This window comes from Stegodyphus dumicola, chromosome X2, assembly GCF_044657685.1.
Source record: "Stegodyphus dumicola isolate Sdum_Otavi_A_Nest chromosome X2, ASM4465768v1".
NCBI lineage: Eukaryota > Metazoa > Arthropoda > Arachnida > Araneae > Eresidae > Stegodyphus > Stegodyphus dumicola.
In genome coordinates, this window is record NC_140781.1 from 84,662,420 (window position 1) to 84,906,212 (window position 243,793).

The window sequence follows — 243,793 nt, forward strand, 5'->3', positions numbered from 1 at the left end:
TTTTTAAACAGATCTCAGAATAGAAATTCGATTATTTATAGTTTTCATGAACAGGTTGAATGAACAGGGTTGTTTGCTTGATTGCTATTTGAATCTATTTGTGTTCAATAGAATGATTCATGTGCTTGGAAAAACAGAAGCAGATGTTCAAGTAATATGTTATTGGAATTGGCAAATGTGAAAAAGATTATGTTAAAATCTGAAACCTTTCAGATTTTTTTTTTTTCTGCGCATTGATTTCTTTTAATTGTAAATAATATGTAAAAATTTTTAAAAAATTAAATAAAAATATGTTAAAACTGTCATTTATTTTTTATCGATTAAAGGAAGGCCCTAAAGAATTATCATTTTGTAATAATCCTATATATATATTAAACGTTAAGGCTTACGCAGAGGAAATATTTCGAGTGTTATTTCGAATTTCATCTGCGACAACAAAGTTTAATCATTTTCAAAGCAACATTGTTTTTGTTTTTTCTTTATTTCACGTACACATAGGTTCAGTATTTACCATTTATTTTTTCAGTTACCTTCATATATATTATGTAGTAAAATTGTGTTTTTAATCTTACCCACGAAATACTCTGATAAAGTGATAGTAGTGGGAAAATTAAAAGACTTCTACTATCATTTATATTACATACATCTATCTTTATTTTAAATACTGAAGGACTGAGTATTAAGTATGGTTAAAATATGGCACTAGCGTCCGAAATTTTGAACACACATGACCTCTAACAACTAATTTGGCTTTGCTGATAAACAGATGTGCAAGAATACATCTCTTTAAAAGCCATCTTCTACAATAAATTAGAGGTATTTGAACTAATTTGTAAAGTTTATATGAAACATATTATTAGGATAGCAAAGCATTTGGCTTCCGATTTGTAGAGTTGTAACGAAAAACAGTAGTATCATACATTTCAAAGCCTTGTTTTTGAAACAAAATAGAAAGGTTCGTCGAATTAGGTCGTATAGCAGTTTATTTCAATGATTAAATATTACAGCTGAGCGTAGCGCAGGACTATAGAACACAGTATAATAACTGAACTAAATATTTCTTTTTTTCTTCGTTTACCAACATTATATTAGGTATGTAATTCACTTGTAGTGCATGCTATGCAATGGGGTTAAGAAGAATTTCAGGGCTCTGATTTTTTCATTTTCTTATTTTTATTGAAGAATTCGATGACGCGGATATTGTAATTTCCCACTGTTGTTCAACATGCTAAAAGGAGGGATTAACGATGACATCGTCTTGGTGGTGAATGGAGAAATTTCTATCCTTTTGATTTAATTAAATTAATTTGAAGGTGAGCATATTTTAGTATACTAATCGTATGGGAAAAACCTAACAATTTTTATACAAGAACCTGGGAAGCTGATTTAAACTATTTTTGGTAACTCATTTGCAACTTCTACGCACACTGCACTGTCCATCTCACCTTTGTTTATATTTTTTCCTGAAAAGTGCACAAAAGTAAAGAACGTCGATTCTACTTCTCTCATTTGTACATTTTTTACCTTCGAATTAAAAACTGTTACATTACAGACAATTATGTCTTTTTTAAAAGATCAGGTTACTCCTTTAAAATTCAAATCATTCATTCAACTCCAATAAACTCATTTTAAAGGTTACTCCTTTAAAATTCAACTCATTCATGCAACTCCAATAAGCAGAAAAAAACTGGAAATCGTAACAAAATGCCCCCCATTTGTTTCCAAAAAAGTGTTTTTAATATAGCAGAGACAAATCTAATAATTACATAGTGTAGAAAAATATTTACCTTAACACAGAAAAAATTCAAGGGTCATTTATTTGTACGTGAATATTTATGTTAAAATAACAACAATGATTTAAAACTATTAAATCCTTGTTAGTTCATTTGAAATATTTCTTATGTTCACAAGTCCTTTTACGTTTTCAGAAATGATATAAATTATGGACTGATCTAAAGACAGTTTAAAACGTCATACCCGATTTTATTCAAATGAACTTAATCACAACGAAGAATGCTACAAACGTTAATACGTAAATGTTTAAGAAACTATCGATGGATTTGTGAATATACGGCTTGTTTTTTAAAGAAAAAAAGAATTCGTTTCTAAAAAATACACTAGCACTGTGTATTGCTTGCTGCCTTGGATTCGTGATTAATTTGTTTTCAATTTTCGGTTTTATCTATATCGATAATTTAAAAATTGTTTCGCTTCCTTACTAATCAATAAATGTAATCTAATTATCTAAAATACTAATTTATTTTACTATGTTATATTTAACATACTGATTATGGATATTCACAAAATATATTTTGCAACATATAAGATTGTGTAAATACATGCTTAAAAATTTAGTATATATCTATGCTACTTTACACATAAAAACATGTCAAAGATTGAATCTAACTTGGTTAGCCCCTTCTTAAACAAAATCTGACACTTTGCTCTGAATTAATCAAAGGCTAATTAGAAAATATATGTCTTTTTTAATATACTTTTATGTCGATTGTTTTTTCTATTCCTTCTTGACTGAATAGTTGACTATATGGCTTCAGTATTTAAAAAAATAAAATCTAGAGCCCATATGAAAAGGTTATGATTATTTTCTCATAAGTAACCTAAGTAAGTTCTCTTTAGAACGCCCTCTTTGAAAGAAGTCCCTCTCATAATCTTAATGTGTTATTCCGTAATTTACGGATCTAATCCAACCCAACTGATTTGGGAACTTACCTCAAATTTTTACAGCATCCTTCATTAATTTATCCTTTTAGCTCACCTCGAGATTTGAGCAACTTTCTGCATCTAACATATATATAAGTAATGCTTCTAGCCCTAATTGCTATTTGTATGAGCCTCCTCTTCAGTTCAAGGTTTGTTACGATATCAAACTTGTTAATAAAGAATAACATTAAGGCTTTAAAAAAACTCAGCTTAATAATTTAGTTGCCTTTTTTCGTTGATTTAGAAATGTATTTTCAAGGAAATGCAAGCGAAGAATTAATACGCTAATATTTGTTATTTAACAAAACCTCAAAATCATAATTCAAAGAATGTTTACGAATGTGCAAAACAATTGTTACTTAGGCTGCTACCTTTCCTTTTAAGTTCCAACAAATGAAAAAAAAATTCTGAAGCATTTTAATAGCAGTCAAATATAGTAGTTCTGGCTTCTAATTAGTATAAAATTCCCTTCATGCAGATTTTTCGGATTACAATTCGTTAAATAAGTGTTAAATGTAAAAAATACCGCGAAATACTTAATGTAGCCATTCCGCTTTACCAGGAATAGAGTTCTGACACGATACAGTTATTATTTAAGTATTATATCTCTTTGAGTGTCTAAAAATATTAAGTATCATACATAGGCAGATTTTGCTTAATATAATGAAAAGTTTTCTTATGTTTCATTAGATTAGTATTTGCAATTGTAAATATGGTGAAATGACTTTTAATTAAAATGAAAATGCAAAGCATTTCTAAAATATAATGCAAAAATTAATTTAATATTTTTATAACGTAAATATCAAAGACAAAGAATGAAATATTTTTAATGATGACACTAAAAATAAATTTAAAATGAAGTAAAAAATTATATAGGGAACAAAAATACACTTCAGCAAAATCTAAGGCAAACTAAGTACATTCAATGAGTACAATGATATGAAATATATTGTGAATTAAAAATAAAATGGGAAAATAAATAGTTATTCTTTAACTAGCAAAAGCATAAGTTCTTACTGTTGTACGTAGCTTTGACTCATATTTCTTGAAAATTTAAAGCTTGACAATATTCTACAATAATCTTTAAATTTACGATATAATTAATACATACATTCAAAATTAAAATATTTTACACTCAGATTCACTTAATGTAGCCATTCCGCTTTACCAGGAATAGAGTTCTGACACGATACAGTTATTATTTAAGTATTATATCTCTTTGAGTGTCTAAAAATATTAAGTATCATACATAGGCAGATTTTGCTTAATATAATGAAAAGTTTTCTTATGTTTCATTAGATTAGTATTTGCAATTGTAAATATGGTGAAATGACTTTTAATTAAAATGAAAATGCAAAGCATTTCTAAAATATAATGCAAAAATTAATTTAATATTTTTATAACGTAAATATCAAAGACAAAGAATGAAATATTTTTAATGATGACACTAAACATAAATTTAAAATGAAGTAAAAAATTATACAGGGAACAAAAATACACTTCAGCAAAATCTAAGGCAAACTAAGTACATTCAATGAGTACAATGATATGAAATATATTGTGAATTAAAAATAAAATGGGAAAATAAATAGTTATTCTTTAACTAGCAAAAGCATAAGTTCTTACTGTTGTACGTAGCTTTGACTCATATTTCTTGAAAATTTAAAGCTTGACAATATTCTACAATAATCTTTAAATTTACGATATAATTAATACATACATTCAAAATTAAAATATTTTACACTCAGATTTGATACTTAATGACAGGGTTTCACCACTAATTAAAAGTTCTTTTCACTGAATTCGCATACATCTAACCAAAATTTTTTTAAAGATTTTCTAAAAAGACAAAGTTCTTTATCTAAATATCTGAGTTATGGTAATGAAAATGATAAGATGAATTTAAAATATAATAGCATTTTCACTTTAAAAGTAAAAGTAATGAAGAAACATACCATAATTTAGAAGTCCTGAACAGTGTGATATGTTTTAAAACATGGGTGAACACATAGTCCTACATTACATTCTTCGCACTAGTATCTGGTTTCGCGTCTAATTCTTTTTCCTTTATCATTTCTTTGTTTGGAAGCACTTCCGCAGAGAACCCGGTAAATGTAAACATGGCCAACTTTGGCGATAATAGTTCAAACCTGGTAACCTAGCTAATTCATCCTATTTGCTTATGCGAAGGTCGTCGTTGTTCGCATTTGGAGATTTATATTATTTTTCTCTTATTTATTATTATTTTTCTGAATTTTTTAACAACGAATAGATAGAAATATTTTCGCATAATTAAAGAAGTTTTCGTCGAAAGATGCCGGTTCTCGGGTCGTCAGTTCGGGATCAAAGGAAGAAATTATGGCGGGAGGGGTGAATGCTAATTTGTAACATGGCTGTTCACGTTATGTTCTTAATTATTAACAGCTGTAAGCACGTAGAACCATGAGGTTTCCAACCCCTATAATAATTTTAAAATGTATAAAGTTCTAGTTTTATTAAAAATGCTACTGAAGAAAATTTGATTACTGTTGAAGGTTATTTGTATTGTGAAATATATTATGAAAAAGGATAGGTATTTGTTTCAACGTAAAATGCTTTAAGCTGTATGCAAGTAACTTGAAAAAAAAAATACTTAAAACTATGTAAAATGGATATATTAAAGGTCATGCATTCATTAATTTATTACATGGGCATGGCTCTTACCGAAATTCATCAATCAACAGGCAAAGTACTTAATAGTGAAAAAAGACATTTGTAATAGAAATATTAGTATTTTATATGAATTAGAGAAAATACATATAAGTATATTGTAAACGTAAGTATAAGAATACTAATTGTTATTTTTTAAATGAATTTTTACATCCCGTTATGTTTAATACATTGTTTTCTGTGCTAACTTGAATTTAATAGAAATTTATTTTCGTATATCACGTTTAACCTGTTAGTTTTATATCTACATACTTATTATCTGTGAATTTTTACTACCATTGTCTGCTAACTTGAATTTACATCACTAAAAACCACGTTTACAAAATATCACGCTTACGGCTCGGCTCATCCTTGGCGAGTAAAACTGCAACGGCGCCAAAGGGTTCTTTCCCGAAGCGCCAACGGGTTCTCTGCGGATGAAAACCCCTTTGTTTATTGCACACAACACATCTACGCGAAGGATTGTTTCGAGTAGCACCAGTATGAGGAATAACAGAAGGAAAATGTCTTCCAGTTAAACGTACGATGCTACCATATTGTGATGCGTCATTTGGGTGCGATAACTGTGTTAAATGCTCTTCAATTAATCTCTCTATCAGTCTCAGTCTAAATTCAAGATGCCTGTTAAGGCCTCCACACTTCGTATAAATGACGAAAGCATTCCATACGGCTTGATCTAAGAGATGCTGAAAAATCTTTTTATAATACTTTCGTTGTTGGTTTCTTATGACTGGATAATACGCTAGACACTGGTCAGCTTTATCCACTCCTCCCATTTTTTTATTGTAGTCAATTATAGCAGTAGGTTTTCGTATGAGTTTATCATTTTTTGAAAGAGTTTCGAAATCTGTACCATGGTAGGTACTTAAAAATGAAATGGGTTTTTTTGTCTTTCCATTTCAGAACGTATATTTTGCCTTTCTGAAAAACCATAATTTCGCCCTTCTTCAATCTTTCTGATTTCAGTTCTTGAGGAAAACCTTTCCTATTTGCACGCAAAGTGCCACATATATCTGTTTTTCCCGCGATAAGTAATTCCGAAAGTTCAAGTGAAGTATAAAAGTTGTCTAGCGTTAAGCTATAGCCTTTGTTTAGTAAATCATGTATCAGCGTCATTGCGCTTTTCGTTGCAACTCCAAATTGTTCGTATCGCAAATCAACTTTAGTACCTTTACCGGTATAAAGTACGAAATTCCAAATATATCCACTTGACGATTCGCATAATTGGAATATTTTAATTCCGAATCTAGCTCTTTTAGTAGCTATATATTGTTTCCAACCTAGGCGGCCTTTATAACCCAGCAGAGATTCATCTATAGCTATATCCCTGTCAGGGATATATGCGTTTTTGAATTTTTGTCGCAGCCTTTCAGAAAAGGTATAAATTTTTTTCAGTTTAGGCTGAGGATGTACACTTTGGTCGAAAGTTTCGTTATTTTCAAAATGTAAGAACTTCATAAGGAGACTGTATCGCCTCTCTGTCATTATTTTGCCTATAGATGGAGTGCTTATTATTGGTCTTTGAGTCCAAAACCATTTCTCCACTGGCTTCTGCATAATTCCTTGCAATAACAGCAATGCAAAAAACACTTTTATTTCACTTGAATTTGTTTCCGTCCATGCGCGTGTTCTTGCTCGTGGACTTAATATAGTTGCGGCCAAATACTGGGAGGCATATCTATTCGTTTCTTCAACTACAATGTTTACAACTTCGTCATCGATAAAGAGAAGAAGGAATTGTAAAGGATCATTCGCATCCTTTATGGTCATTTTTAAACCTGGGCAAGCGCTGAATGGAAATTTAGGAGGAACAGGTTGAGTTTTAGAAGTGTCTATCTTGCACCAATCCCGCACTTTGCTTAATTGTTCTTCATCTGAATCACTTTCAGTTTCAGATGAAGATAAAAACTCGCTTTCTGAGCTAGATAATAAACTTTCTTCTTCAGATTCACTAGCCATGTATGCTTCTTTTCAAACAGCACGAAATAGCAGCAGCAGATAACACAACAGCAGAATAGATGAAGTGGCTGATGAATGAGATCAGGCAGTTCGGCTTTTATAGAGTAAAATCACTTTGGGAGTAGAAAACAAGTAAATAGCTTGGTCAAAGGAGCTTCTTGAGAAAATAAATGTATTTTCGAGTTACAATGCAATTTCCTTGTAATTAACTATATAAGAGTTACAATGCAAGTATTTATATATTAAGTGCATTATCGAGATGTTAATAGAAACCCCCCTCCCCAAAAAAAATTCTTTGTAGCAAAATTGTTAACGATATTATTTCTCCAAGACATTTAAGCAGGTGTGTATTCTTTTCATGAATGATGAAAAATAAGTTGACAGTTTTCCGAGCAGATGCTCCAAATTATACAGCTTTGAAGATTAAGTAATGAAAACATAAACTCTTATTTCTGGTTATGTGCTGAAAAAGATATTAGCCTTTTCAAAGAAAACACCTAATAGCGGAATCTCCAAGTTGACTGCAACGTAAATATACCTCCAGGGGGTACTGAACTAAAAGCTTACCACCTTTGTACATTTTCTACCTTGTATGGGAGACCATTACCTTTGTGCAAGGACAAAAGAGCATCCGCTATCTATAACTCTGATCTTTCTCAGTTTGTTCCTTTTGTTAGCTATGACGAGAAATGGAGCTACCGTAAATTCTAAATTTATTGCTTCTTCCAAAGACTCTGATTTCAAGTTGTGTATTTGCCGTCTGTTAGTAATTTAAGCTACCCTGGCTTTAAATTCAGAAACATCCTTTCATCAGTAATTACAATACATATAAACACAATATCATTACTTAAATTCAGACTTTAAAATCTTCATCTATGTTAAACTATAGAAAGCGCAAGCAGTTTATTTCGTGAAAATTTATCACATTTTTCGTAGGAATTATTAAAACGGTTTTGTATGTAAACTATATATATGTAAACACAGATACAAAACACTGTGTATACATATGGTGATGTATGTTTGTGAGTGCGCGTGTATGTTATATTTCCCTATTATATATCAGTATTTTATTGAAAGTAGTTGTAGATGACATTTAATAAAAAAAAAACTGAAAAGTATAGTAAATCTCAAAATGCCATTATGAAACTGAATATTACGTGAAATCGAAAATTTATGTGAAGCAACTATGGAATGAAAATAAATTCTAGTTAGGTTTCACAGCATACAAAATAACACTTTAATCTAACCACTTGAGTAAAACGAATGCCAAGAAAATATCCTGAAAATGTATATCGATCAAAAAAATCTCCGGAAAATGCCTCACGGAAAATATGCATCTGGTTAAAAATATCACTAGAATAATAAACAATGTAAATCTTTTTATCAGGTACATATACACATGCACCTTGAAAAATATTTGTAATTTTTATACTTTGTAGAGATATATGGAGGATTCTTTAATATTAAATATATCTTTCATTTATTTATTACAAAATATTCTTTCTTACTAAAAATATGCTTAATGATTACATCGTTTATATATCCTAATTAATTATGAATATTTTTTAGTTTCTTGTTATTTGTGTTTCGTTTCTGAGAATTGTTAAAATTCAGGCAATCTGAATTTTACACAAAAATAAATTATTTCCTTAGTAACAAGTATAACTTTTGCATTAGAAATTATTCACGATAAATGCAATCTTGCTTTTTCACCAACAGAATGTTTTGGCTTATTTGACTACATCAAAGCATACTAGAGCTGTCTGCCTAAGAGGGAGGGTCTCTTCGTGGAGAACCTTTTAAAGGTTAGGTTATTTAATTACGGCAAAGCCTCGAGGGCTATCTAAGGGGAGGGATGGCTTCGTGGAGGACTTTCTAAGGGAAACTGGCTCGTATATACGTTACACATGGTGAAAACCACGAAAACAGCCATGCAGCCAGCCCGTTCGCGGGATTCGAACCTCGGACCGAACTAACAGTGTTGTTCAGCGACTTTACTGCTCGGCCGCTGGTGGGCCCCAGGACTTTTTAAAAAAACTGCTCGTATATATGTTATATATGCGGAAAACTATGAAAACGCCCATGCAGCCAGCCCGTTCTCCTAGAATCGAACTTAAGTCAGAACTCGGTATTCTGCGACTATTCAGCGACTTTACCGCTCGGCTGACAGTGACAGAATGTCTGCTACCTATACATTAATCTACTACAGAGGTAGATTTGTTTCCGAGAAAGAGATACGAAACAGAAAAGAGATGCGAATGTGCCAATTGGTAGTGCTCTATTTAAATGGTCAACGTGTATGTTAAGTGGGTGGCCAAATCAAGTAAATGTTTTAATGATATGTCTAGCATCTAGATATGATTCGGAATTTTTTTGAATTGGAAAGGCAACGATCAGTTTACAAACAAACTTAAAAATAATTGAACATAATATTCATTTTCAAATACTATTCTATCTAATTTTCGAAGTTAAAATGCTCAACAATTCATATAATTAATGCTGTCGTGCTAGTACATTTATAAAGACTTACTGGTTTACCTTGCGTCCTGTGGTGGTGCAAGTAGTAGCAGATCCAGCTAGTAAAATTGGAAGATCTGTGGTTCGAATCCCGGTCCTTAAGGGAGGAGAATATAAGGAATGATCTTTTTTTGGGGGGGTGTGCTCTTGTAAGGTAAATTGACAGCACGTCTAGATGAATAAGTTTGAAGATTCATGATTCTGATCCAAGCCTCATCAGTGGTTAAGATACACCTCTGAATACTGGCAGTTCGACCTGTTTTGGGTTCGATCACAAGCGAACTGACCGGCTGCATGGTTGGTTCTTGTAGTTTTCCCCCTGTATAATATGTTAGTTTCTTTCAGAATATCCACCACGAAAGCATCCTTCCTCATAGGCAGGTAGTCCTCGCATCTTTGCGTTATTTAAATAACTGAATCGATCATGATTTTGATCCTTCCAAGGACGTTTTGAGTTTACCTGTTTCATGGCTTTACTATTATTAATGAATTCCTCTCAGGATGTTATACAAAAATATATTAACAACTCAGATTATTCGAGATTTTTTTTTTTCTATCCGAATACCCAGTAAAACACCTTTGTTATGCATGAACTATTATTCATCAGTTTCCACTGAGGGATGGTAATTGAAAGAAATATGATTATTTTCTAAAGCTTAAATGTGAGCTTTAGTATGGAAGAAGAAAGATACTAGGATGCTGAAACAATGACATTTTTATTAATTATATAAGAATAAACTGGCGGTTCTAGCTTCATTAATCGTTCACATTATGCTATTTGTAATTATTCAACTTAGAGTGGATCACTTAGTTTTAAAAAACAAGTGATTTATGCATTTACAATTACCAGACAAGGCATAAAGATAATTAAATGTATTTTAAAAATTAAGTTTGTAATCAAGCTTCGCTATCTAGGAATAAGATATAGCGCTGCAGTTAAGTTATATTCTTTCTTAAAAAAATATTTCTTTTGTTCACCTATTAAAAATAACAATCAGCAGCGTGTGTTTTTGAAAATATCCCTAAATGCAACATAAATGCAAGGCAGATTTCTTTAGGGAATCCTTTACGAAGACATTTTACCACTTAGGTGGAAAACGTTTTGCTAAATTAAACTAAATTTACAAAGGCGATTTTATGAGGAAACTGAAGGAGGACTCTACATTGGACTAATAATTAGCAAGTTGCTCATCAGTGAAAAATAATGGCAATCTTGGATAAAATGAAAATCAGAACGATATTATTACAAATTCTTCAATAAATCATCTAACATATTGCAAATTAAAAATTTTAAATTTGTGAGTTTATTTGTGAAACTATGTGAGAAATAACCTCATTTTATCTTGTAATATTGGAAAATGTTTCCAGCTGTCATTATCTATCACAAATTAAATACTTTGAAATTGGATTCATTTTAAGCTGTTTAAAATATTATTTGTGTTCGTGCTTAGGTGAAGAAATGTTTGTGTGCTGTGTTCATTCATAAGTATATGTATTTCGCCAGGATTTTGATTTTGCACTTCCCAGTTTTTATCAAATAACATAAAATTAGCATTTAATGGGGGGGGAAACAACATCTTTTGTTTATCTTTAATTTAAACAGCAAAGGGATTAGAATTTTTGTTACTTTGCAAAAAGTACTTAGTAAAAAGATGGATTTCGAATTTGAAATGTTTTTGCTATTTGGTTAGTAAATTAATTAATATAATGTAGTATACTACTTAGTTAACTATGTTCTTATTGGAAACCATTTAAGGACATATTATAACGATGGAAATTACTTTTGTTCTTTTTGAAGTTCCTCTATACATTATAAAATTAACCAATTGATCAAAATTTGCATTATACAATAAAATAAGTACTGTAACACAACAACAACGCTAAATAGCCTTCTTATATAACAGCCCCAATTAAAATTGCTAACTAACTAAAAACAACGAACGCGGAGACATTTCTATTATGTAGTAAAGTAAGCTTTAAAATATTTTGGAAGAACTGGTCATAAATTATGTGAAAGAAAGTGAATCCAATTTTCATTTAAAAAAATTTTTCTTATAATGTGTCAGCTTATTTTAGCCATTTTATCTAGTAATAACAACATGATATTGTTTCAGATTAAAAATAATGAATGCAATATCATCCATATTTCGAAATGGGCTTATTTAGTTATGCTGTTATAACTACTTATAACTGTTGATGAAACATTTCCACAGCAACATAATTTTGATCTGCTATGCAAGTTTATTTATGTGTTTATTTTTTAATAAATATTGAATCGCCGAATGTAAAAGAAAGCATTAATAAAATCTTTAAATGCCTGTCTTTGAGTCTGAGTTCGAACACAGCATATTTAAAACGAGAGACTATTACAAGACTTTGCTAGGATCCTGCTAGCCGCGCAAGACGCTTTGTTAGAAGGAAACAACTGATTGAAAGCATGTGTTCAAATATCACATCTGTCATTTATCTGTCGAAGAAAAGGTAGGACTTTTTTTTATATGAGTATGTTTCAAAGCTTGTTTTTCCGTTCCCTACGCCAATCCCCAGGGGTGTAATTAGTCTTTTACGACAAATCTGAACTACTACAGTTCTTCCGAAACGTGAAGAGAATATACTTAGGATGACATTACTGAATGATCTGAAAGCCATCTGCTATTCTGAACTATTTTGTACTTTCTTTAAAAATGCAGAAGGTTATAAGTACAGGTTTTTTGCGCATCTACAGTTATTGTTTTCAAATTACTGTCATGTAACATAAATGCAAAAGCATTTAATATTTATTTAGTCTTTCACATAATATGTCAAAACAAATTTCTCTTAAGTCATCTGTTTATGGCTGAAGTTGCTATGTGTATTTCTTTAATTTATGCTATGGAAGTTAAAAATACAGCGATCAATAAAAAATATAAAAATTCTGCACATGTGAAAATAAAATTATGGTAAAATGCTTGAACACCATCTCCAAAACAAGAGACTAAATTTAAAAAAATCATGTTTGTGCTAAAATATTAATGTCTTGCAAAATCTTTTCTAACATACGTGACAATTTTCTTATAGAGGGACAAGCTTTTTTTTACTGCTTAGACCTAGAGTACTATTTTTTTACTTCTTACTAAACAATCATAGATCCTTTCCCAGATTTTACTAATCAAGTCTTGCTGGCCTAAGATGTAATACTTTGATAAAGAAATTCTAAAAAGGTTAGCTTTTTTTATTTCAGTAATTCTAAATAATTTTAAAAATTCGGACTACTACAAATTTTATTAAAACTCATACTATGATTCAAAAAGGTGCTTCAGACCGAAGTTTTTTAAATTAAAAAGAAACTGTGTTTGATATGGTAATGAAGTTAAAATATCATTGCACCTGCTTAGACAATATTCAATCTAAGAATGCTACTATTTTAGAGAATTCTATGCATTTCAAATAAAAAATAGCACAAATAATTATTATATATTCAAATTATACACGACTACTGCGTCATTCGCCAACAACATATATTCAAAAAACAATAAAAATTAAAAAAAAAAAAAAGTCCAAAAGGACATTTCTTTAACGTTTTGTGTGCTACCTTTATTTATTAAATATCATGTTCTTTGCACTTACACCATAAAATTCAGTTCAATAGCAATGTCGATAATTAATTTTAAAATGAGCATATATTTAGAATTTCCGGTACACAATTCCGCGCGCTGGAGATAAAAAGGTTTCCACCCCCGTAGAGTGTTGCTATTGCTTGAGTTTGTTACTCAAAAATTCGTTAAAGTTTCACGAAATATGAAATATATAATAAAACAAATTCCAAATTTCAAATTTGGTCTTCCACATGCCCATATTCGTAGGAGGATTACGTCATTCAAACTTGGATGGCCTTTTTTCAAACCTTTTTTTTATCACAATGCGAGAAATATACATACATTTACGCAGATTTTCATTATTTAATTACTTCAAATGTAATGCAGGACTAATAACATTTGGTGGCAACAGTCTGAAAAGTGATTCGCCGTTTCTAGTGATTCAACGCAAAATCGCAAAAACGAAAACTGTATTTTTTAACGTTTTGTGTGTTATCTCCTTAAATATCATGTTCTACGTACTCAAACCATAAAGTTCAGTCCAACAGCAATATCTCAAAATTATTTTAAAATGACCGTATCTTAGAGTCTCTCGCGCTGGAGATAAAAATAGGATTTTTTTCGTACGGTGTTGACATTACTCGCTTTGAAATCGTATAGTTTTTTAATCAAAAACTCGTTGAAGTGTTATAAAATATGAAATCGATAATAAAACAAATTTCAAATTCAAATTAGGGCTTCCACATGCCCATACTGTATGGAAGATTACGTTATTTAAATTTTGATAGCTCTAGGTACCGTTGTTTTATCACAAAACGAGAAATATGCGTACATTCATGCAGATTCTTCAATATTTAATTTCTTTAAGTATAATACAGAGAGATAATATTTAGTGGCAACAATTTGAAAAGTGATTCGCCGTTTATAGTTTTCAATGAAAAATGCCAAAGCAAAATTAAAAGTCCTTCAGGGCAAATTGTCCCTTTAAACTAAAAATAAAGTAAGTAAATATAAAAAAATAAATTTTCGTGCTTCTTTTCTTAATAGTATTTCGTTTTATTTATTTACTGCGGTTTTTTTTAACTGAAATTTTTTACTTTTAGAAAAGTTGCGAGTTATATTTCGGACATTCAGTTGTTAGGCTGTAGGTTGGTTATTTTAATAATTTATATAGCAAAATACAGAAATTTTAACACACCTTTGCCTTTCTGCTTGTAGTTATTTCGCGTTGAACAATGTAATTACAATTATGTAAGAAAATCAAATTCATTGAATTTTTTTCTAAAAAAAATCGCATTGAAATCAATGTACATAAAAAGATTTGGAATATTTGAAATGAATTTGAACAGAACTTCATCAAACCAGTATAAGCCACGAATATTGTTCCAAAATGAATAAATAATTCGCCATTATTATTTTTACTATCAAATTATATTATGCTTCATAAACCCGTTCAAAATACGCTTATTATAAATTACTGTTGATGGCTAATTTTTATTTGAATTATTGCTTAATTATGTTATTCTTTACATGTAATTATATATAATTCATATTAAATGCAGTATTAAATTAAATGCAGTAATTAAATGCGCTATTCGTTTCGCTCGAATAATTAAAACTTATAACTTGTCGGTTTTAATTATGTATCTATATATCCATAAGTAAATTTGTTTAAATATTTCCTAATGCTATTTTTTAATTGAATTCTCGAGCATTTCGCATATTTCTGAACATTCAATTTAAAAACTAAAGGATATTTTATGAAAATGTTATCTGTTTAAAGAGAGTATTGAAAAAACATGCTTACATGCTACTTTATTATTTCGCGAAGAATGTCCACGTTTGTTTGTTGTTTATAAACCACTACATAGTCAAGCGTTTTCTTGGCGATTAAACATATCGGTCTAAAACGAAAAACAGCACTCCTCTTTGCCTCCTACTTAGAACTGTCATTTAGAGATCTCCAGGGTTCCAGAAATAAGGGGGGCAGGAGACATCTGCACGGCCGCTTTAATGCGGTCATAACGCTTTCGAGGTCTTCACCACTGACCGCCTAGAACCGTCAGTAACGCTTTCGAGGTAGGCCGTCTTGACCGCCTAAACCCGGTCATAACACTCAGAGGGTTAATATGTTGTTCCAACGTACTACTCGTTATAATTATATCATCTAGATAGATTAAAGTCGATTTTCCTAAGACAGGCTTTAGAACAATGTCCATAGCTCTCTGGAATGTTGACGGGGCCCCACACAACCCAAAGGGCATGCGTAAAAATGCATAAGTGCCCGATTTTGTTATAAACGCGGTTTTATGTATGTCTTCGGGTCTCATAGCTATTTGATAGTAGCCAGACGTTAAGTCCAACGTAGTCATGTATCTCGTAGATTTAATCTTTCTAATAATTTCCTCTATAACTCGCAAAGGGTAAGCTGGGAATTTAGTAACACTATTAAGTTTTCTGTAATCGATAGCAAACCTCCAAGCCCTTTTATCTGAATGAGGAAACTCTTTCTTTTTCCTACATAGTACGACTGGACTCGCGTACTCACTATTTATGGGCGTTATTATCTGGTTCTTTAACATTTCCTGAATGTGTTCTTCGATGATTTGTTCTTTCTGTTTATCATAGCGGTAAGGTTTAGTCCTACAGGGTTTGTCGGCAGTTAACTGTATATCATGCGTAACAATTTGACAACTACCAGGCCGTTCTGAAAACAAATTTGAAAAAGTACTCACCACTTGCTGGATGGCTTGGCTTTCATGGTCATTCAAATGGCTAAGGTCAACTTGCAGTTGTTCCACTGGTTCCACCACCCTCTGATCCATCTCCAGCACAATAGAACTTTCCTGAAAATTCAGTTTGGCCTTCACGGCTTTTAAAAACTGCATACCTAAAATAAGTGGACTTTGCAAGTTTTTTACTACAAAAATTAATACTTTAAGGCTCTCGTTTTGAACCTGTATTTTTAAAGATAATTTTCCAATACATTGACAAGTTTGTCCTTGCGCTGCTATGATTTATGTGTTTTTATTTTTAAATAATCGTAACCTATTAAAATTCTTCTTAAAAAAAGTATTACTCATAAAATTACCTTCTGCTCCTGTATCGATGAGGGCTTCTACTGGTACATCGCCAACCAGGACTTGTATAAGCGGCAATTGTGAGTTTTTTACGACGACCGTATTTAAGTATCTTCTTGAGGGTTTTTTCGAAACTTCCGGGGTCTGGACCCTCGCTTTTGCAGGCCCCTCTACTCGTTTACAGCTTTCCTTTCAACTTCTGCCTTCTGGGTACGCGGACGGTTGTTTTCAAATTTCCTTTTTGGGCCTTGACCTTCGAGCTTCGATCAGTTAGCTTGATAGCTCTTTCCCCCATAAGAGCGATTTGCGTTTCTGGTCTGCTCATTTGAAGATTGCCTTCGGATACTTTGAGAATACGATGCCCCTCTAGCTTTTTCCGCTATTCTGCGATTGTGGAACTTGACCGCCAATTCGAAGAGTTCCTGCAATGTGCTTGGGTTTCTAATTTCGAAGTAATCTTGAACAGCAGGTAGCAATCTTGGTAAGATTATTTCAATAACCTCCGCGTCGGGTTTCTTCCCATACAGCATATCCGTCAGCTTAATTTTTCGCAGAATAAAGTCCGTCAACTCTTCTATATTCCGTTGATAAAAACTATATAGTTCGGCTTCTAGCCTTGCTCTGTCTTTCACTATAGGGAAGGCCTTTATAACGATTTTTTGAAATTTTCAAATGTATATGTTTGGCCTCCGAATTCCCCTAATAAAAATTTGCCAATATTCTTCCACCATAGCGAGGCCTGTCCTCTTAGTGCAGATGTGGCAATGGCAACTTTTTGTCTTTCAAGCACAGGGTAGAGCTGGAAATGATTTTCGAGGCCTTCTAGAAATATCGCCACCGAATTTTTTCCGTCGAAATTGACGTTTGGCTTGATTGACGCTCTCATCGTCTGCACCAGGTATCCAAATCCTTCCAATTGGCTTGCCATTTCTTGTTGTTGTCCAGAAGCTTCCATCCAGTTTTTGGCCATTTCAGTTCGACAAGTGTTCGGGCGTCAATGTAATGTTGCGCGGCCCCAACCTGCACGCAACAATAGTGGTGACTGCTATGAACTGGAAAATACACAAAGTCTTGAGAAGGGTTTAAATCCCTTTTTATTCAACTTTAGAAATTACAGATGCGTGCTCTTGACGCTCACAAACTACGCCGACCCGGCGGTAAAATAAAAATAAGAAACTAAAAATGAATAATAACAAGTTACTACCTACGAGGCTCTCTAAACGTAACTAACCTAACCGCGTTCTAGGATATCGCTGATATTTCAGCAAACTTCTGAATATTAAGTTGAAAGATTCAACTATCTGCCGAGGCAAGTACACAGGTCGAAACGCGTGGTTCTTCAATTTCTACCTAGCCACCTCCACGCTCGTGAAGCAAGAAAACACCCTTTCGAACTCGTTTCCCTTCTATTTAACTCAAATTACTTCCGCTTGCAATTTTAATACTTTGCGCGTTCTACTAAAATTTACATACTCTGGCATTGGCAATTCCAGGGGAAAGTAAGGCTTGACAGGAAAGATAGTTTTAACTTAAAATAAATGTTAGTTAAAATAAATATAAACCCTACAGCCTTAACAAATAGTTTTTTTCATGTTCCGGTGGAGGAAAACTGCACTAAATATTTGGTATTTATTACTCATGCAAGCTTGTACGAATTTCTAAAAGCACCTTTTGGTTTCTGAACGTCCCCTAGTGTGTTCCAAACATTTATTTATAATGTGTTTAGAGACTTAATTCGGGATGACACTGTTGTTACTTACATGGACGATTTTATTATTCCAACACGAAGCGAGAAAGAAGGTTTAGAAAAGTTGAAACGCGTTTTAGAAGTAGCCAAAGAATACGGTTTGGAGATCAATTTTAAGAAATGCCAATTTTTGAAAAGAAAAATAGAATTTCTCGGGTATGTTATTGAGGATGGTACAATTCGCCCCTCTACTGAAAAAACCAGGGCTGTTCAAAATTTCCCGGAATCCAAAAACCTTAAGCAGATTCAAAGTTTCTTGGGTCTTACTGGGTATTTTAGGAAATTTATTGCCAACTATTCAAAAATAGCGAAACCACTAAGTGATCTTCGTAGCGGGGCAGAATTCAAATTTGGCCCTGAATAAAAAGGAAGCATTTAATAAATTGAAAGAACTTTTATCGAAAAGTCCGGTTCTTCATATTTTTAAACAAGGAGCACCATTAGAATTGCATACAGACGCAAGCAGTCATGGTTTCGGCGCTGTATTGCTACAAATGTCAGATGATGGACAGTTACACCCCATTTACTTAATGAGTAAAAAAACTAGTCTGCAACAAGAGAAGCTATCTAGTTATGAGCTTGAAGTTTTAGCTATAGTAGAAGCTCTAAAGAAATTCAGGAATTACATTTTAGGATCTAAGGTCAGAATAATTACGGATTGTGACGCTTTCCAGAAAACTACGTTCAAGAAGGATTTATTTCAATAAAGTGGCGAGATGGGAATTACTTTTATAAGAATTTGACTATGAAATTGTTCACAGATCTGAGCATCAAATGAAGCATGTGGATTCGTTAAGTAGAAACGCCATCATGATGGTTACTTGTTCTCATACAGAAGTTACAGCCAAAATTGCAGCTGCGCAAAGAAGTGATGAGCGTCTCCAGTTGCTAAATTCCTTAGTCGAACAAGGACTAAAGAAAGACTTCCTAGTGAAAAATGGAGTATTATACAAGTTCGACAGTGGTCGCGAGCTACTTGTGGTACCCGAAGCATTAGAGCTAGAAATCATACGTAGTGTTATGTTACGTAATGCGTTACGTTCGAACAATGGCTAGCTCAGAAGGGATTCATAAGTCATCTACCCGATGAAATAACAGCTATCTTATCATAGATGGAGCAGTTCAAATCATTTAAACTTAAGGAAAAAGGTTTATTTACACATAAGTACAAGTTAAATGAATAAGAAATATTTATTTAGCTACAATATCTAACTAGCTACATCATGCAAACATCGTCCTTAGCTATCTCAACCGCAACTGTTCGTTTTTTTCTGGCGTCCCATGACGTCAGTCTCTATCTGGCCTTTGATTCGCTGTTGTAGTGGTGCCATTCCCAACATCCTCCCCCCTTTGAGTTGCTGGATAGCTACTCAAAACATTCAAGTCTATCAAGCTCAATCTAAGTGGCATCTTAACAGTTCTACCAGATCTTGTCTTTGTTGTCTTAAAACTGTCACATACATCGGAAACATCAGTGGGGTCCGGAGATCGGGATGACCCAGAAATTTCTGAATGATGATAGATACACAAGTTGTCTCCACGATGAGAAACTGAAGACTTTACAGGAGATTGATATTTTTGAGGATCACTTGGATGACTTGAACCTGACAAATCATCATCTTGGATTTCTAGAGGAAACACTCGTTGTATCGGACGTACTTAAATTGTTAGTTTGCGTTCTTAATCTAATTGTTCTCACTTTACCGTCTTTTCCTGGAATCAGTTCCGTAACCCTGGCTAAAGGCCAATTCAATCTCTTCTTGATATCATCTCTTATCAACACAAAGTCATTCACTCGAATATTTGGAAATTGGGAATTTTGCTGTCGTTTCTGAATAAGTAGTCCTAAATATTCCTTTCGAAAACGTACTCGGAGATCTTCCATTAATTTTGCACGAAATCTGATTCTTTTCCTGAGATGACTGGTGTCTACTGTGTCTATATCAGTTACATCTAAATTGGATCTATCGGTCAAAAACATAGCAGGTGTAAGTGGAACTAAGTCTTCTGTATCTTCGGACAAATATGTCAGGGATCGCAAATTCACTACCCTTTCACATTCGCACATAACTGTTTCCAGTTCTTCATAGGTAAGAACAGCTCTGTCCAATGTTCTCCTAAGGAGTTCTTTGACTACTCGAACAAGTCTTTCCCACCATCCACCCCACCAAGGCAGCAGTGGGGGGATGAATTTACATTCGATCTTCTGTATTTCTGTTTGTCGAGTTACTTTACTCCAATCAATTTTTAACAAATTATTATATGCTCTCCTAAAGTTTGTACCGTTGTCTGTATAAACCACTCTAGGTCTTCCTCTTCTAGCAACAAAACATCTGAATGATAACAGAAAAGCATCAGTGGAAAGCGATGTTATTCACTCTAAATTAATTGCTCTATAAAGAGCACATGTGTAGAGAACCATCCATACTTTGTACCCACGTTTTACAAATAGGGGACCAGCCAAGTCAATACCAACTACTTCGAAAACTGCTGCATTTTCCACTCTATCAGCAGGTAAAGAAACTGGTTCAGTGATTAGAGATTTAGTTTTGTATCGTCGACATTTAATAAAGTCCTTCAGAACAGTACGTATCGCTCTTCTTCCTCTGGTAATCCAGTACTTTTCACGCAATATACTTAGTAATATCTGGGTTTCAGCATGACAGTTTTCTCGGTGAAAATATTCAATCAGTCTTTGAGTAAAGATACATTTATCAGGAAGCATAGGTGAAATGAAGAAAGGCTTATCTATGCGTTCAGTAAATCGAGTTTTAACTCTGATAATTCCGTTCACATCTTTGAAAACACACAAGTTCCGAATAGAGGTTTCACTAGGAAAAAAATGAGCTTGCACATTAGGAATAAGCAGAATTTCAGCATTTTAAATCTCCTGCATTAGAAGTCCCCCCTCCGGTCTAATACCATGACGCGATCTTACATTACTGAAAAATCTCAAGCAACCATTCTAACTATTGAATGGAAATTTGAGAACTTAATGGCATACACGGGACTTTCTCTTCCGACAAATTAATATTACATAACCTAACCTTTCTCCTTTCAAATGTGATTTCGGGTGTTTCTGTAGTCTATATCTCGGTATCAGGCCAGTTGTCTGTCGTTTGCAACAACCATGCCGGGCCTTTCCACCAGCAGGATTTTAACAATTTCTTAGGAGAACACCCTCGCGGGATCAGATCAGCAGGATTCATTTTCCCTGGCACATGTCGCCATTCATTATTAGGAAACAGATTATTTCTTTCTTTTACTCTGTTCGAGACAAAAACTGTCCAATCACCATGTTCTTTTAACCAGTATAAAGCTAACCTAGAGTCGGTCATTGTTTTAATCTCATGGGCGTTTAATGCCTGCTTCACTGAATATGCCAATCTGGCACCGATGCAACAAGCCATTAACTCTAACCTAAGGATCGTTACTTTCTTCAAAGGTACAACTCTGGTTTTTGCTCTAACAAAGTAAATTTTTACCCCTTGAGAGGTTCTTGTACTTAAAAAAAAAATACAGTTGGCATATGCCTCTTTGCACGCATCTACGAAAACATGCATCTCAGTGGAATAATTTTATTTCAGCATAACGTGAGATTTCGATATCTCTTAATGCGTCTATTTCTTTAAACCATCTTTTAAAAGACATTTGAATATTAGCTAGTAAGGGAGTATCCCACTTTACATTTAAATTCCACGTTTCCTGCAATAAAAGCTTAGGTGGTAAGATTGCAAGACTCAACAGACCTATTGGATCAAATATTTTCTGAACTATAGCTAAAATGATTCTCTTAGTAAAATTCTGATCTTCACTTACAAGATCAAAGTTTAAATTACACTTAACAGTGTCCTTATCAAGATCCCACAAAATTCCCAAATTTCGTGACACCTGTTGCTTAACAAGTAAATCATAGGTTCGAAAATCTGAGCCGACACATTTTTAAAAACACCAACATTTATTTTCACGACCTTTCTAATTCTACAAAATCTTAGGTGCAACTAACTATCAAACAGAAAAGCAGACGTAGACGTAATGATGCATCTGGGCACGTGATCCTCGTGACAGACGAATTCTTTAGGGTTGCTACAGAAAGGCAGTGTGTCGCCACAATTCTCCCACCTTTTGAGTGGATGGCTACACACTCAAAACATAAAACTTACATCAATATAAATGATGGTTATATAACAAAGAAAATTACTTAATACTTAAATGATATTACTTGAAAACAAAATTAATACTGAGGAATAATACAACAATAATAGCACAAATTAAATTATAATAACTCAAAGACATAAATTACATTATTCGTGATTTTACAATTCTACCACTACTGGTGGTGAAAGGAACTTGATCATTTTGAGTATTATCTATTATATTATCCAGTTCCAATCTAAACAATCTCTGTATTGGTCTCAAGAACTCTGAATTATTACTTTTCACAAGAGCAACTCTTATGTTGTCATCTCGATCAGGGATCACCCGAATAACGCGTGCTAAATTCCAATATGCACGGTTTTTATTTTGATCCTCCAGCAAGACAATTTCTCCTACAGAGAGAGGTTTATTTTTGTAATTTCTGGTAGATTGCTGTCTTAACTGCCCTAGATACTCAGAGCGAAATCTCACTCTTAACAATTCTCTCATTCTCTGGAGATACTTCGCTCTTCTACTCAATTTTTCTTTGTCCACATTGTCAATATCAGGAACACCCGACTGTGGAGTTTCATGCAGAAATTTTTCTGGAATTAAAGGCAAGGGATCTTCAATATCGTCAGACACGTACGTAAGTGGTCTTGAATTGACAATTCTTTCACAATCACACAAGACGGTGAGTAACTTTTCATAACCAAGAGAAGCACGACCTAAAAATTTTCTTACTATTTGTTTTACAATTTGTATTAAACGCTCCCACCATCCACCCCACCAAGCGGCGGAAGGAGGATTAAATTTCCACTGTATTCTCTTTTCAACAGCCTTGGAGCAGAGGCTGTCCCAGTCAATGGTTTGCAAAACTCTCTCTGCACCCACAAAATTTGTCCCATTATCGGAATATATGGTGGTAGGGCGTCCACGACGTGCGATAAAACGCCTTAAAACTTGAAAAAATGATTCAGTTGTTAATGAGGTAACCAGTTCCATATGGATGGCACGATAAACCGCACAGGTAAAGAGCACAATATACGATTTTCGTTCATCCTTTAAATGCAAGGGTCCGGCAAGATCACACCCGACGATTTCAAAAATGGCTGAATCACGAACCCTATCATTTGGTAAAACGCCTGGGACTGTCTCTACTCTTTTAGCCTTAAATCTCTGACATGTTACACATTTTCTTATACAGTTCCTTATAGTTTTACGTGATTTTAAGATCCAGTATCTTTCTCTTAAATGCGACATCAATAATGTAGTACCTGCATGCAACAAATCTTTGTGTACACTTAATATCAATAATTTGACTACTGGATGTTCAGAAGGTAATATGATGGGGAACTTAAAGCTGTTAGAGTCGTCACGATAAGCAACATTAGACTTAGCTCTTATTAGATCCTGACTATCGACAAATGGTCTGAGTCGTCTTAGCTTATCATCTGTTTCACCATTAAACGACTCTTTTTGTATAAATAGCATTAAAGCTATTTCTCCCCTTTCTATTTCAGATACAGTCAAATCCTTAGAATGGTTGTAATTATTATTCTTACGTACATTATTATAAAATCTGAATATCCATGATAACATTCTTACAATTTTCTTAAATGATGAGAAATACTTATAGTACCATCCAATACAATTATCACTCTTTGCCAACGTAACAATAACTGTCTTACGTATTTCTGAATTAACCAAATCCTCATCTGGTTCATCATTAGATTTAGGCCAATTTGCCTCATCTTCCCGTAACCAATCAGGTCCCTCCCACCATTTTCGTTCTATTAATTGATCTGCATAACAACCTCTAGAAAATAGGTCAGCAGGATTGAGACTACCAGGGACATGTCGCCATACAGTGGGGGAGGTCAACGATCTGATTTCCTGTACACGATTAAAAACGAATGCTCCCCAACGTTGATTTCGTCGTATCCAACTTAAAGCCGTCGAGGAGTCAGTCCAACAATGAATACGAACTTCATGTAGGCCAATATCATTAATAACTGAGGACAATAACCTAGAACCAATATTACAAGCAAGAAGTTCTAATCGAGGAATAGTAATAGGTTTTAAAGGAGCTACTCTCGATCTTGCGTGTATCAAACTAACCTTCACCTTTTTGCCACTCTGTACTCTTAAAAAGACGCATGCACCATACGCACTTTTACTACTGTCACAAAATAGATGTATACTCACAGCTTCATTAATAGATTTGAGACCTACCCATCTAGGTATTTGGATACTGGATAGCAAGTACAACTTTTTAAGCCAAAACCTAAACTTTTTGGTTAATTCATCGGGAAGAATATCGTCCCATTTAAGCCTTAAATTCCAAGTTTCCTGTAAAATTAGTTTTGGAATCAACATTACAGGAGCCGTATGCCCTATAACGTCAAACACCTGATGAGCTACTGCTAAAACTAGTCTTTTAGTAACTGGGTCATCCAATTTTATATCTTGACTTATTTTGCAGGATAAGGTATCTGTAACCGTATGCCATACAAGGCCCAAAACAGACACATCTCCTTCCGTGGAGGAATCTTCCTCTGGCACAAATCTTCTTATATTGGATTTCCAGAATCTTAAATTAAAATGACCCGAAGCCATAATTATTTGTGATTCATTTACAAACTTTCTCATTTCTATTTCTGAATTCATACTAGCCACACAGTTATCTACGTAAAAGGAGGTTTTCAAAATCTCCGCTGTATGACTTAAGCTTTCGGGAACTACACTCAAATGATACTGTATTATAGCGGCCAATAAATACGGACTATACGTAATACTAAAAACTACCCTTCTATGCCGATACAGTTCAACTTGTTCTTGATTATCCCTACTAAACCACATAAATCTCAAAAAGTCTCGATCTTTTTCCCTTATAGATATTTGCAGAAACGCTTTTTCTATATCTGAAGTGACACCAACGTAATTCTTGCGAAACCGATTAAGAATCGAAGGTATAATTTCAATTAAATTTGGTCCAGTAGATAAACAATCGTTCAATGATGGGTAACCAGGCGAATGAGAACTTGTATTAAACACCGGTCTTATACTCGTGCTACTATTTTCTTTAACAACTGCTCTATGAGGTAAATAATGTACACCCTTATATTTATTCTTATCCAGTACTTTTTCAATTATCCCGAGTGCTAACCAGTTCTGGAAAACGTCTCCGTAAGCGTCAAAATTCTCCGTAGTCATTAATTTTCTTTTAGTACTTACAAGACATTTTTCTGCTATCACTTTGTTTTCGGGTAAAAGCGAGCTATCCGACACCCATGGTAATGCTACTTCGTACCTTCCCTCTGAATTTACCGTAAGAGTCTCTTCAAAATATTTTTGCGTATCCTCCTGTAACTGAGTTTTGGTTTTACTTACGGAAGGTTCACTAATACCCAAAACATCTAACTTCCATAGATCACTAATACATTGACCCTTCACTAACAGAGAAGAAATTAGGAGGGATGCAGTATTTATCGTAGTTGGCTCAGTGCCAATAAATTTACCCATAACAGTCCAGCCTAACTGCGTATGCACTGTGCTGACGCCGCACGTAAGGGGAACAATTTTTCCCCAGTTAGCAACTTACCAGCAAAATCCGCACCAATTAGTAATTTTATCTCTTTATCTACCTTACATGTACCATTTTCTAAATCACTTAATTTGATACCATGTGACTTAAATTCGCGTAACCACGAACCAGATCGGAGTTGCTTAATTTCAGAACAAATTTTGTTTTGACCAAGTACCTCTAATTTACACTTATATTTACTATATATATTGCTTACTCCAATAACATAGTTTTTATATACATTTTCTGAAGTCTCAACTCCACCAAAAAGAAATTGCTTAATTTTTGATTCACCAATACACTTACAATTTAACCTTTGAGCAACATCATTACATAAATATGATTTCATAGAACCACTATCATAAATTTCTCGTACAAACATTTCTTTAGAACCATTCTGAATTTTTACAATTAAAGTTTGAAGATATACATCTGATACCTTAACATAGTTATTAAGAATGCCTGTTTTGTTTTCGTCATTCCCTAACTTTGTGACACTTTTTGTTTTGTTAGAATCGCAAATCAGGGCACATAATCACAAAATGTCGATTTTTACATAAGGTACACCTATGTTTAGCTGTGCACTGATTTGCTCTATGGTTTTTCTTAAGGCACACAAAACAAACTTTTCTTAATAATATCTTTCTTACATTCTAAACTCATTAAAGATGCATCTTTACAACTTTCAGACAAATGGGATTTTTCACAAAAAATACAAGTATCAGACTTTTTATACTTTTGAAAATTATCATTACACTTACTACTATTTCTATTATTTGCATTAATTAGTTCACATGCAGTTGGAAGAACAGGTTTTGTGTCAAAAAAACTTATTTTTCTTATTACTTACTTTATCAGAACACAAAACATCACGGGTAAGTTTAACTCTAAATTTAGTTTCTACTTCCCTTTTTAGAAAATCAATTAATGACTCTAAATCACTCTTACCTGTTGCTTCATGTGACATACCTCGTTGTCTTTCCCAAATTTGTATTAAACCAGCAGGAAGTGCTGATTCCACTAAAGGAAATAAAACAACTGCAAATTTATCTTTAGTTAAACCGAGTGTTTCCAATGCGCGTAGTTCAGTTTGCAACTTGTCATAAAGAGTTAATAAGTCTATCTTTTGTTTGTCATTGATTACCAGTTTTAATAACTCTCTAACATAAATTTGAATTAAAACATTTTCATTTCCAAATCGTTCTTTGAGATACTCCACGGCTTTTTCGTAATTTTCTTCCGGAGCAGGAAAACTCTCCACTATTGCTCTTGGCGCAGTCTCAGGTTTCGTAGATTGTAGTAGATAATAAAACTTGTCTCTCTTGTCGATGCGAGTATCTTCATGTATTTTACTAAACCTTGTCCAAAACGTTAACCACTTTCGGGAGTCTCCATCGAACTTCACCAGTTCGATCTCTGGCAATTTCTGTTTTGCGGTCGTAACTATTCCTGATGAAGAACCGCTATTCGGTGAACCAGTAGAAGGCTGTGAACACTTATCCTTTTTCCTGTTGGCTTTTACTTTCAACGTAGATAATTTATCGTAATATTCTTGAGCTACACTAAATTCTCTTTCGTATTCTTCTTCAGTACAGCCTTTTTTCTGTAGAAGTTCCAAAAAAGAGTCATCCGTATTTCGTAAAGTTTTATACTTCTCTGAAATTTGTTCTAAATAAATTTCTAAATCGTCCAAATCTGGAGAATCTGATCGTATCCATCTAACTTATTAGCTGTTTTCTTAAATACACTCCTAATTGCTTTCCGCTTCTTTTTAGTGTTTCTAAATCATCCATGTTTGCACCTAGAAACTTCTCTTATTTTCGTAAATTATCAAGTGTCGAAATCGATAATGTCACCCTGTGACATCCATCCTGGCTGGCTCGCCAAATTTGTTGCTTAACAAGTGAATCATAGGTTCGAAAATCTGAGCCGACACTTTTTTAAAAACACCAACATTTATTTTCACGACATTTCTAATTCTACAAAATCTTAAGTGCAACTAACTATCAAACAGAAAAGCAGACGTAGACGTAATGGGTAATGATGCATCTGGGCACGTGATCCTCGTGACAGACGAATTCTTTAGGGTTGCCACAGAAAGGCAGTGTGTCGCCACAACACCAGTACTATTAGAAACATACTTACATTTTACATTACTCTCCCAGTTTCTTAAGTTAAAGCAACCCCGTGACAAAATATCTTTTGCATTTACTATAAAATTTCTTCCTCCTCAATATTTGCAACGCCAGAAACATAATTGTCTACGTAAAAAGGATGTTTTAGGCTTTGTGCTATAGTATCAAATTCAGATGGTACATTATCTAATAAATGTGTAATTGAGGCTGCTAATAAAAATGGACTCGACTTTAAACCAAATACTACTCTGCGATGTCGGTAAACAATCTGTTCACTCTCGGACGGATAAAAAAAGCGCAAGAAATCTTTATGTTGAGGGGATGTACTTAGCATCAGAAATGCTTTCTCAATATCTGAAGATAATCCTATTGGATGAATTCGAAACCTATCAAGTATGTCTGGAATTATTTCTAGTAAGTTCGAACCCTTATACTAAAGGTCGTTCAAAGAGCATTTACCACTTTCTCGGGCTGACGCGTCAGACAAGTCTGATTTTTGTAGTGGTACTGTCTTTAATTACTGGCCGATAAGGTGAAAAATGTCTCGTCTTAATATTATCAGTTACTTTTCAATTATATTCAATTTTTCCCATTCCCGAAAAATCGTAGTAATTTTTCTAAAAATGCTTTATCTTGTGCTCACTGACACATCCTTTTATGCCGCTTCCAAGTTAAATCTTTGTCGACAAATCGGCGACATCAAATTTAAAAGGTAAACAAAGTTCATATCTACCGTCCGAAAGAATTTTCACATTATTTTTAAACTCTTCCAAAACTCTAGAATGTTCTAAATTCTTTCTATTATTTTCAATGAGATCTGAAATACCTATAGATTAAGACACAATAACACGCCGAATAAATACTAATTCAGAAGTCAAACAACAAGAATCAACGTTATATTTACAAAATTTTCACAGGACTAGTTTCGATGGTTTTTCCAACAGATGGCGACACTTGCTTATTCTTGTCCAGGCTTTCTTATCTAATCATTATTTCCTATCTTGTTCATTTGCGGTTTTGCAGCTGAGGATGGTGGTTCAGTAAAACCATCGAAACTAGTCATGTGAAAATTTTGTAAATATAACGCTGATTCTTGTTGTTTGACTTCTGAATTAGTATACCTATGGATTCTAAAGACCATAAATATTTTATCGAATAATTACTAACATACAACGAAATTGCATTCAAAACAGTATCATCATTGCTATCTCCAAATGACTTATGCTTTCCAGTTAACACATGTCCCAAACAAGTGTCAATCAAAAATAACCCTGACTCCAACCGAACGGATTTATTAGTAAATAAAGCGCCGACAATATCCGCTCCCAAAAGCAGACCAATCTCACTATCAGAAGAACCCAAATCAGACAGACTGACGCCTCTATCTTTCAGTTCATTAAGAATTTCACTATCATTCACTTTTGGCACCGTGCCACAAATTTTGCTCTCTGATAGTGCTTCGATTTGAAAGGAGAACGTTTCATCTAATGCCGAAATCAACAAATTATAAACATTGTGAATCTGCGTTCGCGTTTCTCTTCCCCCGAATAACGAATGCTTGAATTTAATTTCCCTTAATGGTTTTAAATTTAAATTCTCTACTAATTTTTTACTGACATACGAATGCTGAGAACCTGTATCCAGTAATGTGCGTACTTTAAGATCAACATTCTTAACTTTAACTATTAGAGTCATTTAATAAACATTTTCTATTTTACAGTTATTAGTTAATGTACTGGTTTCAGTTACATCACTTCTAGACTTTTCATTTGCGCTTTTTTCTTGGCGAAGGGGACACATTAAAGAATAGCGATTTTTATTACAGTACATGCAAGAATTTTTTACTCGACATGTTTTACAAGTGTGTCCCAAATCTGAAACATCCAAAACAGGCACCTTTTTTAATTAATATATTTTTCTTAGCTTCTAATGTCATATTTCTAGCAGAAAAACATTCTTTAGTTGGGTGCCGCTTTTCACAAAAGAGATAGTTAAAATTGCGCTTACCTGAGCTTTCAGAATTTGATGTACTTACTACCGCAGCTGCGCTGGCGGATTCTAAATTTTTATTTAGTGCATCCTTTTTCTTAGAAATATGATTAGAACCAAACCCAGTGCCAGCTAACACGACCATTTCTTCTCCTTTCACTTCTTGTTTCAGAAAATTCATCAAATTTTCAAGGCATCGGTCATCAGGTTGAGGTGCTTCTTTTAAATTTCTGTTTCTCTCCCAAGCAATTAATACTTCTTCGGGCAGGCAGGATTCAACTAAAGGCGTTAAGCAATCACCATACTTCTCTTGCGGTTTTCCAAGACTTTCTAAAGCTCTAATCTTGGTTTCTAAATCATCGTAGAGAGTGGGAAGATCCGTCTTCATACGTCCACTGCTTGCATTACGCATAACCATGCTTAGAAGATCTTTGACGTATATCTGTACAAGTAAGTCTTCTCTTCCAAACCTCTCTCGAAGCTGCGCGATTACTTTCGGATAGTTCGACGCCGTTGCCGGAAATCTCTCCACTACCCGTGCGGCTTTGGACTGAGGAACAACTGCTTGCAGGAGGTACTGGAATTTATCTTCATCTGGAATCGTCGGATGTTCAAAAACTGGCTCCAAAACGTCAAAAATTCTTTTGCTTCGCCGTTGAATTTCTTTAGTTCGATCTTCGGTAGTTTAAATTTGCGCTTATCTGGTAATTCAGTAGGTAAAGGATTCTTCAAAAGCTTTTCGATTTGAGAACACAGTTCAAAATATTTACCTCTATAAGGCTCAGATGAAATAAAATCTTCTTCATATAGCTTTTCAGCTTCTTTACATTGAAGAATTAGCGACGTTACTTCCTTTTGGCAAATATCAAGTCGATTAAACTTGTCTCTAACATGTTGTTCCAGAATCGAAAGTAGCTTCAAATCGTGAATATCTGATTTCAGTTCTGCATTAATTTTGTTTGCACATGTGGTAAAGGAAGTTCTTAGACATGTTCGTTCAGTTTTCAGCTGTGTAAGCTCCATTTTCAATTCATTTTAGCTGTTATCGCCCCCCGGTTGGGCGCCACAAATGTTATGTTACGTAATGCGTTACGTTCGAACAATGGCTAGCTCAGAAGGCATTCATAAGTCACCTACCCGATGAATTAACAGCTATCTTATCATAGATGGAGCACTTCAAATCATATAAACTTAAGGTAAAAGGTTTATTTACACATAAGTACAAGTTAAATGAATAAGAAATATTTATTTAGCTACAATATCTAACTAGCTACATCATGCAAACATCGTCCTTAGCTATCTCAACCGCAATTGTTTGTTTTTCTCTGGCGTCCCATGACGTCAGTCTCTATCTGGCCTTTGATTCGCTGTCATAGTGGTTCTATTCCCAACACGTAGTATCCACAAGTTACACTTCGCAGTGTCTAAAACTCAAGATCTGCTGCAAATCGACTTTTATATTCCTAACCTTAGAAAACAAATTGAATTAGTTATTTCAAATTGTATAGAATGTATTTTGTGCGACAGAAAACGAGGTAAGGGCGAAGGGTTGTTGAGTCCCATACCAAAAGATAGTATCCCTTTAAGCACTTTTCATATCGATTTTATAGGACCATTACCTTCGACAAACAAGAATTACAATCACATCTTAACCGTGGTTGATTCATTCACAAAGTTCGTATGGCTCTATCCAGTAAAGTCTACATCAGCTCAAGAGGCATTGCAGAAGCTGAAACTGCAACAATCAACTTTCGGTAATTCTTTGAGAATTATAAGTGACAAAGGTACGGCGTTTACCTCTAAAGATTTTGAAGATTACTGTAGTCAAGAGAAGATCCAGCACATATTTACAACTACAGGTGTTCCTAGAGGAAATGGACAAGTGGAAAGAATTCATTTCACTCTGATTCCAGTCCTATCCAAATTATCCATAGATGATGCAACCAAGGGGTACAAATATGTTGGAGATGTACAACGGATCTTGAACAGCACTAAGAGCAGAAGCACAAAGAGTTCTCCATTTGAGCTTCTTACTGGTGTTAAAATGAGAAATCACGAAGACTTGAAGATTATGGAAATTCTCGAAGAAGAAAAAATATTATGATGAAAGATCGAGAAGATATGAGAGAGGAAGCAAGGAAAAACATTCTAAAAATTCAGGAAGAGAATAAAAAAACATACAACAGGATGAGAAAAGAGGCACAGGTATGCAATGTGAACGACCTAGTTGCCATACAAAGAAAGCAGTATGGAGGTGGTCTAAAGTCAAGGCCAAAGTTCTTCGGTCCATACCGTGTAACAGCGAGGAAAGGCAAAGATCGTTACCAGGTGGAAAAAGTGGGACACTATGAAGGTCCTGGATGTACCACTACAGCGTCTGATCTCATGAAGCCGTGGACTTCTACTATATAGGACTATGTGTGGTTCTTCCGCACTTCTTTCTTTCTTTTTTTTTTAATTTATGGTTGATCTTTACAATATGGTAACTGGTAGTTTGGCGACATTTTGGAGGCGATAAAGGTTACTACCTGGGACTTTGGTAATAATGTGAGCAGTACTCAGTTCCGATTACGCATTATTTTGCGTGAGGGAAATGAGAGATCATGGGATATGTCATGTGATATTAATGGACGAATTACGGTTCTTTAATCGGAAAAGGGGGGAAATCGGGAAAAAATGTGGATATTTTGTATTTAGCTTTATTCTGTGTTGTATGAAACAGTGTTGTTTAATTTTTGGATCCCATGGCCCTAACTAAAGTGAATTCGAAATGGGTATTTAGGCATTGTGATAAAGAGAAGTTTGCTTTTTATTTAGCGGAGGAAGTATGGAGGAAAAATTCGCAGAAAAAATCTTTCAGTAATTTTATTGAATGAATTAGAAAAGTGTATCCGCCACGTAATCAAGATTCTGAAGAAGATTAGGTAAGTTAGTATTTTTAATTATTTGAGGATATTATTTTTATGCATTGTTCTAAATGTAAGGTGGAAAGGAATTTGGTATTATTGGGAAAATTGTTATTAGCAATGATTTAGTTTAAAGTAATTAGGATTGTAAGGTAATTTTTATTAATTTAATGTATGTGCTCATTTATATTTTAAGTAGTGTTTTTGAATTTAATTATATTTTAATGAAATGATAGTTATTTTGTGAATTTTATGTTTGTAGGAATTTGGTATACGTTTTAGTTGAAGTAAACGTGCATGGAAATAATTTAAATATCTGACACTAAGTATTTGTAATGGTTGCGGTATGAATTCGTTGGTGACGTTTATAATATAATAGATGATTTAGAGGTAAAAGTTTTTGGATATTTTATTTATTTTATATGTGGAAATGTTCATATTTGGAAAGGGTAAATACTTTTTCGCGATCAGGTAATTTCATATATGTTCTTTTTACCGGGTTTAAAGATTGAGAAAATTGTCATGTATTTTCGGGAAATTTTTCTAATTTATGAGAAAAAAGTAGTGTACATGGATATAGTGAAGAGTGTGCGCAATGCCATTTTTGTGCAATTCTGGGATGTTTTTTTAAGTAAAAATAAGTCGACGTGTACATGGTTTAGTGATATTTTAATTAAATGATAGTTATTTTGTGAATTTTATGTTTGTAGGAATTTGGTATACGTTTAAGTTGAAATAAACGTGCATGGAAATAATTTAAATATTTGATACTAAGTATTTGTAATGCTTGCGGTATGAATTCGTTGGTGACGTGTATAATGTAATAGATGATTTAGAGGTAAAAGTTTTTGGATATTTTATTTATTTTATATGTGGAAATGTTCATATTTGTAAAGGGTAAATACTTTTTCGCGATCAGGTAATTTCATATATGTTCTTTTTACCGGGTTTAAAGATTGAGAAAATTGTCATGTATTTTCGTGAAATTTTTCTAATTTATGAGAAAAAAGCAGTGTACATGGATATAGTGAAGAGTGTGCGCAATGCCATTTTTGTGCAATTCTGGGATGTTTTTTTAAGTAAAAATAAGTCGGCGTGTACATGGTTTATGTGTATGTGTTATTTTGAAAAACGCGTAAGGAGTATGGTATTGTGCACTTTTTCCCAATTTTGCAGTGAATATTTGTCATGATTAAGCAGTTTTGTTTGATAAAATTTCTAGCATAAGTGTAATTCGGCTAGTAGATTGTTGGAAGAAGTGTTCAGTAGATAAAAAGAAAAGAAACATGTCTTTACTTCGTGAAGACAAAATGGCGGCGGGGAAAATAAAATAGAGGGTTGCTGTAGGAGAGTTGGTTGCCAAATTTTCGCCAAAAAATCGCCAAGTTACCATAATGTAAAGATCAACCAAATTTATTTTCAGGTGCTGTCTTGATGTTCCAGTGTTGCTGATCCGTGTTTACAACACAACCACCAGAGGGCCTCACCGATGCGCCAGCAGCGAGAGCGAGGTGAAAGAAGAGTACGAAATAGAGAGTCTTCTATCCCACGCAAAGGTGGTAAGATGTCTCCACGAGAAGGTGGTTAAATAATGAACTGTATGCTTCCACGAGGAGGTGGTAAATTGAACTGCATAATACGACAGCCAGTGCGAGTAGGCACTAAGCTACTACATTATAAAATAGGCAAAAGCTATTCAGAATCCTGTTTGTATCAAAAGCACTTGTTTAATTCAATCTGTACCTTCTTCTGATTTTTTTATTAAATGTTCTGTGGTGTGGAAAATGTTGGAATTGTTATTTAGCATCTTCAACTCCCCTACTACATATATTTATTAAAAATCCTCTCATCTAAGTGTAGCTGGGGGCACAGATGAACATTCCTAGTCTTGAGATAAATTTTTGCCTAGTATTTTATCCAGGTGTCACATGTAAAGAAGTCATTTACTATGGAGTGAGAAACAGTTGAAAATGGACAGTGCTCTTATTTAAAATAAAAGTAGTTGAAAATGAAGCCTTTACTTACCTTTAATTAACCAGCTCAATGTGCTAGAATGACAACAGCTGGATAAATGATAACATTTACAGTCAACCCATTGATTTTTCACATACCTGATACTTTTTCTATTTCACATATTCTTTCAGAGCCAGTACTTTTGCAGATGACACAAGACGGAACAACACAGGGTAAACTTAATAAAACAGGTTAATAACAAGATAAATATTACAATGCAGAACCTCCAGACTACGGCAAATAGAGAAATAACTCAGCAAACATTTTACCGACTCCAAAGTGCTTTGTTTATCTCTAGAAGCCAGCCAGCTTTAATGCCCACTGAATATTATTGAGATACTAACCAGACCTCACTAAGTGCCTTGCAATGATGTTTAACAAAGAGGGCTGCATTATGAATTGTTACATAATGTGCCTGCTGATGTATCTTCATAAAAATTCCTGCACATTATTAACACAATGCCACATTAAGCAGGCACTGCTACTTTAGGTGCATAAAGGAGCTGCATGACATTAGCTAAGAGTCTTTTATGTCTCATTACTTCAATTTATAATAGTTAAATAAAATATTTATCTGTAGGCATACTTGCCAACCTATGACACTCAAAAATCAGGAGATTTTTTTAAGAAATCGGGAAATTTTTCACAATGTTAAAAAGACTTTTTAAATGATGAAAATATAGTTTTTAATAATGAATTAACTTTAAATAGTAACTAATTTTTAAATGCAAGCAACACAAAAATACCTTACACATAAAAAACATTTTTATTACTTGCATCGATTAAGAAAAAAGAAAACCACTTTAATTAATTTTCGTACAAATGTTAGAAACGGTGGCAGATTTTGCTTTCTTTAAGAAAAAAACTTCACAATTTTGTTCGTAGTAATTGCTTGTAGGCCTGCTTTCGCTAATAAAAGCTTTTCTAATGCGTCATCACTAATATTAGATCTAAATTTAGTCCTCGTTTTCGCAACAATACTGAAAATTTTCTCACACTCTGCATTATTATGGGGAACTGTCAAGATGGCCAACATAATTCTAGACAGCTCACTATATTTTAAAATTCCATCAGCAGACATTCTGCATTAGCAACTTTTTGGTCCTCTGTTTCCGAAGAAAAATTTTATTTTTCGTTTTTTTCAACACAACTCATGTTGTCCTTGTGTTTTTGTGTACGCACATGTTTGAGAACATCCGCCCTTCCACCATGCGAAATCGAAAATCGCAACGACAGGCGGTACACATCACAAATTTATTATACTTCCTTGAGGAAATAATGGAAAGAAAGTCAATTGTGTACGATTTTTGAAACGTACATGAGTATTTCACCTTTCTGGCAGACATAACAAAAGATGATAATTTCTAAAACTATTTCCCTAAGGCACGTATACACAAACAACTCAGGACAAAATGACCGAAATAACTAAAGAACATCCAAATAACAGCTTGCTTTGCCCTCATTGGCTAATTAATATATGCCAGATGACACGTAGTGGAGCACGATGCCCCCATTGGAGAACTGGAGAACGACGTTTCTGGATACGTATATGCTCTGCTCTCACTTACAAAGCAGAAGTTTTCTAATTCGCAAGGTTTTGTTTTAGATATAACCTAGAGAAAATTCAATTGCTTTCAGACTGCCAAAATCACTTTTTTTTTGTTTTTGTTTATATAACAAAGTATTAAGCCAAGTTCCATAAAAATCGTGAGGAATTTTAAGAATAAGAAAAAGTCGGGAGAAATATATTGTAAATCGGGTTGGCGGGAGAGCGGTCGAAAATCGGGAGTCTCCCGCCTAAATCGGGAGAGTTGGCAACTCTGTAGTAGGTTATGTTCATGACTGAAACAAATAGGAAGAATTGGCCCCACATAATATACCCCAATATAATACTAATATAAAAGTCTGTCAAAGGAAGTCCTCCAAAAAGAGCACTTTCTGAAAACATACAGTTCTTATGTGAGATTTAAAAAAAAAAATTAATAAATCTTAATATTAAAATTAACACTATAAATGCCTGCAACCTATACGGGGCAGATGCGAATGTTCATGGGAAGATATTTTTTTTGGTTTATTTGATTATGGAAAACCACACAAGGGCTTTCTCTCCAATGAAAAGGATGTCTTCGTGGAGGACTTTCTAAAACAATCTAGCTCTTATCCACATTACATATGGGAAAAACCCTGAAAACAGCCAGGCTGTTCATCTGGAATCAAACCCAGGTCAAACTACCAGTGTTCATTGACTTTACCACTCAGCCACTGGTGGTCCCATGAGAAGATGGATGCCATGTTTAAGTAATGTACATCTCCACTAGAACTACTAAGTGATACAAATTTAAGGCATTTTGTCTTCTTTTTTAAAATGAATACAGGAAATGAAAATACTGATTTTGATTATACTGATTAAATAAAAATGTAGTAACATTCCATTTAAGTGAACTTTCCTCAACAAAAATCCAACTTAGGTAAAATAACATTTAATGAACGAGTCCCCAAACCAGTCTGCTTCAATTCTTTCTATAAGTTAGTTTCCAATTCTAGAGTACCTGTGCATTTTATAATGTAAGTATGCCATTATGGTAATAAAGCAATACTACTATTTTTGTATGTGGCAAAAACAATAGATTGTGAAACCAGGAGATGATTACTCAAGTAAAAATTAATTGATGCGATATATTATTTAAAATTAGCTTTCTACTAAATTTCCTTCAAAATGAATCATCTGCCAAAGTTAAAGCTTCAAAGACAAGCAAAAATTCTGAACAGTACAGCAATGGAAGCAGAAATTTATCATTATTTATGGAGATCATGTCAGCTTAAGCTGTTAATTTATACTTCTAATACTTTTTTTTTTGGCATTTATTTAACTTTGTTCACAGAACACTGGTTTAATTTTTTTAATATAGTAATTCTTATAAAAATTAATGTTAACAAATTTTTTGGAAAAATGTGTAATTAAAATGAAAATAAAAATTTCAAAGAGGAAATTCAAAAGTGTATTTTATGCAAAATGTATTCAAAAACATTTTCCAAAACATGTGCATAAAAGTGAGCTATTTCCACAGTTTATAAAATTGAATACAAACCATGTATATCCCAGGATTTACATGTAATCCAAAATGATTCCACCCAGTGAATTCATATAAATGGGATTCTACCATAATTTTTCTTAAACATATTCTCTCGATTTTGACTGCATGTTATGTAAGTATGCATAATAACTTTAAAATCAAATAAAATTTCAAGCGACCAGATTTTAGTAGAAAATATTATACTGTTTTGCCCTTCCAGAAAACTTGAGCTGCATAATGCATTCCATGGAAATATAAAAATTTTCTTTCATGCATATTCAATTTGACTAGATTTACAATATAAAATTTATATATAACACAACTGTAAAGTTTATTTAGGCATCCTTCTACAAAAGAAACAAAATTAAAAAAATTTATTCTTTCTCTTATTATTCCAGTTTCAAAAATTATTAACAAAATTAAAACACACACTGACAAAATTTATCACATTTCCAAGTTTAATAAATATAATTACTTAATGGGAAAACTATAATTCTCTATAAAAATTGGTTCAAGCACTAAAATGGAATAAATAATTAAAAACTTTTAACATGAAATTTCATGTAAAATCCCATTTATTTAATACATATCTTCAAAAATGAGCAATAAATATGTCTATTTAACAATTGCATCATTTTCATATACAGTAAGCTTATTTACAAAAATATATCAGTGCACCTTGGTAGTTGAAAAATAAACAATCTTTTATATTATAAATATTCAATTAATGAAAACTTTCTTTTCCCCTTCCTCAGTTTATGTATTATCATACATCTATCACTTACCTGAACCTGAAAACTTATTACCTGAAAGCAACAATGGAGATAGATAAAAAAAAAAAAAAAAAAAAAAAGGGAAAAGTTAAAGTTATATTCTACTTTTATTTAAAAAGAAAGACTTATAAAATACAAGCATTCAAAAGAAAACTTGGGAGAAAAAAAAAAAAAAAAGGAAAAGAGTGAGAGAACAAGAAAGGGGAAAAAAAAAAAAAAAAAATGTTTTCAATCTTTGCAAAAATTAAAATGAAGGGAAAAACTCAAATTTCACAAAAACAGTTACCTTTCACAAAAAGCTATTTGTGATGACAAAAAGAATTTATAGCTTAAGTATAATTTAGAAAATTTTTAAATTATATATTCACACAAAATCTTGGGTATAATAAACAATCAATCAATAAAAATTTATACATAAATTAATCAAAATTTTCCGTAACTTGGCTATACAACAAAAACAAGCACATACACATACAAATAGTAACAGGGTTAAAAAAAATTAGAAATAAGATCATATTTTAAAGGCAAAATAACTTTAAAATATCAAAAATTAAAATTATTAAATTTCTTGTAATTGAATAATATAAATAACAATTCATTATAAATAGAACATCAACTGTTTTATAGATTGATAATAATAAGTTTATAACAGTCCCAAGGGTTTATCAGATGGTCACTTCAGGGAACTATTCATATATCAGAGGTAATTGCATAGATATGCTTTTGTGATGGCAGTGCAGAATTTGGCTTCCATAAAACAGACCACAGTTTGACACTCTAGGCCATAAAGCACTTTAAAGGACACTGGGGCCATGTAGTGCTGTACTTCCGATCTGTTTTAATAGACTGCAGTATAAGCAAAGAGCAACACCCATGGGCATGTGAGCTAACACTGAGGACTGCCATAAATCTGCATTTAATTAAAGGAACATCATATATGAAGAAAATAATTAAATTAAGTCTTATTCTGCATAACTGCAATTATGAAAGGAGGAAAACAATATGCTTTATGTAACATTAAAAAAAAAATTAAACAACTAAACTATTCCTTAGTCTCAGAATTTTTATAAATACACACTGTACAAAATCACACACTGGTGATTTAAATAATAATATAGTAAAGAAACTGGCAAGACTTCCATTTTTAATTATTACAAATAGAAAAATTTCTAAAAGGGAAATAAAATTCAGTTAGATTCAACAAATTTTCCAAAGAATTTTCATTATTAAAAAATTTTTCCATTACTATTTCATTCAAAAGTGCTGCTTATTGTCAAAATAAAACATGATTTACATAAACGGCAGTTTTGAAGGAAACAGAAGTTACATCTTTACAAAGATATAAGCTAGAGCAAAAACTAATTCATATGTCTTCTCACATAAACAGTAAGTAATTAATCTCAGTTATAGAAACCAAGGCTTCCCATAAACACTACATAATTTATGTCATCATAAGTTATGGCATATTTAAAAGGAATATCAAAGGCCCTTTATTAGATATATTATAAATACAGCTACTCATCAATCAAACAATTAATATTCATATTTTATTAAAGTTTATAAATTTTTTCAAGTATTTCAGTGCTCAAATATGGAATAATTTTAGCTGTATGAAATGTATTTAATTACATGAAATGAATTTTTATCATATAAATTCTTTGCAGGATGGGTGACTGAGAATTGAAAATTCAGATTTTGAATGAATGATGTCCACATGAATTCCAAAAGTTTTATAACAGTGTTTTTCCTGACACTAAGAATTGATATTATTTTTAAATGTTTAATTTTTGTGTGCGCATGAGTCTAGATGTTTAACTCAATGAAAAGTAACCCCCAAAAGGTTTAATTTTAAAAAAAGATCTTTGTTAAAGCTGAACAGCACTTTTTAACAATTAAAATATTATTGATGAGTACAGCGAACACCATCATGTGATAATAAATATGTACATCAATTTCAATAGTTCAACTAAGCAAAATTCAATATACATTTTGCATTAATTTTATTAGAAGAGTCCTGCCTACATTGATTAGAAATACAATAATACTTTCACTGAAATGAACGAAAAAACTCCTCTCAGAATTGCTTTTACCATATTCGTGAAGCTGCTGACAGTATTGAACATATGTTCAAAGAAAAATGTTTGTTCTCTACTTGCTTTATTGTGACACGTTTTACAACCACACTTCTTAATGCAAAAGACCTTAACACATTAATAATTAATACAAATAGAATACTTTGGCTGGCATATCACATACATTTATCTCTGGTAGGTGTATCAAATAAACTGGGATATCATAAAGAAACAAATTTTACAAACATTATACCATTTTCCTTCCCAATGACATATAAGAAAACAATATAAATTTTAGTAATAATCTGGAAGAGGTTATTTTGCAAATTAAATCAAAATGTCGACGCCTTTTTGTCTTTTTTTAATTTTAATTTTTAGTCTTCTACTTTAAATGTAACATTGAAACTGAATATGCTTCACATTTGAAGTATAAATAAAACCTATATAATTTTAAATTAATCTATATGACTTGAAAATTTAGCATTACTTAGAACACTATACATGGTTCAAAAATTGAACTAATTCATTTCACAATGCTTTAATACATATTACTTTATGAACATTTTGGTTAATCTCTTTTGTTAGAAAAGTGGCCAAGATTTTCAATAACTTTATTAGAATTTTTTTAACAGGATTGATTATTACATTTTACAAAAAAAGTTAAAATGTAATACTGAAAACCTAAATTACAGAATGTGGGAGGAAAACAAGATTCAGATACAGTTTGAATAAAAATAAAAGAACTTAAAATTTTATAACAAAACACACACTGCTGTTTTTAATAACTTTAATAACACAAAATTATTGGACATTTAATGACTATTATTAAAAATCATAAATATTATTTATTGAGTATTATTCAAAATTTCATTCAACTCAAGTCTTACTGGGGAAGAAAGGATAAGCATTTCAAATATTCAAATAAGTTGAACACATTTAATCTACAAAGTTTTCTGTACATGTAACATTTAATATGAATTTCATGAACAGTGAAAATGATGAAGATATATTCATTCTTAAGAATGATTTTTATAATATTGACATTTTTCAAATCATATTAAGTAACATTTGAATTCCTTATAAATCTAACATACATTTGTTATAGGTCATCCTTTCTACATTGACTACACTATTCAACAAAGATTTTTGTAAAAAAATGTCGTAAAAAAATCACACCCATGCTTCGTCTCTCATACATAAATGAAATATATATTTACACAACGAAAATGATAAAAAATGTATAACAATGAAAAATAACATGATATCATGTGGAGGCAGGCATATGGTTAGCTATGTTGTACTAAATTCTATTGCATATGTTGCTTAATCATCATCAGGTGTTTCACATTTTTCCTTTTTATATGCAGGGCCATATTTTGACATGTATTTATGAATAAAATCCCTCGCTTTGTGCTTTACATTATCATTGCATTCTAGATCTTCAACATTTTTGCAGTGTTTTAATTCCTTAGCCATAACAAAATGTGTGAGCTAAAGACAAAAAAAATTAGCACATAAATAAAATAATAAAAAAAATACTAAACAGGCAAATCTATAACATGTAACAGTATCTAGATAACTGAAAATCATATTAACGCATAAAACTCGGGCAATACATAAAATTTACAATTTTAATTTATTAATATAAAGTTTAAATCATTAATTAACAAAATCAAGAATGATTAATATTTAAAGTATATGAATTAATTAATAACTTCATACCACCAGTTAACCACTAAAACAGGTTAAGTACACAGCCTTTCATCAAAAGTAAGTCTACACCACATGCTTATTAAGTTCTGCTATTTTTACTTAATTTCCTAGTTGAACTTATTTTCATAATGACAATTATTTGAATTTTAATAATTAGTGCTTGACATTTACTGCTTACTGCAGAATAGCTTGACAACAGTCTTTCCGCTGACGACAGGTTAGTGGAACATGCAGTATCACTTGCATATACACTTTTTTGCCAAAAAAAAAAAAAAAAAAAAAAAAATCGAAGCACCAAGAAGGACTTTTGTGATTGTGACGAAATTTGGTATGCAAAAACATCTTGATCGAACATGCAAATGATCAAAGTTTCAAGGCAAATGAACAGGAATTGCAATCATGGCATGCATTTCTAGTTCACAATTTGCAAAGGATAAAATCAGTAACAGGGGTGGAAAATTTATCGTTTTTTGCTGCTGCCATAGTCATTCCATAAAGAAGCAACTAAAGATGCCATTACAACGATATCGAAGACCTTACAGACAACTACACGTCTTCAAACGTGGTCACATTGTAGGGTTGCATGAAAATGGGTGGACATACCGAACAATAGGCTGCCACCTGCAGCGTACAGACACTGCTGTGCAAAGATGCTTGCTACAAGAAAATTGCTGAAGAAATGAAGGCCCTGGAAGGCCAAGGAGCACAAATGCGAGGCAAGCTAGAATGATTGTTCACCAGGCCCGAACCGCCCCAACGGTATCATTGTCGACTTTTCAATGCACTACAGCCACGTTTATACCTCCTGTGGTACTATCCACCATCTCACATAGCTTGTCTGAGGTGGGGTTATGCTCCCAGAGGCCTTTCTGGCATTTGCCTTTGACCCCACAACATCGGCGAAGTCGCCTGGAGTGGTGTCACAACCGATCATCATGGCTGCCATCAGACTGCCATCATATAGTGTTCAGTGATGAATCCCACTTCACCCTTGAAGCAGATGACCACCATGTTTGTGTCTGGAGAAGATGGGGTCAGTGGTCCCAATCAGCCTTTGTTTTACAAAGGCATACATACAGCCATAACCTGTGGTGTGGGGCACTATTTCTTATGACAGCAAATCATCTTTAGTCAGCCTCCATACATCTCTAACAGCTCAACGATATGCCGATACCATCTCCGGCCGGGATGCATTAAACTTCATTACACGTCGGCCATTTTCCAACAAGATAATGCCAGGCGACATACCGCTCACATCTCTTGACTGTGTGTGTGTGTATTTAATTATGGCAAAGCACACGAGGGCTATCTGTCTAAGGGGAGGGATGCCTTTCGTGGAGGACTTTCTAAGGGAAACTGGCTCGTATACACGTTACACATGGGGAAAACCACGAAAACGCCCATGCAGCCAGCCCGTTCGCGGGATTCGAACCGCGGACCGAACTACCAGTGTTCAGCGACTTTACCGCTCGGCCGCTGGTGGGCCCATCTCTTGACTGTTTTCATGTGGTTGATACTCTTCCTTGGCCAACAAGGTCACCAGACCTTTCACCAATCGAGTGTGTTTGGGACATGGTAGGTCACCAGATTCGGGCACCACAAAATATCGCAGATCTGGAGTAACAACTGATGAACACCTGGCAGAATGTGTCTCACGGGGATGACTTTAGGAACCTCTACCATTACTTGCCTCGATAATTCAAGCATGCATTGCTGTGGGGGGGTCGACCAACTAATAATTTGAACACTCAATGGGTGATTGTGAGCCATGAATAGGTACTATGACCTTGATTTTTTAATCATTTTATTATCTGTGTATGAGCTATACACATATTTAATTTCATCAAAAACAATAACTTCTTTCATGATGCTTCAGTTTTTTTGCAAAAGAGTGTATTTAACATGCCTGCCACATATTATATGCTTTGGATTGAAACTTTTAATAAAAGGGCCATTTATATTAGAAAATACAACTTTTAGTATCAAAAGTTAAGGAACCAAATTCTTCATAAAACTCATTAGTTTTAAGATACTGCAAAAATTCTGAAAATGTACTCATTTTTATACCAACTTAAATGTATATATCAGCAACATAAAATACAAACAAAAATTATAACTGGCTAAATGAACGTTTTGTTTTTCAGACTAGAGTTATGGGGTTTTTTAGCCCCCAGACATGTAAAAGGGCATTATTTGAAAAACTGCACTGCATTAACTTAAAATAAGCAAAAATTATTATTAAATCTTAACCTCATTACCCTTTGTTGAGAAAATGTTTTAAATAAATAATAATTAAATAATCTGTTTCTTTCCACAAACATAATATTGCTATAATTGAAGTTAATTTACTTTAAAAATCAAACCTTTTCACTAAATAAACAATTTATTACAACATGTAAATGTCATGTCACTATTTTCACAATGTAATTCTTACAAAGAACTTTCAGGTAATGGTCTTGTCATTATTAATATTCTTAAAGAGGCATTTGCATCCACTTCATTTGTTATGTTGCAATCTACTGAAATTTTATTTTGTACAATTTCTATAACTTACTGGTATTTTGTAAAATATTTAAAAGAATGCCATGCATGAAGAAACAATTGAAAAAACTGGAAGATTTTTGGCAATTTTATCTAATGCATTAATAAGGCACCTACCTTTCTTGCTAAGTGTTTAAAATCATCATTATTTGTAATCCTTCCAACTCTACATTCCTGCCGACGATATGGATTTAAACATTCAACAACAAATTTTGACATTTTTGTCCTAAAAAGTTCCTTTATCTTTTTTGCTATTTCTACAGTAACAGGGTTACCACTTGAATCAACTTTCAGTTGAACAATTGCATAATTTTTCTTCTTTGACTATTAAGAATGAAATTAAACAAAAAAAAAAAAAAAAAAAAAAGTAAGGAAAATATGCACTAAGAAATCAGCAATATTTATCACAAAGTGAAAGGAAAAAATGTTTTTCTTTGTAAACTAAGTTTAAAATCAGTTAGAAAGCTCTAATGATGCAACCATTATAACTTGATTTTGTTTAACTTTCTAAACAGCTTAATATCAAATACAGACATAAAATGATAAACTTAGCTTTACATCAACTAATCAAAAACTATTTTAATATGTACTAATTTTTGATACATTTTAAATTTTATTCCGCTTATGAAGAGTTATATAATTATTTAGCTACAGCAGATTAGAGTTCATACAGTGAATGAGTTACAAATCTGATAACGCACAGATAACTTATGCTGATTTAGGACTTCATTTTTCAGATAAATGCTATGAACTAAGTTATTAAATAAAAGCTGTAAAAGTAACACGCTGTTTATCCTTTCATTTTAAATTTGTCATAACATATTACAGAATAAAAATGAATAGGCAAACATAATAAATTCTATATCTGCTTTAGCTTCTGACTCTTTTAGAAGTTGACCAAATAAAACGTACAACATGATTACATATACAGCATTTAGCCTTGTGAACAAACATAACTGAGTGACATAAACAAATGCTGAGTAACTTTTGGAAAAAAAAAGTCTTTTTAACACCACAGATAAAATGCATTCTTTGTGGCCTTACATTACATTGTTATAGTGATGCAATACTGCAGTTCATTCATCTGACGAATTTCATCATGTGTAAATATAATTTAAAAAATTCTAGATCACATTTATGATATTAATTACAAAACTGCAATATGCTGACCAGATTGAGATACATAAAGCGTTCAAGACAGATGGTTATAGGTAATATTTCTACAAATATTGATACAAAACAATCATTTCCAATTAGAAAGTTTCTTAAAATAAGACAAAGAATATTATGAGTTATGTTGCAGAATTGGAAATACAAGAGTTATACACATAATATAACATTTAAATGCTTTTATGATACCTGAAGAGAAGAGTGTAATTAGTAAAATGTTCATTACACACTAATAACTTAAGTGCAAAAATTTCTGCACTTTTAGTATACATAATTTAGTGAGAGATCACTAGTTTAGATTTGCTTGTGTACACACTAATAAATTAAATGCACAAAATTCTAGAGATTTAGTATAGATAATTTAGTGAGAGGTCAGTAGTTTAAATTATTTGTGGCCAGCTACAATGTCAGTAGCTACTGCTGCTTTCTCCAAAGTGGTACTGTAAGTTGACAAAACAAACTACTTTTATTTTATAGTTGTTCCCTAAATTTTCAGAATATTAAATTTAAGTTGAAAATACATCATTACGATATCAACAAATACTGCGCATAAAAACATAGAACTTTTTTATGTTTAACTCATTAAAGCGTAATGAATATTCTACTAGCCAAAATTTTGCTTTTGAAAGTCGTACAAAAGCTTGTTTTTTAGTTTAGGGAACATTTCCAACTACAATGTTGAAACAGTTCTCAAAACTCTCTTATTTGAGAAATTATGCTCTTAGATGGATGTACTTAAGACTAATATTTAAGGAAATAAAACCTGCAAAAGTATTTTTAAATAATCTGCGTAAATATATATAAAAGCAGAATTGAAAAATTTCAAAGGGAATCTAACATCAGGAACAGAAAAACAGTCTTACCTTTTATTATGCTATGAAAATAATATGGTGTGATTAAACTGGAAATATTAATAAAAAGGCAATACTTATTAATTACCTGAGACAACTTTAGAAAAGCTTCATATCAACTAATATGTCATCACACTTAAGACATAGAAAGCCTATTGGTATATTGACTCACAGCTATTACGTAAATGGTCTGAATATGGTATTGATGCATAGATAAACTATCAGATAAAGGATGCAATGAAAATCCATAAAAGGATACATTGTGTGCCATAAATTCATTGGAATTTACCACAAAAGAAAATTAATACTTATTTTAAGAGCATTAATTTTTTTTGTGACAGGCGCTTCAGTCACCTACTTTGGAATGCTGAGCTAACATGATGTGCTGGCTTATTGGGATGGCAATTTGCACTGCTAAGCCTCTTTGGAGGAAAAAATTCACCTGTGGCATAATTATTCCAATTTTGGGCACATAATGAGTAGTTGCAGTTGCCAGAATTAATTTGAAAACTTAATTATTATATTTTCCTTAGCACTTGAAGTATAGAAGGTGTTTTGCTAAACGATACACAAAATATTCACTATAATGCTAGCCAAACTCTAAGAATAATGAATAAAACCTCTAAAACAATACAGCATATAGCCCCGTATCACCAATAATAAAGAAAAATGTATTCGGAAGCATCGAGAACACCACATGTTTATATCAACTAATGCACTTAATAGCCAGCTAGCTCTGTTTATTTACATTACTCAACCCATGACTTCACTTTGATTATGAAACAATATACCAAAAATAGAAAGTAATGCAATGAAACGAAGATCAACATTTTTCCAGTTTCAATACATTCGACCATAACAGATATAGGGTTACATCTAGCGGGGGGGGGGGGGGAAGATACTAGTTAAAAGCTTTATCTAAAAAAATTATATGTGGTACTATAAGGTATTTCTCCTGCTTTCTTAGCATGCCTTCATAGTGTAGTGGTCTGCATGCTGAGCGCATATTCCAGGGGTCCGTGGTTCGATTCCCGGTGAGGGCGTTGCTCATTTTTCATCTCTCCTGCTTTGAAATAACCTAATGTCTCTACAGTGGTGCCCGAACTAAAAGGGTGGTGGATGATGATTCTCCTCTCCACCCTCAGGATTTGGTGATTGGGTCCCCTACTTCCCAGTTGCCCTTCAAAAGAGGGAGTATATAAGGTATTTCACACACCTTCTTAGTGTAGTGGTCACTACGATGGGTGCATATTCCAGAGATCTGTAGTTCGATTCCTGGCAAGGGCGTTGCTAACTTTTCATCACTCCTGCTTTAAAAGTAACCTAATGACTCTACAGTACACCCGTTCTAACAGTCAATTTAAATGGCGATTCACATGGCATAACTCTGATATATAGCTGGCAGCTGATGCATATGTGACACACTCGCCCTGAAAGGGTTAAGCAGTATAATACAATTTTTTTGACAAGATTCATCAAATTCACCATTTAGTAATGTAATAAAGCAGAGACTAGATGCCAACTACTTATAAAAAATTCCATTCAACTTAACCCTACAGTGCAAATTATAAGCATTGCCTGCCCTAGTTCTCAGCAGCAGCTTTAATTAATCATGAAAAAGCGGACTGATTAACTCGAGGGATGCCTTGACAGAGGACTGTCTAAAGGAAATTGGCTTGTATCCACTTTATACATGGAAAAAAACACAAAAATGTTCATGCAGACAGTGGGTACACTGCAATTCAAACCTAGGTAGAATTACCAGTATTCAGTAACTTTATCACTTGCTCACTAGCGAGCCCACAGCAGGGAACAAAAATATTTCACATCCTGGGAAAAGGAGCCTTTTTTACTTAGTAACATAAAAGCAGCTAAACTTCTGCATTATAGGTATTCTTTAGATCTAGCACCCTGGGTAACAACCTACATCATTACCCTTTACTTAGGCAAGTAACTCTACATCAAATTCAGCATTTAAGATTTATACCTGCTATATTTATGACACCATTTGAATACCATGTACGGCAATAACTGTTGGTAATTCATGTAAATAAGTTCTAAGCAATTTCATTTACAATTGCAAACAGTCTAGAAAATAAGCATCAATCAGCACTTCTTTTAAATTAAACTAATATTACAGATAGAATACAACAGTCCTAACAAAAAAACTACAGCAACTTTTGCTGAAACTGAGATCAGTTGCTACTATGGACGTGTCTGAAAATTTAATCAAAACATTATGGCTTAAGAAGCTGCCTGATTCAATGAAATACATATTATTAGTGATGAAGCTGTAACAACGTTAGCTTCTATGGCAGATAAAATTAGTGATATGAATCAGATGCCAGAAGCAGTTAGTGCTAATGAACTTTCCACTTCCATAAATGATTTGTTACATTAAACTGACTCTCCTGTACAAAAAATTGATAAAATAGCCTTTCGATCAAGACACAAGGATTTGGATTCCTGTAACTCCTATTCACAATATCAAAGGCGATCTTGTAAACGATATGATCCAAATGGTAAATTTTGTTTCTATCACTTTCGATTTGGAGCAAAATGCATTCCAGAGAAATGTCGGCCCTCATGTGCATGTATAAACAACCACCCTCCAAAATAGGAAAACTCAAATCTCCAGTAAATGCAATGGCATACTCTTGTGCAAAAAATATGAAGGACTATCACAAACTTCATTTATTCGTTTGTGACCGAAGATCAAAATTGCACTTTATTGTTAATGGTGGACCTGACATTAGCATAATTCTAGCTAGTCCTCAGAATGAATGTAAAACTGAATACAAATTGTATGCAGCTGACTGCACAGATATCTTCACATATGGCACAAAAACACCAACTCTTGATTTGGGATTATGCCATGATTTTCAGTTAATATTCATAATTGCTGATGTCATAAAAGTTATCTTAGGAGCTGACTTTTTCATGAATATAACAGACTTATTCATATAAAAAAGAAACAAAAAATAATCGATGCTGTAATGCAGGATCTAGGGTGATAATGCTGCTATTTCAAGTGATAACTACATAATCACATTAAATAAATCCACAAAAATTTTCGATTTACTGTTGAAATATCCAAAATTTCTAAACCTAACATTTTTAATACACAAATTAAACATGGTGTTACAAATTTTATTATGACTGATGGTCAACCTATTTATTTAAAGACACATGACAGTTCAATCTAAAATGATTAACGATAGCTAAAAAGGAATTTAAATTTATGCTTGGCAATGGAATAAATCCTCCATCAAACTCCCAGTGGTCAAGCTCCGCACCTTGTTACGAAAAAGGATGATCCATATTGGCCCTGTAGAGACTACAATCGACTTGCTGCACAGATGATACCTAATCGGTATTCAATCCCTTGGATTGAAAATCTTCATCATATATTAAAAGGCATGAATATTTTCTTCCAAACTGATTTGTTCAAAGCTTATTTTCAAACTACCATAACAGAAGAAAAATGTAAAACAGCTATCATCATTCCTTTCAGTTTGTATGAATTTAATGTAATGCATGTCAGTTTAAGAAATGCTCCTGCAACATTCTAGTGTATTATTCAAAGTCTTTATAGGATTAGAACTCGTTTCTCACTATTTAGAAGACATACTTTTTGCATCCAGTACTCATGAAGAACATGAAAATCACCTTAAATTAGTTTTTGAAAGATTAAACACCTTAGGCTTAAGAATAGATATTTCAAAGCCTGTTTTCGCTGTTCAACAATCGGTCTTTTAGGATACCTAATTACACCTCAGGGTTCCCATCCTTTTCTCCAAAGAGTTCAAGCAATTATCAACTAAACGACCAGAAACAATTCATGAACTTAAAAAATGTTTTTGGAAGACATAATTTTTATCATTGTCACTTAGAAGATGCAGCCAAGAATCAAGCATTGTTACACGAGTGAGCTAAAAGGAGGGACAAATCTAAAATTTAACAGACTGAAGAAGCTGGAAATCAGTTTGAAAAGTTCAAGAATAACCCGGTGAACATCGTACTATTGTCTTTTTCCAATTCTGAACTACCTCTGGCATTATTTACAGATGCTTCAGATATGGCAACTGGCTCAGTGTTGGAACAATACAAAAACCCATCTTGGAAACCAATAGCATATTTTTATGAAAAATTAAAACACATTCAGCAAAAATTTAGCACCTATGCCTGTGAAATGTTAAGCATATATCTTTCTGTTAGACACTTTAAGTATTATCCAGGTGGAAGAACATTTATCATTTATGTAGAACATACACCCTTGATATTCACCTTTTGTCAAAAACTTGACAAAGCAGCAACTAGACAAGTTAACCAACTTCATTATGTCCCCCAATTTTTGACTGATATCAAATATGTAAAATATGAGAGCAATATTGTAGCTGATACATTATTTAGGGTTAATGAAATTTCATCAACAGATTATGATAAAGCAGCTGATCAACAAACTCGTTGAACTGAAGAGTTTGCAAACAACTTCTTCCATGAATTTAAAGTAATATTCTCTACCTCTGGAGAAATATATGTGGTGTGATACATCAATTAAAGATATTCGGCCATATAGTCCTCAAGCTTTCAGAAAACAAATCTTTCAACAAATTCATGGTTTATCAGATCCAGGAATAAAGTTGACTATAAAACTAATGACACTGAAATTTATTTGCCCAACACTAGGAAATTGTATACAGTTGTGCACAAAAGCATGCATGCCTTTCCAAACAGCTAAAATCAGCTGGCATACCAAATCAAAATTAGGTGATTAAGATACAATAACACACCAAACAAATATTAATTTAGAAGTCAAACAACAAAAATCAGCGTTATCTTTTCAAATAGGATCACTTCCCCAATCGAAAAGGAATATTTACGGCCTTACTTGCACTGACAGATTTTTGAACTGGATGGAAATAGTTCCTTTTCAGATGATATTTCAGTTGATGCTGCAGCCAAGAGCCTTTTACAGAAATCGGATTGTGCATTTCGGAAAGCTAAACAAATTCATTAGCGATCATGAATCCCAATTTAAATGTGACACATTTGAAGATTTGTCCAAAATCTGTGGCATCAATTTGCAATATACTACTACTTCCAACCCCTCATGTAATGGCAAAAGTCAAGCACCTTTATTAAGCACAGCATTAAAAGCTAACAATAACCTGTCTTGGACTGACAGATTATGAAAAATACTTCTGCATTTGAGCCATCCAAAAGGATTAAAGCACATTAAAAATCTTTTAAATAGTTTTTCATTAGGCTAGATCTAAACATATACTTAAATACACATTTAGAAATAATTAAAGCATTATTAAAAATTTTTCATATGATAATTACTACCTTCAGAAAATAAAAACTATCAAAACTTAACTAACTTTTTAAAAATAACCCAAGAATAATTATCTGTTTGAGATTTTGAACCTTCTACAAGGAAAGTGTACACTGTAGAAGTAAGCTTTATTTTGGCTTAACTGAGACAAAAACTAATGTGGTGATGAAAATAAAATATCACTTTATACGTAAAAACTAAATTAAAAGACACGGTACAAAAAATCATATTTGAAAATGATGTATGCTGCCAAATTATTTGAATGTCATAAATTTTACCTTTTTATGGGATCTACGAGAATGTTTTTCATGTTTATGTTCCTAGAAATACAAGTAATAATTAATGTCCTTTAAAAAAAAAAAAGAAACAAAAGAAAACAATAAAACACAAAAGCAAGATATTAATTCTTACTATTTTCCGCTAGTGTACTTTTCACAAGATAAGTAGTACAAATTGAGAAATGGGTGTAAATTAGCAGCATGAAACATAAAATGCAAAAATAAACATAAAATAAGCAAACTTCTCTATTTTCTGTGACGAATTTGTGAAAAACTATGAATTGTTCACTTCCATTTATTACATTAACTTCTTATGAATGCACAAAAATAATTAACATACAAACATACTATTTTGGGTTCATCGTATGAAGGAGTTCCATCGTCAATATTTTCAGAGCTTTCATCAAATTCTGGTGGATCCCATTGTGTTTGCCTACAGAATTAATAACAAATAGAAATTATGCACAATTTCATGTAAACAGAAACAATATGCAATTTTTATATTCTAACTTGGTAAATAAACTAGAATTATAGAAGGGTTATTTTTAGTTGGTGAAATAATTGAATACATTTATGGTAAAAACAACTACCTCAAGTACACTTTACATTGGAAGGAAATGGAAAATATTAACCACTGCATTTAAATCAGCTATTACTATTATTCTTCATTATAAATAAGACAACACAATGAAAGGATGTAGCCAATGCATTGAATTTATGATCAGAAAATATTTAAAGTAGAACCACACCACAGATTTCAACACTTTTAATATCTCTTATATTACTTTCAGATGAATATTGTTATATTTATTATTTTTTAATCTGAGACAAATGTCTCACTCATCTTGCTGGAGGCATGGCTTTGACGGAGAAATCTTGTGATGTCACATTTTAAGAAAATTTGTTCAACTGAATATGAAAACAATATTTATTTTCTTTTCAATAACCAGGTGCTTGATGGAAATATCCCTAAATTCATCTATCATTTTACTAACTTAATTATCATTTTACTAAAATAAAATACTATCTAATTATTATTTTACTAAAATCAAGACTGCATCCAAGGATAAACCAATATTAATCTCAAAAAGAGGGGGTATGAATGATAAACAGTGAAGTTAAACAGTGTTCTCAGCCTGGCTTTGTTGGTTATTTGATTATGGCAAAGCTCATGAGGGCTGTATGCATAAAAGGAGGAATATCTTTGAGGAGGTTTTTCTGGCTTTCATGTTATGCATGGGGAAAACCCCAAAAACCAACTATGCAGCCAGACTGTTTGCCTGGTTTTGAGTCCATGATGAACTACCAGTACTCATTAAGTTCTCAATCTGGCAGTAAATTTCTGAAAACCATCATTCTGCGATAGATAAGAGATTAATATGAAATAAAGTAATCTGTCCACCAAAGGCTTCCATTATTTTTCCTAAATAACCATTTGATTGGAAATATCAAAACTATTTCCAAGCTATTTTAAAATATATCACATTTGTTAATTTCTTCATTGTATCTTATCTGTACTGCACATTTAATCTGCAATCAGTGAACTGTTACATGAAACATGTTAGTTGCTCACGAACTTTTGGCATGCTTATTATCTACAATAAGATGATTTTCAGGGCTACACTGAATTCTGGCCACACTTTTCTGGCTCAACATTTATTATCAAAATTTTATTTTAGTTAGTTCACAGTGAGAAAAAAGATATACATTCAACTCCACAAACAGTCAACTCAGTTACAGTGAATATCTGACTACAGTAAAATGAAACTGCCTGCATCGATCCATATAAATAGATAAGGTTTAAATTACACCCTTAGTTTTGGTTACAGGGAATAAAAACTCTAAAATGGTAAAAAAATAAATAACTTGTAACTTATTTCTGAGTACACTTAGTCATAAGAGTTTGAAACAATGAGAGTAACATTATAATGATTCCAAAAATATTAACACGTCTCACTAGTTTTCTGGAATGAGTTATTATCAATCTTTTGTAGTTATCTGACTATTTCTCTTAATCAAGAAATATATTCCCATTTTCTATTTAGTAAGTATGCACCCCTTACCTACAAGAGATTTATTCTTTGTTATGCAGCTATTTTGCCATTAGGACTTGTGTAACTATTGGTACCTGTAATCCGATTCCACCCAAGGACTGAAACTGAACAGTTTTAGAGCTATATACAGGTATAAGAGAGAATTAACCATTTCAGTCAAGTAGGCTATTTATAAACTTTCACACAATTTATGCATTGTAGGTTGGCAGGGTAGAAGTTAGTAATGAGTTACTGAAATAGGGTGCCTCATACATGTATCCCTTAGAATACGAGATCCTATGTGAATTCTGATGGTATGTTAAATGGATTTGGCTATTCATGTAAAACAGAGGCTATTTTCTCACATCAAAACCGATAATGCAGTCCTTTATATTCTGGAACTCTAGTAGTAAGTCATAGTCATTAATGCCACAACAGAGAATTGAAAGGTAATGGAAGCGATTCCCATGTGCTGACTTTCAAAGGAACTGACTATATGCACAGTATATAAACTACTCCACACACGCAAAGCACCACTAGTCAGTACATACCTTGCCAGTTCAGTTCTATGTTAGAACAATCAGAATGCGAATGCATGAGGTGTTTTCTTTGGGAGATAAAGTGAATATTCCCAGTGATACTGAGAACTTTCAAAAGCATGCATACACCAAAAAGCCATTATATTACGACAGTCCCTTACCTAGAGCATTCAGCTTACCTGATGACAAAACCATGGCCCCAAGTGGTTGATGCTAGAGTACATAAAGTGCCCATGCACTGTTTTTCCACATATAGAATGTTTGCCAACATAATGCGAAAAGCAGCTGATTTATCAGATTTCGATAAAAGTCAAATCGTTATGGATAGGTGCCTGGAAACATCAGCTTCATTTGGTGGGCTGCTCACCTGCAGCCATTGTGAGTACTTATTGAAAGTGGTGTATGAATGATGAAAATACAAGTTGCTGGCCAGCAGTTTGGTGGCCATGACACATTGATTCCAAAGAAGAGTGGACTGTTATATATTGTTTGCCATGACCAATAGGCTAAAAAAGGCCATAATTACTAGCAGCTACAACAGTGGCTACCATTATAGTGCATCTCAGCAGACAGTACAATGTACACTGCTGAATAGCATCCATGTCTGATGGGATGTCATCACCATCAGTGCCTCTAATAGGTCGTGGAACAGCACTGGACCGTAGAAAAATGGAAGAAAATCATCTGGTCCAATGAATCATGCTTTCTGGTCAATCACAATTACGGACAAAGGACAAATATGCTGATTTTCTATGGAAACCATGGCTCCCAGTCCCACAGTAGGTCAGATACAGGGCAGTAGCAGCAATAATAATGGTGTGGGTAATGTTTTCATTGAGCACACTAAGACCCGTCATTCCCATAGAACAACCCTCGATGTCTGCACAGTATGTGACCATTACTGAATACTAGGTGCACCCCTTCATGGCAATAGTGTTCTCAGCGGGTACTGGTATTTACCAACAAGACAATGCACCATGTCAAAAGAGCCAAATCATCAGGGAATGGTTTGAGCAACATTCTGGTGAATTTCAAGGCTCGTTTTGGCCTCTGAATTCACGTGACATGAATTCAATGAAACATTTGTGCTTTGACTTGAGAAAACGAATTCATACTGCCATGCTACTTCCTCGCAATGTGCACAAATTGCAGGACTAGTTGGCCACTGCCTGAAACTAGATACCATTACCTATTGGCACCTTGTGAAGTCAATGCTTCTGTTGATGGTTTTGAGGGAGAAAGGTAGTCTTACTTCATGTTAAACAGGTGGTCATAATGTAATGCTACTTCAGTGTATGTAAAAGGTACGTCTTAAGCAAATCACGTTTCCATATTTTTAGGAGTCTTTCTCATCTAGCACGTGCACATGATCAATACTGAACAGCTACCCAAATTACTGGACAAAAACCACAAGTTCAAGTATTAAGAAGGATGGTTGGGCAGATAAAAGAAAAGGCACAACATTACACTTAGAAAGATCAGCAAGGAAATAAATGGTCTATGAATCAATAAATGATAATAGTGTCCAAGTTAGAAATAGCTCAAACTCTGACTGGTATAAATACCTGCAGTGAAACTCTGGCTTATACCTGAATGGCTGGTATAAATCATTCTAAGATTCATACCAGCCATTCATTTGAGAGTATGTTAAACGGCAAAGAGACTAAATAATTTTGAAAGAAGTTTAAACAGGAATAGTGTAAAAATGATAAACGTTGAAAATCCAAGAAATGCTGTGCATATGTGCTCACATGTCATGTTCAGAGAAAATGAAACACTTAGCAACAGGGAAATTAAAGAATCATAGATGTTTCAAAATTTCAAGCAATTCTAGGTGAATTATTAGGTAAACATTTAAATTTAACATGACATCGCCCATTTTTCAAGAAGTTCCGTAAGGCCAAAGACTGAAAAATCCAACTTCTGATTCAGAGGGGTGCAACCCATGCATCAAAGTTGGTTTCACAGCTTTTAAAACCTTTTAGACAATAAAAGTAATGCATTATTTAATTCAAGTCTTGAAATCACAGCAAATAACATCAATAAATATTATGGATGCCATTTATTCTGCTAATTAAACATAGAGGAGAGTCTCAAAGGTCATAATACAAAACTCTTTGAGGCAGGCTGATTTGAAAGAGGATGCAAAGAATTCAAAGTTGTGTTTCCAAGAACCTGCTTCACTATATCAATAAAAATTCCAATGAAATGGAAAATTTCATCAATGCTTAATGCTAAGTTATAACAAGTAAAACACTGACACATGAAATTATTGTTATGATTGAAGGGCAGTTCCATCATGAACAATGACATTCAGAATGATGAGAAAGATAATGGAGAACATGCTTCAACAGTGAAAAAGGTATTGGGGGGTGTCAAATCTAAGCTCCCTAGATTGTAGAAAATGTTGAAATACTCTAAAGGATGTACAGAATGTATAAATTAAAAATATTAAAAAAAATAACAGATGTCAGTTGTCAACTGTCAAAGTGCCGATTTTGCACACATATTATGATAAGACCTTTCTATTCTAATGCACTGTGACCATGCAGGAAGCTCATGGATTGTTCACTTATCTTCAAAATTTAATTCTCTTGGTGTATTTGGTATGTTTCTCACTGCAGGTATGTCTTGATTAAATTTCTCCATCTCTCTTGTCAATGGTACTGTTTCAGTAGCTTTATGTGAATGTCAGACAGACAGCATCTTTCTTTTATCAGGAACTCCGGGATGGCACATAGTGTGTACTTCATATCAATTATTTCTTTCAATGCTAGATATGCAATTATAGATTATTATCAGGTCATCCCATAATTAATGTCCTCTTCTTCAACTTATTTGTGAAGATTGGCTGCCTTTCGTTGCCTTCTACTCCAACAAGTAATATCATTTTTCAAAGTAGGTTTTGAAGGGGGAAAACTAGGCAAGTTACTAATGTAATCAATATGTTCTCCATCTGAATCAATAACATTCTTCCAGCATTGTAGTAAGTTTTTTCTTAATACTATTCCTAAAAAATGTGGCTTTTTGGAGGTCCATTTCAAGTATTTTTTGGGAATTGTATTCTTTTCTCTCAATTAAATCCTGTAAGCTACAAATCACTAGACACTTTTCATGACTAGTCACTATGGTTCAAAAACTTCTTTTTGATTAACATCAGTAAGTTTGTGATAACTCACCTGCCAAGCTTTAGACACAGTTCCAAATTCCTTCAAATGGCAATGAAAAGTTGACGATGAAGAATTAACTTCTTTTGCAACTCAGCAAGTGCATATGGATTTCTTTGAATTGCAGCTTTCAACATATCACTAAAAAAGGACAGGATGCCCACAGTGACCAACATCTTTCATACTAAGATCACTATTCAATAATTTACAGAAACTGTTTACACTTGTGAATATTCAAAACACCTTTACTATTCTCAACCAGCTTTTCAAAAGCTACACATGGATTTCTTTAAGCTGCAGCTTTCAATCCATCACCAAAAAAGACAAGGCATCCAAAGTGGCTGGCATCTTTCAAGCTAATGTTGAAAATTACAGAACTTTGAATTACTTTTTGAAATTTACAGAACTATGTGGAAATATTCAAAACATCTTTACCATAAATCTCACCATAATTTTTTACATCTACTGCACTGTTGCCATTTCACACTCAGTATAGCATGTCTAATGTTCTCTTCTGTGACCACCATTTTCATGAGGGACTGTAAGCATCCAAGACAGACTTTATGTGAATGATGCTCTCTTTGTTCAGCTGCATTAACAAAATGATGAAAAACCACTTGCTTAAATACATTAGAATATGTTTTAAAAAGTCCTGTCAGAATAACAACACTATTTATAGGATTACCTAATATTATATGCTTGTGGAGGGTAATAATCTGTGACATTTGGATGATCTAAGTGAGAAGATTAGGCCAACTTTGCAATAGCTTTAAAATGACTCTTGTACATTCAAAATACACTGCTTATCAAAATTAAAGGATAATATGAAAAAATGATCACTGATTAAAGTTTTCAACCAATGTCAAATGATATAATTATTAATGTCAATTAATTATTTGCAAATGAATGCAAAATTGGAGTTTTGCACATAGGTTAGCCCTTGAACTATGCAAATTAGGAAACATGCTTAGTGACAATTAGGAAATTAGGACAACATGCTTTTTAGTGGGTGTATACTGAAATTTTGGTAGTTAGTTTTGTTCAGAGTTAATGCAGTTTCTGAGTGTCATCAGAATTCATTAGTTATGACTCAAAGGCATCATTTAAGAGAAAGATAAAAGCGGCAGTAAATTGGTTGAGTCGAGGAGGATGCAAACACAAATAGAGGTTGTGCAAGATGTAAATATCCATCAAAGTGTCATATAAACACACTTAGAATTGCTTTTTAAGAAATTAAACAGTTATTAGATCAGGGGTGTTTGTGGGACCCCAAAAAATTCCCTGAAACTTTTACGGACTTACTACCGACATTTTGGAGTTTCGAGAAGGGGAGGGGAGAGAAATGAAAAATTACAATTATGAAGTATTGAACGACCTAATTATAAAAGTTCAATGAATTACTTTTTTTTTTGCAAAATTAATAACCATAAATTTTCAAACATATAAACTACTACATTTTATGTAAATATTTTAAATTACCTGAATTAATTCTTTAAAAAAAAATTATCTAATTTCTGCTGCTTTTTTTATTTTCTGATGTTTGTGGGCTTGTCTTTCTTTTGTGGTGAACTTCATAATTGCAGGAAGGTTGACTTTTATTTTCCTTATTTACAGTTGAAGAAATTTCCTCGAGAACTGCACATGTAGAAGCAGTTTGCTTTTCTGCTAATGTAGAAGGTTTTTCAGAGACTTTTATAGGTGACTCATCTGAAATACATGTTTTTAAGTCCTATTGATATGTTTTCCAACTTCTGTTCATATTCAGTAAGAGATCTTTGTGAATTGGATCAGTCATTGGATTTTTTGAGCCATATTTTTCACATGAGGTTTCTTTAGAAGCCATTAAATCATATTTAATAGTCTGCACTGCATCTAGGGAATCAATCTTAAGAGAGGTTCTATACTCAGTGACAAGTGTATCCATTAAGTTGAATGCACTTTCCACTAATGGGCCATGGAAGCAGCTAAGGCAGGCTTTGACCAATTTAGCCAATGTAGGATACTTATAATCATTTGTGAAATCATCTTTTAAATTAAAAACTTTAGACCAATATTTATCAATTGTACACTTGACTTGATTTCCACCTTCATCAGATGTGTAGAGCATTTCTTTGGTGATATCAATATCACTCTGGTATAACCTTATTTCAGCTTCTACTTTTGACTTTTCATTATCACTAAAAATATGGGACGTAAAAGATGATAATTTTTCAAAAGCAAATATTGTACTAGTTTTACCTCTTAGCTTTGGATCTAATGCTGTAAAACTAATTAGATATGAATTTTTAAGGGGTAATTTCTGTTTCATATGCTGTGCTGTATTAGTATAAGCTTTCATCAGAGAAATTTGGAATTCTTTTGCTGTTGGATGATTTTTTGGTAATTTCTTCAGGAGAGTGGAAGCTTCTGCACCAGTAAATATTACTTTGCTAGGTAGATGGAATTCTGGATTTGTGACATCAACCTTTAATAAATCATTATAAGATGTGCACTCTATATTTTCTGGCTTCATAAAAAAAGAGAAAAATTTTGCCACCAATTTATAAATACTGGAATGTATTAAATGAAGCATTGGTTTTTTTTGTTTCAAATAATTTAATATATGTGTTGAACTCTGGTAATACAGCTGAATATAATGCCATATGCAATAAAGTTTTGTTTTGCATAACAAATAACCCATTTAGTATTCTTTTTTTCCGACCTAAAGCATCCTTTGTGAGTTGTTGGGAATGCAAGCAAGAATACACCCCTTTAACAATTTTTTTCTGAGCTGCAGAAATATTTCTTTTATTGTATACAGTTTCAACATAAGAAAAATAATCCCCTTTATCAGTTTTATCTAAGTAGTGAAAATAAAATGCAATAAGAGCATCCCACAGATCTTTGATTCTTTCTAAAACACATAAAATGTACACCCACCTATGGTCTGGTCTCTTTAAGGGCTTAAGTTTTTTAATGGCAAGGGATTCACAGATTTTGAAAAAATTTTCTCTTTTACTGCAGCTTTTCATATCAAAATAGATGTCATCAAACAAATCTTCTAAGTATCTATCAAAATATGAAGCAAATTTTTTTGCACAGTTATTAGCTGTGTGACATGTGTCACCATCAATATCTAATACATGGGGTGCTTTGTTTGATCGTAGTCTGGTTTCAACACCCTTTTTTTTTTTTCCACGCATGGTGTTACATGAGTCCATTAATACACTAATTAAGTTTGCCCATGGAATATTATTATCTTCAATAGTATTAACAACTGCTTTAAAAACAGCTTCTGAATTGCAAGATTCCATCTTTAGAGATGCAAAATGATGAACTACAACTTCATTTTGATTATTGTCATAAAACTGCACCAATATTGCCAGTATACTTTCTTGAGCATTGCTAGTACTTTCAGCCAAATTTAGAGAAAATGGAGTCTCCTTCAAAGTTGTAATATTTTCCTTAATAGTTTTTGCGAGCCCATATTTCATCTTATAACATGCAGTAGTCCTGGACATTTCCAACGAGTTTAGTGCCGTCTGATCGTGGCTCAACTGTTTGCAGAGTTCAATCAAATTGGGAGCTACATTGAAAGAAAGAGAATTCTTGGAGATAAACGAAGTTATTAATACCTCTTGGCGTGCTTTTCTTGTCACTATATCCAATGGCCGAGCATCAGTCTCCAGTAAGTCATCAGTATTTTTTGAATTAGCATAATTACTTAAAGTCATTGAATGTCTAATGCACTTTGAATATTTTATGTGCATCACACTTTTAGAATGATTTGTGAAAGCCTTGAATCCTTCCCCACCATACTTCAGAAGTGAGTTACAAAAAACACAATATGCTTGTCCAGCAACATTTATTTTCTTGCACCATGTGCCGATGGTATCCCCATTACCATCTCTCCGTTCAATCCAATTCCACCTAAATGCATTCCGGGCACCTTCTTCTAATTGTATAATATCACTATTTATATCGAGAAATTTCATAGTGAAATTCTCTTGTGTACATAAGTAAAAAAATATTTCAATAAACGAAACGAAAAATTTACACAGCGGAGAAAAAAAAGTTGAGAAGCGATCAATGACAAATAGCTAATAAGGCGAAAAATCCCCCTTCTCTACTGATTGGCGCCACGCCAGGAGAGATAAGACCTTTGAACCCAGAGTCAACGTGATCGCACATCTGGTCGAACGAAGTCTCTCCCTTTTTTTTTCTGCCGTGCCTACTTGCCGAAAAGAATCCAGAAGAGAATGTCCGAGAATCGGGGGAATGAGTCATAACTCGCAATAAGGAAAGAACAAAAAAGAAGTTTTTTCCCCCTTTTCACGCATTATCACTGCCTTTGGAGAAAGAAAGGAAAAGTTTTCACCACACACACTGACCTTGTGTTTTCTGCTTTCAAAGCAAACAAAATTACCCAGATCAAAATAAATAATTCATTATTATTCCTACTTCTTTTTGAACGACAATCCCCGGAATTTCCAGGTATCGAAGTTCTCCGGGGTTTACCCGGAGCACAAACATCCCTGTTAGATAAGGGCGGAAAACAGCAACACCTGCATTCAAAGACTCTGATTGTTTGCTAGAAGAAACAACTGCAAAGTAGCTGCCAGACAGATGATTTTAGACTTTCCGATATCCATTGGGAACTCAAATCAGCCATTCTATTGCTGCCAAAAAACAAACAAACAAACAAAAAATCCCGAGGTTAAGCTTTATGTGAAAACACACTAATTCGTGCCTCCTTCACTTAAATGAGTCCATTTAAGGCAGTGTTATCTAATGACACAGCCAAGAGAAATGGTCCATAGACGAATCTACTGATGAATCAAAAGAGCCTAGTCAAGACTAAATTGTGATTCTAGATATGTTTTAATCAGGAAGGAGCGAGAAATATGCCACTTGCCTTCCCTTGTTCATACAAGCTTCCTTTTAAATGAAAGTGGCTTCATGTTTTTTGGTGGTATCATCCAAAAAGACCCCACAGTCTACATGTCTTGATTTTTTTAACCAGTTACAGATATGTGAAACCCATTGTAAGTCTGTTTAGTACTTTTGGCTCAGTTTTCTTGGGGGGAGGAGCTAAAAGATGTCAAAGTTATTTCTCATTAAGTCCCCCTCGTATAAGAATACTTGGAACTCGCAGATATCTTTCAAAAGGAATGGTCAGCTTACTCACAAAATTTAAATCTGATTAAACATGTGTGCGATGCCACAGGCCATCAAACTGCAGCATGCTAAATGCCTCTCCAGACCCTTCAGGATCTGAAAAATCACTTTCACAAAACAGCATGCAGTTCCACAAGATTTTCCCAACAGTTTGATAAATTATATCAAGATGTGAGATTTGCTTTTCTATCAACAGCAACCACAGATTTTTTTCTTGAAAAACGCTGAAGATAACTTTCCCATCATTTCTTAATTTTCAAAACAGCATGCAGTTCCACAAGATTTGCTTAACAGTTTGGTAAATTCTATGATATCATGATGTGAGATTTGCTTTTCTATCAACAGCAACCATAGACTTTTTTTCTTGCAAAAGCCTGAAGATAACTTTCCCATCATTTTTTAATTTTCATGAATATGATTTTAAATTCAGTATTTTAAAATTAATCAAGAGGCAAGTATGATACTTCATGCTTTTGGAAAATTATTTTTAATCATCTTTCAATAAGTAATAGCTATTTTTTTATTTCTGCCAATATTCTTTAATTTTCATGAATAGTAAAAATATTATTTTTTGATTGCACCATTCATTTAGACTTAAGCAAAGACACTTCATCTTTTAATGAAGTGGGGTTTGCTATTAATGAAATTGACTCTGTATATGCACTCACATGAACTGTTATGAAGAAATGAATAAACACAAACTAAAAATAAATCTATTGTAAATTGTTATTAAACATAAAGGAGTGAAATGTGAACCTGAATTACAGATATACAAACAAATGTTTTGCATTCATTTATTTAATTATTATTTTACATTTCCATTCTAAGAATTAATTTCTTGAGGTTTCAGGAAATAGTACTTTGAAATCCTGGAAAATCACAAAATAGCCATGCATCTTCAAATATCTTGCATTTTTATTTGCATATCTATTGCATTTCAGCACCTAACTTTTTTATCACTAAGTACTTTTCGATGAGCAGTTTTCTACATATGTACCTTTTCCTTAATACATTGAGAATTCAGGGTTGGCACACCTTCCTTGTAAGATGAACCAAGCACATGTAAGATGCAAGAGGAGATTGTAGTGGAGTCTAGAAGACTGAAACAGGTACTTGCATATAATAATCATCAACAGAGACATACTTGCCATCTTAAATGTATAACACATTCATATACGAATTTATAGCCTATGTTGTGACAATAACAGAAGGTTCATATAATATGTGCATTGAGCATAAATGCATGAATTCCTTAGTGCACCTAGAAATCCTTGAAAAATTTAGTAACTGCATAAAAAATTTATATGCCACAATTCTTAAAAAGATTCTTTAATTAATTAATTAAAAATTATAATTCATTTATAAAGAGGCAGAAAGAATAATCAAACGCATACAAAGCAATATAAGTAAAAGCATACAAGATCATAGGATACAAATAAATTCATAGGAGATGCTCAGTAATCCTTTCCTTTAAATTCAGATGCTTTTTTAAATGTTTTAAATTATGTTGTCTAACAAATATTTAATCTTTTAAATTACATCTCGCAAATATTTAGAATTTAAAAAAGAAAAGTTAATATTTTCTATTTTTAATTAAGGCACCTACTAAAGTTTCACTAAAGGAAATGAAAAATAAATATCAGTCTAAATACTAAGCATTTAGTTGGCATTTATGTATGTGTTGAGCATCATCTTTCATGAAGGCAACCGTAGATAAAATGTTACAATATTTTTTTATAATACTACTACTTTAGAGGAAGAGTAATAAGTATGCTTTGGTGAAAATATGCCTAGTTTTTTTGTTTACTTCCAATTTCTCATCCTGATAAAGATACTACAAATGGCTACACGATGCAGTTTTTTTGGCTGCTAATTCATCAGATTAAATTCCCTTTGGAAATTAGAGGGAAATTTAAATAATAATAATAAAAAAAAGCCTCGAAGAAATTATGTCAAGGGAGGAAAATGAAAAAAATGAAATGTGAAGAAACCACATGGGCATATTTTGAACAAACCACTGTTAACTGCTACTAAACAAGGTACAAATACCATAATACAAAAGCTTCATAAGTTGAGGGTGTGCTATAAGGCAATAATAAAATTGTCTTGCTTCCCTTTGGACTAAGATTCACACTTTGCATAATTTTAATATTTAAACAATTTTAAATTTATTTCCATTTTGTTTATTTTTTAACAGAAGTTTTAAATTTACAGTAATTTTGTTCATTATTCTGCAACTCACTGTTTGGATTTAAAAGGACCCATAATTTACAGAGCACTTTTATTTAAATGATATTAATTAAAATATGTTAATAATTATTTCCTTTGTATAATATTGTTTAGAATTTCACAGATCATTCAGAACATTTTCTTGGAAGCGTTCAAAACGCATTCTCAGTAATAAGATTTAAATGGCAGGAAAATCTCAGGTTTATTTGCAACACAAATATCAGGCTTATTTACAAAATAAATATGAATTGATGCCCTATGAAAAATAAATAACTCTGAATAAGTTGAATCTACTCATTGGAGGAATGAGGAAAGTTAGTCAATCTTACCATGAAAAATCATTAACTGAACCAAACTACTACAATATGTCAAACTCAGTAAACAGCATTTAACAACATACTTACTGGAAAGGAATTATTACTTTTACTTACAGGATCTTTTTTTACAGTTACTTTATTCTAGCTCCAAAATATGGCTTTGGAATATTTTTGCTTTGAAAACTCAACACCAGGCATGAAAGTGCAAGTTGGCCAAAAAAACTGAACAGTACACGGGCACAAAATTACACAAAAACTAAATGCGCACGCGCAACCTCAAAAAAAAAAAAAAAAAAAAAAAAAAAAAAACTTTTTAATAAAATATCAACTTTTAATATAAAAAGTATTAAACATATACAGTGGGGCCAAAATTGTGGACACTTTTAGAAATTTTTATGTTTTTGAACTTTGTATGCTTATAAACGTTACGTTTCACAAAATGCAAACTTGTATATATCATTTTAAAGAGAATTTATTAATGAATTCAATACAAAACACAAAATTCAATTATTTGCAATACAAAAAAAGTTAAACGATAATAGTTATCGATATACATTAGATAGTGATGATTGCAGTGAGTTATCAGTACTTAGTAGGGTACCCTTTATTTTTTATTACAAAATCACATCAATGTTTCAATGAGCTGACAAGAGTTTTAAGCTCTTCTTTTGCTATTACATGATGCCAGGAAACAATTATAGCCTCAATTAGTTCCCTTTTATTTAATGGGCGCCTCATTCGGACAAGAGTTTTCAAACAGTGCCACAAATTTTCGATAGGATTGAGGTCATGACTGTTTCCTGGCCCTGACAACAATTTGATGCTCTTTGTACGAAACCACACTTTCGATATTTTGGCCGCGTGGCAAGGAACAGAATCCTGCTGAAAAATAAACGAAGCATTGTTGGGAAAGAGATCTCTGATGGAAGGTAGAAGTTTTATTTTATTAATTTTTTTAACAATTTTCACAATTTTTCAACAGAACACACATTTCAAATTACAAACAGTTTACATTTTTTTCACATACCACTTTACTTTAATTTCCTTCAAGCAAACATACATCTCTTGATTGGCTCAGTTACTTAACTCCCTAAATAATTGATATTACTACCTGTAGGATTTTTAATTTTTAATTTAATTTAATTTAATTAATATTAATATTTACAAAAAAATTTTTACTATAACAAAGATAGCAGCTTGACACTCAATTTTACCTACATAAGCGCGATCTATATAATTTGAAGAACACACTTACTTCTCTTTCACAACACTCACATAGTAGGTAAGTTAGAATTAAAACTTACTATTTATTTGCTTTAAGTATTTTTTTAAAAAAATTTTTATGTAGTATCTAGTTATTTTCTAAATATGAAATTATATTTTTAAATATATATTTATTTAAAAAATTGTGAATTAGTTCTTTTTGTTTTTTATTTCTTATTGGTTTATATGGATTATGTATAGTTCTTTTATAGTTTCTTTTTATTGATATGCATATTCGTGTAGGGGAAGTTTCTGTAGACAAGGATTTCTAAAATACATTGGTTTCTAGATTTTATTATTTTTAAAAAAATTAATTTTTTAAGAAAAAGTTTAATTCTTGACTTTACTTACTTGTTTCTCAAAAGACAATTAGTATTTTCCTTTTTGAACTTTTTGAACTTTCTTAAATGTTAATTTCTAAGAGTACCACTTTATTGGACTTACTTTTGGTTTTGACTTTTACCCTTGCCTGCATGAATGACGAAACACGAATTGAATGATTGGAGAGTTAGGTTTGGAGGCAACTTCCCCTTGATAAATCTGTCTCCTGCCTACTCTACAATCATTCACATATGCATTTTTTAAAAAAATTGTTTAATTTAATTTTAATTTATTAAATTAGTAGATTTATTTTCATGGATAGATTTTACACTTGATTTGCTTATGCTTCTGAATTTAAATGATATTGTAGATTAGTTCAAGAATTAAATCTTTTACATGTTTGCATATTTTAAAATTATTTTAAATTATTTTGGCTTTTTTCTTTTTTTAGAATTTAAATTTGCTTTTCTACTTTTTTACTTTTATACGTATTTGCTTAGAATTTAAATTTGTTTAAATTTAAATTTCATTCCTTGCAGCAATGGCACAAAGAATATTTAATTAAATATGTAGTTAAATTTAATTTTTTTTAATTAAACTCAATTTATTCTTATGAAACTGTCAATTATCTTCTATCAATTATCTTGTCAATCTGTTACTGTCAATTATCTTCACTTTTAGTTCAATAAACAATACTTTATATAACACCAGAAAAATAGTCATGTGAGATAATATAATTACAAAATAACATATAGTTAAAAGTGGAATATAAAAAATAACTATTTTGTCTCAGTCTCACTCGATCCTGATCAAAAATTTTTAGGAAAAAAGCTTTTTGCTACTTTTGCAGCCAGTTTCTAATTTCCGTTTGCAGGCTAGTCTCAATTTCTTTTCAGCAGCTTTTATACAATCCATTGATACTTTTTTATTTTCTTCATTATTTTCTGCAATGTTTAATTGCCTTTTTTTAGATTCTCGCTCCTCCTTTTTTTTATCTCTAGCTCTTCTTTGTACAGTTTATAAGCATTCCTTAAATTTTTACATAGTGTTTTGTATACTGGAGAATGCAAGTGGTCATTGCTTTTAAAAAATTCAAGAGCTGACTTATTGCAACTCAAAAATTTGTATTTTACTGTTTGTATAGCACACAATGTGTCTATACTCATGCGGCCACACTCCTTATCTAACACAATGCTCATAGAACTAAAAGCACTCTCAACTTGTGGCCAATGGAAACAACTTAAAATAGCTTTTACCATTTTGGATAAAGCTGGATAATTGCCATCTGCAAATACTCTGGCCCACCACTCATCAAGTCTCATTATTTGTCCATCTATATTTAATGGTGAAGCTAATTTTTTATCAATTTGGTATTTATGCACTTCTAAATTATATGAAATTTTGTCTTCTTGTGACAAAACATTCTGAATTAATTCAGGCAAACTTTTTAACTTAAGTAAGGTACTATGGTGACCTTTGGCTGTAGGATCAATTCCTGATATGCTTTTTAATAATGGGTTGTTAAATGGCAAAGTCTTCTGCAGATATTTTGCACAACTGATGAAAGCTTCAGTGGAATTTTTAAAAAATTCTTTAACATATGTTTCACTAAATCTTTTTTAAATAAGTGCAATTGTAGCTGCTCCTAAATACATATTCTTTGGGGATAAAAGATGAGATTCATCTGCAATATCTAAAGTCAAAATTTGTGATATAGATTTATTTTGGATAAATTCTGACTTAATAAATGGTGCTAAAAAATCAATAAATAGCTGCTTCTGCTCATCATGCAATTTATGTACTAAATGCTCTTTCATTTGAAATAGACAGACATACATTTTTAATAATGGCAATTTTTATGTGTCTGTATGACACATAAAAATGCATAATTAATTGCAGTTTTTTCCTGTCATAAAATAATTTTGAAATTATTCTTTCTTTTCGTTTCCTCCCATCACTTGTCAAATGCTTTTGCTGTAAATACCTGTGGATATCCTTAATATGTTCTCTGCTTTCGTCGCTCAGATTTCTTTGTTTATAGACACCGCAACACATATTATAATAATCTGTCATGCTGATTTAAAAATCCATAATAAAAAATGGTTAAACAATCAAACATGAGTAAATTACTCAACGTAACATCATATATGGACAGCCAGAGGTATTTAATAAAATGTTCAATAGCAGTATATCTGACATTTGAAATCACACATATTTCCTCTAATTTTTCTTTTAAATCAACAGACCAGTTAAACTCATTATATATATCTTGCAGGTAATCTTCTATCTACCCACCAAATGGTTTAGAAAATACCTTGGATGCATTATGTATATGATGGCAAGAATCTCCATCAATATCTAACAAATGAGGAGCCTTCTCATTACGAAGTCTCACCTCTAATCCAGACTTTGATCCTCTCATTATATTGCAAGAATCCATCAAAACAGACATGAGATTCTCAAATGGCAGCTGATTTTTGTCAAAAAGAGACACATTTTTTTTTTTTTAAATAGTTGTTCAGCAGACACATTAAAAACATTAACAAATATTATATGCTCAACCATTACTTTATTGTGTTCTGTAGAAAAGTAGCTGGCTAATATGCAAAAAAATCTCATTCGATTACTACTCGTAGCTTCATCAATATTTAATGAAAGTTTAAACTTTTTAAAATTGTTCACAGTTTTATTGAAAAATGTTTTTGAGAGGCCTAATCTCATTTTATATGAAGCAGTAGTGCGAGCCATTGACTGCTGTGATAGTGCCTTCTTATAAGATGCCATTGCTTTGGCCAAATCAATTATCACAGGTGCTACAGTATAAGGCAAATTATTTTCAGCCATAACTCTAAGCAGTTGACCCTCTAAGCTGGAAACTCGATCACAAATTGAAATACAGTCAAATGCCGAAAATCCGCAAACTCCTAAAATCTGCGTTGCCTCTCAAAATATAAACATTTAGTTTATAGGCTCCGGAAACCGCAGTATGGAGTATGAAATATCGAAGAAAAAATACTTACTGGATAATAACGTCATAATGAGTCATAACGAAAATACCAAATTATTGACATCATGATAAGCACTTTTCCCTCCAATCTGCATCGAGGTAAAAAATCAGACAATTAACTCAACTCTTCTTTCAAGTTCACGCTTCACGTTGTCGTACTTTCTGAGCTTTGTTATTTCATGAGATTGTTTAGTAATGTCGTTTTTTTTAATCCAGATATTTTATGGATATATTAAGTATATTTTAAATTTCAGCCCTTTTTAATACAATGACAGATAAGAAATGCACTCATGATTTTACTGCTTGCAATGTTGGAAAACGTAAACACATTACATTGATGGTAATGAAAAAAGTGGAAATTCTAGCACCTGCCTCCATCTTTAGGAGGCAGGTGCTACTGCTCAGTTTATAGCAGAATCGTATGGAATTGCCACAGGGACTGTGTATGATATACGGAACAATAAAGAAAAGCTGTTGAAATTTTACAGCAACAGTGATTTTAACACCAGAATCCGAAACCTGAAATCTTCACATGAGGTGAAATCTGCAAACCTTGATGCTGTCTTGTACAAGTGGTTCCGGCAGCGGCAGAGTGATGGGGTACCTATTTCAGGTCTACTCCTGAGAGAAAAGGGGAAGCAGATTCATGCTGATTTAAAAATAGAGGAGCCTAATGTAAATTAACAATATAATATAATCAGTTTATTTATGTAATAATAATTTAATGCATATAATTAATTATTGTATTAATGTATATAATAATTTAATTAAAGGTATCTAATAAGCCTTATTTATTTTGCACTTTGAGTCTGAATATTATATTTTCTGTTCTGAAATCCGAAAATCCTAAAATCCGCACAACCTCTGGTCCCAAGCATTGTGGATTTCTGGGTTTCTACTGTACTTGGAGCTGCTAATTTTTTTTTTTTTCTATTTTTCTCTCCTGCATGCTTACGTTTGTGTCTGTCAAAGATGAATACGATGATAGCATCCTGTAATTATCTCTTTTCACTACATCTCTCCCACAATGTTTTTTGCTTTTGATATGGCTGCTAATAGCAACATATCCCCTTTTTCCATAATATATTAGATCAGAACACAATGCACACTTCACTTTTCCACTGATATCCACTTTCTGAATGCAACTGCCAATGAGCACTTCCATTTATTGTCCATTCACATGAATTTTTATGATGTTTCTCAGCCACACAAATCTGAACTTGTTTTTTTCTTCATTATCTATATGCCGAGCTTTGTGCTCATGATTCAGATTTAAGATATTCATACTGAAAAACTTACAGCAACAAACAAAAAAGAAATAACATAATGATCTACGCTTTGAATTACAGCCACTTTACACACGCTAAAACTCGCACATGCTCTGGATAACATCAGTAGTGTATCCGTATGTCTGACAGATGGCACCAGCACCGATCGCTGAAATTATTGAAGTCAGCTCTTATTTGATGGTTGCTTGCTCTTCTTCAATTCGATATTCATACACATCTAGTTGTCTTTCCACATAAGCCCCACCTACTTCACCTTGATGTGAAACAACACATTTCACGATCTCTAGCATGATGTAAAAATTTTTTTACAAAGAGAGAGAGAGAGCATGTCCTCCGTTTACCCCCCCCACTTGTCGGTCGGATTTCTCAATGGTTCTGCATCGATCTCAGAAACAGCCCGGGTGATATTCAAAAAAGCGGAATTCCGCGAAAAAATTTCATGCCTGCTCAACACAAGCGTTAAATTTTGTAACAGTTTTTGCTGTTCTTTATTATTTTAATTCTTCCCGTTTATTTGAAATTTGGGTACAATGTAGCAGGGTTCCAAGTGGTGCACTCTGGGTAATGCAACATTTGTTACAGTGCTTATCACCTTTAAGTAGCCCTCACTAATAATTATAATTACTGAGGATTATTGACATTTGTGGAAAATAAACATATGAAGACAAGAAATTCAATTACAAATTTTCTCGTACAACCCTTCAAATATCAAAAATAATTTTGAAAGAATTATTTGAAAGGACTAGGAGAATAAATAACTCATCCTTGCAGATTTCTATGCCCACTCAACTAGCTGGGGATATTCGACAAAAAATGGAGTACGTAGCATTGTTGAAAATCTTATTGATTCAAATCCTACCAATTTCATTGTGGAGTTTCTTAAAATTTCCAGTTTTTCCAGTAAAGCGTATCTCATTCTGATTTGCTCCTGGCCCATCTGGCTTTGGCGGATAGAACACAGCAGGATCTAATCGATAGTCTAGGTGGTGCTGGACATAAAATACTTTTTACCAGTATTGTTGAATTTGGTTCTCTTTATAGGAAGCCTCGATTTCAGTAGCAAGGAGCTGAAAAAGGGCCTTGGAACTTTAGTGAAGGGTAAGAGTGCAGACACTAATGGGATCTTAACTGAATGCCTTACTAACCTTGGAGATTCAACAAAACTTGTATTACTGATGTTTATAAACCAAACATGGAAAAATGGTTTCCACGAGCCTGGAGAAAGGCTATGATAATACCAATTCTCAAACCTAACAAATATTTAGAGAATTTGGTCAGTTACCACCCGATGTGTCTTACAAACATTACATGTAAATTAACTTAGAGACTGGTTGCTAACAGCTGCTGTTTGTGCTGGACAAAAATTGATGCAACTTCTGAACGGCAGATGGCTTTTTGAAGACATAGATGTAATGATGAACAAATAGTCTGCTTATCTCAAGAGATTAAGGGTGGCTTTCAGAAAAAGCAAGGTACTATACTCACAGATTTCAAAAATGCTTTTGATAAAATTTAGAGAATTGAATTGCTTAAAAGGCTGCTTTCCTATGGCATTTCTTGCAACTTATATAAATGGATTAAAAGTTTTCTTGACCAGCAATTAATAAGTGTTAAATATAGTCAAAATGCTTCAGGTTACAGACAAACAAAACAGGGTTTACCTCAAGGAGAGGTACTAAAAGTCCTGTAATATATTTTCAATAATTTACTCTTTGTAACTAATTTAAAGAAAAGTATCTATAGGATATACTAAATATATATATTTTTTATTAAGTTCTTAACTGTTTACAAGAACAGAAAAACGTTTTAAAGAATTCCTTCAAAAAGAAAATGCTGGGCACATGCACTTTTCTTCACATGCATTAATCATTTCAAATAAACTTGATGTTCATTATTCATTACTCAAAATATAATCTGACAAATTGAAAAACCTAAATTGAATCATCTAAGAGCAGTACTTAGTTCTACCATACTAATTGTCCTTCACAGATAAATAATTACTTAAATGCACCAAATTTGTTTTATACAAACTCCCTGGTTTATAAAAGTATTTTACACAGAACATAATTTATTTCAAAACAAATCTTCCTGAAATTTTATAATACAGGGGAAAAGAAGTGATATCCACTAAGGATAATGTAAACTCTGAACTAAATAGTAAAATCTATCACATAAAAAAGTATGGTCTAGATTAAAACAACATAAATAAAATATGATAAAATGTTAACAAGGTCTGTCATAAGAATGCAACAGCTGAATTTCTGATATTAATGCAGCTTTAAGAATACTTTTAGAAAATTTGAAGTTTATTTTAAAATTAATATATATATATATAAATTAATTTAGCAATACCTCGTAATGATATGGTAATAATATATATTTCCTTCAGAGTCAGTAGCAGTTTTCCAGTTTACAGGAAGTTTAACCGGAGAAGATTTCAGTGTTGTTTCCCCATTTGTATTTTCTGATACTGTATATGATTGTGATGCAGATATCTGAAAAAGAACTTTGATTATTGAATTCAAATATTACCTCTTTTGCAACATATATCATAAAATCCTATCCTCTTGCATACAGAAATTATTTAAAGAATACAAATATTTAAAATAAGCTTTGATGGTTCTAATTTAGGTAGAAGTGTTGCAAAAGCGGTTTTGTAAGAAATCAATGTCTGAAAGTAGCATCAAGAGATCACTGTTGTTTTTGACAGCAAATCTTGCCAAAAATGAAACTGGTTTGATTCCCCCCCCGACAAACACAAATTTTGCATCTTCTTTCATTACAAGACAAAAAAAAAAAAAAAAAAAAAAAAAGGGGGGGGGGGATAATAAAATTGAATATGATTTTTTTAAAGTACAGAATTAAACTAGATATATTATGATTCTCTAAAACTTTACATGTTTTTAATGATAATAAATGTCTCATGAAATAATATATATGCAGTCAAAAATCTTTAATCCAGACTCGTCGGGACTTCAGCGATTCAGGATTATCGATTTTTCTGAATTATATATCATCAGTTTAAATCTGGCATGATAGCATGCAGACATAATAATCAACTTCCCGTTCATTGCACACCACAATGGTCCCCCCCCTCACGCAGAGCAGCGTGAAATTGATAAACAGATTTTGGAATGGTTAGAGAAACAAAGGAGCCTTTATCCATTTTTTGCAGCAATTCCACTTTTTGTTTGATGGACATCGAAACAAGCTTTCCGTTTGTAAATCCAGCATCGGAAATTCTATTTGACATAATTGAAAGTTCCAACTTACTTTTATAAAACTGCTCTAACAGTCTGCAAAAAGTAATAAGCTGGATCCAATTCGAAGATTAAGGAACAACGCAATCTGCAACATGAACTGAAATAGATAATTTTAGCTTAGCTTATACCGTCCGTTATATATTAACCGCGCATGCGTAAACTTGTTATGTGCATGCGTACACGCATATGCGCATGCGCAGAAAGTTTGTAGCTTTGAGGTCCGGATTATAGATCATTCTGGATTATGGGTGTCCGGATTAACGACTTTTGACTGTATATCTTTACAAGATAACTTATAAGTTCAGCCACTCTCGAAAATAAAGTAAACAAAAACTGAATGAAACTGTTGGGTGCAAATTTCCCGTATGAAATTTTGTGTCTCCTATACCACATAATGCTTCACTTATGTAGTACTGCACATTTGAGAAGCTTCTTGATCCTTCAAGAATTCTTGGAATCTGCTTGAAGCTTCTTGAAACTTAACCCGATATACCAATATGTGTGGCTGTTTCATTTGGACTCACTTCATAGTGGAAGTTCAGAGCAATAATAACATTCTTCTATGAGGTTATGGTGAATTGAATTTCTTTATTAGTTGCATAACTGGTAAGTTATGCAACTAATAAAGTTGCATAACATTAATGAAAGTGATAGTGAAAATAATAAACTGTACAGAATTTGACTACTTAAAAGCAGAATCCATATACTAAATGTTTGAAGAATATGAGAAGTCGCCTAAGTCTCACCTGCTGCACATCGAAGTAAAATGTTTGTCTCAAGGTGTTGCATGTACACAAAAAAGCAATCACATTGTTATTTATCTTATTATACATCACCAGTCCCCTACCAAATTTTGTGGCATTTCAGATGATAGACCAAGCTACAGATGGCTCTGAGTAGTGTCAGTTTAAAAGCAAACACCCCGCACAGTTGAACAGCACAATTAACAAATAATGAACTTTAAAAAAATCTTTCAAACAGTAGATCTACAGATGTGTATCTTCTCTCAAAACTACCAAATTACCTGCACTGATTTGCACAATTTTTCAATGTCTCCAGAAGTAATTAATTAAGAAAATCTAACAACTTTAGCGAGTTTTCTTGGACGTCATTTTTTTTTTCTTGTTTGAAAACTGCAGGTATCTTTCTCCTTGACAAGAAAACATTTTACACTATTTAGGCATCATTTAATGACAGGAACAGTTTTGACAACTTTGGCATCTAAAATGCCTAAAAATTTTTATGCTACAAAATCATAAATGAGAAATTTGTGTACATTCTAAATGTCTGGAACTAGCTCATCAATAGGTAAAAAATTCTCTTTGCCATACAAGCAAATTATTGCATATTAAAAAAGGCATGAGCATACAATATTAATATTTTTAATTTTTATAAATCAGATCGCAACATCATGAGCAACTCAGAGAAAATTAAAATGTTTACTTTTTAGTTTTATGTACATTTTGCTACTGACAATGTTTGCAAAATGAAAATATACAGAAATTCTATGAAAACAGCCACAAGAAATGTAGAAAATAATCTTGATAGAATTCCTTTGTATAATACTACATATTAACAACTACATAGAACAAAAAAGCTAAAACTGTTAGAATTAAAAAAAAAAAAAAAAAAAAAAAAAACCTCTTATTTCACCTGTTCTACAGCTGATGTTCCTGCATATGGAGAACAGTACATGGTTTTCTGACCACTCTGATTTGAAGCATATCCATGTGTGACGGGAGATGCTGAAATCACCGTGTGAGCAGAAATGCAACTAGAATTTTGTACATCATTATATAAATTAGAACTCATATTATTAGATGCAGCTGTTTCTGTACCCATAGCTCTAGCTGTAGGGGACACTACTGATGGTGAAGTCACGCTTCCAGTTCCAATCAGATTAGAAACAGGAGGTAGGGTAGTAGTCTGTGGACCAAATAAAGCAACATTTTGTGGCTGCTGAGGAATAGGTGGAGGAACTCCTCCTAAATATGGTACCTGCAAAACATAGAAATTATATCTATGTACATAAAAATAAGCTTATTAATTTAAGTACTTCAAATTATACGGTAAAAGGCCTGTGATCATTTGTCCAATATACTGCAGACTTAGATATGTTGTGGATACAATTATGCCTGATAGTTTCATTATTTTGTGGCTCAGGTTTCTTAAAATCTTTGTGTCTAGTTTAGGTTTCAAACAATACATATCTGTATTGAGAATTCAGAGCAGACGCAAATTTCATACCACATAGAATAAAATTTTTGTTCATAACTCTGTACTTTTTTTATTACAATAAATTGCTTTTCATGATTTACTCATCAGCCAATGATTCAGATCTACCTTTTATCTTTCAGTAATCCTTTAACTGCATGCCCCAGATAAAGATTTACTGTGTGTAGATTTATAATTCTGTATTCCTTTGACTACATTTTATTTCTTCCACATATAGTACACTTTCTGCAAACAGTCCTTTACTACAAAATGTGCACTTCACGATCATAATGACTTGTCTTTCATTTATGGCCATCATAATCATGTCTTACCCTCACCACACAGGTGATTAGGGGGGTTTTAGCAAATTAAGAACTTAGTCATTTTCTGCAACAATCAATAATATGATTATGGGTAAACCAGGAGGAAGGAGTGGTCTTGATGTGCCTGTTCTAAAGTAACAAACTATAGTAAAGGCCAGTATATATTTAACCTGGGTTTGCTGGATGAAAAAAAAAAAAAGATAAAACATTTATTTATGGCAAAGCTGTAGTAATGGAAATAAGCTTTCAAAGGATGAAAACTAATGTTTGTACTTACATATTGCTTACTTAAGCAGTCTGCACAAAGATGGGAATCTAAAAGTTAATGCACCATTCTGAAAACAGAAGCACAGCTCCTAACCTTGAAATCTTAAAAACTAGGAGATTTTTGCGAGAAATCCGGGAGAAATGGGTAGGGTGTGGGGTCACTATTTCAAAGCAATTCCAAACTAACTTTAATTCAGTTATAATGCAAGATTCTTGTTACTGAACTATTTGTAGCACAATTCTGATGTAAAATATATTTGTATTTAATTAGTTATTCTAAATTTTATGCTTTTTGGGTAATTTAATTTTTAAATTTCCTTACACTTTTACATGAAGAAAATTTTGCTTAAGTAAAGAGAAACTTTTTACCTAACAAAGTACTTTTAAACACAATGAAAATAAAAATTAATAATTACTGTATATAGTATTTGTGTAAATAAACTTAGTAATGTAACATACATTGAAATAAAATAAAATTAAATACAAATGTAACCTGATTAAGCAATGCTTGATTCTTCATATAAAAATCTACAAATGCAGATTAAGCAACTCATGAAATCCAATAAGAAAAATTAAATAAGCTCATAAAATGTAATACAAATATACAATTTGAATGAAATAAAATTAATAATGAAAAATTATTTTGAAAATCAGTAGAGTGGAGAAATGTAGTTTGCCCTGAATTGGCCTAAGTTTAATTAATTCAATAAATTTCATTTATTGCTGCGAAACATTTTCCCTAATATGGCTAAAAATTAAAAACCAGAAGATTTGGTGATCCACTGGGAGACTAAGAGATCTGATGAAAAACCACAAGAGTTGGCAGTAAAAGCAATTAAATTAAAATTTTATTGCAGGTAATTATACATTCATGGCTACTGATGGGTAAATTTCGAGATGAAAGATTCAACACGAAATATGCTAAATTAACCTTGAAGGAGCAACAGTTCTGGAAGACCATAATCAGTGATTAAAAAAAAAAAAAAACATGCCAGTAAAACTAATGATGCAAAAATTGTAAGTTACTTTCCCAAACATCAAATGCAGTGTGTCTAAAATGATGGTAGTTATAATCACCAACAAATCTGTTACTGACATGGCAGAGGAAAACTCACATTTAAGAACATGGTTTACAGAAGAATGAATTGGAAATAACATGCAGAATATCAAGAAGAAAAATTTTAAATGGCATGCCTTATAGAAAAAAAAAGATATCTATTAAACCAACATCATTCTAAGTTTGAACTTTGCTTTTATTTAAATTTCATATCAGCATGCTTGTTTTCCATGTCAGCTAAAGATTATAAATGTTTTAAAATGTCAAAGCAAAACATCAAGGGTCAATGAATGAGATGCATATCATGTTTTTTCTTCCTTCCGTTAAAACCTAAATAATTATATATATATTTACATAAGCATACCTGCCAACCTCTAAAGATAAAAATTCAGAAGATTTCTCCAAAATTCAGAAGAACATGAAGAATTAATATCATGCTTTGATATTAAAAAAATAACAATTTATACAAATAGAAAAAAGAAAATTGTACTTATATTAGTAAATCTCAATTAAGTAGTAACTAAAAAATTTATTAGGAAACATAAAACAAAAACTTAATGTTACACAAAAAAATTATTGCAATGAATTTAGAGTGCATTTTTTGGCTTTAGCCAAAAATTCTTTGGAAAATTTCCTATCATAACAATTAGTTTCCTCATAACATTTAGCAATTAAAATGTTTTCTAGAGTTTTTGGTGAAATTGAAGAACAAAACATAGTTTTGTTTTTCTTCACAACACTGAAGACTCTCTCGCACTCAGCATTACTGTGTGGAATTACGAGAATAGCACGTAAAAAAACTCTTGCTAGTCTATCATATTTTGGTGTTCCATCAGCTCTTTTTATTCTTTTTAAGCTACCAACGAGGACATCAAGTCTATCTTCTCCAGAACTGGCAAAGTCTTCAAACTGTGTAAATAATAACTCTGCCAAAATGACATCGGCATCCGAATTCGTAGCCGAATTTGAGGAAGCACTTCCACAGAGAACCCGGTAAATGTAAACATCGCCAACTTTGGCGATAATAATTCAACCTGGGAACCCAGCGGATTTATCCTATTCGCTTGTTCGAAGTTTGCAACCATTCCTCTTGCGTTCACTTTGTTGAATTATCACTGTCGTTGTTCGCGTTTGCAGATTTATATTATTCTTCTCTTATTTATTACTATTTTTTCTGAATTTTTTAAAAACGAATAGATAGAAATATTTTCGTAGATAGATGCCGGTTCTCGGTTCGGGATGAAAGGAAGAAAATACGGCGGGAGGGGTAAATGCTAATTTGTAACACGGCTGTAAGCATGCAGAACTATGAGGTTTTTAACCCCTAAAATAATTTGTTTTCGTAGGCCGCAAAAATATGCATGTGCATTTTAAGTAATTAAGTAATGCTTTTATTTTTATTATTGGTTATTGTCATCTAAAATTACGAGAATAAATCAATTTTTATGGCGTAAAATTTTAACAAGATAATATCTTGTTAATGCTTTTTTAACAATAACCTTTCAGAGGATGACAGGTGTGACATAAATAGATGATGAAATTGAAATAAAAAATATGATTGATTATCTAAGATGACAGAATAGTTTGATGCATCACCATGGTCATCAGAATTAGCAAACCACTGCTGGTGTAAGGAATATATTGTTTTCCGTGTTAACTGGAATTTAAGACAAATTTTTTTCGTTTATCACGTTTAACCGGGTAATTTCAGTACATTAATACTAATTTATATTTTTTATTTCCATTATAAATGCTTATATATTGTCTTATGTTTAATATATTCTTTTCTGTGCTAACTTGAATTTAATACAAATTTATTTCCATATATCATGTTTAACCGGTTAGTTTTACATCTACATGCATATTATCTGTGAATTTTTACTACCATATGCTTAATATATTGTTTTGTCTGCTAACTTGAATTTACATGCACTAAAAATCACATTTACAAAATAATAACTATCACGCTTACGCGGCTCATCGTCGATGAACCGCGAGCTTGACGAGTAAAAATGCAACGGGTTCTCTGCGGATGAAAACCCGAATTCGAAAAAAAATCATCCACTTTCTTTGACGTTGTCGAAGCCGAAACATTAACATCATGCTTTTTAAACTTAACATGCTTCACAATGTCGCGTCTTCCACCGTGACTGATTATGAAGTCACACACGCACACGTTGCAAAATGCATAGTTATTTCCTTTGAAGGATTCTTTAATTGTTGGAAATTCGGCTTTGTAGGCAGGCCGAAAATATTGAGAATACGGTTTTTTTGAACTCATTTCGTAACAACGACGTATTAAGAAAATTCGTAGCATGTGCAAACAAACACAAAAAAAAGAAAAAAAAAAAAAAAAAAGAATGCGACGATTCACGCTAAAAAAATAATCTGGCACCCACAAAGAAAAGAGTGGAAGAAACAAGTTCCGCGCATTGGATTGGCTGATTAAGCGGCGAGTTGGGAGAAACAGCAGGTTACTGGATTCGAAGTAATCGGTAGTTGGCGGTAAAACACGATGCAATTGGCGAAAAATTCTAAAATTTCGACAAAAATCACTAGAAAAAGGAAAAAAAATCGTAAAAAATGGATTATGATCGTAAAATCGTAAAGACAAACGCATTTTCGTAAAAGTTGGCAGGTATGCATAAGGTATGCTATATGCCTAAATTCAATTACAAAACTTTAAAAATGGGAACTTAATAGCCTCATAAAATATTTCTAATATTCTATCCTAATTGCATATGGCAGATCAAAAACCTAAACAAAGAAAAACTTTACTCATCATCTTCACATTCTAAAATATGCAGGCAGGGTATCACTAATAAATCAAACAGATGGACTGGTAATGGCATCTTTTGGCAGTACCAACAAATACTTCTCCCTATCTGAACTTTGATGAGCATTCATTTAACTGAATTACGCAATCATATACACAAATAACTCTTCTACAAAATACAAAAATTGTAATCAATAAAAACTTTCAATTAAATAAGGGTTATAGATTAAATGTATTAATTAGTTAAATATTACAACTATGGGTTAAGAAAATGGATTAATATTGTTAAAATACTTCCTAAATTTAACTGAACTAACTAAAGGTATTCAATTTAATACTTGAGAAAAAAAGAAATATATAAACAAAATTATTAAGAGTTCAAAATCTGTCTGAAGTCAGAGTTCGAGAGGATATAAGTATTGGGTGGTATGTTTCAAAGTTTTGGTGCCAGTTTCTAGTTCAAATGATCAGACTATTACCATCATATCCAATAATGGCTTTTATGATTCTGGATTACTTTTATAGCATTTTGTCCTCATTGTCTCCTGCAACCAAAGTAACATGTAACTTTCAATTATGGTTAAAATTTATGATTCTTCAAGGAATGGGCAGTTTTAAGGTCTAATAAATATCACTTTCCACTTCCATCACAAGACTGTTTCAACAGCAGTTTCTTGATAACATTTTCTCTTTTTGAGTATTTTTCTTCCTGTTTTGCTAGGGATGAGTTTTTGTGAAAGTCAGTGGATATTTTTAAATTGGTTTGTCCAATATATTGAAGTTTAGGAAATATATTGAAGTTAAGAGTTTAGGTTCAGCATTTTTGTTATAAACATAGCTTAAAGGTCATGAGTTAAGAACTGACTCTTCCTTGACAAGTAGTGCGGACATTTCTTCGAAGGTCCACAATGCTTTCTCAACAATTTTTCTTAACTGCTTAATGACCGAATTTATATTAAAAATTATGCCCAAAACTTCGAGTTGTTTTTATAACATTTTTATTATCTACAGATATAGCTCACTAGATGTACCTTTGTAAGGTCAGGAAAAAAAAAATTTTTTTTCGAGGAGAAAAACAAGATATTTATTATGGTTCAATGACATTGCCTGTGTTAACTCGGGCTTCACACACACACACACACACACACACACAAAAAAAAAAAAAAAAAAAAAAAAAGCACAATCTAGCCAAAAGTAATATAAAAGTCTAGGTAATAAGAGCTAAAGTAAAGATCAATTAAATACATTTTACGATCTATAGATGTTGTTGCCAGTATGGTACAGTCTGAAACAAGGTGTAACACACAGTGGCACATCACAGTCTGCAACAGCGTGATAATCTGGTAATCTGCATTGACTAACAAACTGACAGACTGCTGACAAACTGACTGACTAACAAACTGCATTGACTAACAAACTTTACAGTTTATTTATAATGCGGCCACGTTGCCAACTGCAGCTCAGGATCATGGAGGAACCAATCACAAAACCCGCTTGGACCTTTCCTACAGCTAAGAAAATATGTGCATGGCAGAGTGTTGATGAATCAAACACAAAAGACGCTTCGACCCCTCCCACACCTTAGAAAACGTGCATGGCGGAGTGTTGATTGCCACGCGGTATTACCAGCGATGCCATTAAATATCCATAAAATTTTCAGCGCCCAAGTTAACTAGTTCAAAGGAAAATCGAAACACCATCTATTCCTGAGATATCTCGGGCGCGGTCGTTAAGAAGATAAACATTCTTTGATGGACCAGATGAGACTTTCATAAAATGCTTCTCAGCATGCAGTTTGCTTAATTATAAACTTACACTGCATTCTTTTCTTTTTGGCAATAAAATTATAGAATTTATTACCTAAAATTCTGGAAAAATTGTCAGATTCTTTATTCTCTTCAAAGTTTTTGTGTTGTGAAAATTTGCAGTTTCCTTTTCTGCTCAAAAATCTACAAAATGCAAGTAGAAAGGACTCTGTTGATATATTTGATGAAATGTACAGCTAAGGTTACTGCACTGGCAACTAAAACTATACATGATTTTCAGGTATCTTAAGAATTCTTTATACAAATGGTGTAATGAAATCAACTCCACAAACTGCAAATGCAGATGATTCTTGGATTCTATCTTTAGGTATTTTTAATCTTTATTTTTCTTTTAATGATCTCGGATTTGAAGGCCCTTTTTTCAGGATTCAACTATGATCTTATTTTCAGAAATATACAGTATCCCACACAATACTCAAGACTGAATGGGAAATTTTCTTTAAAATCTTTGGAATTTTCATCTGAAATATGCCTTCTTTTATACACAATTTATGTTATTGTTCTGAGTTACTGCCACATCTGAAAATGCAAGCTTGCCTCTTTAAAAGTCTGGACTGATTCTAGGGTCATAGTGCTTCACTGATTGTTTGTTGATTTCCAATTACATTATCTACATTCTTGTTCAGAAGTTTAACTGTTTTGAAGTTCATTATATATTTTCAAGTTATGTTTAATGGTGGCTGCTAACAGAAACAGACCAACATTTATTCCAAATAGGACAATCGTAAAACTATATATCTTAGGAGAAATAGTTTTATCAATGAGGAATTAGGAGAACAAAAACCTGGTTGGGTCTTGGTCATTTTCATGTATGAGAATCTGTAAGAAGACTTGTTTTAATGCTATTATATTATATCTGAATCTTAATAAGATTTTAAATATGTCTCAGTATAAATTTTGCCCAGCATGTACACAATCATTTAAAGAAATGGAGCCCAGGGCATGCAATGGTACATCATAAACAATACTTCATTTGCTTGTTTGCAACCAGTTCAATAATATTTTGTTTTAAGGCATCTTGTTATATGTTTTGGTCTACAAAAAATAGATCAAGATTTTTTTCACTTTCCAAGTCAACTTAGGCTTTGTTCTGCAACTTCCCTATTATCATTTAGACTTGATGTGTCATATTTCCACAGCTATCTAACTTTGTAGCGAGGATTTTCCTATATTATTGTTTGATTCCAAATATTTGATGACTTGATTTTTCAATTTAATTGAAGGTTTCTTTCTCAAAAGCAAGTTCCGAATTCTTGAAGCCATAAAATTTCATTATATGTTCAGAAATAAAAATCTTCCCCTTCAATTACACTGAAAGTTCCCAACGTTATCATCACATTTTCATCCTTGTATGAAGTAGCAAATAATAGTTTCCAGTGCAACAAAGTTTCTGTTTGCCTTTAATGTATCCCAATCACTCACTATGCTGTAAAAATCTGCTTCAATTAAAATGGCAATGGATTCTTTGCAATTCTGCATGTATAAAATTTTTTAATCATCTGTTTTGCCTGTTTTATTCTAATCTAGAGGAAAGAATGTTTACACCTGTTATCTGATCAGTTACTAATAATTCAACTTTTATTCTAGAATTGGAAGAACTTTATGTTCTAGCTTTAATTTAACCACATCGTAATTCTACCGAATGTGTGTGGTGTTTCCCAAAGAAAGACCAGGGGTGCTTAATTTTTTTTTTTTTTTTTTCCCTCGGTGCACCATTTTAACCATCGCTAGATGACCATTCGCTTCTCTCCCATCCCAAAATTAAAAAATTACATATTTATTAAAATTTAGATTCTTTTTTTAATGTTTTTTAGAAATGAAAGAAGAAAAAGTGTAGAAAATGTGAATAAATACCAAATCTTGAATAGTTTTCTATATTCATAAAATAATACTAAATACTTAACAGGTAAATAAAATACTAATCCCATGCACCCCTGAAACTATGAAATTCCCCCTTGTTGAAAATTTATATTATAAGTAGTCATTTTTTTCCTTTCTTATGGCTTTGAGGTTTAATTTATTCACTAACTTGTGAGTACAAAAGCTTTTTATATTTCCACTATGCAGAAGTCTGGCAAACACTTTCTCCTTTTCTGTTTACTCTTAATTTTCTGTTTTACTTTTATCATGCAAATCTATAAAATTATGTTACTTACATTAAATGAAATGGCTCAAACAATTTCTCAATTCTGCTGCTTAATTTGCACATCATTTCTCAAAATTACTGAAATACAATTTTTATCAGCCTCTATATTTTTAACTGTCAAGCTGGACTTAACACACATGGCTTCCAAATTTTACAAAATTTGGTTTGCTGTTGTCTGCATTATGAAATTCTCTATCTGGGAACAAGAAAAAAAGCATCTATTGCACCAAAATGTCTCTTCTTTCATTAAACAACAAAATTCCATGATTCCCAGATGTGATTCTGCTAACAAAAAATGCAGTTTTGATTTGATATAGCGTCTGCAATAAATTCATGCATAGTGACGGTTTGTTTAAGCTTTGGTGTCAGTGGATGTCAACTAATTTTCAGAATGTTTGAATTTGATATGCCTTTTGAGTCATACAAACTCCAATCACTTGTCATTTCAGCTTTGATTTGCATGGAAAATATAAATAACTAATTTTCTCTTGGAATTCCATTAATAACTTTTAAAAAAATTAAAAAAGTTTAGAAATTCATTTAAATTACAGGTTGAAGAATTTACATTACTTGTACAATGAAACTTTAAGGTGATATTGCTAGGCACAATTTTCATCAAAACTGGAATTAACATGGAATAATTTTCTGATTTTTATATCTACTTCTGACAGGCTTTTATTATGTAATCATTGTGTTAACTGTATCAAAGTTTTTGCATTTTTTTAACTGTATCACAATTTATTGCATTTCTTGGTTTTTGAAGGTGTAACAATACCATTAATTGTAACTTTGAATGAATTCCAAAAAAAACCATTAATCCAGTGATTCTCAACCTCTTTAACCCCATGCATCCTTTTTGCCATTGGTAAAAAGAAGATCATTCCTCAATCCTTTTCCAAACTTCAAAAACACATTCTGAATTCATTTAAATTTGGATATTTCTTAACTTGCTTTAAAAACTAAACAACAAAAAGCTAGAAACTATTGATAAATACAAAAACTTGAATTAAAGCTGTACCTTTTTTTCATAAACTATAACTAAATACTTAACAGCTAATAAAAGGCTGGCCCTCCCAGTTGAGAACTCCTGATCTAATTATTATAGTCTCCATACAATTTTTGATTAATTTCACATTACCATCAACTTTTTTTGTTTGTTTCTTTTGACATCTGTAGATGAAATGTTAGACATTATTTAAATTCATATAGACATTTTGAGCATTGAGCTTCTTAAAATAACAATTGATTTTACACTGTATTATTATTATCAAGATAACCCGCAGAAGTTTTAATGCCTGACACTAACTTTGAGTCATCTTCGATCAAATTTTGTACTTTTTCATTTAATTGTGTAGCTAGCTGTTTCTTTACTATTTAACAGCTACAGAAAATGTCTAATTCTTCATTATTTTTTTCTAAATACTCAACATTTTTGATAATATGCATTACAGAAGCACAAGAATGCATATCTGAAGCACAGCTAATGAGATGCATAGCATGGAGTTATATCTTCTTTAAATTAAAACCTACACAGGGCAAGCTATAGGATTAAATTCAATTACAAAACCTGAAAAGTGGGAACTTACAGTGCTTTCAAATATTTCTAATATTCTAACTTAACTGCGTAGTGCAGATAAAAAATCTAAACAAAGAAAGCTGAATTCTTCATCATTTTTACTTTCTCAAATGCTCAGGCAGGGTGAGCTAATGAATTAAACAAATGGATTTGTAATGCCATTTTTCAGCAATATCAACAACCATTTCTCATAAATTATTATTAAAATATTCATATCTTATCTATTTATAACACATCACATATTGCTGCCTCTAGGAGACATATACCTTGATGATAGTCTTTGCAAAAACAAATTTTGGTCACACTATGCATATATAGAAAAACCATGAAAATTCTGAGAGCCAGCTTAATAGTCAATGAACCCGGAAATAAAGTATTGAATATTTACATTCATTTAGTCACTGGTGTTTCAATCTATCTCCCTTGATTTAAAAATAATTCAAAGCATAAGGTAGGGCAAACATTCTTACTTAGTTTAGCTCTGCAATCTTAGCTCTGCAAAGCAAACAAAGGTTTAGAAACCTCTGTGCAAATAACATAAAATCTGTAACAATAAACCAGAACAGAAATTATAGTATATTTTGCAACCAGACCTGTCATCATGCAGTATGAAAGCTGTCATATCATTAGGCAAAACTTTCCAAAATCTATACTAAAATCTCGTTCAGCTGCTGTAAGTATTTTAGAATTTTACATGTTTCTGGTTTGCATTTTATTTTATTAGCTTTATACATACAAGCTAAGATTAGTCTTATGTAATTAGCAAAGACAGAAAACCAAATTTAAATTCAGAAATAATAAACTAAACATGACAAACAATAAGATTATTTAAAACATAATATTTTAAAAACTTCTGAATGTGAATACCTGAGGAGAAGGATGATGAGGAGGATACAAAACATTTGGCGTATACATGATGGTAGCAGAATTATCTGGAATGGATGGAAGAGAGCCTGGATTTATAGTAGTAGATTCAGTCCCAGGCGTTGGCAAGAGGGCAGGTCGAGGTGACTGTAAGCATTTCGTATTATAATAGTACTGATCATAAGGGGAAATGGTACTTCCAGAGGTCTTGTAAGAGGGATCTACAAAAGAATAGTTTTCATCTGTAGCATTAAAATAAGATACAGAATCAGAGGCAAAGGATGAAACATCAGGAAACCCATTCACATCAGAAGTATTTGGATGTTTCAGATGCTTCCGTAATTTTGCATCCCTCTGATCTTTCTGCTGGATTTTTTTTGCAAACTGCTTGCGTTTCTCTTCTTTGGTTAATAAATGTGAGATTGGGTATTGTCTTTCTTCTTTGATTGATAGAGGCGGAGTCGGAAGAAGAACTCTAAAATAAGATTTTTATAATCATTATTCAGATACAATTGATAATTTAAAAAATGAAAATAAAGGAAAAACACAATAATGATATATTTAATTCAGATCCGAACATATATTCACAACATATTAGACATGGTAAAGAATAATTTCCTATTCACATTCTTTTTTTATTTCTTAGCATTTATTTCAGTCCAACTGCATTCAGAACTTAGGATTTAAAATAGTAATTGCAGACAAAAATAATATATCCATTCTGCTTCTCCATTAGTAAAGGAATAATAGCAACATGAATAAATATAAATACATGCTTATACATTCAAAAGAATCCTGATAATCTATGACTACATGATCCATGCTTATTTTTTATCCATGCTTTTAAACAGATGCAAAATATGTTTTAATCAAAATATAGTATATTTATAGCCAATTTTGAGTGACTAAGTGAAAAATAATATTTCTGTTATGACTAATGTTGGAATAACTTTATGACTCGTGTTAACTAGAATTTATATCATTTTAGAAACACTAAAAAACCTTATTAATAAAATAAAATTATACATAGTATTCTTAAATTTCAATTAATTTGCTAATATTATTAATTATTCATTATATGTCATGTAGTAAATGAAATTGAATATGGAATCTTGAGTGCCTCCAAAAGTGTCGAAATATTTTAAATTTAGATTTATCGCAAATAGTACTAAAGCGGTATTTTGCTGAACTGCTGGAAGACAGAATAATTTTTTGCATATTCTATACCTAGCATATCAAATGTTTAGTCTTTTAGTTTTTCTTAAATGTAATTACTTTTCAATTTTCAAGTATTGATAACAAAATTGCATATTCAGACAGTATTTTAAAGTTTTAATACAGCCACAGAACATAACCCATTTTACTATAATGATAGCATTTATTTATTTCATGCCATGAAAGTAATTCAGTCTTTTGTGCATGAACTAATTAAAAAAAGTTAAAGTTTTAAAATAATTAGTAATAAACATTAAGTATTTCCATTTATAAAAGTCACACAGAAAAGAACTTTCAAAATTAAAGAATAAAGTATGTTTTCAGATTAGTATGCCATATAAATATGTTAATTACTCACTTGCGAGGTTTTTCATCCATAGATAGTTCAGTAAAGACATTCGAGCGCTCAAAAGGCTTTTCTTAAGGAAAAATGAAAACATTAAAATAAAATAATTGCATTTTAGAATATTTAATAAAAAATATTTATATTAGTATATTCAAGGGATCTAAAAAAGTAAACCAAACTATTTAAATTCTGAATTACTATGCACCTTCCTGAATTTTACACATTGCTTGCATGATTATGTTAATACAGAAATTTTACTCAAGCAAACTACTCATATTTTAATAGCTGACTACTTAGTATTACTTCTTTATTCTTCTATGTAATTTTTTTGTTTTTGTTTTTTGTATGAGGAATATACATTAGTGTGCAAAATTTAAGCAACTTTTCTGATTTTGGCTGTAATTCCACAAAATCATCCATAAAAACAGGCAAGACCAATGGCATCACGTAAAAGATGCATATGGTGGAAAATTAATTTATCAGAGTAACAACCTCTGGTAACATCTGTTGAAAATGTGGAGCTACATCCACCCATTCATAATGCCTTCCCATGCAAGTATGCCAGGACTATTCCAGTTGTCTTTCTTCTCTGATATCAGCGGGCAAAAGTATGTCCCTATCTCTCTATATATCAGCTGGTGCCAAGAAATGTTTGTCAGACTGAAAGAACTCTCATCAGTAAAGAAGGCATGCCCTCAACACCACCGTACATGGTGCTACTAATAGGCCTTTGCAGCATGTTGTGCCCAGTCTGGAAACACCTAAAAATTTTCTTCTGTATGCACAGAAAAATTTAATGAAAAAGGATTTATAAGTTACTTTGAACCTTCTTTATTTATAGTAAATGGCAGCCTAACACAAACCAGTCCATATATTTTAGCCATGTGTAGTTTTTAAAGACCTTCATTTTTCAAAGAAATGTTCCAGATTTTTTTAGAATATAAAAGGAATATAAGATGCATGTAATGAGTAGCTTTTTAAATGTCATGTATCTGTAGGAATGCAGATCATCATCATGGCAATCATTGCCCATGGCACATTAAACATTTTCACAGCATTCACTAGAATTTTCGATCAGATACCATACACAATAAAAAATTTATTTTTATTTCAAGACTTGAAATGTATATTCTTTGACAGACCAAGCTCTGTTATATGTATTTATTTAAACTTCTATTTAAGGTTGCCATATTCATAGGCAACAACATGGGAGCAAATCATGCTCCTTTATCTTTATTGTGACTGATCCCAAATGTCTGAAAAGGCACATTTTTACTACACATACAATGAAGTAATAAAGTTAAAAATTGCAGATGTTAGGCAGGTGGACAAAAAGATTTTTGATTAGTAAATGGTTTACATACATTTATAATATAAACTAAAAGATTTTTAGGAATGTGATAAAATAGTATAAGGTTATTTCAAACATTGCTGGAAATCTTACACTTTTTCCTCCTAAAAAATCAACAATTATGCTATTCCAGAAAAGCATACATATAAATGCATCGCGATGATATTGTCTATGCGTACGAAATCAATGATGCAAATCAAATGTAAGCACATCTGATTTACTTCATAAATAGCTAATCTAGTTAATGTTATTTAACATGCATATAGAAGCAAAAGATATAGAGACATTAAACATCTGGATTAATTTTGTTGTAATGAATTAGAAAGGAGAAAACTTAAAATTTTAAAGATAATTTCATGCAACTGAAATTTATATTCACAAGACTGTTTTTACCATCATGATGCTTTGGTTCACACTGTTTACAGAAGTCTTCATGTGGAATGTTACAGTTCTTGCAAATTTCATTTAAGCCACCATGATTGTCTTTCTCAGCAAATCCTTCAACTTTTGGTTTCTGTGACTCTCGGCGAGGAATACGAAACACTTTCTATTGTAAAATAACAAACAGTTGTGTAAATCAGCATAAAGTTTTATACACACACACACACACACATATATATATATAACTTTAATTTATCAGAAAATGAACACAGGCTTTATAAATTTGTTAGAATTCTGGAATTAAATATAAAAACAAATACAGGCTTAAAAAGTACACAAGGAAAGTCATGCAAAATATACATTGCCTGCTTAATTGTTTTCCCAGGTCTAATTCACTGAAAAAGAAACTCAACATATATATTCAAATACAAATTTGACCACATTAACTTAATTAGAGGAACAGAAACAGATTTTACCAATGTATAAAGCAAGTTCCATCATTTTACTCCATGCATGAAAATAAAACATTATGGAGAACAAACTTCTACATGCATATCTGATGTTTTATATTTAAATACCATATAAACAACATATGTGCAAGGATAATAAAAATTGATTAAGCATTAATGATGCAAAGTAGTGCATTTTGAAAATTATATAGCCAGGCTAAAATCTGAATTACATAGTCAGGTTAAAATAAGTTTTTACAGCAAAATACTCAAAGTCTACCACCCTACAGGATTTCCTGTTGGAAACTATCTTATAATCAGGTCGGACACAATGAATTATTAAATATTCAGTGGGCATAAGGCCACATGTTAATTCCTAACCGAGAGTAAGTGAATTTATATAGAAAGTTTTGAGGGCAAATAAAGAAGAAAGAACATTTTTTTTTCACTGCTAGCTTCTAAATTACATTCATCTAAAAAATATTGACAAGAAACTGTTTATGTAAAAATTCTTTCAAGATACACAGATTTGACAGAATTTTTTCATTATAGAAAAGTACAGCAGTGAAATCCATCAAGAGGAATGGATTCCTAGACTGCAAGAGTTCGAGTACAAGTTCATATTTATATTATATATGAAGAAAGCCTTTCATAGCCAACATGTTCAACACTGAGAAATAGATCACTGGATAAGCTGCTAGTTTATGCTTTAGAAATTCAGCCATTAGTTGGTTTATATTATGAGAAGATGCACAAAGCTATGAACAGAAAATACAGGAAAATGCTAATACTATATAGAGATCCTAGAGAAATGTATCTCCGTTTATTGCCATTGTTGATCACGATATCTAGAAATCTGATGAAACATAACGTAGATACACGAGATTAAATTATGTTTGATTTGGCCAGTCAAATACACCAAAACATAATACAGCTGTCTACCTAAGTGAAAGACTGTCGTTGAGTAGAATTTTGTACAGAAAGCATGCAGTATTTAATTTATACATGGGAAGTTCCTCTTGCCATGAATTAAAAGCCAAATTACACTACCATAGTCTTAGCAGTTTTGTCAGTAACTGACCAAGATTTAGTATTCAGAATTCAGTACTCACTTTTCTTCATTCAAATAACTTTTAAACCTAAACACGGATTTCCAACAGCATGGGGTTATTCATTTACCACTTAGCTTATTAGAAAACCTGCATCACAATATGCTTAATTTGTTCTTTAAAATTTCTTAAATAATAATTATAGTGCATTAAGAAATAATTGAAAATAGCCTGTCATTGCAATGATTTTATAATTACAGTTTCTCTAATTATATATTCATATTTCACATATTAAGATTTAGATAGCTATAATTCATTTGGAATTTTTCCCCCAAAGGCAGTATTATAAATTTATAGCACATAAAACTTAGTAACTTGATTTAAGTGCTATTGACAGTGATCACTATATACTGAGAAAGTAACAGAATTGATTATTCAATATTCGTGATGTGAAGTAAGCTTCCTTCACATATAATATAAATGAGTCAATCAGCCTTAAAACATCCTCCATGAAAGCACCCTATTTCCACTGGTAAGCAGTTCTAGTGTGCTTGCCCGGTATCAAATAAGGATATATTAACACAATCAACAAAGGAGGTTTCTAATCAAAATCAGGTTTTTAAAAGCCTTTTCTATTATCATGTAGAGTTCCTCACTTTGTAATTTCTAAGTTACTGTTGGAAGTGAAGAATCTTAAGAACTGATAAGCGGATAATCGCTTGAGTTCATACGACAGGAAACAAGATAGAAGGGTAAACTAACCCTTTATTACTCCAAATAAGGTTTAACAAAACTCCGTCTTAGAGTGTACAATAAAGCTGACACTTCAGCTTGAACTTAAGAGACTAAGAATAATACTTAACTAAAGAGGTATAGCCAAAGCTATCAAAATTCTAACAGAGTTGGCCCTTTAATGCTAATAAACTGAAAAGCTATCAAGGGCCTAAAGTACGGCCGAGCATAATAATAGCTTGTGAGAGAGTAGCCTAAAAAGGCGGACGCGTGCAGACAGAATACATGGTATCTCTCTCTCTAAGACAGAAGAACTTCATGGTTAAATACCGCTCTTCCTCATTATGTATTCAGACGTGATTCTAAAACTACGGTCTAGCCAGAAATAGTAAGTTGAAGTTAAGAATTGACAGGAAAGGAACTTTAACTCAAAATTTAACTGTTAATAAAATTAACATAATCCTTACAATCCTATATGCATTTTCTAACAATAGGAGAAAGATGTGTGAAATTTTGATGAATAGGATCTATTTTTTACCTCAAAATAACTACTTTATAACATAACTGCATTCAAATTTAGATAAGATGATAAAAAAGAAATTCTTAAATTTTTATGTACCTCAGAAATGGCTCATCATTCTTATATAACTTTATTATGCTAGCAAGTAAGTTTTGAAATGAATGCCAGAACAAATGCCACACATTTAGATTTCTTGTAGGAAGTTTGAAAAAGGAACTGTTTTGTGATTAAAAAAAAAAAAAAAAAGACCATTTCATAAGTAGAGAAATACACAAATTTTACAGCTAGACATGTTGAAAAATTGTACCTACTTTCTTATGCTATAATGAAAATCTATTTTCATTTTCTGTTTTATAAGAGGGATATCCAGTAAGTCAATTATCAGCATTTTTTTTTTTTTTTTTTTTGGTACTGCAGCATCCAATTAACTGTACGTTGATGAAACAAAACTTGTTTAATATTTTTAAAGTGCATATATTCTTATTCTAAGGTGCACCAGCAATAATTAAAGAAAAATAATAATCTGTATCTAAGTTCCAGTTTTAGCAGTAAAAAATGTTCAGTGTACTGGTTCTCCAAGCATAAGTATACTACATGCACGTTTAATCAAGAAAAAAGATTTAAGTAACTGATATCAAAACATATTTTTGTTTTAATGACATTTTCGAAGTCTTGCCTAAAACATGCAGTAGCTAACAATGAGACTATTTAGCAAAGCAAATTTTCATCAGCTTAGATGTAACTCCACATTTACTGATAAATCTGAAAGAAATCTAAATGGTGAATCTTAGTTCGGAAATTCATGAGGGTAATTATGTACTATGAAATGTTGGGATGCCCTTGAACAAAGTGACCCATCTACACAGATTAATATTTTCACAGGTTCTAACACTGATATTCAGGTCCAACACTAACTTTTTTTTTTCTAAATGATCAGTGCAAATGGCACTCAACATAAACATATTAACAGTTCAATGTAAAATGCACATTTATTTTGTTGTGGCTCATAACTTAAATTGTGCCTTATGTGGCTGTCTGTTAATGAAATCATCCCTGCTGTTGCTAAAGTATCTAAATGCAAAGGATATGAGGCATTTCAGTACAACATTAATGAGTCACAAAAGACAAGAAAAGTTAAAAAAAATAACTGAATATGGAAAACTCAAAAATTACAAAAGCTACACGCTACAATAAATCATGTATGAAGATAAGAACATCAAGTTATAGTTTTTAGTAACCAATATGATTTATGATAACAGGAACCTCATAAAAACTGGGCTAAAATAAATAATTATTCTTGAAGTTGAAAATATACAAAGATGACATATATAAGTAATGAAAGACCATAATCTGCCAAAAAGATGAGTAAGGATGAATAATTCAAGGCGTATGCTGAGAAACAACCAATGTTTTATTTTCTAGCAATCAGAAAATGTCACAAAAGCTTTGCTTCTGCTGAAAACTTAACAGAACTTCTACGTTTTTTAAAACACTTCAAAGGGAATACATTCACATATACGAATAACTGTTCTAATTCTGTAACCTTCTCATGTATTTTTAACAAATTTAATGAACAGATTTGACAAAATACATGTATAAAAACAGTAGTTATGTATGCTAAAAGTGGAAAGAATATTTTCAGATGTCTGATGCTTCACTAAATTACTGGACTTTAATAAAGAAAATACTGATTCTACATAATTGTGTAAAATATTGGTATGCTCTAATATAAACATACATTTTTAACAGTGAATATCACATAAACTTGAGGATCACCCTTAAAATGTTGACAGATGTTTCAAAGCAAATATGTGTATCCACCTTCTTATATATTTTCACCATCTGTCCTTCAAACAAATTACAGCACACTTTCTTCTTCCACATTAAAGGATCACATTTCCTGCAGGTTATTAAATAAAAGCTTTTTTTCCTTTTTTTTTACATGTTTGATTGAAAACAGAACAGAAATAAAAGCCAATCCTATGAGTAATCAAATGGCATATTTCGACAAAAAAGTGCAAGGACTGCTCAAAGAAGATGGAGTCAAAGCAAATTGCAGATGTTCCAAATACAGAAAAAGGGATCTCGGCTTCATTTGTCTAGATACAGTGGTGCAATTTTTGCAATCTGTTACAGTCTCTTTTTTGTAATGACTCAAAATTTATAAGCAAAACATTACATTTAAATTCTTTATGCAAGCTTTGATTATTTAGTTTTAAATTACATGTCATAATTAAACTTTTAACTCACTATTTTGAAATAACTGAATGAATTCTCCCACAATTGTGGGAAAATGACTGCTCATACAAAAGACTTTCTGAAGACCCACTTCTGCTGCACTTATATAGACACAGGAAATTGCCTCAGCTGAACTGACCACAATGGAAATTACATTGTTCACAGATGAATCCCGGTTAACTTCATAATCAGATTTATGTATATTACACAACAGAAAAATAAGGAACTAGACATAACCAAATCAATTTAATACTTCTTTAAAAAAGGCAAGACGGCCACAATTTGGGAACATGCCTTTTATGGGTGGCGACACTAGCTTACTAATAGACTTTGAAAAATGGTAAATATATGGACTAATTAGTTAAATTTTTGCATCACAGTCACATTAAGAATACCTAAGTCTTCTATTTCCCCCAAACAACCTTATATGATTTACAATCTAACGTCATGAAGAAAAAATGATAGCATATAATTCTGAATTAAGACCTATTTCCACAATTAATTTAAATTTTCACAAAATTGAATTTTTTTTTTTTTAAATTTATTTTACTGCTTTATGGCAGATGCACATGTTACTAATGTGAAACATGAAAAAGTACTATCTACAGTTGATTTAAAATCCATGCATTTATATTTCTAAAATATACAAAGATCCACCTGTTTCTTATATTCTGAAGAATATATTATAAATATACGCATGAAGAAAAAAAAAAGAGTTAAGATTTAATTCATTTAAAAATATTTTAGTATTTAATGCGTTTTACACAACTGCTTTTAAAATTAACAATCAGACTGTTTTTGTGCTCTGTAAGCTAGTTACCAATGTATTTGCTCATTTTCTTCATTGATAAATAAATGCAAAAGCTTACTTTTCACACCAGTGGCTATAGTCATAGTTGAAATGCATCAAATCCATCATTGCATACAACCATAATAAAATGTGTAACTTAAATGTGCATGTGCACATTAATTTTTTAAAAATTATTTGCCTTACTGTAGCTATAAGAATGGCTTATAGCATACGGGTTTTCAGTCGGGAGCTAAGTTATTTTCAACATCAGTAGGTGTTTAATTTTAACTGCTTCTTTTTTTAACTGCAGCCATTTAATAATATTCTTTTAATTGCTTGTCTTTCTTGAATTGATTACTATTTTACACTCAAATGCTCACTGTAACTTCTAGCGTAACAATATAAACGGACATTCCAAATGACTAAAAGATAAATTAATATTTCCTATGGATATGTAAAATTAGCATGTTAAACACATGTAGTACCTGTACAAGGGCTAATACTGAGAAATAGCCAGTGTATCTATGTCTATGTGACAAGAATTCAGAGCAAATGTTGCTAAAATAGAAAATTCTCAAAACCAGAGTTCCTTATATGGATACAAGTTTAGAAAATCTTTTTATTTTAAAAATTTTATTCCATTCCAAATTATTTTACTTCAATAAAATCATGTTATACCCTCTCCTCTATGCATATTTCTCAGAATAAATTCATAAAAGATGTCACATGTGATATGGACACTTGCCAGCCAAGCAGTAAGATCACTGAATGTTAGTAGTTCAAACCAGGTTCGAATCCTGATGAATGGTCTGGCTACATAGGAAGGTTTTCATGGTTTTCTTCATGTGTAATATAAAGAAAGTTTTTTTTATTTTATTTTTTTATTTTTAAGTTCTCAATGCAACCATGCCTCCTGTTATAGCTCTTGTGTGTTTAGTCTTCATCAGTTCGTTTAACTTAATAGCCACACACACATGGTTCAAAAGAATCCCAATGCAATTGAAATAAACATTAAATTATTTACATGTGTAAATCACAATAAGGATTTTTCCTAATGATAATTTAAAATTACTCAGTGGTGGCCTTAATTCTACTTCAGAGTGGAAGGTAAACCGCGTTACCAAGTAAAAGCAGAAAATTAAGTCAGCTTCTTTGAATTTCATCTACAAAGTACATGGATTTTCGTCATAGGTATAAATACACTATATATAATTGTGTTTTATTAAAACCGAAGCAGTTGTAAAATTACAATATAAACATCATGCAGTGTTTCTTGTTACCACTGTGGAAAACACGCCTCCAAGTTACTCACAAGATAGAGAATTAATCACTTAAGAGTACCCTTTACTCAGTAAAAATGCATATCTCAAAAGAATATTTAAAATGTACATCACGCAGCATTTTCCCTTACTTCATTGTAAAAAATATGGCTCAAAATATCCAGAACAAATTAAAAATCCCATTCACATACTGAAAATGTCCATCTTCAAATAAAATTTAAAGTATAAATTAGAATGCGAGACATTGCAATTAAAGTTTAGGGCAGCATATACCACCCCCCCAAAAAAACTGACACCAGATAAAAGAAAAAATTATCAAGAAAAAATGAAAACAGTTTAGTTAACTATTTTTTAATTAAAAATGGGGTAGACTGTTATACATCAAAGATTTTACTAATGTATGTTTATCCTTTTCAATTTTTTACAATTATCATTATGAAACTACAGACTACCTGCAAATAACCAATTCATTTATGGTCAGAAAAAAGTTCCAGTATTCAAAAAACAATTTTCATAATTTCAGAACAGCAGAATATGAAGCCTGTTCCAATTTTGATTTCTAGAACCTATGCAAGTTGGTTGCATACCATGTTATAATTCTCAACACATGCAAATAGCAGCTAGTTAGGATAATATTAAAAGAAAAATGGCATTTTATACAGATATTGAGTACAATATGTATGATTCACATCAAAATATACTTCATTAGGTGACCAAAAAATCTTATCCATGTTAAATAAAAGTTTACACTGGCTACTGGAGAACTTAGGTACATAGTAAAATACAGACATTTTAAAAAATACATACCTAAATTAGTATACAAGACTTGCTTGAAAAATAATACATTTTTAAAAGTAAATTAATAATAAAGAAGTTCTCATTATTTCTTGTAGCTGCAATAATTTCCAGAATGGGATATACAATTATGCATTAAATCTTTAATTTCTGTTATACTTGTTTTTAAGAAATTAAATTTTTACAGACCTTTTAATAAAATACATTTTTTATTACAATTTTAAAACAATAACATGGAGTTCAAAACAAAAATGCTACAAGCAGACTTCTATCATCCATCATATAAAACACTGAAATAAACTGCATCAAACACAATTATTTTACGAAATATTCTCTTGATTCATTATCAAGGGACTACCAGTCTCTGGCCATTTCAAAAGTAAGAGGCAGAATTTCAAAATGTTATTATATTAGTTATCTATATACATATATACAGATATAAATATATAAAGACCAAAAGGAAGAAATCTTGGACATGGATGCCTTAAGAACTCCTAAGATTATTACTATGTATACAAATAAAAAAATAGAGGAAAAACTTGTAATGACTGAGAATGAGAATAATGAGGATCGCAGGCGGGAAAAACTTAGCTAAGGAAGCTAAGGAAGTGCTTCCAGCCCTTAACAACAACAACAACAAACAAAACAAAACAAAACAAATTAAAAAAAAAAACGATTGCTTTCACATTTTACATTACGGCCAAAGGGTTTTTTTTTTTTAAACATTTTCTGTGTTACCTTTATTTATTAAATATCATGTTCTTCACACTTAAACCATAAAATTCAATTCAACACCAATAATAATTTTAAAATGAGCATACCTTTAGAATTTCTGACACACAGTCTTACACTCTGGGGATAAAAATGTTTTTTTCGTACAGTGTTGCCATTGCTCGCTTTGAAATTGTTATGCAGATTCTTCATTATTAAATTTCTTTAAATATAACACAGAGCTGTAATATTTGCAGGCAAAAGTTTGAAAAGTGAATCAACACAAAATGACAAAATGAACTTAATAGCCATTCTGAGCTAATGCCCCTTTGGGCTAAAAAGAGGGAGAGGAAGCAAAGGGCTTGTATGATGAAGAATGTGAAATAAACAAAACAAAAACTATGTGTACCATCTTATGGTACAAAACCATAATAAGAAATGCTGCGGATGAATGCACAGAAATTTAGAAGACTGAAAAACAAAACGAAAACCATGTGTACCGTATGGTGCAAAAAAATTGTAAGAAATGCTCAGGATGAGTACACAGACATTAGAAGAAAGGAAAAAAGAATTATTCAAAATGAAGAAGAGAGCATATTGGGTTCTGGTTATGAGGAAATAGAATTTTTCAAAAACCGGAAAGAGGATAGAAAGTTTTATAATGTAATAAACAATATCAGAAAAGATTTCTGTGCTATGAAAAAAACATGCCATGATAAAACCAGTGAACTTATTAATGACAAAACTGAAATACTTAGGAGATGGAGAGAACATTTCAAGACTGCTCTTGATGGAAAAGATACTTTGGATGAATTGGAAGATGAATCAAGTGACACTTTTCAGAGCCATCAAGGTAAAAACCCAGAACCACCATCTGTGGATAAAGTAGAAAGAGCAATGAATAATTTAAACAATAACAGTTTGGCAGGATTGGATGGTATCAAGGCTAAGGTCTTAAATATAAACGAGTCTAAACTAACTAAACAAATACATTCTTTTGTCTCCAATATTTGGACTCTGGAAAAAGTGCCCACGGAATGGGAATATCGTTCTATATGGCCAATAAAAAAAGGAGATAAGCTGGAGTGTAAGAACTACAGAAGAATTATACTGTTGAGTACATAAGATATTCTCACACATGCTATCAGAACAGCTAGCTGCTTAAAAAAATGCAGAATACCAGTGCAGACTTCAAAGTTTAGATAGATCTACTACAAGATCAAACACACAATATTAGGCAAATACTCCAAAAGACCAAAGAATATGATAGAGATACGTACAACCTTTTCATTGATTTTACAACTGCTTGTGATAGCAATAACAGGGAGAAATTGTTTCAGGCGATGTTGGAGTTAGGAATACCTGAAAAATTGGTGAATCTGGTTAAGATGACCCTTAGGAGAGTTGTGCTCTCAATTGAGTAAAACTGAGAAATGAACCACCAGATTTCTTTTATACTGAAAAAAAGACTAAAGCAAAGAGATTCTCTTTCCTTCCAGCTGTTTAATGTCATCCTTTAAAAAGCAATACGAGATTCAGGCATACAAACACAGAAGACTATATAAAAATCTGTGCACCTGTTGGCCTTTGGTGACGACACTGACATTGTGGGAAGAGTGAAGGTGGCAACAGTTGAGGCATTTTGTGTGCTTGTTTCAAAAGCAAAAAATATTCGTTTGACAGTCAATGAAGAAAAAATTAAGTTCATGACAGTCACAAAGAGAAGACATAACCTAATACTGTTGAAAATAAATGACTGTTTTTGAGGAGGTCGAACAATTTAAATATTTGGGTACAACTATAAATACTAATAATACAAGTATTCAAATCAAGAACCGAGTTAACATGGCTAACAGATTCTATTATGATCACAAAATCAGGTTAAATCAAAATACTTAAGCAGTAAAACTAAAATACAGTTGTATAAGACCTTAGTTAGACCTATTGTGTTGTATGGAAGTAAGTGCTGGACAATGAAAAAAAAAAAAAAAAAAAAAAGATAACGATAGAGTGATGACATTTGAACAAAACTTTGAAGCAGTAAGGGAAAATGGAGTGTGGAGAATAAAATATAATTTTGAAGTAAAGCAGAAACTTAAAGACCAAATATAATAAAAGTTTAAAGCCTCACAACTAATATAGCTAGGCCATACCTATAGATATGAAGATGAATGCCCAGTGAAGAAATTGACATTCCAAAAGCCAGAGAGAAAAAGGACAGGAAGACCACAAACGAAGCTGCTAGACAATGCAGAAAAGTGGCTAAAGAATGCTGGTGTCACTAGGTAGAGGACAGTGGCATTGGATGTGTCAAAATGGGAAGTGCTGCCTGAGACAGTAAATGGCCATAAATTGGCTGTAGATGATTCTTAAATCATGAGAATAGTAGGGATAAAAATTTGTTATTCACACAGAAGACAGACGTGTTTTTTTAAAAAAGGGATTTTTTTCTCATTTTTAAAAGATTTTTATATGATGTATTAGCAAACTCATTTTCAGCCAGAAAAAAATTTGAATTTCGGAAAGTTTATATAGGAAGAGATCGAGTTTAGGTGCAAAGTAAATATAATGATTTTATTCTTCAACATCAGTCATATTCTTCTTAACAGAGACATTTTTCAACTACAAAATAGTAAACTATTAAAAAATATACAAACAATGGCTACAAGATGAATACTTTACAGTAATAATACATATCAGATAGAAGTTACAAAGAACAATATACTTAAAAAACTGATAAGAAATGAAATTAACCTTCAAGTCTTTCCATGAATCAAGTAAACTGCGAGCTAATGTTGACAATTCCACACTGGTTTTATTAAATTTTATAGTATCTCTTTCATCAGGCACATCAGCACTGTCTTCATCAGAACGAGAACTGTCTGCAATATTATTTTTGAATCCATTTGTAATTGTACTTTCTTGAACATTTGATCCAGTCACACCTCTGTGAAGTTCAAAAACATTGTTCAGATTTGATGCACTAACAATATTATTTGATTTAACTTCAGTACTCTGAGATAAATTCGATGAAATAAAGCATGATTCTGAAGGCTGAACACAAGCAATGCCATCAGGTTCACTATCAGATGTATCACAGGATTTCACTTTCTTTGGATATACAGTTAATTCTTTATGGGCTGGATAATCACTCAGGTCAGCAGAATGATAATCACCTTCTCCAATATTAGGTACAGGAGATGCCCATTTTTCGATTACATTCATAACTTTACTATCTAGGAGTAAAGTCTTATTTGGCACTGGAAGCAACTTCAGAACCCTTAAAATCTACAAGAAAAAGAAAGAGAAAAATCGAAATTACTGATGAAAGCATTGCTATATCGTCATTAGAAATAAGTGCTTTCCCAGATGAATACATATTTGAAAGAAGATAAGTGACTTTTTTTTATGTTTTACTAACAGTTAGCTTTATGTTGACTTTTATTTTATGTCTCATTTTGTCATGTACTTGCTCAGTTTAGAGGTTTAGTAAATAGTAGGTAGATTTTATGTCAAACAGCATAGGTTAAAATGGGAATAATTATAATCAGCATGATTCGTTAAGAAGACTGACTGTTGCCTGTGCTGCTGCTTGCCTACAGAGAGCCCTGTGTTCAGAACAAACCTGAAAGTCCGATGTCAGCACAGTTGGCAAGTTTTGAAATTTACTTGTGCTCTGCCTGTTTGAAACAGTTAGTGTCACAATTTTGTGTAAAGTTCCTGGAGTTGTAACTCAGTTAAATATTTTAAGGTTCCAATGAACCACTAAAGCACCATAGGTGATAAGTTGTTTTATATAATTTTAAGTCTCACTAGATGCAAAGAATTAAGTTTTACATTAATTTTTACATTTTTGTGCAGTATCTTGTGACCACGATAAAGATTATTGAAAAGCAATTACTCACTTTAATATGCAGAGATAACTTTTAAGGGTGATCAATTAGTTACAAATTATTAAATTAGCTAGTTAGATACCCTTAGTCATTACAGATTTACATCGCCACTATTAAATGTACTGTTTTCTTATATTTGTTAAAAAGCACTATTAAAATGACAATCTATTAACATGTCACAATTTAAAATACATGCAATTTATAACATTGATTCTTAAATGATATTAAGATACATACACATTAAAAGCTACAACACTTTCACGTTTTATAGCAACAATACTCAACAAAATATTTATCCATCATTTTAATTTAAAGCCTGCCCAAACATTTTGGCTAGTTCATATAGATTTCCTTCTCTTTAAGAATTTTTTCTAACAATTAGAGATTTGTCTTAAATGCAAACCATTGCTCTCGATAGTTTCTGTGTGCTTTATCTTCTAACTTGTGAATCTCTCGACTATGTACCTATGAGGGTTTACTTGATCTGATAAAAGTTAAAGCGTCCAAAACCACTGACAGACATGAAGCAAATTATTGCTGTGTCTGAAAGTAACTACAAAGTCAGATAAAGATTTAAATAAACCTCTTATTTAAAAAGACCTTAGAATATAAAAGCATGTTCTCATGCTAGCAAAATCAACTGCAGGTTATGGTGATCCAATTAAACAGGATTAGTCAAATTCGAAGTAAAAATGTGGACTAGTAGTCAAAGACTGCACTGTTTAATTTTAATCTAAGTAACATGTCGTAACATAGTTATAGCATAACAAATTCAAATATCGGCACTGATAATACAAATAATAATAATTACAAATTACCAGAGCTGGTATGAACTAATGAGGCGTGCAAGTAGAGGCCAGAAACAAATTCTGTCTTACAACCCCAAACCTTACTTGAGAAACTATCTAAGTGAATTTCATTCTGGTGAGGAAATCAAAAGGGAAGATTATAGCAGGCTGAAATTATTAAAAACTGCCTAATTTACATAATAATAACTGTACATCTCTGACAAATAATTTTCTTGCTCTTTATGTATTCGGTTTCTTTTTTCAATATGTTTCCCCTTAACTTTAGAATTTTTGGATTTAATTAAAGATTTCTGTTATTCTAAAAAACTAAATGTATTTAGAATGTATAGGAAAAGGTGCTAATTTTACTTCTTTAGTAATATGAACACTCAGAATTAATATGAAATGATATATGGTAAGGGCCGGTGTAACAGAATTTTTAAAATTTAAAGACACACCGAGCGACAAAATCTAGAAATGGCAAAATCTTAGAATTTAGGAAGCCATTAGGCAGTAGAATTTAGGATACACAGAGAGTGCATCAAGTGAGAAAATGTATTGTGCCAGCTTTGTGTATGATGCACAGAGCGGAAGTTAAGGTTTTCAGTGCCAGGAAACAGCTGAAGATTTTGTGCCTCCTTCTATATGGCAAGAATGAAAAACACTTCATTCTAAAATTTTGTAACATCTATTTGGCACCCCATGGATCTGTGCCAGGGGACAGATGTTCCCCCTTACTGCATGCTATGTCACTGATGATGCATTGAGACAAGATGAGATAAGATGAATCTTTTAAATTGTCAGTTTTTAATTTCTTTAGTAACAGAAAAATCCCCTTCTATAAATGCCTGCTCATGTGATTAGAAGCAACTTTGATATTTTCCATGTTTGTGTCTAGTAAAAATTAGATAAAACAAAAGGAAGATAAACATGTTATGAAAAAGACTTCTAGTATCAGAAGTAAAACATTCAAATATTATGTTTTCATTGTTCTTCCGAAAATCATATTAACAATCATAATTTAATTAACTGAAACAAATATACATATTTCAAATTTATTTTAAATTTTCTGTATTAATCAAGATGCAAATACAGATTCCTAATTTACAATTTCATTTTAATTTGCGCACAATAAATTTACATGATTGAATTTTGATATCATGTTGATCCCATGAAGACATTTTTCTGGAATCTCTAGATTTGTGGGTCTATAAATCTTGCCTTCAAATCCTTCTAAACTTTTCAAGTCGCAATGTTTAAAATCCTAAAGAAAACTTACTCCTACCAATTCTGTATCAGCAAAAAGCCAGAAATACGTTGGAAAAAAAAAATTAAGAGGAAAAAAGTGAAAATTTAATTTTGTAGAGAAAACTGATGCATATTCCGACAATCACATAGGAAAAACTCTTAACCATGAAAAAAATCAAAACAAAGGCATTTTTAATTAATTACAAAGCTATTTTGCTTTTGCTAAGAATTGTTTCGTAAACTGCGCTAAAGTGCAACTTAAGGATTTATTACCTAGTTCAGTATAAGTCACGAAAATGAAAAGTAATCTCACAGTATAATATGATATGGAAAAATTTAATTGTTTCATTTTAAAGTTATTTCTTGAAAACAATTTACAATCTTATTAAAACACTAGCATTATTTTAATAAGATGATTAATTAATGGTGAAAATGTTGATAAGTTGCCAAATTTTGTAACCTTTTAATAAAGAATTCACATTTCCAAAGGTGAAATGTTGTTTAAGAGCCTGTTCATTAGAAAAAATGAAATAATTTTGAAATGCTTATGTTTCACTTCTTGCTCAGAAACTTGAGTGCCCCATTGTTTATACTAGAAATAGCAACAAATTATAATCCATGAACCTACTCACTCATTCAAATGATAACTATAATTTATCAATAAATCACCAAAAATATTTGTCCAAAATGCTAATTCACATTCAAAATGGCAGTCGTAATAATGGTCAGAAACTTCTTATGATTAAAATTAAGGGCCTCTTGCCTAATTTGGTCGAAATTAAGGACCTTAAAGGACCAAAAATCGATTTTAAAAAACCTAAGGACTTTTAAGGACTCTCAGCGGCCATACGAATCCTAAATAACCTATGCCTCGAAAAATTTGGACCAACATTCTACAGCAGAATGTCTATAAATCAGTCGTTCTCAACCTTTTTTGCCCATGCACCCCTTTCACAACTATTAGCTGATTATCCTCCCTTTTCTAAAATAAAATTAAAAAAAAAAAAAAAAAAAACATATACATCGCTGAACACTGGTAGTTTGAATTGGGGTTCGAATCTACGGCTGGCTGCATGGGTATTTTTGTGATTTTCTCCATGTGTAATTGGTATACGAGGGCTATCCAGAAAGTAGATTACGTTTTGGAATAAAAAAATAAACAAAGTATAGGAAACAAATTTTATTATATACAGATGAAAGCCACACTCAAATACTACTTTTCTACATAGTCACCATACAAATTAAGGCATTTATCGTAGCGATGTACGAGCTTGGAAATTCCTTCGTCGAAAAATTCGGCCGCCTGCGCCTTCAACCACTTCGTTACCTCTTCTTGCAGCTGTGCGTCATCATCAAAACGCTGCATAGCCAGCCACTTCTTCATTGCTGGGAATAGGTGGAAGTCGCTCGGTGCCAGGTCGGGACTGTACGGCGGATGAGGAAACAACTCCCACTTAAAAGATTCAAGAACTTTACGAGTGACATTTGCCGTGTGGGGCCGGGCGTTGTCGTGAATCAACAAGATCTTAGAGCTCAACATTCCTCTGCGCTTGTTGAATTGCTCTTCTGAGTTTTTGGAGAGTTTGGCAATACCTTTGAGAGTTTATTGTAGTGCCTCTTTCCAGGAAGTCCACCAAAATTACACCTTTTCTGTCCCAAAAAACAGTCGCCATCATCTTCCTTGCCGACATTGTTTGCATGCATTTCTTGGGTTTTTGGGGAGAACTTGTGTGCCCCCACTGCATTGATTGCAATTTCGTTTCACAGTTCACATGTTTCACCCATGTTTCGTCACCAGTAACGATGCGATCGAGTAAAGAGTCACCATCCTTATGGTAAGCGTCCAAAAAGTTCAACGCTGCAGCCATTCGCTGATTTTTGTGGTCCTCTGTCAAGATTTTTGGAATCCATCTTGCACAAAACTTGTGGTAACCAAGCTTTTCGCTGATGATTTCGTGCAACAAACTTCGCGAAATTTGTGGAAAACTCAAAGAAAGTTCCGTTATTGTGAAATTTCGATTTTCACGGACTTTAGCATCGACTTTTTCGAGAAGTTCGGCGGTCACTATGCTGGGTCTCCCACTTCGATCTTCGTCGTGAACATTGGTTCGGCCATTTTGAAATCTTATGACCCACTGACGCACTCCACCTTCAGTGATAATGTTGTCCCCATACACTTCACGAAGCTGCCGATAGATTTCTATCGGTTTACAGTTTTTTGCAGTCAGAAACCTTATTACTGAGCGCACCTCGCAGCTCGCGGGATTTTCAATTAACGCAGACATTTCAAACCGTCACAGTATCTGAACGGAGCACAGCACGAACCTCTCACTAGCACGGCTAGATGCAGACTGAGCTGCGCAACGCTCTGACCCCAAGATGGCCGCGCTAGCCCCGCCCCTAGCGGACACAGACGGAAACGTAATCTACTTCCTGGATGGCCCTCGTACAAGATAATTGCCCTTAAGTCCTCCATGAAGGCATCCCTCCCTTTATCCAGATAGCCCTTGAATGCTTTGCCATAATCAAATAAACCAAAGGAAGACATTTAAATTTTGATTACTTTTAAATGCATTTTATATTTTAAACATAAAAGCATTGAAAATGTTGATAAATGCCAAAACTTGAATAAACATAGGTTTTTATGTTCATAAACTAAAACTAAATATTTAACAGGTAAATTAAAGATTGACCACATTTCCCCCTAAAACTATGGACCCACTGGTTGAGAACCCCAGCTACACATTTACTTATCAGTGTTTAAACTCTGTAACAAAGTTCATACACATCTCTGCATATTGACATTAAGTACTTTTAAGGATCTTTAATAATAATAATAATAATAAAAATTGAATTAAATTAAAAAAAAAAAAACATTAAGGACCTACCAGCAAAGGGACCTGAATAAACGAAAGCAATTATATATAACTGAACTTCACTTTCATAGTAACATTCTAAGAATAAATTAAATCTAAGCAGGAAACATTATTATGAAATATAATCTAATACATAATATTAAAACAAATTTGACAATAAAATCATGTTTGTAAAATTTATGCTTATAACAGTCCCATATATTTTAAAGAAGATAAGTGATGTTTAAAGTTTACCAACACTTTTTTTTTTGTCTCATTTCATCATGTACCTGCTCAGTCTAGAGGTTTACGCAAATTTTATGTTAAGCAACATAGGTTACAATGAGAAGTAAAATCATAACCAGCATAATTTGTAACAGAAGTCTGGCTGTTGCTACCAATGCTGCTTGCTAGGAAAGAGATGCCAATCAGAATGGAAATGGACATGAATGCCTGACATTGGCAAGACTGATATGTGCTGAAAGTTAGTTGCACTTCACCTATCTGACCCAGTTAGTGTCGAAACACCAGTACAGTTGTTGGAGTTATAATTCAGTTAATATACAGTATATAATATGAAGTTATATACTGTATATACAACAAGCACCAGAGGTACTAAGATGTCCCATGCACTAACTGTACAGCTTCAGCCCAGTTTTGAGGGAGAACTGCTTGGGAGGCAGTCTGAGGATCTTCCACCCCTCTTTGTCTACCATTCAAGGACTTTCGGCCTGCAGTGAATTATGAGTGCCCCTTGCCGCACAGGCACTATACATTTACAAACATACACATTTTCTCTAGGATTTGGACCTGGGTCTCATCAAATGACAGTCAGCATTATTAACCACTATACCATCTAGGCTGCAAGTGACAAAACAGGAGATCAAACTGCTGCCAAAATTCTAAGACTTACTGTCCAGCTGCATTAGAAGGCATTGCCATACCCATTCCTTGACTCAGTTCCGAAAGATTTTTAACATTTTAAGCCTTTATAACAGCACCTCAAAGAAATGTTTCATATGGATGGTGAAATTATTGAAGTTTTTCTCTAACGGTTCAATAGCTAAATATGGAAAGTCAGTTGCAATGGCACTGGCTTAAGCCAAAAAATAATGCAGGTAATTTCAATTTATTTCTCACATTCTTAGGAAATTTAATCAGTCCAAATATTTATTGGAAGTCTTACATATGAACAGGGTGAGACTGAACATTTTGAAATGCATTAAGAGGCAATGCCATACCCATTTCTTGACTTGGGTCTGAAAGTTTTTTGCTTTTTAAAGCCTCTATAACAGCATTTCAAAGAAATGTTTCACATGGATGATCCAAATTATTCTCTAATGATTTAGGCGGCAGCCAAAAGAATTCTGCACTAAAGGAATATAGAAGTTCATGGCTATATAAGAAAGTTTGTTGGAATGGCAGAGGCTTAGGTCAAAAAACACTAAAAATACTGTGGTGTTTTTGACCTAAAAAAGAAATTTTAATTTATTTCTCGCAATTCTTATTAGACTAAATTAGTCCAGATATTTACTGGAGGTCCTAAATATCACAACTGTGAGACTGAATAGAAGCAGAATGCCAAAAAGGCATCGTCCTATCAAATATATAGATTGGTCCATATAGTTTTATCTTTCCTATAACAGTTCCAGCATTTTATGGTATTCCTCTATATTCAGTTTTGGTATTTATAAGTTGGTTAAAACAAAACAAAAGCAAAATCAAATCACATAAATTCCAGCAAAATGCTACTTTATTTCATGAGTCTACTAAAATCTAGCACATCTAGTTGAAATTTCTTCTTGGCATTAAATACAATGTCCAATCACTGGTCTGACCACTTTAAATGAATGATAATTGTAATAAGGTTTTCATCAGCAATCTATATAAGTAAAATAAATGTTTGGGTTCAAGAAGGCTAGAATTCTATCTATGAAAATGAAACATGCAAAATATTCAAGTTTTATCTTGAGGTTTAGTCAACATACATAAAGGCTCCCATCTTTCCACTGCTCTTTATTTGGAGAATGCTAAGATATTGACAAATCAAATTCAATAAAATATTATAGCATTCATTTTGCAAGCTTTTATTAATAGCTCTTCCATAAAAATTAATACACTAGACATCCTACTGCTCTAGTAGATGTCAACTAGAAAATAATTATGAAAGTTCAATGAAATGGGAAGGATGAATTTTACCTTTATGGGCATAAGTCTTGACAAGTTACAAAATTGCCGCTGTTGGTTAGGACAAAATGCACCATGCACACAGGATCAACTGTTTCATGGTGTTAACATCACACAAAACTATCAGTATGCCTTCTTAAAAAGGTTAAAAAAAAAAAAAAAAAACAACTGTCAAACAGTTGTCTAGTGTTTGTGGATAATTTTGCACTTTAAACTGCACACTGTACATAGAATGAAAGTAGATATCAATTATAGTAGGTTTGTATTTTCAGCATTTTTTAAGAACCTGCATAAGTTTCTGCTTGAAAATAGGATAATGAAAATTATATATAAATACGTACCTTTTCTTTTAATTTCTCATCTGTCAGATATGCCATCCAGCTCCATAATAAGGAGAGACCATGGTAATCAAGGAAAAGACGAAGGCAAGCAACTTCAGAGGTTCCCTTAAAAAATACATATATTTATACATATATACACATAAAATTAAAAGAAAAAAATTGAATCGTATTTTTGGAAATATTAAAGAGTTTCAGACATGATTCCAGGTAGAAACTTTAACACATCGGTTGTCTGATATAGTACAGAGAATTCAAAATGCCTACTTTTGGTGTTTTCTAATACTATAATAATATTAAAAAGTGGGAATGAAATGCTCCCCCTTAAAATTTTTAACAAATAAGTATGTGGCACAACACATAGGTCACATGCTTCTTTCAACTTGTGACCCTGTCTCTCAATGTGTTTACTGCAGTTGGCACTTTAAAATGCTAGTGAAAGTAAATGATACAGCACAATTTAACAGTGCTGTAGTACAGATGGTATGCCAGAAAAAAATATTCAAATGAATTTGAGAGCACTCAAAATGGATATTTTCGTTGAAATACGATAGCCGACATTTTTCATGATTACAATACTTCCTTTACTTCATACGAGGAAGTAAAAAGAATAACACCAGTTTAAAGTTAGCTACATAACCCTATAAATAATTCTGAAAAATTATTAAATATAAAATTTTGATTGCCAAAGGCAAATTTTCAAACAAAATTCAACAGCACTATCAAATTGCATTCATTTATTTTTAGTCATCAACTAACATCAACTCTGCAGCAAATTCTTGTGCACTTTTAAAGACAAACCAACTGCAGTATTTTGTGTACTGCTTATTATTGATTCAATTTATAACATTCTAATCAATGCAAATAATTCTATTGACTTAACAACACTGCTTTAAAAATTTTTCACCCAACTTACAATCTACATTTTGAAATAAAGTCATCAACTTATTTATGTTTGCTTAGTTACTCAGGGTTGCCACTCAAACAGGAGAATGAAATTCCCTGACTTTTCCAGGTATGTTTCAAGAAAATTCCAGTTTATCTGCATAATGTACATTGGCTATGCTAAGCGGTAAATTAATTATGGTATTACTTGTACTGTGTAGCAAATTCACTTAATTACTCAATAAATCCCAGAGGACATTTATTCTTAATTATTCTTGGTACACTTTGTTTGATAATTTTGTTTACTTTTCCGCTTAAAAAACTTAATAAAATTTAAGATATATACATTAGATAACAACTGTACGTTTTATTTAATTATTACTCATGATCATCCACAGTTCAACACGAGGCTAATCCGGTTCTTATAAATAACAACGCAATGCTAAAAGTTAGGTTAGATTTTAGGTAAATTTAATTTGTGTGAGGTGTATTCTTAAAAGGCACCTTAACACTTGAAAACACAAATATTATTATAATAGGAGTTGTTTTCTCCACTGAAGTTTGAGATTAGAATTTGCCCAATCTGGAATAAAATAAGGTGGCTTTTTTTGCAGACATTCTGCAGCTGAATGAAAGAAAGAAATCTATTTAATGATATTTTTTACTAAATTGAGGTATTTTATATTTATTTCGCAGCATACATAAGGAAAAAATATGTGCATTAAATTTCGTGATGTCATCATACTGCTAGAATTAATTTCAGAATTATGCCAGAGAAAATTTCCTGAAATTTGGAAATATTATTTACTAATGATAAATAAATTTAGAGGGAAGAAGCAACATTAAATGATATGAATAACATAAAAATAAAGATAATTACTTAAAAATTTAATTAGAATAATCAACGATATTTTAGCGAATATAGTTATATTACATGGTTATCCTAGATGATTGATTACTATTTTTTAATTTTACTGCAAAATGACAAGGTATTCATTAAAAAGAAAAAAAAAAAAAAAAAAAAAAAGAGTTTGCCGTAAAATCCTAGTATACGATATGGCCTTCGGATGATTTTGAAAATTGTCGCCAAGAACAAAATGACCCGTTTACTGCTCAACATCATGTCGCCAAATCCCGCTGTACCATACATGGAGATTATTCTAACCAAAGAACGTCTATGTAAAAAGCGGAGGGAAAATTTGCCAAGGGATTTGGCGACGGAACCTGGCGGCCAGAATTTCCCTCTCCACGATGTGTACAGGAAATTGAGAAACACGTGTTAAGAAGAAACGTTCTTAGACAAAAAAGAAAACTACGAAAATCCGTTTTTAAATTATTGCGAAAAATCCAAGAAGAAACGTTTTATCAAAGAATGTTTTTTCTTGAATTTTTCGCAATAATTTTAAAAACGGATTTTCGTAGATTTTTTCCCCTCCCCTCAAAATAGCTAATCCATGAATTAATTTACTTGCGCCAAAAAATATTTTCTTTTCCTTTAGAGTTTAAAGAAATTTTAAACGATATTCATTTTATGAACTCTTGATAACGTGACCTTCGAACTTCAACACCGGTTTCGTGCTTTGGCGACAGATATATCGCGCATGCACCGCCGTTTCCCGCTATGATGGAACGGAGAAACGTCTGTTGCAGAGAGGTTTTCCTTCTTTACAATACATATTTTTTTATTCTAACCTTCATGGTACCGTATACTAGGATTAAACCCATTTTGTTTTATACGAGAACAGGTACTTTCTTTAGCTCATGCACTGCACATGTGATTCTCGAGGTTGCTGGAAACCAAAAGTTGCGGGAAACTTGCTTTGCCTTTCTAAAAAGACAATCAGATTGGAGCTGCAAAAATTGGCTCTATTCCAGCTGCCCGAATGACACTCACATGATACACAATTTGCCAAAAAAGTTATCTCTTCCAACGTCGGTGCAAAATTCGCCTTTTTTGGCGGGATTGTTGTATGAAATTCCTTGACTTTTCCAGATTTTGACTAAAACACTTAAATTCCCTGACTTTTCCCTGAATTTTTTGGTCAATTTCCGAATTCTCTGACTTTTTCCGGTTTTCCCGGTAGCGCGGCAACCCTGGTTACTGCTTATTAATTTTTTATATGCTTACACAAAAGCAAACTGAAGTTTTTTACAACCTTCAAATCAGTACATTGATTTATATGGTTACTGCAGCTGTTGTAAAATATATTATTAGTTCATCAGTTTTTTTCCATTAAAACCTCATTTGTATATTTCCATTCATAATAAAGATATCACACATAAAATAAAAATTATTTGCACAGCATAAACTTGTAGTATGAAACATTTTGTCATAGTAAGATTTTAGGAACTTCAGTGACTTCTGGTCATACTTTTCAGATATTTTTCAGTCATATTTTCCAGACTTCCATTTATTAACTTTGCTTGCATAAAAAAAGAGTACATGTCTACAAAATTAATTGCTGTAAAATTGTGAGCTGCCTTAATTGGTATAGTAGTTAATGATGCAGATTACTATATTGTTGGGCCTGTATTTGAAAAATAGAGAAGGCATGGATGTTTGTTAAGTGTGTGGCATGGGTACAATTAAAATATTGGCAACCTGAATGTCTTTGAGTAGTTTGGTGGCAAGGGGATGGGCAGGAGACTCTCAGGTACATCACCTTTGTCGAAACTGGGCAGGAACTATACCTGCACGTGTAAAAATGTGAACATTAACTAATAACAAATGCTTCTGGCCACAACAAATGACTGAAATACAAATGAATGAAACTTAACCATAGATTAAATACATGATAATTAAGTTCCATTATGTATCTTTTATTTTATTATACTAAATTTCCCCCAAACTATCAGTCATCTATAGTTTTAAAACAACATTTTGAAATTATGGAAAAATCACAAAATAGAACTACATAGTTAAATATTGTTACATTTAATGTACCTTCAGTTATTTAGCATGACTTAGCAAATTTTTGTATTACTACATAATTTTTGATTAGCCGATTGCTATTCACTTACTTTTAAATACTGAGAGGGTTGGCATATCTTCTTTGTTAGTGGTAACAGGAAATCAAAACTTCCTTCACAAGTTATTATAACTAATATAATTCATTTAGTTTATTGAGATTATGGCAAAGCATTCTAGGGCTATCTGCTTAAGAGGAGGATGTGCTCGTGGAAGACTTTCTAAGGTAAACTGGCTTATATACATGTTACACATGGTGAAAACCAAGAAAATGCCCATGCAGCCAGCCTGTTTGTGGGATTCAAACCTCAGACCGAACTACCAGTGTTCAGCGACTTTACTATTCGGCCGCTGGTGAGTCATTATACCTAGTACCATTTGGACTAGGCTTATCACACCATTCTAATATTCTAGGGCTTTTCAACAGGCCATTTCTATGACATGGTGGAAGGCCAATTAATAGTTAAGTACATCTGGCATGAAAGATTCCCAGCCAAAATTTTTGAGTTGCAGCTGTATGCCAGCCAACAAACATCGATGAGTAAATTGTACTGGTCAAACATCTCTAATATATGATAAATGCTCTAATTCATCCCAAAAAATAATCAGTGAAGTCTAGGTGGTGCTGTGGACTAGCCAATTAACATTGTAAATGCTTCCAATTTAGAAAAAAAACCCTAGGTATCACAGATAATTTTGATTTAAGGAGGGAGAAATAATTAACACTGGATGAAAATTTATGTTGTAATAAAGACTTGTCCTAGCTCTGATAAAGGATTTCAACCTTTGTGTTAAAGCCCTATCAGGTTTGGCAATGTACCTCACATTTCCATGATGTTTTCAACATTTCTGAGAATTCTATTGATAAACTAAATTGTCATATTCACCTGACAGCTTTACACTGTTATAAATAATTAACACATTATCACTTATATTGCTTGCTGAGCGTTAGACTAGTTATACTGTGAAACACATAGTATATGGAAAAACACCTTCGAAAGGATAGGATTTTTAGATGAGCTCATGAAAATTCTTCCTAAATCTTTTTTTCTTGTCATAGACTTCAATTTAAGCTGCAACAGAAGGCCAACAGCATTTCTATTTCTCTACCATAATAACCTGCTATCCAGATAGTATAACGGTTAGAGATGTTGAATGCTGTACCAATGGGCCTACATTCAAATCATGGAGAATTGACTGTGGTTTGTGTTTAGTATCTGTGCAGCAAAGGGGCATGCAAAATAACACGGCTAGTCAAAAGTCCTCTTGGGTGGTGGCAGGAAAAGGATAGTGGGAGACTAATGAATTGGCCCTGGGATTTTCTCTATCAAAACTGGACCAGAGCTTAACAGTTAAAAAAAATGCCTGATATACTTTGGGAATGTACCTTGCTTCAACTTGGACCTGTATCACTATAACCATAAAAGTGTCATCTATATGTAGCTTGACCAGGCATCAGTGTTCTGTTCTATTTTAAATGGAATAGCTTTCATATTGCTTGAGTCAATTATTCATATTTATGTATTTGAGCCATTTGTTAAAGCTGAAGACCCAAAGTGCTCAAATCTGTTCTAATTAATTCAATGTCTCTACTTGATAAACCAAAGATTTGATCAATGCAACCCAGAATATGTGATGAAATATTTCTTATTCAGCTTGTTTCTCAAGGCATAAAACTGACAGCAGATGGGTGAGATTTGCCAACTATAAAAGTTCTTCTATGAGCTGATATACTTGGAAGCATTTAGACTGGAAGAAATGAGGTAGTTTTAGCTATGACTGGAAGTACTGAGGTAGTTTTAGCTGTAAAAGTTTCAGCCGTAGATACCTTACTAGGCTGATCAATTTTAAGATTAGGGAAGAAAAAGCAAGTGGTTAATATGGTTACATTAAACCTCAAAAACCTCAAATACTGAGATGCCAAAGATACAGGATTTAGAAGTTTATGGCATTACAGATCCTGTAGAAAGGGAAAATAAGATCCTTTTTTTAAGAGGAAACTTTGATCCATTTCAGGAAAACCTTAAGGGTACTGAAAATCAATGTTATAAAGTAGCTTTGTCATGGTTAGCTGGACATCCTGCTCTTTATGATAAATGCGACTTAGCAGAATCATGATTTCGCATGATTACAAAACATTTGTTTAAATGAAAATAACTCTGAGGGTTGAGATGCTGTACTCCAACAGTTTGAATTAGAAGGCATCATAGAAACTTTCAGTGGAGTAAATTTCAAAGCTTAGTCATTATCTTCCTCATAGACCTGTTATCAAGCCATCCAGCAGTACTTGCCAAGGTTCACTAACTGTTCAACACTTCTTTCACGCAACCTATATATGCTTCCTTAAAGGACAGTTTCAGTGTTGGACCAAGTCTGATACATCACATATTGTCACTATTGTTGAAATGGAAGAACAGAAATACGGATGGAACAGACACTACAGAAAATATTGAATGTTTTCAAGGTTTACAGATCATTTGATCATTATGTTAAACCATACACATTAACCTCTGTGTGTTTGTGCAGTGAAAATAAATCAGATATTAAATGAAGTTGGAATTTTGAGTCAAAATAGGCCCATTTTAGGGTTTTCAATATCATCCACTATCCAATTTGTTAAGTTAGATTAATTATTGTTATACAGCACTTTACAGCTATCTGCCTAGCTGGAAGAGATGGCATTGTGTAGACTTTATAATCAGTTTTGAAGGGCCTCATATTAGTCACCCATCTGTCATTGCAACAAATTTCAAGCCAGCAGCTGAGTGGTTACAGCTTCAAAACATTAAAAGCTCTCAACAGTTGAGTGGACTACTTGCAAAGGATTTTCACTTCACACAGCTTCTTTCACACCATGCTATAACATCCCTCCCTTTGGCTGATAATCCTAATTTAATAATCCAATTGATTTAAGCTTTTATATAGTTTGTCCCCCATTCCATATCTACCTAGTTGGAAATAAGGATGTCTGCTAAGTTGGATGCAAAGGTTTCCTTAAATCAAAAACAAAGAATACAGATGTCATCTTCAAGTTCATATATATTCCAAAATTTCAGCAAACTCAACATCAGAATTAAAGTGGTAGCATTATCTATTACACAGTTACAATGTATTTTTATTATTATATCATTAACTTATTTCTCACTTTTCTCAAAAAAAGCTACATTATCAAGTTTTAGTAAAAATATATCTTCATGCTGAAATTTTCAGTTAATATTTGAAATTAATTTTTACATGGATATATAAATTATAATTATTGATTTTCCTTTTTCAAAGCCTTTTAACACTTTTTCATTTATTTTTAACCCATTTATCATTTATGCCCAGTGGATAAAATATGGGATGCTTGGAAAGCACTATGTAAAAAATCTTGTAGTGCATATATTCTTTCACCAAAGCAATTTTCGATAAGGATTGTTCTTACTGTTAGCAAAAGATGGAACCACTAAATGGACATTAAAATTATTTTAGAACAAGTTTTTTTTTTTTTTTTTTTTTTGTAGGATTCATTCCAGCATTGACACATCATGGGTAGTCGCAGGAAGGAAGTACCTTTTGCAAACTTCTTATTCGTTAAACTAGAAAAATTAAAAATGATTTGCTTAAAAAAGATCACAAAAGATTTCTGACAAAATTATTTTGAAAAGAAAAAAAAAAAAAAAAAAAGAGTATTTGACGGCATATAAGACGCACTTTTTTTCCTAAATTTGGTCTCAAAAAAGTTACCTGCGTCTTATACGTGAAGGACACAGGTTAACTTTCAATACTGAATGTTATTTTTAGCCCGGATAAAGGTCTAGACACACATAACGTTTTCTACATCTACATGTGTGTGGCCTTCTAAATAAGGGTGCATCTCATATGCTGTCAAATACGGTAATTACGTTTAATTAAGACACAATAACACGCCGAACAAATACTAATTCAGAAGTCAAACAACAAAAATCAGCGCTTTATTTTCAAAATTTTCACAGGACTAGTTTCGATGGTTTTACTGAACCACCATCCTCAGCTGCAAAACTGCAAATGAACAACATAGGAAATAATGATTAGATAAGATAAGAAAGCCTGGATAAGCAAGTGGTGCCATTTGTTGGTGAAACCAGAACTAAAACATAGTTTCTTTAAAGGACGAAAGACGTTTAATCTTTGTTGCCCTGTTTATGGAACACTTTGTGAGTGCACTAAGCGAAAAATATTTTACTGTCTGATCAATAACCTAAAAGTGTTTTTATTTGAAATATGCATGTTTTATGCGATAATACTTCAAAATCTTAATCTCTTATTACTACTATTGTATACAAAATATAGAAATTCTACAATATGTGCTAAAATATATTTGTGTCTACAAGGGGAAAAAACCCCAATTTTTAATTTTTTAACCCTTTAACTGCCGCGGGCGTATATATACGCCTTGCTCAGTCGATGCGTTAACTGCCCCGGGCGTATATATACGCCCTTACAAAATACTATCAGTTGCTTTGCGCTGCTACCCGTTAAACTATTCGCAAACTTTTGGAATGCAACACCAGAATGACCTTGACGAAGTATGTGAAGGAGGATATTATTTCAGAGAAGTGTGGGGAGAAATTGGAGAGAGGGATGTGTCTAAAGTGCTTAAAGTAATGACTGCGTGATATTGGCTAGTGTTGTTTGAGTAAAACGTATTTTTTTTTTATTCTGTGTCTTTCGTTTACTTTTTGTAGTAGGAATAAAGAAAGATATAACGGATGTTTCAAACCCATTTATCTTTCTTGAATTATTTTTTGATGAACTGCTCGTGCTTTATATTGCTACTGAAACTAACCGTTTTGTAGACGAGTATATGAACCAACAACACCTTGCAAACGAAAAATCAAGAACAATATCGTAGCATTCAACCAATTCCGAAGAAATATATGTTTTTATAGGCATACTGATTTCACAAGGTATATAACACTGAAACATGATATTAAACTTTACTGGTCTAAAAATGAATTGATCGAAAACCCATTATAGGGACATTTTTTTTATTATAAAAACATCCTTTTTATTATACTTACATCTTTTTATTATATTTTTACTCAAAATATTAAATTTTGTGCATTCATTTTTTTTTTTTTTTTACTGTTTATTTTGTGAAAGTAAACAATTTTTAGAAAGTAAAACTTGCTCTTATTTTCCCCCTAATAAATCGCATAACTATGCGTGTATATGTGAAAAACCGTGGCACTGGGGAATGAATCTTGTACGTTTTCCGCGGCAGTTAAGGGGTTAATAATATTTAACTTTTTTTTAAATGCATTTCATTTTCAGATTATGCATGTTATTGAAAAGAGAATATGATTTATATCATTTTGTATACATAAAAAATTATAATCGTTATTTACTAGGAAACTTCGTTCAATTATTTCACATATTTAATTTACATATCCATTTACGATAGCAATATACACTTACTTATTACTCATAAAGCTCGTTGAGGAGTGAGTTATCAAATTCTGGATTTGCAGTTGTAGGTACAGCCAGAGAAAATTGGATTGGAAATTGTTCAGTTGAAACCGTTGAAAATTTGAGAAAAAAAAGTAAGAGGTGCTATCGATTATAGGAAAGACATGTCATCTGGTGTAACGGTGGTACATTGGAAAAACAACAGTATTGTTACAACAGTTTCTAACTATACTAGAGTAAATCCACTAGGTTCATCCAAATGCTGGTCGGCTTCTAAGAAACAGATAACAGTACCTCAGCCTCACGTACTTATGACATACAACAAGTTTATTGGAGGTGCCAATAGAATGGATGAAAATATTTCAAATTATTGCACTGGATTCTGTGGAAAGAAATGATGATTTCCACTTGTCATGTTTTTGTTAATGTTTTCAATATCTTGTTTAATGCCATGTTTTTATTTGATATAAAAGTTTCAAATACAAGTGTATTCAATTAAAAATGCATGATTCCTCCATTGCATGTTTGCAAGAAAGACCATGGATAAACTAGAATTTCGGTGCAGCATTCCCCAGAACTATCTCAAATGATTTGGAGTGCTTCCCAAACTGGAAGAACAATCACTTCAACAAAGATGAGTAAATGGAAACTATTCAGTTGAAACAGTTAAAAATCTGAGAAAAAAATTTAATTTGACCAAATTTTCCCCGCAATTGTTCTAAGTAAAACACAACTGTGATGTGCTCAGTGTCCAGGTAAGACCACAAGAAATTGTAAAAAATATAATGTTGGACTGAATGACAAATGCTTTCAAAACTCTCATTAAAAATAATTGTTTTTACATTTCCATTGTTTATAATATGTAAAAATGATAAAACCTTCTTAAAATTACTATCTCTTTGAATAATTTCATCGAATTTATTTACATTAACCATTACTAATTTTTAAAGATTTGCAACACTTGAAGTTTCAAATACAGGTGTATTTTGCTTATGTTTCAAAATATTCTAAGATTGCTATAAATCAACATCAATCACTTTTAAAATGTAACTTTTAATATGTAAAATATTTACATATCATTAACCCAGAAGCATGCGCGCTCTTTTGAGTTACACGAGCACGTAAAAACCTACTATATTAATATAGAATTTATTAGGAATTCATTATATTATTATTCAGGTTAGTCAGGAATTATTATTCAGGTTTATCAGGAATATACTGCTTGAAAGAACATCTTCCTCGTAAGGCTTCAAGTTTTTCATTAATTGTTATGAACTCACCGACAGTGTGATGTTTTTGGTAGTTATTCCCAAAATCTTCAAAAAAATCTCTTATAGGTGCAAGTTTATCTGATCTGTTCTTGAGGACGTGAGTTCCTATGTCATCAAAATGCAAACATCTTTATAAAAAAAGAAAGCATGTGTAGAACATGGTTTTGTGGAAAATTTCCAAGCTGGTTCCGTCTCTTGCCAGCAGATCTCGTACATTTACGAGATGACTTATGTATGTCACAATATAAAAGACCTATAAGAGTGCGAATTTCAGTTAGAGTTGTGTTATAAGCATCTCTCTCTCTTTGAAAGCTGTCAGAAATAGATGCAATATAAATATTTGTATAACTGACGACTTTCAGCAACATTTGTTCACTTAGTAAAAGTTACCAGGATTCATTTGGAGTCTACACATATTTAGCTTTACCAATGTTTCCAGGAAATTTAGTAATAAGATTATGAGCAGGATTTCTTGTTTTAGACTTTCTTTTTACTTACGAAACTTTATACTTTCTTTTTACCATTGGGTTTTTGTCTTTTCAAATAAAGCAATAAATGTCACTCAAATTTTTGTTTTCAGAATGCATCTCGATTTCTGAATCAGTGTCATGAGAACTAAAAATTTCATTATAACTTTCATCATCAGTTTCTTCGATGGAGTCTTCAACAGTTAATACATCAAATAAATTTTGCAAATGTAACGTTTCTTCCTTATACGATAAATTATGCAACATGTTTGCTGTTTTCTTTTCTACCACACTTTACAGCAATGCAAATAGACGTGTTAGGTCTGAAAGACCCGATCCGATTAAAGCAAAAGTTAAAATAAAATTTCCGGCAAAAAACTTCGGGATAATAGGGACGTTTTCAGAAAGGTTTCTTTAATTGAGCGGGTCCATTGGACCCAGCGTGTGCGCTCGCGGTTTAATTACAGCTTTTCGGTGGTTCAGTATTTAAACAAAATCTATATGCTTTCATAATCAAAATCTTTTAAATAGGAACCGAAATATTCCTAATGTGTGCAAAGCATCTAACGAGCTGCTGGTGGAAAGTCTACGGAAATTCAGAAGGCACGTCGCGTGGCATTCAACACGCAATGCTAGCGCCATCTATTAATTAATCAAAATAATTTCCACACACTCCCCACCTGAACTCTGTTAATAGTTCACATTAATGCTTTGCGGCACAGTATGTGTCCAGTCTGAACACACCTAAAAATTGAATGAAAACGGATTTATAGGTTACTATAGGTTAAGGTTACTCTGAACCTTCTTTATTTATACAGTACAAAGTCCATAATCCGGACTCGTCGGGACTTCAGCGATTCCAGATTAGGGGTTTTTCTGGTTTATAGATCATCAATTTAAATCTGGTAAGCTGGCATGCAGAAATTATACAATTAAAAATATGAAACCGTAATTTATGAAATAAAGAGCAATTATGATCTAAAGGGTATCGAATTTTACACAAAAAAAAAAGCTTAATATTTATTTGTTTACTTTATTAAACATTTCTTTCTACGTGCGCATACGTAGAGCATCACGCGCATTCTTTATGCCCATGCGTAAAGCATACAAAAAAAAGTTTGTGGCCTTAGAGGTCCAGATTATAGATCATTCCGGATAATGAACGTCCAGATTACGGTTTTGTACTGTAGTAGATGGCAGCTCAATACAAACCAGTTCATATATTTCAGTCATGTTTAGTTGGGGGGGGTATAAAAGGAAATGTTTGAAAAGAAATTTCTATATTATTTTTTTGGCTGTACGCTAATCTCCTTATTCTATATTTGTTTTAAATTTTTACCTTGAAATCTTGCCTTAAAATCAAACGGTGAACCCTAGGTGTGCCCAGACTGGGCTCACCAACAATCTAGGACAACTGAGAGTCTGTATTCTTTTGTTTCTCTACATCTCATCGGTCAGTTCATTGACAACAATGCTCATTTCAGCACGCTTTTCAAACCTCTATTCAATCAGTGTGCCCCTTTGGGCACACCCACAGAATTAAAACGATAAGTGCTATCTTCACAAAATTTTACTTGTGTACTCCTGTAAGCCTAATTAGACTGCCTACTTTTTTTTTTTTTAATCAAAACTCCGACTTTAAAAGGTAGCGTGACAGAAAGGGTTAATCTAACAACAATCAAATTTATATCAATAAGTATTTTAACATATAATTATAAAACAATTAATCAGTATATTAAATGAATAGAAAATATATACAAACTATAATCATTCTACTAAATTCTAAAAAATACATGTTAATCATCAAATACAATTTGACACTACTTCAGTAAATCTAAACTATTCTTAATCTAATCATATGAAACTAAATTAGCAAAATAAACAATTGCATAAAAAGTATCCAATCTTAATCATATTATTAAACAATAAAAAAATATTTTTAAAGAGTTCTAAAGGATATAATAATTGAACTTATCATTTTATTATTATGCAAGATCATCAACTTTTAGATCATCATAAACGTTAAGATTTTTTAATTGATGAGCTGTCCGAAGATCCATCAAATATTGTTTTTTCCATTTAGTCCACAACTCTCTAACCAATAAATCTTGATAAATATTTCTTTTGGTCAGAGAGGACTTGGTAGAGCCATCTCTAACAATGAAGTTAAAGTTAATAGGTAATGCAGAATCTTTTTTCCCGAAAATCAAAAAATTGATTGGCTTCAGTGGCAACGGTTCCTTATGGTCATTGTATACATATGTCAAAGGACGAGAATTCAAAACAGCTTCCACTTGTGCTAAAACCGTTGACAATTCTTCAAACTTTACTGAGAATTTTTCTTAAGCACTCTTTCACTGATTTTACTAATATCTTGTAAAGCCTCCCTACCAAGCCCCTCGTTCTATTATAAACTTCCAACTGATTCTTTCATTCAACAGAAAATCTTGGAATTTCTCCTTCGAAAATTGTTTAGAGAAATTTGCAAGTTCTTTTTTAAAAGTTTTTGCGTTGTCTGAATAAATTACTTGACTATTGCCTCTCCTAGATGTGAATCTTTTGAATGCCATCAAGAAAGAATCCGTAGAGATTTGGTACAAGTTCCAGATGCACGGCTCTAGTGATAGCGCAAGTAAATAATGTTACATAGGCTTTTTGACTTCTTTCGACGTTTTTTACGTAAATTGGTCCAGCGAAATCGATTCCAGACACGTAGAATGGTGGTGTCTCATTGATTCTATCTTCTGGAAGTTGAGAAGTGGTCTGATCAGCAGATTTCAATGAATACCTTTTACAAATAAGACATTTATTATTTTCTTGACAAACTGATGTCCTTTTGGGATCCAAAAGCGACTTCGAATTTCAGCTAAGGTCGTTGCTACTCCTCCATGCATCAGTTTAACATGTGAACTTTCTATTATCAAATTCATTAATAATGAATAAAATTGCTAAAAAAGCTTGGGCATAAACAGGTTAATATGTGTTTCTTTCTATTGATATAAAAAGTCTTCAGACTGAAATTAGTCCACTCCTACCCAGTAAATATATGGTTGAGATTACTGAATAAAATACTTCTTCACATGATTAAACTTAATTATTATTATCACTACTTAAACAACATAATTAAATTTCGACATGGCATATGTATCAGCTTTATAATGACTCAAAAATAACTTCAGGAATACGCTAACATATTTTAAACCATATAGTACATTAAAAAAAGTGGAGAGATGTTCTTTTGGAAATTAACACTTAATCATGCAAAATTTTACAGCCTTTTACATATTTAAGAAATATTTCCACTGTTTTCATCAAGCTTAGTTTTCCTAGTTTATGTCAAGTTGTTTATGAAGAACTATGAATTCCTATAAAATATTCATGATGCAGACAAAAAGCAAGATGTGAAAAGAATCGAAAAATGAACTTCGAAATGCAATCAGAATCCTTAAAGTAAATTCACTAGAATTTCATACAAGTACAATACAATAAACTTTTGTTTTCTTTCTTCTGAAGTTGGCCTTTCTGTTATCATATAAAATATCAAACATAAATAAAGAAAAATAAATTGCAACATTAATTGCTAAATTTTGCAAGCAATTTAGGGTAAAGCAAGTTATAATTTGACTATTACTTAAACCTCCCTTTTACTATTTCCTATGATAAAGATTAAAACTTTACCAGAAGAATTTCAAGCAGTTTCTCACGTGAATGAAAATCTTCTGCTCGAACCATTAACCTTGCCAACATCAAGGTGTCATCTTTGTTGCGCAGACCACCAATCTCACTCAATTTTCCTATTTCTTCTTCCAACTTAAAAAGAAAATGTCACAAATTAATAGTGCCACATAAATACAAATAAATATTTCTACAAAAATTTAGGACATATTAAACAATTCTGAAGACTGAATATAACTATGATGGAATGGGAAAATCTTCTGAGTAAGAAGGGAAATGATTACTAATGATTTTGTGACTAGATAATGATGTAAAATGTAGTACCCATTTAGTCCAAACCATATACAGAATTACAGTTTTGATCATTTTTGAGGTTAGGTTTAACATGCCAGATATATGTACAACACATATGAGGAACGGACTAACTGGTAAATATATATATATATAATAAGGTGCTGCTGCCCCTCCCCCCAAAAAAGGTGAAATGAGTAGTCAAAGCTTTAGCGCTTATTTGAAAAGCAGCACGATTTTAAATTATCAGCAAGTGTCAATGCCCATGGCTAACAGGTACCATGAGTGAGAAAAAAAAGAAATGATCTTGGTTATTGTAGATATTTGGTAATCTAGCAATAAATTTGATTTCAATACTTGAAAACTTTAAGCCTTGACAGTTTTCAGTTACATACATGAATAGTGAACACTCGTATCGTTTTCCAACATAATATTCAATGAATTGCATAAAACATTAAACATTTTAATTACAATTTTCCCCTAACTCCATAGTGTGCCTTAAAGTAAATATGTAAGCAAAGTGATACTTATCAAATACGCTACCAAATACACTTATCTAAAGAATGCAAGAAAATCAAGGCCAAATTTCTCAATAACATTGGTATTTAATGTCCTGTTTCTGACAAATTTCTTCATTGCAGTAAAAATTATTCAAGAAATATATTTTTAAGGACTGACAGAAAATATTACCGCATTTGACGGCATATAAGACGCACCCTTATTTAGAAGGACACACACAAGGGGAAAAAAGTTTCAAAAGTCCGTGCGACAGTTCAGTACCACCAAGAATTTAAAATGTGGTTTATTTTAGTTCTCACGTTACATAAAAGCCAAATAAGCAATCATTGAATGCAATTACCAAACATATTTTTATTAAGGAAAATTAACAATTGGCAAGCTATTTTGAACATGATATGTAAATTTCAATAATGAATAAATGAATGAACGGCAAGCAATCAAACATAATACAAAATAAAGCAGAAAAAACAAAAAACACAGATTCAAGGAAAATGTTGCCTATCATGAAATTAGACTTTAATCACTTTCAAAACCATAAACATCCTTTTCACTATCATCATCATCGAAAACGAGAATATCGTCATCACTACTGTTTCCATCATCACTAGTATCACCTTCTTCGAATAATGCATCGTCTTCTGTTCCCTCAAGAGCATTACTGATTCCGCACTTCTTAAAGGACGTAACAATTACTTCAACCTTTACGTCCTCCCAAGATCTTTTTACTCACTCGCACACTTGTGAAATAGAGGGCTACTTCATTCTACCTGACGGTGTGAGGGCGTGATGTGGCTCTCCTATCCACTTGTTCGATCGTTCTCGCACTTTTTCCTTAAATGGTTAATTCACCGATACATCTAAAGGCTGCAATTGGCTAATCAGTCCACCAGGAATGACAGCTATCTGGAATTTTAATTCTCGTTTTATTCTTTATGGATTCAGTTCTATGGGTATCCAAAACCAAATGAGAGGGTTTTCTTAAGAGTCCACCAGGTCACCTCGCCCATACGTTCTGTAACCATAGTTTCCTTCCAGCTTTGTCTATCCAGCCATTTCGGATGAACATGAACAATTACACCCACTGGAAGTTTTTCTTTTGAATATGAAAAACGGCGGTAGTTTTGTGCCACCAGCACAACATGTTAGAACTACCATATATCGGGTTTTTTCATGACCTGTGGTTTTTATGGTTATTTATTTAGACCCTTTAATACTCACAGTCTTGTTGGATGGTACATCAAATGTGAGTCGAATTTCATCCATATTTCCTATTTGACCGAGCTCAAAAGAAGTTTTCAGTTGCATGCATTTATAACAAACCTATGAAATGATAGTACTTTTTCTTCATAATCTGCTGGCATTTTCTGTGCAATAGTTGTTTTTGTGCGCATTGATAAGCCTTGCCTTTTCATGAACCTGTAGCACCAGCACTCAGACCATGAAAAGTTCTGATTCCCGTGTTTTTCTGCAAATCATTTGGCCTCATTGATTATCATTTTGGTTGAAACACTTATCCCAGATTTCCTCTTATCTATCACCCAGATTTTTATGGCATTTTTCAAGTTCAGGCCAAGATGGAGCTGGCTATCGAAGGTTATGTTTTTGTTTTTTAGCAGTTTTCAGTAGATCTTCCTGCAGTCGCCAAGTACATATCATTTTTTCGGTAGGTGGTGGACCGAAATGCCTTGCTGCTGCTCTGTTTTCATGCACTTTGCCGTAGTTTAACACTCCTAGTTTATATTGAATTGTATAGCTTAATCTCTTGTTTCCTGTAGTCATATTTTCCAGGGTATTTTTTTAAAACAAATAGTTTTAAGCACCGATACCGACACGTTTATACAGAGTAGCACCGATACCGACACATGTGTCGGCTGAGTCAAAGAAAGTCTATGTAAAGATGGAAAGGCTCCATAGACGTAATGTGACCATCAAACCTGTTCGAACTTAGACATCAGCTTCAAGCTTTGGCGCTTTTTTGATGACGGATATTTCATGCATGCGCAAAATAATTATGATAGATGTAGAAAAAGGTATGTGTGTCTAGACCTTTATCCGGGCTAAAAATAGCATTCAGTATTGAAAGTTAACCCGTGTCCTTCACGTATAAGATGCAAGTAACTTTTTTGAGATGATCTTTAACTTTTTTGACTTTTAAATTTAGGAAAAAAAGTGCATCTTATATGCCGTCAAATATGGTAATCTAAATTTTGATTTGCATAACCCAAGTAATTTTTCAAATGAATGTAATACTGTATAATTGAAGTTCTTCATTAAAGTATTTTTAACTAGCACTTAAAAATAATGTCTGACAACTGCTGTTTTTGACCAATACACATACTAGCAAGTAGGCTGCCAAAAGACAACTAATGGGGCTTCTGGCAAGAAAACTATGCCCCCATATGATTTTTTAACTGGTGGGCTAAATCTTATGTCTCTTGCACAAATCATGACCACCTATCTTATTTCATAAATAAATTGGTCTGACTGTTGAATACTGTTTTTACATATGGTCACATCTCTGGTGGTCAAATTACACATTACAAGATACAGCATGAACAAATTCTTATCACTCTTGACATTGAGTATTCATTTGAAGCTGATAAAAGTTTCTTAAAACTTTATAAAAAAACTGTCGTTTTCATAAGTGCCCCTAAATGTTATCACTGTTAAAGAAAATCTCACTTTCTTATCTATAGTCCTATCTAAATTTATATCCACTTTAATTTTCTCTCTGTCTTTTTTTTTTTTTTTTTTTTCCTCTTTGTGGGACACAAAATACTGCACCTTCAATATTAAGGAAAAGATTTTTAAGCTGCAGAACCTTTTAAAAAATACAGCAGCCTTCATACAAAAATGTCTGGGGATGTATTCGGTTATATCTGGAAAGTTCTGTGGTTTCACAAATTGATACCTCTTTTACTTTTTGAGCCAGCAAACACTAGCAGTAAATTCCTCATAAAATTTGAGAGCTTACTCTTGCAAAATCTATCCTGAAATGGATGTTCCCTTTCCTGCCTAAACCACAAATAAAGTGCATCACTCACTCTCTTGTATTCACCACCTATCATATTTTTCTCTTCCTTTAAACTAGTGATTCTCAACCTGTGTTATGTGTACATTTGAGAGAACAGGATAGCAAAGTTAAGGGTATATTAAAAAATTACCAGTAATGGTAGAAAATAACAAGCAATAATGTAAATAATGACAAAAATCAAATCTTAGAAATTTAAAATTTAGCACTGATTAGAAAGAAAATTACTTGATTCTGTATGCATCATATCAAGCCATTTCCTTCCTTGTTATGTGACACAGTATCGTATATGGTGACTATAGTTTCAGGATTTAATAATTAATGAGGTTTGTTATGCAGCTCTCTTATTTTAAATTGTCATATACAAACCAGTTTGACTGCAAAGTTTTGCTTTAAATTCTAGTTCTTTTAAAGTCGCAGATTGTAAAGTGTTATTTCTATAAGAATAGATATATAATTAAGAAGCAGATCTTTGCAAAGTGCAGAAACTACTTGTCACAAATAGTTTTGATTTGGCGATTCCTTTAAAACAGTCTAAAAATTAACACTTTCTGAAAAAAGAAAAACTTGTACTTTTCTGACTTTATTTGCTGCAGTTTATTAATTTTATGGCATTAAAATAAAAGCATTTTAAGATATACTGCAATAATACTGACAGGCAGTCAGACTTATAGACATTAAAGGAGGAATTTAAGGATATTTTATAAGTCAGTATCCCATCAAGGGATACAGGAAATAAATTAAGTCTCATTAAGGGGTATATGAAAGAAAAAAAAGTAAATAGAAAAGGCTTTATAGGTTATTACAGGTTTCTTTGAACCTTCTTTATTTATACTAGATAGCAGCACAACAACAACAACAAAAAAAAAAAAAAAAAAAAAAAAAAAAAAAAAAAAAAAAAAACAGTCAATATATTTGAGCCATGTTTAGTTTTTAAACAGCCTCATTTTTCAAATATGTGCCTCATTTTTCACACAAATATGAATTGTTTGAAAAGAAATTTTCATGCTCTTTTCTTGGCTGTACGCTGGTCTCATTATTAAACATTAATTTTAAGTTTTTACCTTAAAATCTTGCCTAAAATTAAACAGAGAACATGTGGTGTGCCCAGACAAGGGATCACTGAAACACCAGAACCAGCCCTACAACTGTATCATTGTTTCTCTGCATTATTTTCTTTAGTGAACTTATTCACAATAGAAAGGGGGCTGCATACCTGTGTTTCATTTCCTGTTTTTCCTTTGTTTTTTTGGAGAGGAGGTTTGAATATTAAGAAATTGTTGGAGTGTTTTTCTAAAGGTCAGTGGTAATTCTATCATCTTTGACTTTTCACAACAGCAGCTCTCTTTTTTTCCTTTTACTTTCGTTGAAAGAAGTTTTGTTAGCTCCATGTTTAAATGGCCTTGAGTTGTAGATGTTTATAAATTTTATTTTATAGTTTATATTTTCTTAATTATAGACATAATATTAGTGTATTTTTCCTTATTTTTAATTATTCTGCAAATCGATCAGAGAGGACGAACCATTTCTGAAGGACTGAAAGTGCTAAACAAATTACATTCAAACAGTGAATCCGATACAGATCGTTCTACATATTCAAAACATGCAATGTTGGGTTTTGCTTTTTCGCAGGTGGTGTCACTTGCTTCAAAAAGTACCATTATGAAAAAATAGACAAAAGTGTAAATATGAAATGCAAATAATGTTAATATCATATAGCCAGGTTTAACATTTTTTTCATATCTATAAACATGTAGTTATCATATAACCCAGAAGAGCCTTCTGGTGGGGGGTAGAACAGTAGGCCTCCCCGTGGATAACACTCAATCTGCTACAGTAATCAGAATCTGGTATTTTTTAATCATAGGCAGAATCTTATATTCTACTGGACGTTTCCCAGCAATGCTCGCTTCAGTGAGCCCACTTCGAGCACACCCACAGAATTAAAACAGTAAGTGCTTTCTTTACAAAATTTTACCTGTATACTCACTCCCATACTTGCCAACCTATGACACTCAAAAATCAGGAGATTTTTCACAATGTTAAAAAGACTTTTTAAATGATAAAAATATAGTTTTTAATAATGAATTAACTTTAAATAGTAACTAATTCTTAAATGCAAGCAACAAAAAAATACCTTATACATAAAAAAACATTTTTATTACTTGCATCGTTTAAGGGGAAAAAAAAAAAAAAAAAAAAAAGACACTTTAGTTTTCGTACAAATGTTATAAACAGTGGCAGATTTTGCTTTCTTTAAGAAAGAAACTTCATAATTTTGTTCACAGCAATTGCCACATAGGCCTGTTTTCGCTAATAAAAGTTTTTCGAATGTCACTAATATTAGATCTAAATTTAGTCCTAGTTTTCGCAACAACACTGAGAATCCTTTCACACTCTGCATTACTATAGGGAACTGTCAAGATGGTAACACAATTCTAGACAGTTCACTATATTTTACAGTTCCATCAGCACCTTTCACTTTTCCAATTAAACTCCACTGGGTGTCAATCCTAGCTGATTTTATAACTTCATCCAAGTTTTCTAATTGTAAACTGCTGTTATGCAGCTGTTACAATTAGAAAATTTGAATGAAGACTTGGATGGATTGTTTCAATTTTTCCTTATTTTTAGAACTCCTTTCAAGATAATAATAAATATCAACGATGTGTTCATCCACATTTATGGGTAAAGAAGCTGCCCCTTTTTCAGCAGCTAAATTTAAGAGGTGACAGGTGCACCTCATAATCTGAATTTTCCTTTTCTTAAGATGCCTGCAACACCAGTCTTCCAAGCCTACCAATACTGGTGCATTATCGGCACCAAGTGCTAAGCAATTATCCAGATGGCCTGCATTTTCTTTTAAAGTTTTAATAATTAGCTGTGCTATATTAAAGCCTGTCAAATGTCCTTCTAAAGTAGGAACATAAAGTAAACTGCACTCAATTTCTGAAGACTCTGGATCAAAAAAAGAAACAACAATTGGATACAGTTTTGAATCGGTATTATTACTTCCATCCGTAGAGAGGCAGAAAGGAGCTGTTTTAATGCTATCAATAACTGAAGATTTATTTTTCAAACCCATTTCTTTAACAATTGATCCTGTTTTGATTCTTGCACCTTGAGTATTTTTTAGCGATTTCACTATCAGGAAACATTTTTCTAAATAAAGCTGCAGCGTGATCCAATGCATTCAGTGGCAGGATGTGCTCCAGTAAAAAGGCAGAGAACAGACATTCTGCATTAATAACTTTTTGGTCCTTTGTTTCCAAAGAAAAATTGAATTTTCCGTTTTTTTAAAAACAACTCATGTTATCCTTGTGTTTTTGCGTACGTACATGTTTGAGAACATCCGCCCTTCCACCATGCGAAATCGAAAAATCGCAACGACGGGCGGTATACATCGCAAATTTATTACATTTCTTTGAGGAAATAATGGAATGAAAGTCAACTGTGTACGATTTTTGAAACGTACACGAGTATTTCCCTTTCTCACAGACGTAACAAAAGATGATAATTTCTAAAACTATTTCCCTAAGGCACGTGTACTCACACAACTCTGGACAAAATGAAAGAAATAACTAAAGCACCTCCAAATAACAACTTACTTTGTCTTCATTGGCTAATATATGCCAGCTGACACGCAGTGGAGCTCGAAGCCCATTGGAGAACTGGAGAACGACGTTTCTGGATACGTATAATGCTCTCACAAAGCAGAAGCTATCTGATTAGCAAGGTTTTGTTTTAGATATAATGTAGAATAATTCAATTGCTTTCAGACATCCAAAAGCACTTTGTTTTTATTCATATAACAAAGTATTAAGCCAAGTTGCATAAAAGTCGTGAGAAATTTTAAGAATAAGAAAAAGTCGGGAAAAATATATTGTAAATCGGGTTGGCGGGAGAGTGGTCGAAAAGCGGGAGTCTCCCACTTAAATCGGGAGAGTTGGCAACTCTGCACTCCTCTGGGCCTGATTAGACTCCCCATCTTTTTTTTTTTTTTGAAATTCCCACTTTAAAATGTAGCTTGCTGGAAAGGTTTAAACTATCTACTCTTTTTACACACCAATATTTTCCACCCTGTTATAATTTGTCCAATACCTACAGCCATGGCAATTTTATTAATACTTTCCCTTTGTTTACTCTCCTTCATGTTCATTTTCATTAATATATTATTCTTTTTTTTTATTTTTGTTCCACATTTTCCTTTGCAGACAAAACACAATACCTGAAACGCCTGGGTATAAACTGAAAAACAACTCAAAATGAACTGGCATATTAGCTTACAACAGAGTTCAGTCATAAGCATTCAAGCAAGCCTGCTAACATCTAGGAAAAGAGATGAGTGATAGCAGCCACTTGACAGAATAGTGCACCTAGCTCCACAAATGATCAGCTCTTTTGAAATCTCTTGAATGGGAGAAATTCCTGATTGCTGGTCATAAAAGGCCTTTCTCTGCTAGGCATATATGTATGTGTGTGCGTGCATGTTCTTGAAAGAACTTATTTGTCATCTCTCTATGGTCTCACAACTCTTGGATGGCCAGAGCAAGGCCTCCTGGTAATGTCATCCACTGTTTTGAGTTGATGCTATAACACCGATATGCCAATTCAAGATACTTCTACCACTGAGCCATTTCTGTTTGAGTCTATCAGCATCAAGTCTACCAATGGTTCTTCATCTCAATCCATTGTCTAAACAATTGTGAGAACCCATTTTATTGAAGTTAGACAGCTTTTTAACTTTTTTGCAATGAACACGGTTCTGTAGACAAAGTTCACATATTCAGAAAAAATCACTTTCACATTTTCTTTAAAAAATTTATCTTTTTATTTTTTTTAACAACATTATTATTACAATTACACTGCATTTACTAAGCCCTAAACTGCTTATGACATCCATTTGTTAAACATTAGAGATATCTACTTTGAATTATTGCAAAAAAATTAATTCATCTGCAACTTAAATTTTGAACACCAATGTATCATTATAAGTCAAGTAAAAGGAAGAAACAAAAGATTTTCCTTCATTAGAAATCTACATTAGAAACCTAAATATCCTTTTAAAGAACAAACAACCCAAATTACATCCTTATAAATAATTGCTTACAAGGCCCATACAAGTTCTAATGGGCCACAACATCAGACTACGCAAACAGGTATTAGTAACCACAAAATAAATTGCTTATTTAAGAGATTACACATTATTCTGCATTCGATATTTTGCTTATGTATGTATGAATTATTTTACAATGATAATTTTGCTAATAATATAATTCTATGTCATTGTATTATACAAAGCATAACAGAGATAACTGCAATAATCAGATGTAGAATTCTTACTATTGTGCATAATGCACAATGCATACAATTCTGAAAATTACAAAATACACTACCATTTTTTACTAAAATTTTTTTTAAAAATACTACTATTGCAATTTTTCCCAAGCTATTGCATGTTACAAACTTATTTCTCACAAATATGAACTTCTTCGAGTGCCCCTCCTATTCCATACCACCTTCTTCCAAACTGTGAATCACTTTAAACAAGTACTTGTAGCCATGCACTTCAAAAAGTTTCGAATGCGTGTTTTTGTCATTGAACATTTTGTGATAGTTGCCATTTCAACAGAAACTAGAGTATATATGAAACTGCATATCAGCTCCAAATGCTAAACTTGGTTATAATAAAACATGCTAAGGGAATATTATTGACTTTTCAGCACAAAATATTATGATTATGGGACTTTATCAATCTTTTTTACGGCTGCAATAAAGTCATTTACCATTTACCAAAAAAACTCAATGTAGTCTATGTGCAAATAAACACTACAAGCTTGAAGTTGGGTATGCTGTCAGGAAAACATGTAGTGACTTCATTGATCTTTATAAAACATGCTTCAGCCACAACTTCATGCAAGAATCATTCAATCTAGACTGCATTTGCCTAACTGGGAAACCTTGCACAGCACAATTTCACCTGTTAGCATAAATTTAGGTATTTTGCATAATGAAACTCGAAAGGCGTACGAAACGAACGTGCGCCAAGATATATTGGCGAGAGAAAGTAAAGTTCGTGAACAATGCAGTATATTTGACTTTCACCTTAGCTACGTGGAGTGTATTCGTTTAGTACTTTCTCTTTTCAGGTACTATGTCGAAGTATGTTCCTGTTTCTTTTTTTCTTATTGCCTAAAATAGGTAAGCCTGATATTTAGGACTGATGATGATTCTATGTAAGTTATCTCCTTTTCAATACTTCAAGTTTTAATGTCCGTGAAGATTATTACTTTTTGTTATGCTTAAGTTAAGCAAAAATCTACTATTTTATTAAATAAAGATTCCGTAGTTAATTTTTTGACTTATGATTCTTTAATGAAAACTGTGCTTGAGGAAACTTACTCATTATGCCTTCAGTGCTAATGCACTACCAACATCACCTATTCATGAAATACAGAAATATTACTATGTTCAAGATGTATGTTTGCAGCTTAACACTACTTTTGTTCAACATGAATACTACTTCATGCTTGACGACAACTCTGTTTACTTCTCAAACCTTTCTTGCAAAATGGCTATACATAATTTTTCTCAGAAGCTTACCATTTTGCATTGAACTTTGCTAATACTTCTCAGGGAACGATCTAAAAGCAGGAGTGTTTATTTCGCAGACTAGAACTTCTGAGTGCACTTAAGCTCTGCTTAATATGCTAGACTGCTGCTTTTGAACTGCTTATGAAACTATGTGCCCTCTGTATTTTGTTCTAGAAGGCTTTTTTCTGTTTCATTTTGGGAACGACTGGGGCTACAAATGATGTTCGAGACAGAAAAATGCTGAGTTATATAAAAGGAGGGAAAGGTGCTACAAGGAGTTATCTTTACAAAATGGTGTGATAAAGTAGGTTTAGTTTGCATTATATGACACATATTTACTTTAAACTATCACTATGAAAAAAGCTTTAATCTGAAAAGGTACTGCAGCTCAAAATCCTTTTCATAGTCAATACATATAGGCATCCATAAGCACCATAGGAAAGATCCTTCATTACTTTAAATAAAAGCAATATGTATGTGCATTCTGACTTGATCAACAATCAAACTGGAAAAGAAACACATGTGAACATAAAATTCTAAATTACCCAAAAAAGCAACTTTACTAGGCACAGATTTTACTAGCAACTGGAATAAAACTCTTTTGATTTCGAGGGCATTCAGACCCAGTACATGGCAAATGGCAGAAATTTTTTGCTCCTGAAGAATTGGGACCTATAACTGACGTGCTGAAACTGCTAGAGTTTTAATCAAAATTTACATGAAAATACAGTTGCTATTTTGCCCATTTTTAACTGTTCAACAATATTGTATATACTCTTTTCTAGCTGCAACTATTAGAAGAAGTTTGCATAAGTTATGCAAGGGGGGGGAATCATCCAAAATAAGCTCTGCAACTCTTTTGGTTGAAAAAATAAGATTCTACAAAATTTACATACCTATTAATACAAACTGATATTATAGAAAGGACTGTCAGTGATTATTTTAGGTAATTATTCTCATTCTGGTGACTTTAAAAAAAGGCAAACACCATGGTTCAAAATTCAAAGTCAAATTTTATCAAAAACAGTAGCATACCATTAAATCCTCCAAGTCCCTCATCTTTTCCTCAGTTGGCTTTTTACGCTTATTACCTGTCTTACTAGTGTTAATGTCCAATGATATTTGACTGGATAAACCAATATAGCCACTGCATATGCTACTTCCACAATAGCATTTTTGTGGCAGGCGTCTGAAAGAGCAAAAATAAAAATCTATTTAAAAAAAAACTTAAATAAAGCAATATTCCATTTATTTGGTAAAACAAGGTTAAAAATACATAAAAGTTAAAAATAACGTTCACCTTCAATTAGACTTTAAACATCTACCAAATTTGGCTTGCCGCTTTTTCATAAGAAGTATACTAATAAAAAAATATGCAGTAGACAAGACTTTTTTATTTACAGATGTACAAACGAATTTAGTGCATCAGTGTTCAAATTACACATGGACAGATACTTAGACCAATTCAGCATCTGTACCGATCAAAAATATCTGTCTCTAATAGTATCATCCTCTCAAAAAGGGCCCCAGTTTTGGGAGATAAGTCCATGATACCTAACTGTGAAACTGCAAGCCACATACTACTGCTTACCAGAATGTGACAAGTAATTAAGATACTCAAAACTTGTGATTTTAATATTAATATGCACTTTGTAAATAGTTGTTTAAATTATTGTGCCTATGCCAAATGAACGATTCAAATTCGATTCATTATTAGCATTTTAACTTCATCATGTAAGCAAATCTTTTGAGATCAAAAGTTAACTTAGGAGGATTTTCAGGAATGCTTTCACTTAGCCCTGATCACATAACGAATGTAAAGTGTGAGGCAAGAGTATTTAAATTCCCCTGTTCAGACACTAGAAATACTATGGTTTAAAAAATTTTAATTCTGCTTGTCATAAACTACATAAATTAATTTCAGAGGTATTGAAGAAGTTCAATTAAAAGTAACTAGTTGACTGATTACAAAAAGAATTTCAGTGCCATATAGTTGAAGCTATAATTTCAGAGGTATTGAAGAAGTTCAATTAAAAGTAACTAGTTGACTGATTACAAAAATAATTTCAGTGCCATATAGTTGAAGTTGGAAGTAACTACAGTACAAAGTCCAAGATCCAGACTCATCGGGACTTCGGCGATTCTGGATTTGGAATTTTTCCGGATATCACATCATCAGTTTAAAGCTTGTAAGATGGTATGTAGAAATTATACAATTAAAATATGAAACCATAATTTATGAAATAAAGAGCAATTACGATCTAAAGGGTATCAAAATTTACAAAAAAAAAAAAAAAAAGCTTAATATTTATTTGTTTACTTCATTAAACATTTCTTTCAATGTAAGTTGTTTAAGTTGCTTTTTTTGTGCTAATATTTTCTGTTTAATTCTGTAGACAGACATAATTTCTTATTCAGTTACAAATTTCCATTTTTCAAGTTCTCAGTAGAGAATTTCCAATTTGTCAATCTAAATTTTTTCATTTTCAATAACCTCTCTGTCACTTTCTTCACTATTGGTAGTGATATTTTCTTGGATCTAAAACCATACTACATATTTTGCTGTCTGTTAACTGACTGATAATTGGAGCATGGTCATCGCAATGAAAAACTTCTGTTATATCATCTTCATTTATTATTGCTTCTCCACATTTCTTTTTAAAAATCTATCAATTAGAAAATTTAGCCTTTGGTTTGCAATATCTGAAAACCTTCACAATGGCAGCTATCATATTCAATAACCTCAACATGAAATATGCTAGCTGACCATAAATTATGCCAAACATCTGGCATAATTTATGGTCAGCTAATTAACACATCCTCCCACGATCTTGCGATGCTCCACAAAGCAGATTTTATGCTAAAATATTTCAAAACTTCTTGAGTAGTGTAATTATTATTCAAGAAATTTAACAAGGGTTTTAAAAATTCTACTTTATATTTTCATTTCAGCGTACGATCTGTTCCGATACCAATAGGCTGAATGACTGACGTACAATTTGGAGGAAAGAATATAGGATACATTGCATTTCACTAAAACTTTAAGTGAAGTATGAGCCGAACAGTTGTCGACAATCAGGACAATTTTTGCGCTATCAGGTAAACAAACTGAATTCTGCCAAGCATCGGGTATGAAATGATTTTCAAACCAATCATCCAATAACACATGTGTCATGCGTATTCTTTTATTTGCACAATATACAAAGGGAAACTTTTTACTCCTTTAAACGCTCGAAGTCGTATAGCTTTTCCGATTATGAATGGTTTACACTTGTGCATTCCTAAAATTGGTAGTCTCGCTTTGGAATCTTTGACATGAGTTGGAGCCTTTTTTATGGAGGTTGCCAAGATATTTTGCGGTACATATTGCCAGAAACGCTGCAATGCTGTCTGACCCACTGAATGATCACTTTGTCATGATCTTTACTTCTAGAATAATAATTCCCTCCTCCTATTTGTTGCAAGCGGGGTGTTAGAATGCACAAAGAATTCAAAAGTTCCTTTTTCTATTTTCTCAGATCATTTACAGCTGAAGCTCTAGTGCCATACTCCTTGCATAATTTTGAGACAAATATACCTTTATCCATTTCTTGCAGAAATTCCACATTTTGTTTAACATACATCAAAACATGCTTTTGCTTTCTAGAACCACCTGCAGCTCCAGAATTAGAAACTCTTATTGACATGATTGAAAGTTAAAAATTAAGTTTTCATCAAACTGCTATAAAAAATAATTACGCTGGGTCAAATCAGAGTGGTAGTGCAGTCTGCTATATTGGCTGATTCCTTGGAATCAGTAAAGTATAATTTTAGCCTAGCTTAATAGCGCCTGCTATACATTATTGGCTATGTATGGTGACGAAAGACAAGTTGTTCCGCTAAATTTTGTCTTCCTTCTATCGCGCACCGAGACAGTTAAGCCTGATTATATTAGTTTACTTATTTATAATACCATAGACTCCAACCTTCAGCAAACCTTGTCAGTAGTCAACGCGCGAACGACATTTTTACAACTTTGAAAATGTGCGCGTAGCGTATTTTGTAATTAACCATTCATTAATTTTAAATTAATAATTAATTGTAATCAATTTTATTACATTTAAAATCCATATACATATAAAACTGAATAATTAAAAATATACCTTGTAAATTATATGCACATTTAATTAGAAATTTTCTTTTAACTCCTCAAGCATTCACTAATAAAAAGTACTTCAAATCACTACTAATCATAGAAAAAATCAGAAGCTATAAATCATATCTTTATTCTGGATATGATTTCTACAGGGAAATAAAATTTAAATAACCAAGAATGATACATATAAGTATTAAACAAAATACGCATAATTTATGAATGCAAAAATTTATATGTAGCATGCTTAGGAAGCTTAAGTTCTGATTTTGAGAATGTTTTTTTATAACACAGTTCTTCATTTGCCTGCATATTTATTTTTTCAATCAAAACTGCTTCAAGAGTTTTAAGACCTAAATTTGGTCGAAATTCCGTCTGATTTTTTTTAACAATAGAAAAAATTCTTTCGCAAGCTGCATTTGAATGAGGTATTATTAAGACAGCAAGCATTACAGAAGGCAATACTTTGTATTTAATACACCCATTCATATTTTTTAATTTGGCAATTTCTCCCCATGCTATATCAATACGCAAATCTACAATTTCTTTCAAATCATCTAGTTGATACATGGAAAATTCAATTTCTACTTGATTAAGACATTTTTCATCAATAATGGATGGAAAAGTATTCATCAAGTAAAGAACAGATGAAAATGAGACTTAGGTTCTCAAGTTGATGTCAGCAACTTCAGCATGTTTTAGAAATGGATCACTCAGTGGAAATTTATCAATTATATATGAACATGCAGTTACAAAAAAAGCTCTCACAGAATTGAAAAATGATTTCACTTCACTTTCATTCAACTTGGCATTTTTTAAATATAGTCTTGTTTCCGCACCAATCACTAAATTTTCATTTTCTTTTTGTTTACTATACTTCTGAAATGGAATAGACGTTAGAGTAACATCTTCATTTTCTTTAGAAATTACTGATGGTTTTACGAATCTAACAAATAAATTCATTAAAAGTTCAAAAAGTTCTCTTCTCAATTTATGTATATAAGGAGCTTGTTGTTGCAAATTAATATTTACTGTTATAAACAAAGGCAAAGTATTTTTCAAAAATAACAAGTACAATTTGGTGGTCGGTGACTGTAAACATTTTTTTAATGTTTTGCAATCTCTTTCCTTCATTCTCACTGTTATCTGGTTTATCTCCAAAAAAATTTATCACAGCATCCCACTGTTCCAAAATCCTTGTTATAGATTCTAAAAGAGACAACCATCTCGTACTGCAATATTTCAAAATTTTATGAGATTTTGCATTCTGTCCCAAAATTTGTTGAGCAACTTTGAAGCTATGCTTCTGTTTCGAACTTTTCTCCAAGTAAAAATATATATCTATTATCAACATTTCAATTTCTGAGCCAATTAATTTTTCAGTAGCTTTTTTTGCAGCTATATGCAAGAGGTGGCACAGACAACCTCGGGTGATTATACTTGGTTGATGCATTTTGATAAATGATGCTACACCTTTAAACTTTCCAATCATATTACTAGCACTATCTGAAGAAAATGATAAGCAATTTTTCCATTCTAAACCTTTGTTTTTAAAGTTTTCATTTATACAATTAAAAATACCTTCTCCTGTATTATTCGTGCATTCTAAAATAGAAATCAATGAAGTAATTATCACTCCCTTTACTGTAGTATGTTATAACCAATGGGTACAGTTTGTTATCATTGTTATCATTACTTCCATCAGTACTTAGAGAAAATGATGTACTGCACACTGATTTTATAATATCAGCAACAGTATTTTCTGCAAGCGTTTTCACAATAGCAGCAGTTTTGGTATGACCGCAGCTAAATTTTTTTGCTATGGCAGAATCCGGAAACATTGCTTTGAAAAGCTCTTTGGAATGATCCGAAACAGAAAGCGGTAGATTATGTTCAATTAAAAAACGAACAAAATAGCATTCGGCTTTTATAGGATCTGTTTCATCATCTTTTATTAAGAAATTTGTTATTTCTTTAGATTTTACGGTGCCAAGTTCTATATGCTTTTGAGAAAACACATGCCGTTTACAGTCATCTTTTCCGCCATGAGCAACTGAGAAGTCTTTGTTGCATACACTGCAGTGTGCGTGATTCACAGAAATTTCGGACGCTTTAATGCATGGAAATTCTGAAGAATATGAATCTTTAAACTTCTGCTTTGATAATTTTGGCTTCTTCGTTCGAGGCAGCATTATGATTAAAAATCTTTCACCTGATTCACAGTTCACAAGACACACGCTAAGCTCTCGCCGTAAACAACACAATGCAGCCGAATGCAGCCTAAACACGCATCAGCGAGGAACCTGGGAGACAGACAATTGGGTGGAACTATTGATAAGTCGTTAACGGTTGGAGTTACTGATCTACGATTGGCTAATTCTTCAAAACTAGGAACGCACTCAACACGTGATATATGATAACACGAGTATTCAGCCAATCATCGGATGAATTAGTTGGTTCCGTTTTGCGTACTGGTTCTCCTGCTCTTGTTTCTGTAAAATCCGTAGTTTTTCATGAATTTCCGTAGAAACTACGGAGAATCCGTAGTAGTTGGAGTCTATGTAATACCTTATGTCTATTTGTTGCACATACTTAATACATATCTGAATCCAGAATAAATATATTCTTGCATCGAGAATCCTGCATAAATCAATTTGAACACTTATCAAAGGTTGGTGCTAGATATCTTATCACCTGATGCAGTCTCTGCTGGTCCTAAATTCTGCTATCAAGCACCTCTCTAAGTTCTAAATTTTTGCCACCCCTAAATTTTAGATCCCAGTGCTTACCTTAAATTCTAAAATTATTTTCATCTTTTAATTTTGTTGCTCGGTGCTTCTCTTAAATTCCAAAATCTTATCCTCCCTTGATTCTGCCGCTCGGTGCAGCCATATGTGCTTTGTCACCACTTCTGGGTTTATATGAAAAGCAAATAAGTTATTCTTAATTTAAATAGCCCTAAATGCAATCTTTCAGCCTATGAGTATGAGTATCATTAACAAAATCTATTTTTAGCATATGGAAAGAAATTTTTGTTACATTTTCCCTCATCAATATTTCTTATAGTGCACTTACCTTAAATCTGCAATCATTGCCATACGTAATAATGTCAACATAAAAGGTTACCATACTCCCTTAAGTACTAATTATATAAAAAAATTTGGGCATTGCTGCATGAGTCATTACTCAAATTGTCATGTGTTGATAAACATGAGGTGATGAAAGCGAAATATAATAAATAATGGTTTGCCAGGTTGGTGTCCAGGTTATAAAATAAGTAGGTGTGAAATCAATGATGTTTCTATGTAGAATGTTTCAGTTTGAGGTGCGTGCCAAGCATATAGCTACGTAACCAAATAAATAATCTAAATTACTGTTTCTTCAATAACAAGGTATTTATATTAGTTTAAGTTATTATTTTGTGCTGAATGGAAATTAAAAATCAACAAGCTCCATATCTTTTATCTACAGGGGAAAAAATCAAATGTGCATGCGTAAAGCATTTAAAAAAAAAGTTTTAGGCGGTTTTGAGGTCCGGATTTTAGATCATTCTGGATATTGGAACTCGGACTTTGTACTGTATATGATAAATCTAATTAGAAGAAGATGCCAAAGTAAAGTTAGGAAAAAGAGATACCTTAGGTAATGCAGATTTTGAATAAATATAATAATTTCAAATGCAGGGTGATATATAAGTTCTTTTTCCTCAGGACTAGAAAAAAATTTTGTGCTCCTAAGGAAGAGAGGTCTATACACTTGAAATGAGTAGAATTTTATTCAAAAATCTATACCAAAATAATGCTTTTTTGTTTTAAGTTATGCAATAATATGTAAGAAACCACTGTATCAAATAAAAGTAAAATGCACATATCTTCAATATGCAGTGTTGTGAAACATGACACCATAATTGGACGAACAAAATTGTATGCATAAAACAAAACAAATATTATTAATTAAAATTTAAGTAAATTTAAATCTCCATTCACAACGAGAGCTCTTTAACTTAAAAAAAATTCATTTATATGGACTAGAACTACTACTGATAGTCATATCAACATTATGAGGCATCTTAAAATATGTCAATTTCATTTTAAATAAAATTTTAAAAAATGTTATACTTTAATTTCTAACATTAACTGCTCATTAAACTTTATAGTATATGCACTAATGATTTTGAGGATTTATTTGATTTTGCATAAATTCTGATTATTCAATTATAATGATGAAGGAAATGTTTGACATTGATTGCAGGAGCCAAGTTTCAAACAGAGTAGTCCCATGATTAGCGAATGTGATACCAGGGATAACACCCATAGTTAACACAAACTCACAGGTTAAAAACACAGAAAGAAAGAATAACCTTTATTATAAGTTACAGAAAATACTATTAACAATTTACCTGAATTTTAAAATAGTTTAATTTAGAACTATTTAACAGAAAACTTCAAAACAGAAAGAACAGTTTTTGTTTACAATACTCTTGCATTTAAAAAGCAGTCATTGGGAAACAGGATTAATAGCTGTACACTTAATTTAGTCTTACAATTGAGCAATTTATTTTTAAAGGATGATTTAAAATTTTTTATATATTCCAGATTATGTACAATTAAATTTTGCACTGTGTGGTAAAAATAATTCATAATTACTGTGACATCATCTATTATCACTGTTATTACTCTGAACATTTTTTCCTTTTTGTATTTCCAACAGAAATTTTGCTTTATTTATTTAGAACAACTCTTCAATGAGTTGTTGAAGATATTCGCTCCTCGTAAGTTTTTTCCAGTTACTTCTTTGTATAAAATCCATGAACTAATCCCTGCAAGATCAAGAATATTGTAGAACACATGAACTGGCCACCTCCTTGATCCTGCCTTCACAGAATATTTCCAAGCCGAACAACTCTTCAATGAGTTGTTGAAGACTTGTACTTTCTTTAGACTGTATACTAGACTTGTACTTTCTTTTCTTTTTCAGAACAAAAGAAAGTACAATTCAGATACACAGACAAAAGCGGATACTACTGAAGAGTGTGCAGATACGAAAAAGGATTTCAAGCTTTCAAGTGTAGAAACAAAACTGTAGATACTTGTTCTGACTGTAAAATACCGATATGTGGAAAGTGTACAAAATTTTTAAAAAGAAGTTGCCCAAAATGTGCATGAACTGTGTAGGAAATCTTGACTGGTAAGAAACTAAATATTTCTATTAAAGTTGTCTGTATATTTTACTAACTGTATACAATATTCCATATTGTAGTATCCTATTATTTTTATCACTTATTATAACAATTTAATGCTAAAAATGAATAAATGTCATTGTCAAATAATTACAGCGTACTTTTAGCATAACAAGGGTTATTTAATTGGAGTCAATTTCACCCAACCACAGTTTTAGGTATACTGAAATTGCCATGGTTCTAGTGTTTAAGAACGATATAGTGAAATATATAAGGATTCAGAGAATTAAATGGGCAGAACACCTGTGCAGAATGGATGAAAATCGTGTAACTAAAAGATCTTCTCGGCCAGACCATTCGGCACCCAAAAAAGAGGGAGACCTAAACTTAGGTGGCTCAACTGTTTGGAAACAGATTTAAGAATTTTAAAAATAACTAACTAGATGTCCAAGGCCAAGGATAGAAGAGCTTGGAATTCGATTCTGAGGAAGGAAAGGGCCTATTCTGGGCTGTCTGGCCACTGAAGAAGAGGAAGATGCAATGAACCATTTGTCGCAAACACTATTCAGAAATTTCGATTAAAGAGCTGCCATTGCTTTTTGGACATAATTCAAATATCCTATTTCATTGGTTATGGGAATAATAAGTTGTCACCAATTAGTTCGCTGTAGTATTTATGGTCATTCCAGCTGGTGGAGGTGCTTGTGGACATACACTAGTGTGCAAAACTTAAAAATTTATTTTTGAATATACAACTTTAAACTGTTGAAAAGAGATGTTGTGCAAAATACAATGAAAACTTTAAATCAAACAAACTATCTGAAGAAAATCATATATTTCAACAAAAACAAATCTGAGTAACACGCCAAAAAAAAAAAAAAAAAAATCTTATCAGAGATAAATATGAAGCCACAGGATCAAAGATTCACAGTTAAATATGAAGCAAATAGATTTAAAATACCCTTACTTTACCCACAAGATTAAACCTATCTAATACTTGGAAGCATGCTTAAAGCATTACACTTTTGATTATTAACAATGAATTAATCAGGCAAGCAAAACATACACACATATAAAATTAATATAACTTGAAACTTATAGAAGGAAAATTAACAAAAATATATAACGTTTAAATAAAAAAAAGGGAAAAATTACAAACCCGTAACGTTGAAATCTATAATCAAAAGTAAGCTCTTCTCCAGCTTTAAGATCTCGCTTAGCAAAAAATCCAATCCTGAGCTCTCCATTTACTGTCCACTTACATGTAATAAAAAATAAAAATAAATATACACATGTAAGGTTAACTGAAATACAATATAAAAAATGCAATAAAGTAACACTCAAATAGAGGCTTGTTGGGCTGATCTTCAACAAACCAAAGCCAACCTAATAAAAGTTACAGAAAGCAGTGCTTAATGTGATCATGTTTGACCATGCCTATTTTCACAATCTTAAATGATGAGGGAAAAAATATCCTTCAAAAATGTAATGGAATTTGACCATTTTAATAAAATTATAACTAGAAACATAATAATATGTGACATTCATATTTTAATTAAGGCCACTGTCATTACTATTGGAATGTTTGCAAACTGTTAAACAAAACTGTTTATAATGTTTCTGGAAATTATTTGACCAATGCTGCACTACTAATGTTAACACTCAAAAAGCATATTTCATCTCAGCATTTGTAGGAAATTCACTGAGTCACCTTCAGAAAGTTTATCGCATGATGTGCTTGGATTTGTTTTGGAAAGTGATTAGCAAATATCTTCTGTCACCAATGTTACAATTTGAAGTTTTTCATCAGGGTCTACCCATATGTTAAATTTCTCACAATTTATGGACAGTTAAAGATGCTGCTTTTATTTCTTAAACTTAATTTATTTCATCATTTAAAAAAAAAATTACATATTTAAAATAATTTTTTATTGTCTTTACCAAAACCTGGCTCCAATATATTCAATACAAGTAGTACACGAAGATAGCTTTCTTTGTTAAAATAATTGCACTTACATCCATATTATAAAGTACTTTAATACTTAGCTCATAGCAATATTATTGTTTCACTGTTGTAATAATTCATTGATCAAAAGCTGAATTAATAGAGTGTGGGGCTACCTCTCCCCCCCCCCACACATTTCTTCGGCGCTTCGAGTTCTCTTCACGCATGCGCAATAAGAATATCATCTCTGCACAACTGCAAAAAGAGAACTTTTCGCCTTCTGTTTTTTTTACTACAGTCAAAAGTCGTTAATTCGGACACCCATAATCCAGAATGATCTATTATCCGGACCTCAAAGCTACAAATTTTCTGCGCATAGGCATTTACGCGTGCGCGTAAGACCTTTACGGCTGCGAATATGCGTGTGGGCATGCGCAAAATACGTTTCCGCATGCGCGTTTAATGTATAACGGACAGTATAAGCTAAGCTAATATTATCTAATTCAGTTAATGTTGTAGATTGCATTGTTCCTTAATCTTTGAACTGGATCCAGCTTATTACTTTCTGCAGACTGTTAGAGCAATTTTATAAAAGTAAGCTTGAACTTTCGATTACGTCAAATAGAATTTCCGATATACATTTACTAATATGTAAAGGATCTACAAAGCGAAAGTATGTTTCAAAATCCAAAATCTGTTTATGAATTTCACGCTGCTCTGTGGGGGGGGAGGAACGCTGCAACGCACAATGAATTGGTAGTTAATGTGTCAGCACTATCCTTATCTTCAAGGCAGATGTTTTTATTTTATTTGGCTTATAATTCCCAAAAAATTATGTCTGTTTAATACAATTAAAGAGAAAGTGTTATCACATGAAACGAAGCAACTTAAACAACTTACACTGAAAGAAATGTTTAATAAAGTAAACAAATAAATATTAAGCTTTTTGTTGAGAATAATCACACGTACTCCTCGTTCTTGTTTTAATGTCATGTATTTTAACCGTAACTGTTTTATACTTTTGCTTAGATTGATCTGGCAACAGTAGTAGTAGTTCTTGGTCATGGTTTGATATGTACAAACGTGCTGTTCCATGTGCGTGAAATTCCATCATTTAATAAAGCCTCTACTTAATTACATCGGCCTCTGATTCACCTTTTTTAAATCTTTACAGCAGAGCGTAGTTCTGATATTGAACACGCTAGAGGCGAAGCATTTATATTTGCTTTGTGGAACTTATTTGTTTGGAACGGAATCACGCGTTAAGTGAAATTTGAAATGGTAGCACGTGATGAAGTATTGTGTTGAGCCATTTAACGGTAAAAACTTTTCTCTGTTTAAACGCCGTGTTGGAGCTGTGTTTGCGGCCAAAGAACTTGATAAATATTTAGACTTTGAAGCGGATGAAACGAAAGTTGCTGAAATCAAAGATGCAAAAAAGGCTTACACGTTGCTGCTAACCCTTCTAGATGATGCCGTATTGGCGACCATGTAAAGTGAATCTTCTACATATGAAATTTAGAGCAGTTTAAAGAATAAATACCATAAGGTGAGTGCAGTTAGTCAAATATTAGTACGAAAGAAATTATCGACACTGAAGAAACATTGAGATTGCAGTATGCAGTCACATATTAACGAACTGTTGGCGATCGTAAATGAACTGCAGCTCTCGGGTGCTAAAGTCAAAGATATGGATGTGATTATTTATTTGTTGATGTCGCTACCTTCTGAGTACCACATTATGAAATCGATGATTGAGAATCAGCCAAATGAAATGCTTATGCTGGACTTTGTTATGCAAAGGCTCTTGAATGCTGAAGAATTGCAAGGTGAGAGAAATTCTTACGATTCTCGTATTTTTGGCTCAAGTAATAACGTAGCTTTTAGCGCTGATAAGCGTGATATCATCTGCCACAAATGTAAAAGTAACGGTCATATTGCCAAGCTTTGCAAGAAAAAATTAGTTTGTTTTGGATGTGGACGCCCAGGGCATTACAAGAAGGATTGCTGATTTAAGCATAAATCAGATTATAGAGAATCGGCTGCAGTAACATTCATGGTTGGTGAGCCTGTTGGAAATTTCATTCTGGATTCTGGAGCATCTACACACATGTGTAATAAAGTTGAGTAGTTTGAAGAAATTAAACCTTTTTCTGGAACTGTTGCATGTGCTTCGAAAAATGAAGTTTTAAAGTTAGAAGGTATTAGTATAGTACCTGGAACATTAAATGGAAGAGAAATATTACTTAAAGATGTGTTATATGTGCCTGAGTTGAACGGTCAATTAATATCTGTGAAGAATATTCAAAAAGCAGGTTAATTTTTAAGAATGATGTAGCTGTTATTGAAAAGAGGAATGAAAATTTGAGTTTGCTAAACTCAATGAGAAAGGACAGTATGTGAGTCAATTTGAACCTGTTAAAGCTTCAAACATACAATGCAAATCATAGTGCAGAATTATGGCACAGGCGCATGGGGCACTCATCTGATAAAATATTAAAAGAAATGGGTTTGCCAGTATCAGAATCACCTTCAAGCTTTTGTGAAGAGTGTATACTAGCAAAACATTCCAACACTCCTATGAACAAAGGTCTTAGAAGCAGAGAGCATGTGCCAATGAGAATGGTACACACTGATATATGTGGTCTCATGGATCCACCCTCTAGGGAAGGTGAAAAGTATTTTGCTACAATCATAGACGATTTTTCTTGATTTACTGAAGTGCTATTTCAAATTTGAGATTTCTAGGAATAAGTTTTGAATATTCACAGAGCAAACTTACTTTAGGCCAAAAGTCTTATGTTGAAAAATTGTTAAATAGATTTAGAATGTTAGATTGTAAGCCATCTGATACTCCTCTGTGACAAAGTCAACTTCATCAAATTTTGTGAATGGTGAAAGATTTCATGGCCCTTATCGTGAATTTGTAGGTGCTTTGCTGTATCTGTCTATGACAACTCGTCCTGATATTCTGTTTTCTGTGAACTGTCTGAGTCAGATACAAGAACAACCCACTAACAGTGCTTGGGCTGGTCTGAAGCAAATTCTTCGATATTTAAAAGGGACATCTGAACTTAAATTATTATTTTGTAAATCTAATAGTGTTGATATTATGATAAATGTTTATGTTGATGCCGATTGGGGGTCAGATACAAATGATAGAAAATCTATTTCCGGGTACATTATTTTCTTTAATGATTGTTCTGTAACTTGGTCTGTTAAAAAAAAAAAAAAAAAAAAAAAAAAAAAAAAAAATCTATTGCTCTGTTCTCTACGGAGGCAGAAATTTTGGCTTTAGCAAAAGCTATTCAAGACCTAACTGTATTTTATAATGTATCTAAAGAAATTTTAGGAGTCGACAATATTAAAGTTTCAGTTTATGAGGATAATCAGCCTGTAATTAAAGCAATATTAAATGAAAATAATTGTATTAGACTAAAACATTTGGATATTAAATTAAAGTATATTAGGGATATTGTAAAATTGTATGGTATAAATCTTGTATATGTTTCTAGTTAAAATCAGTTACCTGATTTGTTTACAAAATGCTTCCCTAAACCAAGATTATGTTATTTAAGAGATAAATGTAAAATAATATGTGATTAAGGGAGGGTGTTGAGAATAATCACACGTACTCCCCGTTCTTGTTTTAATGTCATGTATTTTAACTGTAACTGTTTTATACTTTTGCTTAGGTTGATCTGGCAACAGTAGTAGTAGTTCTTGGTCATGATATGTACAAACGTGCTGTTCCATGTGCGTGAAATTCCATCATTTAATAAAGCCTCTACTTAATTATCATCGGCCTCCGATTCACCTTTTTTAAATCTTTACAATTTTTCTTTTTGTAAAGTTTGACACCCTTTTGATCATAATTGTTCTTTAATTCATAAATTACGGTTTCATATTTTTAATTTTGTAATTTCTGTATGCCATCTTACCATATTTAAACTGATGATCTATAATCTGAAAAAATCGATAATAAGGAATCGCCGAAGTCCCGACGAGTCCAGATTAACGACTTTTGACTGTAGTTCATGTATGCGTTTTACTCATCGCTGAGATTCCTGTTATTTATTGCCATGTACATATTTTGATTAATTAAAGAATTTATTTTTCTATATTGGGTGTCTAGCCATTAATCCAACCCCAAATTGGTGACTACAGCATTAAGAAGAACACGTTTTTAATCATTCGAACATGTCTGTCGACAATACTATCGTTTCAATGCAAGCACCTGCAATCAACAGAATCTCAGTTAAAGTACCGCCGTTTTGGGAAGATAATCCAAGTATTTGGTTTCACCAGATTGAAAGCCAATTCTTTAACCCCTTTACGCTATACTTTAATTACCTTATTTCTTGTTTAAATGCATATTTTACACATTTTATTTTCATTACACACCATTTTATAACTTTTAACATTATACATCTGAAAACTAAATATATTACTTAAAATTCTCTTTTCGTATGAAAAATTTGAAAACAGGGATCTACACACTGTCCTACGTTACATTCCTTGAACTCGTAATAACTTATTTGCCGTTTTGGAGGATTTTTCCGGGAATGTGAACAAACGAAGCATCGTCGCCTCATTTTCTTATCAGTCTCTTCTGAGCAAAGTTTTGGAAAATGTCGTTCAGTTAATCTTTCAGAATCAATATCAGAATTTTAGAATCAATATCTGAAATATTTTGCATCATTTCTGCTATTTCATGCTCTGTTAAACATTTTCGACGCTTCGACATTGCAACGGTAAAAACAGAAAAAATTCACGTCTAACAAGATCTAATTATTTTCTAAAAACTGAACTGCAAACCGAAATACCCAACGCTTTAGTGCAAATAAAACTTCTCTACTTACAGTAAACAACTACCACATGCGAATAAAGTGCGATTTAAAGAGACGTCATAAATCACGCCATTCGGAAACATTTATTTCCCCGTTTGTTTATATAATCAAAAGCACGTGTATGCGAGTCATGCTTCTCTCATTTCGAGTAGAAGGTCTAATTTACATATATATGAAACCATATGGACATACAGCGCCATCTTGTGGCAGAAATTATAGTTTATCAAACGTTCTAGGACACTGGCACAAATACGTGACAGTCGGTAGTGGACGGGAAAATGCTCTGGCACGCCTGCGTGTTGGCCGGGAGGTGAGTGTGTTTGTTGCTGGCACGTAGACATGACAGTCGACGCGAAGGGGTTAACAGTGGGATAACTACCGATATCACAAAATACCATATAGTGGTAGGCCACATCGAGAATGACATCTTAAGTCAGATAAGTGACATATAATTGATCCTCCTCCAGTTAATGATGCTTATGACACTCTTAAAAAAAGATTAATTGAAGTATTTTTTTATTCTGAAGAACAAAAATTAAACTTTTGAGAGACACTGATTTACTCCAACAAATGCAAGAACTGGCAGGACCTCTCATCGGCACTGAATTGCTAAAATCATCGTGGCTTCAACGCCTTCCAGCCCACATGCAAGCCATATTGGCCTCTTCTGATATCAAACTTAAAAAATTAGCAGCTATGGCTGACAAAATCTCTGACATCACAAAGTCCTACTCAGCTTCATGCAATGGACACGACATCGAAAGTAACTTATTCTACTGATAAAAAGTGATGCTTTAGATAATTTACAGAAACAAATATCTGATTTAAATAAAAAAGTAGATAAAATTTTTACATTTTATTCTCATGTTCGATCTCACTCTCGTGGTCGTTCTAATTCTAGACCTGGATCCTTGCCCATGAATAAACAAATTGAAAACACATCCATGTGTTGGTCACACCAAGTTTGGCAAAAAAGCCGCTAAATGCAACAAACCTTGCACTTTTAAATTGGAAAACTAGATGGCAAAGCGTGTGTGGCGACGAACGCCATAGGCCAAAATAATTGTCGCCTCCTTGTATATGAAAAATCTTTTAAGAACACATTTTTTGGTTGACACAGGCACTGAATTGTTTGTTTTGCCTCCTACTTCACAAGACCGATGTAAACCACAACCATTGCTCAATTTAATTGCAGCAAATGGTACCAAAAGTGATGTCTATGGAAAATGGTTAGTCAATTTAGACATAGGTTTACGCCGAATTTTTCCATGGACTTTTACTATTGCTAATGTTTCACGACCAATTTTGGCCATAGACTTTTTAAGTAATTATGGTATTATGATTAATTTGAAATAAAAAAAAAATTAATTGACAGCATGACTAATGTTGAGTCAGATGGCAAGATATCACGGGATACTGTACTCAACATTACAGTTTTACAACCGTTACATGTGCTTAATGATTTACTTAAAACATATGACTCTCTTTTTCAAAATGTTTTAAAACAGCCTTTGGATAACAATATTCTTGGAATTACGAACGTAATCAAAACTAAAGGTTCTCCAGCAGCAGCTAAGGCTAGGCGCTAGCACCTGACAAATTGGCTGCTGCAAAAGCAGAATTCGCTTATTTAGTGCAAAAAGGCATTTGTAGCCCTTCTAAAAGCTGCTGGAGTAGTCCTCTGCACATGGTAAAAAACCGGGATGGATCTTGGCGGCCTTGCGGGGACTACTGTAAATTAAATTCAATCACTGTTCCAGATAATTATCCAATTATACATCTACATGATTTTACATCTAATTTGAACAATAAAACTATTTTTTCAAGATTAGACCTCAAGAAGGCTTATCACCAGGTACCCATGAATAAAGAAGACATATCAAAAACAGCAATAGTTACTCCTTTCGGATTATTTGAGTTCAACTACATGACATTTGGTTTACGTAATGCTGAGAGCAAACCATGCAAAGATTACTCGATCAAATTCTGTCAGATTTAAATTTCTGTTTAGTCTATATAGATGATATTTTGATTGCTTCATCATCCCTTGATGAACATACACTTCACATCGAAGAAGTTTGAGATTAAAAAGTCATAATTTGACTGTCAACCTTCCTAAATGCACATTTGTTGCAGAATGCGTAAAGTTTTTAGGTCACATTATCGACAAAACAGTTTCTGACACAGGCTACAAACCTGGTTCACACAGACCAAAAAAGAAAATTACTCTTATGTGCAACGCATCAGACAAAGTCATAGGCGCTTTCGTCCAAAAACTCAATGCTAAAACATGGGAACCATTGGGATTTTTCTCCAGAAAATTGAGCGATATGGAACAAAAGTACAGTACGTGCGACTGAGAGCTGTTGGCAATATTTGCCACTATCAAATACTTCAGATACCTGCTTGAAGGTACGAACTTTCAAGTATTTACAGATCATAAGCCACTCACAAAAGCATTTTTCCAAAAGTATGACAAGCTCTCACCTCGACAAATTAATCAACTTAAGTTCATCAGCCAGTTCACTACTGAAATTCAACATGCGAGTGGTGCAGAAAACGGACCAGCCAATGCTCTTTCTCGCATCAAAATGGTTCACTCTAAAAAACAGATCTTTGTGTATAAACACTTAGATATATGTTCTCATGTTTTTCTACGTGTAGACACAGTAAAACCCTCCTTGCATACACCTTTACATGGGTCCGTACTAAAACTTTTACCATATCCATACTTGCCAACATATGACACTCAAAAATCAGGAGATTCTTCACAATGTTAAAAAGACTTTTTAAATGATAAAAATATAGTTTTTAATAATGAATTAACTTTAAATAATTACTATTTCTTAAATGCAAGCAACACAAAAACACCTTACATATAAAAACATTTTTATTACTTGCATCATTTAACAACCCAAAAAAAAAAAAAAAAAAAAAAAAAAAAACTTTAATCAGTTTTCATACAAATGTTATGAACAGTGGCAGATTTTGCGTTCCTTAAGAAAGAAACTTCATAATTTTGTTCATAGCAATTGCCACACAGGCCTGCTTTCGCTAATAAAGTTTTTCTAACGTGCCATCGCTAATATTAGCTCTAAATTTAGTTCACGCTTTCGCAACAACACTGCAAATCCTCTCACACTCTGCATTACTATGGAGAACTGTCAAGATGGCCAACATAATTCTAGACAGTTCACTATATTTTAAAATTTCATCAGCGCCTTTCAGTTTTCCAATTAAACTCCATTGGGTGTCAATCTTAGCTGATTTTATAACTTCATCCAAGTTTTCTAATTGTAAACTGCAAAATTGCGACTGCAATATTATCAGTGGCAACATCAATATCATCATCTTTCATGACTAAATGAAGTAACACCGAAAATCTGTTCAAAAAGTACCTTATATCAGAAATAAATATCAACAATGATGTGTTCATCCACATTTATTGGTAAAGAAGCTGCCCCTCTTTTAGCTGCTAAATTTAAGAGGTGACAGCTGCACCTCATAATATGCAAATCTGAATTTTCCTTTCTTAACATGCCTGCAACACCAGTCTTTAAGCCTGGTGTATTATCGGCACCAAGTGCTAAGCAATTATCCAGAGGGATTGCATTTCCTTTTAAAGTTTTAATAATTAGCTGTGCTATATTAAAGCCTGTCGAATGTCCTTCTAAAATGGGGACAGAAAGTAAACTGCACTCAATTTCTGAAGACTCTGGATTAAAAAAAGAAACAAAAATAGGATACAGTTTTGAATCAGTATTATTGCTTCCATCCCTAGAGGGGCAGAACGGAGCTGTTTTAATGCAATCAATAACTGAAGATTTATTTTTCAAACCCGTTTCTTTATCAATTGCACCTGTTCTCGTCCTTGCACTTGAGTATTTCTTAATGATTTCACTATCGGGAAACAGTTTTCTAAATAAAGCTGCAGCATGATCCGATGCATTCAGTGGCAGGTTGTGCTCCAGTAAAAAGGCAGAGAAGAGACATTCTGCATTAATAACTTTTCAGTCCTTTGTTTCCGAAGAAAAATTTAATTTTTCATTTTTTTCAAAACAACTGATGCTGTCCTTGTGTTTTTGTGTATGCGCATGTTTGAGAACATCCAACCTTCCACCATTCGAAATCGAAAAGTTGTAACAACAGACATTACACATCGCAAATTTATTACATTTCCTTTCATTTTGGAAATAACGGAAGGAAAGTCAACTGTGTATGATTTTTGAAACGTACACAAGTATTTTACCTTTCACGCAGACATAACAAAAGATGATAATTTCTAAAACTATTTTTCGAAGGCACGTGTACTCACACAACTCAGGACAATAATAATTATTAGTATGCGTGCCCCACTTAACTATGGTATTACATGCACTGGACCCAACTAAAAACCCCCATATCAGGTAAGGGGTGGATCACAGTCAACTTTTTCCCGAGAGGAACAGAGTTCACATTCGCTACGACTCAGGGGCCCCAATCCGGAGTGGCTGACTTTTTTAGGTTTTCCTCTGTGTCCATGGTTACACCTGGGCGCACGGGGTCACCACTCCCGGTTCTCAGGTTTCGCCATGGATAGGCAAAATATTGACCTGGCGATTTGATTGGTCGTTAATTGCTCATGCCAGTCCACCGACTGAGGGTTTGACATGGAATACGGTGATGACCACGGACTGGCCATGGCACGCACCGCTACCAATACCATGGGTTTACACGGAATACAGGTCAAGAGGCAAAGCCATGCCCGTTACCGATACCACCAGCTTCGGTGGCCTATAGCCTTTCACCCCTTGGTCCAGCCGTACAGACGGCCTTCCCCCAGGGTTCTGGAACTGCCAGTTTCGTAATTATTTACCCTTAGGATGCCCTGTCAAGATATAAATCGAGCCAGAAACACCCCCCTCAGGACAAGATGAACGAAATAACTAAAGAACACCCAAATAACAGCCTTGAGCTTGCTTTGTGCTCATTGGCTAATATATGCCAGATGACAATGCAGTGGAGCTTGATGCCCATTGGAGAACGGCGTTTCTGGATACGTATGCTCACACTCGCAAAGCAGAAGTTATCTGATTTGCAAGGTTTTGTTTTAGATATAATCTAGAGAAAATTCAATTGCTTTCACACGTCTAAAATCGTTTTTTTGTTTTGTTTTGTTTTGTTCATATAACAAAGTATTAAGCCAAGTTCCATAAAAATCGTGAAAAATTTTAAAAATAAGAAAAAGTTGGGAGAGCGGTCAAAAATCGGGAGTCTCCCACCTAAATAGGGAGAGTTGGCAACTCTGCATATCTAAACAGGGACACGATATCACTGTGTCTATCGACACAGTAAAACCTGCTTATTTAGTCCCAGATGATGTATCTGAACCTCCTAGTTTACCTGATGTGGACAAGGCCTCATGGCAGCAACGAACCTATCCAGTAAACGAACAGCTACCTGTAAAAAAGTGCTCCTGCGAAAGCAAATTATCAAACTCATTCAGGACTTCGTGTCCACTTCCCAAAACGATTTGTGGAAGACTAAATTTTCCCCTTTCTTTTTCAGATTTTTAGCAGATTTTCTTTTTTCCAAGAAAGGAGATAGTGTGGGGCTACCTGCCCCTCCTCTCCACATTTTTTCGGTGCTTCGAGTTCTCTCCGCGCATGCGCTATAAGAATATCATCTCTGCGCAACTGCAAAAAGAGAACTTTTCGCCTTTTTTTTTTTTTTTTTTTTTACTAGTTCATGTACGCGTTTTACTCATCACCGAGATTCCTGTTATTTATTGCCATGTAAGTATTTTGAATAATTAAAGGATTTATATTTCTAAATTGGGTGTCTATTAATCAGACCCCAAAAGATGTGGTATTTGCCAGTAAATATATAGGGTGTCTCATAAAAAAATGCAGATTTTGAATTGTGCTGTACTATTTTGCTTGAAAATTGTCAGTATTTACTACTTTTGTTATCCATTACCACTAATTAAGCATTTGTTGCTTTAAGTTTAGATCCGATGAAACATTTCACTAAGGAGCAACGCTTCATAAACATGAAAATTCATTGCAAAAACAGGACGCATGGTTCATAAATATCTCACGATTTTTGTGCCTGCTCTAGAAGAAACAAATACTGTGAATGGTGGTTTTGGCAGCAGCTATCTGTCGCATATCTCACAAGTCAACAAAACACTGTTTCGTGAAAATTTCTTGAGTGAACCGACTTCATGGCAGGTGACCAAAAATGGCATGAGATGTCTTTTTATGGAATTATTTACATCAAGTCAAATAAACAAATCCAAACAGTTTCCAAACTAAATACAGACTTAAAGAAAAATTAACAGATCATCAGTGAAATAATCAAAAATGATTGTTAAAAGTCATTGTGAACTTCACCACCACCAATGCCCACCAAAAATGTGGAGGTTGATATATGTCAAATATTTCTCTACAGTATTAGATTAGAGTGTATGTAGGAAGAAATAAAAATTTTTATTCTTATATGTTACTTTGACTGATTTATTACCTTTTTAAAACCTGCACAATTTATAAGATACTCTATACAATTTCAATATGCTTCAGAAAGGCATGTTATGCACGGCCCAGATGTCAATAAATAATAATATCATACTTCAGTTCCTTATCTGAATTCAAAAGCAGTCCAATAAAAATTACTAACATCATCCACGCATTGAATTATGCAGTATGATCTAATATATGGACCTCCAGGCTGACACTTTTTTTTTTAATTTTTTCTTCCAATAAAAAATTTAGGGATGCAGAAATCTCAACAAAAAGCAGGTGCATCATAAATGTGAGTTCTGGCTCAACTAACAGGTTCGGCATGTCACTTTCTAATACCTGCTGGCTAGGGAATCGCAGTGCAGCCAAAGACAATACACAAACTGACACTGATGCAGGCCATCACACCACCAGCCAAAAGAAAAAGATTCCCAGCCTACAAAGACTGGGAATACAATACTCAACAAAAAGCATATCTAATGTAGATGCAATTTTTATCCCAAAAGGTTCCTCTATGTCACATTCAGAAAAATAGTAAACCTTCATAATCAGGTTTGAAAGTGTAATTGTCGCTAGTGTCTATACAGTCAGTGGCCACGGTGCAATTTCTCAGTTAGGTGTTTGAAAATTATATAGAGGAACCTTTTGGGATAAACTAACTGAGAAATTGCACCATGGCCAGTGACTGTATAGACACTAACGACAATTACACTTTCGACAGCGTGATCATGAAGGTTTAGTATTTTTCTGCTTGACCTAAACAATAAGCAATGCCACAAGACAAATTTGTATGGAAAAGGATGTTGCTTTCATTGGCACAGCAGTGGGGAAAGGAGAAAAATTTAACAGGATTAGTAGCCACATTTTAGCTAACAGATTAAGCACCTATAAGCACTTTTCAAGCACATTTTAAGAAAAAAAAAAAAAAACAAGAACCTGTCTAATTACATTATACATAACTGCATAACCTTAAAAGAAAAATTAGACTTGTAATTTAAAATATGAGAAATTCAGTATTTATTAAGAGCGAGTGAGTATTACTCAACCATGCAAAACAATTACATTTTTTTAAAAAAATTTAAATAACAGGTCAATTTACAGAACTAGTTTACAATGAAAGGGGGAAAAGACTACGCAGAACTAAATTATATTACAAGATTTAATGATGAAATTTCAGTCCAAAATAGAGAAAATAAATAATAATAAGCCATATATATATATATTATATTTGCTTGGCACCTAAAAATAAATACAATTTATTTTTCCACTCATATTAATATTTAAATAATTTAACTTGAATCAAAATTGTAAACATTTTCTAAACTTTCGTTGTATAGCAGTTTTCCCTTAAAAATAAGTAAAAAAAGGAACATTTCTGAAAACAGAAGACTTGAAATTGCTTCAAGCAGTGATCCTTTAACAGTAAAAGCTTAACTAACCAGCATACTTGGAAATTGCCAAATATCTGAAAATTCTGGATAGTCAAGCGTAACTGGAAAAGAGGAGGGAGTAGATTGTAGCGGTTCCTTAGATTTTTCGGCTAAATAATGCTTTTGACATTTCGATATGTGCATCTTATAAAAACAGTCCAATGGAACAAAAAGATAATATGCTTAGCAAGCACAGTAAAATGCTTTTATCTCTGCAAAATACAGCAAATGTTATTTGTGGAATATGTGTGCCTTAATTCTTCCGTACGTGATATTATGCAATCGGAATCAACAGCTGCCGGTATTTGGAGAATAAATAAATAAACAAAAGGAAAGAAAATGACTTACCAATATGAGGTGTTTTTCATTTTAATTTTGAACAGACTGCGTTAAACTTCTGAAATAGAATCATTCTTTGCCTGGGTTGATAGACCGCAGAAAATTTAGTCCTATTTAATCCAGATTGGAAAGTTAGACAAAACAAAGTCCGTTGCTTGCTTTGCAGCGAACTGTAACGGGTTCAATATTCGAGATTTTGAGGAGAAAGGGAAGAACCCCTCAACTTCTCTACTGTATAATGCATTGGCCAAAAAAAAAAAATTTTTTTTTTGACTATTTGATTACCTTCACTTTATTTAAGCCATTCCAAATGTTATTCCTAAGAAAGCTAATCTGTGTTAACCCATTTTTTAAGTTTATCTATACTTCAGCAGTTACTGCAAATATATTATTATAAATATTCATACACTATAAGCATAACGATCATAATAAACACAAATAATGAAGTGACCCCGTCGAACAAGAATGCAAATTATTAAAATCTTCATTAGAAATTCAAACATATGTAGTCTTAGGTGGGAGGAAAAGAATACAGAATGTATTGATAATTTTCTACCGCTTTCACAATTCTTTGACCAATAAAACGACATCACCTGTTTGTACTCATGCACATCAGAGAAAGGGGTGAAAAGCTATTTCCAGAAGTATGATTCACCACCTGATGTTCCATATAAGGAAGAAAAGTTGTTTATTTAGTTTTGGCTTTGATACAGGGGTATGTGCATTCGCTTAAAAAAAAAAAAAAAAAAAAGGTACTAAAAAAAAAAATAAGTGCTTTTTTTGAAAAAGTAAGCACCTATAAGGGCCTTTATATTTTTATTTTCAAATATAAGAACTTATAAGCACTTGTAAGGACTGCTATGAACCCTGTTTAAATTGTGCTCTTCCTTAATTTTCTAATTTGATCAAGCTTATTAATTTTTTGTAGGCTATTATTACAGCTGTCTTATAAAAATTAAAGTCTGACTTTTAACTGCAAAGCAAAAGCAGGTTTCAATGCAAGTCAGGCAAAAAGTGGAATGGCTGTAAAAAAATTGGATTATCTGTGTCAAAATTATGCACAGAATATGGACAATGGAAGTCAACACAAACAACAGTACGGGGGTACTTCCAAGAACTCAAAGATGACAATATTTTTGCAGACTGCAAGAAATGCAATCATGTTCACAGTAATGTTGCAGCCAGGGTAACTGACACCGACTTTTCTCAAAGATAATGGTGGAATTCTATTTCATACTGTAGGAGTTGGAAAAAGGATATTTAATATGCAGAGAAATCATGTCTTAAAATGTGTTAATTCAGCTATCTTTGAATATATGCACACTGGAAAGCTTCAGTTGAGAAAAATGAACTCTCCAAAAATTTGCTTCGTCTTTTTTATCTAGTTTAGCTATTTGAAGATCTCCTGTGAGTTACCTTCACACCAAAATTCATAATAAAATGAAAAATGAAATGATAAAAACAGCAGCTGGCAAAATGACATTCTTGTAATTTATAGCTGACATAATAGCCATAATGACTTATTACAGAAGCATATAACCAGGTTAAGTGAAAAATCATTTGTTGGGGGGATATGGAAGATTAAGGGGTAAAAAAAGGCAGCATAATTTAAAACAGTGAAGTATAATAAATGTACAAAATAAATTTCAGTATACAATAAAAAATAACAAATAATTAAAAAAATTATGGAGGAAAATTAGACAGGAAATAAGATAACTGATATATTTATAATGTGTGGATGTTCTGATCATAGGCTTAGTCTTTTAATATGTAACACTATTATTAGCAACAAGGCGATTAATGTGCAAAAGTATTTCCAAAATCATCTTACTCCAGCTGCTTGGCTAAACGAATGTAGAGATTATGTAATAAAATAAAATAACAATTGCTTTGCAATATTTATTGGAACAGTCTTTAGAAGCATTAGAAACCTTTATTAAGAATCACAGCCATTACACTAAAATTGCTAATGATTATACTAGCGCAATTGTTTTAAATATTCTAAAAACTGTCAGTACCTATAATTTTTATTGTAGCATCAAAGATTTGCTCTTGTAGCTGAAATCAGTTGCAAATGCTTTGAATAGGACACAGATCAATCATAATCAACATTAGTACCATCTTGTGATTTGCGGTGCTCTTTCAAAAAACATTTCAACCGAATAGTTTTACCATTAGCATATTTACGTAACCATATTACAAAAATACGAACAAAAGAAACACACTTGAAAAGGTTAAAAATAAAACTCTCCCACTAGCCCAAACATATTTTTTGCTAATGTTCTTGAATCCCTTACAGCTTATAAATTCGGGGAAGGTGTTTAGAAAATTTGCGACTTATTACACAGTTACAAACTTGCTGCCAAGTTTGGCTGCTACTGAAAGCACAGTTTCAGTTTTCTTTCATTTATTCTAATAGTTGAAAGAAACTTTTAACTAGAAACTCCTGCAAAACTTTTATTTCATTAAGCAATATTGAAAATATTGTTGAATAGCTTTAAGAATTTTACTTTTTTAAAGTAAACAAAGTGCAATTCTGCCTCTTTATTTTATACTAAAATTACGAGGGTTGGGGCAAAAGTCATGGCAACTATTTTTTTCTTTGTAGATATGTGAACGGATTACAAAACATATATGTGTCGTGTGGAAGTTCTGCAGGCAAAGTGGGTATGCAGAACAACAGATGGCTCTGTCATAGCGAGGGCTCTCAAATCAGTCAGTTGGTGAGTGCCGTGCAAGATGGAAGTAACCCGTGTTGAGTAGCGAGTTTACATCAAAATAGCCGTTCTCCGAGGGAGAAATGCGATGGAAAGTCACAGTGAATTAGTAGAAGCCCTCAGGAATAATGCCCTACCATATCGTACAGTAACATGGTGGGTAGGAAAGTTTCAGCAAGGACGTGTGTCAACCAGTGATGAGCAACATTCGGAACGACCGGTGAGTGTGCGGACCAAATTGGCACATGCTGTCATCGAGTACCTCATGGATGAAGACAGACGATGAACAATACTGGAGTTAGAGAGGGCAAGTGGCATCGAGAAATGCACCATCCACAGGATAGTGCGTAGTGAGCTAGCGTCAGAATCCTTCTTCAGTCAAATTGATGGTGATTATCGCATATGACGTCAGGGGTTCCATCGTTTGCCACTTTGTTCCTCATGGCAGAACAGTGATCGCACAGTACTACAGGGACTTCCTGGTGCGACAGGTTTGATGTGGTGTTTGGGATAAACGTCTGGATCTTGTGGACAGTGCAATAATTCTGCACGACAATGCAAGACCACATAAAGCAGAGTGTGTACGGCAGCTACTCCAACGTTGGGGATGGGAAGAATTGGAGCACCCACCGTACTCTCCTGACCTTTCACCCTGTGACTTTGATCTCATTCCCAAGATTAAGGAACCAATACGTTGTAGGTGGTTTGCAACACGAGAGGACATTGCCAATGCTGTGCGCCAACAGATGACCTGATTCACACATGGTGCGGCAAATGATGAGGCTGATGGTATTCAGCGCCTCCCACATCGCTGGCAGCATGTGGTGACAGTAGCAGGGGACTACATTGAAGGTTTTTAGGCCCAGGTTTGTCATGTGAACTTTATGTATATTTTGTTATCATTCTTTTGCACAGTCAAGGCTATATTGCCCAGTATACTACCCTAATAAATTCATGTTACGATATTTCAGTGCTATTCATTGTCCACACATGTAGCTAAGACCTTGTCCTTTCGTCTGTATATGTCACATTTTCCAACCGGACTGGTATCTTCAAGAAAAAAAATAGTTGCCATGACTTTTACCCCAAAATACGTATTATGTTATAATCATTCCTTAAGTGGCATATCTTTAAAGACTAATTTAAAGCTGAATCTCAAGTATAACAACTGCAACATAGAGGTAGAAAAATATGAAACAAAGTGTAAAAATTGCATGAAAAGTACAATGGATTAGTAATTTTATTTTTCCATTTTCACCACTTTTGCCACCCTCCTGGGGGAAAAAAATGAATAAAAAACTCAACCCTGATTCACATAGTTGCAGAATTCATCAAGTTTGACAATTTAATAATTCAAAACATATCCCTAAATACAGTTAAACCTAGTTAGATTCAACCGTATAGTGTTGGCAAAAAATATAAGGTTTTTCTCGCCTTCTTAGCATGCCTTCAGAGTGTAGCGATCAGCACGCTGGGCACATATTCCAGAGGTCCATGGTTTGATTCCCGGCGAAGGCATTGCTTATTTTTCATCTCTCCTGCTTCCAAAATTAACCTAATGTCTCTACAAAGTGAACCTATAGGGAGTTACTTATATGCAAGAATAATCTTATAAGATCATATACTAAAAATATGGAGGAAAAAAACAAATACTGATATATTTAAATACAAAATTTAAAATTAGCATTATTAAAACTTAAATCAGTGGTTCTAGACAGATGTATTGCTAAATTTTTAAAAGAGAAATAATAGAAGTATAAAATAGTAAGGCCGTGAAATAAAAAAAGGCTGAAAACCACTTTTTTAAACTAACAATGATATTTTAATTAAGTAAAAATTAATTGAATATTTTTACTTATGTAAAAGATTGCTCACCAAACTGAAAACTTGAAAAAAAAAAAAAAAAAAAAAAAAAAAAACTTACTGCTAAGAGAAAATGGTAATATTAGATTGTTTTTCTTTAGATTTCGGAATCAGAATCACAGAGAGCAGCAGTAAAATTGAATAATTTATTCTGTGAGAACCATGATTTATTTAGTTTAAAAGAAACATTTTCTGATTACCTTTTGTGTTTCACAGTTAGGATCACAACTGTGATTCATAAATCGTGAGAGGTTTCCTTTATTTGTTGCATCTATTATTTCATCACTTCTTAAAGCCATGAAATAATAATGCTTTGACTTCTCTCTAGCGTATTGCTTAACACGTTGCTTGAACTCTTTCCTGCTAATGATTTCACCAACATATTCAATTACAAATGTTCCCCTATATCGAAATGAAGGAAATTTTAAAAATTTTACATAGATAAAAACATTAGAAATCGACTTATGGAAGAAAAATTAAATATATACAACTGAATAAAACTAGTCATAAAATATGAAAATGAGGATGTTAAAATAAAATGAAGCATAAAAATTAAAATATTCCTGATAACAGATATACACTCATTGCCATAAAAATTTGCGCACCAAGAAAGAGTTGTCAGAATGAAACGAAATTTTACATATGTAAGTACTACTTTGATACAAGTAAGTGATTAGAAAATCAAAAGAAAAAATTATCATTTATTGCAGGAAAAAGTACATATGAATGGAAGTTTTAGTATTCTGTTGAACCATCTCTAGCACAAATGCAAGATGTGATACGAGCGGGCATTGAGGCATACAAGTTCCGTATGTCCTGAGACATCTCGTTCCACAGTTGCTGTAAACGTGCGTCTAGTTCAGCCAATCTTGTAGGCTGTCCAACTTGCCATCCCAAATGATCCCAGGTATGCTCGATTGCTGACAAATCTGGAATTGAGCAGGCTAGGTAAGGGTGTTAATGTGGCGGAGGCAATCTTGTAAGATCCGTGCTGTGTGTGGCCGAGCATTGTCTTGTTGAAAACAGGCTCTTGGGAGCCCTGCCACGAGTGGCAAAACGTGGCTTAAGGATGTCATGGACGTACCGCTGGCTTGTCATTGTGCTATGGATTAATATTAGGGGTGACCGTGTATCTTAAGCAATGGCACCCATTAACATCATACCAACTGTGGGAACGATGTGTCGCTGTAAAGCGAAGGCAGGATTGAGGCGTTCACCACGGGGCCTCCACACACGAACATCACTGGTCAAATTGAATATAAATTCGTCGCTGAAGACGACCTGGTTCCATTCCATTAAAGACCAATTCTGTCGAGTGCGACACCACTCCAAACAGAAGTGTCAGTGGGTGGGTATCATTGGCAGCACACGTAATGAGCGCCACGATACAAGATATCCATCAACCAGGCATCTTGCGATGGTTTGGCAAAACACAAGAGCCCGTAATGAAGCTGTTGCCTGTGTCATGATGCGTGTCGTATGATGTAACGGTCTTCTCAACGACTGGTTTGTCCTGAGACTGGTCACCGTGTAAATGACGTCTATTCTGTCCACTGGTTCCAACACCTCCTCACAGTAAAATCAAAACAGCCTATCTGACAAGCCACTCGCCGAGCTGACCACCCAGCTTATATCATCCTGATGATTCTTCCCCTCTCGAACTCTGACAGCTGCTGATATTGGCTTCAATGGAAGCATAATGGTATGTCTACCATAGCGTTTCTTTAGCAAAAGATTAAGTACACTCAAACAAGCTTTGCTTACCAGTTTTATACTCCAAGAAGAACGAACTTCAATGTCCTCTAGTGGCATTATGCTATGCACAATCACGCTGCATTTATAATCATTTGCATATCTATCCGACATGTACCTTCATGCCAAGTTTTGTTACGATCCCACAATTATTTCTTGGTGTGCAAATTTTTATGGCAATGAGTGTACATACCAAACACTGATAATGCTTCTTTACCTGTACCAACACCATGCACATAAGTAATATCTACAAAACATAGACTAGTGTTCAAAACGTAAGCAAAAAATTCATTTTTCAACAAACAACCAGGAATTTCTTGAAAAGGACTTTTTGCGATCAGTAAAATGAAAAGGCAACACGGCACAAAGGTGATGCTGTCACGACATGCAAAACTTGAAGAGCCAGTGCGCACAGTGTAAGGCAACTAAAGAGATGAAAGGAACTTGCATTTCTAGACATTTTTCTGCAAGGGAAAGTGAGTTTGTATTCTGCACCAGAAAAAAAAACAAAAAAGACTGTTCTGTATCTTTTATTCTTCTGGGTCAATTGACGAAATTCAAATTGTATTTTTCATGTCTCAAAAGCGCAACATAGGATTTATATTAGATTTATATACAGCATCATTCTAACATATGTATTTTGACACAAAATTGGAATTTTCTGAAATGACATGCCAATTTTCTTCCATATTTTGATTCTACGACTCAAATTATGTCTAAATATTAAATTTTGTAAAATTTACAGAGACATTAAAAAATTTATTTTAGCAATTTTTTTTCGGTTTTCACCGAGAATAATTTACTTGGTAAACTTCTGAATTTATAGCAACCCTTTTACAGAATTCTTTTCTTTCTTTCATTGTAAACGAGTGGGGAAAAAGGTCATTCTTCATACTTTCAAATAATTTTAACAAAGTGCATATTATCGTTTGGCACTATTATTGCTCAAATAAAAGATGCCAAATTTCAAAACGCACCAATATATAAATTCATGTACATCTTAGAAGATTTTAAATAAAAAAACTCTAAATTTTTGCAGGTGTACTTAGAAATACATCTTTAAGATGATGTTAAAGATTTTGTGGGTTATAATACAAACTTCTATTTGAAAAATTTATAAAAATATTTAAAAATTAAAATTTCAATAATAAATAATTAAAAATGTGCAAGTATATTTGGATTAAGCCTGAATTTAGAATTCTAGAAGAACAAATCAAATTAGGATATATATTAGATTTTATATACAGCATCATTCAAACATAGGTATTTTGACACAAAACTGGGGCTTTTTCTGAAATGACATGCCAATTTTTTTTCCATATTTTGATTCTACGACTCAAAATTTTTAAATTTCTTTGTAAATTTCACAGAAAATTTTACAAAATTTAATATTTAGACATATTTTGATTCTACGACTCAAAGTATGTCTAAATATTAAATTTTGTAAAATTTGCTGTGAAATTTAGAGAAATTCAAAAATTTATTTTATCAATTTTTGCCAAGAATGATTTACTTTGTTAACTTCTTAATTTATACCAACCCTTTTACAGAATCCTTTTCTTTTTTTCATCGTAAGAGAGCAATGAGATTTTAAGTTAAAAGATATATTAACAAATACATATCAGACTCAATTAACTTTGAGCACTAATTTTTTAAAAACTACTCATGCGATTTTTACGAAACTTAGCAGTTCGCCATAATTTGAATAGTAGAATCAAAATATGGGAAAAAATTGGTACGTCATTTTCAGAAAAAGTTCAATTTTGTGTCAAAATACCTATATTAGAACAACGTTACACATAAATCTAATACATATAATAAGTCATGCTTTCCAGACATCAAAAACTCAATTTGAATTTCGTCAATTGGCCCAGCAGAATAGGAGACATATAACTGCCCCATTTTAGGGGGGTGCAGAGTACATGGCAGTATAGCTTGAAGAAAACATCAGTATGCCTTTACACGTCGTAGAATGATTGACAAGCTTGAAAAAGGGGGTAGTTTGACGTCTCCCAGGAGTCTAGAACTGATTGTTTCATAAGACTGTTGCAAGAGGTACTGCAGTATGAAATGTTAATAGTTGTCACCCATGGAAAGCAATGGTGACTGATGACCGATATATCACCCTGCATGCAAAAAGAGATCGAAACCAGACAGTGGGTAACACAGTTCAGAAGTTGCACATGGCAACCAGATAACAAGGTGTCCCAGTTTGCTGTGGCCAAATGACTTCATAAAGGTTTCCTATGCACCTGCCCTTGTGAACACAGCATATCACTAGCAGCATACGCAGCACCATTTCCACTGGTGTAGAGAACATAAAGACTGGACACTTCATCAATGTAGTCACGTCCTCTTTATCGACGAGAGTTGTTTCTTCAATCAGTCAAATGATTCTCGGCACAGTTGATATCAAGAGAGGTAGGGACACACTTTCATCCCGCTAACATCGGGAAAACAGACTATTCAGTGGTTCTGGCATGCTTGTATGGAGAAGCGGTGTGATAAAAGGATAAATGGCAGTCCACAATGTCAGAGACTGTTACTATGATAAAGTTACCCTCCCCCATGTGCATTTTCTCCGTTGGTAACAACTTTGTTCATATGGATGATAATGCACAGCAACACAAGCCCCATGCAGTTGAGGAGCTCTTGGAAAGTGAAGATAACCACAGAATGCATTGGCTAGCTCCTCTGCAAACGGTTGTGGGATACTTTTGGAAGATGTCTGATGGCAGGATTTCACCCTCTGGAGAATATAAGACAACTGAAACACATGCTCCTTGAAAAATGGGAACTCTTAACTCAAGAACTGTTAGATAATCTGGTGTTGAGTATCATCAAATGGTGCAATCCAACCACTGCAGTTAGAAGAGGTCATATTCCTTACTATGACTCTTTGATTTGTTGTTCTCTCTCTTTGCCAGACAGTTTCTTGTAACAATGCCTTTCTGTCAATAAAGCCTATACTAATGTATCATATTAATTTTCTGGAGTTATTGTGAAAATTAAAAAGCTGCTTAAGTTTGCACACTAGCATATTTCACTTACCCATTAGAAATTCAAATAAAAACTCATGAATTGAATTTAAAATATATCTATTAACATCAAAATAAAAATTTTTCGACTAAGAGTTGAAGTGAAATTTTTTCATGCATTTTTGTTGCATTATAAAAGTCATTGAAAAGCAGAATAGATATAATTGTGACATATGATAAGGTCAGACAAAGATTCAAAGACTTGAAATGTAAAACTGATTTCCAATAAACAGTTAACAGATTATTGCACATTGATTGTTTCAATCACTAAGCTGCCTTACATTTGATGCCTAGACTCTTCACATCACTACTTTCTGCTTCCAATATGTTGAAAAAATTGTTGCCACATTTCAATGCATAATTAACTTTCAAAAGAATTTTTTAACAATAGTTAAAATCTTTACAAAATGGAAAAACTGTTTAAATATAAATGCATTTAAATGAGTGTAGAACATTTCTTTTGAAGAAATTTGAGTAGTTATTGCTTTGTATGCATACAACACTGATTTAAATTCTTAACACAGTATGATGATGTGAAAGACCAATAAAAAAGGAAGTATAAACCAGGTGGAAATTGCAACCAACTGTAAAATTCTGTTGTTATTAAATGAATTATTTATAGAACCGCTACCATTACCACTTAAAAAAATGGCTATTCATAATTTCAGCTTCCCGCCATCAAACACAGTGCATATTATAAATAATACCATACTTTTCTAAAGCAAGGTTATAAAAAATCAAATGTGAAGTTACTGTTATAAATGTCGTACGACCAATATTCAAGGAGGAAATTTTGGATATAACTGCCAAATTTACTGCATTAACATGCTTCCAACAAATATTTGTCAAATGTCAAAAAGTAATGAAAGAAAAAAAAAAAAAAAAAAAAAATTAAAAAAAAAAAAAAAACAAGCAATACAACATATTTATTACATAAAGCATATAGCAAGTATATTTACAATTTCAGAAGGCTGATAGTGATTTTTGGTGCAAAACCTTCAAGATTATATGCACCGAATACAGGTGTGATACTTTATTATACAGATGATTTACAGGTACATATATTAAAAAACAAGTTTAAAAAAGCACACTGATAAAATCAACAGATATAATAAAGTAATGAAGGTTGACATGTATAATAAAATCCAGATGATTCAACTTCTTAAAATAGATAAAATTCATGAATGATAAACAATTAAAATACATTGAACAGATATTAAAATTATTTCAGAATGAATGATAAAACACAGTACCTCTTGGATATAGGAATGAATATATTGGTATTAAAATCTTGCCCAATGAGATGATGAAGAGTTACCTCAAAACTTTTAAAATATTTCTCACGAATTTTACTAAAATAAGGGCACTCTGTTAAAATGTGACACACGGAGAGTATAGAATTACATCTGCAACAAACAAACATCTACGACAATTAAATCTTCATGCAAACAACGTTGCATGAAGGTTCTCTCTCCGCTTTTAAAAGGTGTGTCATCCGTGAATGACCAGTTCTGAGGCAAGTTAAAAGCATTTCCTCTCTCTGGTTTCTATTTGCTTCCCAAGATTCTACTCTGAACTCTCAGCTTGTTATTAAGCTGAGCATCCCAGAGTAGATGCCACATATATAAGATCTTGTGCTTGATGACAATGTAGACATCTTTACAAGGAATGAGCCGACTGGACATTTCAACAGAAGACTTTGCTATTATGTCTGCCAGCTCGTTATTTTTCATCCCTACATGCTCTGGAACCCAGCAGTAAAGAATGTGAAATCCACGGTTCTTCAAGTTTAACTTCAGAACTTAAACTACTACATGAGTTTGGGTGTGCGAAATGTCTCTAAAGCTTTCAGTATACTGAACGAGTTCATGTATATAATAAACTTTTGCTTGTACAGTCCAGATATGAAGGAAAGTGCTTCATATACAGCCGTCAATTCAAAAGTTAAGACCGAGCAAAAGTTATGCAGATGGATGTCCTTCATATGATTATCAATTGCAAAAGACGCTCCAACATGATTACTTCCTTTAGAGCCGTCCATATATATGGGAATGTACCTGTTGTATTTATGCCTATGCTCAAGAAAAAATAGTCTGTATATGATATCATTAGTATTCATCTTGTTAAGGTGGTGAAAAGCATCAAGAAGTTGGATATTTGCACTCTCCCAGACTGGAATTCCAAAACGTTTTATGGTCTGGATATTTACATCAGACATGCAGTATTTTTTTATCAGTGACTGAGCTCTTATATGGAATGGTGGTACACATAAAGGTCGTGCTGCAAACAGGTGATTGTAGCAGTCATCAAGCACAAGAGGGAGACTAGGATGGTCAGGTATCAATAAAACTGAAATAACGAACAACAGACAATTGCTCCCATCTCAAATGAAGAGATGGTTCGAAGCAGTAGACATACACACTCTGTACTGGAGATGTTCAGAAGGCTCCAGAACTAATTTGTAGAGCCTAATAATGAACAGGATCTAGTTTTAGTAAAACAGACAGATGAGCTAATCCGTAAATTACTCAACCATAATCTATTCTTGAGTGAACCAACGCTGTGTAGACAAGAAGCAGCAAGCTAGGCCCTAACCCCCCCCTGGAGGTACTTGCCAGGACTTTTAAAAGATTAAGCACTTTGAAACACGTTTTCCTCAAATACATTACATGTTGCATGAAGGTTGATTTTGAATCAAACATCACTCCTAGAAACTTCACTTCCCATACAACTGGAATTAATGATCCTTCAAGATGAAGCTCAGGCTCAGGATGGAGAGTTTTCTTTCTGCAAAACTGCATGCAGACAGTCTTCTCTTTTGAAAATATACAGCCCTGCTATTTGACCATTTCTCAATTTAAGAGCAGTTTGCAGCTGTCTCTCTATATATCTCATATCTGAACCTTGACAACTTATTTGGAGATTGTCAACATACAATGATCCCGAAATGGTATGGGAAAGCTCACTCAAAACAGTTTATTCTTAAGATAAAAAGGGTGATGCTAAGCACAGAGCATTGAGGCACACCCTCTTCTTGATAGAAAGTATCTGAAAGTACAGGGCCAATTCTTACCTTAAATGACCTAGCCTTCAAAAAGTTCTGTATAAAAACTGCCAGATTGCCATGGATGCTACTGTCATGCAGGTCACACAAAATGCCATATCTCCATGCCTTATCATAAGTTTTTTGGATGTCAAAATATATTGAAACTAAGTGGTTCCTTTTGACAAAGGCTTTACGAATGGAGGTTTCCAACAGAAGTAAATTATCTACTGTTATTCTTCCTTTATGGAAACTACTCTGCTAAGGCAAGATTACATCTTATTTTTTTTCTTCCAGAAAACAGACCAAGCAGCTATTTACCATTTTTTCAAACAGTTTGCAAATACAGCTTGTTAGAGAAACTGACCAATAGTTCAAGAGATTCTTTGTCTTTTCCTGGCTTAGCTATTGTACAGAGCTAGACGGTTCGATGGCGACTTGCAGGAAAGATGTTTCAACATTTTGTAACTGACACCATCTGGACCCAGGCTAGACCAATGTGTGTCTGACAAGCCTCTCTTTAGCTCAAGCATAGTAAAATCAGCATTATATGGTTCCAAATTAGAAGAGGTTAACATAATGGGAGTTTTCTCTGAGCAACGCTTGACAGAAAGAAATGCTGGTGAATAATTTTTGCCACTGGAAGTGGCAGCAAAAGTCTCACCAATAGTATTCGCATTTTCTTCCGTGTTGCAAATCACTTCTTCATCTTTTTCCAGGATGGAAAGTGACTGGTCTTTATATAATCCACATGCTTTCTTAAATCTTTCCTGTACATGTTTACTTGGCATAGAAGATGTTATTCCAGACACACAGACTATCCATGAATCTCTCCAGCTCCGATGTCTTACTTTTCTTGCATTTGCTTTGGCTTTCTTAAAGGTTATTAGGTTTGTCAAAGTGGGGCACATACAAAAGATTCCTCAAGCCTTTTTTCTGTTGCTTTAGGGTGTCTTGGCATTCATTATTCCACTATGGTTTTGAATATTTTGGTAGCTTATTTGATGACTTTGCGATAAGAGATTTCAGCTGCTTGAAGAATTTTGTTAGTAACCACCTGCACTGCTTCATATATTCACACATTATTCACCAACTGTTGTGTTACTGTGGCATTTGCATTGAAGATATCCCAGCTGGCAACATCAAATATAAATTTTTCTGGTCATTCAATAGAAAAGTTAGTTTCTCTAGCTAGAGACAAGAAGATGGGGAAATGACCACTATTAAAGGTACGATTTCCCACACTGAATCCAAGAAGAGGAAAGAGGGCTAGTAAACAAATGGCAAGATCAAGTGCATGGAATGCTCTCATCGGCTGGTGGAAGTAGGTTTTCTCATCGTTATTAACGAGGTAAAGAAAATTATCATCTATCATTTGCTCTAGGTGTCACTCCTTCCCCACATAGGACTACGACCGTTAAAATCTCCCAAAAGTAGAAAAGGGGCAAGCAGCTGCTCTATGAGGTCATCTATCTGTTGCTGATCTATGTGTTCATTGGGTGGCAAGTAGAGAAAACATATCGTCATTAGCATTCTTATATTTAATTGAATTGCTGTAGCTTGGAGGGGTGTTGACAGTAGGTTTATGTTAGATGGGTAATTAAGTGACAATAAAATAGCTACACCTCCAGAGGCTCGATCATCACTGACAAATTCCTTCCTTACTATAGAGTATCCTTACCCTAAACTTTCCGTTCGTAGGAGTGTTTCCTGTATTGTCAGGCACGCTGGATGATGGATGTTGATTAGTTCTTTTATGTTATCAAGATCATGGAGGTAGCCACGACAGTTCCAGGAAATGAGGGTGGCCATCAAGAATGCTTATTTTTCTGGTGCTCTTTCTTAGATTTGCGGGGAAGCAGATGCTTCAGAACTGCTTCCCCGCAAATCTAAGAAATCCTCTTTTACATCCATCCCTTCTGTGTCTTGTGAGACGAAGTGCAGACTTTATAGAGAGCTATTGCTAGGGTTCCTAATTTTTTATTTTGAGATATTTTTATTTTTAGGTGTTATTTGATGTGGAGGCAGGACAGGTTCTCTTTTATCAGAATTTTCATATCTAGGTTCTTGTTGTTTTGCTTGTGAGCTTTTTGAGAGATTACATACTGTTTGACAAGCTATTGTTCCTGTTGATTTAGTGACACTCGCATAAGAAGTATTTGACCACAGCTGAGAATTCTATACTTATTCCGCATATGAAAAGTTACTCGTAACTTTGATAGTCTGAACTTCTTTTTCGGCTTTCCGCTTAGGGCAGATGTGTGAGAATGCTGCATGTTCACCCTTGCAGTTGATACATAATGGCTGAGCTGTACAATTATTGCTATCATGGCTTTTCCCAGAGCACGGCACACATGGAACTACCATGATAGTAAACTTTATTCTGACCAAAACGCTGGCATTGAAAGCATCGCACAGGGTTAGGAACATAAAATCTCACAGGACAATTTAAATAACTAGCCTAATGCTAGCAGGCAGATTACGCATGTTGAAGGTCAGGATAACGTGTCTAGTGTTAAGCAGCTGACCCTCCTTATGCATCTTGATCCGCCTAGCTCCACACACAATTTGTGAAGCAAGTTTCTGCACAAATTCCTCTTCTGAAAGACAAAAGATAAAATTCAAAGATAATGCCACAACAACTATTTATGGTCTTGTGTGCAGACTCAGATATATCTACTTGTCCTGTTTTCGTAAGCACAAGAAGAGAAGCAGATTGTATAGACAAAATGGTTCCAATAAGAACATCTCCAGATCGTAAACATTTCATATTTTTTGGCTCACCAACACTAGCTGTTATATATTTATGTATCAGAAATGGCAGCCCTTTTTTTTCAGCTCACCAGAAGAGTTGCTCATTAGTACAAATTCCTTGGGTTTCCCTACATCAGCTTCGATTAGGCCCCCATTCTATACAAAGGGCTGTCTGGCATAATGTTCCTAATGTACACTAAACACCTACAGGTAAGGTGAATTTGAAACCACAAGAAATAAGCAATGAGACGCACTGTGAGTCCCTCCCCCCTTTTTTTGGTAAAAGAAACTATGCAGGGATTTCTCTCTCACAATTTGGAATAAATGCAGATATCAAATCTATATACAGCACCTGGCCACCTGGCTTAAGGAAGTACCTCTGTCCCTCCTTATTTAATTTATTTTTCAGACTCACCATTGCACCCTTGCTTGGTCAAGAATTGGCGTTTGTTGGTTTGGGCGGGATTTAATCAGCTCTTTATCCAATTGGGATGTTTTAACAATTTAACCGACTCCCTGAATTTAAAGACGGGATCTTTTACTAATACTATATATTTGGTGGCAGTTTGGGATCTTATCTACTTATTTAATATTTACCTTACATGGGAATAACCATTTAAAATCTTTATTTTAAATGTTCAAATAGCAGAAGAGTAATGGGCAACATTGCCTAAACTCTTTTCCTTCTCTTAATAAGAAGGACGTGCCACCATTGTTGTTGCTCATTCGTACAAAGTGTGGTATGTTGGATAATTCTTCGTTTACTGGGATACCTCATATTTGTACAATATTAAGGTCTGCATTGGTCCTTGCTTTTTTTAGAGGGGTATTATCTGATTTATACATTTTAAAAGAAAAAATGATTCAGACCGGCAGCATCACCCACCACAGAGTCCAGCAAGACGACACAGATTCCTGCACCAAGTTAACTAGGTCTATACACAAACTGAAGACCCAAAGTCAACTTTCCCTAAAGCAAAAACTTTCAAAAGCTTATTTCCCAAGCCACTGATCCAAAGGACAAGTGACCACCCGATTGACACTAGCGGTGACAGCCAATCCTCTCATTTCAAGTTCCTCTCATTTATAATAAGTTCCTCTCATTTCAACCTGAAGCAGAGGCCAAAACAGTGTGTTGGGGACAGTACTTTGCTCCCCTAATAACAACACCCTCCTTTCCAGCCTTACAGGTCACAATGCACGGCAAAGGCGATTTTCTCTCAATGAGAAATTAGAAACAAAGGGATGTCATAACTTCTCATTTTGAGCCCTAAACTCTGCCTAAACCCACAAGGGAAATTTCACCAATAGGGTTATCCCTGTTACATATTTCCTATGCCATTCGGCTAGAGGGCGCTGTGATGTTCCAGTAGCTAGTGGCAGGTGGGTACTTGTACGTTCCAATAGTTAGTGGCAGGCTAGATTCTAAAGGTGTAGTACGTGGAAGGCAAAGATGCCTAATAATGTATCTGTATCTTCAGTTATTTCAAACTTTTACATATTCTTGTAAATAAATTTTATTAGTATTTTCGAAAGCCTCTTTGATGCACCTTTAGACACATAGAACTATTAGATGCAAAATTGGTGCATCTTGTCCGTGAATGTGGAATATCTGTAGTAATTAGTCATTACTGGATTATAATTCTGAGAAGCTTGGATCTTCAGGCACCCTTTTGGATATGTAACATTTCTGCATACTGGACTGCGAAGGTAAGATCTTTTGAACTTACAAATTCTAGTGTTAACATGGATAGGCTTTCGAAAATAATTGAAAAAAGAAGTCATGTTCGTGCTAGTGTTACTAAATTAGTTATAATCGAGCACAGAAGCTCAATGAAGCTGCCGAAGGCTTAAGTTCATTATCAGAATTACTGGAATTATTACAGACGAAGGAGCAGATTTTGAAAAGACATGACTTGGAGATGGAAGCAATTATAGACAAGGCGGAAAAATTTAAAAGTGAATTAAAAGGTTTGGAAGAATATGATGATAAAACATTGTCTGCTAAGATTAAAGAGCAAATATAAGAATTAGCAGCAGAAAATGTTCACCGGACGTCTTTAGTTCGTAACACATCTAGCGTTTCGGAAAACACCGTTACAGCTCTAAATTACCAAAGTTAGAAATTCCACGATTCTCTGGTGATTATAGCAAATTTTTGGAATTCTCAAACTGTTTTGATAGTGCAATCGGTTAAAATAATTCATTTACAAAAATTGAAAAATTTCAGTATTTAAAATTCTTTCTTTTTGGTCCTGCATATAATGTTTTTGTGGGTTTTGAATTAAATGAGAAAAACTGTGTTTCATTTCTTGAGCTTTTAAAACAACGATATGGTAGAACTGATCTTATTATTAAGCTTAGAACCCGTGAGAAGTTCATGTAACGTTAAAGGTTTGCATAAATTATACAATGAAATAGAAGTTAATATAAGAAATTTTCGTTCATTAAATCTGAGGGTTCACATGGGCATTTATTGAATCCAATATTATTGAAGTTGCTACCCCAAGATTTGGTGTTAGATTTTCACTGGAAACGAAACAGGGAAGTGAATTGCAAGGTTTCAGAAATTATTATGTTTTTGAGGAATGAAGTGGAATCTAGGGAAATTTTCGAAACTGTAATTAGTCCTCCCAAAAGTTACGAAACAAAACAATCCTTTTCTCAAAATTATCAAAGTGGCCAAACTTATAAAAAAAAACTATTCAAAGCCTAAAAATATATCAACCGCTCCAGCGTTAAATACACAAATAAAAAATTTTTTCTATTCTGTGCCGATTCCGTAAGTTGCAAAAAGTTGGATGTAGAACAAAAATTAAATAAGTTTATGATTGAAGGTGATGCTGGTGTTGTTTTAAAAAATATCACGTCTCATGAATGTAAGGCAAAAATATCGTGTAAAAATTGTTTAAGAAAATTTTATCATGAGTCAGTTTGTAGAAAAAATAACCTTGTTAATGCTACGACGAGAGGTTGTGAGAAGCAAGCGGAAAGCGAAACTGGTTTGAATGACTCACAATATAAATCTAATAAAAACGGCAAAAATATTTCTGTCTCATACTAATATATATACCAAAAATAAGCCCTTTTTACAAACATAAACAGTTTTAGCTTGTTCGGATAAAAAATCGGTCTTAACTAAGGTTATTTTAGATCATGGCAGGTATTGCAGTTTTATTTTCTTCTCGGTTAATTACGGAATTAAAACTAAAGCCAATTCGCTACGAAAGGTTAGCTATTTTTGCTTTCGGAGACAAAACAGCACAGGAGAAAGAATACGGTGTCGTTTCATTGATGTAGCGCAATAGGAATCAATGTTTGAAATCGTACGAGTTAGAAGCTGTCATAATGGATTATATATCTAATTTATCACTAAAGATTTTTGATGTATCTATTCACAATGCATTGAAGGAAGAGGTTTACCTTTGACTGATTCATAATCTGGCGACTGTCAGATGGAAATACTTATGGGATTTATTTTGGGATATTGTTTATGATGAGAAAGTAAAGTTAAATGAAAACATTACTGCACTAAATTCTTGTTTTGGCTGGTGACTAGCAGGAGTGGAAGGAAGTAATAAATTGAGTAATAATTGTGAAAATATATGTTTAGTCATGGACTCTGCTTCCATTTTGTGCAATTTGAGAATTGAGAAAATTTTGGGAAATAGAAGAATTTCAGTCAGACAAACAAAATTTTTCTGAAGAGGGCAATCGATTGATCGAAAATTTGAAAATTCTCTGGAATTTAATGGAGAAAAGGTACGTTTGCAGATTGACGTGGAAGGAAAACATGGGACGCGCAATTGGGTTAAATTCTAATTATGATGTTGTGAAAAAGCATTTTGACTCGTTAAAGTGCAAACTAAGTAAAAATCAAGAAATATATAAGTATAAACAAATTATATCGGATCAATTAGAATTTCAGATTGTGGGAAAATGTGTTAATGAAGATAAAAATTCAGGATATTATATGCCCCACAGAGTGGTAATTAGGGATGACAAGGAAACAACTTGAGTTAGAATTGTTTATGACTGTAGTAGTAAAAGCAACTGAAAATAATAAATGTCTAAATAAGTCTCTAGAATCCGGAGTAAATCTTTATGCAAATTTATTGGACATAAATCTTAAATTTCGAGGAAACTCAAGTTGCATTTTGCGGATATTTAGATAAAGCTTTCCTTATGATAGAGATAACTAAGGAAGATATGAAATATCTTAAATTTTTGTGGTTTCCCGAAGAGGTAAGTGATTCAACCGAAACACTTCATTTAAATCGGCTCCCATTTGGTTTAACAACTTCGCCATTTTCCTTGGCTTGTGTTTTGAAATTTCACATTAAGAAATTTAAGGAACATCATCCAAAATGTTATGACATATTAAATTCCTTTTCTTATGTTGATGATCTGTGTTATGGAGCCAATACCGCTCAGGATGCATATCATTGGACCTCTACTTCAATAGAGATATTGAAGGCAGCGAGATTTCATTTGAGGAAATTAAAAACTAATTGTCCGGAATTGTATAAACTTTGGAATGAAAACGAATATGAGGAAAATACTGATTTTGGGCAAGGGACAGGTTTCTTGGGATTGAAGTGGGATCCGACTGATGATAAAATTAAATTAGATTTAAGAGATGTTAGGAATTCCATTGATGTTAGAATTCCTATGCAACATGTTTTGAGAGTTATTTCAAAGATACTTGATGCATGTGGACTGATTTGTAATCACTGTGAAAATTCTTCTACAAGAGATGTGAGAACGTGGTCTACAATGGGATGAAGATTTGCTAAGTGACTTACAAAATAAATGGAGAACCTGGTGTTCTGAAGTTTGTGAACTTAAATCAGTATCTATTGACAGAAAGTTTTTTGAGAGCGCAGAAATAAATGAAGTTTCTCTTCATGTGTTTAGTGACGCCAGTCCCAAGGCATATGGGGTTATTGCATTCCTAAGGTATGTGAATTGCAGTGGCCAAATTAAAGTGAGCTTTACAATGTCAAAAAGTAAAGTTGCTCCTTTAAAAACTTTGACTCTTGCAAGATTAGAGCTAATGGCAGCACTCCTCGCTGCACGTTTAGGAAATTATTTACAAGGTCTTTTTCCTGATTTCGCGAAACAAATTTTCTTCTGGAGCGACTCTCAAACTGTCCTTAATTGGTTGAAAAGATCTTCTAAACAATGGAAACCATTTGTCACCAACAGAGTGGCTCAAGTGCAATCGCTGACTCTACCAGAGCGTTGGAACCATTGCAATGGCTCCGACAGTCCCAAGACCTTACTACTAGAGAAGAATCGGCTAGGAGGATCCTTACAAGTTCTCTGTGGTGGTCAGATCTTGTTTGGTTGTCTAGACCGCTTCACTCATTGCCTATTCAAGAATACGTCATCTTGATGATATCTGTGGCGAAGGCATCATACTGAAAGAGCGACGGACTGTGTCGCTTAATTTCATGGTAACCAGTTTAGGTGATGGAAACCTACCTATGCCGTTACTGGACGTTAATAACTTCAGCAAAGTAGGTAGACTACTGTGTATTAATGCGTGGATTAAAAGGTTTGTGCACAATTATAAACCTAATTTTACAAAACTACATGGACCTATACGTGCTTCAGAACTTGAGCCAGCTTTGCATTTTTAGATCAAAGCTACTCAATTAAAACATTATGGTACAGAGGTTTCCTAGCTTCTTTCTAAAGGAACTATCGATAAAAGTTAACGAATATTTAATTTGAATCCTGAACTTAATAACTTACTTTGTTTAAATGTTTGCAGTTCTCAAGTAACGATATGAGAGCCAAACATCTTTGGCTTCTTCCATTTAATGATAAATTTGCTGAGCTACTCCTCTGTGATTTTCATGCTAAAATGGGCCATTTGGGTGTTGATGCAATGTTAACAGATTTAAGAGAACAATTCTGGATTGTAAAAGGTCGTCAATTTGTGAAAAAAGTGTTAAAAAACTGTCTGACTTGTAGATAATTCAAAGCGAAACATGGAATGCAGGTGATTGCCCCTTTACCGTCTGATAGAATTCAAGAGCATAAACCATTTGATGTATGCGGTCTGGATTTTGCCAGACCATTTTTTGTTCATGATTTTAATTCAAAGTGTTATTTACTTATATTCAGTTGTGCAGTGGTGGAATCAGATAGATAATTATCAAGTTAAAAATTTGTTTGCTTCTAAAGGTATAATTTGGAATTTTATAGTTGAAGAAAGTTCATGGTGGGGAGGTTTCTGGGAAAGACAGATAACAAACGGTTAAAACTTGGTTAAAGAAAATTGTTGGACGATCCTCTCTTTCTTTGAAAGAATTGGAAACTGTTTGTTCAGAAATTGAAACCATGGTTAATTCCAGGCCTAATACGTATCTGTACAATGAACCCTCAGAACCCTTTCTATTCATCCCATTTCATTTTCTCATTGGTCTTTACCTGTAATTAAACATAAAAATGAAAATTTAAATGTTAATAGACATTCTTTGCTAAAGAAATATAAATATCAACAAACGCTTTTGAATCATTTTCGGAACAGGGGGAGAAATGAGTATTTACTTAATCCGAGATCAGCTTATATTTCTCCACAACCAGGTAAAATAGCTTCACTTAAAGTGAATGATATTGTTTTGATGAATGATGAGCGTTATCCCAGAAATGTGTGGATGATGGGTAAAATATTTTAGAGCTATATCCAGGAAGAGACAGACACATTTGTTCTCTTCTTATTTAAATTTCTAAAGGAAAAATGAAATGCTCAGTACAACTTGTGTATAATTTGGAAATTAATCCTTAATTGTGTTAGTTTAATTGAGTTATAAGCCTGTTAATGTTCTATCGGTGTATTAATGATAGTTTAATTGTACTTGTATGTAAAGCAGAATATTTGAATAAGTTATTCAGAAGTTAATCATATAATCTGATTTTGTATATCAAGTGATTGTGAACAATTTTGATGCTTTGTAAATGATGTAATATTCTATTTGTGATTATATATATATATATAATTTCAAATGGTTCTTGAATGTAAATTTTGTTACAAATTAATGGTAAGTGAACTCATGCGAGTTCAGGTGGGGAGTGTTACACATTTCCCGCACCATTCGGCTAGAGGGCGCTGTGACATTCCAGTAGCCAGTGGCAGGCAGGTATGTGTATGTTTCAATAGTTAGTGGCAGGCTGGATTCTAAAGGTGTAGTACGTGGAAGGCAGAGATGCCTAATAATGTATCTGTATCTTCAGTTATTTTAAATTCTTACATATTCTTGTAAATAAATCTAATTAGTATTTTTGAATGCTTCTTTAGACACACAGAACCATTAGATGAAAAAGGGCAGAACCATTAGATGAAGGGCTAGAGTACCTAATGATTGCCACACATATACTCCAAAACATGATCCCCTCAGGGAACAATTTCAGAGGGAAGCACTGAAAAGTTCACAGCATTTGTGGCAATATATGCTTTGCCATACACTCCAAACCACACAAAAACTTGTAAGTGGTCAATGCACAAATCTTCTTTTTACAATTTTAAAAATGCGCATGTAAGACACATTTTAAGAATTAACCAGTCTACATGCAATATTCAAAAATTTAAAAGACAAATGAAAATACTTATTGTAAATTATATGCATAAGTTGGAAATTTTCATTTTATTACTGAATTAAAAAAAAACCACTAAAGCAACTAATATATTTTTAAGCGAATATTTTAAATCACAGATAATAACATGAAGGGAAAATCAGAATCCCTAAATCATATACAGTACAAAGTCCGAGATCCAGACTCGCGGCACTTTGGCGATTCTGGATTTGGAAATTTTTCAGATATTAAATCATCAATTTCAATCTAGTAAGACAGCATGTAGAAATTATAAAAGTAAAAACATGAAATCTTGATTTATCAAATAATGCAGCATTTATGATCTAAAAAGTATCAAGATTTACACCCAAAAAAAAGTATAAACTGATAAAGGGCACTAGGCACTCCCTGAAGGTAAGGGAATGTCAATGGCTGAAACATGTATTCCATATATCGTTGGGTCATCATCTTGGACTGAATACGAACTACAAGTGGCCTGGAAATGTACAATTGCACCCGAAACCATGATGCCGCTCTGTCACATGGTAGGGGCGTTCCACAATTGCTGCTGGATTCGAACTGTCTTCACATTGATGCCCCCCCACACAGAGACTATCATTAGAGAAACGAAAGCATGACTCATCTGAGAACATGACCTTGTGCCATTATGCCACTCACATCGTTCGAGCACTGTGCCATTGCAGACATTGGCATCTATATTGTGGGGTCATTGGCTGTCTTGTTAATAAATGCTACAAGTGCAGACCAATCGATGGCAAAATGGTTCGGGTCGATATGGTAACATCCAGGGAGTCTTGAACATGCTGCAGAATTGAGGTAAAAGTGGCTTGCGGGTGCATCACACCGCTTGTCATTGGATATGTGGATCTACTCGTGCTTCATATCACTCTGCCCACATTGGCACCCCTCCAACTTTTCAAATTTCATTGTTCCAACTATCGTTGCCACAGCCGATGATGCGTTCAGGTGTGTGTTAGCCGAGATTTGCCATGTGGACAAACCTGCCCTTCTTAGTCCAATCACCATGCCCATCGTAAAATCATCTATCTGCTGGAACTGTATCCTTTAACAATAACCTGGCATTCTCTGCTATTACACGACCTCTGAGACAAGAATAAATTTTCTATGATAATTTCCCTGACAGAAGTAATGGCATGAAAACTGAACATTCTGCAGTTTCTTCAATATGTGGTGGACAGCTGAACATTTCACATCATTTGCATAACTTGGTGACGTGCGTCTACCCTGAAATTTGCATAATTTTTGGCCCACTCTTTCTTGCTGTTGCATTTTCAATGTCAGGTAGTGTACTTAGTCTATTTCTTGCACATGCTTAAGGCTTACGTGAGTCTGGAATAAATAAATTTCCACATAGAAAGTTCCATGTTCAAGGCTTTTCGAGGGGCGGTGCTAAATATCTTATTGCTTGATGCAGTCTTAGGGTCCTAAATTCTGCTACCAAGTACCTCTCTAAGTTCTAAATGTTTGGGTCCCCGTGCTGTCCCCAAATTCTAAGACTTTTGTCATCCCTTATTTTTGTTGTTTCGTGCTTCCCTAAATTCTGCCACCTGGTGCGGCAATATGAGCCCTGGCACTAGTTCTGGGTTTATGTGAACAACAACTCAGTTATTCTTAATTCAAATAGCACGAAATGTAATCTATTAGCTTACGAGTATCATTAAAGAAATCTACGCTGCTGGCCACCCTAAATGCAACACCCTGAAGGAAGCGTGCAAAAAACATGAAATTTACAACACGCATTAGCGGAAGTGAGATGTGCAAATGATTAGAATTTCAGTGCAGACGCACATCACGCTCGCCTGTGACGCCACTTCAAAGCATTATTTAAGGCTTGGAGTTTTTCACGATTTCAAGTTCAGCAATTGTAGTTTTCTTGTGGTTTTTTTTTTTTTTTTTTTTTTTTTTTTCTTTTTTTCCAAAAAACGATCAATTATGCTTTGTAGTAAACAGTGATCATCGTTTGATCAAGTATCCGAGTTCGACAGAGGAAGGATAGTGGCCTATCGAGAGTGTGGATTATCTTTCAGGGAAATCGGTAGTCGTGTTGGACGAAACCAAACAACTGTAATGCAGATATGTGACCATTGGATGCAGGAGGGTACAATGGACCGACATGTTCAATCGCATCCACCTCAGTGCACCACTTTATTAAGCTAGGCTAAAATTATACTTTACTGATTCCAAGGAATTTCAAATAAAGCAGCAGATTGCCATGTTCCTTAACTTTCTGGTGTCATCCAACTTATTACTTTTTGCAGGCTGTTTTTATTACAACAGTTTTATGAAAATTAAAGTTTGAATTTTCGATTATGTTGAAAAGAGTTTCTAATTCTGGAGCTGCCAAAGGATTTACAAAGTGAAATTATGTTTTGATGTCCATTGAACAAAAAGTGGAATGGCTACAAAAAATGGATAAAGGTTCTCAAAATTATACGAAGAGTATAGCATTGGAAAGTCAACTGTGTATGACTTAAAGAAACAGAAAAAGGAAATATTTTAAAAATATTTTTGTGATTCTGACACCCTCGCAATGAATAACAGAAAAATTGTTCATTGTGTTAGAAGTGACGATCATGACAAAGTGTTGATTGAATGTGTCAGACAGCATTGCAGCGAAGACGTGACACAATACTGATGGCTCAAGTCAAAATATTTCATGAAGAAATGAAATTAAAACTCAGTGCATGTATTTGACAGGTTGGCTCTCCAAATTAAAAAATTGCCATGGTATAGTCAATTAAATCTTTCAGGTGAAAAAGTTCCAGCTTATACTGAAGCTGCTGAACTATTTACAGATGAATCCATTGAACTCATTAATAGTGAAAAGTTATCTCCAGAACAAATTTACAACACTGGTGAAACTGGTCTTTTCTAGAAATATGTTATAAGGTATCTCTCTCGCCTTCCTAGCATGTTTTCGTGGTGTTGTGGCCTGCATGCTGGGCACATATTCCAGAGGGCCGTGGTTTGATTCCTGGCAAAGACGTTGCTCATTTTTCATCTTGCCTGCTTCCCAAAAAAACCTAATCTCTCTACAGTGGCGCCTGAACTAAAAGGGTGGTGGATGATGATTCTCCACACCCAGCACCCAGGATTTCGCAATTGGGTCCCATAAAAATCCTAGTCGCCCTTTAAAAGGGTGAGAATCTAAGGTATTTCTCCCGCCTTCCTAGCCTGCCTTCGTGGTGTGCTGGTCTGCAAGCTGGAAGTGTATTCCAGAGGTACGTGATTCGATTCTCATGAAGGCATTGCACATTTTTCAAATCTCCTGCTTCCAAACAATCCTAATGTCTCTACAATGTACTGGGAAACTTAACAACCTGTACAGAAAAGGCTGCAACCAAGTGTCAAAGATTCCAAAGTGAAACTAACAATTTTAGCGTGCCCAAATGCTGCAGGAATGGACAACTGCAAACTTTTTGTAATCAGAAAAAATACACAAGCTCGAGCATTTAAAGGAGTAAAGATATTCCCCCTTATATATCGTGAAAATAAAAGAGCATAGATGACACAGGCACTAATAAATGATTGGTTTGAAAATCATTTCATAGCCTTGTTTGGTTTAACTGATGTTGCAGAAACTGTCCTGATTGTAGGCAACCGTTTGGCTCAGAAAGACAGATAATGCACTTGTATTATTCTTTCCTCCAAAGTGTACGTCCAGCATTCAGCCTATGGATATTGTAATGCTGAAATGCAAATATAAAGTAGCATTTTTAAAATCTATGTTAAATTTCTTGAATAATTGTAAGAATGTTCAAGAATTTTTGAAATATTTTAGCATAAAATCTGCTGTGTGTAGCATCGCAAGATTGTTGGGGGGGGGGGGGGATTTTCTTCAGATATTTTAAAAAATGCTTGGTAAAATTTATGGCAAGCTACCATATTTCATGAGGATGATGAATATAATAGCCACAAATTTGAAGGTTTTCAGATATTGCAAACCAAAGGTGAAATTTTCCTATTAATGGATTTTGTAAAGAAATGTGGAGAAGCGATAAAGATGATCTAACAGAAGCTTTTCATTGCGATGACTATGCCCCAATCATACATCAACAGACGGCAAAATCTATAGTATGATTCTAGACTCGGAAAATACCATTACCAATAGTGAAGAAACTGACAGATAGGATATTGAAAAAAAAAAAAAAAATTTCGACCAACGAGTTAGTCAGAATTCTCGACACAGCAATTACAGGGTTTGAACAAAATGTAACTTTGTAACTGAACAAGAAACCGTGTCTGTGTATGGAAGTAAAGAGAAAATATTAGCACAAAAAAAAAAAAAAAAAAAAAAAAAAAAAAAAACAAAGCATCTCAGTTTAAATTGAAAGAAATGTTTAATAAAGTAAACAAATAATTAAGCCTTTTTTAAAAAAAAGATTGCCACCCTTTATATCATAAATGATTCATTATTTCATAAAACAGGATTTCCATATTTTTAATTTTATAATTTCTACATGCCATCTTACTATATTTAATTTGATGATTTAATATGTGGGAAAATCCCAAATTCGGAATTGCTGAAGTCCCAACAAATCTGGATCTCGGACTTTGTACTGTAGTATGATGCACATTAATTCTACAGCAAAGGCAACAGCAGTTTCTGAAAGCATTTTTAATAATTAAAACATTTTAACAGCTAATTTTTTTTTCCATAGCAGAATTCGTAACATAGCATTTTAAAAAAGTTATTTTGAATTGTTCCTAATGGAAACTAGGAGGTTTTGTTCCATTAAAAATTGAACAAAACAGCATTCAGATTTTATACAATCTATTTCATCTTCTTTTGTGAAGCAATTTGATATTACAGTAATTACATAAATTTTATTACAGTAATTTCTTTCAGAAAATACATGCTGTGTAGTCAACTGTTCTGTCGTGCAACAGAGAAGTCTTTGTTGCATAGAATGCAATGTGCATGACTTAAGAGAAATTTTAAGAGCCTTCATGCATGGAAAATCTGAAGACTTACAGTCTAAATTTCTCTTAATAATTTTAGCCTCTTATTCGGAAGCGGCATAACTCACAAATTTAACATACTTTCAGTTTAATCACAGCTCATAACAAATACATAGTATATTTTCTCCAAACAATCTTAAAGAATGGAACTAAACAATCTGCAGCATCCCTCAATGCAGTGTTTGATTGGGAAGATTAACAATTGGAATTTGCACATCTATGATTGGCTACACCTTAAGAAAAAGTGTCAATTTATCATGTCATATATGATGTCTAGATCATTTTGTGAATCACTGGATGAAAAATTATTTGTTTTACATATTTTTTCTTTGCACCCCTTTTTTTTTAAATCTATAGTTTTAAGTTTACAGTCTTTACAGTCTTTTTCATAGGTCACAGTTTTTAACGAATTCCTATTGAAACAATATAGAATGTGTAGCAATCTCTGGCTTTACAACACATGAATTGGTCTACATAATGAAAAATGTCATGCTTCTCATGGACACGTGCATGGGGCTCTTGCTATGATACTTAAATGGTAACCTCAGAAGAAATCAATAAGGAACAAATTGAGTAATCATGCAGGTCAAAAAGAAAACGAAAAAAGCTTTTTTACCCTACCATATCCATGCTTAAAAATAAAAATGACTCATTCTGCACAACTAATTTCCACAAACACCAAACCTATCCTCTGCACTTGCAGTATGACAAGAGACCCAAAAATAACTGGAATGGTACCTGTAGTATGAGGTTGCACAGCTATGGTGCTATGGGAGGACCTCTCCAGAGTCAGTAGGTCAAGTGGCATCAATTGTTAATGAAGTGTGTGATTTTTCAAACAGTTCTGTATGTATCTAGAGTACACTTGTGACACAAAGAAATGGCAGATTCTCATCAACAACGTGCTGCTGTGAAGTTCTGCAGCTGAAACTAATGTGATGATGCAAACAGCTTACAAAAGAAATGCTCTAAGCAAAACACAAGTGTACAAATGTTTTTCCTGGTTTGAAAGAGGGAAAATGGCTACTGTAGATGACATCTGTTCCAATCTTCCTTCAAGGGGGCGAACCATGGACAACATCACCAAAATCCATGAACTCAACAAGGAAGATCAACACAGAACAATCGACCAATTCGAAGACTTATTGGGTTATCTTGGAGCTCCATTCAGTGCATTTTGCATGATGATTTGGGAATGCGATGAGCAGCTGCTAAGTTTGTACCCAGACGTCTCACCAGAGAGCAAAGAAGCCGTCTAATAGAAGCCTGTCATGAAATGAAGGATGCAGTCACAGACAATCCCAAAAGTTAACATTCAAGTCAATGGAAGTCACCAGGCTGACCTCGTGTTTAAAAGCTTGTCAGGCTAAACCGAATTTGAAGACAATGCTGAATTTTTTTTCCCATTTCGACATCAAAGGGATTGTATACTCAATTCATCCCTCAAAACTAGACAGCCAACCAACAATTCTATTTGAAGGTGCTAAAATGACTGCAGAAGTGTGGTGCAACATCCGGCCTTGTGGAATTCTGGCGAGTGCATTATGACAACATTCCAGCACACTCAGCACTCAATTTTCGTTAGTTCTAGGCCTCAACCCAGACGACTACCTTGACCCAAGGGCCCTGTTTGACAGATTCGGCTCCAGTGGACTTCTTCCTGTTCTGTTGGAGAAATGGGAATTGAAAAGGCAAGCCTTTTGCTGATATCGATGAAGCTAAGCACAATGTCATGACAGAGCCAGTAGGTATCAAAAAGGTTTAATTTGCAAAGTGCTTCCATCAATGGAATAAATGCTTGGACAATGCATTGGTATCAATGGAGAGTAATTTGAAGGTAATTAAAGTCGTATTTGAAAAAAAGTTGCATTTAAAAAAATAAGAAAAAGTCCATGGGAGGAAATTTCAGAAATCTTTGGGTCTCCGCTCATATATATTCCTTTATAAAAATTTTGCTTTTGCCTTTCTGATCTACATTTATAGTTTAAGCCCTTTTAAATTTCCCCTTTAACAAATTTTAATGATTCAAACATAGTTAAACATAACACTAAATCTACATGATGTTGGTCTAAAAATAAGAAACTTTTGAGTATAAAAAAGATTTTCCAAGAACTTTACAGCTCAGTAATTTACGCACACCCATCCAACAGCTCAAAGAATATTTTTTCTTCTTTTTTTAATTGCAAGAGATTTTATTACTTACATAGGAACATTTTCAAGAAGCTTTAGCCCCCATCCTTTTTTGTCCGTTTTAAATGGCTCTGCTTTAACATACTGTCTCTGTTAAAAGAAAACATTACAATAAAATTAAACTTAAAAAATATAAACATTATATTAACAATAAGTTTTGCATTATAATAGGTAATATTTAAAAAAGGGGGTGAGTAAAAAAGTAATCAACAGTCTACATGCTAATGTATTTACTCACATTATACAATTAGGCAAAAATTAAACTCAGACTTTTCAAAGAAAACATACACTTTGTAAAAGGAAATGAAACACTTTGCAAGGAATAGGAAAAGATACAGTGCGTATGGCCCTCAAATTCACACATTTTTATATAAAAATAGTCAATCTAAGGTTCATTTTTAGATAACTTGAAGTCAAACTAATATGCTTCAATACATTACACAACACAGGGGTAGCCAAACCATGGCTCGCAAGCCACGTGTGGCTCTCACAGGCGAGTGCTGCAACTCTCATGCATACAAAATATATATATGAAATATGGTAAACTAAAATTACTCAATGTCCAAAAGAAAGAAATTTATTTCATTTCCTTTTATAAAGTTATTAGTAAGCTTAAACTGATTAATGTCCAAGCAAAAATTATTTTAGTTTTTGACAGGTTAAAAAAATTAAGGTTATTCAAAAACATAAAAAAAGAAATAAAACTATTATACTGATTCTATTAAATTATTTTATAAGAAAATCTTTAAACGTTAATTTCACTTATGAACGCTTTACAGGAAAGTTCTGCCGAATTTCTGATTCAATAGTAGTAGCCGTAGAAATGAAACTGGGGTGGCACAAACAATAAACAGATTATATTAGAATAAAATTAATATCACACAGAATGATACAAGTTTAAAAAAATTTAGAAGACTTATTTAATAACTTCAGACGAATGGTAATATATTTAACAGAGAAAACCTTTTTAATTAACAACGAACTTATTTATTTAGCATTCTAAACATTACAAAAAGAATAACATTCCATGCATTATCATGCTCAAAGCAATATATAAAAAACATCACTGTTGCCACAAAAAATCTACACTATAACGAACATATTAATTTATTGTCTATTAACTGAGTTCGTGCATGTTCCTTAACATTTAACTTATTTACTTTATTACTTAGAGAAAACCGATGCATATTCTGAGAATTTTGAATATTCCGAGACAATTGCATGGGAAAAACGCTTACTATGAAAAAATTAAAAAGAAGACATTTTTAATTAATTGCATAGCTAATTTTGCTCTTGCTAAGAGCTGTTTCGTAAATTATGCTTTATAGCAATATGCCTTATTTATCAGATTCATAATATTGTATAAGTTGCCAAAATGAAACTCTATAATATGACAGGGAAAAATGGAATATTTTAATGTTATTTTTTATATATAATTTCAATATATTACCATTATTTTAATGAAATTTATCAATGTTATGATGTTTTAAAAAAAACTGGGTCGAAAAATTGTCAGATCTCAGAATTAAAAATTTTCTATAGAAACTGATCCTAAAATCGCCAAAATGTTGACAAGTCACCAAATTTAGAGCTGTTTAATAAAAGAATTCACATTCAAAAAGCGAAAAGTTGTTTAAGAGTTCTTTATTAGAAAAAAGGAATTTCAAAATGCTTATGTTTCACTTCTTGCTTAGAAACTTGAGTATCCCATCATTTTTATTAGAAATAGAAACAAATTATAACCCATGAACCCATTCAAAAGATAACCATATATGTCAGTGAATCGCCAAAAATATTCCTCCAAAATGCTAATTCACACTCAAAATGGCAGTCATAAAAACAGACAGAAATTTCAGATGATTAAAATTAAGGACCTTCTACTGGTTTTGGCCAAAATTAAGGACTTTTAAGGACCAAAAATCAATTCCAAAAAATTTAAGGACTTTTAAGGACTCTTAAGGACCGTACGAACCCTGTAACATTGGTTTAGCACCCTCCAGATGCTGCACCCAGAGACAGGTGTTTCCCTTGCCACCCTCTAGCTATGCCCCATGCAGATCTAAAGGCATTATGCAGATCAGCCTTTTTTTAAATGATACTGGAGCAGTTTATTCTTTTATTTAAGGATTTAATATCTGCTGGATCACAATCTAGAATATTTAGGTTATGGATATCAAATGGAAGTAAATTTGGTGAGAGTATAACCAATTCATCACTCTCAAAGATATAAGCAAGAGAACATAAATTTATGACAGCTTTAGCATCGCATAAAACAGTCATCAGAAGAAAGAATGTCTTTTTCAATACTTTTCATCACATTTGCTTTACAATGCCAACTAACCTCTCCATTTGCTCCACCAGGCAGCATAAGGAGCATTAAAATGACATTCTATTTCCTGCAGGATGCTATGATTAAGAATTTAATTCCAATCAATGGCATTTAGGGCATTAGAAGCACCAAGTTCAGACCGTTATCACCAAAATATAATACTGGGTCTTCTTCTTCCAGAAATGAATCTTTTGAGAACTTGAAAAAATTACTCTGTGGATGTAGCTGTCACCAACTCTAAATGGACTGCTCGGTTGACAACACGAAAAACATAGCCATGCTTTAATTTCCATTTCAGAAACAATGGACCAGATAACTACGACTCCAAACACAGTTGAATCACGTATTCTGTTTTCTGGAAGTGGAGCTATAGGTGAATTCAAATGATTTCCTTTGAGTCTTTTACAGATCATATATTTTGAGATCACTCATTGATAGTTTTTCGGTCACTAATTATCCAATACCATTCTCTTAAGATATTTAACTAAATTTGTGTATCAGCATGAACATTTCTTTTAGGTTCCATCACTGAGTCTCTAAATGACAGAATGGTGCAAAGGCAAATGGACAGAGTTTAAAATCTTGAGTGTCTGTGTCATTTACCAATTTTTTACTAATGCGGAGGATTCCTTAATCATCTCTGTAAACATTCAATGATTTTTAATTTTCTATGTGCATCACATAAGGTTTTATCTTGTACAAGCTTAATTATTTTCTTCTCAGCTTTACAGTATTCATCATAATACAATTCTCCAGTTTTTCTATTAGTACTCCTGGTTTTACAATAAAAAAAATCTTTTCATCGAAGTAACCATTCGATCTAAGTGGAGAAGTACCTGTAGTATCCCTTCCTTCCATGACATTCACAACAGTTATTGTCTTCTACGGAAGAACTACACCATATACATACAGAGGTCTGATTAGAAAAACATGGTTGAAGCAATTTTGGTTCTCCCTTTTTCACAATACAATGAATTTTTCGGACTTTCATATCATAAGTCAAATTGCTTGAAGGCGAATTAGTTGGATTACCTTCCAGCCACAAAGGACCCTCCCATCATTTAGATGTCACTAGCTGTTGGAAAGCTTAGCCTCTAAATGAGAGTTCAGCCAGATAAATTTCACCAGGCACATATTGCCAATATTCAAGAGATGTTAGATTTCTGATTTCTTTTGCATGAATGCTTGCACAAATACTTACCATACTTCTTCATTTTGCATCCAAGCTAAGACTGCTGTCGAATCAGTACAGAAATTAAGGCTCAAGTCACTACGATAAGAATAATTGAGTCTTTAAATTGCAGAAACACACAAATCTTGTTCCAATAAGTACTGCAATCAACTCTAAATATGGTATGGCCTTTGTTGGAGTTACTAGAGATCTTGCTTCTAAAAGACTATCTTCTACCATATCCTCTTTTCCACTTACAGCAGCCACATATGTAAATACAGCAGCAGCATATGCATGTTGGCTAGCACCACAAAAAATGTGAATGCTAACGTGTTTTTCTTTGGAAGAAATATTGAACCAACATGATATGCTGACCTTTTCCAACAGAGGCAAGTCTTTAAACTATGAAACTCATTTTCAGAGTCAGCATCAAATTTTGAATCTTAAGAAATTCTCTGTTTGCATGTTTCTGCTTTGGGACTAACAAAGCAGGACACGCAAATCCTACAAGATCAAATATTTTATGTGGTATCAACAAAATTTATCTTTTAGTAATGTCACTGAGCTAGTAATGCTTTAACCAATCTAATTTTCGGAACAGTCTCTCATCTTTGATTCCAATATATTCCCAATACTGTTGATGTCAGGGGATCCTTTTCCCTTGCATACTGCCATGCTCTTAAATAAAATTTTCCTTCTGTCATAATAGTTTTCCCGTTTTCTATGAATTTTAAAAGTTCCTTTTCATTGTAAACACTTATTACTACATTATCAATGAATAAACTGTTTCTCAGTTTGTTTATCAGTGATGCATCATAGTTTGGATTTTGCAAATATTTTCTCAGATAAAAATCTGTGACTGGTCCAAAAAAGTATCGACTGGTGATTACAACAAAAACCACTTTAGTATGATGGAATATTATTAAAATACCATATTTAGACCACCATAGGAAACAAAAGAAATTTCAATCAACCTTCCAGATACTAATCTGTCCCAAAACTTTCTCAATGTCAGCAGGAATTCCATATTTTCTTTTTCTAAATCTCAGGAGAAAATTCGGGATAAGCTCAAAAAGCTTTGCACCACAATCCACTCATTGATTTAAAGAAGACATTGACTTCTCTACCTTGCAAAAGAATTGAAGACAGGCCTAACTTTTTTTTTTTTTTTTTTGTTCCATATTGTTTCATCACCCATCTATGAGGTAGGTAACAACCTATGACTTCTTCTGGTGGTACACGGCCTATTCTAATATTTTGTCATATTTCACATACAAGTTTCAGAGCAGCCTTTTCCCCCCCATTTTTTTTCTAATCTTCTTAATGCTAAATCTTTATGCCAAAGTAATGGAAGATACTCTCAGGGCAATGCAACTTCATAGCATTCTCATTCGCAGTTACCAATTTCAAAAAATTCATTTTCTTATTAAATCTTCTAACTTTGATTTCTTCTGTGTGGAATCGGTAATCCCAGTCACATCTCAGTTCCATAAATCTGAAATGGAAGTGATCAATAGTGATGTCACTTGCGCAGCTAAATCTTTATTACTCGAAGATGATAATTTGCCCATTAATGCCCAACTGAAATATGTTTCTGTTGGAAGGCAGCTGCTAGAAAGTTTAACTTGTTTACCAGCAAAAATATTTGCAGCAATTTTGTGTCCTAACAATATTTCAGTTGGTCCTGGTTGACAATCGGTATCAATAATCTCAATATTTAGACCATACATCTTTTTTTTCATCTATGAACCTTGTTTTATGAAACTAACATTACTACAGATTACTGGCCGATCTAAAACTTCAAAATTTTCAGCATTAACTTCCATTTAGATTTCCTATTTCAACTCTATATTGTGAGTGTTTTCTTTCATTTGTTTTGTGCCCACCAGACAAACATTGCACTATTGTTTTTTGACCCTAAGAAATACAACCTACTCTTAAAGTAATCGGTTTCAGAATATATGATCACCTGTATCTATGAGGGCTCTAACAGGCATACATTTAACTGACACTCCAGCATTTGATTTCCTAATGTATTTTTGCTATTTAAGTTTGCAAAAGTACATTAGGATGCTTAATATGACGTGTCATGGAAGATGGACTTTTTCCCTTATATATCTTTTTAAAACAGTTTATCCATGTTATCTCTCTTACAGTGTTGGACACTTTAATGGAGCATGGTGTTTACCTATAGACTATGCATTTAAGCTTTGCTTCTCATCTTTTCGAATTATGCCCAATTTTTAAACAAGAAAAACAAGTCCCTTTCATTTTAAAAATCTTTTGTGTCTCATCAATGGCATCTGGCATCTTCTGAGCACGAAAACAATCACCACTGTTATGCATTTCGGAATAGCAAACACAAGGGAATTTTTTCTCACTTTGCACCAACAATTCTGAAGCAGTTATCAACTTTTTATTTCAAAGTTTCACATCTTTTTTTACTAATCTGAACCCATACATTGCCAGCTACTGATTTTGTTTCTAAGCCAAAAACACCACACATCTGTCCTATCCAAGATATTAAGCCTAGATCCTAAAAGCCTTATCTTACAGACTGTTCCTGTAGTTCAATTTCCTTTGATTTTGCCAATACATGATGTTCTATCTGCCAAAGGTTTTTAATTTGAGTCAAATAAATCTGAAAGAATGAATATTTTATTCCATATTCATAGAATATTTTTGCTTTTGAAAATAAAATTTGTGCTATATTCTGTCAAAATGAAGAAAAATGATAATAGCTTAATTTAAAATAATAATAATGTTGAAAAGGTATTTGTGTGTCAAATTTGGCAAGTATGTGATTACAAAGAACTCATAAAAAGTATGAAATATGGGACTCTATAATTAATTCCACACAGAAAGAATACAGCATTTAGAAGAAACTTAAATTATTTTGAAAGATGACTTTGCTCACATGATGATCACACACCAAAAAAGCTGCATAGACTGCAACAAATATTAAAGTATCAAGCAAATTATACACTATAACATATTTTAACAAAGACTGTTTTGTTTCTTACTTTTTGAAACCGTTTATTTGAACAAGCATCACCAGTAGCACAACGTGAACCACTGAAAATAAAATTTTAAAAAAATCATGTATTACATATTTCCTCAGTTTATGAAGTAATCTTACAGTTTGTTCACTTTTCAAATATAAAGATTGTTTGTTAAGAACAAAATTATTACAGCAGTCATACCGAATTAATTCCTTATTGAAGTCATCTTTAAAGGACTATGAAAATTTTGCCTTGCTTTAAAATAGTATTTGCTTATTGCATTTATGAATTCACCAACAGATGATGAAAATTTTCTACAACCTTTTATTAAAACAGTCAAAAGTCTTTAATCCGGACCTCAAAGCTACAAACTTTCTGCGCATGAGTTTACGTATGCACTGTTAATGTATAATGGACGGTATAAGCTAGGCTAAAATTATCTAATTATCTTTTTCAGTTAATGCTGCAGATTGCGTTGTTCCTTAGTCTTCTAATTGGATCTGGCTTATTATTTTTTGTAGACTGTTAGAGCAATTTCATAAAAAGTAAGCTTGAACTTTCGATTATGTCAAAAAGAGTTTCCGATTCTGGAGCTGCCAAAGGATCTAGAGAAAGCATGTTTCGATGTCCATCAAACTAAAAGTGGAATTGCTGAAAAAAATGGATAAAGGCATATCCTTTGTTTCTCTAACCATTCCGAAATCTGTTTATCAATTTCACGCTCCTCTGTGGGGGGCGGCATAGCAGCAGGCAATGAACTGGAAGTTGATCTGTCAGCACTATTCTGTGCCATCTGTCTTCAGGGCAGATGTTTTTATTTTATTCGGCTTATAATTCCTTACTAAATGTAGTATTTCATCTTGATGTACGCCATCTTTGATATGATTTAAATTAAATTCCTCGTCATTATAAATATCACGAATACACATCAAATAGTTTTCTGGTTGCAATTTTCTAATTTCAACTATGCATAAAGTATGCTTTACGCATGCGTGCGTTGAAAGAAATGTTTAATAAAGTAATAAAGTAAACAAATAAATATTAAGCCTTTTTTTGTATTTTGATACCCTTCAGATCATAATTGCTCTTTATTTCATAAATTACGGTTTCATATTTTTAATTTTATAATTTCTGCATGCCATCTTACCAGATTTAAATTGATGATCTATTAATGTGAAAAAACCGACGAGTCCGGATTAAAGACTTTTGACTGTAATTTGATATATCAGTGTTTATTTATATGAAGCGCTGAGTTAAATTTAACTAGGCTTAGATTATAAACCAACTAAATATATCTAGCAAGCGAGGCTTGCTTACATGCTTTCTGCAAAGTCTTCGAGAACATTCCAAATCTCTCCCACAGGGTCTACATACCTCGACATCTCTATATTAACGTTCAACCTACGTTGAGAACACAGGATATAGTAGAATGTGTATGCATCAATCGTAGAATATAGTTCTACCACTTAGAGATGTCATATTGTAAAACATTATGCTATGAAATAAAAATATTGTGGATCCAATAGAACGCTATCAAAAATAGATAGATCAATTTGCATCCAGCTTTTTATTTAAAAATTTGCTAATATCATGTCAATCTTTCGATGACCAATAGGAAAATATCTCCTTGTTTGGCCATTACTGGCAAATCCGCTAATTCCAGCAACCCCGACCTCATTTTACTATCGATGAGAAAAGCAATTAAAGCAGTCACTCATTCACTGAGCAGAAGAAAGCAATTGTCATGGTATCTGCTTCACCTTTGACATATGTGTATAATTTCAAAACTTTATAAGTCTGGAAAACCACAATGCAGTTCTGCTAAGATTATCGTTATAAATGCTTCTGTCAAAATACGGAAGCACTTTCCCAATAAATCTGATAACAAAGTTGTTTTTGCAGCTGATTTGACTGGTGAAGCATAAATGGCATGAAATTCAACCTGAACGAAAATGGTAGATTTTCAACTCTTGGAATTGACCTCTGAAAAAAGTCCGTACTCGCAAACCCAAATCAAACAACATGAGCTAACTTTAGCAAAAATATGAAGAAAATGTCCCTCTTTCCTTTTACGAAATAACCTGTGAAAATATCATTCTAGCCTTGCACATGTTCTCAGGTTAGATTGTCGTCATGAGATACAACGCGACTGAGAAAGCATGACGTTGCCTGCTCGCATTCAGAAGAATATTCTGTGCTCACAACTTTACTTTTCTGAAGGGTCGTGCAAAAACAAACCATTATGAAGCTTTACAATATTTTGCAGCTTCCCGGTGTACATTTTGGGAACCACTGATCTAATGCATACAAGAAGATTTATAATAAAATTTATTTATTAATAAAGTAAAGAAAAAAAAGTATTTCACAGTTTTCTTACAAAACAATGCTACTTTCTAAATATCTTCACATTGTTGAGAAGTATTCATAAGACAATGTTATGTCACCAAAGTAGGCAACCCACAGCAACACCCAAATGCATTTATTTATGTGGCAACCTAGTCACCTATATAGATTTTTTTTTTTTTTTGTAAATTTTGATACCCTTTAGATCATAATTGCTCTTTATTTCATAAATTCCGGTTTCATATTTTTCATTTCATAATTTCTGCATGCCATCTTACCAGTTTAAATTTAAATTAAAATACCAATTTAAATAATTGATGATCTATAATCCGGAATTGCCAAAGTCCCGATTAAAGACTTTTGACTGTAATATGATATATCACTGTTTATTTATATGAAGTGCTGAGTTAAATATATATATATATGCAGCAGATGAGTGACTACTTCCACCTTCTAATTCAACAGTCATTAGTGTTTGTTTTTGTTGCACTGAATACATTTTTTCCCCTCATAAGGCATCTTAATAGGACTGCGCAGTTTGCCACTAATGGTCAAAAGCACTGCATTCTTTCATATATATGGAGTTTTGACTAACATTAGGAAATGGAAATAATTTGCGTTCCATGAAGTTGTACCATGTCAACAATCAAATTTTCAAGATCAAAATTGGTGCAATTCTCTGTTTTGTTAAGCAAAAACAGATCACTGTGTACATGGGAAAATAACAATGAGCATAATGCTAAATTTGTGCAATTCTCTGCTCTTTTCAAACTGAGATAACCAAAAAAAAAAAAAAAAAAAAGATTAAGTGATTTATTACATACATTTCTTGCACTTTTTACACTGTTAATTGGTCACTGTTTCATGTCATTTTTAGTATAGTGCCATTTTTGAAAATGGCAATCTTTTGCATCTTAGTGGGACAAAAAAGTATTCGCCAATGGTCGCGACTTTTCTAAAAGGGGCTGTAAATAATCAGAAAGCACCAAATAATTATTATAACATTTCTTGTTGCCAACTAATAAACCATTATCTTGTTGAAGAACTCATCAGAACTCAAAATTCAATTTTGAAAGTTATACTGTTTCAGCATTGCTTTTCAACATAATATGACATAAATAAAAAAATATTATAGAAGTATATTACATTTGAATATTTTTCAAAGAAAACAAAATATGTACAGAAGCTTGCAATATATTGCAAACTTTCACCATAACAATTCAATTTTAATTTTTGATGAAGACAAATATATATACAACAAGCTAGACATTATGTTATTAAGCTATTATAAGTTCTAAGAAACCTATTTTATTTATAACACTCATGATAAAGAATAGTATTTTTCAGGAAAATGCTGCTAGGAATTCCAGATAAAATGAATTTTAAATGGTTAATTTGCATTGAAAGAGATGTATTTGTAAAACATCTGAAATAAATTAAGATTGTATGCATGATTGAATAATAACATTTTAGTTTTAGATAAGACATAATTTCACTGCAAACTGAAAACAATCGCATACGTTAATAGAGGTGAAAAAAGGTACTCTAATTATTAAAAATTATTGGGTAAAAAATTCAGAAGTTACAATTTTTTAAAAATCTCTCTTTATTCCAGATGAAAAACTTAAAAATTAAAGAAAAGCAACACAAAATCATCTTTTAACATCTTAAATTAGAAGAGCAAATGGTGATTTAAAATGATGAACCCACCCCATTATCATATTTCATACCAAATACATTTAGTGATTAAAACATTGCATATAGCTTGCAGAAATCTTGTAACAGTTACAAAATATTTTCTAACTTTAATATCTTCAACCTGCAGTGGTCAGATTTAGCATTTCTGCATATACATAGGCTAATTTAATATGGAACAGGCAGTGCAAATCACATTTTTTACTTCCTACATCCTAAGTACAGATAAGCTCAACTATGCAGAAAGTTCAAGGAATACAGAATGTTGGATACATGAAAATTCCAAATGGTTATGTATATAAAAAATGTAATTCGCAGTAGAATAATCCATACTTGCAGCTAGATACTGAGCATCCCTTTTTTTTTACTGTGTTTCTCTGTTGAGATCTGGCAAAATAGCATCATTTCCACAAGTTCAGTGTAGCAGGATAGAAGGAAAACTACTATTCTCAGAACACCAGTTAAAATGGATGGAATGGATAGATTCATCAAAATATCCGAAACCAATACAGAGTTTTTTTGAACAAATCTAATGCAACTAGAAGTTGTCTTTTTCATAAAAACATCGTGAACTTATTAAAATGCCTATTGAGCAATAAGGTTGTGTCAGGAAAGCTCATTTCAACATTACTAATTTTATGTTATCTGACATGACAATAGAGAAATCAATTGAAAGGAAGAAATTTTCGGTCTGAAATTAAAAAAAGAGCCATCTTATTTGTTATCAGATTGAATATCAAAAGCTGCTAACTTGACACGTTATGCAAATTTTTTTTTTTAATGCATTTCAGACATATAGGCCAACATATTTCCATTGGCATTAAATACAAGATAAAACAAATTATATAAACCCTGTTCAAACATGAAAGGTGGCAGATATCCAAACAAAGTTACACTGATCATTCAAGCAGAAGTGTGCAAGAACTGATTGCCCTTAAATCACTCATTGCTCTTAAATCACTTCAATGTTTAAGAAATACAAGTTAATTAAATCTGTATTTACAATGTTTAGCTGTTTTTAATTAAAGTTATATCCTGCCCACTTACACATACATTCTGTGATGTATGTGTAAGTGGGCAGGATCATGAATTGTAATACTTTGTAAAACTTTACAGCACACTACTCTGCTTAGAACAATTCTCAAATTTTAAATTTCCCCCAAAATGTGTGATAAATAACAGTTATTTCATATCCTTCGATACAAAAACTAAACCTGACCGGCAAAAATTAATCAGGTTTACATAAAACCAAAGCAAAGGTCTTACAATTGTATTATGGTGCCACGTTTATACATTATTGGCACTATATCACACTGTTTGGCAACAGTTTATGTTGTTTCTACAGTCCAATATATGCTTTATCATGATTTTACAAGTCTTTCACCTGTCTAATTTTTTGTAAACAATTTCAAAGATTCTTTCTGATCATCTGCACCTCCCCCTCCTGAAAAAATTATAAAGGCAACAAATGCAACGATAGGTACAGCCATTAGCAACCCGGCTGCTTTGCTGAAGGTCCATGTTCGAAGCTTAAGGAAGGCATGGATGTTTGTAAGTTTGATGTCTATATGGGCACAGGGCATTTACAATACCAGTGAGCTGAGTTTTCTTGAGAGGTTTGAAGGTAGGAGAAGAAGGGTAAGAAACCACTAGACTGTCCCATGGAGAGTTCTCCATCAAAATTAGGGTACAACTGCAGCATTTAGTGCAGTGGAACATGAATGAACAGTGGCGAATTTGCTATCCCACCCAACTTGTACCTGTATCTGTACTTAGGTCATTAAAATAAGCAACTCAAGATTTGCAAAACCGTGTTTATGTGACAACTAACTCTTTCGAATTTGAAAGCTTTCCTGATTCTCAGGGCCACCACAAAACCATAATGGAACTTTGTAGTTTGTTAGCTAGGGAAAAAGAAAGCACTACACTTCTTCTTTGGAAATATGGCATTTTGCTTTATGATAAAGAACATAAAAATTTACACTGCATGAAGTTGCACTTGTTAAATAATCAAATTGTATGGACTGAAATTTGGGCATGATTTTGCAGAATTCTGAATTTTTAAAAGCGAAAACAGATCACTGTAGGCATAGAGAGGATGACAGTGTGCACAACACTGATTACTCTGCACCTGGAGCGAACAGCACAAAAAAAAGTTATGTTTTATTATGGGTATTTCTAGCAATTTTAATTTTGTTAATTGGTTGCTGTTTTTATGTGATTCTTAGTGTGAAGCCATTTTTAAAAATGGTTGCTTTTCACAACTTGGTGAAAATTTTATTGCAACTTGGCAACTTTTAAGGAAGGGGGATGCAAATAATAAAAGTACCATAAAAAAAGTTTCTAAAATACAAAAATACTCCAATTAGTCAAATGTCAGATAGTTAGGATTTTACTGTAAATCTGAATAACAAGTTGTCTCATCTACAAGCTTCTTTGAACTTTTAAGAGCAGCTTCACCAAACACTAGAAGACAATTTTAAATGCCAATTTAAGATATACACATAATAATGTATAAACTTAAAACTCATATACTGTATAAGAAAATCAGATATCCATTAGTGTACATGGATAAAGGTTCACCCACAACAAGTCTAAAGTGCTATGCAGAGATGATGACACGTTAGAATCCTAAAATGAGGAAGGGACTCTTACAAGCTTGAAGCAATGTTTCAGGATATGAATGATTTCAACAGACTAAAACCATCCTCATCTTAAGATGTGGTATGACAGACCATTTAGAAATAACTCACCAAAGAATACCTTGTGCATCCTTTAACCTTTCAGGGGCAGTATATAAAAGAATTTAAATTGTGGTAAAATTTTGCTTAACTGTGACTTTAAAAAAAATCTAGAGTTTTGAGAGCCAATATATATTTTATACTTCTGCCCTTGTAGGCATTCCCCCCCCCGTGCAACTGCCAACTGTTGATTTTTGCATACTTTTGATATGTGTCTATAGAAATGGGTGCTTAAATATAGTTATGTAAGTCTGAAGTCAAAAAGGTATAAAATTTCTTTAGAAATTTAAAATTTTAGAAATAAAATTTGTTTTTAGGCACTCTGATGATGACACCCAGTTGAACATACTTATGGGAAATACATGTAAAAAGCTTTTGAAAGCAATTTTAATTCAAAATTCTTTTTTTATCAAAGAAGTTAGCAAATATAACACTATATGAGTAAACCATATCACGCTGTAATTGAACTAATATAAGGTTACAAGGGAATGTAACTCAGCTGAAAAATAAAAAGTGAAACATTACGACTCAGCTGAGAACACTGAAGTTACATTTCTGAAATTATTATATTTTATGCTTTAGATAATATATATAAAGAACATGCTCCCTGCTATGAAACCGAGAACCCTTGTTGCACACTTTTGATTGTCGAGCACTACATGGGTCTTTTTTTTAAATAGAAGTTGTAATATAGTACTTTGTTCTGGAAGAAAGGCCATTAAACAATTTTATAATTTGATACACCTCAAAGTTGTTACTTCGATTTTCAGCCCTTTGGGCCCACTTTTTAAGTTTTTGTTAAATAAGGTAGTAATATATAATTTTGCTCAAGAACATCTCTTGAATAGAGGTTTTATATGGGCGCAGCCCTTAAAGTACAAACACACATTGAAGAACCCCTTCTGTTTTCTGATTGTCAGGCCCATGAAGGTAAGAAAGGAAGGAGAGGCCAACTCTGCACTACAAGTGAAGCACTGCTCCGAGGCTTCGGTCTCCAGATGAGGTGTTTTTTGTTTACATTCAGAAGCTCCTTTAACGGTGCTTTGATAGTATTTCAACACACAACAGTTGCATACAAATCGAAAATCGGGACACTTCGGCATAAAAGAAACATTCATTGCATGATGGATAATAGCAATTTGTATAGTTTAGTGTCATTTATGCAAAAATCTCATTTTGGTTATTTTCCGATAACTAACAATAGCAATTCTGATTATGAATTTGTTTCGTAAAATTCACGTACACACGGTATCTTTAAACTGTATACGTCTTTCGATACCCTTGATAGAATATTCGCTACTTTTATTTTATATTCCAAACGGCAAAATATTTTAAATAAAATAAATTTTTTTGTCATCCACATATTATTGTAACATATACTTTTTCAAAAACTTAAGAGAAGCTTCACAGTTTTAAACTCATCATTTCACTTTTATATAATTGAAAAATGATCACTTTGGGTTTACACTTTTTTACCTAAAACTACCACCAAATGCTGCAATCCTCTACAAAATTAATAAATTCTGCAATCCTCTACAAAATATATACACATAGATAATATCAATAAGTTAATCCTGTTGACAAATATGTTTATAAAACTATTTAAGCAAGAATTGTTTGTACTGAAAAGCAATCTGCTAAAAGATATTGTAAAGCAATTAATTCTATGAGATGTGTACTTAAGAAAGTAATAAAGAAGAGTTTTAGAATATTTATTGTTGAAATTAATGGTAAAAAAAAAAAAAACTGATAAACATGCAATGAGCACCAATATTTAACGTACTTCACTACTAAAATAAAAGGTATTCTACTTTCAAATGGACTGAAGAGACCATTAATTATTAATTGACTTCGATTTAAAAAATATCTCAGAAGCTAAAAAATCATGTCAATTTTGAGAGAGTATTTTAGAAAGAAGCTCTATAAATAAAAATAAAATAATGCGTAATTTTAATATTAATAATACAATAAACTTTGATCTTAGTTTTTGTAATCCTTAACCAAATAAAATCGAATTACCTTAAAATTTCTTTCTAATGTAATTAATAAAAACTTGTGAAAATATTTCCTTCAAATTAAACCGTTCTGAGCACACTGTTCTGTGAAAATTATAGCATTTAATTCTGTCCATAATGAAATGTTGTTTAAAAATGTATTCTTTTCACATACTTAGGACTCTGAAACATAGTAGAAAAAGAAAATACATACATTTATATGTATATTTACAACATAATTACAAAATATTTACATCCGACCGTGCCAAATTCCATTGATCTTAATGATAAGACACTGAATGTTGTGGTCACGCAGGAATCGCCAGTGCTTCAAAGCAGTGTATGGGAGAAATCGGTTAGGGCCCCTCCTTCTTACTTTCTACCTCCTTGGTCAGGCCCATCGGATCGCTGTGGAACCAGTGGATATTTTCCTTCTAAAGATAAATGTTTTGCATTTAAAGCTGGACTCTGAAATATTTTCCCCTCTTTCACCAACTGTGAAGACTTATTTTGAAAAGCACCTACTTGTATCCTTATCCAGGGGGGGAACCTTCTCTAGTGTTCCCTGGTTTCTCACCTGAAATTAACAAAGAGGATCCCCTAAAGCAGGGGAGCCAACTTTTTTGTATATAAGATCTATCTTTTACCTTAAATGTCACGATCGATTTGTTGTCATAGGTGTAGTCTAAGGGAGGAGAAGGGTGTAAAGTACATACAATGTTTATACACGATGTTTCAGTATAAGGTGCATTCCAGCGAGATATGGGTAGATAAGTAGAATATATGTTCAAAATTATTTTTCATTTTTTAAATCACTTATTAAGTTTTCAAGATATAGGCTCATGAAGAAAATAAATTTCCAGGCCCAACTTTTCATAGCAGCATTTTGTACATGTGGTACCTAAAAATTCGATTTTCTTACTTTTTCAAGATAGATTTTTACTAACTTAAAATGCATTTTATTTTTTTTATCTACTGTCATGTATGCATTGTTGTACTATTTGTTCATTAATATGAAAACGTTGTCATAAAATATACTGTATGGTTGATAATTTGATTTCAATATTTCACTTTTGTACCTTTTTGCGCCAGGAGAATTAATCAGGAAAGAATAACACTGCTTATTTTTTGCTAATTATCAATAGCTCACTGAGTATACCTCGTACTGAAATATGGATATAAGGTTATCTACCTACGTAAAAAACAACAAGAAAAGATCTCAAAAACTCATGTCAAATGAAAAAAAAAGAACACGGATAATTATTAACATTATTTATTAATTCAAAGTAGCTACAGATAAAGACAGATTTAGAATTTACTTTATTGCCTTAACATCAGTATGAAGATTGATTTGCATGTCCCTAACCAAGGAACCATAATTAGATGTATATCCTGACAAAGGTAATAATAATGAGTCTTCAGTACGGGAATCGGTCAGAACAGAACGTTGCTTAGTCTTCGCTAGTTTCAAGTATGAAAATGCTGATTCGCATAGGTATGCAGATCAGAAACAAGAATAGATATATTTGCTACATTTAGTGATACTGGGATATTTTTCTCGTTCATATTTTCAAAAATCTTCATATGTTCGGGCTTGTAAGTTTAAGTCAGTTTGTAAAATTATAATTTCATTTTCTAATGCCTTTTGATCCATATGAAATATGTCTGAAATTTTTTGGCTAATGCCTTTCACGCTTAAATCTTTTTTTAAAGGGAAAGATGTAAATTCCACAATTTCTTTAATTTTTTTCAAAATCCTGGAATATTACCTCGAAATCTTCAAGTACTTTTTAGATTTCAACAACATATTTGTCGTTCTTATAATTCATATTTTTATGTTTTTGTAGGTTATTCGTCATATTTGGAAAATGATTCAGATTATTTTGTTGCAGATCTTCTATTAGCAAAATAAATTTTGTTTTATATGCGTCTATGCAGCTGATCATATCGATTACTGTTTTATTTTTACCTTGTAATTCTAAATTTAAATGATTTAATATTGAAGTAAAATCAGTAAGAAATGCTAAGTCAAGAAGCCATGTTTCTTCATTTAAATTTTCACAGTTTCCACCTTGATCCTGAAGAATATCTATAATTTCAGGAAATCAATCACGAAATCGCTGCAATAATTTACCTTTGCTTAGCCATCTGACATCGGTATGAAGTAATAATTCAGGTTGGCCTTCATCGAGATGCAGTTGGAAGAGCAGCCGTTTGAGGGGACTTCTTCGAATTGAATTAACAATTTTAAAATGCTATATCCATTACCTCTTTTGTGTTTAGTCTCTTGCTAGCTAAAATTTGCTGGTGAATTATGCAATGATAGCTTAAAAAGGCAGAGAATTCATCTTCCTTTTGACATTACGGCTATAAATCTATTTATGCTACCTATCATTGCAGCTGCGCCATCAGTTGTTATTGAGACTAATTTAAAAAGTGGTACTTTCGAATCATTGTGCAAGTTTTTAAAGGCTTTGAATATGTCTACACGTCTAGTCCTTTCCTTCAAAGAAATCATACTCAACAATTCTTTAGATGTAAAATCCTTAAAAACCATACGAACGAAAACAAGTAAATGTGCAGTATCCCTTACATCTGTCGATTCATCATACTGAAGGGAAAAACAAGAACAATTAATATAACTATATAACTGCTCATTTACAGTCCCTTATCCTTTCAATTTGTCGCATCACTGTATTTCGAGACAATTGTAAATCTTGAATTGCAGCAACAATTTCACTCTTGTTCTTAAAATCGTTAAAAAGTGAATCTGAAATTTCTAAAAAATTTCCTTTACAAATTCACCATCGGAAAATGGCTTACATTTTGTTGCTAAGAGATAGCTTACTTTGAATGATGTAGCAGCTATTGCTTGTGACTTCAACTTGGCTTTTTAAAAACGCTTTGTTGACTTGTGAATTGAGTTTTGAGATCTCTAACTTTGTGCTTTCTCAGTTCAGAATTTGGTGGATAATTTGTTTGATACTTGTTTATGTAAAGCTACAACATATCTCTCCATATTACCCTTTTTAGCAATGGCTACTGAGGTAAGGCAACAGTATTTATCATTCAACATTGTAAAAAAGTAATCGAGTTCCCATTCTTCAATGAAGCGATAAGTTTTCAAATTCTTTGGTTTACTACTCATGTTCATGGGTATACTAGAATGCAAAGAAATATGACAATTTAAAGAATAAATATTGAATTAAATATTTTCTAGAAAATTCAAAACTCATGAACTGCGGCTATTATCTCCATTACATTGACAGAAAATGATAACTATACTGCATGCTACGATCGGACACAGCAATACAAGTGTATTAAAATCTAATAAAGATATTTTCAAATTTACAAAAAGTATGTGAAAGTTACAATATATTTATTATGGTTTAAATACTGAAATATTAATTTTATCAGAATTATTGTTATTCCTAATGTATTTGTAATAATGTCCCTTATTTTTCTCTCAGTGTAATAACCGCAGTTTAGAGATCTATTGCCGAGAATTCTTACTTATGTAAATAGATATGTAAGAAAAGCAATTTGATTTAAAACAAAGAAAAGGTACTTACATTTTAAGCAGAAAAGAAACCCAAAGTGGGCCCTGAGAATAAACAATGTTGATTAATAATAATAGAGTTAATACAAAAGAAAAGCAGCTACCGTATGACACTACTAAATATTCAAGCTAACTGGTTCTTCGATGAGTCAAGCCCTAACAGTTGCGTTGACGCATTGCGTCCGGTGACAAGTGTAAAACATAAGTCAAAATGTATTGTGCTGGATGGGTGGAGATCGCAGTGTCAGGCTATCAGAATTCTAGGAATTTATGGCCTCAGCAGATTCCTAGAACGCATTAAACTATTGCTAAAAGATTTTGTCTTCTACAATCGCTTCAAAGTCCATTGTATACGGAATTCCACTCCAGTTATTGTGAGCGATCAACCAAAATTAGCATCTCGATTGACTTGTTGGCCACCCCTGCCCTAAAACATAAAAAGCATGCTTTCAAATCAGCAGATTTTCCACTCCACTACCAGGTGAAAATCTAATTTGCATGCCTATTTTCCTGTGTTTGTGAGTGAGCTTCTCTTTTGTGTGATCTTATTAACCGTATCATCAACCAGTGGTTTGTATGATCTTATCTAAACCCAGCTAAAATAACGAATTGGCTATCAATCTGTTCTTTTCATTTTTTTTGGGGGGGGCTAACATGGCGCATTTAGCTCCTACAAATGTGTAAGTTTTTGACACCAGGTGACAATTTTAAAATCAACAAGTTTGTCTTGGGTGAAAGGATGATATGTTGAAATTAAAATTTTAGCTCGACAAAGATGAATGAAAACTCAATTGGAGTAAGCAATGTGTGAAAAGAGACTAAAATACTTTTATTCATTCCTAGCACAAAGTCATCAACTCCCCATCCCCCCATGAACATAATATTTTATGATAAACAACTATATCATATTACATCATAAACAATCATAAAATCTGTCACCCCACAGAGAAGATATGGACAAGCCTGGTGCTGCCAAGTATTGGCAAGGTACAATCAGTATGGGTGCTGCTATATTTTATATACTGCTATTAAAACCATATAAATAATCTTTTAATTATCAGTGTTGATTGAAATGCAGTAAATATATATAAGTTTCAGTATGTGTGCATCATATATTTGAAGATTTTGAATTTTTTCCTCCCCTCCAATAGAATTTATGAATATTCAAATATGATACCTTTGAACAAAGTATATTAATTTCATAACTGCAAAGTGTTGAGCATTCACAGGGTAGTACTGCCATTTAAAACCAAAAGGAAACACTAGAAAATTAAGATTACAGCTCAGCTCTAGGTATAGAAAAATTAGCATCTTTTAAAAAGTAAAAAAATTGACAAACTGCTGGTATTATATACCAGTGCCCTTTAAAGAGTTAATGGACATGACACAATAAACAAATAGTTATTACAGTCAAAAGTCCTTAATTCGGATACCCATAACCCGGAATGATCTATAATCCGGACCTCAAAGCTACAAACTTTCTGCACATGCCTCGCATTGACGCGTGCGTGTAAGACCTTTACGGCTGCGAATATGCGTGTGCGCATGCGCATAATACATTTACGTATGTGCGTTTAATGTATAACGGACGGTATAAGCTAAGCTAAAATTATCTAATTCAGTTAATGTTGCAGATTGCGTTGTTCCTTAATCTTCGAATTGGATCCGGCTTATTATTTTTTTGCAGACTGTTAGAGCAATTTTATAAAAGTAAGCTTGAACTTTCGATTATGTCAAATAGAATTTCCGATATATATTTACTAATATGTAAAGGATCTACAAAGCGAAAGTATGTTTCAAAGTCCATTAAACAGAAAGTGGAATTGCTGTAAAAAATGGATAAAGGCATATCCTTCGCTTCTAAAACCATTCCGAAATCTGTTTATCGATTTCACGCTGCTCTGCGGTGGGGAATGGGGGAAACGCTGCGGCACGCAATGAATTGGAAGTTGATCTGTCAGCACTATCCTTATCTTCAGGGCAGATGTTTTTATTTTATTTGGCTTATAATTCCTTACTAAATGTAGTATTTCATCTCAATGTACTCCATCTTTGATATGATTTAAACCAAATTCCTCCTCATTATAATTCGCTTCCGATAGTGAAAAAAGTGATACACAGGTTATTGAAAACGAAAAAATTTCGATTGACAAATTAGTTGGTATTCTCAACATAGCAATTATAGGACTTGAACAGCGGAACTTTGTAACTGAACAAGAAATTATGTCTGTTTAAAGAATTAAAGAGAAAGTATTATCACATAAAATGAAACAACTTAACCCCTTCGAGCCAGGTAGCCAAAAACGTGCGCTTATCGCGGAGGCCGGCAGTTTCTTCCGCGAGCATGAATGTCCATGTGCCATGTGCTTGAAATTCCATCATTTAATAAAGCCTCTACTTAATTATCATTGGCCTCCGATTTACCTTTTTTAAATCTTTACACTTTTTCTTTTTGTAAATTTTGACACCCTTTAGATCATAATTGTTCTTTAATTCATAAATTACGGTTTCATATTTTTAATTTTGTAATTTCTGTATGCCATCTTACCATATTTAAACTGATGATCTATAATCTGAAAAAATCGATAATAAGGAATCGCCGAAGTCCCGACGAGTCCAGATTAACGACTTTTGACTGTAGTTCATGTATGCGTTTTACTCATCGCTGAGATTCCTGTTATTTATTGCCATGTACATATTTTGATTAATTAAAGAATTTATTTTTCTATATTGGGTGTCTAGCCATTAATCCGACCCCAAATTGGTGACTACAGCATTAAGAAGAACACGTTTTTAATCATTTGAACATGTCTGTCGACGATACTATCGTTTCAATGCAAGCACCTGCAATCAACAGAATCTCAGTTAAAGTACCGCCGTTTTGGGAAGATAATCCAAGTATTTGGTTTCGCCAGATTGAAAGCCAATTCTTTAACCCCTTTACGCCGGGTAGCGCAAACGGGCGCTTATCGCGGAGGTCCAGGGACGGGGGCTTTTTTGCTACTAAGCCTAAATCAATGAAATTTCCGAAGTATCAACGCATTGTTTAATAATGCTCTATAGAGTATTTAAACGGCTTATGCTTTATAGATATTTTTATATATATACTTTAATTACCTTATTTCTTGTTTAAATGCCTATTTTACACATTTTATTTTAATTACTCACCATTTTATGACTTTTAACATTATACATCAGAAAACTAAATATATTACTTAAAATTCGCTTTTCGTATGAAAAATTTTAAAACAGGGATCTACACACAGTCCTACGTTACATTCCTTGAACTCGTAATAACTCATTTGCCGTTTAGGAGGATTTTTCCGGGAATGTGAACAAACGAAGCATCGTCGTCTCATTTTGTTATCAGTCTCTTCTGAACAAAGTTTTGGAAAATGTCTTTCAGTTAATCTTTCAGAATCAATATCAGAATATCAGAATTTCAGAATCAATATCTAAAATATTTTGCATCATTTCTGCTATTTCATGCTCTGTTAAACATTTTCGACGCTTCGACATTGGAACGGTAAAAACAGAAAGAATTCACGTCTAACAAGATCTAATTATTTTCTAAAAACTGAACTGTAAACCGAAATACTCAACACTTTAGCGCATATAAAACTTCTACTTACAATAAACAACTACCACGTGCGAATAAAGTGCGATTTAAAGAGACGTCATAAATCACGCCATTCGGAAACATTTAGTTTTCCGTTTGTTTATATAATCAAAAACACGTGTATGTCAGTCATGCTTCTCTCATTTCGAGTAGAAGGTCTAATGTACATGTATCTGAAACCATATGGGCATACAGTAATATCTTGTGGCAGAAATTATAGTTTGAAAAACGTTCCAAGGTACTGGCACAAATACGTGACAGTCGGTAGAAAACGCAACAATGCTCTGGCACGCCTGCGTGTCGGCCGGTAGATAAGTGTGTTTGTTGCTGGCACGTATACGTGACAGTCAGCGCGAAGGGGTTAAACAACTTACATTTAAAGAAATGTTTAATAAAGTAAACAAATAAATATTAAGCTTTTTTTTTTTATAAATTTTGATACCCTTTAGATCATAATTGTTCTTTATTTCATAAATTACGGTTTTATATTTTTAATTTTATAATTTCTGCATGCCATCTTACGGAATTTAAACTGATGGTCTATAATCCGGAAAAATTGATACTCCGGACTCGCTGAAACGACTTTTGACTGTATATTGCACCATTAAGATAAAATTCAGAAATGGTGAGTGGTTTAGAAACTCTACACAGCTGGGAAATTCCAAAGGGCTGAATGCTTCCCAAAATGTGAACTGAACAGACAAACTGTTTTCTAAGAGTTCGGTCAGTCAGTCATTTTGCTAGTCATGGCAATCTGAGGGTAACTCATTAAAGTGATTACTAGTTTAACCGACTATTTTAATGAGAAGATTATTTGTTCATGAAGAAACATTTATTCAGCCATTACTCAGTTGATTTGTGACCTCTTAACAACTACTTGTACTCAAATAAGCATACCTACTACTTACTGAAAGCTTCATAAGCATGTTTCACGCGAGAAAACTTTATGACAGAACGATCTCACCTAAAGAATGGATACTTTAGTCTATGCCGCAAAATAGGACAGTACTTTCTGGTTCAAATTCCTAACAGCAACTTCAAAATACTTTAATGTTAGCCATGCTAACAGTAAGATGTTTTGTGTCCAAAATACTGTTAGCTATGCTGAATCCAGCAACAATGTGTAGTGACCACTAGAAGAGGTATAACAAAATCTTGATAGAATCATTTACTATAAACCAGTCCTATAATTCTGTCAATCCCCAAACACATACACTAATTAAATTTTAACCAATTCTCACAGCAATTCTGGAATTATGGCTGCCAAAAATAGTTTGTATTTAGATTGGCACTGTTTTGGTGAGAACTTGGCAAGCCAGTTAATTTGAAAATTTCACAACCCCAACCAAAAAAAGAAAAAAGAACTTTAAGCAGTTTGTGAAGGCTAAATTTTGAAATGGATGCAAATGTGACATTCTTGAGCACAAAACTATAAATACCCAGTTATTTCATCCACAGTTTCCATTAAAAACATTGGCTTATTAATATCATCCACAGTTTTCAATAAAAACATAGGCTTATTAATATAAAACCATTTGCCTTACCATTCAATCATCAATAATCGATTTAAGCATTCATCTAGACATCCCAAAACTCCAGTCTTTTTTTCCTCATTATTTAATGAGCAATCACATAACATACGCCGAACTTCTTTCTTCCGCTTAGTTCGTTTCCTGGTCATAAAAATAAAATTACTATTAGATAATGCAGATAGATAGCACACTATAAAAAAAAATTACTCAACAGAAGTATTTATTTACCTTTCAAACAGATATAAATTTTCTTCTAAAACATCATACACAGGAATGCTTTCATTCACACTTTCTGAGCCATCTACTGAATCATTAGAGACTGATTTAACTTCAATTGCTGTTTCTTTGATACATACATCTGATGATCCATCTAAATCAAATTCTAAAGGTGATGCCCCAGCCTTTTCACAACATTCCATTTCGCTGCTACGTCGCCAACGGGACTTAACTTTTTCTGGCTTCATCAGATAGTTGTATTCATTTGATCTCTACTTTGATGCACAATCACGAACATTATCACTACACAGAAAATAAATGATTTTTTAATATTGATTTGAGAGATAAACCTTGTTTATTAATATGGTAAATTCATTTTAAATGTCAACAATGAAAACAAAAAACATATAAAATGTCAAAATTGCAGTAGGGGACAAGACATCCTGAATTTTAGTGCTATGTCTTAGAACAGTAGTTCTTAACCCTTTTGGGATAGGTCTAAGTGCATTGGCTGCCAACTGTATCACACAGCCAGGTGTATCATATATGAATTGCCATTTAAATGCACTGTTAGGCAGGGTTTATCACAATATGCATTTTTACACAAATTTAATTTGTATCTTTTTGCCATTAGATGTAGCCCTATGCCTGTTACGGTGAAATTTCTTGAGAATGGAGAATGTTAACCTTTATTCTGCTGCAGTATTTTTTATTTGTGCTATTTTATTTTGGAATGTAAGTTAATGTAAGTTGAGTAATATAAATATACAGACCTGGCTATCAACTGCATCAGTTAATATAAACAGAAGGAGTAGTTCGTAATGCTTTTAAATATACACTCACTTCCAAAAGTTAAGCACGGAGAGGAAAATGCTAATTTCCAGAAGCCAATTAGAATTGAAGAGGATGCAATTCGCTGCAGAAGTAGATGGAAGTATGCAAATATGTTAGGTAACAGCCAATCGCGCTTTCATGTCAAGAAATATGCAAAAAAGGCAGTCGAAGCCAGCTTTATTAAGGGTTACAGAAGTTGATTGTAACTGCTGATAGAAGGTGTTTAAAGCTTTCGTACAATTTGTTTTCAAGACATGTGTGCTTCTATGACTTCCAGAAGACGAATGGAAGATTCTGAGCATTGGCGTGCTGTGGGGTGCATTGAAGCAGGACAGTCGATCACGGATGTTGCACTTTTCTTTGGCGTTCATCATTCTGTAATTTCGTGTTTATGGAAACAATTCCAAACCACACATACAGTTGTCCGAAGGCCTGTAGCCGGTCGCCCAAGGGTTACAACCCCTGCGGAAGATCGATATATTGCTATTGTAGCCAAGCGGAATCTCAGAGCGACCTCCACACGTGTGACATCTATGGTTACAGTCTCCATTGGTAAGGCGATATTTGCAGCTACTGTATGCTGAAGATTACATATGAGTGGATTGTACACGCCCGGGTACCGAGTTTGTGTTCCTCTATTCGTCCAATCAAGAGGGGCACGATTCACAGTGGTGCCGGGAACATGTCAATTGGAATGTGTCTGACTGGGGCAATGTCATGTTTACTGATGAGTCAAGATTTGCTCTGGAGCCAGAAGACAAGCGTATAAAGATATGACATGAACAACAAACATGCAATCAGTCCCAAAACATCACTCATTCCGAGGTGGAAGCATTATGGTGTGGACAGGGATTTCATTAGGATACTGCACCGACCTGCACATCTTTACATGGGCTTCTTTGACGGCTGTCCAGTATCGAAATGAAGTCCTAGAACCCATTGTGAGATTGTACGCTGCAGCAGTTGACCCTACTTTTGTTTTAATGGACGATACTGCACGTCCCCAAGGAGCTGACATCGTCAATGACTACCTGGAGAGTGAAGGGATTGCACATATGGCATGGCCAGCATATTCGCCCGACCTTAATCCCATTGAAAATCTTTGGGATGCTCACGGCCGTGCTGTATCTTTCATGTTTCCCACCTCCAGCCACTCTTATTGAACTGGAAACTGCTCTACAAGAAGAATGGCGATTGCTTAATTCTGTGGTGGTTGACCACCTAATTGAAAGCATGGTCAGAAGGTGCAAACTTTGTATACAGATGAGGGGAGATCACACACCCTATTGTCCTCTTTTTTTTTTTTTTTTTTTTTTTTTTTTTTTTCCATTTTATGCTGTTTATTTTCACTTTATACATAATTCTGTTTAAGTCTCCAGTATGTCATTATCTGATAACTTACAAACATTTAATATAGTTTTCATTTCTGTATATAATTACTGATTTCGTTTTATGCATAAATTATATATGCTACTTTCCTGCCGAATTTTGTGTCAATCAAAGCAGTATTTGATTATGATTATTATTATTATTATTATTATTATTATTTTCATTTTACATCTCCCTGCTTAACTTTTGGAAGTGAGTGTATTTCTTTTTAATTTTTGGCGATATGATGATTATATGTTTTATTGTTTGGCTAGCACTGAGGTGCATATTTTGTGTATTGTTTAGCAACAATTTTTATGCTTCAAAAAGCAAGGGAAGTATAATGACAGTTTTCAAATTAATTCTGACAACACCCTGAGTGCTCCTCTCATAATGTGCCAAAAACTGGCACAAATGGACCACATTTTTAATTTAAGTGTATTTTTTTCGAAAGTTAGGTTTAGCAGCACAAATTGCCTGCCCCAACTAGACTATGCATCCCGTCAGCACACCATCACTAGAGAGTGTTTTGGTGAGTGAGCAAACAAGCGGTAAATATTTTTGTTAAGAACTCGCAAGTTGCAAGAATTAAATTGTGAATATATTTAGTTGGACTCTTTAAATACTGAAATCTTTAACTTAAAGTTAAGATTTCGTGTAAAGATGGTAAATTGTAATTCAGCAACTATGACTTTTGATGTAATCTAAATGTTTATGCTAAAGTAGAAATGTTACCTCTGTGTTAAAGTGTCGTAAACTTAACTTGCACAAAAGACAAATTTTGGCCTCCATGTAAATGAATTTGTGAAAGAATTGAATGTTTTAGAATATATATATGTGTGTTTAATGTTAGGCTCTCCAGCTAACACTTTAAGAAAATTTAAGCTTTCACTTAGTACATTAGGAAAGTGTTGGTGTGTAGGAAGTCTTGTGAGGTCTAGTATGTCAAATTTAACAATGTTAGATATTGTGTAGCGGTAGTTTTGTTACATAAGTACCCTAAGTACATTTCAGAACAATTTCTAGAGAGCATTGGGAAAAAAGAAGTATGAATGAAAGTGTGCGAGGGCCAAATGGTGCAATAAACGAGTAATTGTAAGGGATATGGAAATTTTTGTAAAACACCAGTACTAATACTGTTTCCTTCCAGATATGGAAGGACCAAGACTAAAGTAGCAGAATAAATTATGGATTAAATGAAAGAAGCAGATGATTGCATCAAAAATCCAATTTTTTGTCAAATTCTAGCTTTAGTCTAGCCTTAGAATTACTGTAAAGTTGACCCTAAGAACAGAAGTTTAAAGTGAAATCTAGTTAATGCAAGAGTTAGAAGTGTATAGTTTAACATTAGAAAGTTTTTAGACTTTAAAGTCTTAAACAAGGTCGTTTAGAGACCGACCTTTAGCTTTCGACTATTTAAAGTCTAGTCGGGAGTTATGTAAGGATTTTGTTAATTTTAATAAAAGTTAAATTATGAGGTAAACTTCCTTTCTTATCACTTCTTAATTTAAACTTACCACTTCCGGCCAGAACGTAGTTTTAGAATCACGTCTGAATGCTAATGAGGAAGAGTGGTATTTAACTGCGAAGTTCTACTGTCTTAGTGAGAGAGATACCAGATATTCCGGCTAGCATGTGTCAACCTTTTTAGGCTACTCTCTCGTAAGCTATTATTACACTCGGCCGTACTTTAGGCCCTTGATAGCTTCGTAGTCAATTAGCATTAAGGGGCCAACTTGCAACAAAAGCTTAATATTTATGTTTACTTTAGTAAACATTTCTATCAATGTAAATTGTTTAAGTTGCTTCGTTTTTTTGTGCTAATACTTTCTCTTTTATTCTAGAAACAGACATAATTTCTTGTTCAGTTACAAAGTTCCACTGTTTAAGTCCTGTAATTGCTGTGTGAAGAATACCGACTAACTTGTCAATTGAAATTTTTTCGTTTTCAATAACGTTCTCTGTTACTTTCTTCACTATCGGAAGCCACACATGGGTAAACACTTTACTGGCTTTATGTGCATGCGTAGCAGACGCGCGCATCAAACGCGCATCCGCTACGCATGCAAAGTTTTAAGCACATGCGTAAGTTTGTTACTTTGAGGTCCGGATTATAGATCATTCCGGATTAGAGACTTTGTACTGTATTATGGTAAAGAGTGTAAGTTTATGTTCTGTATGAGCATTGAGCACCATAGAGGTGACATTAACTTTGTCCAGTTCCACTTCAGGTTTGAAGGAAAGCCTCCAGGAGACGGGTCCAAGAGACTTCCACCCCTCCTTCCCTACTACCAAACTACTTGACAGGACTTAGGCTTGCTGTATCTTTTGAGTGCCTACATGCTACACAGATGCTACACATTTAAAAATGTCCATGCCTTCTCCGGGATTCAAACCTGTACCCTCTCTCAGTAGCAACATTACTAACCACTATCTTACCTAGACAACTACAAGTAATCTTAGTATATAATATGTGAAAAACGGAACAGTGAAAACTTTGCCCAGGAAATGACTTTCATATACATTGTTATCAAAAGGTAGCACGCATCTATTTGTAAATATTGTGTAAATATTTGTAAATATAATAAATTCAAACGATAATTATTTAAAATAACATAATAAGTAAATGCATTATGATATAAATACATACATATATGTATCACAATGAATACTTTTGCTTAAGATGCTATATATTTCTACCTTTAATTGCCAAAATATTTTTCACAGGTTTTCCTGACAACAGTGTTGTCCAAAATGGCTCCAGCCCAAATGGTTTGAACAAAGAGGTTGCTACTTCACCAGTAACAGTCGCTTAGCTTCAAAATTAAAGGAGAATGAATATAAGAAAATATTTAAAAGAAAACAAACTGTAAACTTAATGCTAAAAAACAATGGTTATATTTATTTAGTAGTCATATGTACATTTTGAAATATTTGCCCAATTTTTGAAACTTTTTTAAATGATTCTGTGTCAAATTCATTGAAAATAATTCAGAATACTGTAATTATAGAAAAAAAACATGAAAATTAAAACTGACAGTTTAAATTACTTATAATATTTAAATTTACAATGATTAACTTTAAACAAAAGGGAGAAAAAAGGCAGTAATCAGATTTTTCATCTATCAGCCTGAAATAGAAGCACTCAAAGCAAAGTAGTGAAATTAAGTTGTGGTTGCAAAAGAAGTTGATGCTTTTTAGGGAATAAAAGAACTTGTGCATAAATGAAATTATTTATGTTTTTCTCAGCAATAATACTCAATTAACAAAATAGCAGATGAAAAAACATTGATGCAATATAATTGGCTGTGATAGCTTACAAAAAATGCTACACAATATTTACTGTGGATAAATTAAAATCATAAGCTGCTCTTCACAAATTAATGTCAAAATGACAACTGCTTAGTATACCTGGTAAGTTAAGTTGATCATAATACACATAATCAGAAAAGAATCTTAAGATTATACATTTGGAAACACAGCTCTTATTGCTTTCATTAATACATCCTGGCATTACACACTATGGTTTGAGATACTGTCAGTGGATTTCTATCGTGTAGATGATTGTCTATACAAGATGACAGATTCTTCACAAAATAACAGATTTCCTGTTATCATGATGAAGTTGGTTATTAAAATAACAACAACCAACAAACTATAAGACAATTCATAATAGGTGATCTAGTTCAGAGGACTGCTAAACTCATAATTGTTGGGCTTGCCCAGTTGAGTTCATTACTCTCAAACTTATATACTGGTTAAGCAAAACAAGCTAAAGCATATTTCAGTATAAATTACCCAGAAGTTGGCTACTGTGAAGAACTTTATTATATATGTCAACTATAAGGTAACTCAAGACCTGAAGGTTGTGTAGCGTATAATAAAGATTTTTAATTATATGATGTGATAGTACATTATATTAACAGGGCAACACACAACGTCAAACATAAACGTTGATGTGAAATCTGTTACAAATAACTTTAATATTTGTGACTATATTTCCCATTCTATTTTTGCAACTTGTGTGGCAACACATTTTTTACATTTTCTTTCTGGTTATGGTTTCAGTTGTTAATACCATGTTTTTTTTGCATGCTCAATAAATATACGTTAATACAAATATTTATATTTTTGTCTCCATTTGTAATGTTAGACTCTAACAGGTTATGGCCCAAGGATGCTCTAACTACATAGAAGAATTTCGAAGCAGAGATAAAAGTTAGTGATTAGAGTAAACTGAAGGGTACCCCTTGTATTATCGCGAAGTTGTTGTTTCATTTATCGCCAAGTTGTTTCATTTATGGTAAACTGAGTAGTTGAATGTTCCGTAAATATACTTTTACCTAGAATTGGGTGCTTCTTTGACTTTTTAAGTGAAAATATTTTGATATGTACATGGAAAAAGTCAAGGGAATGCCCAATGCCAAGTTTGTGCAATTCTCTGATTTTTTTTTTTTTTTTTAAGAGAAAATAGGTCGACGTGTACATAGATTAAGTCAAGGGAGTGCGCACTGACTAGGATGCCTCGGTATCCATGTACTGCCAAAAGTCGCCAAAGGGGTACACGTAAATATACTTTTACCAAGTTAGTTGCAGTTCATGAGACTGATGCGGCAGTCTGTAAGCCTAACATGGCAGTTCTTAAGCCTCTAGTACATCAGCAGATTAATCTGCAAAGATATCAGTTAAGCCATTATGCAGAAAAAAAGATTGATCCATTTGGAAATATCAAATTAAGTTTGTACTAAGTTATCATGAAGATGCTTTAAAAGTTGTGAAAGGAAAATTGAAAAAGCCATTGCAGCCTGATCAAGCCACAACTGAAGAGATTCAAAAGAGATACAGAGATGATGTGAACATTTCTAACAAAACCAATAATTGTGCTATGATGGTTCTTACGATTGCATGACCGAAGATACTTTAGAAGAGGTATTGAGATTTGACAGTGCAAGAGAAATTTGGCTCGAACTTCACAAAATATTCAAAGATTTGTCCGATAACCAACTTTACGACATATCCTTATGATTCTTTACATTCAGTTGGTCAAATGATGATATGACAGTTCATTTATCAAAACTGAAGAATTTATGGAACAAAATGAATAGTGGACTCGAAAAGAGAGAAAACAGACTCCCAGAAATGCTGTTAATTGGTAAAATACCTCCCAGTCATCATACTTTCAAATCGAGTTGGTTACTTCATAGTGATGAAAAGAGAGCTCTAGACAAATTAACCACAGAACTGTGCACCCATAAAAGAGATTTAAGGAAAGATCCAAATTCTGTAGAAACCTTAGATCAGGAAGCATTGATAGCAAATTTGAAAATATAAACAGAAATCAGCTCCTAACAAGAAAAACAGACACAAGTGTAATTATTGCCTCCCAAGAGGACACTTGATCAGAATATGAAAGCGGGTAGCTGATGGAAAACCTCCAAAACCTAGTCTAGATACAGGGCCAACCAAAGGAGGTAATAATAATGTTGTTGCAAATATGATACTCCTAACAATACACGAGGCAATATTTTCCACTGAAACAAATTCTGTTGATCTGTTTATTGACATTGAGACTTCAAAACACATCCTCAATAACAATCACTACTTTGAAAAATTTCAGCTTCCCCACTGCATCACTGCACCAAATGGAGTCATTACCAGCAATTGGAAAAGACACTATCAAAATATGACTATTGTAAACAGGATGAATTAAATAATAAATCTTGAAAATGTCTGGTATGTTCCAGAAATAAGTAAAAATCTATTTTCTCTGTTAGCAACTCAAAACAGAAACCAGAACAATGTGTTTGAATCAGGATTTAAGGACTCTTATTTAAAAATAGATGGCGAAATGATTCTGTGTGGATTAATAAATGCTGGCAGGGGTCTCTTCAGAGCCATGATGAACACCTTAGTCTCTGAAACTTACACTGACATAAATGTGACTGAGAATAATGAATCAACTTTATCATGAACAATAAGGGTCACCATGATAAAAGGCACGTAAAAGCAATTCTTGAGAAAAAGTTGAATATTAAGTCGGATATGAAATAAGTGAAGCCTGTGTATATGGAAAAGCCCACCAAGTTTGGAAACAGAAAAAGAGGTTACAAAAGCTGGAGAACTGCTCTCAACAGATACTTATGGGCTATTTGATGAATCATTTAGGAATCTTCAAAGATGCCTACACCTAATTTCAATACTGTTTTTTCCCCTTAAAGCACAAATCAGATGTAAAGGATGTGCTTAAAAATTTCCTACTCATGCTAAGAACTTAGGGTCTACAGTTAAATCTTCAGTGACAAAGGTGGAGAATTTGACAACCAAGCGATTCGAAAGATTTTGGACAAGCATGGAATCTTGCAGAGGTGCACAGTTCCATATACATCACAACAAAATGGCAGTTCTGAACGAGAACAGAACAGTTCTTGAAATGGCCAGAACTCTCAAATATTTGAATGAATAAGTGGACTTCCCAGCTTTCTTCTGGGCAGAGTTCATTAGCACTTCAGTTTACATACTGAATAGGATGGGCAAGTTTTCAGTTCCTAATTCAAGTCTTTATGAATTATGGATGGGAAACAAACCTAGAATTAAACATATGAACATCATTGAATTCGCCTGCTGTGGTCATGTTCCAGTTCAGAAGAGGAACAGTTTAGACTCAACACTCAAGGAAGTTTTTCAGAAAGATCCTGAAACTTTGGAAGAGGCATTAACTAGTCCAGATGCAGAAGAATGGAAGTTAAGCATAGAAGAAGAGTTGGAAAATTCAAACGGAAATGAAACTTGGGACATAGTGCCTGAACACACACAAAAAAAAAAAAAAAAAAAAAAAAAAAAAAAAAAAAAAAAGTTGTAAAATGCAAGTGGGTCTTCAGGAGAAAACTTAATAAAGGCGAACAAGTGGAAAGACATAAAGCTCGTTTAGCTGCTCATGGCTATACCCAAGTCAAAAGAATTATCTACAATAAGACGTTTTCTCCTGTAATAAAAACAAAGTCAGTTACAACTTTATTAGCATTCCGAGTCGAGCAAGACTGGCAGGTTCATCAGTTGGATATTACTGCAACCTATTTAAATGGAAAATTAAGCGAGACAATTTTTATGGAACAGCCACCGGTAAGTCTGCATGAGAAACCACATGGAGAAGTTTGCTTGTTAAAAGAAGTCTTTATGGAATCCAACAGTCATCTCAGTCAATCTGGGAGAGAATGGAACATCTGCCTGGATAAATTTGAAAAGTCAACTAATCTAACAGGATGCAGAACAGACCCTTGAATTCACTTCAATAAGGAAAAGAAGTTAATCATAGGTATATATGTGGATGACCTGCTTGTGATGTTCAACAAAGTCTGTGTCATTCAGGAATTTAAGGACAATATTGCAGTCACATTTAAAAACAAACTTGGGAAAAATACATCACCATCTTTTAGGATAAGCGGAAGGGACGATGGCTCACTGACTCTCAATCAAAGTGTCTATGCTGGTGAGCTCTTGGAAACAACCGATATGCTAGATGCTAAAGGATCATCAGCACCATTAGACCCAGGTATGAAAAATACACCAGCCATTAAGGAAAAGGATAATACGTTGGATGCTGAAGAAGCACTAAAATAGGCTGTTGGAGGGCTTCTGTACCTGGCAGAAGGAACAATGCCTGATTTAGCCTTTGCTACCACTTACGTAAGCCAGTTCAATAATTGTCAAAGAAAAGAACATTAGTGGCATACAACAAATTCTTCGTTACCTAAACACACCAAAGAATTAAAACTGACCTGACAAAAGACTAGTAAGAATTTGGAAGTGTTCTGTGATTCCAAATAGATCAATAGATGATCATTTGGTGGATTTTTGTTTTTTTGTTTTTGTTTTTTTGCTAGCAGGTGGAGCAGCAAGAGGCAACAGATGTCTGCCCTGTCAACAGTTGAAACTGAGTACTTCTCAATGTGCCACGCAGCCAAGTGCTCCGGGTCAAAAACTTTTTGTAAAAAATTGTGAAAAAACATTTTTTGAACTTTCCACAAAGTATATTTGTTGTTAATCAGGATGTCACTGCTTTAGCTAAAAACCATTTTACTTCAGAGCATAACATATTAAACTCAGGCATTTTTTTCTGAAGAAAGATGGTTGAAGAGAAGTTGTTGAACTTTACCTATGTGCTTTCCACTTCAAATGCAGCAGACATGTTGAATAAGAGTGTACAAAAGAAAGCCTTGTATAACCAAAGGTTCAGTGTAGGACTGAGGGAAATTTAATAAAGAGGAAGCGTTACCAATAACTTTTACATTTGTGATCATATTTTTGCAATATGCGTGTCAAGACAGTTTTTTTACTTTTTCTTTTTGGCAACAATTTCAGTTGTTGTCACTATAGTTTCTTTACCATATATATTTTTTACCATGTTCTTTTTGTGTGCTCAATAAATATATGTTAATACAGATGATGTTTTCACTTTTGCCTCCATTTGTAATGTTACACTCTTACAAAATCTAACTAGATAATAGCAACCTTGATGATATGCAAAGCTTCATGGAAAAAATAAACTTGTAATAACAGTATAATATATCATATAATATATATGAGCAAATACACCAGAGAACTTTACTAATTCAGCATCGAGCACAGCCTTGCCATTGGAAGCATTTGATGGCACCCCATTAACAGAAATGTACCAATATGATTAAATGAAACTGACTTTTAAGATTCATGCCCAAGGTCTGTACAGTGAAAAGGTTTGCGCATTCGGAAACTGAGACACAGAGCGTATGTGTCAAGTCTAAACGTATGACAGAACAGAGGGTGACCAGAGTCCAAGGGAAATGATAAGTCATTGCTTTCGAATGCTCAACTCCTGTGAGGTTTTCTGTTTCCTGTCAGTGAGAATCTTTTCTTCAAGGTTACTAAATTTTCAATAGTTTTGTTATATTTTAATGCTACGTAATATTCACTTCTGTTTTATACCATCAAATATTTTATCTTCAGTGCTAATTGTAAAATAATATGCTTAAGTTCAAAGCTTGTTTATAGAAAAATTTTGTATATCTCTTTGTGCCAAAATGGCTTAAATTACAAACTTAAATTACAGTGGTGTGGTGTATTTAATTATGGCAAAGCACACTAGGGCTATCTGCCTGAGAGGAGGGATGCCTTCGTGGAGGACTTTCTAAGGGAATCTGGCTCGTATACATGTTACACATGGGGAAAACCACGAAAACACCCATGCAGCCAGCCCATTCGTGGGATTCGAACCTCGGACCGAACTACCAGTGTTCAGCAACTTTACCGCTCGGCCGCTGGTGGGCCCTTAAATTACAGAATAAAGATTACAAAAATGTAAATGTATATATATATATATATGAAATTACACATTTTTTTTAAAAACAAAATATAAACATGTCTAGTATTTTCGTGCATTAAGCTGCTGAAAAATTATTAGTAAAGACATAAAGTAAGAAATTTACTTATGTCTTTACTGACATAAAAAAGCTGAATCTATTAATTAATTCTTAATTTGTGTCACAAATGCATTAATAGCTATTTTATCATGATTTCAGATACTGGAGAAAACGGCTGTTCTGTCAGTATTTATATGGTCAAAAGATCCTCTTAAACAAGAACGTGATTCATGGTACAAACGTCGTTTAAGTCACCATCTTGCCCTTGATTTGCTAGAAAAAGCTCCCTCTCGAAACGATGTTGGAACATTCATACAAAATGACAGTGGTGAAGCTCTGGAACAGACAATATTAGAAAACGTTTTCTACCTGGATGTACAAGAAAGAAAACATAGGGCAAAAAAATGAAATTAACTACTTACAGAAAATGTTAAAATCCGCCAATGATACAATTTGCTTCCTGAGGAAACAATTAGTGCGTTTGAAAAAGGAAGTGTCACAGTTGAGAAGAGAGAAATTTAAAACTGACATTAAATATAAAAAACTTTCCAGTGCTGTTAACAAACTTTTACTAAACCACAGGAAAAATTGCTAACTCATCAGAAAAAGAAAGTGAAATGGGATGATGAAACATTGTCAATTGCATTCACATTATGCTATTCAAGTAGAAAGGCATATCTTTATCTTAAGAAGCATCTAAATTATCCTCTTCCACATTTAGCTACTCTTAGACGTTGGGCATCATTATTTCAACTGCGGCAAGGTATTTTAGACGATGCTTTAAAAATGATGAAAATAATTAAGAGAAGGTGAGAAAGATTTTCAATGTTGCATAGTTTTATCGTTTGATGAAATGAAAATTAAAACTACATATGAATATGATATGAAACACAGCCAAATTATTGGCCCGTATTCACAAATGCAAATGCTATTAGCGCGAGGGCTTGTCGATAAGTGGAAGCAACCACTCTTTGTAGACTTCTATAGAAGGATGACAGATGCCATTCTTTTTGACGTGATTTCAAAATAACATCAAACTGGGCAACAAGTTGTGGCTGTAGTGAGTGATACGAGTGGATCTAACGATGCACTGTGGAAAACATTACAAATAAATAAAAATAAATCATGGTGTATGCATCCGATTACCAATGAAAATATTTATTTTTTTGCAGATGTGCCATATCTTCTGAAGCTTATTTGCAATTAGCTTTTAGATACTCGTTTTGTCTTAAGCGATAACTCCATTATAAGTAAAACTCCAGTTTAGGAATTACTTAAATTAATGCTAGTGAGTAAAAAGCTTGCTGTAAACTGACAGAAACTCGCATATTATGTGAAAAATCTCAGCGACAATATGTGCGTCTAGCATCACACTTGTTTTCAGAATTAACTGCAGTTGTGTTAGAGAGATACAAGCCTGGGTCCGATCCTAAATTATGTTGTGATTTAGCACATTTTATAAAAGAAGTAAAATGGTTTCATATTTTCAATAGTTATATTCCGGAAATTTTGGGGGACCCACCAGCGGCCGAGCAGTAAAGTTGCTGAAGGCTGGTAGTTTGGTCCGAGGTTCGAATCCCGCAAACGGGCTGGCTGCGTGGGTGTTTTTGTGGTTTTCCCCATGTGTAACGTGTATACGAGCCAGTTTCCCTTAGAAAGTCCTCCACGAAGGCATGCCTTCCCTTAGGCAGATAGCCCTAGTGTGCTTTGCCATAATTAAATACACCACACCCCACCGGAAATTTTTGGATTTCCTTGTAAAAGTGCTTAAGGAAAGTATATAAAAACTCAGGATGCAGCAATAGATAATTTTTGCAAAACTGTGAAAAACATGAGGTGCACTGGAAAAAAGTTACTGCAGGTATTTCAAAAAGGTGTTCTAATTTCTAGCACATCGTTAAAAAGTCTCTTGCATTATGTCAAAGAAAAATATAACTGCTCATACATTCTAACGCATTGTTTAAATCAAGACGCTCTTGAAAATACATTTTCGCAATTAAGGAGCAGAAGAGGACTAGATGATCATCCTACTCCTCTTATTGCTTTATATCGTTTACGTATAGTGATACTAGGCAAGAATGGTTTTATTGAAGTCCACGGAATCACAAATACGAAAGGTAGAGTAGAAGATGATTATTTTTAGGTTTTGTGGGATGCTGGTGTAAAAGCTGTTGTCAGAAACGATGACAAAATGTCATTTTCATATTCAAAAAACAGTGATACTGAAAAAACATCGATTGCCCATCTGAAAAATGCGAAATAAAATTGGATATGAGTATCACAGAAAATGATGGTTTAAGTTATATTGCAGGGTGGAGAGCAAAAAAACATCATATCGAGTACCCTAATCTCGGGGAATTTACGTATAAACTGAAAGAAGATCCAAATTGTTTTTCATCGTGGATACAACATCTGTCTCATGGAGGACTTATTCAACCATCTGAAGAGTGGAAAACGCAAATTCATAAAATGGAAGAACAATTTTTAATTTTAACGGTTCCACTTTAAGAAAGCGAGAAAATAATATAAAGGACTTTGTCAAAACTCTTAAACAGCAGTTTTCCAACACACATGAAAAATTACTTAAATCCTTTGCTAGAATTTGAGCTTTTATATGATTTAGGAATTTCAATCAAAAATTAGTTAATCAAAAATATTCGAAAGCTAAAAAAAGAATACTACATTCAGTCAATGAAAATTGTGAACATCACGTGGAAATGAAAAAATAAATTGAAGAAAATAATTTCTTAATAAAAAAAAATATTGCTTTAACTGAATGAAAATTGAGCTATCTTTAGTTTTGTTATTTTAGGTGCACTATTTTTTTAGCTTAAGTATTGTAAAAAATACTTAAAATTTTTCTTCAAGCAAAGCTTAGATGCAGAAAAAATGGTGTATCCAGCATATCTGTTGAAAATAGTATTTTTTTATCAAACAGAACTGATCCAAATTACGTATCTAGACTAAAATTTTAGACGTGAATACCTGGTTACTTTTGGAAAGAAAAATATATTTTGTATTATGTATTATCTGATATATCTTTTATCTTTAAACATTCATCTCATAATATTTGTATATATTTATTATATACATATATATATCTTAGTGTAAAATATTATATATATACATATATAATGCATCTTCATAATGTAAAATAAATAAATAAAAATATTTTTGATTCTGAAATAGTGAACTATGACAAAAAATCTGCAAATGCAAATATTTTTTTTTTTTTTTTACAATAGCGTTTGCAAATTTCTTATGTACCATTTCCTTATTCAGTATGGTATTTGAATAAGCTTAGATTATGTTTAGAATTTAATAAATATAGCCACTAAATTTATGCAATTTACAGCACATAATTTGGGTTTTGGTTTTGAACTTAATTTGCCCTTGGTTTCAATCATTCAAAGTTTATTTTTATAAGATATCTTTATATACTGTCTTAGATATTATATGTTTAAGTATAAAATATGTAAAAGAAATAAGGGTATGTACAATGCAAATTTATTTTTCATGTTAGTGTTCATTCATTTATTTATTTATTCGATATCTTTAGTTTTAAATATATATTTCAAAATCTGTATGTACGTAAGTGTATTATGTCAATACAAAATGTTTATTAGATATTTATACATGTTAAATTACGACTTAGTTAATATCTTTTTTCAAAACTTTAATGTAAACACCTAGCAAATAAGAACAGTTAAATAAGCGCAAATTCGTTTCAGGCGCCTACCGTAGTTTCTAACCTCGTAGTATGAGAGAAAGCGACAGAGGTCTCCCTGTGATATCACGATGTTGTTGACCATTCAACGCGTTTTCCCTCTGATGTACGGACCTTAATCCATGCCTATAATTACTGCAGGAATCTATATGCTAATTAAATTTACAAATGTTTTTAAACATTTTAAGAAAAAAAAAAAAATCCACAAGTAATGCTTATGTAGCAGACTTAATGCAACTAATTTGCACCTCAAACAGATTCTACTGCTTAAATTGATTTCAACAGGATGACACTTCCCTCTTAATTTAAAGAAATGAGCAAAATAACAAAATGTGTATAATTAAATAAGCATTCTAAAATTAAACAACAAAAATTGATTATTGAAAAAATTCCATTATCAACTATTTAAAATTAGAAAGATAAAATTCTTAACCAAGAAGTTTCTTACCACATATAGGCATCTCCTTTCTATAAGTGAAACACAATATACATGGTTAATTCAGTCCTCTGGTACTTTTAGTTCAGGAAACAATTTTTACCACATAAACAGACCTCCAAACTTATTGAAAATGAAAATTTCAATACCTAGAATGAAATGAAGGCATGAAACAAATTACTATTACATAAATAAAGAATTGGGGAAAGTCAAAACAATGCACATCACTTCTCGATTAAAGAAATTTTAAATGTTTAAGAAGGACAGAGGAGTACAAAGTCTTGCAAGAGATAACTATCCCGACTAAAGGATTTTGTATCAAGTTTAAAAACTGGATATTCGACTAGCCATTTCCTTTATGTTCTTAACTTCAACAAAATTAATTTCCTAATTCCTCAATTACAACTACACATTTGAAAAGCCTAATGCCTCCGACTTCGATGTAATGTGTCAGTCATTGTGCCTTCATTGGAAACGTGTACAGCTACGAATTTATTTAAAAAAACTTTCAATCCTGAATCTCTACTAAGATGACCACAGTTATTGGTGTTAGCAAAAAGATTCTTCACAGATTCCAAATAACACTACAGATATGAGTGAAACACTACTACATCAGGATTTTAGCCACTCAAATACAGATGTGATGCATTATATCAATGGAATAAAATAGAAGGTTCTTGCAATAAAAATCGATGTTGCTAAGTTAGAAGTAACAGTTAAAAGTTTTTTCATGGAATAAGACTTTTTTATGGGTCTGTGTTTTTTATGCATTCAATCCAAGCTGATTTTGTATATGAACACAGATTTTTGCTCTCACCTACAGTTTTAAAATGTAGGTGAGATTTTTAATAATTTTCTAACACTACACTAAATAAATACTTCAAATGTGATGTGGCAGTCATTGTGCCTTCATTGGAAATGTGTACAGCTATGAATTATTTAAAAAGACTTTCTATCCTGAATCTCTACTAAGATGACCACAGTTATTGGTGTTAGCAAAAAGATTCTTCACAGATTCCAAACAACACTACAGGTATGGGTGAAACACTACTACATCAGGATTTTAGCCACTCAAATACAGATGCGATACATTATATCAATGGAATAAAATAGGATGTTGTGAAGTTAAAAGTAACAGTTAAAAGTTTTTTCATGGAATAAGACTTGCTTTTTTTATGAGGTTACCTATCTGTGTTTTTTATGCATCTGACACTACAATACACTAAATAAATACTTCAAAAATAATATGCAGATAACACTGAAAATCAAAACACACATGTAAGACATAAAATATAAAACAAAATTATTATCTAGCTAATAATAATATCAATCTTGTATTAATAATTCTTCGGGACCAAGATAACCATATTTTGAAATTATAGCTATGGCCAAGTTTTCATAAATGACAGGGACAGTATCATTCATCCATTCTTTCAGAGAATCATTTCATACTAATAATCCCTATATATCCCCTGCCTTGGTGAAGTAAATATTTTTCATTAGAAAGAAGGCCATTTGCAAAATAATTATTAAAAATATTGGATGTATGAATATGATTTTGCCATTTTCTTATATTTGTTGTTAGCAATACTGCTTACATTCAACAGGATTTGGGAACACTTGTATGTGAAAGGTTTGACCTTTAATAACTAGTTAGTGACGTCTGTTTAAACAGTAAATACTACTGAAAATGTTGAGTTTGATTTTCTTTTTAAACTATTTGCAGAAAGTTTTACTTCATTATTATATTACAATGAAAACTGCAGCAGAAAAAATCAGTCTGCTGTTGGGAAAGTGTTACTTCATTATTATATTACAAAGAAAACTGCAGCAGAAAAGTTCAGTCTACTGTTGGAAATTAATGACAAACGTGTTCTATTGAATACAACTTGCAAACAGTAGTTTCAATAGTTTAAAAATAATAATTTTGTAACCATAATAAAACAGCACGGAAAAACCACCAAAAAAGCATAAAATGAAGATATAGAGGTATCACTGCACAAAAATCCTTGCCAAATACAATCAGAATTGGCTGCTGCATTAACTATACATTTTTCAATGTCTGAATAAAACCGGAATGGTTAAAAAGCAAGGAAAATTAGGTGCCATATGAATGGCACATTGAATGTTGAAATGCGATATGGGAACTAGTACTTCAAAAACAAAAAAAGGATTTTTATTTGAATTTTTACAAGAGATAAAAAATGAATCCACTACAATAATCCTACATGGCCAAAAACAAGGGTACATTTAAAGAAATCAGGTCCATCAATGCCAAAACAGAATACTCATGGAAATAATGTTATGCTGTGTAGCTAGTGAGACCAAAGGGTGCAGTCTACTATGAGCTGTTACAACTGAATCGGATTATGCTGAACACTTCAACTAATGAATTCAAAAAAGCACTGAAGCAAAAAACACCCCACATATGCCAAAAGTCATGACAAAGTTATTTTCTAACATGCAATACTCACCAAAGAAACTATTCAGAGAAATCATTGCAAGAGCAGCCAAGAAAACTCTAAATACACTTTGCCGAGATGTGCTGCCCCACCTGCCAATTTCCCAGACGTTGCTCCTTCACATTACAATTTGCATTGATCCATCAGCGTAGCTTTCCTGAACAGCAGCTCAGTTCTTACAAGGATATAAAAAATCAACTTCATGACTCGACTGTTTAAAAACAGATTTCTTCCTTCACAGAATCCATTTACTCTTCTGGACAAATTTTGTAGCTTCTGATGGAAAATATATTAAACAAATCTTTCTTTCAGTATAAAAACAAATTAACATATTTCATTTACTCAAAAAGGAGCAGAGTCTTATTTATACACCTAATAAGGACCAATTTCTTGAAACACAGGCAGTGTTAAAATTTTTGTACACAAGTCAACATACATCCCAACAAATATATCACATGACATCTGCACCCAAATGTCTACACAAGGAAACATAGAACTAGTGTGCCAGGTACATGTTAATGGCACCTGTGTCAGAATGCATGATCATTAAACATGACAGGGTATAAAGTTACTTCCACATTAAGCCAAAGAAATTTCTGACGAAAATCACAAGTTCGAAGAGCAATGACGTTTTCCGAAAGCATTTCATTTACAGTACTTAATATAAGCCACGAAATGTTAAGAGGGTACTTATGTATTATTGCAACCAGGTTGGTGCGATTTGTAAGTTTGAGTAAAAAAGTATGAATAGAAAGAAAATGTACATTTATTAATTACAGATAATTTTTAATACAGTTTTTTATATTATTTTGTTTTAAAATATAAAATAGCAATTAAACCCTTCCGGTTTCGAATTTGAATAAGTCGCAGAATTATTTTTACGGCGGAAATCTTTTGGCTACTGCTTTTAGCACTAATTGAAAACCGTCTTCGCCAATAACAGCTTGAGCTTGGCGCCATATAAATTCGATAAGATATGAGTCAAGATGATGACGGACTGTTCCTCTCTGATTTTTGTTGCGCCATTTGGCTGAGCCCCACATGCGCTCTACATGTTGTGTGTGAACGCCCGTGTTGGGATCCACAGTTATATTTGTGATTAACAGTTCCATGCAGAAATCCAGCATTTTCGAACTCACTTGTATTGTATCCTTTCCAGCAATCCGAAAAAATGCTTCCTTCCTTGATATTTTCGCAAATTTTTTCCATGACGGTAACGGTGCTTCTGTTAGGTACAGTAACCAAAAAAGTCTCTTTCTTTTCTCGGCAAATTCCACCGAAAACCCATTGCTGTGGTAGTACACGCCCAGTGTTATTTTTTCTTTTTACAAATAAACTTTCGTCTAAACACGTAGGGTTGCCATAAGTAGGGTCGCCAAATTTGACGATTTATGCGAATTTTGGCCTGGTTGCGTTAATACGTAAGTACCGTTAAGAGTTTTTGTTACCATTTTAATAAAACTTAATTTACGATGAAACCTTTATTTTATTTAATCAAAATTTCTGACTGATTCCTTTATAAATGATATATTCCTCAGCTTCATATGAGCGACTTTTTATTGCAAGCTACAGGGTGAAGTATTTGTTTTTTCACCTCATTTGATAGCATTGAACTACATATATTGGAATAACTTTTCCTGTTTAAGGGGATTACTATTATTATGTTCTGCAAAGTCTGACAAATAAGAAAAGCCCAATTTATCCTCTGTTTGCATTTAATCTTTCCTACGATTAGCAATTTTACAGCTTATATCTATCTAGCTTGATCACTTAACACACTCGTCGAAGTGCTAAATTCTGTGTGAACCATTAGGTCGTAAGTTCAAATCCATTTGAGGTATTTTTGCCTGAAAACAAATATTTTATTGTTTCTGTAAATCTGTAATTGCCAAAATTTTGTTGATATAAAAATTACTACGTTACATGTAACTTGTGAAGAGCAGAAAGTAAGATCATATTGGGTGAGGATGTAGCTGGAGAAAGATGCATGAATTCAGTTACAAGGAATTGGTTGATATGCATTTATGGACCAAGGACCAAGGCGTTTGAATTACGGAGTACCTTTGCAAATAAATGCAATAACCTCCACATCATCGTTCAGAGAAATGAATAAATTAAGGGAGAAGCAGTCGCTAAAGTAAATGAAAAAAGCAGATAAGCTAAAATTCAAGAATCGTTGAGAGTCCTCTTGTTTGGACACAGGAGGAGAGAACAAGCTTTGATCACAATTGAAGGTGTTTAGACCCCTGCCGTGAGTCAACTGCTTGCGCCCGATAACAATGGAGAGGCAACCGGAACGCAAAGTGCGTGGATGGTTGCCATGGAGACGAATCAGCAAAGTGCGTGGTGGTTGCCATGGAGTCTAATCATTTATGGAGCCATGGATGGAAACTGTCAAGTTGAGAGATGCATGTACCGAGAGTGCTTCCCAAATGGACAACTGCCAAGTCATCTATTGTTTGAACAACTGCAAGGCAGATTAAGTGAGGCTCGAGCTTTTCCAGTAAGCAACCATATCAGTCGGCAACATACTACACGTACAACAGCCATAGATAAAGTTGTACTATGGGAAACTGAGAGAAGCATGGGAACAGGTATCAGGATAATTGAACACAACTTAGGTATATCTTATCATAGATAGGTAACTCAGGTATATCTTATCAGGTATACTCAGGTATCCAGCATTTCACATATACTGCATGCAGACACACTACACCCTGGCCACTAAACTGACTAAAGGTATTGAGCAAAACCACCCAATGTGTTGCGTGGTATCTGATAAATGCAAAATACACCCAGGTTTTCCATTGTGATGAACAAGTTACTGATGAAGCACCCATTTCATGGGATGGTATCCTGAACTCATTGCATGTGCGGGCAGATGACAATCCCAAGAGTACACACAACTATGAAAACCAACAGTGCTCTACCATAAACATGTGGGCTGGTATTATTGTTGGCATTTTGACTGGTCCTTATATACTGCATCAACACTTAGACAGGCATACTTATCACACCAAAAAAAGAAAAAAAAAAAAGGAGATGTATTTCCAAATTTGATGGATGTCTTTACCCCAGCTTAATGCTGACATATCTGGCTGCAGTATGATGGGATGCCCGTACATTTCAGCAGCATCAATGTGTAAGACTACCTCAATATAACTTATCCTCACTGCTAGATTGACAGAGGCGGACCAGTTGCCTGACCACCATGATCACCTGACCTCACCCCTATAGATTTCTTCTTAAGGGAAGAAATGAAGTTCTTGGTATACGAGACATCCATCTGAACTCCTGGTCCCAGGAGTAGTGGAAGCAGTGGCACATGTCCATAACACACCCGACCAAGTTGAACGAGTCTGTGAATCAACACGTTGTTGTGAAGCATGCATGCATTGTGGTGACTGGAAGGAATTTTGAACACTTTCTGTAACTACGATTATTTCCTTCATCCATATTGCTGTTTTTTATATATCCAAAGGGGGCAATTTGCTCAGATGGCATTTTGCGGTGAAATGTTGGTTCACTTTTCAAATTGTTGCCACCAAATATTAGAGCCCTGTATTATATTTAAAGAAATTAAATAATGAAGAATCTGCATAAATGTATGTATTTTTCTCGCATTGTGATAAAAAAACAGTTGTAGAGAAATTTAGGATTTTGGAACTAGGAGAATTGAAAAATTAGCAACCACCTTCGCCGGGAATCGAACTACAGACCTCTGAAATACGAGCTCAGTGTGCTGACCATTACACCACGTGTAATTCCTAGCGTGCCTACGCTAGGAAAGTGGGAGAAATACTTTATACGGTACCTCGAGCTTTCAAATTTAACAAGAATAACGCACATTTCCACCTGAATATGAGCATCTGGAAGACCGAAGCTGGAATTTGTTTAATTAAATATTTCATATTTTTTAAAACTTTAAATTTTTGTTAACAAACTCAATGATTCAAAAGCAAGCAATGGCAAAACTACAAAAAAAAAAAAAAAAAAACACATTCTAATCTTCAGCACGCAAAACTGTGTACCGCAAATTCTAAAGATATGCTCATTTTAAAATTATTTTGCGATATTGCTGTTGAACTGAATTTTATGGTTTAAGTGCAAAGAACATGGTATTTAATAAATAGGGCGTAATGTAAAAAATGAAAACTTTCAGATTTTTATTTTTTGAACTTTATATTTTCTTTTCACATGTATTAGATGTTATTTTTTAATAAAATCTTGTTAATGGCACCACTATCCATTCCCTTTCCTTGTACACTGATCAAAATCTGGAAATATTTGAAACTAATACATAACTGAAATGTCTTCAGAGGCTGCATGTGGGCTACCAGTTTGAGACCACTTGTCTAGACATAGAAAGGTTATTCATATATACTGTATAACTGAGCAAAATCCTTACTTCTATTCAGTGTCTCTCTGGAAATTTCTACTTTTAGCTATTTTATCTAAAATTGGCATTAAAATTTGCTTAATTTAGAAAAAATTTATTACTGCAATAAAATTACCAAATACAATTGCATGAAACTATATGTCACAAAAATACTTTGCAGAAGTATATTCTATTTTTAAAAAATACTTTAAAGTTATATATAATAAAAGAAATAAAATGAAACTTTGTTATACTCATATTTTTCTAACCTCAGCATTATGATTCACAATCACTTGCTTCCCAATTTTTCTCTTTTATTTAAAGTACTTATTTTTCACATTTTAAATTTTTATTCATTCCTCTTTTCTGTGAGCTTTAAACATCTTATTTATTATTACCTATTTTTAAAATGAAGCCCTGAATAAATGAAGGCATTGAAAAACTGTAAATTTTTATGCATGCTGTGAGACTGATGGCAAGACTCATTTTTGTGAAACTTCAGTCTACTGGATACAAATCATGTCATATGCTTTGACATTAGCACAGCAACCTAAAAGCAAAATTGCTGTATGTAGACAAAATGCTGACAGGCAACAAGTCTACGAGGAAGTCTTTACTGTGTCACCTCATACAGACTGGCCTTTATATACAAAAAATTCCACCTTCTGAAACATTTTAAGGTCAGCCAAACACCAGTCCAAAAAGATTAAACAAAAATAGCAGAGTGTGAAATTATGTACAACATATTTATTACAATGAGAATCTAGACACAAAATTAGTATGATGATGTATCAATAATACCTCTCATCATGCTGCACACCTATGAGTACAGTAGTTCCAAACTCTTGAACTTCCATTTAGCAATGAGAATATTTAATACAGCCAAGTAGCCCAGGAATCTGCACAACACTCCTGTGCTATAGGAATTATCAGTGTGAGTTTGCTGCATACATATGAGAAATGTCGTTTCAAACTCTTGAACTTCTGGAGTGATAAGTTTATAATTCTGTACTCCTATATAAACAGGAATCATCAGCGTGGGTTTGCTGTATGTATAAAAACACAGCAGTTTCAAACTCTTGAACTTCTATTGAGCTGTATGAATATGTTATAGCTCTGAGAAGCCCAGGTATTTTCATACTCCTGCACTTCCCAGAGCTCTGCTCTTTGCTGTTATGAATGCTGACTGTTTTCCTCCATTGATGTTTCTACCTTAACAGGGCATAGAGGCTCACCTGAATCAATAACCAAGAGTTATATCAGCAGAGAGTGCAACAGGTTCACTTGAGCTGATCAAAGGGCATATCAAAAGGATAAAGAGGAGCATCTGATTCTCCAAGTTAGGAGCTGAATCTAGAACTAACAAATTTATCATATGAAAATTTGGCTAATCTTTGGAACATGGTAACATGCAGTTTGGCGAAATTTTGGTAGGCGATAAAGGTTACTACCTAGGACTTTGGCAACAATGTGAGAAGTACTCAGTTCCAATTACGGATTATTTTGTCTGAGAGAAATGAGAGATCATGAGATATGTCACGTGACATTTATGGACGAATGATAGCTCTTTAATCAGAAAATGGGGGGAAATTTAGAAAAATATCTGCAGTACTTTATAGCATTTTGTATTTAGCTTCATTCTGTGTTGTGTGAAACAGTGTTGCTTAATTTTTGGATCCCATCTAAAGTGAATTCAAAATTTTTACTGCGTTTATCTGTTAATCCAAAAGAATTGCTTGAATGGCGTATGAGTGTAGGATTAATTGCGGATAAGTATGAATGTCCAACATGTGGGAATGAAATGAGATTGTGTGAAAGGAAGGATATTTATTACAGATAAGTTTGAATGGCGGCGCAAGAAATCTGGTGAAAATGGACATTTTGTGATCCGCCATGCACTCAAGATTCTGTAGAAGATTAGGCAAGTTAGTATTTTTAATCATTTGAGGATATTATTTTTATGCATTGTTCTAAATATAAGGAATAAATAAATTAATATGCTATTATTGGAAAATTTTTATTAGCAATGAATTAGTTTAAAGTAATTAAGATTTTAAGTTAATTTTTATTAATTTAATGTATGTGTTTATTTATATTTTAAGTAGTGTTTTTAATTTAATTATATTTTATTTAAATGATAGTTATTTTGTGAATTATATGTTTGTAGCATTTTGGAATACGTTTCAGTAGAAGTAAACGTGCATGGAAATAATTTAAATATTTGACACTAAGTATTTGCAACCATTTTTAATGTTTGCGTTATAAATTTGCAGGTGACATTTATAATAGATAATTTAGAGGGAAAAGTTTTTGGATATTTTATTTATTTTATACGGGCAAATGTTCATCCTTGGAAAGGGTATATACTTTTCCGCGATCAGGTAATTTCATATATGTCCTTTTTACTGACTTCATTCACAAAATTTTGCTGCAAATTTTTCTAATTTATGAGAAAACAGCAATGTACATGGATAAAGTCAAGAGTGCACGCGATGCCATTTTTGTGCAATTCTGGGATTTTTTTTGTAAGTAAAAATAGGCCGCCGTGTACATGGTTACCGTGTATGTGCCATTCTGAAAATCGCGGCAAGGAGTTTGCGATTCTGCACTTTCTCCCAATCTTGCAGTTAATATTCATCATGATTAAGCACTTTTGTTCCATAAAATTTCTCGCATAAGCATAATTCGGCTACCAGATTGTTGAAAAAAATTTTGAGTAAATAAAAAAAAAAAAAAGAAACCTGTCTTCCGGCGAAAAAAAAAGTAGAAGGTTGCTGTAGCAGGGTTGGTTGCCAAATTTTTGCCAAAAATCGTCAAGTTACCATAATTCAAAGATTAACCAAAAATTTCAATGGAAACTAACTATGGAACATTACTATCATTACATTGTGAAACATAAACTGCTATCATATGTCTTAGAAATTCTGTAGGGTGAAAACTTCAAGAACAATAAACTCTGCTACCGATTACTGCTTTACAAGTACTTCAAAAATAGTGCTCATAACTAACAAATACTATTATTCAAAGTGGTTAAATAAAACCAAATTCCTTTGCATGAGATGGTTAAGAGCAGTTGCAAGTAGTTTGGAAACCAACTATTAGTAATACCACACACCAAAAGACTTTCAATCAACCTACACACATTCCTCTTTTTCTGGTAACCTATTTCTTCCTCCTTATCTTCCCGCAAAATAATTTCTAAGTAATTACTTTAAATGTTTGCTTAGCATATGTTCAAATGACAGTAATACCAGAGATTGACTGGTAACTTGAAATCTTATACCTCAAAATAAAGGAATTAAATGTTGAAACACACTATACTGGCCAAGTCTAACTCTTCAGAACATTAATGGATTGCACATAATGGTAATTATTAAAGTTATTTTAGACAGTTAAGATCAAAGACACTGAACGATGATAGCTTACAGATTAATGACAAGTTAGAAAATGCAGTCCTAAATCATAAAATAGCACACATCAGGAATTAAGGACAAGGACCTACTAAACAAGAATTACCACAGAATATCTACGTCAGTAAACTACTGTAATACAGTAAAAGAAAATATTACACTTACAATGACAGTTTACAATTGACAAAAACAAAGAAATAATATAATTAAATCTTAATGGACGACAAACTTTACAAAATCTGTAAAAATTATGGCCAATGCTATTCTGGAGAAATGGACTTTAAATAGATTCCACTTGGAAAAAACTTTATAAATAGATTCCAACTTAACAAATATACAGTATACTACAGAGAGAAAAGTCTGATGTTTCTTCATGGTTTTTTTACAGTTTGATGAAGCATTATGTTTTAAAATATGGTATGTAAACTTTCCTAAGGAATCTCAGAACACGAATCACTTTAAGGCAACCTATCCTACGTGTTAAAATACACTGATAATCCAACTCTATGAAAAAAAAAATATATGTAAATTTGAAATAAATTAACAGAATTCACAAGTGAGTCGGAAGCAATGCCAATCTAACAATATCAAAGGAAAAGGTCACAGTTATTTTTTCCAGGATCAGATTAAATATAAATTTGAATCAGACATTATATACATACCAAACCAATTTTCCCCTGAGAAGTCACAATGTTATATTTATTGATAAACTACCTTAAATTGTGTATTTAGAAGCCTTTAATTTATATTCAGTAGAATTACAACTTAATCACTGAACCAGCTCTTTCAAGAACACTGCAATCAATATCAACAGCATTCATTTTTCACTGATTCAGTTAAAAGCTCAAAATTTTCATTTTATAACATAATGAAAATGGAGTAGAAAAATCAATATAATTTGCTTGAGCTCAACATATATTAATATACATTTTTTCGTTTAATTAGATTTTCATTATATTCGATTCCTAACTCCTTGAAAAGAATTTACATTATTTCAAAATTAAGTCTCCTGACATGAAGATATCAAAATCCCTCATTCACAATAAAAAGGTGAAAATAATGAATCTCACTTCGGAAAGAAAAACGATCACTCTGATTTAAAAGTTATTTAGAAAAAAGAATACTAAAATGACAAAAATTCAATCTGGCTTCTTATATCTCTTTATAAACAAACACAGATCACAACGAATTCAAAAATCCAAGGCAACATGATCTCAACATGAGAATAAATATATTATAATACATCAATGTAACTGTGAAATTTGCTGACAATTCAAATACTGATTTGCCATATGATAACTGCAGTACGTAGAAATTTCCTGAGCACGCCTCCAGATATCCAAATACATTCAAGTTCCATACACGATGTGACACCTGCAAACACTTTATAATAGCGATATCAATACTATACCTGGATGTTTCGAGAAAGTATAAACTATTTATATTTAACACAATATTACCTAGTGAGCTAAATCATCCATCAGTGCTAATACACTGAACCAGCTTTTAGAAACATAATAAAACACCACACAAAATACAAGTTCTAAAAATCTTAACAAATGACCACACCACAATTAGATCAGCTGATACTTCTGTGTGTTTTTTTTTTTTTTTTTTTTTTTTTTTTTCATAAATACCAATAACACTACAAACACTTTCAAGACTCAAACACCTATTCTTATCCACTTTCCATCGGCTTTACATACACACCACACTTTCTAGCGCAATCCTGTACCTACTATTGGAAATCTATGTTGCCATACCTCTCATAAAAATAAAGTCTTGGCCTAAACGGTGGTTGTGTAACACTACACATGTCATAATACTTATTAATTTTACATTCCAGTCATTTTATCAAAGAATAACATCAGGCAAAGAATTATTTTTAAATCCCTCCGCAGTGGAAGGGAAGAAAAAGTTAGATTTTATTACAAATTTGGAATAAAGCAAAGGTTATGTATGACCCTCCTCTGAATTTCCTGCTATTTTATTCAAATGATTTCTTTAAATTTTGTCAAATTATTCAAATGCATTAATATTAAATCCTACAATACAAATAAGACATTACACTGAAATATTTAGGCTTTCATAAATAAAGCTTGATTAGGCTATTTCATCCCCAGCCTAATTAGTTAATCACAAACCCAAACCACCATCAGGTTTTCACAGATGTGAGGGAACCTTTATGAAAACACAAGATTGGCACATACGGATGCCGACGATCAGAAACTAATCTACAATTTGTGCACGCTCCCTTATATCGCGACTCTATCCTTATATCGCGTTTTTAGACAAAGCAGATATATGTCTTGTTTTGCATCCACTAGGTTTTTCTGCCCGAGGGGCGAAAAATCAAACAAATTTGGTTTAATATAAGACCATTAAATGGCTTACTTGAAATATAGCCTTGGTCACTATGGAGTGTACAGGCGATCTCGTAGACCTCA

General features: G+C 33.0%; 1 protein-coding gene and 1 pseudogene across 7 annotated transcripts; both read right to left on the bottom strand.

Moving 5' to 3' along the window:
- Positions 1 to 38,060: 38,060 nt before the first annotated feature.
- On the bottom strand, positions 38,061 to 243,103 carry LOC118179348 (histone-lysine N-methyltransferase SETD2-like). Of its 7 annotated transcripts, XM_035348531.2 has the most exons (23): positions 242,807 to 243,103; positions 238,738 to 239,295; positions 231,109 to 231,245; positions 220,239 to 220,354; positions 215,349 to 215,639; positions 215,133 to 215,261; positions 197,659 to 197,710; positions 191,149 to 191,225; positions 165,971 to 166,172; positions 147,286 to 147,383; positions 137,851 to 138,004; positions 126,384 to 126,515; positions 111,688 to 111,792; positions 103,130 to 103,663; positions 91,824 to 91,977; positions 90,092 to 90,152; positions 88,522 to 88,993; positions 77,123 to 77,467; positions 74,559 to 74,701; positions 53,233 to 53,317; positions 52,885 to 52,926; positions 45,365 to 45,571; positions 38,061 to 42,484 (listed from the first exon to the last, which is right to left on the bottom strand). In XM_035348531.2, exons 5-23 carry the CDS (start codon positions 215,582 to 215,584, stop codon positions 42,317 to 42,319), a joined length of 3,396 nt encoding a protein of 1,131 aa, XP_035204422.1. In that variant the 5' UTR covers positions 215,585 to 215,639; positions 220,239 to 220,354; positions 231,109 to 231,245; positions 238,738 to 239,295; positions 242,807 to 243,103; the 3' UTR covers positions 38,061 to 42,316. The 7 variants fall into 7 exon arrangements, with proteins under 7 accessions (XP_035204422.1, XP_035204416.1, XP_085664984.1 ...); XM_035348525.2 differs by lacking the exon at positions 238,738 to 239,295 and having other exon boundaries at positions 242,807 to 243,101; XM_085808858.1 differs by lacking the exons at positions 220,239 to 220,354; positions 238,738 to 239,295 and having other exon boundaries at positions 242,807 to 243,102.
- On the bottom strand, positions 60,131 to 60,931 carry LOC146992805 (uncharacterized; annotated as a pseudogene).
- Positions 243,104 to 243,793: the final 690 nt, after the last annotated feature.

Bases quoted from the DNA above. Each gene is read 5' to 3' on its own strand.
- LOC118179348 (XM_035348531.2), bottom strand. From the start codon at position 215,584: ATGAAGCCAGAAAAAGTTAAGTCCCGTTGGCGACGTAGCAGCGAAATG. The intron at 197,711-215,132 runs GTAAGGCAAATG...TTTTATTTTCAG, and splicing joins CGATTATTGATGATTGAATG to TGGTTCACGTTGTGCTACTG. The intron at 45,572-52,884 runs GTAAAATTTATG...CATTCTTAATAG, and splicing joins CTCGTAGATCCCATAAAAAG to TCAAAGAAGAAAAATTATGC.